General features: G+C 32.5%; 3 protein-coding genes across 3 annotated transcripts; all 3 read right to left on the bottom strand.

Annotated features, from left to right (window-relative positions):
• Positions 1-73,726: 73,726 nt before the first annotated feature.
• LOC139525244 (ATP-dependent DNA helicase pif1-like) lies at positions 73,727-75,088 on the bottom strand. The gene has a single exon (XM_071320441.1). The coding sequence runs from the start codon at positions 75,086-75,088 to the stop codon at positions 73,727-73,729; it is 1,362 nt and encodes a 453-aa protein (XP_071176542.1).
• A 77,041-nt stretch (positions 75,089-152,129) lies between these two features.
• LOC139525243 (uncharacterized) lies at positions 152,130-155,379 on the bottom strand. The gene is made up of 2 exons (XM_071320440.1): positions 154,324-155,379; positions 152,130-152,237 (listed from the first exon to the last, which is right to left on the bottom strand). The coding sequence occupies exons 1-2, from the start codon at positions 155,377-155,379 to the stop codon at positions 152,130-152,132; spliced, it is 1,164 nt and encodes a 387-aa protein (XP_071176541.1).
• Positions 155,380-155,595: 216 nt separating this feature from the next.
• On the bottom strand, positions 155,596-156,687 carry LOC139525242 (uncharacterized). The gene has a single exon (XM_071320439.1). The coding sequence runs from the start codon at positions 156,685-156,687 to the stop codon at positions 155,596-155,598; it is 1,092 nt and encodes a 363-aa protein (XP_071176540.1).
• Positions 156,688-288,358: the final 131,671 nt, after the last annotated feature.

Below are 288,358 nucleotides of genomic sequence, written 5' to 3'. Positions count from 1 at the left end.
CGTTTCATATGTCAATGATCAAAGCGTAGTGACAGGTAACACTGCATAGAGTAAACTTAGGAAAACGTGCGAAAGTGTACTTCAACCGAAGTGAACCGAATAGGAACATATTGACCCCTTTTAGTACGTATTGGAACATAGTTAATCGTGGTTATACGTAATGAAACGTATCAAAACTTAGTAGAAGGTGCCCCGTTATTTATCGAAAAAACTAACAAAACGTATCATTCATACATTTTGTACGTAGAAGAACGTATCAAAACGTGACACAAACCTTGTAAAACGTACTGTTAAAAATGGACAAAAATGTACATGAGTCGTATCATTTCCAAACGTACTAAAACCTAGCTGTCGAAACTTGACAGTGTGACTGGGGCTTTAGTTATCTACCAAATGATTGTACTGGACATTGATCAAAATGCAAATCAATCATTTTCATTTTCATTCGTTACAGGAAAATAATGTTTGAAACCCTTTATTTCAAATCATACTAGAACACGCGGGCATATCAGCTTGTGAACTGTTGTAGGATGATTTTTTGTAAAAGATATTATGTATGGAGAGTTTCATAAAAGGTATCAAAGCCCTCTCCCTTTTTCCAAAGTCCGATATTTGTTTCCTTTCTATTAAATTCAATTCTTTTAGTGTATCTGGCCTCAGACAACAATTATTCTTCTCCTTTGCTACAATGCATCTTTTGGTAAAAGTCATATTAAATCAAAAATTTGCACGGCTTCAAACGTGAAATAAATGTAACTGCTTATTATAATAGACCATCATTAGTCTAATAAAATATGCTTCTAGGACAATCAATCAGCGCTTATTCTTTTGAGAACCTTATAAACATGCCAATGGTAGGATATGAATCTTGTATAAATGATTAAGACCGACTTAGGCTAAGTTGACGGGTGGTCGGAGGGATCCCGAATCCCGGGCTTAAAAACACGAAATCCCGAGATGCAGAATTTAAAGAAATTAATATCCCGAAATCCTAAAAATTGAAAAATATATTCCCAGATCCCGTAAGGATCAATTGCAATCTCCAAATCCCGAACTTAAAACACCCGATTCCGACGTCCCGAAAAAGGTCCTGCCTCCCTCTAATCTTTACCCTACATTCATTTTTGCCAAATCACTACTTTCACTTTCAACAATAAGTTTGTATGCCCCATTTATGGGTATTATGTTTTCTAGTCTGTGCATCCGTGCGTTCGTTCGTTCGTTCGTCCGTCTGTCCCGCTTCAGGTTAAAGTTTTTGGTCGAGGTAGTTTTTGATAAAGTTGAAGTCAAATCAACTCGAAACTTAGTAAATATAGTGCCGATGTGGCATCCGTGTACTATGGACACATTCTTGTTTCAACATGTTTTACTTATTTTAATATATATATATATGCAACTGGTATGACCCCTTAAAAAGTAAACATTTTAAAAAAAAACAGTAGACAGAATACAGAGATTCTCTCTATACAAAAGTAGTACAATCGTAGTTTACATGTAGATAAACGCTAAAAATAATTGTCATCTATAAGGAGGTATAATAGTTGTGGTTCTTGCGATCTAAACACCATGACATGGAGAACACTCTGATTGGCTTATTTATTTTTCATTTTTGTTATCTATCTAACGATTGGTTGTACTTGTGCATATATATGCAACTGGTATGACCCCTTAAATAGTAAACATTTCACAGAAAACAATAGGCAGAATACAGAGAGTCTCTATATATTAAAGTAGTATAATCGTAGTTTACTTGTATATAGATAAACACGAAAAATAATTGTTCCCTTTAAGTAGGTACAATAGTTGTGGCTCTTGCGATCTAAACACCATGATATGGAAAACGCTCTGATTGGCTTATTTATTTTTCATTTTTGTTATCTATCATACGATTGGTTGTACTTGTGCATGTTTCAAACCGGAAGTCTTATCTATGACTAAAATTCAGTCTAATGACGGAATCAATATCCGGACTCCTTTTTTGTCGTTTTTCTCCAAAAATAACTCAATCTGAATAATCATAAGAACGGATGACAAATGCGACTATGCATGTTACCTATAGAACACAGAGGCATGATGATTAATTTATCGTGGAAGGAAGAGAAGCGACACACAAAATGAGGTCTTCTCGTTTAATAGTATAGATGGTTACCTTTAGAATTAAAAATTATCACTTTTAAATCCTTCTATTTGCCCGTCTTTCTTTAAAAAAATTGTCCTTAGTCAGGAATCTGATTTTCAGTAGTTGTCGTTTGTTGATGTGGTTCATAACTGTTTCTCGTTTCTTAACATAGATACGACCGTTGGTATTCCATTTTGAATGGTTTTACACTATTTTAGGGACCTTTGTTACTTGCTGTGCGTAGTGAGCCAATGCTCCGTGTTTAAGGGGTATTGCTAAACGGCGGAAACGGTATACGGAACGGAAGCGGAAACAGTAAAAAATATCTAAATGAACGGAATTCCAGGGGGAAATTGAAGAGAACTACGAAAATCATTAACAACTGAAATAACGAAATTTCACAACTAGTATGTCGCAAATAAGATAGAAAGTATCAAGATAAATAGAAAATAGTTTCAAAACGCATAACAGCTAAAAATGATAGAGGCTATTAAGGTTAATGTGCATCTTCAACAATGGGAACTTTCTAATATCATAGACTTAAATATATCAATTAAAAAAATCTCTTTATTGTTGATCTCGCATTCACCCATGACCATCTTTTTGTTTACAGTTTCTCGCTATATATCTTCTATAGTTTTTAGCAAAAACACAAAAGAGGATTGCAAGTCGTCATTTAAGGACAATCTCTCCCATGAATAATTCACTTACTAGTACAGCAAAGTTTGACTTGTTTGTAGATCTTGCACACTTGGAAGTAAATTATTCGACCTCTTTGAATTCGCATTCATGTGAACTTCAATTTAATCTCTTAGTCATAGATGGATAATGCGTGTTTGGGTTTTTAAACGAAACGAATGTCAACCTTGAAAGTAAGTTTAGTTTAAACATATTTATTTAAAGTGGATTGGGAAACAAGTTTTGCAACTTTTATTTATTCCTTTACACTTTGCGGGTGCGAGTGCTGCCTTGTAGCGGCATTAGCCTACTCTTTTTCGAAATCTACAAGGGTGTCTTTAACGTGCAGGAAATATGGCTCTCTCTTAACACGGGTCAGCCATGTATCGTCCCCTTCCGACGGACTATCATCGTTTCCTCAAGACCATACTCGCAGATGGTGTCAAGGGAGAGCCGAAAATCGAGTTCCTGAAATTTTCATCCCAAACGGGAATCGAACAAGGAACCTTTGTGTTAGTACACAGGCAAAATGTGCTCAGATGAATTTCACATGAATCTCACATGAAATTCACATGAAAAATGTCACGTGAAATTCACCTCAATCGAGCTTATACATGAAACTCACGTGAAAAAATTTCACATGAATTTCACGTGAAATTTACAACAAAAAAATTTGATATTTTTCATAATTTTAATTAAAGGAGTAGGTCCGGTAAGGACTCATTTTGGCCTCAAATTTCAGTTTCATCTGACGAAAGATTTTGACCACTTTTTAAACATTTAAGTGTCTATTTCACTTGAATCAATTAGTTGATGTGAAGGATTTTAACTGATTTAGTCATTAAAAACGATCCGATTCAAGCTCAAATATGAAAAATCTACCAAATATGCTGAAAAATGTCACTTTACAGATGTTTTTTGTCAAAAATGAAAGTAGCCGCATCCGTGTTCATCCACAAACTTTATATATGTTATGTATTATCATAAAATACAACTTACATTTCAATATTAAGGATGAACACGAATGCAGCCACTTTCATTTTACACGGAAACCGTCTAAAATTTAACTAAAATGCTAGAATTTTGAAGATTTCAGTAATTTAGCATGACTTAATGGCGCTACAACCCGATATATGTGCATTGTATTGTCAAAAACAGCCCATATTTATGTAGCAGAAGCATTCAACTGTCCAATAAATAACTAAAAGTTTACCTACTCCTTTGAAAATTTAGATGTTATTTGAAGTACTCTATTTTAAAAATTCATGTGAATTTCATATGAAAATTTTTTAAGTGATTTTTATGTGAAATTCACATGAGTTTCACATTAGATTCACATGAAACTCACAAAAACTAATTTCACGTGAGTTTCACGTATAAGCTTGTTTGAGGTGAAATTCACGTGATATTCATGTGAATTTAAATTCGCGCGAAATTAATGCGAGTGAAATTTGCCTGTGTAGTCCGATGCACTAACGACTACACCACGGCTCTCAACCTTGAAAGTTAAACAAAGGTAAATCATTCCATCCACCAAAACAAAAATCATTCTTATACAGGTAAAAACAATGTTTAACATATATTTTCAATCTATAAAATAAAATTTTGTTTATATCGCTTACATGACAATCGGAGGTCTTCGGAAGTCACTCGATAGTTAATGAGATGTCGTCAAGACTAAAATACACATAAAACAAAGCTACATATTATCGAGCCCATGCCCTGTAATTTTGTTTTCATTTTAGACTTTCTATGATTTGAATAAGTGTTTTAAATGGTTATAAATTAAATATTAGATATGAGTCCAATCGGTGAACATGAATTTGACAGATAGTGCTCCTTTACAAACTTTCGTCGTTTTTTTTTTATCAAATGAATAAATATTATATATTGAAATTACGAAAATCTCAATAATAATCAATAAAGCTAGAAATATTCTTAACTGAGAAGTTGAAAATGACGTATTCAAATTTTGTTAAAATAAAAGACAATGACCAGTAAAATTCTAATATGAAAATATTATGAACTTACTACTTTCGCACAATTTGATTAAGCACCATAACATCACTATGCATCTATACACGCTATACATCATCATGTATTCGCACTTATAATTATTACTTCCTTGTAAGGCTCATATCAAGGGCAATAATCGTACTGTGTAATGTTGCGCATGTACCTATTATTTCAAAATAAATGCTTTTGTTGATTTCTTTTACAGAGATTCATTAATATTCATTTGATTTTAGGTTCAGTATAAGAAACAAATTTCATTTTTAATTTCTGTTATAATAATGTTTTTATTTGGTTGTTGGATAGTATGGAACGCCATTATTGTTATTAACAGTTTTCTTTGTAACTCTGTATCTTGACAACACATTTGTATACATATGTATTGTAGCAGGAACAATCCGTATATGACGGAACGTATATGAAGTATTTCTGATTATGATAAAATGAGTATTACATGTTTTCGTTAAGACACGAATTTGTCATTTCGTTGTCATTAAATAAAGAGGTGAAGTTCTGTAAAAATAAGAAGTGCAAGTCAAAAAGTGTAGTTTTTATGTAGTATTTCATTGTACTTTTTCTTGATGAAAGCGGAGTTTGAAAAATAACTCAACAGTTCGTTTAAATTCTATAAATCTTCTAAAATGAATTATTAAAAATCATGTTTATATTGCAGTGTATATTCATCTAAGTGTAATACGAACTCTGACAATTAATTTAAAATGCTTCCTTAGTTATAAAATTCGTCCGTTAAGTCTACTGTTAAAAATTCCATAACAAGCTTTATAAAAATTTCAGAAACAAGCTTAATAATAAGAAGTGGAGAAAAAGAGTTGACCGTCGTCAGAGGATCTATTCATAAGTCCAAACAAACATAATTTAATATGAATGGAAATTATCATGATCACAGGTATTCCATTTGTTTTAGAGTGTTTAGTATACATATTGATATGGACTAGCGAATGGCTGTTAGGAATTCATTAAAAAGAAGAGGGGTGGCAGGTCCGTGTAACACTTATCCATTCAAATTTTTAAAAGTTTTGAAATTTTAGATTTTTGGAATTTTGATCAAAGTTTTGAAATATCAAAATTTCAAATTGTGTGAAAGTTTTAAAATTTAGAAATTTTAACCAAATTATTAAAATATTGAAATTCTAAATATCGTTTATAAATTTGATAGTTTAGGAATTTAATAAACTTTTAAAATACTAAACCTAACGTGCAATTTTGATTATTTCACTTTTTGAATGTTTGATTTTTTTAAATTTTTGATTAAAATATCAAAAATAGAAAAGGGGCGAAAAGAGGGGTGCCTGTAAACACTGATGTAAACACGGCTCTTATAACAATCATTCTGAGTTATAAATAAATAGCACGAAATAGATCAAATCATTTTTAATAACAAAATAAATAATGAAAAGAAGAATTGGTTTTTTTTACAAAACATATCAGACATCACAAGGGATAACGGGCACAGGACGTTTGAGCTTTTTCACCTGTAAATCGATAGGACATTTGCGCTTCAAACACTATGGACATTTGCGCTTTAAACTTTGATTCACCTGTATTCAATTGACCGGACATTTGCGTTTTTTACCTATAGTCGCATACTTGTAATTTTAGTGAGAAGTAAGCATTACGTAAACAGTATCCTGAAATTTTAAGGTTGTGCATCTATCAAAAAAAATTAGTTAAACCTATTTAAACCGGAATAAAATAAGTTGATTTAAATCTCTTATATAAGGTTAGCGTTTGAGATAAATAATTCAGAGCTATTTGGCAATAGCGTCGCAATGAACGTTGTGCTAGTCGTGCTTCAGCTGGCCCCTAGACAAAAAAGTGTACTGGTTCAGTGATTATAGACGTCATACTAAACTCCGAAATATAACAATGAACTAAAATTAAAATCATACAAGACTAAAGGGACAGAGGCTCCTGAATTGGGACAGGCGCACAAATGCGGCGGGGTTAAACATGTTTCGTGAGATCACAATCCTCCCCTATACCTCTAGCCAATAAAGAATGAAAAACACACAGTAATACGAACAGTTAAACGCACTTGAAAAGAAAATACAAGTCCTATGTCAGAATAGGAAACAAAAGAAACTAATCAAAATGACAATGATAATAAATTAACAAAGGACTACTTTATATAAAGCTAGCAGTTACTGCCATACGCCAGATCCACACCTCAATTAAACTAATTGAAAGGTTATGTCTTCATTATGCACACTTCATTATGCACACTCTCTCCCTGTTGTATTTATTGCTAATTTGTTTCGGAACATTCATGAAATATTAGTAACCGGCAACAAAAAATCGATAATTTAAAATAAGTTGTTTACGTACAAATTACGAAGAAACTTTGGATTCAACTCCCTCGGACAAAGTAGCCCTTATAGATGGATTTTGATATGTTTTAACTTCACTTTGGCCAAACACCTCTTCAATTGTTTCGGTTCTTATTTTTCTTGACTTTCAAATTTCAGTTTTCAGCGTTCCGTAGGTGAATAAATTATTCTTTACTTAAAATTCAGCGTTTAACATTGTACTGGTTTTTCGAGAGCAACATTGGTGTATGGCCAAAAATGGAAAAATCCATCATGCAGCTGACAGTGTGGCTTCTCTTTACACGCCAAATTCTGACTGGATGTACCTGAGTTCTTTTTAGTTTGCTCAAAGTCGATTGTCGTACGATAACTTAAAATGCTCAAATAACAAAATGCAAATACGGAACAATGATATCCCTTAATACAAAAAAAATCCCTTTCCTTTTATTTACTATTGAAAAACAGTGGTTGATTTAGGACCCATAATGGAGCTACGTATATGATAACCAGTCCAAACGTTGTCTATAATGGTGCAATAATTTAACTTAAAAAGTGGGGTGTGGTTGTTTTGTCGAATCGCTTACAATTTTATTAAGTTTTTCATCGCTATTAATCAGCTTGTATGGTTCAAAATTTAACACTATAAGGCACGGAGAAAATTTGGATTCAGAACTTTTCTTTTGTCCTCTGCTTGCACAGAATATTATGTTTTCATCAAATTGGGGATCAGGATATTTTAATGTACCCTCGTGGAAGTATCAAAGTAAAAAAAAAGTGACTATCTATATATTGGATTCCCCAAAAGATTACTATTTATCGCTGATATAAACTTTTGAAAAGAATTTTCAATTTTCAAAATGCCGACACCTACAAATGGATAGATGGGCGCTTAATGCAGTACAGCGGCAACTATTACATAAATATGAATGTTGAAAGTAAAATGGCCAATATCAGAGCCGTACGTCTTGTTTTGAAATGAATTCTCTTCTTTTGAGAAATATTTATTTTGTCATCCAATTTTTCACTACTTACAACTGTCTGTCTGTGGTTTTATTTCGTACATTAACTTTTAAGTATTTGAAATTTTGATATTTTAAAACATTTATCAAAATTAAAAAAATCCAAAATTTCAAAACTTTTTAAAACTTTGAATTGATAAGTGTTACACGGACCATGGCAGGGTGTAGGAAGAAAAGCGAAAAATAGCAGAAATCCAAGTAGAAAAGAGGGTAGGAGAAAGGAAAGGGGAACGGTGTTAGTAAGGCAAAAAAGGAAATCAGAGGTGATAATAAGGAAATAAATAAAAGTAATTTCACAACATGACACAAAACGACAAAACGGTAATGAAAGATAAGATCAACAACATGAAATGTGAATTCTGATTTCACGTTTGATCATGTTTTTGACTTCTTTATTCATAAAGTGAGGTTCATCGTTTTCAATTATGGAAATCATCAGTTACGGTGTGCATATGATTTAGATGATTGTATGCAAAGATTGCCTGGACAAGAATACTCTGCTTTCAAAAAAAGTAACGGAATAATCATTTCAATTCAAGGGGTCTACTATTTCATATGTGTTTTGAAATTTTTTTTTCTCAATAGGTAGCCACAATTTAAACTTTTTTTCAACTATAAACATAGATTTTTTTTTCAAATAATGTAAAGGAAAATATTTTTTATCTTTTTAGATGGAGTCTTCTACACCCTTCAATCCTTAATCCACAACTACACATTGGGTGAAAGTACATGACTTGATATATTCCTTAAAGGGCTACAGTAAATAGCCGAAGGCCACCAATGGGTCTTCAAAACAGCGAGAATATCCCTCATCCGGAAGCGGGCTTCTGCTGGCTCCTTAGGCAGCAACCATTTGAATTTCTGGGGGGGGGCTATGGTTTTTTTTTCTGTACAAACTTTTTTTTTCGCCTGCGGCGAAAAACAATCTATTTTTTTTTGCGACAAATCGAAAACAATTTTTTTCTTTCAATTTTAGCATTACATATAGTGGCAGCTGAGGGTGAAACAAACAATTTTTTTTTCTCAGAATCAAAAACAAATTATTTTTTTCTCCAAAAACTGGAAACAAACTTTTTTTTCCAAAAAAAACCATAGCCCCCCCCCCCCCCCCCCCCAGAAAATCAAATGGTTACTGCCTTAACAAAAATGTATACTAGTTCATTAAAATTCTAAGTATTATTTTAGTTCGATTTAAGTTGCTGAACAGCACTGATTTTAAAAGTTAGTCCGAAACATTCCGGATAAACTCTTTCAAGAATTGAACACGAGGAAGCACTTACAAGATAAGACCAACAGAGGGTCGCCCAGTATTGTGCGATGGCTTGCGAGGTACGATAAAATACTTAAAGAGTGACGAAAACACACAAGCTTCTGCTATTTGAACCAAAACAAACAGTTGTCAAGAATTTAAAAGAATAACTATTGCAATTAAAATAATTTGGTTTTAACCTTTGCAAAAAGAGATATATTGTTTTGGTAGAATAAAGGAGGAGAGAGTGGCATAAGGGAGAAGAATACCACCTGTCATCCCCCTCCCAATAGAGACCTAATGACCAACTTAATTATTTATTGACACAATCTGGTGCAACTCCTAGCAAGATTGAATGCATATCTCTTTAGCTTCCTGCAATCCTGGAGAATTAATATATACTTATATAACTAAACCAACCAATTAGAAGCCGAGTACACCGAAGCCGACGATGGTCCGTTCGATGAGCAGGACAATATAATAATCATGTATGTAAATGTATCGAGCAGCCAATGAAATAATAGCATCAAAAATTGAATGTTCTCTCTTGCTGTACTTTGTGTCTTATGGTGGTTTTTCGTTTGTTTGAGAGCATTTTGTAAAGTACAATAAAAGACTGTTATTCTGAAGAAAAAAAATATATGATTTTGTGAATGGGCAGACAGAAAATGTCCTAAAGTTTAAGGATAATAGTTACTTTGAATACTAGCATTTTCAAAAATAAATAAACTATCAGCAAAAAGGGAAGAAGGAATGAACGTCCGATTTTCTATATAGCACATTTTCATTAATTAGATGATTAGTATATCCAAAAAAATATTTTAATAATTCAAATTGGTCAACTAAATAAAATTCATTACGAGTAAGGTTTATTTGCAAATACTTTATGCATATTGAATTGATGCAAAACATCGAGATTACAGTGGTGAATGTTTCATGCAGAATGCAAGAAATACTTGTTTTAATGGTTCTTGATCACGTAGAAAAGGTGTAGTACCGTCTTAACACGAGAAATTATCTGCAACGGTCTCTTTCTTACCAGACGTGGCTGAGTACTTATACATCTCGCAGACACACCAAGTCGAACTTTGACAGGAATTTTACTGCCGAAACTTCCGCAACTCTACATGCATGTTGCAATTATGCAAATTTTCGCTTTGGAGCAGGTGCAAATTTTCAATGGCTCCCTTAAAACTTTAAAAGTTTGTATAACTTAAGCTGCGTATATATGCATCCCGTAGTGACAGTGCTAAGTGTTTAATACATATTCAGGACAAATAAAAATTACATGAATTAATTGTTGCATGGGTTCTTCAACTTTTAGTGGGAGAAGCACCGTCTGATGATTTGCAGTTGCATTCACATGTCCCTTTCTAACGGAACGAGGTCGTGTATGCATACATATACTAAGTATCCTACTCTGTCGACAAATCACACTTCTTAAATAAGTGTTTAACTGCCGAAACTTGACAAATACTTCATGCATGTTGAAGGTATGCAGATAGTTTGCTTAACAACAGGTCTCACTTAGGTTGTGAATTTATACATCCCGCACAGATGAACAGCCACACTTTATCAGAGCCAGAATTTGACTGTTTAAATAATGCAGATATTTCTTTATCACATAGAGAAGCTGTTGCGCCTCTTCTCAAGAGTTATCACTTTCAACTGTATCTTGCTAACCATACGAGTTTGTGTACTTATGCATCCCACAGGGACAATCAGCCATACACTTACTGGAGTTTAACAGCCAGAACTAGACCAATACATGCATGTTTTAATTTTGAAGATAGTTTGGCTTGCATCAGAGGTCACCAATGGATCTGCTAAAATCTTAATAAGAAAGGCTTCCTATGTCTTTGGCAATTCAAGCGTGACATAGAGAAGGTGTAGCACCGTCTTTACATGAGCAATCAGATTCAACTGTCTCTATCTAATAGACGAGGCTATGTACCTTTACATGGTATCGCCAACCCGTCACATTTTCCAAAAAGATATAAGAAGATATGATAGAGTGCCAATGATACAAACCTTGATCTAAGTCACAATTTGTAAAAAGAAACACTTGAATGTTAACCACATCAACAAACCACAACTACTTAACATCAGTTTCCTGACTTAGGAGAGTTGCAAACAAATACAGCGGGTTTTAACGTTTGAATAGGTACCAACCTTCACCTTTACCCCAACAATAGTGTAACATCAAAACATGCCCATAAACCTTTTTGTAAAATTCCATGAGGTTTTGGGTATTTTACATTTTTTATATTTTTGCTATTTCTATGGAAACCGCGGCAAATTCCAAATTGAAACTGCAACTCAAAACATGTCAGTTACCATTTTAAGTTTCTTTCAATTTGGAAGTCTTTCATTTTGTGTTTTGGCATTTTGATGTTTTTGATTTTACCGGGTGCTGTTTTGAAAATTCCAAAGTCAAACTTCATCTGAACACATGGCAGTCACTATACATGTATATGTCAAGTTTTATAAAGTTTAAAGCACTTTCCATTTTTTCGCATTTTTGCTGTTGCCATGGTAACGGCTTCAATCTTGGAAATTCCAACCCTCAATTGCAAATCTGCACATGGTGGTTTACAATAGTGTATAGTTATAATGTACAGTTCCATCAGCTTAGGTCCATTCAATTCCGAGATTCAGAGTGGTAAAAAAAGTGTGGGAATTTAGCTGTTTCAATGGTAACGGCGGACATTTTGGAAATTTCAAAGTTAAATAACTTATCTGCATATGGCAGTCAATATTTGTGTGAAGTTTAATTATTTACGAGCATTTTTATTTTGGGACATAATTGCTGTTTCCATGGTAACGACGGCCATCTTAAAAGTGCCAACCCCTGATTGCAAATCTTCACCTGGTGGTTTACAGTATTTTAAAGTTCCATTCTCTTGGGTTCATTCAAATCAGAGATCCAAATTCTAGAAGCAGACATCTCATTGCCACATGTCATGTTAAATATCCTTTCAGTTTTATTGACAATTAGTTTTGTGTAATACTCTGTAAGAAAATGCAGATTTTCTGCAATTTCCCATAGAGTAAAGGTAAAATGTTCCCCCAGTTTCCACAGTAACGGCAGTCATTTTGAAATTTCCAAAGTCAAATCAGCACATGCGAGTTATCTTTCCTGTAGAGGTTCTTTCAGTTTGGAATACCTTGATTATTTGTATTTTTGCTGTTTCCATGGAAACGGCTGCCATCTTTTACAATTCCATAGCAAGGTTCACTACTTCGCATTGGGTTTCTTCATTGAGTTCCAAAGTGTTATGTCCGTTTAATTCTGAGAACTAGCGCGGACAAAATGTGTGGAAGAAAGATAAATAAGAAAAAAAAGAAACGTAGAATAAAAATAAGTCAACCCATCTCCGTTAGGGTGCCATAACTATATCTGCCATTTGTATGCAATAGCAGATGTCACTCTCCCCCCACTGCCACTAAGTGGCGCTCATTTGAAAAATGCATACCAATCAATACATCTTTCTGTGAATTTTTAGAAAGTATTTTGAAAAATTTCACATTTTGACCTTTTTGCATTGTTTCCATGGTAACAGCATTTTGGAAATTCCAACGCCAAACGCTGTTTACAAATGATGCTCATCATTACTGTGAAGTTTAAAAAAGTTTAAAGCATTTTTTTTTTTTTTTAATTTTTGCTGCTGTTTCCATGGCAACAGTGTAGTACCAATCATTGTCAATAGTTATCAAAGGTACCAGGATTAAAATTTAGTTCGCCAGACGCGCGTTTCGTCTACATAAGACTCATCAGTGACGCTCATATCAAAATATTTATAAAGCCAAATAAGTACGATGTTGAAGAGCATTGAGGATCCAAAATTCCAAAAAGTTGTGCCAAATATGGCTAAGGTAATCTATGCCTGGGATAAGAATATCCTTCAAAATCATCCAAAACCTGTGTATAGTGGACAGCTTTATTGTATCAAATTTCAATGAACATAAGATTAAGCATATACCTAAATTATTCACCTAACCCTAAAATTTATAATTTCACCTTTTTTTCATTTTCGTTTTCCATGGTGATGGCACAGCAACTCGTTATTCAGGGTTCCTTGTTATAGTGAACAACCATTAAGATTGGTGCATTATGCTCTGCGTAAACTGCAGTTACTATTATGTTCTTTATGAGTTACGATTTTGATTGCTATTATTTTCATATTAAATTTCATTAATTTTGGAGCATTTTGAAATATTTGATCCTGTATCCATGGCAACATAGTAGTTTCAATGATTATCAAAATCATTCAAAACCTGGATATAGTGGACAACTATATTGCATTAAAATTTGTTGATTTTAAGTTCAAGCATACCAAAGTTATTCACCAAAACCGGACGTTTTTGGAGCATTTTGACCTTTTTGCATTGTTTCCATGGAAACGGCAGACATTTTGGAAATTCCAACGCCAAATTCCACATCTACCAAAGTTGCTCATCATTATGCTAAAGTTTCAAAAAAATTGGAGCATTTTCATAATTTTAAAATTTTTGGTGTAGTTTCCATGGCAACATAGTAGTTCCAATGATTGCCAAAATCATCCAAAAACCAGTATATTGGTGGCACCTTCATTGTATCAAAATATAATGATTCTGAGTTTAAGCATCTCCAAATTATTCACAAAAACCAAAAAGTGGAATTTTTCACAATTGTTCCGTTTGCATGAAAACGGCAGCCATTTTTTATGGTCTTAGACCCTACTGCAACCCGAAATTTTGTGTTCCCTATTATACTTAACTATCATTAAGATTGGTTCCATTGGCTCCGAGAAAAGTGGCGGACAAAATAGTTGGAAGAATAATAATAACTAGAATTGCCATTGCAAGCAATAACGGATGTCACCCTTCCCCCCATTGCCACTAAGCGGCAGCCATTTCAAAAACTTTTAACAGTGAATGCACATATTTGCATGGCTGTACATTTTTCTGTAAATTTTCAGTACATTTAGATCATTTTTAAAAACATGACATTTTTGCTGTTTCCATGGCAACGGCAGCCATTTTGAAAGTTTCAAATTCAAAAGTCTCATCTATACATGCCAGTTTACAATAATATTAAGTTTCATTAAGTTTGGAGCATTTTGAAAATATTTGACATTTTTTGCAGTTTCCATGGCAACGGTGGCCATTTTGGAAATTCCAACTTCAAAAGTCTCATCCAGACTTGCCAGTCTACAATCATATCAAGTTTCATCAAATTTGGAGCATTTTGAAATTTTTGAAATTTTTGACATTTGTGATGTTTCCTATGGCAACAGAGACCATTCCCAAAATTTAATGGCATATACCACATTCGTGCATGGGAGGGACCATACCATCAAAGTTTCGATCCATTTGACATACCATTTTCAGAAAGTTAATGCCACTTTAAGGTTTTTGAACCAGTTTGACCTGTTTTGCATTGTTTCCATGGTAACAGCAGACATTTTCGAAATTCCAACGCTAAATTCCACCTCTACCAATGTTGCTCATCGTTACTGTGAAGTTTTATAAAATTTGGAGCATTTCCATATTTTGAAAATTTTTGGTGTAGTATCCATGGCAACATAGCAGTTCCAATGATTGCCAAAATCATCCCAAAGCAGTATATAGTGGGCAACTACATTGTATTAAAATCTAAAGATTTTAAGGTAAAGCATTCTCAAACAATTCACCTTACTCCAAAATTATATTTTTTCACCATTTTTCCGTTTGCATGGTGATGGCAGCCATTTTTTAGTTCCAAAGTTGCACTGCTACTGGTAAGTCAGGGTTTCTTGTTATAGTGCACCATCATTGAGATTGGTTCCTTCGGCTCTGAGAAAACTGGCGGACAAAATAAGGTGGAAGAAAAATAATAATAATAATAGAGAAAAAGAAACAGAGGAAAAGCAAATTGTCACCCGACATTGTCGATCGGGTGACATAATAATAATAAGAAGAAACTAGATTTGCCATTGCAAGCAATAGCGGATGGCACCCTTTCCCTATTGCCAGGCCAGCGGCAGCCATTTAAAAAATGTTTGCTGTTTCCATGGCAACGGCGGCCATTTTGAAAATTCGAAACTCAAAAGTTAAGTCTACATAAGCTAGGCAAAATTTGTGATAAGTTTCATTAAATTTAAAGCATTTTGAAGTTTTTCATAATTTTGCTGTTCCCATGGTAACGGCGGCCATTTTGAATATTCCAAAGTCAAACCCCCGCTGCAAGTTTTTCCTTCCATAATCATATATACCATCATATACCATTTAATGTCTCTAAAATAAATTTAACATTGATGTTCTGGAATGTTCTGTGAAAATTCAAAGTTTTGACCTTTTTGCATTGTTTCCATGGTAACTACAGATATTTTGGAAATTCCAACGCCAAATGCCACATCTTCCAATGTTGCTCATTGTTACTGTGAAGTTTCATAAAGTTTGGAGCATTTTGGTATTTTTGAAATTTTTGGTGTAGTTTCCATGGCAACATATTAGGTCCAATGAGTGCCAAAATCATCCAACACCTGTATATAGTGGGCACCTTCATTGTATTAAAAAATGATGATTCTGAGTGTAATCATATTCAAACAGTTCACCAAAAAAAAAAAACAGAAATTTTTCACATTTGTTTCGTTTCCATGGCAACGGCAGCCATCTTGATGATGCCATACCTCACTGCACTATTTAATGTGGTGGTCAACATTATGGTATAGTTCCATCAATATTGTTTAAGCCAATTCTGAGAAATAGTATGGACAAAAAAGTGTGGAAGAATAAATATAACTAGATTTGTAATTGCTAGCAATAACGGATGGCACCCTTCCCCCATTGCCAGGTGAGCGGCAGCCATTTTGAAAATTTCAAAGTCAAAGAGCACTTTTACAAATGTTTATTAACATTGTTGGAAAATTTCATGTCGTTTGGAGCATTTTGAAATTTTTGAAAATTTTGCTGTTTCCATGGTAACAGTTACCATTTCCAAAATTCCAAAGACAGGTGCCACATTGGTACATGCCATGTTACATATTTATTAAGTTTCATTGGGATTGATGCTATATTCTTCAAGAAAATGTAGGTTTTATGTGTTTTCCCATAGGGTCAATGTTAAACTTTCGCCCTGTTTCCATGACAATGGCGGCCATTTTGGAACCTCTTGATATTGCATGCACATCTAGGCATATCAAGTGACACTTCCACAAAGTTTCATCCACTTGGGTCTTATAATGAAGAATTTAGAATTTTGAAAATTTTTCACATTTTGGCAGTTTCCATGGAAACGGCAGCCATCTTCAACCATTCCATGGTGACTGCAACTCTTCACCTAAGGGTCCTCAATATAATAGAGTTCCATCAACTTTGGTCCTTTGCATTTCGAGAAATCTCCTGGACAAAATGTGTGGAAGAAAAATAATAAAAACTAGATTTGTAATTGCTAGCAATAACGGATGGCACCCTCGTCCCCCCATTGCCAGGCGAGCGGCAGCCATTTTGAAAATTTCAAAGTCAAAGAGTGCATCTACACATGCAAGTCATCATTTTTGTAAAATTTCATTAAGTTAAGAGCATTTTGAAATTTTGGACAATTTTGCTGTTTCCATGGTTACGGCAGCCATTTTGGAAATTCCAACTTCAAAATGCAACTCCGCACATGTTAGTTACTATTCCTGTAAAGTTTCATCCAGTTTGCAGCATTTCGATTTTTTTTGGAAATTTTGAACATTTGTCCTGCAACCATGGTTACAGTAGATAATTCCAAAATTCTAAAAGCAGACATCTTATTGCCACATGTCATGTTATTTATCAATGCAGTTTCATTTACTTTGTTGCAATACTCTCTGAGAAAATGCAGATTTTATGCATTTTTCCATAGGGTCAATGCAAAACTTGGCCCCAGTTTCCATGACAATGGCGGCCATTTTGAATTATCAAAATATTGTTTTGACATCTTAGCGTACCGGGTAACATTTTTATAAAGTTTCATCCAGCTGAGTGTTATAACGAAAGAGTTAGAATTTTTGATATTTTAGCTGTTTCCATGGTAACGGCAGCCATTTTGAAAATTCCAAAGTCAAATTGGAAATCAGCACATGTCAGTTACCATTCCTGTGGAGTTTCTTCCAGTTTGGAACACTTTGATTTTTTTCGCATTTTTGCTGTTTCCATGGAAACGGCGGCCATCTTTTACCATTCCATACCAAGGTGCACAACTTTACATGGGGGTCCTCATTATAGTAAAGTTCCATCAACATTGGTCCATAGGATTCCGAGAAACAGGACGGACAAAATGTGTGGAAGAAGAATAAGAAAAATAAGAAAAAAAAGAAACGTAGAATAACAATATGTCACCCCAACTCCGTTGAGGGTGCCATAACTAGAATTGCTATTGCAAGCAATAGCGGATGTCACCCTTCCCCCCATTGCCACTAAGCGGCAGCCATTTCAAAAACTTTTAACAGTGAATGCACATATTTGCATGGCTATACATTTTTCTGTAAATTTTCAGTACATTCAGAGCATTTTAAAGTATTTCACATTTATACCGTTTCCATGGCAACGGCAGCCATTTTGAAAATTTCAAAAATTAAAAGTCTCATCTATACATGCCAGTTTACAATAATATTAAGTTTCATTAAGTTTGGAGCATTTTGAAAATATTTGACATTTTTGCAGTTTCCATGGCAACGGTGACCATTTTTGAAATTCGAACTTCAAAAGTCTCATCCAGACTTGCCAGTCTACAATCATATTAAGTTTCATCAAATTTGGAGCATTTTGAAATTTTTGAAATTTTTGACATTTGTGATGGTTCCCATGGCAACAGAGACCATTCCCAAAATTTAATGGCATATACCACATTGGTACATGGGAGGGACCATACCATCAAAGTTTCGATCCATTTGACCTACCATATTAAGAAAGTTAATGCCACTTTAAGGTTTTTGGACCATTTTGACTTGTTTTGCATTGTTTCCATGGAAACGGCAGACATTTTGGAAATTCCAACGCCAAATTCCACATCTACCAAAGTTGCTCATCGTTATGCTAGAATTTCAAAAAATTTGGAGCATTTTCATTTTTTTGAAATTTTTGGTGTAGTATCCATGGCAACATAGCAGTTCCAATGATTGCCAAAATCATCCCAAAGCAGTATATAGTGGGCACCTACATTGTATTAAAATCTAAAGATTTTAAGGTTAACCATTCTCAAACAATTCACCTAACTCCAAAATTAAATTTTTTCACCATTTTTCAGTTTCCATGGTGATGGCAGCCATTTTTTTAGTGCCAATATTGAAAAGCAACAGGAAAGTCAGGGTTCCTTGTTATAGTGCACCATCATTCAGATTGGTTCCTTTGGCTCTGAGAAAGCGAGCGGACAAAATTAGGTGGAAGAAAAATAATAATAATAATAATAGAGAAAAAGAAACAGAGGAAAAGCAATATGTCACCCGACATTGTCGATCGGGTGACATAATAATAAGAAAAAAAAGAAACGTAGAATAACAATACGTCACCCCAACTCCGTTGAGGGTGCCATAACTAGAATTGCCATTGCAAGCAATAGCGGATGTCACCCTTCCCCTATTGCCACTAAGCGGCATCCATTTGAAAACAATTTAACAGTGAATGCAGATCAACGCATTGCCATATATCTTTCTGTAAATTTTCAGTACATTTTGAGCATTGTCAAAAGTTTCACATTTCTTCTGTTTCCATGGCAACGGCAGCCATTTTGAAAATTCCGAAGTCAAAAGTCTCATCTATACATGCCAGTTAACAATAATATTCAGTTTCATTAAGTTTGGAGCATTTTGAAAATATTTGACATTTCTGCAGTTTCCATGGCAACGGTGGCCATTTTGGAAATTCCAACTTCAAAAGTCTAATGCAGACTTGATAGTCAACAAATATATTAAGTTTCATCAATTTTGGAGGATTTTGAAATTTTTGAAATTTTTGACATTTTGGCTGGTTTCTATGGTAACAGATACCATTCCAAATTTCTAATGGCAGATACCACATTGGTACATGGGAGGGAACATACCATCAAAGTTTCAATGGATTTGACCTACTATTTTAAGAAAGTAAATGCCACTTTAAGGTTTTTGAAGCATTTTGACCATTTTTTACTTGTTTCCATGGTAACGGCAGACATTTTCGAAATTCCAACGCCAAATTGCACATCTACCAATGTTGCTCATCGTTACTATGAAGTTTCAAAACATTTGGAGCATTTTGATATTTTTGAAATTTTTGGTGCAGTTTCCATGGCAACATAGTAGTTCCAATGGTTGCCAAAATCATCCAAAACCAGTATATGGCTGGCACCTACATTGTATAAAAATATGATGATTCTGAGTTTAAGCATCTCCAAATTATTCACCAAAACCAAAAACTGGAATTTTTCACAATTGTTCCGTTTCCATGGAAACGGCAGCCATTTTTTATGGTCTTAGACCCACCTGCACCCCGAAATTTTTTGTTCCACCTTATAGTGAACTATCATTAAGATTGGTTCCATTTCACTCCAAAAAACCTACCGGACAAAATAGGTGGAAGTATAATAATAACTAGATTTGCCATTGCAAGCAATAGCGGATGTCACCCTTCCCCTATTGCCACTAACCGGCAGCCATTTCAAAATGGTTTAACAGTGAATGCACATAGATTCATGGCAATACATCTTTCTGTAAATTTTCAGTACATTCAGAGCATTTTAAAAAAATTCACATTTCTGCTGTTTCCATGGCAACGGCAGCCATTTTGAAAATTTCAAAGTCAAAAGTCTCATCTGTACTTGCCAGTTAACAATAATATCAAGTTTCATTAAGTTCAAAGCATTTAGAGAAATTTTGACTTTTTAGCAGTTTCCATGGCAACGGTGGCCATTTTGGAAATTCCAAAGTCAAAAGTGTCATCCAGACTTGCCAGTGAAATATCATATTAAGTTTCATTAATTTTGGAGCATTTTGAAATTTTTGAGATATTTGATCCTGTATCCATGGTAACAGAGTAGTTCCAATGATTGTCAAATTCAATCAAAACCTGTATATAGTGGATAACTATATTGTGTAAAAATTTGTTGATTTCAAGTTCAAGCATATCAAAATTATTCACCAAACCCTGAAGTTTTTAGAGCATTTTGACACTTATGCTCTGTTTCCATGGTAACGGCAGACATTTTGGAAATTCCAACGCCAAATTCCATATCTACCAATGTTGCTCATCGTTACAATGAAGTTTCAAAAAATTTGGAGTATTTTGATGTTTTTGAAATTTTTGGTGCAGTTTCCATGGCAACATAGTAGTTCCAATGATTGCCAAAATCATCCAAAACCAGTATATGGCCGGCACCTACATTGTATCAAAATATGAGGAGTCTGAGTTTAAGATTCTCCAAATTATTCACCAAAACCAAAAACTGGTTTTTTTCACAATTATTCTGTTTCCATGGAAACGACAGCCATTTTTTATGGTCTTAGACCCACCTGCACCCCGAAATTTTTTGTTCCATCTTATGGTGAACTATCATTAAGATTGGTTCCATTTCACTCCAAAAAACATGCCGGACAAAATAGGTGGAAGTATAATAATAATAATAATACAGAAAAAGAAACAGAGGAAAAGCAATATGTCACCCGACATTGTCGATCGGGTGACATAATAATAACTAGAATTGCTATTGCAAGCAATAGCGGATGTCACCCTTCCCCCCATTGCCACTAAGCGGCAGCCATTTCAAAAACTTTTAACAGTGAATGCACATATTTGCATGGCTATACATTTTTCTGTAAATTTTCAGTACATTCAGAGCATTTTAAAGTATTTCACATTTATACCGTTTCCATGGCAACGGCAGCCATTTTGAAAATTTCAAATTCAAAAGTCTCATCTATACATGCCAGTTTACAATAATATTAAGTTTCATTAAGTTTGGAGCATTTTGAAAATATTTGACATTTTTGCAGTTTCCATGGCAACGGTGACCATTTTTGAAATTCGAACTTCAAAAGTCTCATCCAGACTTGCCAGTCTACAATCATATTAAGTTTCATCAAATTTGGAGCATTTTGAAATTTTTGAAATTTTTGACATTTGTGATGGTTCCCATGGCAACAGAGACCATTCCCAAAATTTAATGGCATATACCACATTGGTACATGGGAGGGACCATACCATCAAAGTTTCGATCCATTTGACCTACCATATTAAGAAAGTTAATGCCACTTTAAGGTTTTTGGACCATTTTGACTTGTTTTGCATTGTTTCCATGGAAACGGCAGACATTTTGGAAATTCCAACGCCAAATTCCACATCTACCAAAGTTGCTCATCGTTATGCTAGAATTTCAAAAAATTTGGAGCATTTTCATTTTTTTGAAATTTTTGGTGTAGTATCCATGGCAACATAGCAGTTCCAATGATTGCCAAAATCATCCCAAAGCAGTATATAGTGGGCACCTACATTGTATTAAAATCTAAAGATTTTAAGGTTAACCATTCTCAAACAATTCACCTAACTCCAAAATTAAATTTTTTCACCATTTTTCAGTTTCCATGGTGATGGCAGCCATTTTTTTAGTGCCAATATTGAAAAGCAACAGGAAAGTCAGGGTTCCTTGTTATAGTGCACCATCATTCAGATTGGTTCCTTTGGCTCTGAGAAAGCGAGCGGACAAAATTAGGTGGAAGAAAAATAATAATAACTAGATTTGTAATTGCTAGCAATAACGGATGGCACCCTTCCCCTATTGCCAGGTGAGCGGCGGCCATTTAGAAAATTCCAAACTCCAAAGTCAAGTCTACATAAGCTAGGCAACATTTGTTATAAGTTTCCTTAAATTTGAAGCATTTTGAAGTTTTTCATATTATTGCTGTTTCCATGGTAACGGTGGCCATTTTGAATATTCCAAAGTCAAACCCCCGCTGCATTTTTTGCCCTCCATAATCATATACCATTTAATGTCTCTAGAATAAATTTAACATTGATGTTCTGGAATGTTCTGTGAAAATTCAAAGTTTTGACCTTTTTGCATTGTTTCCAAGGTAACAACAGATATTTTGGAAATTCCAACGCCAAATTCCACATCTTCCAATGTTGCTCATCGTTACTGTGAAGTTTCCTGAAGTTTGGAGCATTTTGAGAATTTCGAAATTTTTGGTGTAGTTTCCATGGCAACATAGTAGTTCCAATGATCACCAAAATCATCCAACACCTGTATATAGTGGGCACCTACATTGTATTAAAATATAATGATTCTGAGATAAAGCATATCCAAACAGTTCACCAAAACAAAAAACTGAATTTTTTCACATTTGTTCTGTTTCCATGGAAACGGTAGCCATCTTGAACCATTCCATGCTTCCTGCAACTCTGCACCTGGGGGTCCTTACTATAGTAGAGTTCCATCAACATTGGTCCATTGGATTTCGAGAAATCACCTGGACAAAATTTGTTGCAAGAAAAATAATAATAATAATAAGAAAAAAAAGAAACGTAGAATAACAATACGTCACCCCAACTCCGTTGAGGGTGCCATAATAATAATAGAGAAAAAGAAACAGAGGAAAAGCAATATGTCACCCGACATTGTCGATCGGGTGACATAATAATACAGAAAAAGAAACAGAGGAAAAGCAATATGTCACCCGACATTGTCGATCGGGTGACATAAAAATAATAAGACAAAAAGAAACGAACAATAACAATATGTCACCCCAACTCCGTTGAGGGTGCCATAAAAAGAAAAAAAAGAAACGTAGAATAACAATATGTCACCCCAACTCCGTTGAGGGTGCCATAAAAAGAAACGTAGAATAACAGTATGTCACCCCAACTCCGTTGAGGGTGCCATAATAATATGGAAAAAGAAACAGAGGAAAAGCAATATGTCACCCGACTTTGTCGATCGGGTGACATAATAATAATAAGACAAAAAGAAACGAACAATAACAATATGTCACCCCAACTCCGTTGAGGGTGCCATAATAAGAAACGGGACAAAAACAATAAGTCGCCAAAAACTCCGTTTTGGTGACTTAATAATAAGAAACGGGACAAAAACATAAAGTCCCCAAAACTTTGTTTTGGTGACTTAATAAGAAACGGGACAAAAACATAAAGTCCCCGAAACTCTGTTTTGGCGACTTAATAATAATAATACAGAAAAAGAAACAGAGAAAAAGCAATATGTCACCCGACATTGTTGATCGGGTGACATAATAATAATAATAATAGGGAAAAAGAAACAGAGGAAAAGCAATATGTCACCCGACATTGTCGATCGGGTGACATAATAAGAAAAAAAAGAAACGAACAATAACAATATGTCACCCCAACTCCGTTGAGGGTGCCATAAAAATAAAGAAGAGAAAAAGAAACGTAGAATAACAATATGTCACCCCAACTCCGTTGAGGGTGCCATAATAAGAAACAAAAAGAAACGAACAATAACAATATGTCACCCCAACTCCGTTGAAGGTGCCATAAAAAGAATCGTACAATAACAATATGTCACCCGACCTCCGTCAGGGTGACATAATAAGAAACGGGACAAAAACATAAAGTCGCCAAAACTCTGTTTTGGTGACTTAATAAGACTAGATTTGCCATTGCAAGCAATAGCGGATGGCACCCTTGCCACATTGCCAGGCGAGTGGCAGTCATTTAGGTAATTCCAAAGTCAAAGAGTGCTTCTACACATACAACTCACCATGTTTGTAAAGTTTCGTTCAGTTTGGAGCATTTTGATAATTTGGACATTTTTGCTGTTTCCATGGTTACGGCGGCCATTTTGAAAATTCCAACTTCAAAATGAAACTCTGCCAATGCCAGTTACCATTTCTGTAAAGTTTCATCCAGTTTGCAGCATTTTTATTTTTTTGAAATGTTTTGCATTGTTTCCATGGTAACAAAAGCCATTTTGGAACTTCCAACTCCAAAAGACACATCTGCCAATGTTGCTCATCGTTACTGTGAAGTTTCATAAAGTTTGGAGCATTTTGATATTTTTGAAAATTTTGATGTTGTTTCCATGACAACATAGTAGTTCCAATGAGTACTAAAATCATCGAACACCTATATATTTTTGAATCGAAATATTCCTGTATCCGTCTCTCATTTTGTGATTTTGATTTTGTTTTTATCTGCGGCACATCTTTGCACTTTGGAACTTCCTGATGAGAACGGGAGACACACATTCGGGCGTAGTGTCCTACGTGATTACACTTAAAACATTTCTTACTTGCTGCATAACAAAATGTTTGTTTATGCTGATTTCCACATCTGGCGCACGCTGGAATCTGACGCATCTGGAAAAACCATGGTCTCCACTGTGGCCTGCACACACAATAAACAAGTCTGCACGGACTCTAACTATGGGACTAGCTCTTGTAACAAAAGACGACTGTGGTTAGCGCGATGTATAATTTAATAAGTTCAGCATGGAATACAATTGTACAGAGTTGGAACTGCTCAGTGTAATACTAAATCCAATCAACCCCATCAAAATGATAACATAGTTTATATAACAAACCAAAAACTACTTGAATAGACTTGACAAATATTTCTCTAAATGAGTGAGAAAAGTCAATTAAGGAATTACAGAAAAATTAGCACATAGATAATGATTAACAATAGAACATACAGACTTATTTATGGAATTAAAGTCTTGGACTGTCATATACGAATAATAGATCATTTGAAGTAAAATGTCGCTAATTGAAAAACAAATTAAAACATGAAATAAATTGGCTTAATCTTCTAAACTTGACTTAAATCTTGCACAATAAAAATAACAAAATCCCTAAGTGAAATATTGCAAATATAACAAAACAGTGATTTTACAAAATGTCCGAAAAGTCTCAAATCAATTTTTGTCCATTTTTCCACTGTGACACTAGGGTACTCTCCTTGAGGTCCGCGGTATATAAAGACACCGATTCATTGTGCGAGTTTGTCATTTGTATTTGGCTGTTTGTTAGGAAAGTATCGATAAATTATATACAAGTAAAATCTCGGGAATGATCGCAGTCCCTCGAAGAGGTGGCTTGTAATAGTTTGGTGACTTCGGTGCTTCGGAGACTAGGTGTTTCAAAACTATAGTTGTCTCACGGAACTAGTTTTGATGTTTGTTCTCTTTTATAGTGTTTAAAAGGTTATAATAGTTGAACAAATCAGTTTGAATCTGTGACTCAAGTGAAATGATTACGGATAAATTAAAGTTATAGTTTTAGACTACGTTTTGATACAAAGTTAATTTTGTAAATATTGTTGTTTCTTTATTAAGTTTCAAAGTTTAAAGGTTGGTCTCGTAGTTTTTAATAGAGTCGCCAAGTATTAGTTAGGTTTTGAGTTAATAATAAAATTAACGGTACTAATTTTCTTGCACCAGATGCGCATTTTGACAATACATGTCTCTTCAGTGATGCTCGTGGCCAAAATATTTGAAATCCAAAGCTTATATAAAAGATGAAGAGCTATAATCCAAAAGGTCCAAAAAGTATAGCCAAATCCGTGAAAGGAATCAGAGCTTTGCATGAGGGAGATACATTCCTTAATTTATAATAATTTCTATCATTTTGTAACAGTAAATTTTAATAACACAAAAAATCCGTATTTTCATGCCGGTACCGAAGTACTGGCTACTGGGGTGGTGATACCCTCGGGGACTAATAGTCCACCAGCAGAGGCATCGACCCAGTGGTAGTAATAAAATTAACGGTACTAATTTTCTTGCACCAGATGCGCATTTCGACAATACATGTCTCTTCAGTGATGCTCGTGGCCAAAATATTTGAAATCCAAAGCTTATATAAAAGATGAAGAGCTACATGTATAATCCAAAAGGTCCAAAAAGTATAGCCAAATCCGTGAAAGGAATCAGAGCTTTGAATGAGGGAGATACAATCCTTAATTTATAATAATTTCTATCTTTTTGTAACAGTAAATTTTAATAACACAAAAAAATCCGTATTTTTATGCCAGTACCGAAGTACTGGCTACTAGGGTGGTGATACCCTCGGGGACTAATAGTCCACCAGCAGAGGCATCGACCCAGTGGTAGTAATAAAATTAACGGTACTAATTTTCTTGCACCAGATGCGCATTTCGACAATACATGTCTCTTCAGTGATGCTCGTGGTCAAAATATTTGAAATCCAAAGCTTATATAAAAGATGAAGAGCTATAATCCAAAAGGTCCAAAAAGTATAGCCAAATCCGTGAAAGGAATCAGAGCTTTGCATGAGGGAGATACATTCCTTAATTTATAATAATTTCTATCATTTTGTAACAGTAAATTTTAATAACACAAAAAATCCGTATTTTCATGCCAGTACCGAAGTACTGGCTACTGGGGTGTTGATACCCTCGGGGACTAATAGTCCACCAGCAGAGGCATCGACCCAGTGGTAGTAATAAAATTAACGGTACTAATTTTCTTGCACCAGATGCGCATTTCGACAATACATGTCTCTTCAGTGATGCTCGTGGCCAAAATATTTGAAATCCAAAGCTTATATAAAAGATGAAGAGCTATAATCCAAAAGGTCCAAAAAGTATAGCCAAATCCGTGAAAGGAATCAGAGCTTTGCATTTGCAAAAGACTGATATTGGAGTATCTCAGATTCTGTGGAAATGGATACGAACAGATAATCTATAAGCCAAACACGTTGAAAAATTGGATAGTAGCGGTTGGATCTGAGAGCTTGAGACTTCAGTATCATTTGTAATTATATTGTTAGATTTTGAGTTAATTTTCTATTTGTCCTTGCAAAAAGCAATACCATGTTTTCGTAAATACATTGATTGTCATGTTGTACATGTACAATAAAACATTTTTTGAAAAACTGGTTTGGTTTATTCGTTAAAATATGTCGCGAACATACAGAAGAGATAAAATGTTGTATGAACCTGACAGTTTTGAAACAAGAAATTTGACAATGGAGATAGATAGATTTAACATGGAAATAGGGCGCATTGGTGTAAACTTCCCAAAAAAACTTGTATGGTGTAATGGTGTATGGCATATGGTGTAATGGTGTAAGATGTGTGGTGCTATGGTGTATAGTGTAAGGGTAATGGTGTAATGGTGTTTCAGGAATGGTGTGATTGTGTAACGTGCGATCTTGAATGGTGTGAATAATGGTGTACGACATTTCATTGATTGAAAACTAAGTTCTTTTTATTTTATTTTTTCGAATTTTAAACATAAACAATAGTAATAATCTTAATATTTGAAATTTAATTGCATAATGGTTAATTTCGGATCGTGTAGATAGAATGGGGAATGGTGCATGGTGTAATGTGTAATGTGTATGGTGCAAAGGTGTAACGTGTACGGTGTAATGGTACAAGGTGTATGGTGTAATGGTGTATGGTGTAATGGTGTATGGTGGTAGTGGGAAGTTTACACCATTCAAGGACTGTACCTAATAAACATATCCAAGCTTTGGTAAAATTAACACCAGAGATGAGAACGTATTCAGACTCTTTCTTCAGACAAATTTTGCCACTGAAAGGCAAATGAAAAAATTGCCAAAACCACAAAACAAATTAAGTGCATATAGGGGAGACAACAACACAAACATATTATAAAGCCCGCTACTTTTGACGGGCAGGGCTCATGGATAGATTGCAAGTCTCATTTTGAAGCCTGTTCAAGTATAAATGGTTGGACAGATGCAGAAACCAGTTTGTATTTGGCAGTTTCGTTGAAAGGACAAGCTCAGAGGTACTTGGAAATCTACCAACAGATAAAAGACAAACTTGTAAGGGATATGTGAAGTCTTTCATAGAGAGATTTCGCCTGCCAATCAAACAGAATTGAACCGAAAAAAAATACGAACGCTTCGGAAAGCCTTCCTGAATTAAAGTCAGGAAATAAGACGCTTGGCGAACCTTTCGTATCCGACAGCTCCAATTTAAGTTAGAGAAACTCTCGCTTAAGAGCAATTAATCGACGGACTCGTTGGTGTGGACATGAGTCTACTAATTGTACAAGCTAGACCTGCTTACCTGAATGAGGCGGTTCCACAAGCCGTTGAACTAGAAGCATTTAATAAGGCTGAAATAAAGAGAGATGAAGGGTATGTTATCTAAGAGCTACAAATACAGATGTGGACATAAAAACCACTAGCGACAGAACAATACTTAAAAATATGCAGACAACTTTGACTGATCTGCTACAAGAAGTAAAAACTTTGCAACAAACTTAGGGAAAAGGTTGGTTTCCTTTTAAAGGGAATTCACAATTCCCGAATCGCAAGAAACTTGGATGTTTCAATTGTGGGAAAATTTGTCCCGAAAGTAGTGTAAAGGGAGAACATTCGAACACCTAAAACGGACCTGAAGTTTCACACGAAAAACAGAACGGTGTGATACGGGTAAATAAATAAGAAATGAGTCTGGTATGTTTATAGAAGCTAAAGTAAATTGTTCTCAAGCCAAGATGCTTATAGAAACAGGGGCGACAGTATCTTTAATTTCAAAATACATATTTGACAGTATGCATTCTCGTGTTCTGTCACCAATTGACAGAGGGATATTGACTGCAAATGTTTCTTCCTTAATTCTGTTTTGAAAAGCGTTTTTTAACATTGACTTAAAGGATATATTTGCTCAAACATTTCTGTAGAGGTAGAACTTAACATAGATGGTATATTGGGAATAGACTTCCAAAGAAAACAAAACATTGTTATCAATCTTACTAAAGGTAGAATTTGGGTAAACGAGAGAGAAACGCGTTCCTATTTTGAATGCTAGATAGGCAGCTATCGAGTATCAGTAGCAAGAACTGTACAACTGCCTTCTTGAAGTGAAGTTTTGGTAACTGGAACTATCAGAGGACCATTTCAACCAAACCAACAGAAAGGTATTATTAAACCAACTCAAGAGTTTGTAGACACAAACAAAGATCTTTTACGTAGAATACGTATAGGTTAAAAATCACGAGAAAGTTCCACTCCGGTTTATGAATTTGTCTAATGAAACTCAAACAATTCATGAATGTACAATAGTAGGAAAGTTAAGTCCTGTCGAAGAGATAATAGTAACAGAACCCAGTAAAACAATAATTGAAAGCTTATTACGCATATGCATCAATTGTATATCGAAAATGAAAATATACCGGAGAATAAAAAGAAGCTTTAAGTTAATAAAATCTTCTTTCAAAATATTCTTTCGAAATATTCAGAAGTGTTTTCAGAATCAGATTCTGACCGGACAACTGTTGTTTGTTGTTTAACACAGCATTAAAACACACGAAAACATGCCACATAACGAACCCCCAAGATGTATTCCTTTTCATTTACAGCCTCAGGTTAATAAAACAATTGATGACATGTTAGAAAAGAGCATAATTGAGCATTCTAGATGCCCTTGTGCTTCAGGGATAGTTTTAGAAAGAAAGAAAGTTGGTTCTATGCGTTTTTGGTGGACTATATTATGCTGAACAGCTCCCTAAAGCAGGTCTCAGGTGCAAAGTTGTTTTCAACGCTAGAGCTTTATTATAAATGCTTGCAGGTAGAGGTTGAAGCTTCATATCGGTTCAAAACTGCATTTGCTACCAGAAAAGGGTTTTTTTGCAGTTCTGAGTACTTTCGTTTTTATTATGTAACGGACAAGCCACTTTTGAGCGACTGTGGAGACGGTATTAGCAGGGTTGTAGTGGGAGTTATGCTTGATATATCTATAGACGATATAATTGTTTTTTTTTCAAAAAGCTTTTAAGACATGCATGTTAAAAAAATTAGCTACTGCTTACGCCAGATTGCGATCTGCTAAGTTGAAACTTAAACCCCGAAAATGTACTTTGACTGCTGCTAAGGTAAAATACTTAGGCAACATCATTCCCAAAGATGAGGTTGCTACAGATAAAAATAAACTTAAAATTGTTCAAAACTGGCCAACAGCATCAAATGTTACTGATGAAAGATCATTTTTAGGATTCTGTAGTTACTACAGACGATTTGCAGAGGGTTTTGTAGCAATTGCTTAACCTTTACACAACTTACAGAGACAAATAAATGGTACTTGGTTGTATGAATGCAGTGATGCTTTCTTAAAACTTAGAATATATCTGACCACAGTGCCTGTCCTTACTAATTCCTATTTTACACAAGAGTGCACACGCTGAAATGTCTCGCCTTCTATACTAATCATTGATATTATGTTGATAGTCCTAAGTATAAAGCTTAGTTTTATTACAACTGTCTCATAAACTTAACATTAACCAAGATAACTAAACAAAGACCAATGAACCTTGAAAATGAGGTCAAGGTCAGATGAACCATACCAGGCAGATATGTACAGCTAACAATGCTTCTATACAACATATATAGTTGACCCATTACTTATAGTTTAAGAAAAATAGACCAAAACACAAAAACTTAACACTGTGCAATGAACCGTGAAAATGAGGTCACCGTCAAATAAAACCTGCGCGACTGACATAAAGATCATAAAATATTTCCATACACCAAATATAGTTGACCTATGGCATACAGTATTAGATAATAAACAGCTGCGCCATGAGCGCATGATACGCCCGATGTCTTGTGTGGAAGTTTTATGCAATAATCATAAATAGTTTCTGAGAAAGTTTTAAGCAATAACCATTTATTGTTTTTGAGACATGGCGGGACATGAGAACCCCCCCCCCCCCCCCCCTGGTTTTTTTTTACAAATATCACTAAAATAAAATTTTGAATCAAACCAAAAAGTATACAGATCTTTAGATTAATATAACAAAGAAGTGTGTACAGTTTCAAGCAATAATCATCAATTGTTTTTGAGATACAGCGTGACATGTAAAAAAAACAAACCTCCCCTTTTTTACAAAATACTCAATAACTCAAAAATGAAATTTTGAATCATCACCAAAAAGTATACAGATCTTTAGATTAATATAACAAAGTAGTGTGTAAAGTTTTAAGCAATAGTCATAAATCGTTTTTGAGATATGGCGCGACATGTAAAAAAAACCTCCCCCTTTTTTACAAAATACTCAATAACTCAAAATTGAAATTTTGAATCATCACCAAAAAGTATACAGATATTAATATTAATATAACTAAGAAGTGTGTAAAGTTTTAAGCAATAATCAAGAATCGTTTATGAGATACGGTGCGACATGTGAAAAAAAAACACACCCTGTTTTAGTTACAAAGTGCCGTAACTCAAAAAGTTTCAATCTTTTTTTCACCAAAAAGTATACAGATCATTTGACCATCATAAAAAACAACTATATTAAGTTTCATGAAATTTAGATAAGTCGTTCTCAAGTTACGGTGCGACATGTTTACGCCGGACAGACAGACGGACAGACGGACGGACAGACGGACAGACAGACGGACAGACAGACGGACGGACACCGGACATTTGTATACCATAATACGTCCCGTCAAAATTTTGACGGGTGTATTAAAAGACCAAAACTCAAAAACTTAACTTTGACCACTGAACCATGAAAATGAGGTCAAGGTCACATGACATCTGCCCGCTAGACATGTACACCTTACCATCATTCCATACAACAAATATAGTAGACCTATTGCATATAGTATGAGAAAAACAGACCAAAACACAAAAATTTAACTATAACCACTGAACCATGAAAATAAGGTCAAGGTCAGATGACACCTGCCAGTTGAACATGTACACCTTACAGTCCTTCCATACACCGAATATACTAGCCCTATTGCTTATAGTATCCGAGATATGGACTTGACCACCAAAACTTAACCTTGATCACTGATCCATAAAATGAGGTCGAGGTCAAGTGAAAACTGTCTGACAGACATGAGGACCTTGCAAGGTACGCACATACCAAATATAGTTATCCTATTACTTATAATAAGAGAGAATTCAACATTACAAAAAATTTGAACTTTTTTTTCAAGTGATCACTGAACACTGATACTATGTGTTTCAAAACAAGTTTTCTCAGGAACTAGGTGCTTCGGAGTCTAGGTGTTTCATAACTAGTTGTCTCGGGAACTCTGTTTTAAAGCTTGTTCTCTTTTATAGTTTTTGAAAGGTTAGAATTGTTGAGCAAATCAGATGGGACCTTGGAGTCAGTGAAACGATTAAGGATAAATTGAGGTTATAGTTTTTAGACTACTATTTGATACAACGTTAATTGTGTACATATTATTGTTTCTTTATTACGTTTCATGACTAAAAGTTTGGTCTCGTAATTGTAACAATATAGTAAAGTCTCCAAGTTGTAGTTCGGTTTTGAGTTAATTTAAAGATAGATATTGGAGTACTAGTATCTCAGATTATGTGAGAAGGGATGCGAACAGATAGTTTATAAGCCAAACACGTTACAATAGTATTTATTTGGAGTTTTAGAAATCATTTGACAGCACGGAGTTATTTTACATGTAGTTATTTTTTATTTATTAAACTTAAAGTATGTTACGCAAAGGTTAATGTAAAAAAAGACAATAAAATTGTCTACCTCAAAACACGAAGAAAATCCACCATGCCTGTGCGTTATGTATCAAGCAGCTTTCTCAAACGTATTTTCTTACAAAAGCTGAAACCTGCAACAATTTATAACTGAGTAGATAAACTTGCATGTCCATGTATACATTGATATGTATTCACATAAGTTTTAGAAAAGCATTCGAAATATTTGTCATCCCAAATGGTCCTTATTAACGCACCAAACGCGTCAACGTCTTTTAAAAATCATATGTATCGAGGTTTCACAGGGTTTCACAGGGTACGTATGTAGTGACCGTAATTACGATACCTCTCGTTATAAATTTGCCTATCCCACAGCGCAAGTGCGACGGGAAAACTGCGATGAAAGAATGAAAACAAACGAAGTATGTATGTATGCTTTTTTTTTAATATTTCACCAGTTATGATAGTAATAAAACACGAAATTATACATAGCTCTGATACCTGATGCGTTTAGTCAGTTCTCATTTAGAAATAATTATTTTTTTCTTTATTTTTTTTTCTTACTATCATATAATACAATTTATGAAGTATTTCGTTCGAAAAGTACAAAACAACACGCAAGTAATTAATAACGTCACCAACGTATGTGTAACCCTCGAACTATGGATAAATATAATACACCAATTTATGTGTAACAAGGAATATTCCATGCATGGGTATTCAATATCCGATCAGTGAATACGCTGTTTTTTCTGCTTATAATTCCTATATAAGTATATAAGAGAAGGGCGAAAGATACCAAAGGGACATTCAACCTCATGGATAAAATATTTATTGCATCATACTAGTTAAAGAGAATATTGCCTTTCGTCAGTCTTACAGTCAAAGTCAAATAACTCTTGAATGACGGATCAGAATATTTTTAACGGTACAATGTATCTTATTGTAACTTATCCAAACAACTACATTGTATAGACAGATTCTTGTAAATCAATTCAAGCATACTCAATTGTTAGTACCACATGGGAAAATGTACTGCAATGATCTTACAGTTAAAGTCCTGCAACTCTGGAAAACCAATCCAGAATTTGATCAAAATCAAAAGGGGGCTCCATAGTATCAAACCAAACAAAAGAAAACAGTTTTGGGGACAACATCAAAAGTTCAATGCAGGATAAAAAAAATCAATCCAAGTATATTGTAGTTAGAGCACGATTTGTAGGAATTGATTAAAGCAATGTTGACTACAAAAGGAAGTTACTGATTTCATTGAGTCTCGTTTTCTTTGAAACCATACAAAGTCGGAAATATTTATATTATGACGTATACATGTAGTGTTTTGTACTTCATCAATCTGTCTTTGAAACACTCTTTTTTCCACAGAAAACGCAAATTTTAAAGAAATTTTATACTTGTTTTGGTGTTGTTTTGGGTTTGACTAACTCAGCTTGGTTTAGAAAGAGATTGGATGAAACTAGTATGATAGGCAGATAACAAGTAATTGGTAGGCTGTTCGTGTTTTTAGGACTTTATCATACCGCTAGGGTTTCTGAAATTGTCCGGTTACCTTTAAATAAAAACACAAAGTTCTGTTCAGTTGGAATTTACAGATCTGTGATGTTTATTATAATACAATACTAAACATCAAACTAAAATACAAACTAAAATAGTAATGATTAACAAATACAATTAAGTTGTAAATAAATCAAATGACATTGCACAATTTAAGTTTTCCGTTAAATTGATAAAAGGAGTAGGTCCGGTAAGGACCGATTTTGGCCTCAAAATTCAGGTTCATCTTACGAAAGATTTTGACCACTTTTTAAACACTTAAGTGTCTATTTCATTTGAATCAATTAATTTATGTGAAAGATTTTAACTGATTTAGTCATTAAAAACAAACCGATTCAAGCTTAAATATGAAAAATCTACCAAATATGCAGAAAAATGTCACTTTTCAGATGATTTTTGTCTTAAATTAAAGTGGCCGCATCCGTGTTCATCCTCAACCTTTATATATGTTATGTATTATCATAAAATACAACTTACATTTCAATATTAAGGATGAACGAATGCGGCCACTTTCGTTTCACACAAAAACTGTCTAAAATTTAACTAAAATGCTAGAATTGTGAAGATTCAGTATTTTAGCATGACTTAATGGTGATAGTACCCGATATATGTGCATTGTATTGTCAAAAACAGCCCATATTTATGTAGCAGAAGCATTCTACTGTCCAATAAATAACTAAAAGTTTACATTTAAACAATTTTGTAAAACTGCTATATTTTGGGGCCAAAAAGGGGTCATACTGGACCTACTCCTTTTACGAGTACATTGTTTCTATTTTCAGATTACAGTTTTCACTTATTTTACAAAGTTCACAATTCAAATTTTATTGTCTCTGAAATGTTTCTCGTATCATAGTAAAAATTATTGTTCATGTAGACTATATTGTTCATTCCCTGAAAATGAATTAAGTATTAAAGTACCTGAAAAATAAATCCAATTAATATTTCAAGTCATTTTATAAACTTTAAATAATATGTTGAATTTGATTTTGAACTCTAAAAACAATACAGAGATTTGATATACACGAAATAAAATACTTTAATATATTTGACAATTAAATCAATAATATTACTTTACATTATATTGCATTTTAATCATGTAAATAGATAACTAAATGTTGTCACTTTTCTTAAAGTAAATAAAAACACATGTATATAAATATTTGAATTTTAACCACAAATACTTTCCCAATTTAAATGAATAAGTCGCTACAAAAAATGTGTAAAGTTTACTAACCTTTAAATAAAAAAACAAAGTTCTGTTCAGTTGGAGTTTACAGAAAGTACACCAACTGAACAAACTTGTTTATATAGTACCCGAAGAAAGTATCCCATTAATCAAATAAAGTAATAAACGTGGGTACTAAACTTTTGCATCTTTGAATTAAGTGACCGATGAATTACCCTTATTTAAACTCTTAACTTCCCCCAATACACTTAAAAGTAACATGTGTAATGGTGTTTACGTAACATGGTTATTCAGTTATCTGAATGGAGTGTTTATTCACATCATATAAACCCCACTGGCTAAATTTGTACATGGTCTGTGGCACCGTTAAAGTCCACAATTCCTCTAAAGTCCACAACACCGCTAAAGTCCACAACACCGCTAAAGTCCACAACAATTTTCCGCTAAAGTCCACAAAATTTCCGCTAAAGTCCACAAAATGACCTCCGCTAAAGTCCACAAGAAAACACCGTTAAAGTCCACAACAACAAGTTCCGCTAAAGTCCACAAAAAAGCACCGTTAAAGTCCAAACATTTTTTTTTTTCATTATCAAAAGACAATTTTCTGTTTTTTACACCCGATATTATAGATCTAATTAAAAGCACGGACTTTTGATCTTAGAAAGTATTTCTTGTCAGCATAAATTCAATTTTGATTAATGAAAAAATTATAGTATTTGCTTTATCGATTTTTATGCGGTTTTCTATCAATCAAACAGACAACATTTCTGAAAGTTATCTAACATTTATACTCTTTTTATTCTTTAGTAAATATTTGTTCATCCACAAGAAACTCCAACATAGCGTTCTCTTTATGTATATGCTGGAGACATAATTTGGAGCCTATATTTGATATTTAAATTTCCTTTGCAATATCTATAAAACATAAGTAAGATTTCCATTCAGTGTCTGTTAGGTTCCACAGCAGCCAAAACGGTCCGTAAATCTCAAAAATAGACTTGGATCCATCATGTTCTTTTTTTAAATCAAAATAATGATAAAGAATACCACACATTCATGCATTTTGTGGTGCTCAGCAGATTTCCATCACTCTTTGGTTTGCAGATAAAAAAGAAGATATGGTATGATTGCCAATGAGACAACTGTCCACAAGAGACCAAAATGACACAGACATTATAAACAACTGTTTGTTTTGTTTTCAAAAAGGAAAATGAATTTGTTTCAGAATGAAAGATGAATTGAATAAATTATACGCGGATGTGGTTCTGTATTGTGTATTATCCATGATGAGTACAAGTATAAGTTTTTTTTCAACAATGCTACATGTATATATATATATATATATATATATATATATATATATATATATATATATATATATATATATATATGTTCCAGACAATATGAGTATATCTGATTTGAACCCTTACGCGTACAATGTGGACCATATAAGTATACCTGAACGTATACTCGTACCGTATGAGTATACTCGTATGGTTTAGTATGAGGTCGACCATACATGTGCATTTGTCAAATTTATCAAGAGTCAGAAAATGAAATAAAAACTTTAACCAAATAAACTAGAGTCTCTAAAGAGCCTGTGTCGCTCACCTGTATTTACTGATCCTTTGGAAATCATGTAACATAAGCTAAGGTTAAAATCATAATTTATAGTATATATAAGATATCATTAGATACTATAATAATATCTAAGATAATAGCAAAGAACTCAGGGACAGCAACCCAACAACTGGTTGTCTGAAAATTTCAGGGCAGATATATCTAAATCTGATGAACATTTTTGCCACCGTCAGATTTGCTCTAAATGCTTCAGTTTCAGAGATATAAACCAAAAACTGATTTTACCCTATGTACTATTTTAGCCATGTCTGTCATCTTCGTTCGCTCGCAGGGTCATCGGACACATTTTTTAAACTATATACTCTTATGATGATTGTGGATAAGTTTAGTTACACTTTGTTTAAGTAATTTCAGAGGAGAAGATTTTTGTAAAAGTTAACGACGACGATGAAGACGCCGGACGACGCCGGACGACGCCGAACGCAAAGTGATGAGAAAAGCTCACTTGGCCCTTCTGGCCAGGTGAGCTAAAAAGTGACGCTACATTTTTTAGTATGAAATTAAGTTCAAATGCTCAAATTGCAATTGAAGTTATGGAAGTACATACATGTATATTTTGTTTGGAAGATTAGTTTTTAGAACATTTAGGAACGGTGTACTTCAAAAACCATTAAGCCAGTAAAGTAAAATGGTCAGAAGTATTTGTCACCTATAATTAGTTGCTATATATATCATGAAATCTACGGATATTTTTCATAACAAATATTTAGGAACTATTTCATGCAAGATTTTAATCAAAATTAGTACCAATAGAAGCAGACCTCTCATAGGTTTATTTGTTTATTTGGTAATTTATCTATTTTGAAGCGTTAATTCTCAATTTCTGATGATATAACACAAAGTTTATATCTTATCCAAAAATTTGATTTACACCAAAAATGAAAAACAAAACTAACCGAAGAAAAGTATGACCAAATAACAAAAAACTTGCCGACGTATTTGTGTGTTGAGAAATCCAGAACTAACAAAAATAAGTGTCTATGAGCATTGGAGGGTGTGGATATAGGATAAAGACAGGATGTGGATATAGAATAAAGGCGATAGGAACGTTCATCTTGCATTGAGCCCGAACACCAACAATTGTTGAACTATCCTATAGTCATATTGATTGATAAAATGTACGTCACATCAAAGTTCACGGTATCGCTTTCAGAGTTAATTTCGTTTCTTTATTCTCTTTTAAAGAGACTTTTTTTTAGTATTTTGAAAAGGCTAAATGGAAGACTAGTATGAAGTTTTAAGCTGAAACTTTTACGAATTATATAATATCAAAGAATGTTTCTGTTCTTTTCAATACAATTTTATTGGTTTAATACTGTAGAACAGATTTAGCGTTTTGTGAGTTTATAGAAATTAATCTTGTGAGTAATTTTACATGTGATTAAAACACTTTACCAAGATAAACAACTAGTGTATGTATATTTTCTTAAGCCCCATTTATGGGCATTGGTTTTTCCCTTTGAATGGTTTTACACTTGTAATTGTTGGGGACTTTTATAGCTGGCTGTTCCGTGTGAGCCAAGGTTCCGTGTTGAAGGCCGTACCTTGACCTATAATGGTATTTTATAAATTTTAACTTGGATAGAGAGTTGTCTTATTGGCACTGTGACTCATACCACATCTTCCTATATCGATCAAATCAGGTTTTGTTGTGACATTTTGGTAGAAACCCATTCAACGCATACTAATCGATAAAAATATAACTTAAAGCATAGAATATTTTCTTTTTTATTTGAAATTTATCATACTGGCTTCATTTTTCCGTTCTGAAAATCATAACAGAAATTAATAACGTTAAACGTTGGTTAAAAGTTTTGCGACAGGAGACCTTTGGGAATTCATAAACTTAGTATTTTTTTTTTTTTTAATGATATAATCAAGATTGTTGCATGCCGTTCAAATGTTATAGATTAGGAGGCATATTTGCTTTGTACATTAATTATGTCAAAAAGTGATTATATGCAAAGAATAAGAGAAAAAAAAAATACTTGTTGAATGCAGTAATAATAAATAACGAATTTACAAACTTTTTAGAAATGATGTCCAAATTGGCCATCAAGATCAAAATTGATAGAACAAAATCATATACCGATACTGTGCTTTTTTCATGTATCAAACTGATAAAAAAAATACCACCGAGAAGAAAGGCCAATGCTTTGTATTGACGTACTAACGGGATAAAAATAACGAATAATATATTTTTAACAATAAAAAAATTGGTGTGGACTTTAACGGTGCTTTTTTGTGGACTTAAGCGGAACTTGTTATTGTGGACTTTAACGGCGTTTTCTTGTGGACATTAGCGGAGGTAATTTTGTGGACTTTAGCGGAAAGTTTGTGGACTTTAGCGGCGTTGTGGACTTTAGTGGAAATTTGTTGTGGACTTTAGCGGTGTTGTGGACTTTAGAGGAATTGTGGACTTTGACGGTGCCACAATGGTCAATAAAATTTTATACATGGTCATTTATCTGGACAAGTGCAACTAAACTATGAATACATTATACTTCAAACTTTGAAGAATATTTAATGAAAATCTCTCTATAATAGAAATATTCAAATTTGGGGACCGTTATCGATCTGTGTTTTTACGCTTTTAAGCAAGTTTAGTCGACGCACTGCCCGCAAAATTTAAAACTAATTGTTTCACAAGTTTGAGCTTTCTAAAAAGTGTGCATGTGGTTGTTGAATTAGTATTGGAAATGTGGTGTTTTAAGATATTGATTGATATAAAATGGATTTACTTTAAGAGTGTGCGTTATATACCTATGATTTTAAAATTTTTAAATTACTTGTTGAAAATCAAAACAATTATAAATAGACACAACACTTAAAGTGTGCCTCTGTGGAGAAGTGCCTAGAGTGTCAGAAGTTATAAGAAACAGATAATGCATTTTTATAAACATTGTATAGGAACATTGTTTATCAAAGCAAAACGTGCAAATTGCAAAGCAAATAAACACGTATGGATACTATTAACTGATATTTTAATATTTAATTTATCTGTGAAATATATGCATATTAAACGAACAAGCTCTGTGAAATATATGCATATTAAACGAACAAGCTCCGCACCGTGATGCGAAGCAAAGTTAACACTTGCCCAATTAATGCACCGCAATGTCGAAGGCATCGTCTAGTATATATAAAGATTATAGCATTTTCCCTCATACTTAAACAACCGCATTAACCTCATTTTATTTAAAGTTATGCTACTGCTATTTGAGATAAAATCCAGGGTGTTGTTCGACTTAGTTTTTGTTTTAATCAGGTCCACAGTTTGGGTCAGACATCCTACCCTGGCACCCATATGGAATAGTTGAAAAACATTCACTACGGCAATACCTTTTTCTTCACTAGGTGCAAAGTGAAGCTGAGCAGCTGAGTGTTACTCGAGAAAAAAATCAAGGTTGTTGTTCGGCTTAAATTTTTCAATCAGATCCAAAGTTGGGGTTGGACACCATACATGTACCCGCCCTTGAGGAAAAAATCATAAAAAATCCCTACAGCAAAACGATTTCTGCACTAGGTGCAAAGTGAACCTGAGCAGCTGAGGTTTACTCGAGAAAAAAACCCAAGGTGTTGTTTGGCTTAGTTATTTGTTTTAAAGTCACATCCAAAGTTGGGTTTGGACACAATACGGAAAAGTTCATAAAAAAATTCCATACGGCAATACTTTTATCCGCCTTAGGTGCAAAGAAAAGCTTCGTAGCTGGGGTTTACTTGAAAACAAATTCAGGATGCTGTTCGGATTTTTTTTTAATCAGGTCCATAGTTAGGGTCGGAAACCCTACCCCTGTCATACTGAACAGTTCATAAAAAAAGAATTTTGAAAAGATAACAATTACCAATACATTACAGAAAAAAATTCAAAGGACAATAACTCCAACAAGATGTCAATTGCCAATTGTTCATGTTAACTTGTTTGTAGAACTTTCTTTGCTTGATATTTTTGCTGTTTACAGTATATCTCAATCTAAAGTAATATTCTAGATAAATTACATAAAATACAAAAACAAATCCTTTCCTCTGCTTCAAACTTTCTTTCACCAAGTGCCTGTCTAAAAAATAAATGTTTAAAATGCCTTTACACACACTTAAAAAATTTTGGGTAGGCGTTCCTCTGTACCCGACTAACCCACTGGGTCTAGGTGGCATTCAACCAATATAAGTATGCTGAAAGAAGAGATAAAATAATGGGTTATAGAAAAAGTAACACCGAATAATTCTGAAAATGGAACATATCGAGAATAAATTATAAGCATCTCTCTTAAAAGTTGACAATTTTGGTCAATGTTGTCTTACATGTATTTGTAGAACTTACCCTGCTGGACATTTTTCTATTTACAGTTCATCTATATCTTTTATAATAATAATATTCAAGATAATAACTATAAACACTGTAAAATTTCCTCAAGATTAGCAATTCAGGGGCAGCAACCAAACAATGGGTTATCTGATTTGTCTAGAAATCTCAGGCAGATTGATCTTGACCTGATGAACATTTCATATTTCCATAAAATTTACAAGGTAGCATCATCAATCTAATAATAGTTTCAGCGATAAAAGCCAAATACTGCATTTTACCCCTATGTTCTTTTGTTTCGTCATGGTGACAATCTTGATTGGCGAGTGGGGTCATTTGATATATTTTATAAACGTAATACCCTAAGGCTGATTTATGCCAAGTTTGGTTTAATTTGGCCCCTTGGTGAGCCTTGGTGTCAGAGAAGATTTTTTGTAAAAGTTGTTTAAAGAGGACGACGACGGACGACGGACGCCAAGTGATGAGAAAAGTTCACTTGACCCTTTAGGTCAGGTTAACTAAAAATTCAGACATAAAATAATGTGTGGATATGCGTGTGTTGAGATACAATTTTCTAACATTATTATAGTCAATGCTGTTTTAACATGCAGCTTTTGAATGATAAAAAATAATAAATTAATTCTATTTATCTCCCTTTACCTACGTCAGTTATTTCATGACAAGGAAGTATATTTTAATGAGTTACAAAGGATACGCGTGTAGTGGTAAGCTTTAGTTTGTATTTAGTGTGTTAAATTCAATGTATACATATTTAATTGATCATGTTTATTCAAAACTAAAAAAAAAAAACAACAGATATGATGTTGATTAAGTTTAGTTGATCAGCGCCCAATTATTATACACTTGAGTAATACAAATTAATGAAATTATGTATCACATGTTCTGCTTATATAAATATTTCATCACTGAGGGTGACTGGGGTACACATATTGTCGGCCTAGTCTTCTTCGACCGAAAGTAAACCCCTTTCCAATGGCGGGCTTTCACTTGGTTGTACGGTATGTAAATGTGTAGCAACATCCGGTCAGAATGAGGACGTTAAATATTAAGCCTCATGAAGAAAGATAGAGTTTTACACTCCCTTTACGGTAAACAGTTGTAAGAAACTCTTTGATGGGTGCATATGTGTGTGGCATGTTTATTAATTTTTATTAGCTTCTTGTCGTGAATATTACCGATAAAATTGCAACTCGACGTTAAAGGGGCACTAGCTGCCAAATTCATGTTCACCGATTTGACTCAAATTCTCATATTTTATTTATAACAATGTAAAACATTTTTTTTTAAACTATCAAAAGTATAAAATAAACAATTTACAGGACATGGTCTCAAACAGATGTAGCTCCGTTTCGTGTGAATTTTAGTCAAGACGCCATCTAATTAACTATCGAGGTGACCTTATATGACATACGCAACTATTATCAGCACCCGCAGTGCGCATGCGCTAAATGTGATCGCAATCGATATCGATAAATTTACTATAGATTATTAAGGGAAATATTGAATTTTGGTTAGCTTTAGTAAACAAAAATAAATATCTTTTTCATTGGCATCACATTAGAAAATACATTTTCTTAGCTTTCTAATGACATATTTTATAATTGAATCGGGATAGCAGAAGTTACGGCCATTTTCATTTTTAAAAAAGTGGTTCATTCCCTATTACTTCATACAATTCAAAATCAAAAACGTTTGCAAAGGAGTTTTCATATATGATTACATCTTTCACTATTTTTAGAAATAAATTCATTGGCATGAATGTATATTCTTTGCTTTATAATCTTTCTAATGATATATATTTGATATTTTAGAAAATTTAATGAATCGGGGCCTTTTTTATCCAAAACTGGAGTTATTGTCATTGTTTGAAGATTGCGAGAAAAATTCTAAGTCCATGGAAGTATTATATTGATATAGTACTTCCATGGTCCTACCAAGTAAATCGCTCGATCACAAGTCACAAAACAAAGTTTAATCTACTTGCAATAAAATATTTCTACATTTAATACAATGTTTTGTATCATGAATTTAAAAATTCAGTAAATAAAGTAAAAGAAGTGTAACTTTTAATTTAAAAGAATTTTTTTGTCCAGCCGTCAGTTTTCTTTATTCTTGATAATATAAAATCTTTCACTACTACATTAACTCAGACTTTTGGATGTTTTTCGTGAAGCGTATTAAAAAAATTGAAATCCCATCTAAAATGATTTTTTTGGGGGGCAATTTTCTTACATATCTTTTTAAAAGTTTTTTTTTAATAATTAGGCGACCGTAACTAAACAATTTTGATACTTAAACATGCTCATCTGATTTACATCTATAGAAGTAATAGATTCATATTTTATATATATTATTTTTATGTTCTAAAAAGACCAATTAGTTTTGATGAAACAGGAAAAGTGTCATTATTTTAAATTTTCCTGATCCAGTAACACTTTCAGAAGATCTTTTGTAGTAGATGGATTTGGAATGAAATCTTAAACGTCAAATTTTCTTTCATCAATTTTATACCTTTTCACTGCTTTTGATTGGCAATATGAATCGCTGTACTATCTTACATGTACATGTGATGTATACTAGTCTATTGCTTGTTTGATGTACATTCTCCTTTTATCATTTTAACTGTTGCTGAGAAAAATAAATCGCATAGAACAAAATATTAATGCTGCATTTTTTATTTCCTTTTGGTTTTTCTTTTTTGTAAATTGTCTGTTGTTTTTCTTTTATTTATTAGCCCAGCAACAATCACTACATAAATTGTACAATTATCGAATAAAAAATTTAAGAAAAAATATTTTATACCGTAAGCTTCTCTTTTAGTACACTTGTCTGAAAAAAATGTAGTTTTCAAAATATACAAAAAAAAAACGCTTCTTCGCCTCATATTTATGGAGTATTTGTCAAGAAAACTAGACATGAAATTGGTGTGTTTTGTGTATTTAAAAAAAAAATCAAGTGAAAAAACATTTTTTTGCATTGGAATGATTGATATTAATTTTCATTTAATATTGACTATTTTGTAGGATTGTTTGACATAATGAAGCATACAGTAGGAATATTTCAAATGTTCCTGTTTATCAGTTGTATTTATTACTCAGGTAAAATAATTAATCTTTAGAAAACATTTTTCTTACCACAATTGCAACTTCATATTTATATCTAAATATTAAAACGTAATGTGACCACAGTCAAGAACTATTAGATCTTAAATTTTCCTCTGAGTTTAGTATTTGTGTGATTTTACTTTTCGTAAATAATTGCAAAGGTAACTCGCCGAATTCCCATTTTCCTTCAGGTCTTTTGGGATTCCAACAGAATCCAAGCGTACTGCGAACTACTAACTGTTAAACACGTCTATTCGAGTCGGCCCTGTCGTGCTGAATGATTATATCTCATAAAGCGCGGAAAACGAATAACGGTCTATAGGCAGAAAACTGGAAGAAATTATTTTCAATCTAATTCAGTTCCTTCAAACGATTGAAATAACATTTTCCATAACTTTAAATCATGTTCAACGGAGACCTTGTATTATCAAAAGAGTCTGTGGAGTTTCTACACTTTCTGTCTTTTTTTTGTTGGTTCCGGCTTCTTATCTGCTGTTCATCGTGAATGACTGATGAAAAGATCCTGTACGGGCAGAAGACAAATCTTAACCTAAAACAAGGGACCTATTATCCTATCTGTTCTCTGTTTCCTTGAAAGATTTGAAAAAAATACTACAAAATAGGTCAAAACTGTATAAAACGCTTTGTGTTGATTGAAATTAATCTGAAAGTTAAGAAGGCTGTTTGGTTTAATGTAGTTTTGCATCTAAGTAAAACAAAGTTATAAAATAAAATATCTTAATTCCTATTAAGTTTATCAAAAAAAAGAAAAAAAAAACACAACTAAATACCTAGATATTTATATATCAGGAATTAAAACGAAAACAAATCAGAAATTTATTAATCATATGCATGTTTCCTAATCAGTTTGCTCCTTTACATCATTTTCTCTGTCCGTCTTTTTAGCTCACCTGGCCCTTCGGGCCATGTGAGGTTTTCTCATCACTTTGCGTCCGTCGTCCGTCGTCGTCGTCCGGCGTCGTCTGTTAACTTTTACAAAAATCTTCTCCTCTGAAACTACTGGGCCAAATTATTCCAAACTTGGCCACAATCATCTTTAAGGTATCTAGTTTAAAAAAAGTGTCCGGTGATCCGGTCAACCAACCAAGATGGCCGCCATGGCTAAAAATAGAACAAAATACAGTTTTTGGTTTATAACTGAAAAACCAAAGCATTTAGAGCAAATCTAACAGTGTAAAATTGTTTATCAGGTCAAGATCTATCTGCCCTGAAATTTTCAGCTGAATCGAACAACCTGTTGTTGGGTTGCTGCCACTGAATTGGTAATTTTAAGGAAATTTTGCCTTTTTTGGTTATTATCTTGAATATTATTATAGATACAGATAAACTGTAAACTGCAATAATGTTCAGCAAAGTAAGATTTACAAACAAGGCAACATGACCGAAATGGCTGTTGACCCTTTTAGGAGTTATTGCCCTTTATAGTCAATTTTTAACCAATTTTCGTATATCTTAGTAATCTTTTACAAAAATCTTCTCCTCTGAAACTACTCGGCCAAATTAATCCAAACTTGGCCACAATTTTCTTTCGGGTATCTAGTTTAAAAAATGCGTCCGGTGACTCGGCCAACCAACCAAGATGGCCACCATAGCTAAATATAGAACATAGGGGTAAAATGCAGTTTTTGGCTTATAACTCAAAAACCAAAGCATTTAGAGCAAATCTGACAATTTTGAGATGAATTGGACAACCTGTTGTTGGGTTGCTGCCCCTGAATTGGTAATTTTAAGGAAATTTTGCTGTTTTTGTTATTATCTTGAATATTTTTATAGATATAAATAAACTGTTAAAAGCAATAATGTACAGCAAAGTAAGACCTAAAATGAAGTCAAAATGACCAAAATGGTCAATTTTTACCCCCTAAGGAGTTATTGTCCTTTATAGTCATTTTTTAACAATTTTCATAAAATTTGTAAATTTTTACTAATATTTTCCACTGAGTTCATTATAGATAGAAATAATTGTAAGCAGCAAGAATGTTCAGTAAAGTAAGATGTACAAACACATCACCATCACCAAAACACAATTTTGTCATGAATCCATCAGATTCCTTTGTTTAATATTCGCATAGACCAAGGTGAGCGACACAGGCTCTTTAGAGCCTCTAGTTTATTTGTTCTGCCATTTCTATTTCTATTCTATCGTTTGCTACTCAATTTCATGTTTTCCTTCTTAATTTGTAGATAAGGAATGATAAAATAGTGCATTCTGTCTATTAATTTTTCAACAAAAAGACTACTCTCTTTCTTTCGTTTTAGTATTAAACATTTTTTCATGTCGGGACCTTTTATAGCCGACTATAGCATATGTATAGGTTATTATTATTTTTGGCATTGTTGAAGTCTGTACGGTTGTTTATTATTACTGCTTGCACCCACTTGATTTAAACTCTGGTGGTTATCACATACTTACAACTTCTCGTCCAATCAAATTGCTTGAATTTGCCTTCTAATTTTCATAGTACATACTTTTTCCGTGTACTAAGTAACTACGCATGAATGACCACAAGGGTAAGATTTTATTGTATTGTAATCAAGATGTTAGAACAAAAATTGCTACTGGCTATTTTGAAATAAATGATGTGTTCCAAATTTAACTAAATAGTTTGTAATTAGTTTTCAAACAGATTTTTAACATCCTACTAATCAATCTTTTGATCTAAATTTTGTTTTGACAATAAAAAAAGTTTCTTTCATTTAAATAAAGAGTAATAATAATGGTGCCTTATACCTTGATTAAAGTACAACTCAATCTAAAATTTGTAATCCTTTATCTTCCATGCAATTACTTTGTACACAAAAAGAGTCAACCATGAATCTTTTGAAGGGAAATTATTAATAAAGCAATTTGATATATTTAGTCATAAATTGGTCGATAATTGGTTGCCTAATGTCCAGTGACAAATATTTCATGCATATAAACTATCTACTAGACTACCTATGGGTACATACCAGGGGCAGATCCAGCCATTTTTAAAAGGTGTTTCAACCAAAGATGTGGGAGGGGGATCCAACTGTTTGTACTCATCCAAAAGCTAGTTTTAGGTTTTATGTGAAATTAAAAAAATGTTTTCAAGAATGTAAAGCTTTCACTGCAATTTAAGAATTGTCTGCTCTTGGTCAATTCATTTTGTCATCTTACCATGTAAATAAGTACATGTATAGTAAAACAACGCTTCGTTCATATCAATAAACATACTTACACCAGCAGCTACCTTCTTTACATTCTAAAGTCAAGGGCCTTTTGAAATCCCATTTTTACAATGATATTATAGTGAGTAGAATTTTAAATACTATACCTTCTATTCCCACTAGCAAATAACAATATATATTTTAATGAATTATTTGTTTTTATAGCAATCAAGGTTAATTAGAATTTCACCTAAGATTTACCTGTATTGTTTTCAAAACATAACATATTTGATATACTGTTTAGGTAATATAATACCTTGTTTATTTCTAATATGTTTCTTTTTTCACCAAAGAAATACTTGAAAATAAAGAAAAATTATGATAAATAGATTGGAGATAGATTTATATTAATTTTTTTTAATTTGTAACCTTAAATAATTGTCTGCTGTAGTAATAGATTAGATATACATAATATTATAACCAAGTATAATTTAAGATGTAGAACAAAAGGATACTCTTAAACTATAATTACTTGGACCAATAATCAAAGATATAAAATAATAGGTGAAAACTGTTAACTTTACTTCAAAGCATGAGTAATCAGATTTGATTAATTTTAATTGACTGAGTAATATAAATTAACCAATAGATAATCAAGATAATTAAAATACACACTTTAGCTCAGATTTAAATAACAAGATTAATTAAATCTAAGGGGAAAAAAACTCACAAAATTTCTATAATATGAACATATAATATAGGCTAACACCTAAATAATGAAAAATTTAAAACATTTACTTGAAATGTTTTTATATAAGGTAATCTGGCGCAATACGCGCAAGGGTAGTCGCCATGGTGTCTTCCCGATTGTCCCACTTTTCGAAATTACAGGTAAAAAGGTAATGAAATCTTGTGGGACAATCGGGAATATGTTTGTGGGACAATTGGGAAGTTTAAATGTGGGACAATTGGGAACTGTTTTTATAATGATTAATTTGTTTTTATAGCGTGTTGCAGTTAATCAAAGGTTACTAATCAATGTAACTTATAAAATATGAACAAAATAAGAACAAATAATAATATTTACATATTTTATTTTGCTCATAGTAGGTACAATTGAAGTATCATATGATATAATATGAAGTCTTTTAAAAAAACATTTTTTTTTTAGTCTAAGATGCATATTTTTATTGGCTTTGAACTAGCAGTCAGTACTGTGAGTACTCTCAGATCTGTACTTAGTGTCTTTGTTGTGGTTATGTCCCAAGCCAGGAGCCTGTAAGTCAGTGGTTGTCGTTTGTTGCCGTGTAACATATTTGTTTTTCGTTCATTATTTTGTACATGAATTATGCCATTAGTTTTCTCGTTTTACATTAGTCATTTTGGGGCCTTTTGTAGCTATGTGGTATGGGATTTGCTCATTGTTGAAGGCCGTATGGTGACCTATAGTTGTTAATTTCTGTGTCATTTGGTCTCTTTGGGAGAGTTGTCTCATTGACAATCATCTTCTTATTTCTTATGGAAGTCTTGCTCTTCTTTATAATTGGTGAAGAGTCCTGTTGACTGCAAACACAATGGGAAAATTGGAAAAGCAACCTTTAATAGTGATTCTTTGAAAGGCTGATCTAAAAAAGTTCTAGACAGCAGCAAATTTAGAGAAAATGGATGGGGGTACAAGAAATGATTTTTACCAGAAGCATGTGCATCCCATATAAAAGAAAAATCTTTCAATTTTTTCAAATATGTATTTTTTCAATCAATTATAACAAAGAAGTTGAAATAATAAGATTTGTGTTCTAAAAAAAGAGAAAATTCCAAAATTGACAAATTGACAAATTGACAGAATGGTCAATAGTGATTCAGAATAGTCAATAGAATGGTCAATTTGACACAAAAAAGCAATAAAATTTTATAAAACTTTCTTATATTAACACCTACTTCAAGGTTTTTTTTTAAGTTAGATCTATTCAGATTGGTCCAACCTATCTTTATTGAAAGTATAAAAAAATAAAGTTTAATTGTGAAACTGTGATTTTTTTCATGATAATAGCCCAAAAATGGATAACATTTGATGAAAACTGACAAAATTATCAGAATTGGGTACTTTCAAATGGCTGTAGCAAAAATAAGTGCACCACCATATGATTTTCGTCACCAATTATTTTTCTAGATTCATATATAAACCCAAAAATCAGGTTCAGAAAAAAAGTTTAATTCAAGACCTTAAAAGATCTATTTCATAAATCAGAAATATTATATTTTTTTAATCAAAAGTGTATCAATCTAATGATTTAAAAAACATTTTTTTTATACTTTTATAAAATTAATATTAAATGTGCAATAATTAATTCTTGTTTATTTAGCAAAACAAACAGCAGTTACCTTGTTTATCTTAGAACATTTTACTACATAAAATAATGTGGGACAATCAGAACTTTTCATGTGGGACAATCAGAACTCCAAAATTTTAAAAAGTGGGACAATCGGGAATAAACCGTCGCCATTAAGGTAGCACAATACAAAGATTTTTTTACTTCCAATCACTAACCTTTAAAATGCTGTAACTTTCTTATTCATGCATAGAAAATAATAAAAGAGGTATATATAGATAGATAAAAGATTAATCTTTTAAATGGTTGCAATATTTTTATTATGCAATCATTATGTAATTAGTGGCAAAATCTGGGTCAGTTCACTTGAATGAATTTAGCTCTATCATTTCTTTAACTATTCAGAAAATTTTAACGAAATCTTAATCAACACATCATGGCCTTCAAAAGGGTGTCTCAAATTGTCCTTATGGTATTCCATTCTCTCATAAATCTCTAATTAGTGTAAACATCCTAACCACATAAAAGACGATAATGTTTGATTAGGTGTAAAATTTGTTCTATACATTCTATCTGAAATCTGAGACAACTTTTGTAGATAATGGCCATAGGAACAACATATAATAAAATCAACCCTCTAGGGATACCTATGCAGAAGCTAATTTCATTTGCAAGTGGAAATTTGGTGAAAAATATTTTAGACACAGTTAACATTATAATTGGTTACATAATTGTTGCATAATACTAACATTGCATTAATTTGAAAGAGTAATCTGTTAGCTATCCAAAACTTCCACTTTTATAAATTTTCAAGCATTATTTTAAGAAAGTTACAGCATTTTAAAACTTGTGAGTTTTAGTTATAAAATCTTTGTATTGTGCTACCCTAAACTCTATTTAGTAGTAGTAAATCATTATAGACAGTGACATGTACTCTGCCTGACTGATCACCAGACAGAGAACAGGTCAATGTCTGGTTCCAGTTTGCAATTAACCTACACTACCATGGTTAGTACCTCCGTGGGATAGTGCGTATACACGATTCTCACGGGACCACTGGCTGGGGCAACTGATCAAAACTTAAGTCGTATATTTCAAAAGCAAATAAGTAAAATCTGATAAAAAAACAACAAATGAGCGACACACTAGGTTCTTGTAAAACTCACAACAAAAGTCAAACAAAAAAAAAATACAAACATTACGTAGATTCTTTTTCTTTTCTTTCTATTATTAAAATTTAAAAAAAAAACAACATTAGGAACATATAGGGCGCAATTTCCAGTAGGAAAGCCGTCCTTAAAAACCTACAGAAGAAGAAATCATTATGCAGTGACAATGGCTAATGCACAACTACAAGTAAAGTTACAAACAGACTCGGGAACGAAAACCTTGTACACAGTTGATACCAATTACAACCATCTACGAGGAAGAACTAGTTTTACTCAGAACAGATGACTGGATCGACGACACACAAGAACTTTAGAGAACATTCTTTCCATCTTGCTAGAACACAATGTATAACAAACGCAAGAAGAACCTTCTACTTTTACGAAAAAAATGTTGATCAAATCAACATAGATGGCATTTGGACACGTACAACCAAAGGTGATCCATTCCTGCTAACAGACGATAACACAGTAGGGCATATGCTTATCTTTAGTACACAAAAAAATCTAGCACACTTATCAGCTGCAGATATCATATATGGGGATGGTACATTTTACACCTGTCCAAGTCTATTCTTCCAACTGTACACTTTTCACGCAATGGTTGACGGAGCAATGTACCTACTTGTACACAGATTGCTTCCAGCCAAGAGTGAACTAGTCTATACAGTGTTCCTAACTCTACTTAAAGATCTCTGCCACCAACACCAACTACAACTTTAGCCTAACACTATCTTCCTGGATTATGAAGTCGCCATCCAAATGCAGCATACTCTGTATTTCCTGGCATCAACGCAAAACGGCTGTTTCTTCCACTACACATAATGCATCTGGATAAAAGCACAAGAAACAGGTCTTCAGGTTTTATACAAGAATTACGATAATATTCACCAACTAGTACGTCGTGCTGCTGTACTTCAACTTATACCCTTTGCTGAGGTTGAAGATATGTGGTTTAATGCCCTAACAGACATAGACCAGATCGATACCAACACCAACTACACAGCCTTTACAGACTATGTAACAACATACTGGGTTGAACAGAACAGTCATCTTTGGAACCACTACATAACACAAGGGCCAAGGACAATACATCATCTAGAGGGATTACACAGTAAACTGAAGAAACATGTCACCCATGCACATCCAAACATCTTTGAACTGATTTAATTTCTTACTTTGTTTAAAAAAACCCACAGAATTCATACAGATACAAAAGTGACTTATTACCTGTTCTAATAAAAACAAACACTGGGCCAATTAACAGTTGATTAAACAATGTTTGTACAGTATAATCCTTTGTTTGCACAAGTTTTCCTCCTATTCCCACATCAAATTTTATCTTTCTTACCAGATTTATAAAAAGTGGGAATAGAGGGAATAAACCACATATAATACTATTTACATATTTTATTTTGAACATAGTATGTACAATTGAAGCATCTTCAAACATATAATATAATATGAAGTCATAACACTTTAGTCTTATATGCATGATGTTTTAAATTAGTTTTTATTTGCTTTGATTTAGCTGTCATTAACTACCAGTACTTTCAGATCTATTCTTAATGTCTTTATTGTGGGGATGCACAAGAAGCCGTCTAGATGTACTTTTGTATGTTTTTGTCCGATGTAATTCTATTTGTAACAATCTGGTGTGATAAGCCTTTTTCAAATGGTTACAACACCGTCAGAGATTATTTAGAGAGTTGGCGCCTTCAAATAAGTTTAACCCCGCCACATTTCTCATATCAGGGCCCTTTATAGCTGACTATGCGGTATGGGCTTTGCTCATTGTTGAAGGCCACATGGTGACATATAGTTATTAATTTCTGTGTCATTTGGTCTCTTGTACAGAGTTGTCTAATTGGCAATCAAACCACATCCTCCTATTTTTAATAGAAGTCTGGTTGTTTTTTTGTTGTTTTTTTTAATAGTTGGTGACAAATCATGTTGACTACATTTTATTGCAAAAACACTGGGAATATAAGAGAGAGAGAAAATAACTCTGATACTGATTCTTGGAAAAGCTTATGTGGCTGAGTTCAAGACAGAAGCTGACGTTCGGTATAAGCAGTGTTCAATAGTGCAGAGAATGTTGTATTTAAGTCCCCTGATTTTCCTAGTATATTGCAAAGACTAGTGGAAACATTTCTCCATCAACAAGTTTGTGTTAAGTGTAAAATGTAAATAAGTCTATCCTTTTTTTTTAAAATTGCATGCATTATTTCTAAATTTATTTACAAACTTAAGCCTTTTTTAACTGATTTTTATATTTTGTTCTTATGTTGTTCTATCACAGTACAACACTATTCCGGGTTAGGGGAAGGTACGTTGGGATACTGCTAACATGTTTAACACCCCCACTTTATGCATGTATGTGACGCCTGTCACAAGTCCGGAGCCTGTAATTCAGTGGTTGTCGTTTGTTGAAGTGTAACATTTTTGTTTTCGTTCATGTTTTGTTCATAAAAGAGGGACGAAAGATACCAAAGGAACAGTCAAACTCATAAATCTAAAACAAACTGACAACGCCATGGCTGAAAATGAGAAGGACAAACAAACAACAGCACACACGACACAACATAGAAAACTAAAGAATAAACAACACGAACCCCACAAAAAAAACTAGGGGTGATCTCAGGTGCTCCGGAAGGGTAAGCAGATCCTGCTCCACATGTGGCACCCGTCGTGTTGCTATGTGATAACAAATCCGGTAAATAGTCACATTCATGAAAGGGAGGGGGATTGTAGTAACGACGTAAGGAACATATCCGATATCATTTGTGAAACGGTTATTCCATAACGGTCAACCAATAATTAGGCTGAGAAATTAGGCCGTTAGTTTTCTCGATTGAATTGTTTACATTTGTCTATTCATGGCCTTTATAGCTGACTAGGTGGTATGAGCTCTGCTCATTGTTGAAGGCCGTACGGTGACCTATAGTTGTTAATTTCTGTGTCAATTGGTTTCCTGTGGAGAGTTGTCTCATATAAAATATTTTTCTCTGGTATTGACTGATTATGTCAAAGTCATGTGATTCGCTATGGTGGAGTCGACCAGTGCGTCGAAAAAACGTCACTCAGTCATTTTGAAATTCAAATTACAGTAACACATTGGTTAAGTTGAGAATGACAATTATGACACCTTCAAAGCAATACAGGATATTTCACTATTCCACCACACAGAAAGTTATACTCTATTACACTCTCATATTTTTTTTTATTTCCACAGCAATATTATTCACCTACGAAAACATGTTCAACCAAACACATAAATATCTCCATTTGTCGACCGTCATTGATAACTTCGTTGTCATTTCAGACTCATTCGTAGCCTATGGTTGAATTGGAACCCCTCACTTCTCTTATTTTTGTTTGGTGAAACATCAACCAAAGATTTTGATAAAAATTGCTTGTTTGTCTTCATTAACTCGTGTCGGTCGTATTTAAAATTTCATTGAATAGCCCTGCGTATATCTTGTTTACAACAAGAAATCTGTGAGGTTATGCTTACTTAACTTACAACAAACGGAGAATTTTCCTTGTCTATTTTTTACTGACAAGTCCCACATCAAATATATCAGTACATAGTAATTATATGATAGACAATTCTAAAGACGGAGAATACAGCATAAAAAAAGTCCAACCCTTACACTTTACAGCAACTATAAAATATACATGCCCCACCTCAGGAACCGTTTAAAAAGCGCATTTTGCACTCATTTTATGTTTTTTAGCCCCAAAAAGGTCCAAATTTTTTATTTTTTTTTAAATACTTCGACCCCTCTTTCAAAAATCCTGGAACCGCCCCTGACAGTTGTGAGTTAACTGTTAATGGACGATGAATGAAATTACGTTAAAGGTGGCTGTTGATTTAATATTCAAAATGATTCGCATAGCTTTTGATTTTTTCTCTCTCATCAAGATCAAGGCGAACAGATGAATGCATTATAATTCACTTACAACTAAACAAAACAATTCTTACATTAAAAGGTTTGATATAATTAGCAATAATTCAATTTAAAATGTGTATCCTATCTTCGATGACCCTAATCAGTGGACATAATAGCCCATAACAAAACATTATATTGAAAAAGATAGAACAGTAGTGTTAACAACATATTTATTTTGCACTCATTTTAGTTTTGTTGTGACTAGTCGTTCTTGAGATTTCCAATATTTTTTTATTTTTTATTTTTTTTATAGATAATTTATTAAAAACTTTCACATTTGTTAGTTTAGTTTGATACAGCAAGTACCAGTACCTTATCCCGGCCTCGTTAAACATTAGATTGTATATTTAGAAAATTGGCAGCAGTATTTTTTTCTTAAGATACAACATTAAATAAATTTGGCAAAGTTGGTTTTCCATTGTGAAACCATCATACAAACACAACACAGATATTAAAGAATGTATATGCTATTTTAGACACAAAACACAATAACAACATGTAACAGGATATTTTATAAATACATATATGGTAGTGTGGAGAAGGCTAAAACCAATATACACAATAATATAACATAGGGAAATGTTAAGTTGCTTAAGTGCAAATTATTCTAGTAATGAAGCCAGGGGTCCCAATAGAGGTTGGCAATGTGAAGAGGATTTGTTTTAAAAAATATATTCATTTCTAGTATTAGATTTTCTTTTAGATACTTTTTCAGCCCTGCAAGATTTACTTGATTTTCACATAGTTTTGTTCTATAGATAAATAATTTTGATAAAAGTATTATTAAGTTTTTTATATTCTTATCCACAGATCTGCTATTTTATGGCATGTCCAAAATATGTGTTCAATACCTTCAGTAACTTCATTGCAGAAAATACATTTATCGCTTTGTTTTATTTTTATTTTATATAAAAATTCATTTGTGCCCAATATTCTGTGTATTCTTCTATATTGGAACCAGTGGAGTTTTGAGCTTTTTGTGGAGTAAAAAACAAATGTTTTGTTCAGTGTTAAGGACCAATTTTCTTCAGTTTAGTACTGCTTTTTTCAAATAAAACATTATTCATATCTTTAGAGCCTTTTCTTGATAAAAAAAATATTCTTACATTATTCGGCATAACTGGTCCTAGTGTTTTAGAACAATTGTCTATGAATATTTAGTTCTTTAAAGCCTTTTTTTATATGATTTTATTGATGAAATTACCTCATTATAAGTAAGAAAGTTTGACTTAATTTTATAAATGTTTTGGAATTGTTGAAAAGTCATTAGTTTTCCCTCATTTAATAAATCATTTATCAAAAAGATCCCTTTATCTATCCAATCTTTATGTAAAATATATTTCCAATAAAATGACATTACTTCACAAAACCAACCTATCTGGCCGAATCTCGGCTTATTGCAGTGAAGGACGGCGGAGGGGAGCATAGACTGCATGAATTTTTGTCTCGTTGAAAACACATACTTTTTTGGAATATATGTTAATATTCAAAAATTACCACAAACTAGCATTTTAATTCTTTACATATTATGTTATTAAATTTGGCCTGATTTCATTGACAACAACCTTAAAGGAAATAATTAGTTTAGTAACCGGTAATCATATACAACGAACATTACTTCGTCATCTCACTTGACCAATGCATTTATCTCTAAACCGAGGAATCATTAAAGCACATAAATCAAAATTAAGCTGAAGCAAATAAAAATAATAGAATCTGAAGCGTGATCATATTTTCATTTTTAAGCTATAAGATTAAAACAAAGAGTTTCAAACATGCCTGTGTGTAAAAGGTGTACACGACTGGCCTCTTTCGTTTTTATACGACCGCAAAAATTGAAATTTTTTGGTCGTATATTGGTATCACGTTGGCGTCGTCGTCTGCGTCTTCGTCGTCGTCGTCCGAATACTTTTAGTTTTCGCACTCTAACTTTAGTAAAAGGGAATAGAAATCTATGAAATTTTAACACAAGGTTTATGACCACAAAAGAAAGGTTGGGATTGATTTTGGGAGTTTTGGTCCCAATATTTTAGGAATTAGGGGCCAAAAAGGGCTCACATAAGCATTTTCTTGGTTTTCACACTATAACTTTAGTTTAAGTATATAGAAATCTATGAAATTTTGACACAAGGTGTATGACCACAAAAGGAAGGTTGGGATTGATTTAGGGAGTTTTAGTTCAAACAGTTTAGGAATTAGGGGCCAAAAAAGGGCACAAATAAGCATTATTCTGGGTTTTTGCACAATAACTTTAGTATAAGTAAATAGAAATCAATGAAATTTAAACACAAGGTTCATGACCACTAACGGAAGGTTGGGTTTGATTTTGGGAGTTTTGGTCCCAACAGTTTAGGAATAAGGGAGCAAAGGGTCTAAAATTGAACTTTGTTTGATTTCATCAAAAATTGAATAATTGGGGTTCTTTGATATGCCGAGTCTAACTGTGTGTGTAGATTATTAATTTTTGGTCCCGTTTTCAAATTGGTCTACATTAAGGTCCAAAGGGTCCAAAATTAAACTTAGTTTGATTTTAACAAAAATTGAATCCTTGGGGTTCTTTGATATGCTGAATCTAAAAATGTACTTAGATTTTTGATTATTGGCCCAGTTTTCAAGTTGGTCCAAATCGGGGTCCAAAATTAAACTTTGTTTGACTTTATTAAAAATTGAATAATTGGGGTTCTTTGATATGCCACATCTAACTGTGTATGTAGAATCTTAATTTTTGGTCCCGTTTTCAAATTGGTCTACATTAAAGTCCAAAGGGTCCAAAATTAAACTAAGTTTGATTTTAACAAAAATTGAATTCTTGGGCTTTTTTGATATGTTGAATCTAAACATGTACTTAGATTTTTTTTATTATGGGCCCAGTTTTCAAGATGGTTCAAATCAGGATCCAAAATTATTATATTAAGTATTGTGCAGTAGCAAGAAATTATCAGTTGCACAGTATTCAGCAATATCAAGAAATCTTCAATTGCACAGTATTGTGCAATAGCAAGAAATTTTCAATTGCTCAGTATTGCGCAATAGCAAGAAATCTTCAATTGCACAGTATTGTGCAATAGCAAAAATTTTCAATTGCACAGTATTGCGCAATAGCAAGACATATCTATAAATTGCACAATATTGTGCAATAGCAGGAAATTTTCAATTGATTGGAGTTATCTTTCTTTGTCCAGAATAGTAGTTGAATCAACTTAAATCATTGTTTTATACAATATACAATGTATATTCACTTTTACTACCAACTGATAAATTAAAACAATCTTTACCATTCAGTGATAACAAGCACCTTTTTTACATTTTAATATTTTATGATGTATTTAAATGAGTAGTTATTGTTGCAAACTCCATTAGAAATTTGAATTGAGATCAGTTTTGGAAAAAGGGAAAGGGGGATGTGAAAAAAAGGGGGGTGTCCATACTTGCCCCAACTGTTCAGGGTTCAACCTCTGCGGTCGTATAAGCTGCGCCCTGCGGAGCATCTGGTTTTAGCATACTTTTATAAAAAATTTCAAGATACGTTTGTCTAAGGTAAAAATTCAAATCACTGATACATCTTTTTGATAGTATTATATGTATGTCAAATTTCCGTCGAATTTGATCAAATTGAATTGATGATGATGAATCTGCAGGAAAAAGCACCATTACACTTTACTGAATCAATTAATTTGTTGATTGATGTCTTTTATAATTATGATGCATGGATTTAAGGAAGAGCCCGTTCAAATGTTGGAGTAATTTGACGTTAATGTTGTTAATTTTTTTCTCTTCAATATTTGGCGTTCAATCATACAAATACGTACTGTTTAATTAAATTGTTCTTCAGTGAGATGGTCGTTTTGATTTTATGAACAACTGATGAAAGCATGGGAATATTATATTAACTGTTCTGTGAATCCTTCTGTTCTTCCGTTTTGTTCAAATTTAAAACCTTTAAAATTATATACAACTATGAGTTTGACCGCGATTAAGTGGTGCACTGACCATGGAAATATTATCATGTGAAGGAGCGCGGTGATTAAGGCCACACATTCTTGTTGCTAATTTTCTGATTAATAAACGTTCAAAATTCATAACTGTCTCTTTGATCACGCGCTCGTCTCTTCAGTAACCTGTCGAAGGTAATTAAGGGGATAGAAATATGGTCACTATTGGTCTTGTTCCGATCGACAGTTAGACTATTGCTAAACTGTGGATTATATGTTTAGATGTGCGAGATGTACAAGTACGTAATCTGGTCTGTTCAGAGTGTGTACGGAAAATCCGATGCCTCTTTTAGCTAGCATGTCACGCTCTCTGCACGTTAATTATGCAAGAAATATTTGCAAATGGACGTTCAGTAACCAATTGTTCATCTATAGACAGTAGCGTACTTTGAATTTAATTTCTGGTGAGGCAAATGATTGCATTCTTGGCAGTTAAAGCATTGCCTTTGTTTAAAGACGTCAATGCCAGAAGGGAGTGGACGGTTGATTGAAATATGAATCGCGAAAAAAGGTGTAGGGGATGATACTTTTGATAGGTCACAACATGGCAAACATATACTGTCTATAAAAAATCCAGATTTGTGGAATTCTATCATGAATAATTTTCTAGTACGCATTTAATAAATATATTTGAAGGAAACTTCTGACTAAAGACTAACTTCTCAGTATTCAGTAAGGTATAACAATTCCAATAGGTTCTGATAAAACAAATATAACGGAGTTACACGTATGACCTCCACTAAAAGGATTTTGTACAGATTTGGGCATACAAAGTTTAGGATTAACTAGGTCTCTTAATTTTATACGTTTAGCTTTTGTCAACATGTATTGATGATAATAGTTGGGAGAACTTAAGTCTGGCAACGAAATGTTATAATATTATGTTTTTCAATGTTAGTTACGTACTTTACACATTTCCTTTAATAATTTACGCATTAAACTGAATTCGGTGACTCCATTATATGTGTTTTTAATTAAAATTAAAAAACTCTTAAGTTAATTGACTTCAAGGGAATATATTAAATATAATTCCTTTGAAATATTTAGTATATAGACTCCGATAGCCTTCTCGTTAAACAAATTTATACAGAACAACCCCTAATCGAACACACTTTCATTCTAAAAAAAGACCAACATATATGGGATTTCTTTTAGGGGGGTTTCTTTATCATTACATTTTATAATAAAAGAAAAAAACTTTCGTTTATAAATTAAATAGAGTTTTCAACATTTATAAAGAGACAGATTCTGACAAATTCTAAGGCAGCAACCATTTGATTTTCTGGGGGGGGGGGGGGGGGGGGGGCTATGTTTTTTTTTTTTGAAAAAACTTATTTTTTCGCCTGCGGCGAAAAACAATCTATTTTTTTCGAGACAAGTCGAAAACAATTTTTTTCTTTCAATTTCAGCATTACATATAGTGGCAGCTGAGTGTGAAACAAACAATTTTTTTTTTCTCAGAATCAAAAACAAATTATTTTTTTCTCCAAAAACTGGAAACAAACTTTTTTTTCCAAAAAAAAACATAGCCCCCCCCCCCTCCCCCCCCCCGAAAATCAAATGGTTGCTGCCTAAATACTTTCCCCGCACCAAATATACTACAAAGACAGATACACTATATAAAGAAAGACAGAAATAAAAGTATAACGGGGCATTCATCTGACAAGTATATTGGAAAACAATTGTCATAATCAAAACGAGGAACGCAAACTCGAATCGTACTTATGACAGGTATTAGACATAGGTTTCCCGGTTTGCTACCGTACCAACCGTGATGAACTGGGAGCCGTCACTGAACTTTTTAAATTAATTTATCAGTTAAAAAATATAAAGAGCTATTTAAACATACAAACTTGACCTCCTTGAAAATATATAATTTTAAAGGTAAATGCAAAACCTTTTCGTATCTGCTCTAGCATACACTTAAAACAGTGATTCATTTTTTTGTTACAGTATATGAATATAATCACGACTGAGCATGTCTGTAGGTACAAGATCAGAAAATGAGATACAAATTGAAATAATCCAAACAAGAACCCATTATTCTGCCTCAAATTTCATAAATTGTTCTGCTGTTTCTAGCAATATGGAATATTAGTTACATAGTGTGCTAGTGACCTAATGCGGTATATATGGGGTCAGTAGATTCCATATGGGATGAGAGAGAAGCTCGAATCCCCATATAAAATTTACTAACCCCATATATACCGTATTACGTCACTAACACACTATGTAACAAATTTATCTTACTGACTATCTTAACATGTGAAATTTAAACTAGTGACCTATCAAAATGAACAAGACTTCAATAATGTTAATATCATTAAGAAACTAGCTTCTTTCATTGATCCTACAAAAACAGATGCCAACAATAATAACTTGTTAGGTTGAAATGTGTTTTATGAATTTATTTCCATCTTATTCATCAATTTCTAAAGGGAAGTAACACCACCACTAACCGTGTATGGAATAAGACCCGTCTACCTTTTACCTAATATGGAATATACAGGGACGTAACACCTTTACAAACCGTGTATGATATAAGCCATTTCTAAAACATAGACCTTTCCGTTCTTTCTGATGACGAAATACTCATTAAATCGTTAACTACAGACTGTTAACTAGTGTCAAACTATATATTCAATATTTCAAAAAATCAGAACTCAGTTACTTTCTCATTGTGATATTTAAATAATCGTTTTAAAATATTCCTGAAGTATCAATTTCATATTTTCAATATTAGCGCAAATTATAGATATTGATGGGCAGAAAACTGGCTGATTTACTTTTTAAAAATGTATGTAAAACATGTTATATCAGGTTGCACTATAAATATATTTAAAATCTATAAAGGCCATGTTAACTCAAATCTTTAAAAGGTACTTATACGTGATCTTATGTCAGAAAAAAAAGTTGGAATCTTTAAAACCACGTGATAAATAACAAATGCAGTATTTCTATCATTTTCGTCATGATAAAAATAATTATATGGACGAACATTCCAGTTTGTGATTTTAAAAGTCTTGGTATACTTTGTTTAAAATAAAGCGACGTATCTTATCAAATTCGATGGTTGTCAATAACCCATCCCATAAGGTCCGTTGAGTTTCGTACGTATGTCATTTTACTGGAAATCACTACTAGAAGTCTTATAAAGAAACTACATACACAGGTTTAATCCACCATTTTCTACATTTGAAAATGCCGATACCAAGTCAGGAATATGACCGTTCTTGTCCATTCGTTTTTGATGAGTTTTGTTATTTGATTTTGCCATGTGATTATGGACTTTCCGAATTGATTTTCCTCTAAGTTCAGTATTTTTGTGATTTTAGTTTTTACACAACCACTGGAATAATAATTTAATATTGCTTATTAATATATTCTTTACAATTCATTTTGTAACACTTCACATATCACAAAATTATCTAGCTAGTTACACTTATCTAATCATTTTGATGATTTTTTCAGTCACAAATTATTAAAGTCAGTTGGTACCGCTTCACATACCACTTAATTAGCTTGTTTTATATACTTATCTAATAATTGTTTGATTGTCCTTTGTATAAAAGACAACACACGCACATCTTGTAAAATGATAGACAGAACACATGTATTCACATTATTTAGCTGACACACATGTATAAAAAGAACAAAATGCTCAAATTGATTTACAGTTTTGAGTTTAAGAGTTAGTGTGACAAGTCTTACTAGTAGTCTACCTATTTCCCTTTAAATACACCAACCTGACTAATAATTGACTATTGTTACTAAATCTAATCTTTATAATTTGATTTGGTAACGCTTAATGTATCACTAACTTGTTACGTAATGTATAGTATGATGATCCAGTAATCCCTTGATTGCCCTTTAGAGAAACTCTCCTTAAAAAACGAGGCAACTGTACTAATCTCTTATACTTCAATGGCGTCAACGTAATGATCGTAACTGCAATTACGATCATCCCAATATGGCGGACACAAATATAGGGATATTTTAGAAGGCTGATTTCTCCACTTTAACAGATTATTTTCAGATTTGTTTTACATCAAGAAAAATCTTTATAAGCATTGCCATTGAATGTGTTTTTCATAAATTATAGAAAAACAATCAGAAGAACGGAAATCGAGATTCAAAAAATCACGATGATGATCGTAACTTCGTCTATAGATGATCGTAACTTTGACTTGTTTTTATAAAAAGATGATGGTAACTCAAAATTTACGAATGTTTTTTTTCCACTGAATGAACGCCCTATTTAGCAGCAGTCACGATAAAAAAAATAGTATGATTTTAAGATTAAACAAGGAATAAATGAAAACCGCTATTCTTAAAAGAAATGACATAAGGGGGATTAACAGACTTATATGCAAGCGTCCTCAATATTATTTTCTTATGAGTAATGTAGTTAACACTCAAAATGGATTTACGTTGATATGAAGTTCATATAATTATCATTCTCATTATACAGTTTAAGAATACAGGTCAAAACTTTCACTGAATAAAGAAAAAGGAAGGCATGAAGTTCATTATTTTGAAGACTATCTATCGGTTTTAAATTGTTGCCTGGTCTTGTTTTTTTTCTTAATCAAACTATGACTATTAAAAACATTGGTAGACTACAGAGGCGGACTTAGATAGAGGGTCAAGGTGCTCGCATCACCTTTTTGTGGGGGAAATTTGGTTGATTGTATTACTGTTGCGGGTCTACTTTTAGGCAGCCAGTTCCCCATTCCTTTATGAAAATCTCTGCATATGCCACAGGACTACTGTTACCTATATTTACCATGGGTTGGCTATTTATGTAAAGAAGGAAAAGTTGAAATAGATAATATACACGATCATATTAGATTTTTCAAGCTACAAATCCTTACATTTATACGGTGTATGACATGTATTATTGAAATCAGTTAGTTAAAGAAGTTGTTTTAAGCCAAACATATCAATAAGGGATCTTCCATTTGATTTTTATAAGGGGGATGACATTTGGAAAAAGGCAGGACAGGAGATAGATTTGAGTAAAAAAAGGCCGGATGAACATCTTGGCCAAGCAAAAAAGGCAGGATGACAATTTATGTAAAAAAAATCAGGATGAAAAAAAGCAGGACCGAATAGAGTAAAAATAAAAACGCAGGATAGAGATTTCAACATAAAAAATGCAGGACAAAATTATTCATCCTAGCCACTCCCCCAAATAAAAATCAAATAGTAGCTCCCTTTATTGACGGTTCCCTTATTTTTTATGTTTATTCAACAGATATGATTACACTTCTGAACGCATTATTTTTTCAACCTCTCCTTTAAAAATCGTAAATCTGTAAATAAAAGAAACTATAAAGTCTGAATTCCCCCAAAATACCAGATTCTCGAAAGGAACTATTCTCCCTATAAAGTGTAGGGAAAAAAATGAAAAAATCTCCAATTTTAACAAACTGGTCATTAATATGAACTGTTCAATACTATATCTATATAAAACATATGAAATCAATATACAGTTGTTAACTCCCACTGCAAAAAAATAGATACAAAATATCGCGAAGTCATAACCATTTGTGCACTTACCAATAGGACGTTACCCTCCCCTCAGTGATCGTTCCTCATTATTATCACAATATCAGCTGATAACGTACATTTTTTCGCATACTAGACAGCTTTATTTGTCCTTATTTATCAGAAAATGCTTCGTTGGAACAGACAGTTACGATCATCTCAAGTAAAAGTTACGATCATCGTTGATAAAAATAAATAAAAGTTACGATCATCATCGTGATTTTTTGTATCTCGATGTTCATTCTTCTTGTTGCTTTTCCATCCTGTCCGAACAAAATATTTCAAAGGCAATGCTTATAAAGATGTTTCTTGATTTAATATTAATCTGAAAATAAGCTGTTAATTTTGAGAAATCAGCCTTATAAACTTTCCCTATATTTGTATCCGCCATATAGGAATGATCGTAACTGCAGTTACGATCATTACGTTGACACCAGTGACACTTATTCGTCGTTAAACAGTTTGATGTGAAAATATTGAACATACCTGTAGCGAGCGTTATCAAAATAACGGTTGTAATCTACGCTGCAACAAAAAGGGTGAAATAAAACATCAATTAATTTGATGAATGTCCATTCAAATAAAGACAACAGTAGTTTACCGTTGTTCGGAAGTCATCAATCGATTAAGAGAAAACAAAAAAAATACAAAAGACAATCCAACACACACAGAAACGAACTATATGATAACACTTGCAATTTCCTGACTTGGTACAGGACATTTTAAGAAAAACGATGGGTTAAACCTGGTGTTGTGGCTAGCCAAATCTCCCGCTTGTGTGGCAAAGTTTAATATAACACTAAAGTTACAACATTACATGACAGGACTATAATACAAATAAATGGAAGAACTTTCAGTACAGAGAAATACACAAATTAACAATATAATAGAATATTACGACAGGCTAATAGTTATTAAATTTACCAGGCTTAAAATTTAAAAGATTGAGTACGATCGAATTAATTAGCGTAAACATTATTGTAATATCCCCGTTATAGCTTTCCTGCATGATTAGTAGTCGTAGTGGTTATTATAAATTGCTAGTAGTAGTAATGCATAATGACAGAAATTTCATTAAGTTTATACAAACCAAATCAAATGAAATAAAGGGTAGTTCCAAGGGGTCACCCCAACACCTACCATTTGAGAAAGTTCGAATATCTTGTGAGGGGTAAAGATTCCCACCCTAAACCATATATATTCTGGCTTGTCATAACACTATGATTTGAATTATATAAAGGGTAAGACCCAAGTGATAATACCCAACCCCTGAAATTTAAATATTATCAAATATCTTGTAAATGGTCCAGATCCCAACCCCTAAACCAGATTATATTTTGTTCGTCGTGTCAGGACGATTTGAATGATATATCGGGTCATTTCATCATTAGTTTATATAGATTAACTGAAATATTTAAGAACTCCACACGGGTCAACTTCGCTCTTGTCGTATGAAAATGGTCTTCTACCTTGTGAATGAATATGATCTGCAGCACCACACAATATAATTTCTGCACGATGAATTGAATAAATAATAGGGTCATTTGGGGTTGTACCTGAGGCACTTTATTGGTGAGACTTCGTAATAGCAATCATTTCTTGTTATATTTAATGTTTTTGGGTTGCTATTATATAAAATGATGTTATTGATTTTTTTAGAGTCTCAAATTCTCAATTTTTGCAATGACAGAAATGACGGGGATCCTTGCTTATTGTCGTGTGAAACTCTAGATGTTAATCAGGTTGTCAGCATTTCAAAATCACCAAGTTATACAGCACTGGGTTTATGTCTGGTTGGGGGAGATTGCATTTCTGACGACGAATCACTCTACAATGTGACACAGATTGGTACCAATACAAATCTAGAGATACTCTCATTTGGCAAAGCCGATAATGCCACATGGCGATGTCAATATACTGGAAAACCTCCTGTTGATAAATTCCTGTCCTGGTCAAGTAAGTAAATAGTATTCTTCAAAAATAGAATAATACTTATAGAAAAAGGCCTTGTTTTATGTGTATGCTAGAAAGTACAATCAATCAGAGTGTGTTGGGGTCAATTGTTGTTTGCATGAATTTAATATATATAGATGGTCCACAATAATCCTTTTACCAACATAAAGTAGTCATTTTATTGAAACCCATCTATTTGTAAAAGGGTTTGGCTGGTTTCGGAGGGGGCAACTAACCAAGGATAAAAGGGATGGCAACCATATGACTCCATTCGAAAGCAGTGATTGTCAAAAAGGGGTTCTAACTCCCGGACTTACCCCTGGAACCGTCACTGCACTGTGTGAATATCCAAACTGAAGGATTGTTAATGGTACAGGTATCTTTTCATTCTAGTTCAGGTAATGGTAAACAATTGAGTGCCTGGTAATCAAGTGTGAAATGACTGATAAAATCATCCTGTACGATAATGACATTGCGGTTTTAAAGTTAAGATAAATAAAAACATGGTTAAAACACATTGTAAGGTCTAAAAAAATATTGTGTACTTAAAAAGTCGAAACAATAAAAAAATATAGATTGTTTATAAAAGTTAAATTCATATGATCAACCCTATCAAACAAAATAAAATCAGGGTTTCGAATCAAAGCTTGCGCTCATGTATTTATACATAAAAGGCTTTTAAATGACTGTATGATTTTGATCGTTAGAAATAAAGATCAACCCAGAAAGCTCTTCTGACGCACCACATAATTTTCTAGAAGCTTTGGAACTTTTCGGATAGTTAAAACATTTTTTATACGACCGCAAAAATTGAAAATTTCTTGGTCGTATATTGGTATCACGTTGGCGTCGTCGTCGTCGTCGTCCGGAAACTTAGTTTTCGCACTTTAACTTTAGTAAAAGGGAATAGAAATCTATGAAATTTTAACACAAGGTTTATGACCACAAAGGGAAGGTTGGGATTGATTTTGGAAGTTTTGATTCCAACATTTTAGGAATTAGGGGCCAAAAAGGGCCCAAATAAGCATTTTCTTGGTTTTTCGCACTATAACTTTAGTTTAAGTAAATAGAAATCTATGAAAATTTGACACAAGGTTTATGACCACAAAAGGAAGGTTTGGATTGATTTTGGGAGTTGAGGTCCCAACAGTTTAGGAATTAGAGGCCAAAAAGGGGCCCAAATACGCATTATTCTTATTCTATGAAATTTAAACACAAGGTTTATGACCATAAAAGGAAGGTTGGGTTTGATTTTGGGAGTTTTGGTCATAGGAATAAGGGGCCCAAAGGGTCCAAAATTGAACTTTGTTTGATTTCATCAAAAATTGAATAATTGGGGTTCTTTGATATGCCGAATCTAACTGTGTATGTAGATTCTTAATTTTTGGTCCCGTTTTCAAATTGGTCTACATTAGTCCAAAGTGTCCAAAATTAAACTTAGTTTGATTTTAACTAAAATTGAATCGTTGGGATTCTTTGATATGCTGAATCTAAAAATGTACCAAGATTTTTGATTATTGGCCTAGTTTTCAAGTTGGTCCAAATCGTGGTCCAAAATTAAATTTTGTTTGATTTCATCAAAAATTGAATAATTGGGGTTCTTTGATATGCCAAATCTAACTGTGTATGTAGATTCTTAATTTTTGGTCCCGTTTTCAAATTGGTCTACATTAAAGTCCAAAGGGTCCAAAATTAAACTAAGTTTGATTTTAACAAAAATTTAATTCTTGGACTTTTTTGATATGCTGAATCTAAAGATGACTTTATTTGTACTTAGATTTTTTATTATGGGCCCAGTTTTCAAGTTGGTTCAAATCAGGATCCAAAATTATTATATTAAGTATTGTGCAGTAGCAAGAAATTTTCAATTGCACAGTATTCAACAAAAGCAAGAAATCTTCAATTGCACAGTATTGTGCAATAGCAAGAAATTTCTATTGCACAGTATTGCGCAATAGCAAGAAATCTTCAATTGCACAGCATTGTGCAATAGCAAATATGTTCAATTGCACAGTTCTGCGCAATAGCAAGAAATATCTAATTGCACAATATTGTGCAATAGCAAAAATATTTAATTGGAGTTATCTTTCTTTGTCCAGAATAGTAGTTGAATCAACTTAAATCATTGTTTTATACAATATACAATGTATATTCACTTTTACTACCAACTGATAAATTAAAACAATCTTTACCATTCAGTGATAACAAGCACTTTATTTTACATTTTAATATTTTATGATGTATTTAAATGAGTAGTTATTGTTGCAAACTCCATTAGAAATTTGAATTGAGATCAGTTTTGGAAAAAGGGAAAGGGGGATGTGAAAAAAAGGGGGGAGGGGTTAAATTTTTCTCATTTCAGATTTCATAAATAAAAAGAAAATTTCTTCAAACATTATTTTTAGAGGATAAATATTCAACAGCCTAGTGAATTGCTCAAAGGCAAAACAAATATTTTAAGTTCATAAGACCACATTCATTCTGTGTCAGAAACCTATGCTGTGTCAACTATTTAATCACAATCCAGCTTGAATGTTGTGTCCATACTTGCCCCAACTGTTCAGGGTTCAACCTCTGCGGTCGTATAAAGCTGCGCCCTGCGGAGCATTTGGTTTCACTATTTTTCCATCTTAATTCTTTTCATTGTTTTACTGTGTTTTTAGTTTGCTGTTCTGTTTACATGTTTATATTTGTTAAATAAAACCTACAATGTAACTAAATAAATATAGTGAATTAAAGGATGATTCTGGTAAAATAATGCTTGTATGATAATCTGATTAATCAAAATATGATTGCTTTACCATTCTTGTTGTTAGGAAAACTACAATACCAGACTTACCTGAAGATACTGAATACACCTGATTGTTGACTTCGCACGAATGTTTTCTTTGAATCTACACCCCCTCTTTACTTAAATGAATACAAAAATTTGCATTTCCATATTACCGGCATGATGCAACGAATAACATTTTTTTTTTTAAAACGTCTTGTGTGGGACAGTCACATTAAAAATGAGTCGGTGTCGAGCATATTTGAGGATGTTCCCCCCTCAATAACATGGATTGTATGTGATTGTATTTTGTTTGTTTTTACCTGTTATTTCACATGTGAATGCGACGAAGTGTTTTAAAACAAGCATATTTGTATTTGTATTTTTATTTGTATTTGTATTTGTATTTTTATTTGTACTTGTATTTGAACAGTGGCGTACCAGCACAACATAAGAACAAACTGTGTATAATGTACGAAAACAACTAGCATAAAAACAATAGACACAAAGCTACGAAATCGTACTTACTGAAACATGACAACAATAACCCAAAGAAATCGAACTCCAAGGAAAATTCAAATGTGAAAGTCCCTTTTCAAATGTCAAAATCAAGAGCACAAACACACCAAACAATTGAATAAAAACCACAGTCGTTTTACTGACATTGTATAGGAATTTTCTCATGTAGAAGATGATAAAAAAAAATAGTATAAACGTCGCGTATGGTATTGGTGATACTACGAAGTTTTGTTTTCCAGTTCGCATTTATTACAATTTGTTAGATGTTTTCAGAATTTTTTACTATATAAATGTATACTTCAAAATTTGCGCAATTAAAAGTAGAAATGGAATAATGATATAAGCCTTAAAATTAATACTTTTATCATTTTTATCACACCACAACATATGAACAGCGTTGCTTTGAAGCTATTATTGTCATTGTTTAAACTTTTTAAAAACTAGAGGCTGTCAGGAGCCTGTGTCGCTCACCTTGGTCAAACATATCAAACAAAGGACACTCGCCAACATTCAGTGGCGTAGCTAGGTCATTTTTACGTGTACGCCCGAACCTAGGCGATGGGTCTGGGGGCCTTAGTCAGAGCACCTGTTGGTAGTTGGCTCAACGGGGCGAAGGCTCAAGTCCCCGTAAGCTAACAGGTTATCAAGAATGAGATACCGTTCCATTTATTGAAAATTCTCACCAATAGCAACATACTTAAAGAATTTAAAAGGTTTTTTTAATGTTTTTTTTTAGTTTATTCATTGTGTTAATTTGGAATCTAATGGTCATTGGATATAGAGAAAAGTCTAAACCAGTTTCTTTATAATATGTTTGAAAGGAGCCATGGGGTAATTGTGGTTAATGAACATGAAATAATTAATGTTCGCAAGGTTTCTGTTGAATCCTGGTTCTCGGCTGGAATTGCTCCCCGTCAAAAATGAATGCATTTAATTATCTATCTTTTACAGGATTTAAAAAAAAACACTTTTTTTCTTTAGATATTTTTACTTTTCTTGGAATATCGACTTCACCCAATTTTAACGAAAATCTATTAAGATTTATGAATTTATCATGTGAACAAGTTCCAGATCGTTAAATTGCGTAAAGATAAGAAGTTCTTTATACAGAAACAATGGAAGAAGAAAAAAAATGCTTTCAGAAATTTTGATTCAGACATTATTCAGAAAAAAAGCTTCTTCCATCATAAAATCCAATAAAGGTTTGACAAAATAATTGATATATAACAAACTTTATCCAAGACTGTATCTTCTTGTGCAACAAAGATTTTTTTTTATTCTAAATATGGGAAAATTAAACAAATAATTTCATCATTATGCTCTCGATACTCTTTTTTGTCATGAATAGTTTCTGTTCAACTTCCATACAAAAGTTTGCTTAAGGTATTGATATTTAAAATAAACAGCTTTCAACAACACACTTATCCTAGTGACACCACTGACGATAATGAATTAATTTAAATAGAAGGAAAGTTAGTAAAATTCTCTGAAGAATCACAACTAGTAGATTCAGACTTTGAAAGACAATAAACAAATCTATAATATATGATACCTTTTGTTTGAAATGTAAAATTCGTCACTTTTATTCGCATTTGGAAAAGATTTAAAGGGCTGATGTACTATTTATAAGTAATTTGTATTTTATTTAGATTAATATATAATTTTTATCAAAATTCAAGTGTACGCCCGGGCGTTTTGACTTAAACGTAGCTACGCGCCTGACATTGTAGACGAGAAAAGATCATGACAAAAAATCTCTAGTTTGTTGATCTTGATTTACTGATCTTTTAGTCTGTTTAGTTTCTTTGACTTATTTAATAATATATCTTGTCTTGCTGATCATTTTTTTGATATAGAGTGTTTATTTATATATCATAATGAGGCATAACAGAAAAAGGTTTCTCTCTTAATATCATAGTTAAGAGGTACATGTACGAATGAAAAAAAAATCATATAATTTGTCCTTGACTGGCAATAACTTAAATAAGAATTTGTCGAACACTTTTGACGTATATATGTACAATTGGTAGCGCTAATTATTCTACATATTTTTTCCTTTCAAACTTCTCTATCTGTAACGGTTCAAAAAATGATCTAGACAAAACTTGCTTTTTATCCCTTTGTTCTAATTTTAGCATTGTCAGCCACGTTGGTGGGTAGGCAGGTTTATCTGACATATTTATAACTAAATACCATAATGGCGATTGTGGCCAAGTTGGTAAAATGTGTCTCAGTAGTTTCAGAGGAGAAGATTTTTGTGAACGATTACAAAAATTGTCAAACAATTGTCACAAATTGACTATGAAGGGCAATAACTCCTACCGGGGTCAATAGACCAGTTTGGTCATGTTGACTTATTTGTAGTTCTTACTATGCTGAACAAATTTGCTGCTTAAAGTTTATTTATATCTATTATAATATTCAAGACAATAACCAATAAAGGGCTGCGCTTAAGCGCATGATACGCCCTTTGCTCTTTTAACTTGTCTTTTATGCTTTAAATGAATTTATATATATGATCCACTAGAAATAGTGTGAGCCCTGTCAAATACCCCCCCCCCCCCCCCCCCAAATAATAAATAAAAATGCACAAAAAAATTGGCACTATTAAGGCTACCTCAAATTTAACTAAGTTTGTTGTCTTAATTTTTATTCAATCTTGTTCACAACACACTTTCTGAGCACCAAGTACCTTTTATATTTATTAAGGCATATACATTATATAAAAGTTATAGATGAGATAAAATAGACTAAGTTATTCTAAATATTACAGAATCACAAACCATTTTATGCTGATAACAAAGATAGCCAGGTTAATTTATGATCAGAGAAGAAGACTTCATTAGTTCCACTATCAACACAGTCAATATTAGTAAAAATCAAATCGATTGTTGATCCATAGTCATTTGTTGGCTGGGTTATAAGTTGCTTATATTTCAATTGTTGCATCAATGTTAACAGTTTTTGCTTGTTTGAGGAATCCTCCTTCCAATTGACATTTAAATCTCCTAGAATGATGGCATCATTGTTACATACACATGTCTCATGGACATGTAAAAGTCTTTCACAAAGTTCACTTATTGGCTTGTGTGGTGGCTTATAAACAGTAACTATGGTGATATCTGAGTTATGATTTGTTCGAAAAACAGATAGTTCAATGCCATTGGAAGATTCATTAATCGGAAAACTTGGACAAAAAGGATCCTTTGAATAAATAGCCAAACCATATGGAGGTCTCTTGTGTCCAGATGGTTTAGAATCTTGTCTATATTGGTGAAATGCATCAATTTGTGTTGCATCCACACTATCACGGTTATGAAATCTGGTTTCACAAAAACAAGCTATATCAGCATTTGTAATGTTTTTATCTAAGCGAACATCCTCTAAATGTCTATGTAAAGAAGAGGCATTCAAGAAACAAATTTTTAGTAATGAATTTTCTAGGTCATAAATATTCCTAAGTCTTCTTTCAATGGAAGTGGCCCGTAATCTTTCCATCTCTGTTTTTACATTTTTATCAACACCTATTTTGTCTTCTTGTAAATTTCTGATAAACAATCCATCTAGAGTCTGAACTCTACTAACAGCAACATAATGTATGTGATCAACACGTCTTTTGGAGGTTAAGTCAACAACTACCTTACTCAAAGTATCACCCTGTGATCTATGCACTGTTTTTGCATGAGCAGGTCTAATAGGAAACTGCTAACGTTGAATTTGTGCCTCACCTTTATTGCCAGCAGCAAAACTCTTTGACACTGGTTCAAGTGGTGTCCACTCCTTTAGATGACAAGTCTTGTACAAACGTTTGTTTTCCCTACGGTGTTGTTTACCAATATTTTGATCTTCGAATTGAACCCACAAAATTCCACTAGCATATTCTGAAATTTGATTTATTTCCACTTTCATCATTTTACAGGATGCTCCATTAATAAGTCCATCAGTTGTATCTAAGTTGGCAGTGATTTCATAATAGGTGTTTTCAGCAACCTCCAGGCTATTTAGTAGCTGTTTAGAATTCTGTTTGTTGTTTCCAAAACTGTCAAGAATTTTGGCTTTTAAACCCGGTGGGGCTGAACCAATAAATTTGTCCTGTGCTCTGATAACATATACCAAGTCATTTTTCCTGTGAATAATAGCTGAATTGAATGAATCAACTTTTTCATTTGTACAGAAGAGATGTGGTACATCCCATGGATAATCTTCAGTATTTATATTCCTTTCCTTCAAAACTGAAATGTCCTGTTTGTTGTGGTTTCCTTCCCTTAAGCGGTTGAGCAACTCTGCAAATGGTTTATTTTCTGACTGACGCATTATCTCATGGAGTTCAAACATGGTAAAATTTTCTTTCCAGATGTTTGTTGCTAACGGCATGTATCCATTAGTAGGAGATGAAAATAAGTAACTGTCCATAACCGGCTTTAATTGGAATAAATCACCAACTGCAATCACTGAAATTCCTCCAAAGAGCTCATTTTTTTGTGTTACTTCCATTAAACGCTGGTGAATAAAGTTTAGCATGTTAAACCCAACCATTGAAATTTCATCAATGAAGATTAAATTAACTTCACCTATCTGATTTCGTAGTGTATTCAATGCAGCTGAGGATAATTGTTTATATTGTAGCTTTTGATTAACAGGTACTTTTAGTGCACTGTGAATTGTATTGCCATGAATGTGATAGGCAGCCTTGCCAGTTGGAGCTAACAGCATTACTTTGTTGGAAGAGAAATCTTCCCCAGCTTGTTTACTGTAGAATTTAACAGCCATTTGGTATAAAGCTTTTGTAACATAGCTTTTTCCCACACCAGCTCCTCCACTAAGAAACCAATAAATAGGTTCTTCACTTGTTTTGAGAATATGAATTGCATCATATACAAATTCTAGTTGTTCTTTATTGAGTTTTCGAAGGTGACATCTAAATTCCTGATCTGGCAATTCAAAATCTCTGTTCAGTTCTTGCTCTTGGTTTGAGGGCTGTAAACCTAGGTCAATTCCAATGTCATAATTTTCAATTCCAGTGTCCTTTGGATCAGTTCTATTGTCTTTGTCCATAGCATTTTGCATCTCTGTTTGAGGTGCTATTTCATCCCATGAATCTTCAACACCCTGATTTATTATCTGCTGGGCATCCTGAACAATTTCCCTGAATGGTTCATATTTCATGTTCTGTTTCTACTTCATCTTTGATTTCTAAATATCTCTCATAGAAAGAGTTGCAGGATTTTTTCAAATCATTTTCATTTCTCCAGGAAGAGTACAAAACCAACAATTCTCTGTAGTACTTCTCTGAATCTGTTTCAATATCAAAGTGCACCGAGCGTATAATTCTGGCTTTTTTTCTTTTTCTATATTGTCTAGAATCCTTTGAAACATCAATTTCCTCATTCTCAACCTCATCATCATTTTTTTCAATGTTTGGTTCAGGCAAGACAGTTTTAGTTTTGCTTCCCTTTGTATTTCTCCGAAATTCAAGTCTACTTGGAGAATCATCATAATATGCTGCATATTCTGTTAGTGTCATATTTTCCATTGTTTTTGGCCTATCACAGTATCTGCTGAAAATATTACCACACTCTATATCTTCATCTTCATCCTCCATTTTATCAAGTAAAGTTGACGGCTTTAATAGAGAAACACGTTCTTCTGCCGGACTTGTGTTCAAAAAAATTGTTTGTCGAGAAGATTTCTTCATAGGCAATTGAAGACATATGTATGCAGCTTCTTGAGCCCCAATCTCAACTGCATTTAAGAAATGGTTGCCAACTGTTTTTATTTGTTCTGTTAGAGTCTGATTTCCTTTCCTTGCTTCATCTGAGGCCTTTCTTAAGAGTTCGCTCATTCCTCTCTGGGACTTTGTGATATATGATGCTACATAAGTTGCACATGCAAACACATCCAACACAAATTGAACATCTAAGTTTGCTCTCCAACCTTTTAAGATATTAGTATTATAATTGTTGACACGAACCTCTTGAGGAGAACGTTTTAGAAACACTGTAGAAGATTTTATTGAAGCTCTGATGGCCAAGATATATTTTTCATAGGTCAATTCTAATTTATCCAGAAGCAAGCAAATTGTAGTATTTTCATCATCTCCAATGTTATCTAGTTCTTTCTTAATTGAAATCCAAACACTTTTATGCCTTGCTATATCATCTTTTGAAAAGTCTGGAGGTTCAAGAGGATGAAGAATAGTTGTCTTCTTTAAAGGAGGCTTGGGAAAACCAAATCTGCAAGTTTTTTTGCCTTTTTTCCTGCATGTATTGGTATGTTTATGAGACTGAAGGCTAACTAAATCAAACAGTTCAGATTCACTTTCATCTGGTAATCTACATGTAATGAAACGATCTATATATGCACACACATCATCATCAGAATCTTCACAAAACTTTGGTGCATCAGAGCACCACACCATCATATGCACATGGGGAGAGCCCCTCTGTTGATATTCGATTCTGTAAAAATAATCTTTAATATCCCCAAGTGGTTGAGCCTGCGTTAATAAGAATTCTGTGATAAATTTTTGTACACAGAAGTCAAAATGTCGTGCACATGTTATTGGCTCAGACTGTATCAACCTACACTTCTCCTGCCAGCTCAAATTGTTCAACTCGTTATCAGTATATTCTTTCTTGTCTACTACTTTTCCAAGTATTCTAAGTAGATGTAACCACCTTGTTTCAGCAGCAGATAATGTTAAAAAAAACGTTGCAGGTCCAATTTGTCTGATAAGAGCAAATAGTTCCTTGCTTACTTGCTCAAAATATGGTGGGGAACCTCTAATTTTCGTGAGAAACTTGTATGCTTTGTCATGGTGAATGAGATCAATTGCTGCTGTACCACGTACATCCTTCACAGTTAATTTCTTATCTTTTAGGTTAACTTTCCTGAAAGCTAACTGAGTCTGGTCAAGTAATGTTTTCATTTGAATCTTTTTTGTCTTAAAAAAGATATTTTCAATTGAACCTGCAGCTCTTCTATCAACATTGCGCAATTCTGCTTTGACTATTTCCCCATAACTTACATTTACTGATCTGTCTTTGTTCGATGGACGCTTTGTACCACAAAATATCCTAGGAAATGCTAATTCTTCTGCATTCTCCTCCATAAATACACTAACAGGAATTTGCCCCTCTCCTGGAGCAAAGTTGTATATAAGTTGTCTCTCAGCTGGTTCAACGAAATCTGGGGCTGTGAGTAAAGTATCAGCCTGTCCTGACATTAACTCATTTTCATCAACCTCACTCCATTTGTCATCCTCATCGCTATCATAACTTTCATTGTTACCATCTTGCTCATTAACTTTACTTGGTTCAGAAGCCTTATTGGTACCATCATTATCTTGTAATGCTCCATCAGCAACATTGTTGTTATTTGTGTTGCCATCTTCAATGTCCACTTGTTCATGATCAGTTTCAGTCATTTCTTCTGAAGAAATATCAACATTTCCACTATAAGTCCACTCACTGTTGATAGTTACATTATGAGCTTTATATAGAATTAATTGCATAACAGTGTGGTCGACAGTAAAACGTTTGTAGGTTGTAACTTGTTTGTCAACGGCTATGATTTTATGCTCACCCAGTCTGTCAGAGGCCTTCCAGTGGGGATTGAAATATTCACTTGTTGCACATTCCGATACATAAAATGAAACTTTCTTTTTACAAAGCTTGAAAGGAATTTGTTTTAAATATTTATTATAATCATCACATACAACCGTGTCATTTATAAGAATAATAATGTTCAGAGATGATATTATTTAATAATAATAAAAAAAATATGTTTATCCATTGTAAAAAAAACTATTAAGTTGATGGGGTTAATTCACAAAATATCTCATTGATTAAGAGCACAACTACTTCTACGGTGTGATCATTTAAGAATGGCCTACTATTTATTCAATGCGTATACATGTGGGTTTTGTTTGTGAAGAGTTCTGGATAATTAAAAAATCATTTGATTTCTTTGTTTACTACCATAAAACGATTCATTCTTTCAGATATTTGTCACTTTGCCTTATCTTCAAGTCCAACACAATTTCTCACGTTTCTTACAAAACTTAAATTCTTGTGATGTATTCTTTTGTTGGAAAAAAAATGTATTGATATAGATAGATATAGGAAGATGTGGTATGAGTGCCAATGAGACAACTCTCCTCCCAAGTAATAATTCATAAAAGTAAATCATTATAGGTCAAGGTACGACCTGCAACACGGAGCCTTGGCTCACACCGAACAGCAAGTAATAGAGGGCCCCAAAACTACTAGTGTAAAACCATTCAAACGGGAAAACCAACGAGAAACGAAAAACACATATGAACTACATAAACAGACGACATCATGCATTGTAATTTTTAAAGCCAATTAAGTAAAAAAATAATCTGAAAGAACGTGCGATATCATATTAGGAAAATTGATGGTCAAATCATAACAAAAAATCAAGTAAAGAATTTTAAGTATTCAACCTTTATAGCTTGCTGTTCGGTGTGATCCAAGACTCCGTGTTGAAGGCCATTTTTATTTATTTTCAAATTACAAAGGTTATTCCTGATTAGTATTTTTAATTATTTTATTTAGGCGTTTAGAACCTTTGGTGACCTCACAGTTTAAATTTCTATGATAAGTACGTCGTGAGCAGTGAGCATTACAGACGAACGTTCACCTAATTTCCCCCAGTCAATGAATGGCTATAGCTACACTGTTATGAATTTCATTCTAAAGGAGTAGTTTTTAAAAACTCAGCTGCTTGGTGTACAAGTTCTGGACGAACATTCAAACAATATACATGGTGCTGATACTTTAACCTTCTTTTCAATGTTGCCTTAATAGTGGCTGTTTCAGATGTCATTCGTGGCAGATTTGTCACTGTACTTGAAATATTTGCAGGTACCAAAACCATATTGCCATGAATGAATTTTTGTTTTCCACGAGGTTCTTGATGAATTTTCATGAAAGGCAAAAGGACTGATACATATGACAATTCTAAATGATTCATTTTCTTCAATATTCCTTGCTCTGGGAAAGTCATTTTATTCATAGTTGATGAAGGAGGAATTTTTCCTTTCTTCAGATGTGACTGACAGGTACTGCATATCCATACAGTGTCATCTACACTTGCAGTTTGTGGACAATTCTGAATCACATCTACATCAGCACTGGGAAAAACAGATTTGAATTTTCTTACACTATGTTTATACCAAAGTTGTTGACAGCTTGTACAAACATATATTGGTCCATTATTTACAGTTAAATGGAACTTTTCAATCACATTTGTTATGTTTGATGAAACAGAGAGTCTTTTCTGCTTTCTACATGTAGTTTCTCTTTCAGTTTCACATTTCTTAATCAATGGATCTGAACGTTTATCCTGACGAGTTTTAGTTTCCCTTTCAGTTTCACATTTCTTAATCAATGGATCTGAACGTTTATCCCGTCGAGTTTTAGTTTCTCTTTCAGTTTCACATTTCTTAATCAATGGATCTGAACGTTTACCCCGTCGAGTTTTAGTTTCTCTTTCAGTTTCACATTTCTTAATCAATGGATCTGAACGTTTACCCCGTCGAGTTTTAGTTTCTCTTCCTGTTTCACATTTTTTATAAAATGGATTCAAACGTTTATCCTTACGATCTTTTGAATCTCTTAATGTTTCAATTTTCTTATATGTTTTATCTAATCGTTTTTCTTTCCTAATTTTAGTTTCTCTTTCAGTTTCAGCTTCCTTATACAATGGATCTAAACGTTTATCCTGACGAGTTTTTGTTTCTCTTTCAGTTTCACATTTCTTAATCAATGGATCTGAACGTTTACCCCGTCGAGTTTTAGTTTCTCTTTCTGTTTCACATTTTTTATAAAATGGATTCAAACGTTTATCCTTACGATCTTTTGAATCTCTTAATGTTTCAATTTTCTTATATGTTTTATCTAATCGTTTTTCTTTCCTTATTTTAGTTTCTCTTTCAGTTTCACCTTCCTTATACAATGGATCTAATCGTTTATCCTGTCGAGTTTTAGTCTCTCTCTCTGTTTGATTTTTCTTCCACAGGGGGTTTAGGTTTTTATTTTCTCTTGCCTGCTTTTCTTTTGCCTTCATATGTTTGCTTTTCCTTTGTAATGTTTTGTACATGGCATAATAGTTTGCTCTACTTTTGCTGCTCTGGAAATAAAATAAAATATGACTGTTATTACAATTTTGTGGCCATTAACTTTCCTAGATATTAAATAGAAGAAGTTTACTTATTAAAACGGTTAATGCAAACCAGAATTTACTGGAAAACATATAAATCAATGACAGACAGACAGACTAAAACTATAAGGCCACAATTTAATGGGTATATATATATATATTATAAGGAATCTGTAAAATCAATGCTGTCTTTATCTTCAATGAAAGCTGCATAAAAAAAAATATATATGCTTATTGACCCTGCATTTCCTTATAAATTCCTCATAAAGGAACAAAGAATATATCTTGTTCCTTAGGTGTTAAGTCAAATCATTGCTCATTGGAATAGCTACAAAATCTAAAATTTAAATTCTTAAAAAGTATGTGATTTTAATTGCAGATAATGCTAACAGTATTTGGGACATCTGATTATGATATCCTATGTTGCTCATTCTATTTTATTGTTTGTTCTTTTATGCAAATAATGCTTACTGTCTATAGAGCATCAAATTTGTTACCAAACTAACATGTGCAGTAATAATATTGAACTGTCTTAATTATATGCACGACTTAACATACCTGATCAACAGAGCTATCAAATGATGAAGCTTGGTTAACTGAGCTTGTAGATGATTGCTGAGATGATGAAGGTGGCTTATTTGAGCTAGTAGATGACTGCTGAGATGATGAATGTGGCTTATTTGAGCTAGTATATGACTGCTGAGATGATGAAGGTCGCTTTTTTGAGCTAGTAGATGACTGCTGAGATGATGCAGGTCGCTTTTTTGAGTTAGTAGATGGTTGTACCCATATTGAAGGTCGCTTGACTGAGCTAGTAGATTGTTGTGGCGATGTTGAAGGTTGCTTGTCTGAAGTAGTGTGTTGTTGCTCAGATGTTAAAGCCTGAAATCAAAATCATTGTATTATAAAGATGTCATTTCATTTCAAAAAGAATTATGTTATATTCCAACAATGACTGTAACAGGATGATGCTACAAAAGTTCCCTTTCCTTGATGAACCCTAATCTAAAAAATTCTATAAGGTTCTACAGTAAACCCCACCTCTTTTTGAACTTGCAAATGTTTGTTTGAGACACTTAATTATGAAACTTGGCAGAAAGTAATATTCCCTCTGTGTGACTGACAAGTCCTTTAATGTTAATATTAAGATAACAAATTGGAAGATATATAATTCCAAATCATACTTAAATATGTAATATTTTATATAAATTAGTCTTAGTTTATGTTAACATTTATAAGAAAATGTGAAGTTGACTTTAATAAATATTGATTGGACAATGTTTGTGTCTATTAACAAAAATATGTTTAAATACTTGTAACAGTTATTGTTGAGTAATATTAACTTGTACTTTGCTTAATTATGACACTTACTGATTTACTCTCACTCCCAGTTCTTTGTTGCTGGTGTACAATGGGAATTTTGAAACCCTCTGGTATCTTATAAACCTCAAGAAACTGAAATGAGAAAAATAGTAATAGGAAAAGTGGAAAGCATTTACCAATATGTGTTTCAAATTCAAGAAAATCAGTGGTTAATTAACTCTAACCTGATAATTTTATAGCAAGAACTTATATAATTTTAATTATTAAATGTGTATTAAATTATAGTACATTTGTAGTTGCGACAATGATGAGCAACATGGAAGATTTGTGTTCAGCTTGATATAACCTGTTTGTTTGTTGGGATCTTCATTTTATATAAAAAAAAAACTATGATTTCCTTGAATACTCTGCCACTATTCCTTTTTCTATTATAATTCTAAATCTTGTTCATTTGTAATTCATACATTTTCCCATATGAGACCTGCTATAATTAGACTCACATCCGAGGAAAGCTTATAAACTGCTTTCTTAGAAACAGGCTCACTTTCAAAGTCTTTGGCATCATTTTTTCTCTTCAAATCTTTTTTTGATTGTTGTACTGATTTTCGTTTATATCTAGGCATGGCTCACTCTGCTCTATCCCTAAAAAAAAAAAAAATATTTATTCATTAAACATTTTTGTTTACAATATTACAATTGTGTTCATATACATATAATTAACAAAAAGTTTTGCAAAACATCATAAATGTACTCAATGTGGCATCTTCTTTTATAACCACGTTCAAATGAAATTGAATGTCAAAAGCACACAGTAAATAAAACTGAATGTCAAAAACAATGTCTTTTTTTAGTTATCTGGTTTTAGAGGTTCTGGAGATGCTACAACTGCCTCTGGTTCTTGAGATTCTACAACTACAGTTCCAGTTGTCGCTGGTTCTGGAGATGCTACAGTTGCTTTGGTGCTAGGCTTGTATGATTCTTGTGAAGATAACAGGGAATCATCAAAAAAAATGTCATTTTCTGATTCAAGCTCTGCAACTTTTCTTTTCAATGAAAAGTTCTCTTTTTTCAATGCTGCCATCTCTTTTCTGTCCTTTTTATGTTTTTCTAAGTCCACGTTTTGCTGTTTACTTGCATTGTCTTTGATTTGTTTTGAAGTTTCCTTCAACTGTAGGCCCATTTTTCTGATGTCCTCAGATGTTTTTCTAAAAAAAGCTGCATCATCACTACTGACTGTTGCAGAAAAGTTGCTGAACACTCCCCTCAGCTGGTAAGATTTATTCACAAGTTCATCTGCCATTTGTTGCATTTTTTCAGAATAATTGTCCATATTTATTGATCTGCAATTAAACAGACAATATCAAACTGGGAAAAAAATGCTTACAGCTCAGTAAGATTTTGTTTTGTATCAAATTATTGGTAAAAATTTGATTACTACTAATAAAATGTAATTAGAAAGGAATAATGGATTTAATTAAGGTTGTTGGTTGCCTAACACAAAATCAAACTAAGGCTGAAAGCATGTACAGATCATGAATAATTTCTGAATTGATTTACTCTACCACTGGGTAGGAACCATCCACCGCTGAGTGGACAACCCTCACAATGTGTAAGCATGACATTTAGCCATCCAGCAGTATGCACTTTTGAATAATTTCTATTGCTGTACTTTTGTATAAATTGTTATTGTGGTACTTTGCTATAAATTTCTATTGCGTATTTTCTGTATGCAAATAAATAAATAATCTGCTTAGACAGTTTTTAAATAAATGGAATATTGTATCCATACTGCTGCATGTTGCCCAGCAACACCAACGTGGAGGACTATATTAGTAGGAATGTGATGATAGATACAAATATAGCTGTCATGCTTTTTGTTATCCCTGGTATTATCTGCTTGGAATTTTGAATTTATGAAATATGAATATTAAATTATTATGTTTATTCTATTTATAATTAATTAAACAAAAAAGAATCAATTTGTTGAAGTCATGCAATAAATTTTTCAAATAATTAAGAATTTACCAGTATTCAAAAAACCAGAAATCACAAAAGGGAAACTTGAGGTATACGTACACTTTATGAAAAAATTTAGCACTATAAATACTTCTTAATTAATAACAATGAATAATAAACATATCAAGTATTGAAATAATAATTCAAACAGGCTTTCAGATACCTCAAATTTTCCTTGTTGCCACTAGAAGGTTATAAGTTCATATATTTCATATATTTTTTTAAAGTTTAGTATGAGAGTCCACACAGATGAAGGAATGAATAATTATACAATGATATACTATGCAGTTGCATGTGAGAAAAGGCATACATGTACATGCAAAGCTCTATACAGATATATACTTTTATGTTGTACTTACAATATAATCTGACAGCTTCGACAAATTGGTATAGTTGATCATCATACAAAGGATCTGTTTTCACCGATTAAATGTCCGGCTGTTTTCGAAATTTTTTTTTAATAAGACAGCATAAAATGTAAAATCTGACGAAATTGGTATAGTTGATGTAAAATCTGATATTTACACAAATCAAAAGGGATGTAACATTAATATATTCACCAAAGTTTCATAAAATCCTCCTTTTTTAAGTATAAAAATTCATTACTTAAGAAAACATATAATCTAAAATTTGTAAAAATGGAAAGGGAGCTTACATCAATAGATATAAACAATTCACTTAAGTTTCATGGACATTGGTGAAAGCCTTATTGAGTTATTGTCTGAAGTGTTAAAAATCCCCCTTTTTTTATGAATAAAGCCCCATAAATCCAAAACTTAAAATCAAAAATTTATAAAAATTGAAAGGGAGCTTACATCAATAGATATAAACAATTCACCAAAGTTTCATGGACATTGGTGAAAGCCTTTTTGAGTTATTGTCCGAAGTGTTGAAAATCCCCCCTTTTTTATGAATAAAGCCCCATAAATCCAAAACTTAAAATCTAAAATTAAAAAAAAACGAAAGGGAGCTTACGTCAATAGATATAAACAATTCACTAAAGTTTCATGGAAATTGGTGAAAGCCTTTTTGAGTTATTGTCCGAAGTGTTAAAAATCCCCCTTTTTTTATTAATAAAGCCCCATAAATCCAAAACTTAATCTCAAAAATTTATAAAAATTGAAAGGGAGCTTACATCAATAGATATAAACAATTCACCAAAGTTTCATGGACATTGGTGAAAGCCTTTTTGAGTTATTGTCCGAAGTGTTGAAAATCCCCCCTTTTTTATGAATAAAGCCCATAAATCCAAAACTTAAAATCTGAAATTAAAAAAAACGAAAGGGAGCTTACGTCAATAGATATAAACAATTCACTTAAGTTTCATGGAAATTGGTGAAAGCCTTTTTGAGTTATTGTCCGAAGTGTTAAAAATTCCCCTTTTTTATGAATAAAGCCCAATAAATCCAAAACTTAAAATCTGAAATTTATAAAAATTGAAAGGGAGCTTACATCATTAGATATAAACAATTCACCAAAGTTTCATGGACATTAGTGAAAGCCTTTTTGAGTTATTGTCCGAAGTGTTGAAAATCCCCCCTTTTTTATGAATAAAGCCCCATAAATCCAAAACGTAAAATCTGAAATTAAAAAAAAACGAAAGGGAGCTTACATCAATAGATATAAACAATTCACTTAAGTTTCATGGAAATTGGTGAAAGCCTTTTTGAGTTATTGTCCGAAGTGTTAAAAATTCCCCTTTTTTATGAATAAAGCCCAATAAATCCAAAACTTAAAATCTGAAATTTATAAAAATTGAAAGGGAGCTTACATCATTAGATATAAACAATTCACCAAAGTTTCATGGACATTAGTGAAAGCCTTTTTGAGTTATTGTCCGAAGTGTTGAAAATCCCCCCTTTTTTATGAATAAAGCCCCATAAATCCAAAACGTAAAATCTGAAATTAAAAAAAAACGAAAGGGAGCTTACATCAATAGATATAAACAATTCACTTAAGTTTCATGGAAATTGTTGAAAGTGTTTTTGAGTTATTGTCCGAAGTGTGGACGACGGACGGACAGACGGACGGACGGACAGACGGACGGACGGACAACGGTATACCATAATACGTCCCGTCTAAAAGACGACGGGCGTATAAAAACTGTATAATTTCAATAAAATTACCAATTCCCAGGCAGCAACCCATCAACAGGTGGTCTGATGTGTCCGAAAATGTCAGAACAGACAGGTCTTGACGTGATGAACTTTTTTAACCCATTTCTTATCGCCCTAAATGCTTAAGTTTTAGAGATATAAGCATACCCCCCATGTTCTATTTTTAGTCATGGCGGTAATTATGGTTAAAGGGGCGGGGTCATTGGATACATTTTTTAAATACCCTAATGATGATTTAGGCCAAAATTGGTTCAATTTGACCCAGTAGTTTCAGAGAGGAAGATTTTTGTACAAACTTACAAAAATGAAGAAAATTGTGAAATGTTCATGTCTGACTTTTTTGTAGGTCTTACTTGTTGAACAATTTTGCTGTTTACAGTTTATATCTATCTGTTATAATATTAAAGATAATAACCAAAATCTGCAAAATTTCCTAAATATTTTCAATTTAGGAACAGGAAACCAACAACGGGTTGTCCGATGCGTCTAAAGATTTCAAGGCAGGTGGATCTAAACCTGATTTCCCCAGGTCAGATTTGCTCAAATGCCTTAAATTCAGAGCTATAAGCCAAAAAATGCATTTTACCCCCATGTTCTTTTTTAGCCATGGCAGCCATCTTGGTTGTTAAAACTTTATACCCTAAGGAGACCAAGATTGCTTTCATTTGGACCAGTAGTTTCAGAGAAGAAGATTTTTGTGAAAGTTAACGGACGACGACGACTACGGACGATGGACGCAAAGTGATGAGAAAAGCTCACTTGGACCTTTTGGACCAGGTGTGCTTAAAAGTTGTTTACTAAGAAAGAGCAGTGTTTGGTGTTAATGGTATATGTTTTATTTATGGCGTCATCGTAAGCTAGACGCGTCTGTCCAGCATGAAAAGTTCACTTTGTTTTAGGACCAATCCGAAAACATTAAAACAAATATGGATAGGGGAGAAGTTAAGAGTTACATTAAAAAGTAATTCAAATAGATTTTTCCGAAAATACTATATCATTTGATTCTGTATATGACAAGGGAAATAAAAAAAAATTGTTACAACATTTCAAAAGATTGTGGCCGAATTTGAGATTTTGTTTCTTTCTGTCACAAAACCCAAATCTCTCATTTTTTAGAAACTCTTCAAAATTTGAACGAATGCTGCAGACCCAAATCATAATTTACATAAACACCCTTCCTGTGTTAAAATTAAACAATACATATAAAACTGTCTATGTTTTCAAATAGTAAGTTTTGTTTAAATAATGTATTAAATTGTTCATTTTATTAAATCCGTTGAATTGTTACACTTGCCATTTTTTTACGTTTCAGCTTATTTGTTAAGTGTCTATGAAAAAATAGGCATTTGCAGTCTGTTGTACGATCTAAAATTTTATTCAAACGTGAAAAGATGTTTTTAAGTGTTTGAAAAAAATAAGGTCGAAGTATCAATGGAAAATATGAAAAAGAAAATAAACGTGATTTTTTTTTTTTGTGTCTAGTCAAAATGTCACAAAACGCCGTTTTTACATTTTTTGATGTAGGTATGATAAGTCTTATTAAACAATTTAGAAGGGGGAGGGGGTGAAATTATAATACCACACAAATTTTATTTAACAATAAAATCTGCATTTGTTTGAACACTTTTTCGACTACATGTCGAAAGTATACACGACAAAGTCAGCGACTACTTTTGTCTAGTCATAATTACACACCATGCTTTTTTTACTCGTTTTGACGTAACGTTCTGTAAATCTTGTCATATAGTGACATATGGGTCATTTTAAAAAAATGTCGAATTTTGAAATTGAAAAAATTATTAAAAGTTACTTATTCAAACAACCCTCTACATAAGCAAATCATAACAAACAGTACTTTAAGAACAACATATTAAAAGATGCAATCTTAATGATGTCATACAAGAATATGTTATAACATTTTTTGATCGGTGGTACATTATTTTGTCTATCCTGTTACCATTTTCAAAAGAAATTTTGGGTTATTAAGAAAAGGTTAAGATAAAATGTTAAGCTTGTTTTACGTAGACAATTAGATGGTTTTCAAGAGAATAAACTTCTATATATATTCATTCTGTAATATAATAGATAATTTGCCAATTTTCCAGGTTGTACTGAAAAATGTCTCTAAAAATTGGTTTTCAAAGGTTGTAAAAATTAGCACCAGTAATGCAAGTCTAAGATAGCAATTTATATTGTTCGGCATTTTTTCACCCTTTCAAATAAACCCAACATCAAGTAAATCCCTCATAAGTTAGTTTACTTTTCTCTATATTTCATTGGTAACAGGAACGTACGTTTCTGATATATTACTATATAAAAGTCTATCCTGTTACCTTTTTGTCTATCCTGTTACCGATATCAGTATTGCACCTGCGAATGCTTAATTGGGAAGATTAAGACGTTATAACCTGAAGATGACTTCAAACAACGAAATATTTCATTCGTTTTGCACCTATATGTTAAGATAAAAAAATTAACGACGTTTTTGTCTACAATTGTCTATGCTGTTACTGTAACCATAGCAACCATAGTAACAGGATAGACATAACTAGGATAGACAAATTTCTTCGTTTTTGATTGCTGTTGTGAAATAACTACTCCCTTTGGAGAAGTGATTATGTTTTTCTATTGTGAATTTGGTTTCCAACACGTTATTGCACTTTTTACAAATATACTGTTGGTGTATTTAATCAAAATTGGTGGTAACAGCATAGACATAAAAAAAAGTACGCTATATTTTTTTCACTAAATGTCTTGAAATTTCTTTTCTCTACACTGTCGTTCAAGAAACGAGGCGTTTTAAATGTAAAGATTACTTTGCACTTTTGAAATCAACACTGACTGATTCAATATTCATAGGGAGATTAATTTCACGGCTGATATAAGTAGCGGTAACAGGAAAGACATGAACCTCCTGTACGCAGATTCAATTTAGTTTGTAGATAATATGTTACATACAGTGATATAGAAGCTACGAATTTTCGTTAGAATAATATTTAACGTTCTTAAAAAGTCCCTTTTGTAGATATCAAGGCGATCAGAAAATCGCAAAAAAATCATTTGAAATGTGTTTTTCTGACACTGTACGCAGACAAATACCCCCAAATTGGGTCTTAAATGCAGTTTAATCTTGTCAAAATAGATGTAAGGTGTGTTTATTATTAATGTTCTGAATCACAAATCCGACAAGCTTTCATTTAAACCATTACAACTGAAATTTCCATTAGAAATAAAAAGTTAGCATGGGTGTACTGAAAATTCGATATTTTTTGAAAACGACCCCTATATATCATAGTGGCCGTTCGTGTCATTTGCGGGATATTCTATCGCGTTCTTTTTAATAACGCGTTATTTTACTAAGCTATCGCGTTACTTTACAACAATAACGCGTTATTTCTCCATTTTAACGCGTTATTTTCCAAAACTAACGCGTTATTACACAAAACTATCGCGATATTTCCATTTTGCTATTAATTAGAAAAGTTGGGGGGGGGGGGGGGGGGACGGCGTTCGCTTACATGTTTAACCCCGCTATATTCTTTATTTGCATATCCCAAGTCATGGGCCTGTAATTCAGGGGTTGTCGTTTTTTGCTGTGTTACATATTTATTATTCATTTATTATTTTGTAAATAAATTAGGCCTTTAGTTTTCTCGTTTGAATTGATAATCATTTGTTATGTCGGGGCCTTTTAAAGCTTACTATATATATACGGTATAGGTTTTGCTCATGTTGAAGACCATACGTTGAACTATATTTGTGAATGTCTGTGTCATTTGGTCTCTTGTGAAGAGTTATCTCATTGGAAAACATAGTACATCATCCTTTTATTTATATAAAGCACATAAGCAATATTAATGAGCGTTCGGTTCCATGCTCAGTTCTAGGAACTATGGCACCTAAAATCTGAAAAGTTGGAAGTAAATCAGACAAGACCTCCTTGAGATGAAACAGCGGACAACATGCGAAAATGGTTGAAGTTTGAAAAATTAGGCAGGACAGGTATTTTGAGTAAAACAAGAACACAAGATGAGCAACTTGGCCAAAAAATCAAGATAGACTAATAAAAAAACACAGAACCAGACAGAGTAAAAAATAAAAAAGCAGGACAGAGATAACTAAAAAAAATGCAGAACGTTAAATTTCCATCCTACAAACGGATTCGGAAACAAGGTTTATCTTATATTAATGGTCCCCCTTCATTGATAGGTGTACTTAAAAAAATATATAACATGCTAAACACAATTGTATCAAAATTAATGCTAATGTCAAGGGTTAGGTCATTACCATTAAAAATATTTTGCCTTATTTTCAAAGCAACATTTGTTGACCAAAGACATTTCTAAGCCTTGTTTTTATGCGAATAAAACAAGTGTCTGTTCCCGGACTTTACATCCCTCTTTCCTCAACATCATCGTCATTATCAACCCATATGGACCACGAACTTTCAAACTCTTAGCCAGAACGAGGGAAAATAGGATTACCCTGAAAGGAAATCATCATCTTCGTGTTCAGGATCTGGAGCAGCCCTTTTCCTCGTGTCCGGTTGATCAATCCATGAAGTTGCGAGAGACATTTTCAATTTAGTAGCCAATTGATGTGTTATCTCCTCTGTCCCTTCGGATTGATTATCCAGTCTCTGAGAGGAACAGCCCTTGTGATTGGATATCGACATTGAAAAAAAATAACAAAACGTATCGTGTATTTCCAATAAAATATCACGTTAGATTACATTTATAGAACTAACGCGATAGTTTTAGACATTTACGCGATAAAATGTAGAAATAGCGCGTTAGTTTAACAAAGTAACGCGATAGTTTTACAAAATAACGCGATAGTTTAATAAAGTAACGCGATATTTTAACAAAGTAACGCGTTATTTCTTACTATCGCGTCAATAATAAATATCGCGTTATTTATGAAAATTAACGCGCGTTAGTTTGACAATGGCGTACAAGGGCAGTAAGTAAGTAAGTAAGTTTGATAATATTTCAAATAAATAGCAAAAATCACATGTCGCGATAGTTTTTTGTAATAACGCGTTAGTTTTGGACAATAACGCGATAAAATGAAGAAATAACGCGTTAGTTTAACAAAGTAACGGGATAGTTTTACAAAATAACGCGTTATTTTCTCTAACGCGATAGAATATCCCGCAAAAGACATGAGCGGCCACTCACACATATAGTGCCTTACATCGCAAATTACGGAAGCATTTCAGTACAATTCTAATTTACTTTTATCATTGATATAACAAATTATCAATTTGATATAACAGATTATAAATTTGATTTTAAAAAATAATTAACTATCAATTTTATATAACAATTTGATATAACAAATTGTGAATTTCTCAACCAGTGGTAGTATTTAATCATGATGATTGATTGAAAGATCGCGTTACCCAAATTAGCGATCTTTTGTATTGATTGATTGTTTATCTGAAGTCCGGTGACAAATATTTCATTGAATGTATATTCAAAACAATATTCTCAACAGGTTTAATGTTCTGGCATGTTCTTTTATCAATTTCGATAGGAACATGCAAGGATTAATGAAACATCCTAAAATTTATCCTTGCATTTGTCTTTATAGATTTGATTCAATATCAAATTTATAAATTCTTATTTCACACTATCGTAATTTGTAATATTAAATTTATAAATTCTTATGTCACACTATCGTAATTTGTAATATTAAATTTATAAATTCTTATTTCACACTATGGTAATTTGTAATATTAAATTTATAAATTCTTATTTCACACTATCGTAATTTGTAATATTAAATTTATAAATTCTTCTTTCAAACTTACGGAAACCTTTTAGGGCCATGCTAATTTACTTTTTCCAATTTAATATAAAAGTTATCTCCCTATTCACTGGTCAAGGTCAAAGGTCAAATTCAAGTTTTTGTACTGAATTTTCCTTGTTTTTGCATTTTCTCCGACACTTTAAAAAATATATATAAAAAAACAAGTTGAAAATGTTGCTTCACTGTAATGAAGATATGTAACATTTGTTCTGAAACAATCATAGGCATCTTATAGGAGTAAATGCCCCTGATACGTCTAATTATAAGGTAGATTGATTATTACTTCAACTCTGTTCATTATAAAGCCATATACTCTTTTAGAAACGCTTGGGTGACATCTGACCTCGAAAAATGACAACCGCAGTTGACCTTGAGAAATCCGGAAGTAGAAATTTTGATTTTTTTTCGTGGAAAAGTACTCGGAATCCATATATTTCTTTATTTAAATACATTACCTTATCACTTAAGACTAGGACTGACTTTCGATAAATCAGAAGTGGCCAATTATCTCCTGGATTACCATCAAAAGTATGTAGAAACTATATATTTTTGGAATCAGTTTGAAAGAAGCTATCATATGAGACCCTAAGTGGAGACTTCAATAAAATGTTTGTTTTTTTTTGCAATATGTCACTAAGATATTTCTTATATAATATCATAGAGTTTAAAAGCGCTTTTTATTTTTGGTTATACCCTCAGGAATAGTTGGCTATTTAAGTCGATGCGATTGTCGGTGTTTTTTAAGTCATTAACCGTTAACCGTATAACCCTGGAATCTTTTTATTTAATGCCCCTAGTTCCTAACTTAGAAAATGAGCTCAAGGTCAAAAGTCAATGTCAAGTTCTTATTTTTTTCCCCCTTTTTTTTTTGCATTTTCTCCAAAACTTTTGAACATTTATATAATAAATAACAAGTGCAAAATGTTGGCTTTGTTTGCAAAGTTCTGTTTGTGGTTTTTTTTAACTTCTCCCGCCAATTTTTTTCTTGGGATAAACTTTTGTTTTTTAATTGTATTTCAATGACTCATTCATAGGCATTGCGATCATCGGATTTTTACGAGAAAAGTCGCGCTGAGTTCACTGCATACAGTTGGAAAGCAGGTCATGGTTTGACCCCAAGTTTATCAGCAACAATAGAGTCACGTGACCGTGAAAATTCAGTAAAAAAACGGATGAGACAAACCTCATTTTAACTCACTGAATACTTTTGTCGTAATAAAAACTTATTGACCTAGCTAATCTTGAGTATCCATAGTTTATTCTCGTCAAAGCTCACACATCAAATCAAAGTCCTTTATTCTTTATTTTATCTGCAAACTTGGAGTTTGGGTGAAAATTGTCAAGACTTCTGAACGAAAAATCTAAATATTTATGAGGAAACTAAAAATGATGGGCTGAATTTAAATTTAATAAAGCATCTCATTAAGACAAACACTCGATATGAATATCTCGGCAATAGAATGTTGGATACGCAAACGTCAAATTGATTTCAAACCGAAGCGGTGGTTTTTATGCCGATTTGTGCAAGTGGTTATCTCCCCTTAATATCACCAGTCAAAAATAAAAACACAGCAAAATGCATAAAAATTAAAAAAAGGAGTTTACTTTACAAAAATTAGAAAGAAAATTAACGAAACTCGATTTATAACTATGTAATGTTAATATAAAGAAGAGACACTTCCCCCTATTTTTCAGAGAAGGACTAAAAAAATTAAAAACCTAGCTATATTGATAGAAATTAGATCTGGCGGATGAAATATACTACATGTAATTTTAATTTTTATATGTGGGATCATTCCTAGCAGAATTTTTTTAAACACTTCTGATTATATTTAATGCAATAAAACATAGTTTATACAATTTCAATAATCTTTCTGAAAATTGATATAATTAATAAATAAATAGTACTGATCATATATATTTTATATTCTATAAAGTGTGACCAAGAGTCACAACAAATTTCAAATTAAGAGAGCCTTTAAACTCAAGCCTATGTTTCTTAGTTGAACAGTAAAATACAAAAAAAGGGATTTATAAGTTTTATACCAAAAATATTGACAGAAATTCTGTAAAAAAATATGCTTTAAATTATAAGTGAAAGTGACACAATTTTGAATTTCAGAATATTATTATTGTAAAATTAAACTATTAGATTTTCCAGATTAGCTTGCACAGTAGCCCTTTGTCTTATTTCTCAGGGTATTTTATAGATTATGAAAGTAAACTTTTTGGAAAAAATGGGGCTTCTTCTCTTGAACAGGTTGCTGTATCAGCTTCTTTAAATAATTACATATTTATAAAAAAAAAGTATTGTATATATACTTTACCTGAATACTAGTAATAGGAAATGAAATGAAACTGGTGGGACAAATTTTGTGCATTTTACTTCAATAATGATCAAAGATGCTTAAATTTGACAAAAATTTGCCATTTGAATAAATTCAATTTTGAAAGAACACATCTCTATGAATAAACTTCTTGTTTGGCTGACTTGGCTTGATAAGCTAGTTTTTGCTCTTATTACTATAAAATTGAGAATGGAAATATAGCTTACTAAGTAAAGAGATAATAATATAAGCAAGATTTTATTAACTGACCTTCATTTTCTTTTTTCATATGTTTTTTTCCTACAGAATTTTCTTTGCAATGCATTTTCTATTGCTACTTTTGTGCTTTTGTCCATCCATACAGTAGGCTATCAATAATTTGTCAAATCTGTCAGAATTTTCCAAGACGTTTAGCTTTAAACGCAATAAAGAAGATCTTTGTTTGTTGTTTCACTTTTCCAATGTGTAAATTTTTACTATGCACATGACCCTGACACATATTTTGTTATAAACGTTACATGACGTATGTTGAAAAAAGAAAACAATGTCACCGTCAATTTGTGTAGGGGCTCAAAAGGGGTTTTAGTTACTTTAAAATACAAGTATCGTATGGAATTGTGAAAATCCACAACTTTTAATCAAAATTTTATTCATGTCTTTAATAAAATCAGTATTTTAGAGCACTTTGAAACAGGTACAATGAAAAGAAGCTAAACTTCACTGTTTTGAAGTAGAAACGTAGCTAAAACCAGATAAAAATTGACATGGCTGGTGGTCACTAAAATTGATGTATAAAAGTAAAAAATGATGGCTTCAAAACAGTGTATAAATTTGAAATAGGTTTCCCGGTTTCATTTAAGATTATAACCGTTCTTTTCTGTATTTGGATACGCAAACGTCAAATTAGGAAAAATCGATTTTTTTGGCGAAGATATTTTTTTTTAGAACGGACAGGATAAAGCAATAGCAATAACAAGCTATTTTTTGTAATGTTTGTATGTCGTTAAGAAATTATATTGGTCACAAAACTTACAAATTTTAAAATGTAATTGTAATAAAAGCATGACAAGTTGCAAAAAATACTATAAACGTCAATCTTTTAGTCGATTGATTTGGCGGACTTTTTGACGTTACGGACGACTGTAGCGCCACCTAATTAATTCCCCCTGCTATTGTTGCTGATAAAGCTTGACGACAACGGACGTCTCCAAGGACTTGCTTTCCAACTGTACGGAAAAAATATCAGCGATTTTTTTACTAGAAGCAAACTATTTAAAAAAAGTAAAATTCGTCTAAATTTGGACAAATTATAGAATTTTCTTGAAAGTACATAGGTTTTATAATTACGGAAGCCCATTAAGAACCTTCCTAAAAAATTGAATTCGAAATTACAAATTTAAATCGTTTTCTCCAATAATTGTATAATCCGTTATATCAAATTAAATTTTTGAAAACAAATTTGTTGAAATCGTTATAATAGATTTTGTAATTCGTTATTTACAAATTAAATATATATTATGGAATAAGTTATCATAGTTTTTTTTTGTAATTTGTTATTGGATTGAAATTCATTTTCATAGATGTTCAGCTCACCTGAACAACAGGGTTAAGGGCATACGATACAGTTTTGAACATGTATTTACAAGTTGATGAAAATTTGCATATAGGCTATTTTTTACCTGATTAAATCAAATATGTAATTTAGGAATAACAGTACTGTAGTTGAAGAGTTGCCACCGTCAATTGTAGATTTGACGGTCGCAAAAGCAGTTTTACTGGCGACGCGTAGCGGAGACAGTAAAACGGAGATTTGCGACCGTCAAATCAAAATTGACGGTGGCAACTCTTCAACTACAGTACTGTTATTCCGATTCTAATGCATTTCAAAAAGAAATAATACGATAAAACTTGGAAAAATGTCTAAATTTGACAAATAAAAAAAAATCGGCGAAACTTCATGAATGATTTTGGCGCAAAGACGTCATGGGTAAACATGACGTCATACAAATGAAAACTTACAAACTGGAGGTTATTACGTTACCTGTACGCTTCAAATTCGGATAAAATAACTTTAAAACGTCAAATTCGAGATAGGTGTTGTTTTATTTTGGGTTATATAGTAGTAATCGAACATTTGTTGATTCAATCATTTCAAAATGGTTGTTCCTCCTTAGTTACGCCTGGTCAACTGTGGATTTGACGGCAACTTTTAGCCAATGAAAACAATTGTTACATACAAATTGCATTAGAATAAAAAATATACCTTCATGTGCTACTTTTTGAGTAAAATGAGGTCGAAATTTTGTATATTTGCTCAAAATTCAGATTTGTTTCCGTATTTTCTTTTTCGAAAGAAAGACATAACTTTTTTGTTTTAAAAGATAAACACAAATTGTTTTTTGTTAAATAATCGGTAATTTCTGTATTTTATCAGTATCATTAAAAATTATGCAAGTTTTATTCCGAAATAATTCTATATTTATCAAATGTTCATAAATAGAGGAAAAAACGTCATTTTTTGCTGCATGTTTATCGAAATTAAAAAAATTGCGCTATTTACAGTTTTATAAAATTTGGGTCACATAATCTCCTTGCAAAATGAAACAAATTGCTGTTTTAAAAAATAGGGGTCCATGCACTCGTTTTCAAATTAAATCAGTTTGAATGATAAAAATCAGTCGAAAAATGCATCTTTTACCGATATGTCATAGTTTGACGTCGCGAAAATAACATTTTACGTTAGCAACGTCATTACCTTCCCTGTAACTGTATCGTATGCCCTTAAGTGTAAAACAGCTAAGTAGAATAACTTTTCGCCCGTCGCTGTTTATTTTCTCTTATAAAGTATTTTTCATTGAAACCTTTAGACAAAGTAAAACAAACTTAGGGGGAGGGTTGGGATCCCGCTAACATGTTAACCCCGCCACATTATTTATGTATGTGCCTGTCCCAAGTCAGGAGCCTGTAATTCAGTGGTTGTCGTTTGTTTGTGCAACATATTTGTTTTTCGTTCATTTTTTTTTACATAAATAAGGCCGTTAGTTTTCTCGTTTGAATTGTTTTACATTGTCTTATCTGGGCCTATTATAGCTGACTATGCGGTATGGGCTTTGCTCATTGTTGAAGGCCGTACGGTGACCTATAGTTGTTAATGTCTGTGTCATTTTGGTCTTTTGTGGATAGTTGTCTCATTGGTAGTCATACCACATCTTCTTTTTTATATTGATCAGAAGCATTTTTATTAACAAAGGAGTAGGTCTGGTAAGGGCCGATTTTGGCCTCAAATTTCAGGTTCATCTGACGAAAGATTTTGACCACTTTTTAAACACTTAAGTGTTTATTTCATTTGATTCAATGAATTTATGTGAAAGATTTTGACTAATTTAGTCATTAAAAATGATCCGATTCAAGCTCAAATTTGAAAAATCTACCAAATATGACGAAAAATGTCACTTTTCAGATGGTTTTTGTCAAAAATGAAAGTGGCCGCATCTGTGTTCATCCTCAACCTTTATATATGTTATGTATTATCATCAAATACAACTTATATTTCAATAATTAGGATGAACACGAATGCGGCCACTTCATTTTTCACGGAAACTGTCTAAAATTTAACTAAAATGCTAGAATTGTGAAGATTTCAGTGATTTAGCTTGACGTAATGGTGCTAGTACCCGATATATGTGCATTGTATTGTCAAAAACAGCCCATATTTATGTAGCAGAAGCATTCAACTGTCCAATAAATAACTAAAAGTTTACATTTTAACAATTTTGTAAAACTGCTATATTTTGGGGTCAAAAAGTGGTCTTACTGGACCTACTCCTTATATTTGAAAAATTAGCAAAAGATATTAGTACGATTTAATTCGTAATAATGTATTACGTAATCTGTTATAACTATTTCCACAAATTCGTTTCCACAAGTTTAATCTGTTATAACAAATTATACAATTCGTGATAAGGCCACACCAATTTGATCCCTTGTTCGACGGACCCGCCCGCACCTATTTTTTTCAAAACAGAATTTTTTTATTTTTTTTTATATTCCTGCTTCCCGCATCCGGAATTGTAATCATGTCCATTTCCCGCACCGTTTTTTTTTTTTTGTGATTATTATGAAAAGATATCAACATTATTTTGTTAAGATCAGTCTAACCTGCATATAACGATTTTAAACATAAAAGCACCCCACCACACTGTGTAAATATCTGTGAGAATATTTGTTTCAGCATGTTCAACCTGGAGTGCTCCGATAAAAAGTTATAACAGCGGGTATTTCCGTGAAGAACAAAAAATTGGTTTCTTTCCCCCTTACTTACATAATTCCCTATAAAAAATGATCGTTGTTAGAATAAAGTACAAAGAACTTCTGAAGGATCTGCCTTCAACTGCAATTATATTGTATGCTGGCGAAACAAAACTATCCATAGCCGCTGCATGTTTATGCACCTTTCCTGTGTAACGGAGGGGGTCGGTGACGACACCTTCCGGGACGTGTAGCGGCCAGTACTTCGCCCCTATTCGACCATTGGGATACCTGATATCAGATTATGGCTGAACAACAGACAATGATCAAACGAAACTATATTTTATTCACATATGTACAATAATTGCATGTATTAAACAAAGTCGGATGTAAACAGGAGTCAGAAAACTTTCTAAACTGAAGTTCAAAAATAGAGTAATTTCAAAGGTAAAATGAAATTGAAGTGTTCTCAGAGTTAGTATTAAAAGTAAAGTAAATTTGCTTCGCGTTGTGTTTTTAAAGTAGTGACATTTGCACCATAAAGGGGTGACTAACTGTGGCGAACTGCACCGAAGTGGTGGCTAACTCTAAACTCAAGTGAACTGATACAGTCCGGCGAGTATTTGGAGGCCTGTGCAAGGCCGACTCCGACTGAATATCAAATGATATTCTAAACTTGTCATTAAACAGGGTAACTTTAACTGAAACGGTACTGAAGAAAAGTTGAATAAATAAATATTCATAAAACATTGTAAAAACATCGAAAGTTAAATACTAAAACAGTTAAATTAACGGTTTACTCCTGGTTTGCCCACTTTTAATTCTACCAATTATCTATTAGTTATGAAAATAAAAAGGACAAAAGGTTTAATGAGCATACAATTGTATAGTCTGTTCCAACTTTGGTAAATAGTTTGTGAGTGTTTTCCAAATATTCAGGTTGTTTTATTGTATAGCAAAATAATAAAAAAATCAAATATTTTTCTCAGTAATTTAATATCAATTCAATCAATTAATTCAACATACATATACAGCAAATAACTAAAAAATGATATTCAGTTATAAAAGTGTCTTTATGTTCATTAGTTTCTGAATGATTTTCATGATAGAAATACATTTATACACTGAGTACTCATTTATTGCAAACTTTATTTAATAAATTAATTAATTTTATAAATGCATTGCATAAGGAAATCAATTAAGCACAGAAAAGTAATAAGGGCACTACATGTAAAATGATGAGAAATACAATCTTTTATATATACATCAAAAGTAACAAAACATTTAATATATTTGCAAAGTCACAATTAACAATAATTCACTTTCACATTGTTCGGTTCAAAGGGAGAAGATGGGATGTTGCGTCAGAGTAATCTTCCACGTTGATGGGTCCTTGTTGGTATCTGTATATGAGTCTGGTGTCTAATTACTCTGTATGGTCGTCTTTATGGTTGGCGGGTTCCTCCTGCTGCATACTGGATAATGTTGCATTCTGTTAGTGCTTTTGTCTTCTTCAGTAGCTCAATGATCTCGTAGATGTTTGGGTGAGCATGTTTGAGTCGCGTCTTATGTTTGTTGTGCCATCCTTCCAGGTGATTTGTGTATGGTGCGGGGTCCTTCTGTGTAATAGTGGTTCCATAGAAAGCGGTAGTTTTCAACCCCAAACTCTGTCACGTAATCTGTAAATGAAATTGTAGCGGGTATGTTTTCAGTTTCTCTAATGTCTTCTAAAGTGTTTAGCCAAACATCGTCAACAAGGTGGAGTGGAACAAGATGTACGTACCAGTAGTACTGCGGCTCGTCGTATCATTTAAGTAATGTCTTCATTTTCTTTATAATAGGACTGTAGTCCATATTTCTGTGCCTTTCGCCATATACACTAGGTGAAGAAGCAGCCTTTCACGGTTACCCCTGGACATACTGTCTGTGTTGCGTTGTTGGTTGCTGTCTCGTAGTCAATAGATAGTGTTTCTGGTTGAAGCTCTAACTGGTGTTGTTGATCAATGGCTACTGAACAGTTGCATTTATATTCTAGTTGTTAAATTTAATTGGATAATTTTATATTTTACTAAATTTTGAAACAGTGTATTGTATTGAAATTAAAAAAAAAATAAGTTGAGTAAATTAAAAGATATTCAAATGAGATTTATTCTATTTAATCTTTAGTTTCATTATTTTACTTTTCACCTTTTTTTCAGAATGTACCAATAATTAAAAATATTTGTTGATAAATTGAAATATTTATTCATTTTAGCACACATTTTCCCTATTTTTTGAATATAGAAAATATAGAAATTTTTTGCACATTTACCTTGATTTAATAGCAGAATATCATATTATTTTTTAATTTTACAGGTAAAATATAAGGTAAAAAACATGACTATAATTCAGAAATAAACTATAATTGTTAAAACAACAATTCCCTCTATGTTTACATATACATGTAATTAAAAGTGGGCAAACCAGGATGACACCAAATTAACAATCCTTACTTTTATCTTACTGTGTTTAAATAAAATTAAACTTAAAATAAACATTTAAATACTAAATAATTAATCTGTCCAAATTAAGGGGAATTAACCTAGACACATCAAGGCACATCTATTACATTCCTCCCCCCTAAGGACAAATATTAATTTAATAATAAAAGAAATGAATATTTGGGAAAAAAATATTTAAAATAGATGTGTTGAAAACAATAAACAATATAAAACAATGCAAACAAAATGTCAATTAATGTCACAAAAATGTCAAACTAACACACGGCCCAACCATCAGGAAAGTTCCACACGGTATAAACGTCCAGGAATAAGCGGTAAACACAGTTTATAAAGTACAATAATCGATAGCATATATATCCAACGGTAAATGGACACAGCATATGTACAGCATTCCACAAATAGTCCTTCAAACGGAAACGGAATGTAAATACGGCTAATCTGCATGGTTCAAGTTGTACCAGGTATAGTCCACCAAAACAACACTTTTAACATGTGTTTTCGGGTTCTTAAAGTCCATCATTGTACCAGGTTTAGTCCACCATTGTAGATCTCACAGAATCACGTTTAACATGTGATTCCGGGTTCAAGATGATCAAACGTTGTACCAAAAGTAAGAAAGGTGTTCTCGATACAAGAACGGCTTACTATATCAGCTGGTTGTCTTCGCACATAAACTAACTGCCACTCAATAGATTTCTGCCATGACTTCAAAAAGTCACAAAAGGAATACCATAACCCAATGAAACAAATTTATAACAATAAAACTTGTTCAGAGAGGTTAAAAATCCAAATAAATGAGCAAACTCATTAATAAACCTATTCAAACAAAAAACTTAAGCACAATCTAAACAAACCAACATCTAAAGAAAACACAATCTAATCAAACAACGTTTTTGAGGGTGGTTTCGATAACAAAACCGGCTCATTAACGTGACCAAGAAAAACAACAAATCCAAAAACTTTGAAACCATACCTATTAAACAATAATATAATTGACAAAATAAGTAAAATACTAAATATACAAATTAAAACAAATAAAACATACTATATGAAAACTTTAACTGGCTTATCCTTCAAACAAGAAAACTCATCCATGTTAGAAGTCAAATAATCAGATAAATAGCTATGCAAATCAGATGGAAATAAACTTTGAACTCTTTTGACAACTTTGCATGATTTTTTCACATTCTTATGACATGTATTAACTGAAATAGAAACTGGTTTTTCTGTTTCAACAACATGAACAGAATTGACACTTTTACAAACTTTATTGGGACAATTAGCTCTGATATGTCCAACTACCAAACAATTAAAACATTTTTTAACTTTAAACTTCCTATAAACAAGCTTCTTAAAAACTTTGACAATTTGATCAAAACCAGACTTCAAACAACTAAAATCTAAACTTTCTTTACTTTCCTTAATTTCACATTCAACAGGTTCAACTGTCAACTTAAAAGACTCAAACTCTGTAGCCAAAAATATAGCATCATCAAAAGTTGCAGGATGCTTAAAACGAACAAACTCTCCCATTTCCTTCTCTAATGTGTCAATGAAAATGTCCATACCATAAGGTTCCATACTATGGAAATTATCTGGATATGCACGATGGCATAAAAGTTTTAATCTATGTCCAAAATCAAACACAGATTCATCTGGCAAAATTGTACAATTTTTCAGTTGAAATTTATAAAAAAGTATCCTTTCCTTAGGATTAAAACGTTGCATTAACAACCTTTTCAAAAAACTGTAGCTTTGCAACTGAACAGGAGTAAGAAGACGTAAAATAGTTCGTGCTTCTTCTCTTAAATTTATTACTAACTGAAGAGCCATTTCAGAAAAATTCCAGTTATTCCAAAAACTAACTGCTTCAAATTGAATAAAATAATCTTGTACATCAGCACTAACACCGTCAAAAGTACAAGGTTTCTGTTCAAACTTGATCATTTTAAAAATCAAAAATTTAAATAATTTGAAAATCAAAAGAAATTATAATCAAAATAATGTTCAAACCAAAACCTGAGGGATCAGATATCCTGGTCATGGCACCATTTGTAACGGAGGGGGTCGGTCACGACACCTTCCGGGACGTGTAGCGGCCAGTACTTCGCCCCTATTCGACCATTGGGATACCTGATATCAGATTATGGCTGAACAACAGACAATGATCAAACGAAACTATATTTTATTCACATATGTACAATAATTGCATGTATTAAACAAAGTCGGATCTAAACAGGAGTCAGAAAACTTTCTAAACTGAAGTTCAAAAATAGAGTAATTTCAAAGGTAAAATGAAATTGAAGTGTTCTCAGAGTTAGTATTAAAAGTAAAGTAAATTTGCTTCGCGTTGTGTTTTTAAAGTAGTGACATTTGCACCATAAAGGGGTGACTAACTGTGGCGAACTGCACCGAAGTGGTGGCTAACTCTAACCTCAAGTGAACTGATACAGTCCGGCGAGTATTTGGAGGCCTGTGCAAGGCCGACTCCGACTGAATATCAAATGATATTCTAAACTTGTCATTAAACAGGGTAACTTTAACTGAAACGGTACTGAAGAAAAGTTGAATAAATAAATATTCATAAAACATTGTAAAAACATCGAAAGTTAAATACTAAAACAGTTAAATTAACAATCCTTACTTTTATCTTACTGTGTTTAAATAAAATTAAACTTAAAATAAACATTTAAATACTAAATAATTAATCTGTCCAAATTAAGGGGAATTAACCTAGACACATCAAGGCACATCTATTACACCTGATTGATTCAGGAGCATGTCGTCCAGCAGTTATCGTTTGTTGATGTTGGTCATTGGTATTTTCCCGTTTGGATATATAAATTAGATCGTTGGTTTTCCTGTTCGAATTGTGTACGCTAATAATTTTGGGGTCCTTTATAGCTTGCTGTTTGGTCTGTATCAAAGCCCTGTGTAAAAGCACAGGCGCTTGGGTATATGATACAGATTTTTTTTCTTTATTTTTTTTTTTTTGCTGATTAAAATATTCATTTTTTTATATTTATAATACATATCTATCACTTCTGTGCATGTCTCACCTAGTTTCGAGTGATTTAAACGACCCAGAGAAAATACCCAATTTTACTATCCATATTAAGAAACAAAAAGGCAACTAACTCAACGCCATTTTTCTGCTAATCTATAAATAAATAGCATGACCTACCTGGATTCCCCAACGATTTCTCTGGGGAAATGTGCCTTCCTTGCCGACAGATCGCAGACATCGTTTATATTTATCAAATTGGTATTGGTCTTTACATTTTTAGTCCATCTCCAGCATATAATAAAAGATTATTTTCATACGTACTTGGAAAGATGTTCCGAAAAAGTATGGGAAAATATTACTTCCCTTTAACAAAAGTTCGGGAAAAACAGTCAACTTCCGGGCATGTAAATTTGAAATTAGTCAAATTAGTTAAAATCTTTTTATTATATGCTGGAGATGGACTAAAAATGTTACGACCAATACCAATTTGATAAATATAAACGATGTCTGCGATCTGACGGCAAGGAAGGCACGTTTCCCCAGAGAAATCGTTGGGTAATCCAGGTAGGTCAATCTATTTATTTATAGATAGCAGAAAAATGGCGTCGAGTTAGTTGCCTTTTTGTTTCTTAGTATGGATAGTAAAATTGGGTATTTCTCTGGGTCGTTTAAATCACTCGAAACTAGGTGAGACATGCACAGAAGTGATAGATATGTATTATAAATATAGAAAATTGAATATTTTAATCAGCAAAAAAAAAAATCAAAAAAAAAATCTGTATCATATACCCAAGCGCCTGTGTGTAAAAGGCCGTACTTTGACCTGTGTTTGTTATAACAGGTTGAGAACAACCCTCCCTCAGACAAGGGGTCACTTTACTGATGTAGAAAAGAAAATAGAAATACCAAGGATTTGTATAGTTCTTTTATACAAAACCTTTGAACACTTAGAGTTTTGTACTCAAAAAGAGGAGAGTTACATCATATTTTAAACAAATTTTCTAAAAGAGGGGTCCACTTATTTTGAATAATATTAAACTGTTAAAGTAAATGTGTTAACATGGTTAAAGTCCAGGAATATTACTAAATTCTTGGACATGTTTTGACCATTTAATACCAGATAGATATATAGTTCTATGAGAAAATATGAGCCCTTTTGTACAAACAAATATATTATAACTTATATTGATCCCTTTTGTACAAACAAATATATTATAACTTATATTGATCCCTTTTGTACAAACAAATATATTATAACTTATATTGATCCCTTTTGTACAAACAAATATATTATAACTTATATTGATCCCTCATAAAACATGTAAAAGGGATATTTATAACATTAAGGGGTTGCCCCCGAGACTGATAATGATTTGGAGGGAGAATTGTCTCATTGTCAATCACACATACATAGACCAGATTTAATTATTTCTTGGTGAACAGGGAAAAAATACTTCAGAAATTAAAGAAATGTCAAAGTACAAGTGATAAATCAAGTTTTAATATTGTCAAAACCTATTATTTTATGTTTACAAAAAAAAATTATAATCGCTCGCCTTTACTTTTCAAGCTTCGCCTCAAAAATTTGCAAATTAAATATTTTTTTATTAAAATTTTCAAATCGCTCGCTCGCCCCAAATTTTGGAGTCCAAAAATCCGTAGAACAAGAAATTAAGTTGGTGTGGCCTAACGATTTAAATTCATAATTTTGAATTCAAATTATATTTTTTGAAGGTCCTTAATGGACTTCAGTAGTTATAAGCATAGTGTATGAGTTAAATTTATAACATTTGTTGGAGACGATCTAAATTTAGAGAACGGAAACCAGTTTTAAGAATGTACGCGATAGTTTTAGTTCACCTGACACAAAGGACTTACGTTATGTCTTTCCTCAATGCGCGCCCGTCGCTGTTCATTATTCCAATGTTTTTTTTTTAAATCTTCTTCATTTCAGTGAAACAAACTTGGCCGCAATCAATTTAGATTTAATGAATATCAATTGCAAAACTAGTATCTCAATGGTTTGTAAAACAATTGAAAGGTCTTTCTTGTAAAAGTGATGTTTTCGTAATGTTCTTTGTACGACCTTTCGTTTGATATATGACAAGCATACCTTCTGAAACTTTTCGCTTTTTACACTTAATGACCTCATCCGCCTAGATTTTTGAGATCGGAAGTATGATATATGTAACACAGGGTAGATGAGCTTTCATTTGATATGCGACAACGCCATGTTCTAAAAAGTTTGATTTTTGCACTTAATAACCCCATCCAACCAATTTTTGGAGGTTGGGAATTTGATATTTCAAATGTACACATCATGACCTTTCATTTGATATACAACAACCCTATCGTTAAAGAAATTTGTTTTTTTGCACTAAATGACCCCATCCAACCAATTTTTGGGGGACGTCAATTTGAAATTTGAAATGTACGCTTTATGTTCTTTCATTTGATATGCGACAACCTTACCATCTGAGAAATTTAAATTTTTGCACTAAATGACCCCATCCTTCCGCCTGGGATGAAAAAGAGGTTTAAAATTTTCATTTTTAAGTAGAGTTTATTGAGACCTTCAATTTGATATATCAGATCACCCCATTTGACAAAGTGCCAAAAATGATGCAATATCAACGATATAAATAGAAGTTATGAAATTTACAAAGTCAATGCAAAACATGAAAATTTCAAAATGATTTTTTGGTGTTTTTTTTATACGGAATGTTTTTGGTATTTGGTCAAACATATAACTATGTTAACCTCTTCAATTTCTTAAACATTTTAAGTGGTAAGCTGTTGTTGATTCAGAAATACATGCCGCCGCTCGCAAAATTTCAAACTGCATTATCTCTAAAACGACAATAGATATCTCAAAGCTGTTAAATGGTAAATGATCTACAGTAAAAGGACAACATTATAAAAAAAGAATTGTGACAATTTCAAAGTTCACCAAGGTCACAATTAATCATCAAATATATTATGCAATACCAAACTTGAGAACCGGAAGTCGTAGAGACATGGGATTACCACCATTCAACTCAGGACCACTTAATCTTCCAAATATCACAAGGTCAAGGTCATAGTATAATGTGAAGGTCAAGGTGAAATTTCATCATGACCTGACATTGACCTCAAATTGAAGGTCTTGAATTACTGATCATCTTTGCAGTTTATAGGAGATTGATATCTGTTACCTTTAAAAAGATATACACAAAATACTATACTTTTAAGAATCATCCCGTTGTAACTTTTGAACAGACGGTCGGACATTTTTGGGCCTATTATATAAAATGTAGAGCTCGTCGAGAGGAACAAATTATACGCTGTATGTATGCAGCAAAGTCTTATCGTTTTCCTAATATGTAAGCTTGAAATTGCAGCGTAATTTTTTTTTGCACTCAGTGACCTTTGACCTTGACTTCATATTAAAGGTCACATGAATTAAAGATTATTGGTGAAGGTCCCAAGTCTCGACGACTTCTGGTTCTCGAAATACAATTTTTCTAAAATTATGTTCAATTTTTCAAGGGGAATAACTCCTTATACGGGTTAATAACAAATGATTGTACATGTTCATTTGGACTCATATATAACATATTTCAAAGCTAAAAAAAGAGCTTTGGTTTCTGGAAAAAATGTGGACCCATTTAATTTTATTGACAAGACTCCAATAGAAAACTTGCATCTTAGTTATTGCAAGTTTACCCTTGGCACTAGCAAGAGTGCCTCAAATTTTGGTACAAGGAACGAATTAGGAAGACTGCCTATTGAATGTCATATAAAAACCCAAACTATTATGTATTTAGCAAGGCTTTTCACCTCAAATTTGAATCCCTTATTACATGAATCTTTTCAATTAACTAAAACTTTGGATTCTAGTGGCTCCTATTCATGGTTCACTTTTGCAAAAGATATTCTTTCTGAATCTAACATTGATATAGATAGACTAAAAACCTGTAATAATTTAAAACAATTAAAAAATATTAAAAGCTATATTAAACCCCAAATAAACTCATATTACAACAACCTGTTGATGGATAAGTTGAAATCTATTGATGATAAAAGTAAATTAAATTTTTATAAAGGACTTGAGCCAAATCTATTGATCAAACCTTACCTCTCTAACCCAAACTTTGAATTTAGAAAATTAATTACAAAACTTAGAATCAGTGACCATTCATTATTAATTGAAAAAGGAAGGCATTTTAAAATTCCTCGCGAAGAGAGACTTTGCAAAAAATGCAAAGTACTAGATGATGAGAAACATTTCTTAATAAATTGTTCTCATAATTCAAATATTAGATTAACATATTTTAATTGCATTAACAGAGAAAGTAATTCATTTGCTAATCTCACTGACAATGACAAAGTTATATATATACTTAACCCATCAACACCAACACAAGTGAATAAACTAGGATCCTTTATAAAAAAGTCAATGGAACTGAGGATAGGGGACCCTTTAATATTTACCTGAATTTGTGTATATATATTGAGTTACTTAGTTATTGTCTTTATTTGTTTTTGTTGTTGTTATATGTCACAAACTGTATATTATTTTCTATTTAAAGTATTTTAGACCGGCGATTTCCTTCGTGTGTATCGTCCATGAATATATTATACACAGAGGCAAAAGAAGCAGTTTCGGTAACATGGTTTATCGAATTGTAAAACCGAGAATAGAAAATGGCACAGACCATCCACATTCAAGTATTCATGGACCTGCTAATATGACTATGTGCGATGAGCCCGCTTGCGAAACAACATGGCCAACATGGCTAAAACTTAAACACTTATGTTTTCATCATTATCAAACATGAATTGTTATATTATAAGCATATCAAAAAGATACTTGATGGTATAATTGATTTTTTTTAGACTTTATGGTTTATACTATGAAGCACCATGTTGGCGAAACTATTTTATTTGCCTCTGTAAATGATTCATGCGCGATACACACTAGTAAATGGTATTCACAGCTTTAAAAAGACTCGAATGCCTTTCTTTGACCCATAATGGTTTACTTTTACAAATCGTGATGGAAAGTTGTCATATTGGCACACATACCACGTCTTCTTCAATCTATTTGAATAAAAAAAAAAGAAATTAGAATATATCGGTCAAAACATATAAGTATTAGACACATTTTTTCTAGAGATTTATGTTGTGTAAACTGAGACGCTGGCCAATGTACTTTCATATTAGATTGTAAGCTAAACCACTAACTTCTAGGTATTACAGTGTGTTTGTGTTTATATTTGTACACGGAGAAGAAGTCACTCATGCTGTTCAGTTTTTGTCCAATCCCTTTTGCTAATTTTCAAACCCAATTGAGTGGGGCAAAGTATTTCACACTGTGACCAAAAGGTTACCGTGAAGAAGATTTTAGTAAAAGTATTGAACAGCGACGGCCGCAAAGTGAGGAGGGATAGCTCACTTTACCCTGTGGGTCAGGTGAGCAAAAAATCTGTGATACTGAATTTTAATCAGAAATCACAAATTATTAAAAAAAATGTGATAACCAATTCTACTAATTCGTTATCACGAATGTAATCCGTTATCACGAATGTAATCCGTTATAATAACCAATTATAAAATTCGTTATAACGATTTTTAATCGTTATCTCAAATTATTAAAAAAATGTTATAACGATTTTAGTTCGTAATTACGAATTACAAAATGTGTTATAACGATTTCCACCAATTCGTTATAACAGATTTCATCTGTTTTAACAAATTAAACAATTCATGATAACGATTTAAATTTGTGATTTCGAATTCAAATTATATATTTGGGAGGTTATACATGGACTTCCTTAGTTTGTGCAATTGGCAAATTTGATTAAATGATTTTTGTTGTTGTAAATTTTGAATTTGATTTCAACAAATTATACTTTTAACATTTAACACAGTTGATAAAATAAGCGCTTCATCTAATTACATTTCTATTCAGAAACTATCAAAAGCGGATAAAAGGAAGCAGCAGAAAAGTCGTTGGTTTAAAACGAAAATATCCTGTAACATTAACAGGAAAGAAAAATATCGAAAATCCAAGAGAATATTATTTATCTGTTTTAAAAATTTAACTGCACTTTAAATATGTGCCGCCTTTGCATTTCGGTTCTATATGAGCAAGTCAAGCAAACCGCTCTGTATGATTGAGCTGCACGAAATGAAACAAATACGACGTGAATGCATGAAAAACAACGTCAAATTAACGTTACCAAAACATATCTGGTCAAAACTCATTTTACATACAGTGAATGGGAAGATGTATAACACTATATTTAATATGTATAAAAATGTGAAATGACGAAATTTTAGTAATGGGAAATATTAAGACTATTCTTTATAAAGCATAAAAATGGTAGTATTCACCTCAGAAGCTAACAAAATCTTTAAACAGACTTATAAAGAAGGGATATAGATACGATACTATTATCAGGTCATTAAAGATTGCATATCTTGGCTTTAATATTGATTCACTTATAGGGTCTTTGCATCGGAACTAAACACATTTATTTAAAAACTATTTGTTGACATGACACGGGTTGTGTTCTTCTCAAATAGGTTATGATGGTATGATACTCAATCCCTAACGGGAGGGACTGTGTCTGATATTCATATGATGAAGACATATTCTTTCAATCAGTGTAATTGAAGTCTGGAGCTGGCATGTCAGTTAACTGCTAGTAGTCTGCTGTTATTTATGTATTATTGTCATTTGGTTTAGTTTCTTTTGTTACATCTTCTGACATCAGACTCGGACTTCTCTTGAACTGAATGTTTATGTGCGTATTGTTATGCGTTTACTTTTCTACATTGACTAGAGGTATAGGGGGAGGGTTGATTTCTCATAAACATATTTCAACCCCGCCACATTTTTGCGCCTGGCCCAAGTCAGGAGCCTATAGCCTTTGTTAGTCTTGTATTTTTTTAAATTTTAGTTTCTTGTGTACAATTTGGAGTTTAGTATGGCGTTCATTATCACTGGCCTAGTATAAATATTTCTTTAGAGGCCAGCTGGAGGACGCTTCCGGGTGCGGCAATTTCTCGCTGCATTGAAGACCTGTTTTGACCTTCTGCTGTTGTCTGTTTAATGGTCGGGTTGTTGTCTCTTTGACACATTCCCCCTTTCCATTCTCAATTTTATTAAGTACTACATAATTTTAATTTGATATTTACCATTTATGGTCCAATATCCGGTATGGATGGAATAAGCATATCAAAGAACCAAAAGAACTCGTTTTTTTTATGAAATGAGTTTAATTTCGGAACAGGAGAAAAACAAATTAAAACCGGATGCACAAGCTAGAATCTAACTACATGTACACGCTTAGATTCAACATATCAAAGATCTCCATAATTCAATGTTTGTTGAAATAAAACAAAGTTTATTTGGTTGCCTTCGGCTGTTGTTTGCTCTATGGTCGGGTGGTTGTCGCTTTGACATATTCACCATTTCCTTTCTCAATTTTATTTAATTATTGACCCAGATTCAGACCCCCTTTAACACTAAATTTAAATATCTATATACATTGTTAGATTGGATATATCAACAGCTACGACAATTACCCTTAAAACCAATCATCACCTTTCCATTTTGAGATGGAATATTGTGGTAAAATTTCATTGAGATCCATTCACGTATACTAAGCTATTATCTTCGCACCAATAAACCGTTTGTGTAAGGCACTTACATGTAATTACTAAACAGCTATGCCAATAACCACCAAAAGCAAACCCCTTCCATTGTGGTATGGAATTATATAGGTGACCATACACTTATTCTCAAATTATTGTGTGCGAACCAAAATGTGATGACAAGAAAAATGCTGGTTTTCGCCCATTTAATTAATAAACAGCTACATGTATGATAATAACCCCAAACACCAATACCAATATGTCTTTTATGGTATGGATATACACTGATACACAAGTTATTTCACGTGTTTTGGTCCTTCTCTTATACTAGTTACCATTGTTTTTTATTTCCTTGCTCAAGTTAAATATATAATGCCCTTCCAGACTAAACAAGTATCAATTATTACACATTGAGTGTATGGACATATTACGAGAAACGCATCACCTTGTGAATTTTGGAGAACATGATTTATTTATTAGTAATAATTGGCTTTGAAATAGCTTCCAGTAACAGCTAGAACTCTTATTTTGAGGTTTAGTTATTGTTTTAATGTTAGTAGTTTTGTTTCCCGTACCGATCTTGATGTTTTTAAATTGGCTCTTATGATGTACTGACACCCGACTGTGTGGAAGGTTAAGTGATTACAGACATAACCCCGCCATACTCTTTAAATGACAGTCCAAAGTCAGGAGCATATAGTACAGTGGTTGTCGTTGTATGGTGCATGCCTGTCATAATCATTGTTCGTAAATTGTTTTGTTATAAAGTAGACCGTTAATTTATTCATTTGATTTGTCAATATATTGAAGGTTGTAAGTAGGTCTATAATTGCTTACTACCATTTCATTTTAATTTTAGTGCATAGTTGTGTCATTGGTATTCGTACAATATATACCAATCGTCATAAATGTAGGCAAAAAAGGGGATGATTCAAGTAAAACTTTGTTAAACCCTTCGTATTTTTGTTTGTTTGCCTGTTGGTTAGTCGTAAAAGTTATTTCCATTATATATAGGTCACTTATCATAATACATACTTTGCAGTGGCAGGTATATCGTGTATATTGAAGACGATATATGTACATGTTTAGAGAAAAAAAAGTTTTGAGGGGGCTTAAAACACTTTGTATATTGTAACAATCATGTTGTGTCTTCGGGATGATTCATTACTAAACATAGACATCTTTTGTTATGGTATAGTTTATTATATAAACCATTCAGTAGGGTTCCTTATAATCGTGTTGCATGTTGGTCATGCCACAAAATATTTTAGCATAAAACACACATGCAAATGTATTTTTATCTTTACTACATTGTAATCAACATATTTTTTACCACTAGAGCTGCCAACATCCTTGATTTATGAATCTGGTCTGACTTCAAACTTAACCATAACTTCCGATTTGACTATTTCCGTTGAGGTTGGTTGTCTTTTCACATTGCAAGATCCCAGAACAACGCTACAATTAAAGGTAAGTATGTGTTTACTATATTCCTTTTATATATATAACTCGTCTAAATATCAACCTAACAATGTTAGATCAGTAAATTTGCTTTCGCAAATTTTTGGTTTTTCCCTCGCCGGGATTCGAACCAATGCTACTGAGATATCGTCACACCAAATCGCCTGCACTGTAGCCGTCCCGCTAGACCACACGACCATCTGGGCTTCATCGAATCCCGGCGAAAGCAAATTTACAGATCTAATATTGTTGGGTTGATATTTAGACGAGTTGTGTATACATAATGTATACAGCCATGTATCACCATCACTGCTGGTGATCCGATGGATAAATCTGTTGTAGAGGTGTGGATAAATCTGTTGTAGAGTTGTATATATATATATATATATACGAGTCTGAATTGAAAACTACGTTCAAACCTATGATTGCGTTGGATAAAAACCGCAATTTTTATACGTGTGCATGTAAAACAAATTTCGTTGTAGAAGGGTCTAAAAACAGCACAAAAGACAAAAAAAAGTGAAAAAGTATATTTAAAAAAAACACATGTGACTAACAGGTCGAACAGCTGATGTTCTTTAACCCTGCTGACTGCCATTGGCGATTGCCAAATAAAATTGATCACAAGATGTAACAAAATGGATCTTAATATAAATTTAATTCTAAACAGAAAAAAAAATTAACTTGTGGCCACGATCTTATGCCACAAACATACGGTGTCAATATTTTTTTAGTACACCAGATCCGGATTTCGACAATAAATGTCTCTTCAGTGATGTTAGGGATCGAAACGGTATTTTGAAGGCCATATAAAAAGTACCCTCATTTTTAGATAGACTCTTGAATTTTAAGAGTCAATATAGGATGAACGGATCATATAAACCGGAGGGAAAATATGATACAAGCCCAAACGAAAAAATATAAACGAGTCTAAATTGAAAACTACGTTCAAACCTATGATTGCGTTGGATAAAAACCGCAATTTTTATACGTGTGCATGTAAAACAAATTTCGTTGTAGAAGGGTCTAAAAACAGCACAAACAACATTTTCTAAAAGACCAAAAAAGTGAAAAGGTATATTTAAACAAAACACATGTGACTAACAGGTCGAACAGCTGATGTTCTTTAACCCTGCTGACTGCCATTGGCGATTGCAAAATAAAATTGATCACAAGATGTAACAAAATGGATCTTAATATAAATTTAATACTAAACAGAAAAAAAATTTAACTTGTGGCCACGATCTTATGCCACAAACATACGGTGTCAATATTTTTTAGTACACCAGATCCGGATTTCGACAATTAATGTCTCTTCAGTGATGTTAGGGATCGAAACGGTATTTGGAAGGCCATATATTAAAAAAAATAGTAAAATAAGTAAGTTAAAAGTTCCATTCTATCGATTTCACCCTTCCATTGGGACTCTTCAGGATAACCTTATTCATTAAAAAAAAATAGTAAAATAAGTAAGTTAACAGTTCCATTCTGTCGATATCACCCTTCCATTGGGACTCTTCAGGATCCTGAAGAGTCCCAATGGAAGGGTGAAATCGATAGATCCTGAAGAGTCCCAATGGAAGGGTGAAATCGATAGAATGGAACTGTTAACTTACTTATTTTACTATTATTTTTAATAAATATATATATATATCTGCACATGTGAAAATCATTTTTTACGCCTATATATATATATATATATATATCTTTATTTTCGTAAACCAAAGTATAATGGTACAGAGACATACAAACACATTAACATAATATGTAAATTTTAAATACAAATGTAAACTAGAGACATACAGTGACTACCCATGAGATTCTAGGCATTTAATAATAATTCTTATAAACTTGCACAGATTATTTAGTTCAGACTGGTTGCTACTATCCATAAGACCTTGAAATTTTATATTATTTGGTCTGTTTATAGAATGATGCTTTGGTAGCAATTGTTTTCTATCGTCTATTGCCAAACATTCTAAAATATAATGGGACTCGTCCCCAATATCACCGGAATTGCAAAAAGTACAAATACGATTTTCTCTCTGAATGTTTGCCATCTACCAGTTTCGATAGGATTTTTTGTGTTCAAAGTTCTAAGTATACAAAAAGAAGCAATATTTGTTTATTATCTAAAATATCAAAGTAGGATTCGAAACTTGTACTATTTTTGAATAATTTATAATTTAGAGCTTTTTGAGAATTCTGTACAGTAGCATACCATGACTGTCTGAACTTGTCTTAACTTAACAGTATCATACAACCAGTTTTTACTTTTAAAATATTTAGTGTTCCATATATTTGATAGTTCACAATTATCAAGCACAGATTTTACATTCTTACACCAAGCTATATTTCCATTTTAACTACCAGTAACAAGATTGTATAGAATAACAGGAAGTTTCTCATCTTCTCCAGTTACAAGCTTTTCCAAATAATTAATAGTACATGTACGTAATTTAATAAAAATATCCAGTGGGAATCGGCCAAGTTCCCCATATATCATATACTCAGGCGTGGTTTTTTTAAGATTAAGCATTAATTTACAAAAATTTAGATGCTCACGTTCTATAACAGAGGCTTTACCCATTCCTCAGACTTCACACCCGTATGATAATATAGGCTTAACTACTTTGTCAAAATAATTCTAGTTGACATTTGATATTTAAATCATGTAATCTTCCCTTTTTAGAATATCGTACATAGCCCTTGTTGCTTTATCAGCTTGTGCTTTTTGTTTGCTTTAGTGAAACTTCCTGTTCAAGAAAATAATACACCAAGATATGTATCTAACTCAATATCAGCATATTTAAAACAAACAGTTTGTAGTGGTCTATCTTTAGCAAAAATACTATTTTGCTCTTAGGGGGGACATTGACTTTTTATTTCCATGTATCACAACATTCCTTTAAAGCGTCTAATTGTTTTTGTAGATCTGCTTGTGTTTCTGACATAAGTAAAGTGTCGTCTACGTACAATACAACAAACAGTTTTGAAGACATATTTAGCTCGTTCTCTATTTGATCTGATAAAGATTTCAAGCCATTTAAATAAATAGAAAAAAAGTATGGGAGATAAATTTTATCCCTGTATTACACCTACTTTACATGGAAAGTATAAAATTGAGAATGGAAAGGGGAAATGTGTCAAAGAGACAACAAACCGACCATTTAACAGACAACAGCAGAAGGTCAACAATAGGTCTTCAATGCAGCGAGAAATTCCCGCACCCGAAGGCGTCCTTCAGCTTGCCCCTAAATAAATATATATACAAGTTTAGTGATAATGAACGCCATACTAAACTCCAAATTATACACAAGAAACTTAAGTTAAAATTATACAAAACTAACAAAGGCCAGAGGCTCCTAACGTGGGACATGCGCATAAATGCGGCGGGGTTAAACATCTTTATAAGATCTCAACCCTCCCCCTATACATCTAGTCAATGTAGAAAAGTAAACGCATAGCAATACGCACATTAAAATTCAGTTCAAGAGAAATCCGAGTCTGATGTCTGAAGATGTAACAAAAGAAACTAAAAAAAATGACTATAATACATAAACAACAACAGACTACTAGCAGTTAACTGACATGCCAGCTCCAGACTTCAATTACACTGATTGAAAGATTACGTCTTCATCATATGAATATCAGACACAGTCCCTCCCGTTAGGGGTTGAGTATCATACCATCATAACATATATGAAAAGAACACAACCCGTGTCATGCCAACAACTAGTTTTTAAACAAATGTGTTTAGTTCCGATGCAAAGACCCTATAAGTGAATCAATATTAAACCCAAAATATGCAAAATATTTAATGTCCTGACAATAGTATCGTATCTATATCCCTTCTTTATAAGTCTGTTTAAAGGTTTTGTTAGCTTCTGAGGTGAATACGAATAGTCTTCATATTTCCCATTACTAAAAATTCGTCATTTCACATTTTTTTACATATTAAATATAGTGTTATACATCTTCCCATTCACTGTATGTAAAATGAGTTTTGACCAAAGACCAGATCTCCAAACTGTATTGAAAGCTTTAGCAAAATCAATAAAAGCATAAAAAAGTGTTTTTTTTTCTTCTCAGTAATTCAAATTAAATATGCAGAGTAAAATTAATATGCAGTCTATAGTGGAGTAGCCCTTTCTGAAACCAAACTTGATTTCATTTTACAACAAATATTCTTCCAAAGAGTTGCTCAATCTTAAATTCAAAATTGACGTAAAAAGTTGCTCAGTCTTAAATTCAAAATTGACGTAAAAAGTTTACCCAAACAGTTTAATATATAATGGTTATTGGTGTGTAGTTTTGGGGATCTGACTGGTCACCTTTGTTTTTATAAAAATGTATAACATTACAAGCAAGGCAAATTTCAGGCACTTTTCCAGTATCAATACAATATTGAACAGTTTTACATAGATTGGAATAAATATTGGAGTGATGCTCTTAATATGTTCATTAATGAAGAAGTCATCGCCACAAGCTTTGCCATTCTTGAGATTTTTTATGCATTGAAAAATTTCATTTTCCGTAATAGGACTGTTTAATAGGGAATTAAGGTCGTTATTCTCATTTATGATAGTTTCTTCACCCGCGTCAGGATCTGACGATTTTTTTTTAATTCAAAAAGTATATCAACAGGAATATTATTCCTTTTTTTTTCTTTATTCGAGTTCAATATATTCCAAAAATTCTTTAAAATTACTATTTTTTAAAACATTCATTTTTTTCTCATGGCTTTTTTTTTGTGCTTATTAATGATAGAAATTTTATTTGCCTCTTATATTCACGTTCTGTATTCTTCACCAACTCCCTTTTAAGACATGGTTTATTGTATTTGTATCTTCTTTTTGCTATTCGAAAGCACCGCCTTTTTTCCCCCAACATATTTGGTCAAACCAAGGTTTAATAACTTTTTTTTCGACATTTCTGTTCATGTCGTTTATAAGTGAAAGATCAAAACACCTTTTCGGCTGAATCAAGCATTGAACCATTTACAGATTCAACTATTTTATTAAAATTTTCTTGAACAAGTATACTGGAATTCAACATAGTTAAATCATTATTTAATTGATCGATTTTATATTTATCGATTTTTCTCAAAAATTCGGCTTCTTTCTCACAATCCCATTTTTTGAAGCTCTTTCTTTCATGGCATGCCAAATCGTTTATTAAAATGTCATCGCATTCGACGATGTTATCAATAGAGTTGAAGACTAGCTTACAATTTAGAGGCGAATGAATATTGGAAAAAAGAGCAGAACAATCAAGTACAGACATATTTACAACACATATATATATAAAATTATATGTACAAGTCTAATAAAATAGTCAACCACACTAGACTGGCGTCAAGTGAATAAGCTTTTTTTTTTATCACAATCAACCCTACTGTTTAAAATAAACAGATTGTTATTTCTACACATTTCTAACAAGAATGTGTCCAAAGTTCACGGATGCCCCACTTGCACTATCATTTTCCATGTTCAATGGACCGTGAAATCGGGTAAAAATCTAATTTGGCATTAAAATTAGAAGGATTATACTATAGGAAACATGTGTACTAAGTTTCAAGTTGATTGGACTTCAGCTTCATCAAAAACTTAAACCTGAAACTCCCACTTTCATTTTCTATGTTCAGTGGACTGTGAAATTGGGATCGAAAGTCTAATTTGGCTTTAAAATCAGAAAGATCATATCATAAGCAACAAGTGTACTAAGTTTCAAGTTGATTAGACTTCAGCTTCATCAAAAACTACCTTGACCACAAAATTTAACCTGGAGCAGGACGAACGGACGGACGGATGAACGGAGCCACAGACCAGAAAACATAATGCCCCTCTACTATCGTAGGTGGGGCATAAAAATAGATTTCCAAAGGGTTTTCGTCTTATCGCGACTATTTCTAATACGTGACATATGAAACTTATGTAAATTGTTTGAAAATCAATATCAAAATTATCGGATGTGTCATGATTGGTATTTGTTATTTCATAGAATTCTAAATTAGTAGCAGTTCTGCTGTTAAAATCACCTGTAAGCAAAATAGACTCATTGTTAGCTGAAATTTTAAAAATTCTTGTTCAAGTATTTTTATTGAATCTAGCTATATATATAGTACCTTATAAATAGAATTTTCGGGTGGTATGTACAGAAATTTTCAGATGAATTGGACAACCCATTGTTGGGTTGCTGACCCTGAATTGATAATTTTAAGGAAATTTTGCTGTTTTTGGTTATTATCTTGAATATTATTATAGATAGAGATATACTGTAAACAGCAATAATAACATTAACGGTATCAATTTTCTTGCACCAGATGCGCATTTCGACAATACATGTCTCTTCAGTGATGCTCGTGGTCAAAATATTTGAAATCCAAAGCTTATATAAAAGATGAAGAGCTATAATCCAAAAGGTCCAAAAAGTATAGCCAAATCTGTGAAAGGAATCAGAGCTTTGCATGAGGGAGATACATTCCTTAATTTATAATAATTTCTATCATTTTGTTACAGCAAATTTTAATAACACAAAAAATCCGTATTTTCATGCCAGTACCGAAGTACTGGCTACTGGGCTGGTGATACCCTCGGGGACTAATAGTCCACCAGCAGAGGCATCGACCCAGTGATAGTAATAACATTAACGGTATCAATTTTCTTGCACCAGATGCGCATTTCGACAATACATGTCTCTTCAGTGATGCTCGTGGTCAAAATATTTGAAATCCAAAGCTTATATAAAAGATGAAGAGCTATAATCCAAAAGGTCCAAAAAGTATAGCCAAATCTGTGAAAGGAATCAGAGCTTTGCATGAGGGAGATACATTCCTTAATTTATAATAATTTCTATTATTTTGTTACAGCAAATTTTAATAACACAAAAAATCCGTATTTTCATGCCAGTACCGAAGTACTGGCTACTGGGCTGGTGATACCCTCGGGGACTAATAGTCCACCAGCAGAGGCATCGACCCAGTGATAGTAATAACATTAACGGTATCAATTTTCTTGCACCAGATGCGCATTTCGACAATACATGTCTCTTCAGTGATGCTCGTGGTCAAAATATTTGAAATCCAAAGCTTATATAAAAGATGAAGAGCTATAATCCAAAAGGTCCAAAAAGTATAGCCAAATCTGTGAAAGGAATCAGAGCTTTGCATGAGGGAGATACATTCCTTAATTTATAATAATTTCTATCATTTTGTTACAGCAAATTTTAATAACACAAAAAATCCGTATTTTCATGCCAGTACCGAAGTACTGGCTACTGGGCTGGTGATACCCTCGGGGACTAATAGTCCACCAGCAGAGGCATCGACCCAGTGATAGTAATAACATTAACGGTATCAATTTTCTTGCACCAGATGCGCATTTCGACAATACATGTCTCTTCAGTGATGCTCGTGGTCAAAATATTTGAAATCCAAAGCTTATATAAAAGATGAAGAGCTATAATCCAAAAGGTCCAAAAAGTATAGCCAAATCTGTGAAAGGAATCAGAGCTTTGCATGAGGGAGATACATTCCTTAATTTATAATAATTTCTATCATTTTGTTACAGCAAATTTTAATAACACAAAAAATCCGTATTTTCATGCCAGTACCGAAGTACTGGCTACTGGGCTGGTGATACCCTCGGGGACTAATAGTCCACCAGCAGAGGCATCGACCCAGTGATAGTAATAACATTAACGGTATCAATTTTCTTGCACCAGATGCGCATTTCGACAATACATGTCTCTTCAGTGATGCTCGTGGTCAAAATATTTGAAATCCAAAGCTTATATAAAAGATGAAGAGCTATAATCTAATAATGTTCAGCAAAGTAAGATTTACAAATAAGTCAACATGACTGAAATGGTTAGTTGACCCCTTTAGGAGTTATTGCCCTTTACAGTCAATTTTTAATCATTTTTCGTAAATCTTAGTAATCTTTTACAAAAATCTTCTCCTCTGAAACTGCTGGGCCAAATTGGGATATCTTGTTTAAAAAATGTGTCCGTTGACTTGGCCAACCAACAAAGATGGCCGCCATGGCTAAAAATAGAACATACTATTAGGGGTCAAATGCAGTGTTTGGCTTATAACTCAAAAACAAAAGCATTTAGAGCAAATCTGAAGAAAACGCCTTATGAGCCCATTATAAAAACAGATGTTTAAAAAAAGGAAAAAGGAAAAAAAATGATGTAAAAATTATCTATAGATAAGTAAAGAAATAAACTTAGATCAATATTTTAGCATTCTAATATTTAGTGCTTTCATAATGACCAATCCTGTGAGATTTGAACTACAGGGACAACAACCCAACAACACGCCTTAAATCAAACAAACACAAAGTGTTAAATCTGTAGTGTTTTGGAATTTGAAAGCAATATATTCTTTGGACTAAATTGTTGATATTTCAAACTTTAAATTGTCTTTACCTAGTATGTTTTACATCAGCATCTGCACTTTTTTATCAAAATTAAGACTACATAGTACTGTATGTACCAACCATGTTCCTCCTTGATACATGTACTATGTACAAATGTACTAAAATATACTGTTAGAATTATTAGTTTTTACAGGATTTTTGAAATTCTATTCATTGCTCTAACATAATTTAATGCTTCCTTATGCTGTATGTTTAGCTTTCACTTTAACTATTTAGTGCTATTTTGCTGTACTTAGGTTTAACATGTACATTTGACAAGAGCCACTACTTTGCAAGTTTCTTGACTACATATATACATGCACTATTTATAGTCTGGTCAAAATCAAACTATATATTGTTTTAAGATAAGAAATATTAAGTACCAGTAAACAAACTATGAACCTGAATGCATAAAGTACCAGCTTTCTTTCTCTCTAAAACATATACAGATGGGCAAAAGAGTGAAATCTCTGTACACACAAATCATACATAGATGGCTGATTTTTGATATAAAAAAGAAATAAATTGTTTTTCTTCATCATGTTCATTATCTTTAACTTTTTGAACAAACCTTACTACAATGTATTTGGATATATATTTGGATAAATTAATATTAGAAATATATATATATATATATTTAAATGACTGAGTTAACTATCATATCAATCAATGACTCTCACAAATCATTATATTGATTTATGATGTAAGGGAGATAATCATCTCTAGCTAGTTTTAATGATAAAGATATTACACATAGAGAACATCATTTCTGTTATTTAAAAGAAAATAGAACAATAGTGGATATGTTACATTTTGAACAACATAATTTGTTTTTAACCATTTGATTGTCTTGCTTTGTCTCTTTTTGATTATATATGATCTCATTTTTTTCTTCTTTCTATTTTTACATTTTACAAATTGTATGTCTTTTTTCTCTATTTCATGTTATTGGCACAGTAATGTATAATATATTATGCAGCATTGTTGGTGTATTCTATTTACAATTTGAATTCTTCTCAGACATGGCAGGTGAGATCAGACATCTCAAAGATATTTTCACATTCACACACTCTAAGTACACAGCTGTATGGGTTTTTTCTTGGTTTTCTTTTATGCATTTAACAAAATACATATTTTTGTTTTTTAAAATAGAAATATCATTTGAAAATGAGTAATAATAGTATAAAATTTCTCTCATACAACTGTCAAGGTCTTAATTCAATAGAGAAACGAAGAGATGTTTTTAATTATCTTAAATCAAAAAACTGTAATATATATTGCTTACAAGATACACATTTTTCAGAAAATGATGAAATATCAATAAAAAATCTATGGGGAGGAGAGTGCATATTTAATTCATTTGCTACAAATCAAAGAGGGGTAGTAATTTTATTGACAACAAACTTTGAGTATAAAATACATAAAGTAAAAAAAGACGATCAAGGAAATTTGTTAGGAATTGATATGGAAATCGAAGGAAAGAGAATGACCCTAATAACCTTATATGGCCCAAACAAAGATACACCAGATTTTTATATAAAACTGAGTGGAATGATAGAAACTTTAAACAATCCATCAGTTTTTATAACTGGAGACTATAATTTAGAACAAAACCAAAGTCTTGATACATATAATTATCAAAATATTAATAACCAAAAAGCTAAGGAGAAAGTTCTAGACTTAAAAGATTTTTATTGTCGAGCCTGCAACTTTTGTTGCAGAAAGCTCGATATAGGGATAGTGATCCGGCGGCGGCGGCGGCGGCGGCGGCGGCGGTGTTAGCTAACTTCTTAAAAGCTTTATATTTTAGAAGGTGGAAGACCTGGATGCTTCATACTTTGTATATAGATACCTCATGTTACGAAGTTTCCGTCAGTCACATGTCCAATGTCCTTGACCTCATTTTCATGGTTCAGTGACCACTTGAAAAAAAAGTTAAGCTTTTTTGTAATGTTGAATTCTCTCTTATTATAAGTAATAGGATAACTATATTTGATATGTGCGTACCTTGAAAGGTCCTCATGTCTGTCAGACAGTTTTCACTTGACCCTGACCTCATTTCATGGATCAGTGAACAAGGTTAAGTTTTGGTGGTTAAGTCCATATCTCAGATACTACAAGCAATAGGGCTAGTATATTAGGTGTATGGAAGGACTGTAAGGTGTACATGTCCAACTGGCAGGTGTCATCTGACCTTGACCTCATTTTCATGGTTCAGTGGTTATAGTTAAATTTTTGTGTTTTGGTCTGTTTTTCTCATACTATATGCAATAGGTCTACTATATTTGTTGTATGGAATGATTGTAAGGTGTACCTATCTAGCGGGCAGATGTCATGTGACCTTGACCTCATTTTCATGGTTCAGTGGTCAAAGTTAAGTTTTTGAGTTTTGGTCTTTTTATCTAATACTATATGCCGTAGGTCATCTATATTTGGTGTATGGAAATATTTTATGATCTTTATGTCAGTCGCGCAGGTTTTATTTGACCGTGACCTCATTTTCACGGTTCATTGCACAGTGTTAAGTTTCTGTGTTTTGGTCTATTTTTCTTAAACTATAAGTAATAGGTCAACCATATATGTTGTATAGAAGCATTGTTAGCTGTACATGTCTGCCTGGCATGGTTCATCTGACCTTGACCTCATTTTCAAGGTTCATTGGTCTTTGTTTAGTTATCTTGGTTAATGTTAAGTTTATGTGACAGTTGTATTAAAGCTTAGCTTTATACTTAGGACTATCAACATAATATCAATGATTAGTATAGAAGGCGAGACATTTCAGCGTGTGCACTCTTGTAATTTAAAAGACCCCTTTAGGGAAATTAATCCAGATTTAAAACAGTTCACATGGAGAAAAGCTAATCCAATAAAACAAGCAAGATTAGACTTCTTTTTAATATCCCAAGACCTTAATCAAAATGTAGTTGATGTACAAAATCACAACAGCTGTAGATCAGATCACTCCCCAATAATATTAAATCTGAAGATGAATGATTTCACACTTGGAAAAGGATTATGGAAATTTAACAACTCACTTTTACATGATATTGAATACTCCAAAACTATAAAAGACACTATACTTAAAGTAAAAGACCAATATGCATCATTAGTATACTCATCAATAAACTTATACACATTTTACACACATAAAATGTACACATTTGTTAAATTTACTTGCATTCAATATTTTGAACATCGAAAAAAGAAAGGCATTATGTTTGTAAACCATATTGATATCATTGTGTGAAAAATCTACACGAAAATCTGTATTTTGGTGACATAAATCAATCTTTATTTAAAACCTGGTCTGTTAATGGGTCGGATGTATAAAACCCGGTCTGTTAATTGGTCTGTTAAGAGTTATGAATGGCAATAAAGGTATAATTTTATTGCTATATGGGGGTGTTATCGGATCAAATGAGTAGGCTCAAGACGAGCGGCTAAAATATACGAAAACAACACATGAGCAATGAAACATAACATATACGGAAACAACACATGAAATTGAAAATCGATAAAAATTGTTTCAAAAAGTATAATATTAAAGTTATATTAATTTCATCCAAGAATGATCGCATATATCATGTTGATTCTGTTTAATTGTCATAAATGACACAAATTTGTCATCTACATTGGTAACCAGTATATAAATCAGAGATGAACGTCGTAATGTAACTAAACATCAGTAAGTAAAATATATTGGGATGACAAAATATGAAAAATAAAGAAAGAATAATGAGTAAGATAAATAAAATGTAGAAAAAAATTACATAACAATTTAAAGAATACAATCCGGACCCTCATGGTATACACGAGAATCTGGATGGAAACGCAGAATATAGAATAATATATAAGAACAGTAGAGGGTGATACATTGCTAAAAACGAGAGAAAAATAATACGTGTTAAAGTATACACACATGAAACACCGATGGCTGTTGAAACAGTAACAGATTGCGATGTACTTATATTGGTGACAAATTCTAGAAGTTTACATGCGGACAACTATGGTGGCAGGTTAATGCCATTTTGCGTTTTAGCGCTTTAGCGTTTTCGCCTTAAATATTCTATATGGGGAAAACGCGAAATTGCGAAGTCGAAAACGCGAAAACGATTTCTCGTTTTCGACTTCGCGATTTCGCCTTTTCGTCCTATAGAATACGAAAGGCGAAATCGCGAAAACGCGAAATTGACTTCACCGGCCACCATAGACAACTGTAGTTCTCCTCAGCACTTCTGTAGAAAGGAACTAAACGGAATAAAATGAATTGAAACTTAAAATAACCAAATGTAGCTGCATTCGCTCCTTTCCGTTTACTTCTTTAGAGTGATTTGTAAACAACACATGATTAAGTAATAGAAGAAAAGAACCAATTGGATGATGCTGACGAATTAGGGTTTAACGTCCAGTGTCAAATATCATGTTCATATGTAAACGAGAACAAGTTGTATGTACCCTGTGTTGTATTAGAAAGACACTTTCAGTCGGAATTGAGAACGTGCTACTTCGAACAGACACAAAAATTAAGGCTGATTGAAAACGTCAATAAAAAATTCATGCATATTCCAGAGGCCAATCCATATCACGCTATAATGAAGTGACACACCCTTCTATAAAGTGCAAAGAAAGTCAAAATAAAAATGCTCTTTCTAAGATACTGTGGCACCGTATTGTCATTTTTGTTTACTCAGGAACATCTCATTCTTAAATTTTTCAAGGGGAAAATATAAAGGTAGCAAAAATATTGTCGTTGCTAAATAACTCTTAACTGACACAATTTCAATTGTCCAACCCATTAACAGACTTTATTCTCATAATTTTCACTAAAACGTGGTATTAATCACGTTATTTTACAATTATGAAATATTTACAAATGTCTATTTATTTTTTAGAACCACAGTACTATTTTTTGTCCTTTAAATGATATCTAAATTTGTTTGTTTCGCCTTTTATTAAAAAATTTCTATGCGTATAAGCATAACTACTACATACTTGCGCTACGCCTTTTAGTTTTACTGAAAAATGCGCAGACTAAGAAATGATTTTACAAGTGCAAAATGTTCTATGATAGATATCATTTTGTCAGACACTTTTCTTTTTTTGATTTGGTTCTTATAACATGCCAAAAATCTGTATATTTAATAGAGTTTAACATTAAATTAAGCGTTTTACTCTTAACAGACGTATAACCAACCCGATTAACAGACCAATCGCCCATATAGCCACATACTCAATATAGATTAACCGACCAATCTCTCGGTTAGACGAGTGTCGGCCGTGAATAGGTAGGTTTTGCAATAGAGGCAGGGCATCCGCGATGATGGTCGGGAAAATTTTAACTGATGCTATACATGTAAATATATACTTGTATACTTGTTCTAAAAACTAATTTTAAGAGAGAAACTTTCCGGGACTTTTCCGACGCCTAGTATGCGAGCAATATGGCCCTCAGAGCCCTAAAAGGTAACTTTGTCAATTTTCTTTCAGTCGTTTTGTCTCCCAACTTGTACATGTACATTATTTCCAACTCAAAACTAAAAAGACACCGAATACCCATGCAAGCGTAAATTAACACGAATATAAAATCTAAATGATCTCAAGATCTAGCTTTTTTACAGTCTCTTGCCGTTTGAATAATTAAAAGTCAGTCGTTTGCATATAAATTTCGAGAAAAAAATTATAACGGAATCAGGGAACATGAAACCTGTCTGACTACAGCCAGCCCCAACTATCAACTTGCGTTTGTAGACGCAAGTGGATACTCGGGGCTGGCTTTATTCAGACTGTAACGGAACCTGAATTTTGTTATTTTATTTCTGCCGAATCAAGTGCCCATGTATTTCTCAGCCTTCGCTAACTTTCTAATGCTTCATTCCGATGTTGCTGTCAGTCCTGCGTAGACCTGGTTTATACAATTACAAAGCTGGCACTGTATTTTAAAATATTTCCGAAACTATATCGAATTTACTCTGTACATACCAATGAATTGCAGAGACTGTTTACACATGGAACACAGGAAAAGTTATTCGGCTAAATAACCACTTTTTTTACATTCCATACAAACAGACTATTTTCTGTATGATTTTCAACGTCTGCTTGTATTGTGCTTTTCCCCCTAATTTTATCCGTATTCTCATCCAAATAAATTTCAATTTTGTCCGAGCGGTGTTTTTGATGACCAATTTAAAACGAATAAATAGTAGTAAAATTCCCCGTTTTTTTTCACACATCATCCTAAACTTCTATATACAAATTAGATTTCTACTTTCAAAACAAAATTTCATGGGGATACAGTGTGAATCATGAATAAGTACTTATTGCAAAAATAAACCAAGAATAAAAATAAAGTGATAAAACTGTGTCTGTTATGCATAAAAACATATATAGATAAAGCGTGCAGATGCTTAAATATCAAAGAAACAGAATATCTAAAAAGTAAAGTAATACTTTTTAAAAATTAACAAAGAGCAGAATGATTGCCGGAAAACGATAAAACCATCTATGTCAAAAAACCACTACGTATTGCATCAAAACTCTCGGCACTCTGCATCTAGGAAAAGTTACCGTTAAAAATGTCACACAAAACCCGCTGCATTGGCTTATATGTGTGAACGTTATTCGATAACGTCAGGAACGATAACTCATGGCGTAACGTCATTCGGTATCGTGTTACCTTAATGATTTAGACATCCACTTTACAATTAATGACCAACTTTTTTTAGAAATATTACTTACAGAAATCAGAGGAAAAACTATTTCCTATGCATCTTATAAAAAGAAGGAAAGAGATAAAGGGGAAAAAATATTATCAGAAAAAATTCAGAAATTAGAGGAAAGCATCTTAACAGAGGAAATATTAAATGAAATTGAACACCATAAATCTGATCTTAGAATAATAAGGAAAGAAAAAATGAGGGGATACTATATCAGGTCAAAAATGCAATGAATTGAAGAAGGGGAAAAGCCATCTAGTTTTTTTTTTGAATATGGAAACTAAACATTTTATAAATAAAACCATCCCCAAACTAGTTAATGAAAAAGGGGAGACAATTTGTAAACAAGATAAAATATTAGAAGAGGCCAAAAATTACTATAAAAAACTGTATACTAAAACAGAAAGCTTGAGTGAAGTAAATCTTAATAGTGAAATACCTGATTCTGATATTAAAAAATTAAATGATACTTTAAAAGAATCTTTAGAGGGGGAGATAACTTATAATGAATTGACAACAGCTATGTGTAGAATGAAAAATGAGAAAAGTCCAGGGTCAGATGGCTTTACAAATGAGTTCTTTAAATTCTTTTGGACAAATGTAGGAAAATTTGTTTTCAGATCTATAATTTATGGTTACAAAAGGAGGGAATTATCAATAACTCAAAAACAGGGTATTATTACTTGTTTACCAAAATGTGATAAACCTAGACAGTTTATGAAAAATTGGCGACCAATAAGTCTTTTGAATACAACATATAAACTAACATCAAGTTGTATAGCAGAGCGTATCAAATCTGTTCTACCCATTATTATTAGCAATGATCAGACAGGTTTTATTCCTGGAAGATATATTGGAGAAAACACTCGTCTCATATATGATATTTTATTCTATACAGAGGTAAATGATTTGCCAGGTCTTCTCCTTCTCATAGATTTTGAAAAAGCTTTTGATTCGGTATCATGGAAATTCATAAATGAAGTATTAGACTTTTTCAATTTTGGACCCTCTATAAAACTTTGGATAAAGACTTTTTACACAAATATAAGCTCATCAGTATCCAAAAACTGTTTTTTATCAGATTTCTTTCAGATTCAACGAGGCTGTAGGCAAGGGGATCCTTTATCACGTTATATTTTTCTTTATGTGCTGAAATTCTAGGAATTTTAATCAGAAAGAACAAAGAAATTAAAGGAATTAAAATTGATGACACAGAATATCTTATCTCCCAATAAGCAGATGACACATCAATAATACTTGACGGTACACCTGAATCTCTAGATGCATCTCTTCGCTTACTCTAAAAATATGCTGAAATGTCTGGTCTCCATATGAACTTGGACACAACAAAGGTGTTGTGGATAGGGGAAAAATATAGTCAAGACACAATGTGTGTAAAATGGGGATTGGAATGGGGTTCCAGTAGGTTTACATTACTAGGAATAAACTTTTCTGTCAATTTGCATGAAATAAAACTGTTGAATTATGGTCCAAGAATTAAAGAAATTGAAAATATAATAAAAATTTGGTATAAACAAACATTAACACCAGTTGGAAAAATAACTATCATTAAGACACTAATTATTTCAAAATTGAACCATCTGTTTTTAACATTACAAGCACCATGCAAAAATACTTTAAAACAACTAACTGACAAAATTTATTCATTTATTTGGGAAAACAAACCTGACAAGATAAAAAGAGAAATATTATGTTCTGAACACAAATTAGGAGGGCTGAAAATGATAGATATAGATTTAAATATATAAAAAGATTGAAACTAACTTGGATTAGACGGTTATTGAAAAACAAACCAAAACTAAATAAGCTATTAGAAAGTACTGAAAAAATTAGTATTGAAAACCTAGTTTATTTAGGCCCAACAAAAAGATGTAAAAACCCTTTTTGGGAAGAAGTTTTTAAAGCTTGGACAGATTTACAAAATAAATTCATACCAAAAAATGAAGAGGAGTTTTTATCAGATTCGCTTTGGAATAATGAAAACATAAAAATAGGAACAACATCCATTTTCTATAAAGACTCGATAGATAAAGGGATCTTTTTGATAAATGATTTATTAAACGATGAGGGAAAACTAATGACTTTTCAACAATTCCAAAACATTTATTCAATCAAGTCAAACTTTCTTACTTATAATGGGGTCATTTCATCAATAAAATCATATAAAAAGGCTTTAAAAAACTATATAACCATAAACAATTGTTATAAAACACTAGGACCAATTATGCCAAATAATGTAAGAATATTTTTTTTATCAAGAAAAGGCTCGAAAGATATGTATACTGTTTTATTTGAAAAAAGCAGTACTAAACTTAGATGTGAAGAAAAATGGTCCTTAACACTCAACAAAAATTTTGATTGGAAAACTGTGCATAATATGTCTTTTTACTCCACAAAAAGCTCAAAACTCCACTGCTTCCAATATAGAATAATACACAGAATATTGGGCACAAATAAATTTTTATTTAAGATAAAAATAAAACAAAGCGGTAAATGTACTTTCTGCAGTGAAGTTACCGAAGATATTGAACACATATTTTGGACATGCCATAAAATAGCAGATCTGTGGATAAGACTCATGGACTGGATTTATAACCAAACACAAATAATTATTCCATTTAACATGGATATAATTTTATTTGGAAATTTAGGAAAAACAGAAAATAATAAAATAAAAAACTTAATAATACTTTTATCAAAATTCTTTATCTATAGAACAAAACTGTGTGAAAATCAAGTAAATTTTGCAGGGCTGAAAAACTATCTAAAAGAAAATCTAATACTAGAAAAAAATATATTTTTTAAAACAAAGTCTCTTCACATTGCCAACCTCTACTGGGACCCCTGGCTTCCATTATTAGAATAATTTACACTTAAGCAACTTAATTAGCATTACCCTATGTAATGTTATTGTGCATTTTATTTTAGCCTTCTCACACCAACATATATGTTTTTATATAATATACTGTTATATGTTGTTTATTGTTTATTGTCTTTTGTTCTTGTTTTGTGCCTAAAATGCATATACATTCTCTAAATAAATATCTGTTTTGTGTTTGTATGAATTATTTACAAAGGAAAACCAACTTTGCCAAATTTATTTAATGTTGTATCTTAAAAAAAAAATACTGCTGCCAAATTCCAAATTTCAAGGACTTTCTATATTTTTTATTTTTATTTTTTTTTTCTCTAGTTTTTATTTTTTTTTGTTTTTGTTTTGCATTTGTGTTTTAATTATTTATTATTTTCTCTTCTCTTCTCACATTCTCTCTCAAAAAATTTCTCACTTTATTGATCAATATTGAAATAATTGATACACAATAATATACTGTATATATATTTTATAATTTTGAGTACTAACAATTACTAACAATTTTTCTAAATATACAATCTAATGTTTAACGAGGCCGGGATAAGGTACCGGTACTTTCTGTATCAAACTAACAAATGTGAAAGTTTTCAATAAAGAATGTATAATTTATAAAAAAAAAAAAAAAAAAAAAAAAAATCTGACAGGAGGTGAAATTGTTTATCCGGTCAAGATCTATCTGCCCTGGCATTTTCAGATGAATAGGATAACTGGTTGTTAGGTTGCTGCCCCTGAATTGGTATTTTTAAGGAAATTTTGCTGTTTTTGGTTATCATCTTGAATATTATTATAGATATAGATATTATAGATAAACTGTAAACAGCAATAATGTACAGCAAAGTAAGACCTACATTAAGTCAACATGACCCAAATGGTCAATTGACCTCCTAGGGTGTTATTGCTCTTTATAGTCAATTTTTAACAATTTTCATAAAATTTGTAAATTTTCACCAACATTTTCCACTGAAACTACTGGGCCAAGTTCATAATAATTAGAGATAATTGTAAGCAGCAAGCATGTTTAGTAAAGTAAGATCTACAAACACATCACCATCACCAAAATACAATTTTGTCATGAATCCAACTGTGTCCTTTGTTTAATATTCACATAGACCAAGGTGAGCGACACAGGCTTTTTAGAGCCTCTAGTTTTATGATGAATTAAGGCCGTGTTCTCATTGACCTAAGCTCGGTGTTGTGTTAGTGTAATTTACACATAAACTAAACACAATTATGTTCCCATTGATAAAACTCATGTTTTATACTGTACATGGCGTTTGGTGTGAACACGGCCTAAGATTATCATACAAAGATAAACAAAAATGATGCATTGCTAGAAATTAAATACAATTTCGATTTATAAGACTGTCTCTCTGGTATCTTTTGTCCCTCTTAATGTATACTTAAATATGTTGGTTCTGCTATATTATTTTAAAATGTTTATTTTCAGTGCGTTGGAGCTTTAGTTACATCGTTCGCCATGCCATGTCAAGTCTCAAATACAGTTTGTTCTGATTTGGATTTATCAGCCTACATTTGTAATTATACAATAACATCCGATCCACCATCTCAAACATGCAGCTCTGGATATAATGGATATAGTCTGAAAGTTGTGGTTAGTTTTGATGATACTACAAAAACATTTGAAAGCGACATTTTTGAACCTTACAGAGTTTCATTTGAAAGTGAGTATACCATTAATAGTGTTTTTGTTAAATTGTACATCATAAATATATTTCTTTATTTGATTACATGTATGTGTTTGAAATAAAACATGCATTGTATCAATTGTATTACACCATATGCACATTTCACCAGAGTACAGATGTTTCAATTAATAATTTAAGCATCTAGAGCTATACAGTTTGCATTTTAACCCTGTTTTGTTTTGGGTTTGTTTTTTTTGTTTTTTGTAAAAGCATACATTGTACAAATTATGTTATGTAGTTGAGAACACCTAAACCCTCTTGTCAGCTAAGTTTAAACTAATTTGTTCGCATGCACGTTTTGTTGAAATCTATTTATATGTATATAAATATTCTATACAGTCCACTAAAAGCTAAGCACCACCTATTCTTATTGCATCGATTTGTTTTCTTCATTTTTTTACAACAATTTATCACCCAATATCATTAAAAGTCTCTACAATTAATCATTGGTATGTTCGCCAAATTTAATGTCCATATTTGAGTCAATAGGATGTGTAATCATCTCTTTTCCGGTACAGTTCCATAACATGGCATCTCACACTATGTACTCGCCTTCTGAACTTTTGTTGAGCAAATTTATTCCATTCAGCAACAATTGGCCCTGTTAAATTGCTAAGATTTTGCAAAGGTGGGTCACTGCAATTGAGATTTCTATCAATGAAATCAATGAAATCCCATACATGTTCGATAGGGTTCATGTCTGGAGACATTGAAGGCCAAAATATAGTGTCAATGGCTTCTTGCTCTTTGTACCTGGTTACAATCCTTGCCCTGTGAGGTATGCATTGTCGTACATGTACAAGGATCTTGGCGCAAGTGGATGATTATCAAAATGAGGGAATGCATTGTTTCTAAGCACCAAATCCCTGTATGTCTGTCCGTTAATGTTACCCTGCAGATTATGCATACCTACCCTACAACAGTATGAGAAGAAACCCCATACTGTAACACCACCAGCAACGTATGCAGTCGTTGAACAAACGTTGTTTTGGTTATAAGAAGTTTTATTTCCCCGCCAAAGTCGTTTTCTGCCGTCTATTGGTTGTTACAGAAACTGACTATCATTTGACCAATGAACATTTTGTTAGCTTTTCATGTTCCAGTGTCGATGGTCATTATCCCTTTGAAACCTGATTATACGGTGCCTGGCTGTAAGGGCAGGTCCCTTGACAACACGACGTGCTCTTAGGTGGCCTATACGAAGTCGTCAGAACAATGTTCGAACACTAACACGACCACCTTGAGGTCAATGGTGTCTAAGCTGTGGGGCAGGAGTAAATGGGTTGGATTAAGCACGACCAATTAGCAGTCTGGCATCAAGATCGGTAATTAAACGGGGTCTTCCGGACCTTGGTCTATCATTTACAGTTCCTGTGTCAACATGACGTTGTTAAAATCTGACAATGACGGTGTGATTAACATTGAAATGGGTACATATGCTCCAAGTGCTCCTACCGGCATTTGACATGTTTATTGCTTGTCAACGTTCATGCACTGATAACTTATGCCTTACCATATTTCACAGTGTCTTGGTGAAGGTCACATTTTACCTGTACGCGCGACAGAAGGAAGATGATTTAAAGCCATCGAAACAGTGTATTCGAAAAATTGCATATGACCTTTCATAAAAAGTTGCTTGGTGTGTTAATCGGAGTTTTTTTTTTGTCGTAATGAATTTTCTTAGTGTATGTTATAGGCAAATTCTTAGCATCAAAGCTAATTTTTTTTGCAAAATTATAAACAAATTGGCGATTTATATTTAGGTGGTGCTTAACTGTTGGCGGACTGTATATTATGACACACCCATGGTAAAATATGAATATATAGTTTGGGCTGTTCTGATCATACTACCAGGTCATATGTTTCTTATGAATGAGTTACCCGACGTCATTAAACGATGACGTAAGAATATACGCACTTTCTTAAAAATGTACGATTGTGAAACCGAAAAATCATCAAAAAACAAGGAAACATATACAAACGATGATACATTATTTTGTCATAAGCCAATTCTTTTTAAATTTAAATTTATCCAAATCCATCTACATACGTTATTGTAAATATATTTTAAGCATATCACTATTTCAGTTTGCTTCGTTTGTACCTCAATATAATAGTTTGTGTATTAAAGGGAAATATTTGCCTTCACCTTGAGAGCTTCATTCCAAAAGAATTGCCATATTTGTCCTATTAGAATAGACATAGTTATTGGAGCTTGATTTCATACTGATTCTACTACGAGTTTGCCCTTTATGCTGATAGTTTACCCCTTGCTATCAATGCTCGTAAAATATTAAGCAGAAAGCGCAAACCGTGAAAAAGCAGTATAAATTTAAGGCCCCATGAATTACTTCTTATAAAACATTTAATTTCACGTTATATCAGAAGACATATTTAAACAGTTATATATTCTTCTCAAATGACTGATTAGTAAAAGAAACAATTTATGTTTACATTCTATTTTTAAAACATTAAGATATATGTTAATGTGTTTCGTGTCATTAAAATTTCCTTATAATCCACTATAAAAATACCGTTGAAAGTGTTTTCAATTTTTTTTTTATATTCTGTTGTTGGGGGTAAAAAAATTAACATGATGATCCCATATAAATTGTATGTCAATCTGCATAAAGAGCCAGCCCTTAAAAAAATCTGCATATATATGCAGGACTCGGAACCGCATTGTTTATCTGAACGGCGATTGTCACGCTAATTTGCGATGACGCCTCACGGCATTGTGACATTTTCTTGTTGATAGCTGTGTTGAAGTGTTACGGTGGTTACGCTGAAGTGTGATGGATTACATTGCTCGTATTTTCAATGTGTTTTTCATGTGTACAAGTCGATTTAAACATGGTAAACCCTGAATACCACCCACTTCATCAATTTAAGTGTTGATATAATTTGATTGGTTGAGCTAACAATTATACTTTATTGTATAATACCTTGTCTGTACATGCTCAGGCTGGTGTCCATGTCCTATACTACTTTCTGTATCAACTTCATCAGGCCCATTGACATTTAGCTTGTTTTAGTAGAAAAACGACCTTTAATTAAGACATTACCATTTACTGTTTTAAGGATTATGTACCCTGCTTATGTCTATATGTTTAACCTATTGAAAATTTATTAAAAATCCCTACTCTTTATTAGTAAGTATTGTATAGTCAACTTTTAATACTGCATGTATGCAAGTAAGCCTTTATATGATATCGATAGAGGGTTATAAAGGGCCAAGTGAGCTTTGCTCATCACTTGGCGTCCGTGGTCCGTCGTCCGTCGTCGTTCGTAATTTTTACCAAAAAAATCTCCTCTGAAACTTCTGTTAAACACGCCCCTTTTAGGGAGAACTTGAATATTCATAGAAAATAATTGTGTTTACATAGTGGTTCTCAGTTATTCTCTCTGTGTTCCATCTCACAGATACATAACTTGGGAATGTTACCAGTAAATTTACATGTGCATATTATTTACATTGAAATCTGTGGTAACCTTTCATTCCAGTTAAGAAAATTAGTGTTAGTTTAAACTCTGAGAAGTTCAGGGCATATAAACGTTGAAAATATGCCGCACAGCCCTGTATTTTGACCTTTGAAAAAAATTGTGGTGCATATGAACTTTCAATTCTAGGATAAGATTTTTTTAAAAGTTCATAGTCTAAGTGGTACAGTTTTAGCCGTAAAAGGAGTTCCTATGGGAAATTGCATTGTCAATATTTACAGAGTTGCAACCTAAAGAATTAATTCTACAATTCGAAGTAAATAAAAAAACTATGTAGCATTTCATGTTACCGGTTTTTTTGTAAATATTATGCCAATGGCCCAATAAACCTCCTACGTATTTTGTTAATCTGATGATCAATAAATCTCGGGTTAATTCGTGTCATTTCTTATGAAACGTGTGCAATAATTAAAATGATTCCTTCAATCAAGAAAATTTATTAGCATAGATGACTAATCTTGTTTCCATAAAAAAAAAACCTATCTAAACAAATGATGAGTGTTGGCAATAATGAAAGAGGAGCAGGTAAAGGAAAACGGACACCTTTTTGCAATATCATACAACAGTTGAAAATCATGAGCAGCAAAGATTGGCATTTTTTGAGATTTCAGACTCACTCTTGACTCTATCATAAGAAGAGATAATCTTCTTTCGTTTCGTTTTACTAGATTTTCAAATGACAAATCTTTATAAAACAAAATATGATTACATTCAAAAGTAGGTTTCTTTCTTCAGAAAAAAAAGTCCACGAATTCAAGAACAAGAAAAAATAAAACAACACTTCATACGTCTCTTTTCGAGATTTACCTTCATCATGAACGCTCAAAGCCGAATATTTGAAAGCCCAGGATGTATAAATACAGAATACGTTTAAGAGCTATTACTCATATATAAGCACCATAAACCAATCTAGCCTGATGAAGTTGAAACCTCAGTTTTGTGTATAATTTCAAAATTCATAAACTGGCAAATTTAAATAGTATGTTACATATAATGTGTGCAATTTTTGCTCTAACCACGAAATTTGATCCCAACGAATTAATGTACTTTCACAGTAGAAGTTTAAATTTAGAATTTGAATGTATAAAAATATATCACAACCCGACTAAAGAACAGAACACACCCTAGACCACCAATGGAGCTTTAACACAGCTGGTCCTTCAACAAACATGTGTACTTAAGGAAATGGACGTCACACTCAACTCTGCGGAATATAAATGAACCAAAATTTAAAAATATTTAAGACTTTCAATGACCTGGTGTTTCTGACTTGTGTTAAGCTCAGCAATTCCGCGGGGTAAAATGTATTTTGGGTGATCTTTAGCTGGATTACTTGCAATCACAACTATAATTTGATATAAATTGAGAATGGAAATGGGGAATGTGTCAAAGAGACAACAACCCGACCAACTAAAAAACAACAGCAGAGGGTCACCAACAGGTCTTCAATGTAGCGAGAAATTCCCGCACCTGGAGGTGTCCTTCAGCTTGCCCCTAAACATATATATACTAGTCTAGTAATAATGAACGCCATACTAATTTCCAAATTGTACACAAGAAACTAAAATTAAAATAATACAAGACTAACAAAGGCCAGAGGCTCCTGACTTGGGACAGGCGCAAAAATGCGGCGGGGTTAAACATGTTTGTGAGATCTCAACCCTCCCCCTATACCTCTAACCAATGTAGAAAAGTAAACGCATAACAATACGCACATTAAAATTCAGTTCAAGAGAAGTCCGAGTCTGATGTCAGAAGATGTAACCAAAGAAAATAAACAAAATGACAATAATACATAAATAACAACAGACTACTAGCAGTTAACTGACATGCCAGCTCCAGACTTCAATTAAACTGACTGAAAGATTATGATTTCATCATATGAACATCAGGCACAATCCTTCCCGTTAGGGGTTTAGTATCATACCATCATAACATATATGAGAAGAACATAACCCGTGTCATGCCAACAACTGTTTTTAGAATAAATGTGTATAGTTCCGATGCAAAGACCTTATCAGTGACTCAATATTAACGCCAAAATATGCAATCTTTAATGACTTGACAACAGTATCGTAATTATATCCCTTCTTAATAAGTCTATTCAAAGGTTTTGTAAGTTTCTGAGGTGAATACTGACACCTTTGTGCTTTATAAAGAATATTTCCATAAAAAATTGGATGTGAAATACCTGAACGTTTGATATATTTGTGTCAAAATGAGATGACATAGTTTCATTTTTAAATCAATCGTCATGTCGTATGAAATCAAAAAAAGGTTGTCAATCACATCATTCAATTTGTTAAATAATTGAATACAATTATACAGTCGTTTTTAGTTGGTCTCTGTTCTTGAAAACAACAATTTAGTTTTAGACAAACTTAAATTCTCAACTCATACTAATAGAGGTCAGTCATTTAAAGACGTAGCAACCGCATCGTATACGTTGACGTATCCGCATCTGTAGATATACCAAAGAACAGCATGTGATCCCGAGCTTTAATTTTATGTACTTTCAATAATGCAAATGGGCGACTGATTACTTTCTAATGCAGAAATTTACAAAACAATTAGGAAATATCGAGTTTTTGTGGAACATGTAATCCGAATTTTAAAAGATATTCCGAATAGTTGGAACAGTTTACAGGCATGATAGAAGTGAATACGGTAAAATCGTTTGTTTGTGTATGAACTTGTGCTCAAATTGTTATATGACAAATAGAGTGACACTCGGTACCTTTCTATTACCTTTTATGATAAAATCGCAAATGAACAATATTCCAAGTTCCTTAGTTATTGCACGTAAAAAGGCGTAAATGTAAATCCTGAAGCGATACACGCAGATGTACTTGTAGAAGAAACGGCCTTGAATGCAGCTCAGTATGTGTGATGTAGTGATTGTAAGGGATTGAACTGTTCAAACTGTAAGATACTGGTGATAGATTAGGAGTTCTAACATTTTCATATTTGGTTGATGGTGTCTCTCTTATATAATATTTAAGCAAGAACATTGAAACAGCTTGTTCTTTAATATTTACTTTTATGACAATGTGAACTTAGAAATATTGTGTTGGTCACCTTCTTTTATGGACGTGTTCACACCAAACGGCATGTACAGTAAACGTGTTTACATTTGGTTTAATGTAATGTACACTAGTTTCACATTCAATTTGTTCACATCATACACCTTGTTTAGTTACCTGTACATAAGATTTGTTCACACTTGTAAACTATATGGCATTTAAATGTTAATTAAGTAGAACCGAATTCAAATTTTCGAACAACTTTTCTAGCAGTTAGGGAACGACCATTTGACTTTAAAAAAGGGGGAATGGAATTTTCCACAATTTGATTTAAAAAATAGGGTCATACAGATGATTAGAATGAACAAATATTCTGAATCCAAAGTTTCCCCATACATTATGGTGTTAAATATTGAATTGTTACCATCGAGAAAAAATATAAACTTTTTTACATATACACGGGGAAATTATAGTTCTGAATGCCTAGTTTTGTGTACATTTAACCTACACAAGGCCTACATCGACTATCGACTTCATGTAGACAAAACATGATTTAAACTACATGTGAACATTGAGTTTTATCAATGGGAACGTAATTTTGTGTAGTTTATGTGTGTATTACACTAACACAACACCGAGTTTAGGTCAATGTGAACATGGCCTATGACTGTGACTGTGTGTTTGATTGAAACTATATTAAATGTCACAATAATGAGTACTAGTTAGCTCACCTGGCCCAAAGGGCCAAGTGAGCTTTTCTCATCACTTGGCGTCCGGCGTCCGGCGTCGTTAACTTTTACAAAAATCTTCTCCTCTGAAACTAATGCGCTAAATTTAACCAAACTTGGCCACAATCATCATTAGGGTATCTAGTTTAAAAAATGTGTTCGGTGACCCGGCCAACCAACCAAGATGGCCGACATGGCTTAAAATAGAACATAGGGGTAAAATGCAGTTTTTGGCTTATAACTAAAAAAACCAAAGCATTTAGAGCAAATCTGACAGGAGTAAAATTGTTTATCAGGTCAAGATCTATCTGCCCTGAAATTTTCAGATGAATCAGACAACCCGTTGTTGGGTTGCTGCCCCTGAATATGTAATTTTAAGGAAATTTTGCTGTTTTTGGTTATTATCTTGAATATTATTATAGATACAGATAAACTGTAAACAGCAATAATGTTCAGCAAAGTAATATTTACAGATAAGTCAGCATGACCGAAATGGTCAGTTGACCCCTTTAGGAGTTATTGCCCTTTATAGTCAATGTTTAACCATTTTTCGTAAATCTTAGTAATCTATTACAAAAATCTTCTCCTCTGAAACTACATGGCCAAATTAATCCAAACTTGGCCACAATCATCTTTGGGGTATCTAGTTTAAAAAATGTGTGGCGTGACCCGGCCAACCAACCAAGATGGCCGCCATGGCTTAAAATAGAACATATGGGTGAAATGTAGATTTTGGCCTATAACTCTGAAACCAAAGCATTTAGAGCAAATCTGACATGGGGTAAAATTGTTCATCAAGTGAAAATCTATCAGCCTTGAAACTTTCAAATGAATAGGACAACCGGTTATTGGGTTGCTGCCCCGAAATAAGTAATTTGAAGGAAATTTTGCAGATTTTGGTTATTATCTTGAATATTATTATAGAAAGAGATAAACTGTAAACAGCAATAATGTTCAACAAAGTAAGATCTACAAATGAGTCAACATGACCAAAATTATCAGTTGACCCCTGAAGGAGTTATTGCCCTTTATAGTCCATTTTGACCACTTTTTCGTAAATTTTTGTAATCTTTTACAAAAATCTTCTCCTCTGCAACTCCTGTGCCAAATTTAACCAAACTTGGCCACAATCATTATTGGGGTATTAAGTGTAAAAATTGTGTGGGGTGACCCGTTCAACCAACCAAGATGGCTGCCATGGCTAAAAATAGAACATAGAGGGGAAATGTAGATTTTGGCTTATATCTCTGACACCAAAGCATTTAGAGCAAATTTGACTAGGTAAAATTGTTTATCAGGTCAAGATCTATCTGCCCTTAAATTTTCAGACAAATCAGACAACCTGTTGTTGGGTTGCTGCCCCCAAATTAGTAATTTTAAGGAAATTTTGCAGATTTTGGTTATTATCTTGAATATTATTATAGAAAGAGATAAACTGCAAACAGCAATAATGTTCAGCAAAGTAAGATTTACAAATAAGTCAACATGACCGAATTGGTCAATTGACCCCCTAAGGAGTTATTGTCCTTTAAAGTTAATTTTTAACAATTTTCATAAAATTTGTAAATTTTTATTAACATTTTCCAAAGAAACTACTGGGCTAAGTTCATTATAGATAGAGATAATTGTAAGCAGCAAGACTGTTTAGTAAATTAAGATGTACAAACACATCACCATCACCAAAACACAATTTTGTCATGAATCCATCTGCTTCCTTTGTTTAATATTCACATAGACCAAGGTGAGCGACACAGGCTCTTTAGAGCCTCTAGTTCGTAAATTTCAGTTATCTTTTACAAAAATCTTTTCCTCTGAAACTGCTGGGCCATATTAATCCAAACTTGGCCACAATCATCATTGGGGTATCTAGTTTAACAATTTTTGGCGTGACCCTGCCAAACAACCAAGATGGCCGCCATTGCTATAAATAGATCATATGGGTAAAATGTAGATTTTGGCTTATAGCTCAAAAACAAAAGCATTTAGAACAAATCTGACATATATAGTAAAATTGTTTATTAGGTCAAGATCTATCTGCCCTGAAATTTTCAGATGAATCGGAAAACCCGTTGTTGGGTTGCTGCCCCTGAATCGGTAATTTGAAGGAAATTTTGCTGTTTTTGGTTATTATCTTGAATATTATTATAGATAGAGATAAATTGTAAACAGTAATAATGTTCAGCAAAGTAAGATTTACAAATAAGTCAACGTGACTGAAATGGTCAGTTTACCCCTTTAGGAGTTATTGCCCTTTATAGTCAATTTTCAACCATTTTTCAACCATTTTAGTTATCTTCTCCTCTGAAACTACTGGGCCAAATTAATCCAAACTTGGCCACAATCACCTTTAGGGTATCTTGTTGACAAAAAATGTGTCCGATGACCCGGCCATCAAATCAAGATGCTCGCCACGGCTAAAAATAGAACATAGGGGCAAAATGCAGTTTTTGGCTTATAACTCAAAAACCAAAGAATTTAGAGCAAATCTGACCTGGGGTAAAATTGTTTATCAGGTCTAGATCTATCTGCCCTGATTTTTTCAGATGAATCAGACACCCCGTTGTTGGATTGCTGCCCCTGAATCGGTAATTTTATAAGGAAATTTTGCTGTTTTGGGTTATTATCTTGAATATTATTATAGATAGAGATAAACTGTAAACAGTAATAATGTTCCGCAAAGTAAGATTTACAAATAAGTCAAAATGACCGAAATGGTCAATTGACCCCCTAAGGAGTTATTGTCCTTTATAGTCAATTTTTAACAATTTTCATAAAATTTGTAAATTTTTATTAACATTTTCCACTGAAACTACTGGGCCAAGTTCATTATAGATAGAGATAATTGTAAGCAGCAAGACTGTTTAGTAAAGTAAGATGTACAAACACATCACCATCACCAAAACACAATTTTGTCACGAATCCATCTGCTTCCTTTGTTTAATATTCACATAGACCAGGGTGAACGACACAGGCTTTTTAGAACCTCTAGTTTTTCTGTTGAAGCGTGCTCATTCTTTAATGGAATAAACAAAATTATGTAAATATAACACGAGAATGAAATTTTAAAAGATTTATTAGATTTATAAATTTACCTAGTTTTCAGTGATTTCTCTGATCAAAATCAGCGGTTTCCCCCAAAAACACGTATGGTTATGCATTTGAATATTTCATCACGATGACACATATGTAATTTTTTCCTGAAAAAAGCAAGGACTTTGAGTAAAAAACTTTTTCAAAAATAATTTTTCCAGATTTTAGATTTTTAGATAAAAATCCCTATTTTACAAAAACACAAATTTTCCGTGGTCAATGAAACGCCGATTTTTGATATATAACAACCAGGTATCCAATGAAGTGAAATTGATACAAAAGGTTTCTGTTGCAATTAGTTTGAGGTTAAACAATTTTCACCTTAGATTTTCTTTGGACTATAACTGTTCTAGGAAAGATTAGGAATTAGAAGTAGGCATGCATTTGGTTGAAGATAATGTATGCCGTAGTATTGTATTGTATAGATTTTCTGTATAATTGAATCTGATGAGTTTCTGTTAAAATTGCTACGAACCATTTACAATTTTATAGAAAAAGCATTAGATTTTAGTTTTTCGTTGGTATAGAGGTATCCTATTTAGCCTGCTTATCATGCTAGTGACACTTATAATTTTTTACTGTATTCGTTGAAAATGCAGCAAGCTGTTCTTCTCTGTAATCGGCCTATTTTATCTATATTTTCTTACGTATATGAATCACATTTAACTGTGGTCGTACTTGTGTGTTGAGTTTTGTTTGCCGTTAAGCTTTCTTGCTGTTTTTTTAGCATCCCTTGTGCTTTGTTTGCACTAGCTACAATGTTTATATGAAGGCTCAAGCTTGGGTCATCTTTAATGGTAATTCCTAAGTATTTTATGTCTGTTTCTACTTCAAGTTGTTTACCATGCATGTGATAGAGTTCTTTTATTTTGGTTTTAGATCGAGTGAGGTGCGTCACGGTACATATGCTGACGTTAAATTCTATTTACAATTTCTGTTTCCATTTTGATAGTGTTGTCAGTTCTTTTTGTAAGTGGTCTTAATCCTTTATGGTTCTCATCGGTTGGGAGATGGTGCAATTATAAGCAAACAGGCGGATTGTTGATTGTATGTTACCGTTACCAGTCAGTCATTGATGAAAATTAGAAAAAGTACAGATCTGAGTACACTAACTTGAGGTACTCCAGATGTGGCACCCTCTTTATCATACATATTTACCAATACTATTGCCTGTGTTCTGTTGTCTAAATAGGCCCCAATTATGATATTCCCTCTTATCTCATAGTGTCTTAGTTTGTGTAGTAGACATTGTCGTCAAACTTTACTAAATGCTTTTGCATAGTCTAAACCTTAATATCCGTTTCAGTTTTACTGTCCATTGTACACGTAAAATCAAGTGTCATGCATTTAAGTGGTGCATAGCATGAGCTCTTACTTATTAAGCCATTTTGAAATTCGGATAGTATTTCATTAATTTCTAGATATTTCGTGATGTTGGATATTACAATATCCTCCATCAGCTTCAAAGGATGCGGGTAAGTAAGACACTCATGTAGGTTGTTGGTTCTTAAAACTATAGTCATGGCATTGTCATTTTATTTTCGATTTATAAGTTTGATTGTTCCTTTGGAATTTTCGACTCTCTTTTACAAGAGGAAAAAATATTCCATTTTAAACCAATTTTTCGGAAAAGGTTTTTCCTCATTGAATTTCTAAAAAAAAAAAAATAGTAAAAGGCTACATGTGCTTAACTGTAACCAACTATTGGTATCTAATTATAGATTTATTGTACAAATTCAAAAAATAATAGTTTCTATATAATTCTGTCTAAAATAAGGGAGCTCATTAGCCACTTCCTGTTTAGAAAATGTCACTTTCAGTCTCATATAATCACACTGATTCCAAAAACAAATGGTTTGAAAAGTTTGACATCTGGTACCAATTGATAGATACCTTTATATTGATTTCAAAAATATATGTTTCTAGGAAGTTATAAATTCTTATTTAGGAAAAACTTTTAATTACAACGGGTATTTTTGTACTGCTAAGAAAAGTGTGTTTTATCAAGCACAGAAAGCAATATTTGTTCTCTACAGGAATATACAACATATATGATATTCAGTTTGATGCTGTAAGCACACCTATATTATCATATTTATTTCGGGATTTAACAGAATATTGAAAGAATGCATCTGCAATCTGTAAAAATATTATTGGTGTTCGAATTAAAGCACATTTTATGGTCTACGGGGAATTGGGTAGGGTTTATTGGATATCTCTATAAACTTAGGATGGCATAATGTTGGTGTAAAACTTAAGCAGAGAGCAAAATGTCAAATATGCTTTTTTATACTTCTGAAATTATTTGGAACTAATCCTACCAAGTTTAAATGGAATCAATATGTAAAATACATTTTTGAGGATACAGGTCTTACAGTTTTATATGGAACAATCATTACGCTTTTAATAACGGTTGGTTAAAGAGTATGGTTAGTATAGTTTAACAGCGATAGACAGATCAGTACTATCAGCATTGGTTCTCACAGAGACACCATGCATCCAGGAAGGAATCTTCTTTTTTAAACTTGAGTTTTGTTTGGAACCATATTTATTACGATTATTACCCCGGGACAGATATTATATTATAAACTTCGATGTTCGAATTTGAGGTTACCTATTCAGACGGGAGATGGGTGGGAATTGCGAGCGAAAATAAAAAATGAACATAATGTAATGTAGAAAATTGTGACGAGTTTCATATATTGTTTACCTGTAAAAATGCTGTTGTGTCTGCTCTTAAATCAATGACAATACCATATTATTATGTAATGTATCCAAGCAAGAACTAATTTACTGTTCTGTTGTCTTTATGAAACGTAAAAGGACAAAATAAATTATCAATTTACGTAAAGAAAATTATGAAATACTTTAACTAATTAATTAATTTTATCGAATGTCTTTTATACATCTGTAACATGATTTGTGTTTTGTCTGTCCTGTCTCGCTATGTATTATCTCATGTTTGTAAGTATAGTGTCCTCTTGAATACCTGTTCGTGACTGGGGTAATGAAAAAAAACTTGAAATGTATAAACCAATTAAGTTTTACATCAAGCTTGCTATTTTTAGCTCACCTGATCTGAAAGGTCAAGTGAGCTTTTCTCATCACTTGGCGTCCGTCGTCCGTCGTCCGTCGTCCGTAAACTTTTACAAAAATCTTCTCCTCTGAAACTACTGGGCCAAATTTAACCAATAAAGGCAACAGTAGTATACCGCTGTTCAAAACTCATAAATCCAGGGACAAAAAACAAAATCGGGGTAACAAACTAAAACCGAGGGAAACGCATTAAATATAAGAGGAGAACAACGACATAACACCGAAACGTAACACACACAGAAACGGACCAAGCATCAGACAAAACACCACGAGAATAACAAATATAACAAGAAATATAACCAAACTTGGCCACAATCATCATTGGGGTATGTAGTTTAAAAAATGTGTGGCGTGACCCCGCCAACCAACCAAGATGGCCGCCACGGCTAAAAATAGAACATAGGGGTAAAATGCAGTTTTTGGCTTATAACTCAAAAACCAAAGCATTTAGAGCAAATCTATCGGGGTAAAATTGTTGATCAGGTCAAGATCTATCTTCCCCGAAATTTTCAGACGAATCGGATAACCTGTTGTTGGGTTGCTGCCCCTGAATTGGTTATTTTAAGGAAATTTTGCAGGTTTTGGTTATTTTCTTGAATACTATTATAGATAGAGATAAACTATAAACAGCAATAATGTTCAGCAAATTAAGACCTACAAATAAGTCAGCAAGATCAAATTTGTCAGTCATTCCCTTAAGGAGTTTTTGCCCTTTATAGTCAATTTTTAACAACTTTTCGTCATTTTTTGTAACTTGTACAAAAATCTTCTTCTCTGAAACTATATGGCCAAATTTAACCAAACTTAGCCACAATTATCATTGTGGTATATAGTTTAAAAAATGTGTCCGATGACCTCGCCTTCCAAACAAAATGGCTGACATGGCTAAAATTAGAACATAGTGGTAAAATGCAGTTTTTGATTTATATCTATGAAACTAAGACATTTAGGGCAAATCTCTCAAGATTTTAATGTCCATCAGAATACGATCTATTCCCTCACAAATTTTCAGATGAATCGGACAACTTGATGTTGGGTTGCTGCCCTAAAATTGATAATTTTAAGGAAATTTTGCAGTTTTTGGTTATTATCTTGTTTACTATTATAGATAGAGATAAACTGTAAACAGCAATAATGTTCAGCAAAGTAAGATCTACAAATAAGTCAACATGATCAAAATTGTAAGAGGACCCCTTAAGGAGTTATTGCCCTTTATAGTCAATATTGAACAACTTTTCGTCATTTTTGTAACTTGTACAAAAATCTTCTTATCTAAAACTATGGGCCAAATTTAAACAAACTTGGCCACAATCATTACTAGGGTATCTATTTAAAAAAAGTGTCAAATTACCCCACCTACCAACCAAGATGATTGACATCAGTAAATACAGTAACAGGTGAGCGACACAGGTTCTTGAGAGCCTCTAGTTTCTTTTAATTACGACAATTATATTTACTTAATTTTTTAAAGCAAAAGGTTGATTGTACGATTACATGGTCTCTTTCAAATTATAGACAAACTTTATCCTAATTTTTAAGAATTCATCTTCATGTATTTTTCACTTTGAAGTTCTCTTCTCTTTTTTTTTTGTGTTGACAAGATGTATAACAAATAAATCAATATGTTCAATAATTAAATGTCGATCCAATTTTGAATCTACATGATATATAACGCATAAAGGTGTGATTTCAGCCTTGTATCACTCTCATTGATGGATAAAATCTGTTGTAGAGTCGTCACTGGTTCAGATGTTCTTATAATATAATTATTTATGTGACTGCATCTTACATTAATTTGTAGGATCCTTTACAATAGATAATTCAGATGATCTGTAACAATTTCATCTTCATGCCTTATATAGCATGTACTATATTACGATGATATTAACACTGACGAGGAAAGGTAACACCTGGCCACCGAAAGCTTTATTATTGTAGAGCCTATGTGGTTGAGTGCATTAGTTCAAATCCCGGCCTCAAGAACAGCAAATTTACAGCTCTAGCATTGTTAGGCATTATATATATACGTCTGAACCAGTGACAACTCTTTTTATCAATCGGGTTGCCCGCAGTGCGTCGGATACAGTGCAGGAGATTTGGTGTCACGATATCTCAGTAGCATGAGTTCGAATACCGGCGAGGGAAGAACTAAACATTTAAGAAAGCAAATTTACAGATCTAACATTGTTTGGCTAATGTTAAACCACAGACATCCGGATCTAATGTGACCTACCGAATTAGACTATTCACCGGATTTGTAATAACATAAGCACCATGTCGGGTGCCACGTGTGGAGCAGGATCTGCTTATCCTCCAGAAGCACCTGAGATAAACCTCTGTTATTTTTATGGGGTTCGTGTTGCTAAGTCTTTAGTTTTCTATGTTGTGTCTTCAGTACCATAATTTGTCTGTTTGTCTTTTTATTTTAAGCCACGGAGTTGTCAGTTAATTTTTAATCTATGAGTTTGACTGTCCCTCTGGTATCGTTCGTCCCTCTACGACGAGTTGTCCATATATAAAATTGAGAAAGGCAATGGGGAATGTGTCAAATATGTATATATATATATACAATATATCCCTTTTTTAAGATGTGGACCGAAGATAAAATTCCGCGTGAAGCCAAGGAACAATATTTTATTGAACTTTATAAGCCCACACTAAATAGGAAGTGAAATTCGATCCGTTAATAAAATTCCGTAAGATATATACAATTACCGCATGACGTTACTATAACGTAACGTCACAAGTCGTTACTATAACGTAACGTCACAAGTCGTTACTATTAACGATTACAATTCTGTCTGATGAACCGCTGGAGATGCGGTGAAAGCGCTAACAGAAACAATGTTCGATTTATGATGTGATTTTTTGTGTTTTTTACTTTTAAATTATATATATCTATATATATATATATATATAACTCGTCTAAACATCAACCCAACAATGTTAGATCTGTAAATTTGCTTTCGCAAATTTTTGGTTCTTCCCTCGCTGGGATTCGAACCCATGCTACTGTGATATCGTGACACCAAATCGCCTGCACTGCAGCCGTCCCGCTAGACCACACGACCACCTGGGCTCTCAAAAAAAGAGCTTTCGCTGGCCATGTGTTACCTTTCCACGTCAGTTTTAATCTAGCGGCGTACTACAGTACATGATATATAAGGCATGAAGATGTTATTGTTACAGATCAGCTAAATTATCTATAGTAAAGGATCTTACAAATTAATGTAAGATACAGTCACAGAAAATAATTATATTCATAAGTACGTCTGAGTCAGTGACAACCCTACAACAGATGTATCCATCGGATCGCCATCAATGATGGTGATACATGGCTGTGTACATAATGTATATACAACTCGTCTAAACATCAACCCAACAATGTTAGATCTGTAAATTTGCTTTCGCAAATTTTTGGTTCGTTTAGACGAGTTGTTTACACATGGTAACACATGGCTCTTTTTTTGAGAGCCCAGGTGGTCGTGTGGTCTAGCGGTGCAGGCGATTTGGTGTCACGATATCACAGTAGCATGGGTTCGAATCCCAGCGAGGGAAGAACCAAAAATATGCGAAAGCAAATTTACAGATCTAACATTGTTGGGTTGATGTTAAGACGAGTTGTCCAGGTGAAATCGGATGTAGATGATAAGAAACTTTTGCAGCTCAATGTATATGTTGCACTTGAATTTAGCTGCTTTCAAAATAATTCATAATTTGGATGAACATCGAGATTTTTACAAAATTGGTAGTTGAAGTGAGCAACGTGCATTGGCCAATATTACAGGAGAAAAAGGACGATGCTGTGCATTAAATTATTCTTTATCTTTCCTGTATCTTTTCTCGTCTTTTTCGTTAAGATCATCAGGTTCTAAAGTGTGGAGTTAGTGGATTCAAAAGTTTTCTTTCCTCCTTCTCGCCGTGGTGGCCCACTCGGTGTTGACTTCTATGATTTGGAAAGTAACATTATCAAAAGAATGTTTAATTGAACGAAGATGTCTTGTGAGAGAACAGTTTTTGTTGATTTTGTACCATGAACGATGATTATTTAGCCGAATATTAAATTTTTCCATTGTTTCTCCTACATACTGAATGCCACAAGTGTCACATGTTAATATAAAAATTGAGTTCTTTGTTTTACAGTTGGAATTTGAGTAGATTGTATAATTGTGTTAAGGAACGGAGCTGATGGAAGAACTGTTTGTATTGGCAGCTTTACAACACAAGCAATTACTTTGACCACATTGTTTGTAGCAACCGGGAGATTGAGTAGGATGCTTTTCTAATACAGATGTCACTTATTTGTCATGGATATTTTTATGTCTTCTGAAAGCCATGACTGCTGGTGAGGAAAACTCTTTTTTTTAGGTTTGAATCATTTTCTATAATTTTCCAATGCTTCTGAACAATGGGTGACACATTTTGAAAATCAGGATGGTAAGTGTGTACAAGGGGTGTTCTATTAGCTGCTTTATTCTTATCTTTGTACTCTAGAAGCATATGACGGGGACATGTTTGTGCCCATATTAGTACAGTCTATCTGAAGATAGTGTTTGTCATTGAAAGAGAAGTTGTTATTCTCCCGCACTAGCTTCAGAAGTGTAACAAGGCACTCAGTAGAAGGATTTTTTTTTCGCACGAGTGTTCCAAGCCTCTTCACACGCTGCTATTTTTTCGTCTTGTGGAATGTTGGTAAATAAAGAAGACACGTCCATTGATGCAAGTATAGTATTATTTGATAGAGGATTGAGGCTTTCCATTTTCTTTAGATAATCAGTTGTATCTTAATGAGGGTAGTTCTTTCATATGGGCTCTCAGAACTGTAGTACCAAAAGGTTTAAACATCAAAGATAGTCCCCAGGCACCGGGACATAAATCCAAAAGATTCATTAACCGTTGGAATGAAGTTCTGTTTAAGTGTTCAATCCAGCTTCTTCAACTGTTACTCTCTTTTACAATCACAAATTACAAACAAAGTGTAAATGAAATATCAGATATCATTAACAATCGTAACATTTCACGTGACGATTTACCAATAATTAAACGTCGCATCGCAGATATTGAAAAAAAATTAACTATCCAAACATAAAGAAAAACAAAGGAATACATTTCAAAGATATAAATTGTGTGAAACTTTAAAAGACAGAAACAAAAAACTGAAAGCTTTGTTGTAAATTTGTCATCTGAAGAACTTACACGTGCTGAAGAATCTCTTTTTAGACTTCTCTCCTATCCCATCAAATGTAAATAACTTTCAGCTAGACGAGGATTTAGACCAATTCGCTAGACGTTTACGCTTGAAAGATTTTTCTACAATAAGGACAAGAAAAACTTTGAAGAAGCCGTATAAACAGATTCAGATACTGACACAAATTCACAAAAAGTCACGCCTATTTTAAAATTTAGGAAAAAAAGTTCTTGGAAACCACCAAAGAGTAAATATGATAACTTGGAGTCATTTATTAACTACGTGAGGTCTGATATAAAGTCCTGTATAACAAATACAAGAAATTATAATTTATTCAAGTCAGAAAGCATCGCTTTGAAAGCGTTAAAAGATCAAGAGGATAGTGTAATAAAACCTGCCGACAAAGGGGGCGCTTTGATTGTCATGAATAAAACAGATTACATAGAAGAGGGGGATCGGCAACTTTCAAACTCAATTTTTTATAAACAATTAACCGCAGATACAACACTAAACACTATTCGAAGGATCAACACCATCCTTCAAGAGATGTTCGACAAAAAGCATGTAGACAATGACACCTTTGATTATATCAGACCTCTTGAGAACGAAGCAAAGGCCGGAAGATTTTATATGTTGCCTAAAATACATAAAACGGGCAATCCAGGTCGACCAATTGTGTCAGCGAATAGTAATCCCACTGAAAAGATATCAGAATTTGTAGACCATCATTTAAGATTTCATGTGAAAGAATTACCATCTTACATTCAGGATACAACGGAATCAATATAACGGACCTTCATACCAAACAAACGGACAAACATCCAATTCAGCCAGGCATTGCAAATCAAGAGAATATGCTCTACTGAAAATACGCAAAATGCTAGACTTGGACAACTACGTAAATATCTAGTTGTTCGAGGATACAATAACAATATCATTGGAAGCGCTTTTGAAAGAGCAAACAGAACTAGTCGCAAAGAACTACTAGAGTACAAAGATAAGAATAAAACAGCTAACAGAACACCCCTTGTACTCACTTACCATCCTGATTTTCAAAATGTGTCATCCATTGTTCAGAAGCATTGGAAAATTATAGAAAATGATTCACCACCACCAGTCATGGCCAGTCATGGCCTTCAGAAGATCTAAAAACATCCGTGACAAATTAGTGACATCTGTATTAGCAAAGTAGCCTATTCCATCTCCAGGTTGCTACAAACCATGTGGTCGAAGGAATTGCTTGTGTTGTTAAGCTGCTAATACAAACAGTTCTTTCATTAGCTCCGTTACTAAACAAAATTATACCATCTATTCAAATTCCAACTGTAAAACGAAGTACTCAATTTATATATTAACATGTGACACTTGTGGCTTTCAGTGTGTAGGAGAAACAATGGACAAATTTAATATTCGGTTAAATAACCATCGTTCATGGTACAAAACCTACAAAAACTGTCCTCTCACAAGACATCTTCGTTCAATGAAACATCCTTTTGATAATGTTACTTTCCAAATCATAGAAGTCAACATCGAGTGGGACACCACGGCGAGAAGGAGAAGAGAAAACTTTTGGATCCACTAACTCCACACTTTAGAACCTGATGGTCTCAACGAAAAAGACGAGAAAAGATACAGGAAAGATAAAGAATTATTTAATGCACAGCATCGTCCTTTTAATCCTGTAATATTGGCCAATGCACGTTGCTAACTTCAACTACCAATTTTGTAAAAATCTTGATGTTCATCCAAATTATGTATTATTTTCAAAGCAGCTCAATTCAAGTGCAAAATATATATTGAGCTGCAAAAGTTTCTTATCATCTACATCCGATTTCACCTGGATAGATGCACGCTTGATAAAGCTAGTTGGTCTAGCGAAATATTGCGCTTATTTTCATCATTTATTTTCAATATTTTAAACATTCTTATATTTACATACTAAATAGTCTGTTAAAATTACATTGTTAGGCAATCTATAACTTTATTTGTGTAATTGAATTAATCTCTGTACTGATTAATCCACACTCCCATAGATTTGTATGTCATGTGCTGCTATTTATAGGAACTTAAGTCTAGAAAAAGGACCAACCAGCAAATTTATATATGTTTTCAATTTAGACTTGTTTATATTTATTTCGCTCCGCGGGTTTATATAATCCGGTCATCCTATTTCGACTCCTTAAAATTCAAAAAATATCCTAAATTGGAGTAAATTTTATGGCCTTCCAAATACTGTTTCGATCGGTAACACAACTGAAGTGACATTAATTGTCGAAGTCCGGATATGGTGTAAAAATAAACTAGCACCCAATGTTTGTTGGTTACCATCTTTGCCGCAAGTTAATTGTTTTGTGTGAGGTATTAAATTAATTTAAATATCCATTTGCTACATCTTGGGATCAATTTATTTGGCAATCATGAATGACAGTCAGCAGGTTTTAAGAACATCAGTTGTTCGACCTGCTAGTCAAATGCGTTTTGTTAAAATATACTTTTTCACTCTTTTGATCTTTTGTTCTACATGCACACCTATAAAAATAGCTTTTTTTATCCAACGCAATCATAAGTTTGAACGTAGTTTTCAATTTAAACTTGCTGTATATATATATATATATATATATATATATATATATATATATATATATATATATCAGTCTAAAGATTTGCACAACGGTACTGATATAAGATGTTATAATACGAAAATGTTGTTATTAAATCGTGCTGACAAATATTTCGGCTCAACAAATGGCCTTCTTCAAGTGTCACAAGTTTTAACAATACTGATACATAATGTATAAGGTGTAAAAATAGATCAGTAATAATACAGGTAAGTTTTGGTCGATTGATTTTTAATCCAAAAGCCTGAATATCATAATATAAACAAAACACTATAAATCAATATACGTGACTGTGTATATTAACAATAAAAATGAGTGAAAAAACAAAAACGCTAGTATTTCTTATTGATGCCGTTTGGATGATGTACATTAAGTTCCTTTATCCAAAAGCTTTCCCGAACCTGTCGCTGGGCATCACTCCAGTGAATATTCTGTTCAATCACTAGAATTTTCATGCGGTTAAAGTCATCAGGTTTGTGACCCGACTGTCTGAAGTGCTGAGAAACTGGGAGAAGTGGCTTCTTAGAGATATCACTCCTATGGCCATTGAGGCGTTTGTGGAAAGGCTGCTTTGACTCACCAACATATTGGAGGCCACAAACCGAACATTCTAGTATGTAAACAACATTCATACTTTTGCAGGTAACATTGCAAAATATCTTATAGTTGTTTTCGGTTGCCTTACTGTGAAATGTTGATGAATGCTGCATCTGTAGGCAGCATTTGCAGCGTTTTTCTTCACACGAACGACATTCTCCAGAAGTACTTCTATTATCAGACACTTCAGCCCGCACCAGCAGGTTCCGCAGACTACTAGGTTGCCTAAAAGCTATCATTGGAGGCTCGGGAAAAATCTTGGATAGTTTGGAATTCTTTTCAACTGATTTCCAATGCTCACGAATGACACCAAAGCTGTTTTTGAGAGATGGGTGGTAAGTAAGAACACATGGAGTCCTTTTATTTTTCTTTTTAACTTTGTATTCCAATAGTTCACTCCTGGGAATTGATTCCGCTTTCTGAAAGCTTTTTTTGATATTTCTGTGTTTGTAGCCCCTTTTCTTCAAGCGAGTTTTAAGTAGACGTAGTTGTCTTTTAGTTGTTTCTGTGTTGGAACATATTCGCTTGACTCTAAGTGCCTGACTGTATGGAATACTCTTGGTAAGATGAGCAGGATGGCAACTTTTAGGGGACAAATATTGATGAGTGTCAGTGGGTTTAGAATATAAATCTGTAGATATGATGCCCTCTGTGAGCGAACTTGAAGTATCGAGGAAGGCGATTTTGGATTTAGACTTCTCATGAGTAAATTTGATACTAGGATGTATGTTGTTGGCATGAGTGATAAAAGTATCTAAATCCTCGTCGCTTTTATTCCATTTCATATCCACATCATCTATAAATCTAAACCAGGAAAGCGGTTTTTCGATGGAAGTTTCAAGGAGTTGTTTCTCTAATTTGCCCATAAATATGTTGGCATATGACGGAGCCATTTTGGTGCCCATGGCAGTTCCATTTACTTGCAAATAATGATCTCCATCAAAAGTGAAGTTGTTTTTCTTAAGTACCAGCGTGAGCATTTTGACCAGGCATTCGGTAGGTGGATATTTCACTGGTCTGGAATCCCAAACTTCTTTACATGCATCGATGCCATCTGCATGTGGAATATTAGTGTAGAGGGAGGTGACATCCATGGAAACAAGAGTCGTGTCGGAGGGGAGTGGATTTAAGGCCTGCATTTTTCTTAGATAATCGGTTGTATCTTTGATGTGAGATGGTAAGTCTTCAACATGTTGACGAAGATGGAAGTCAACAAATTCCGATATTTTTCCGTTGGATGACCGTTCGCTGAAACTATAGGTCTTCCTGGGTTATTGGCCTTATGAATTTTAGGTAAAAGATAAAATCTGCCCGGTTTTGGATTTTCTGGTTTCAAATATTCAAGAGTTTTGTCATCAATGGGCGTCATGCATTTCTACCAAACTATCAGTAATTTCTCTGCTAAAAGATGTGGTAGGATCAGAGTCTTGTTTTTGGTAGAACCTTGCATCGCCAAGTTGTCGTTCAGCCTCTTGAATATAGGCAGATTTATCCATGACAACCACTGCACTGCCTTTGTCTGCAGGTTTAATGACGATATTGTTGTTAGATCGTAAGTTTTTTAGTGCAGTCCGTTCTTCATTGGTAAGATTGTCAAAAGGTTTATTGTTATTTATAGTATTTCTAATAATGTCCGACTTAAAGTTATCAATAAATGATTCCAGGGTAGCATTTTTGCTCGGTTTAGGGATCCAAGAGCTCTTTTTAATAAATTTGTAGTTGTTCTCGTCTTCTGAAATTTCTGAGTCCCTATCCAAGCTTATTATGTTATCCTCCTTCGACGCGAAATATTCCTTAATACGTAGACTTCTAGCAAAATTGTCAAGGTCTTCCGACAATTTGGTGTCATTGACAGGAGCAGGTAGAGGACAGAAATTAAGGCCTCTAGAGAGCAGAGATGTTTCCGATTCCGTTAAATGGTGTTGAGACAGATTGACCACGATGTTGGAGGGTGAATCAGTCTTTTGAGGTCTACGTTTAAAGCGTCTAATTCGTTTAGTCTTTCTCTCTGATGGTAAGGAAGGGTGGATGTATTCCATGCCATCCCTGCGGAATTTTCGTTTTTGTTTTTCACTTAAATTGTTGGATTGTATAGTAGTTAAGTCCTTGAGGCGAGTGTTGATAGCATCACAATTGTCAGATGTTAGATCTCTTTTGCAGCTATTCAAAAGGGTGTTAAAGTCGCCAGTGAGAGTTTTGAGATGTCCTTCGCAGTGTTGTTTGAGGAGGACCACTAACCGCTTTGAGCAATGAAAAAGGGTTTGGTCCCATCTGCGAAGTAATGTATTGGATAAAGAGCCAGGTGCTTGTGGCTTGATCTTGATTTGTAGTCCGTTAGGAATACTTTCATTATACTCGTAGTTAATCAAATTAGATAAATGGTGTTCAGTTCTAATTTGTTTTTGTTTTATAGCTCTAAGTTGTTTAAAATAATCATTGATGTTCATGATATAGGAGCTAAAAACTTAAATTTACTGGGATTATGTGAGTAACATGATACAGGTCATTCAGAGGAAAAATAATATAAAAGTCTATAAAAACGACCAACCAGCAAATTTACTATGTACCGGATCGTCTAGAATAGGCGATACTATGCAGATAAGGAAAAAATCTTCAAATATATAGTGTCTAAAAATAGCAACAATCAACATTCAATCTATCTAGGTGTGGATCAGTTTGTAAATAAACTGATGCAGTTACTAAATTAAATTATATAAGTGTCTAAGAATGTAACTTTAACACACTAATGAGTGTTATAAAATTAGTTTGTTATATTTTATATATTATTCACGCAATATTTCGCTAAACAAATTAGCTTCATCGGGCGTGTGCATCTATCTAGGTGAAATCGGATGCATGACAAAAAATATCTTTGTAGCTTGACGGCTACACAAAATTTGTGTAAAAGTTTAACATATTGATTGATGGGGTATATAAAACATATTTTTGCCGTTTATTGTACATAAAAATATATATATATATATATATATATATATATATGTAACATGTATTATCTTTATTTAGGAATTTTGAAAAACGACTGAATTTTTAGACAATTTAGAAAATGCCTAACCTTAACAGGCATTATACAAAATGACTAAAAATACCTAGTCATTTTGTAAAATGACTGAAATTTTGAAATAAAATTCCACAAATTGCCTGCTCACTTTCAGGCAATTTGTAGAAGAATAATATCAATAAAACGTATGACAAAAGAGGAAAAACACTATCTTGCAAATAAAATAACTAATGGTTCGGTAGAATTAAATTATTTTCCAAAAAAACAAGATAGGAAGGTCTGTATGTCATATGATGTTTTTTTAATGAAACTACGGTAAGTATGTACTCACTCTGTATTTCAAGTAGTAAGTTTATGATTATTTTGTCACAATGGTAGGTGGACAAATTGTTCTTTCAATAAAAAAAAACTTTCAAAACGATTTTTTAGAAAGTCCCGATTAAAAATAGTGAAGTGAAACAGAGAAAAGGATGGTTTTTTTTTTATAATTTTATATTTGACTGATTGTTTGCTTTCAGTAGTAAATATTTCATGCAATTTTTTAAGATGAACATGATTTGGTTATAATTCATATGGGTATTTTCTGCATTGGATTATACTGGATAAAGGACAGGAATTACGACTGCCGCTTACCAATCTATAACATGGGTTTTGCGATACAAAGTGGTTTATGGTTGTGATGCCAATATATGAGTATCTTCATAATCAATGCCTTAAGTAAACTCCAGCTATATGGTTATGGGCAAATCTGATTCACTGTTCAATCAGTTAAAAGCTATTAGCCAACAGAAACAACTCAAACTAATCATGATAATGTACTTTGAATCTTCGGGAAACATATGAAAAAGATATGCATGTGCTCATTGCGAAACCTAATATTGTTTAATATTTAGTGTTTTATAAGAAATGGTAATGGAAGTGCTTAATTAGTTATAATTCGGGTGTTTCTTCAAATGTGGTCGAAGTGCTTAAACCATAATTTTGCGTCAATCAATGTATTTGCAAAAACAAAGGACAAATATTGTGATCAGTTCTGTCATTCAAACATTTTGAGAAATTATAAATAATTGTCGAGTTCTGTACTTGTGTTAATTCGGAATAATTCAGTAAACTTTATCCATGATTATTTTTACTCTTCTTTTTTATTTCAGTCATTGACTCTGTCATAAATAACATTGCTACAGTGGTCAAACCTTTCATTTGTTTATTTTTACATTTCATTCTATAAATTAATTGCAGGCATTTTATAAAATGTCTTTCAATTTTTTCAGGCTTTTTGAAAAATGCTTAGAAAAATTAGTCATTATGTGTAATGACTAAATCTTGCAGGCATTTTAGAAAATGCCTAGAATTTTGTAACATATATCTGTTACAGGCATTTTCTAAATTTAGGCATTTTGTAAAATGCCTGAAATTATTTTATGAATAAAATGTTAGGAAAAGCAATTGAAAGCTTTGAACGCCAGAGCTGTTTTATTTATGATAATTATTGAATTAAAAAAGAAGGGTTTAAATAATCCATAATACATTTTACGGAATATTATTACATTTCACACAAGCACCGAACTAAACATTTTGTTTTTAAATTTCGTAAAATGTTTGCACGACAGAACTCTACACAATATTTGTCCGGATTTTTTGCAAATACATTGTTTGGCGTAAAATCTGATTTCACACTCCGACCACATTTGGAGAAATCTGGATCATCACACTTTTAGCTCTTTCTTACCTTTAGTGGTAAAACACTTAACGTTAGGTAACATAAGGTTTAGCAATATGCACACACGTCACACATGTTTATCTTCTTTTTCATATGTTCCCAAAAAAATCGAAGTATATTGTCATGAGTTGTTTATCCGCATCTTTTGACTTATAGCTTTAAACGGACTCGAGCAGATCTGCCCATGACGGGTGGCCCCTCTTTAGCAGGAAACATTTTCTCCTGTCAAAGCACTGTTATTTTTCTTTTCTTTGTCGATTGTTAGCTTTCTCATCTCGACAGCTGTCTTCCCTCTTAGTCTGTTAACTTTAACAAACATGTTCTCCTATGGAAATACCAGGTCCAATTTAACCAAACTTAGCACCAATCATCATTAGAGTATCTTGTTTGAAAACATCTGTCCCATTAATCCCTGATTGCCAAACAACATGGCCTAATATCTCTAAATCTAATGCATTTAGATCAAATCTGATGTTGGGGTTAAAAAGTTCATTAGGTTAAAATCTATCAGCCCTGACATTTGCAGACGATCGTACAACCCGTTGAGAACTCTATGGCTGTTCTGCAGTGGGGGTTTCTGTTTCTGTTCAAAATACGATTATTTCAATTGCAAGCTACAGTCAAAATTTCTGTCCCATATCCAGATCAATCCACTGTTGAAATAACCCATACGAATTATAACCAAATTGTTGACGTCTTAAAATTGCATGACATATTTTCGACTGAAAGCAACAACAAAAAAACAGCAATCTGTCATCTAAAAACGAACTTTTCTGTACTTCATATGTTTCACTTTACTGTTTTGAATCTAGATTTTCTAAATATTTGATTGTACATTTTCTTTTATTGACAGAACAGTCTTTCCGCCATTTTAACAAAATAATCATAAACTCACTGTTGGTATCTGAAATACAGAGCGTGTACCTACTTAACGTAGTTCACTAAAATTAACTTATCATAGTGCATAACAAAAAACTTCCGATCTGTTTTTTTGGATAATAAATTAGTTCTACCTAACCATTGATTAATTTCTTTGCAAAATATTGTGTTTTTGTCAACTTTTGCCATATGCATCTCAATGATATCCCCCTTCTACAAATTGCCTGAAACTCAACAGGCAATTTGTTGAATTTTGTCTCAAAATTTTAGTCATTTTACAAAATGATTAGGTATTTTTAGTCATTTTATATGCCTGTTAAGGTTAGGCATTTTCTTAATTGCTAAAAATTCAGTCATTTTACAAAATGCCTGTAACATATATATAACAAGTCTAAAAGGGTACAACATCACCAAAAATAACAATAAAACGAACAATATGTTAGATATGTCGGATAACAGGTATCCTTCATCAGTTATATACCTTAACTATGAGACAGCAAACCAGTAACACGTAAATCTAGGTTTGTGCTATATCTGCAGGGTAGTATAATGATAAATCAAAACATCATAGTTTTTTAAAACCATATTTTGAATTTTGATGTATCCGTTTCTTGATGTTATAATGAAAGCAAAATATATAAGGCAAATATTAAATATGTTTTTTTAATGAAATATAACATGTGCTTTTTTAAGAACGTCCGTAATGCGGAAGATCCGTTTTACGGACGTGGTACTATTTTTCCATAAAACGTCAGTAATACGGATGTTTTTGGAACGTATTTCAAAACGACCGTGATACGTCCGTATCTATTTTACCTGTGTTTTACCTAAAGAATCTTATCATAGTGCTTACCTGTTTTTCAAAGCGTTAATTCTTTCGCAGGTAAATCAACTACAACAACTACAACACCAACTACACCAACAATACCAACTTCAACTGAAACGCCACAAGAAAAATGTTTTGGAACATCAGTGCCCTTTTCAAACAACTTGTGTATTCCTATCTACGTCGTCATAGGTGTATTCTTGTTGTTGGTCCTTATCATATGTGTTGCCAAATATTGTAAAAAGATTCAAAGTAAAGGAAACAAATATTCAGAAGGTCCTGAACATTCAGAAATTGCAAGTGTTAATGCCGTACCTCTGAAAAGGAAGCAGAACAAATCCGATTCAGATCAAGTTATAGAAGGACAGCAGTCTACTGATCAATTAAACGCAAATGACACTGAAAGAGAAAATACTAAATTATCAAAACAGGACCAAAAGGGATTAGAAAATAATAAAAATAAACAAATGACAGGCGCACAAGCTCTTGATAATATCGAACAGCGACAACCAAATGATAACTACCAATATAATTGGGAAAGGGTATAACAGGTTTATAATATATCTGGTTTGTCTTGTTCTTATGAAAATTAGTAATTCTAAATGAAAGCAAAGTGCTTGTAACATTTTAATTCATTGTAAAAAGTAAAACAGATACTGTAGTATAACGAAAAAATGTGTATTCGTTGTTAATGTGTGTCTCCCTGGCATGCATATCCATGTTACAGTGTGTTATAGCCAGCAGCAGGAAGTTTATCTTATTAAACTAGTTATACATATTATCTTCAGATAATGTTAGAAGTTCATCGTAATGAAAGACTTAAAAAATCAATTCTATATAATTATAGTTCTTTTTATTTTTAATAAAATTTTGAAAATAACATTAAATTAAAAACAAAAATCTTTTAGTCAAAGTTTTTCCGTAGAAGATAATTTTAAAGAAGTGGCAAACATATCAAAAAACGACATGTTTGTCTATTTATTTTTGTATATCTTTAATGCTGGGATATGAGTGTATCCCTATTTATGATATTATCAATATTTTAGCGTTTGAAAAATTGAGGAATTATCAATATAGGAGAACACTGTATCGTATTTTAAGATCCGACGGCATCAATTGGTGATTTGAAAGTCGCAAATTTGTCACTGAACAAGTATTTAAAAGAAATTGATATGATATAAACTGCACCAAACATATTATGCTGTATATAAGTAAGCCGAGAATAGCAAAAATCAGCTATTTTCAATATTTTAAAGCCTGTTGCCATGGTAACCATACATAATTCAGGGTGACATGTACAGACTTTTTTTCATATTTTATATCAATGTTTGTTGTCAGAAAGTTTCCACAAAATCGGTGACCACCCGTGCCCAACTTTGGTTGACGGTTACAGAGAATGGGTGTTAAGTACGGGTATTCGCGACAATCAAATCACCAATTAATTATTGATGACGTCGGAACTTTAAACACAATATTGTTATCTCTTTCCTAATGAAACTGACAGAAAGCCACGTCTAATCATACATTTAAAATATGTCGTACGTCGTCTGTGCTTGTCTGTACGTTTTCATAGCATCAATTGTGAAGTGATGCCATGAAAATTGGTGACGTTGTCTTACCAAAATGGACGTTATAAACGGTGTTGCATTAGAAATATCCTTATACTCGTTTACAATCGTTATGCTCTTGCACGGAGCAAACAGCTAACGCAGAAATGTTGGGTGTAAATTGTAAGATAAAAACTCCTTAAATTTGTAAATACATCCGAAGACTTTCAGCCAGCCGCTCAAACTTAAACAATTGAAACCAGGGTTACTAAAGTCAGAAGCCTGTAATTCAGTTGTTGTCGTCTGTTGGTGTGTTACATATTTGTTTATTATTCATTTTTTGTACATAAATTAGGCCTTTAGTCTTCTTGTTTGAACTGTTTTACATTTGTCATTTCGGGGCCTTGTATAGCTGACTATGTCGTATGGGCTTTGCTCATTGTTGAAGACCGTGCGGTGACCTATAGTTGTTAATTTCCATGTCATTTGGTTACTTGTGGAGAGTTTTCTAATTGGCAATCATACCACAACATCTTTTTTATATTAACGTAAATACACTACAATGTAGGTGTCACACCACCAATTCAACTAATTCGCACAAAAAAAAGGACATGCAAATTAAGTTCAGTTATTGCCCAAATCGTCTTGTGTCAAAGAAATGTACATCCTTGATGACACATGGATGAAATAATATTACAAACATCTTACCAAACCTACATGTGACGTTTAAGTAAATATTAACTCCGTAATGGACGTTATTACAGAAAGCTTTTCATAATTAATCAAATTGCAAGAGGTCTGCTAATGCATATATTCTAATTGATGTACCACCCCATTCATGTTCTTCCATGGCTATCATGTTCCCAGATTTATCGCCTATCGAACATTTACAGAACGTACTTTTACACAGGACCGCCATTGTCCGAATTCACATGAAACGCTTGAACAGTTGCACATCGATACTCTTGAAAATAGCTAACTTTATCAATAAAATCAATGGGTCTATTATAGTCAGGCGGCTACAAGTATATTTCAGACGAATTGTGCACATCCTGCTACAAGCATGAAATGTGGCATAGACCTTCCTCAACTATTACTCTTTCATTTCAGATGGGGAAGCATTTGAAAAAAAGGTCTCACTTCCGGTAAAATCCAAAATGGCGTACTTCATACTTAATTCAGCCAAATATTAAAGGCTAGTATTTAAAAAGGAGTTAACATCATGCTACTATCATAATATTTGGTAAAAATCTTTGTTTTGTACTTCTTTTTGATATATTATATAGATTATGTGTCTTCAAAAAACCCTACTTAAACTTAAAATCTAACAAGGCGGACATTGTACTAAGATAAGCTTTTTTTTTTAGAGAGGGTAATTGAAATGTGTTTTAACATATTGCTACTATTATAACATTGTGCAGGAACCTTTATTTGGTGCTTATAATGGATACAATGTATAAGAAATCTGTCTTTAAAACCCTTACTTCCGGTAATATCTAAAATGGCGGACACAGAAATATCAATTCATTATTTACATGACTTTGTATATATTAAACTTTTTTTCAAAATGTAAAGAAATTATTGTTTTTTGTGCTGGTCATTAAACTATTGGCTTTAAGTTATCCTCAAAACCACTTATTCTAATCTGTTGTAAATGCTTAAATACAAATTTAACATTTACGGTTAAAAATATGGCGTAAATTTTAAAGATGAGTCCTCAATCCATTTCTTCGAAGTAGAGTTTTGAATAGATTGATTAAAACAAAATAAAACCACTATAATACTAAAACATTTTTAAAATTACTACACATGCACACAAAGCAGTGCACTGGAAACCCGATTTTCCACATTAACAACGACCGCGACATCCTTTCTTACATCCATCCTTTAGAGCCTGAACTGGGTAGCATAAGAGCCAATCCAAAGTTCGTCCCTCTAAACACATGCCCTAGTATATTTCACGTTTTATATGCTGGAAAAGACTAGTTCAAGTTGAGAAAATAGCCTCAATTAGCCTTCCCTTTTGTGCAAATAGTATTTTTTTTTGTTTCGTTAACCATGTTAACCCCATCTGATAAGTTTGTGCAATCGTACAGTAAAACCCCGGTGTTTAGGTTGATCAAACATCATTCTTTATGTTAAAGTCACATCTTCAAATGCAATCAATGTCTCCCATGCAGTCTTGTTTTCTTTTAAAGCAAAGAGAGAACCGTATCACAACCGATAAAGGCATTGATCACAATAAGTGTGTCTGATAACTCATTGCCTAGTACATTTAAAAGGCCATTGATGGATATTAATCCAAAGTGTTTGCCTTCCCAAACACAACCCATAGTTCGTCTACCCCTATGTCACGGAATAGCGAAAAAGTCATGACAGCATCATTAGTAACGACTGTTCGAATCATAACTCGTTTAAGTTCGTGTTTCACTGCATCATACACATGCACCATGAGTCTAGTGTCAGCCTCTTAATGTGAACATGGTGCTAAACTTGAAATACATCACGTGGTAGATAAGATAGAACATCCTGAGCATTTGCTGCTACAACTACTATACTCATCAAAGATTTGATCCACTCGTGTTACAGTTTCAAGGTATTTTAGTAAGGTAAGTACGTAACACCCAATCAGCATACTCGTTAGGAAACACCTTGAAACTGTAACAATAGTGGATGTAGTCTCGGATGCGTACATAGACAATACTGGTAGTTCGAAGGCTGCTACAAAAAGCAAGAGCTACATTTTGGGCAAAGGGAATACACAGACGAATCCAGGGTCTAAACAAATTCCTCAAAATTGGCAAAGTTTTCTGAGAGATGACGACAATAAGAAAGAACTTTTTAGTTTTCATTCACAGCAGCTTGCGCAATAAATTTTGAGGAAAAGGAAGTTGCAGCAACAAATGCTCAGGATGTTCAGTGCTATCCACCACTTGATGATGTTTTAAGTTTTAATGGGTTTTTTGAACTTTGTATTTAAACATTTACAACAGAATAGAATAAGTGGTTTTGAATATAACTTAAAGCCAAAAATTTAATGACCAGCACAAAAAACAACATTTTCTTTACATTTTGAAAAAAGTTGAATATGTAAATAATAAATTGATATTTTTATGTCCGCCATTTTGGATATTAGCGGAAGTAAGGGTTTTAAAGAAATATGTCTTATACATTGTATCCATGAGAAGCACCAAGGAAAGGTTCCGGCACAACGTTATGATAGTAGCAATACGTTTAAACATATTTCAATTACCCTCCCTAAAAAATAAACTTATTTTAGTACAATGTCCGCCATATTATATTTTACCGGAAGTAGGAGTTTTAAAGACATCTAATCTATATTTTATATCCAAAACTAGTAAAAAGGTTTGTATCAAATATTGAAATAGTATCATGATTATAATAATTTTTCACATACTAACCTTCGATATTGGGCTGATTTAAGTATGGAGTCCGCCAGTTTGGATTTTACCGGAAATCCGACATTTTTTTCAAATGCCTCCCTATCTGAAATAAAAGAGTAATAGTTGAGGAAGGTCTATGCCAAATTTCATGCTTGTAGCAGGATGTGCACAAATTTTCACACAGCTGCCTTAATATACTCGAATATGTGAAGCAAACGATTAATTAAGACGAGAAAATACCAAAAATCAGCTAAATCCCGCGAAAGGACAATACGTATTCGAACTTGTATCCGTCCGAGCTTTAGTACATTTGTACATCTTCAGGTTTTACAAATTGTATTGTGTTTGCCATATTGTTGGCGTTAATTCTTGGTATAAGTAGCTACATATGTATACATTATCACATATTGTTATCTTGATAAAATCGTGATTTCTAAAGTGGTGTCTCGTTTCTTTTGTTTAATGCTAGATATTTGTAATTCATTTAACTGTTAATAAAGATACCAATTCTTAATTAGAATATTAAATACATTTTGTAAATCTTTTGATTCTTAAACACTTATCTTGTAAGATAAAGATAAAGCTTACGCATGTTCTTACTCATTATATTCAGGATGAAAGGTGTTATCATTCTCTTACACAACTCTTTAAAGAGCACAGGTTGGGACGTTCCCATATTAAGGTAGTATGGAAAAAAATGACAGAATTGTCTAATACTTTGTCAAAATAATAATATAAAGAATGGGTCTGACACTGTCCTATTTTTCAAGGTACGAGTCGTTCAAAATAGCCAAAATTTGCTTAGATTGTCCATGAAAAAAACCCACATTTTTGTGCATAAAAAGAAATCTATGAGACATAATGTTAAAATATAATATGAGAAGATAGGTTTTATAATATATTTTAGGAAAATAAATAGAAAAAATGGTGTCACCGAATTGTTTTCTTGCTACACGTAACCGATTAAAATTCCCTTATTTGTCCAGTATAAATTTTGTACTAAAAGAGTTGTCTCACTTTAAATGGCTTATTTGAAAAATTAATTCTGAAAGCATAAATATTTGGTACATTGTATTTGTTAAAATATTTTCGATAATGCAATGCTAACTAAATTTTCTTTATATAAATAAACAGTGTTACCAATAAATTGCAAATCTGTCTCCAAATTTGCAGATTTTGGCAAAGAACAAGACCGATTATTTACTGTGATTGTACAATTCAAGATGGCGGTATACCCATTAACTACCTTATGGAGATTTTATACATGTTCAGTGTTTTGGTGCATTGAGTCACGATTAAGATCACTCACTCGAACATTAGCATGTTTTATTTTTCTTCAAATAAATAGATAAAAAGCAGATATAATATCTGAATCTATGTTGCACATCAAAAGTTGGATATATTGAATGTGGCGTTGTTCGAAACTAACGTAATTTTACAGCCTGGAATGCCAAAACCAACGTCAAATTGTGGTGTTGACAATATCGTCTTTTGAACTGTATCACTGAGCACCGAAATTCTTACTCAAAGCATCATATCGAAAACTGACATGGTTTAGTGAAGCATCTGATAGGGTTTAAATGTTAGCCTAAAGAAACTTGTCATGGTATATATCAAATATACATGGTTTAGATTTGAATGTATTTATATACTAGAATTGATTTACGATATTAACTCAACTGATCAGGTAAAGCTGTGAGAAGATACTTTCCTCTCAGTTTACAACCACCAATTTTGGTGGGGTTCGTGTTGCTTAGTCTTTAGTTTTCTAAGTTGTGTCTTGTGTTCTATAATGTGTCTGTTTGTCTTTTTGTATTTTTTAGCCATAGCGTTGTCAGTTTATTTTTAATCTATGAGTTACAATGTCCCTCTTCTATCTTTTGCTCCTCTTTTACCAAATTTTACAGAATAAAAAGCGAGAGAAAATTATATCAGAATGTTATATAATAACGACATGTGATTATTTTGCAACTGCCGTTGTCATAGTTATACTTCCATATCCACAATTCCAAAATGGTACAATTTTGACAGGTATTTTAACTCCTTTTAAAAAGAAATGAACGACTGTCTCACTATTTACTTTGCACTTTGCAAATATACATAAAGTGTTTTCACATTTCAGCAGGTTCAATGATCATGACAGGACACTTGAGTTGAATATCCCAAAACACCTGTCCATATATGGACTGGCTTGTCATGATAAGCGAACAACTTAAGCCGTGCCCAGAAAAGTGGAATAAATCAAGTATTAATTTATGCATGTTTGAAAATTTATTGAAAATGAAAGCAAATGACAATCTCATTTTGCATGAAGCAAGGAAACATGTATTTAAAATTCTTTTGTTTATATATCTTCCAAATATAAAAATCTATATAAGTAATTTCAATTTTTTTTTATTGCAAATAAAACTATATAAAATACAAATTTTCGATTTAACTATGAATGAAAGCAGTTTCATCTTACATAGATCCAGTATTCGTCGTATTATTATAATAAAGGTGTATATTTTAAAGTATATAGAAAAAATTATCAAATTTCAGTGACTATTATGCATGTACATCATAGAATAATAATGTATAAATAAAAAATATGTATATTATTATTCATATTAACAATAGTTAATGTTACATTCTTTTAATTAAAACAATTTTCACTTCGAAGCACAAAAACAATAAATGTAAAATACAGTGTTGATCGATTAGGAGAGTGGAACTGAACAATTAAGTATTGGGTTGCTTGAACATAATATACAATGATATATATTAAAAACATGACCGCACAACAAAAATTGAACACATAAATAAAATAAAGAATCCCAGCTTTACTAATGTAAGCTTTCTTCGGTTGTGTGTTTACATTATATACTACAGTTTTTGTATAATATAAATGTATGCACGCTTTTGTAACGATTATAATCTGCTTAACTAATAAATATTGGAACATGGTGTTTTTGTTTTAATTTGGGGAATTTTCCTCATTTTAGGCCTGGAATCGACTTCGAGATTCGAATCCTCTTCAAAATTAGAAACTACATCTACCTATGTGTTTGTTGAATCCAGCGCAAGGATATCGTCAATATACATATCTCAACCACACTCTTTAGACAACACTGGCTTTCCTGCAGATGCCACGGATCGTACATCTAGCATTTATAGTTCTGATAGAAATCGTGCAAATTCTCCATTTGAAACGAAGATATTAGATACTGCTGCTGAGAATACGAATGCTTCAATAGAACCAAACAGTTTACTTTCAAGTATGGGTTTGAGCAATATTTTGGCTTCGTATGAAACAAGTATAGTACTAACGATAAGTACTGAAACGCTATCGTCTTTTACAGTAACTATCGAAAATGGTTATATGTCATCTTCTTCATTTGTTTATTCAGATAACATTTTTTCTGAATTCACAGTGGGTTATTTGACATCAGAACTTTACATAACTACAACAGAAATATCTTCCACTTCAATTTCTGTTGTAGAGGGTTCGTATTCTGCTAATACAAACGTGTATCCAATGAGTACTCAAACGGAAACTGTTATCACAAGCACGACTTCCTCAGAGATGCTGTTTGGTGTAGTTTCCGAAATCATCGAGACAACAGCCATAACAGCTGCACATGTGTCTGATGACATACCTGTTCTACTTACTACATTTTATAGTATTACCACATCCGAAACTGGGAACCTTACTTATCAACTTTTGGAGACTCTTAAATCGTCTACTTCTATGTCTTATTCTTTAACATCGATATCGGAAGAACTTGGGAGCATGTCATCGTTTACACTAGAAGCGCCTCGTTCAACGACAACTGTACTAACTAGAGACCTTTATGAAAATATGCCGAGTTCAAACTTGATTTTCCAAAATACCTCTGTGCATTCGCTACCATCAGAGAAAATTCAACACTATAATCAGTCTTCCTCAGAAATCTCTTTAGATGAACATTATCAAATTACTCATTTAATTTCATCTTTATCAACTCATGAAACACTATTCGTTAATTCGTATGATGAATCTTTTTATAACACTGTTGATAGATCACTCGATAGCTCTTCTTTGGTGTATCCAAATGTTTTTTTGTCCACAATAAGCGCGTCATCAAATCACATCAGTTCAATCTCAAACTCGCAAAATATCGTAAGTAATCTGCATGAAACTATTGAAATATTCTATTCGAAAAATGATGGTTTTACTAGTAATTCAATCAAAAAGGCAGATTTTACTGAAACGTTAAGTGGCATATCTATTACAGAAACTGTCAAACATATATCGGATTACGTAATGTCTTCATCTGTTAACGAACAAACTTTATCTTTTACCCAAAAGTTAATTCAACATTCTGACTTAAGTTCTTTACCAATTGAAACATTTATTCCAAGTAGTTCTATTCAAAAGAATGAAACTGAAAGTAAATACAATGAAAGTAATAAAGCTCATATAACTCATTTGTTCTCGAGCATACCTGATGATATCACAAAAGCTATGAGCGCTCCATCTGATGCAACATTAATACAATCAACTTCCAGTGAATATTTTTTGCCGGTTACAAGCAGCTTTGTAATGCTGGACTCTTTCAGTAGGGAAATCGATTATTCGACAATTATCTCTGCGTCATTTTTTGCAAAGATAAAGAAATCTTTGCTTGAAATGACAACAGAATTCTCGTCGTTAGGACAATTTTCATCAGACGTAAAAAGCACCACAACATTAAAATATAGTATAAGTGAATCTTCAAAAGATGTTATTTTCATAAGTGCAACAGGTACGATAGGGGTTCTCATTTTATTCGTTTTTTTCGCACTGGTTGTAAAGTTTTTAAAAAATAGTAAGTATAAAAATGATGAGAAAAAAGACGAAAAATCGAATGGTATTAGTTGGACTTCTAATTTGGGTATGGATAAGGGTTTTATGGATCGCGATTTTTCGTTTAGTGGAAGTTTACCTCTTCCATTTAACACAACTGCATCATACTCAAATAATTACGAAAAGAACTGGACAACGTGAGGTTGAATTGGTAGTTTGTTTTTTTACCTATTATAAGAACTTTACAAATACATTAATTGGCGAAGGACATGTAATAATTAATTAATTTGTGTTCGAAAAACTTTTCACAGAGTTGTGGTCAATTTTAAGAATTATCATTTCTCAGTTTCAATTTTCTTCATAAAATTATAGTGGAATGAAATAACTACTTTTACGAATAGCCTAAAAAAAATACCGAAAAAAGACTTTAAAGTTAATAAACTTTTTACGGGACATTTTCTAACACTTTCTGTATCTTGTGAATTGGCTAGTCTCCCGAAACTTCCGAATGATTGTTAATTTTGCAACTGTGTCCAGTCAAAACTTTATTACGGCAATACCGAATACAGCTTCACGGATTTTTCTAATTTGTTCGCTTACAAAACCATGATGGTTTACAAAAAAAATTCATTTGAGACAGTTGTTAGAGTTGCAATTAAAAGAGAATAAATATAGTACATTGTCTTGAAATATATATTTATAATTATACAACATTGTTAGTTTCTTTCTGTATTATAAAACACAAGGAAATAGTTAGTGCTTCGGGGTATATAGCAAGTTAAAACGGATATATACATAGACACGTTATACCGTTTATACAAACACAAATCATTTTCAAATTGTTATATTCAAATCAGCATACGCTATATATTTTACTTTATACATTTTGTTCATATTTTTTTATATTTTTACTGTAAGTACGTTTCTTGCACTGATTTTATTTCAAATTTCAAACTCAGGAAGAGTGAGTATGGCGTTCATTATCACTGAACTAGTATATATTTGTTTAGGGGCCAGCTGAAGGACGCTTCCGGGTGCGGGAATTTCTCGCTACATTGAAGACCTGTTGGTGACCTTCTGCTGTTGTTTTTTTATTTGGTCGGGTTGTTGTCTCTTTGACACATTCCCCATTTCCATTCTCAATTTTATTTTATATTTACTTTCCGTCTGTGTGTTGTTTCCTTTGAGACAATTGAATCACTTGAGAAACAATATTTTAGTCCGTTATTGATTGTAAAATTAAAGGGAAGCTTTTACCAAATGAAAAGGTAACACACATCAAAGATCAACATCTAAGCAAATTGTAAAACAAATTGAAAAAAACATAACATTTTATCATTTACATGACTTCCGACGTGTGGGCCCTCAATCATGACCGTAATTCGGTGTGAAAAATTATCGATAGATAATCAGTAGTGATGGTCACGGAAAGATGTTACTTTGCTAGAAGGCTAAAACAGTGCAGTGCATTTCAAGGAAAAGGTTGAAGACCCATTGGTGACCTTCGGCTATTGCCTGCTATATGGTCGGGTTGTTGTCTCTTTGACATCTTCCTCATTTCCATTCTCAATTTTACATAATCCTTTGCAAATAATCATTCAAGGGAAATACAACTTGGTGAGCCTATAATAAATCCTTTCAAATACACAAATGTACCATTTGATATTTAGTTTGTCCGAAAGAACAATAAAATGTAAATTAATTTTATCTTAAAAATTTTCAGATTTTTTAAGTAGGAATTTGTTAGGTTTTTATCAATCTTGTTTCCGAAAGATAAGCAAATGTATTATTTAGATCGTGATCGGCTACAAGTGGTCAGACTCAATTATCAGCAAAGAAGACCTCATTCCACTTGAACATTTAGATCAATTCAAATTAGATTGGTGCACTTAAAGATCGATATCTTGAATCGGTCTATACTTAGGCACCAAAACAGGTATCTAATAACCAACATATTTTTTTCGAAGTATGTGTCTTCTTCTCTTCTGTTTATTTGGTCTTTTGAGTAACCACACCATTTCACAATGTTGTAATTTCCTTGCTAACTTTTTTTTAATGTTAATTGAAACTGTAAAAACAGCAGAATAAGCATTTGAATATGTAGTCCAAGAAAGAAAAACTGTATCCATTACTTGTTTGCAAACGTGCGTTATAACAAATTAATTTTATGTATATTCGTTTTACAGTTTCACAGTTAATGATGTCAGATCGATTGCAAGGTATCTTGTAGTATTTAGATTACACCGACAGAGATCCTGGTTGTGTACAAGATAGTAGCGGCTACGTAGTGCTATGTAGATTTTTGTCTACTGAACGAGTAACTAGCCTAGCTGCTATCAATATCTAGCAGCTACTTAGTGCTACGTGGATCTATGACTATCGAACGTGTAGCTAGCCTAGCTGCTACATAGATATTGATAGCAGCTAGGCAAGCTTCTCTTTCAGTAAACAAAAATCTACGTAGCACTACATAGCCGCTACGATATTAAACGCAACCAGGATCTCTTCAAAGCCTCAGTCACACTGCCACGTTTTGAAAGCGTAGCGAAACTGGAGTAAACATAACGAAGCGTATCAAAACGTAGTGATCCATTGTTCAAAACTGGACCTGCCCCGTATGTTTTAAAAATTCAACCACAAGCGAGAATTGAAACGAAGTAGAAACCTAGGAAATACATATCAAAGCTTAGCGGAACGTAACAAAACGTGCTTACTACGTATCGAATCGTATTAATGCGTGGTGGAAACGTTGGTCTACACGTACTAATACATAACAAAACGTGATAAGAACGTAGCACAAGCCTAGTAAAACCTAGCTTTCAAAATTACGGGACATTTTTATTTTAAGGTAGATCACAAGTATATATTTTTTGAGACAGAATTTTTTCATAATTTGCCAAATTGAAGATTTTATTATGCTCTTTTCAAAGATTTAATAAAAAGTATGGGTCACCGTGCTATTTTTCAAGCTATGGGTCGTTGAAAATTGCCAAAATTTGGTTAGTTTGTTCATGAAAAAACACATTAGTGTGCATAAAAAAAATTCTAAGAGATAGAATTTTGAAATAAATTGTGAGAAGAAAGGTTTCATTATATGTTTTAAGAAAATAAAAAGAAAACATGGTGTCACCGAACTTGTTTTCTTGCTACAAGTAAAAATAAAAAATTTCCCTATTAGCCCAGTATAAATTTTGTACTAAAAGAGTTATTTCCCCTTAAATGGCTCATTTGAAAAAAATATTTTTATACCCAAAAAATTGATATTTGTTAAAATATTTTGAATAATACGATTAATTAACAATTTGTCTTCAAATAGAAAAAACAGTCTAACCATTGAATTGCAAATCTGTCTCCAAATTTGCAGATTCAGCCAAATAATTAGACCGATTTTGTACTGCGATTGTGCAATCCAAGATGGCGGTATACCATGAATCTACCTTAAACGTAGTTGAAACGTAGCACTTTAAAACGTAGTTAAACGTGACAGTGTGACTGGGGCTTTACCAATCGATCTACTGAAGTCTTTTACAAGTTGAAGCGTATTGATCATTAAAATGTGTCGTGTAAACCTTTTATAGGCAATGAAAGAAAAATATTTACCGGATTTTTTTGGAGGAAAATGCAAACACTTCCTGGTTAACATATACATCATTTCCCACACGTGAAATGTATATTATATTGTAATATATGTACTCATTGTCTCTATAACTATGTCATTAGTCTCTGGCAATTCAATCAATCAATCAAGCATGATTGTAGCAATCAATCAATTTTTGTGTAATTGATCACCAAGTCAATATCATTTTCCACAATGTCAAATAACTGGATACTCAATGCGAAGTATTATTCATATACATAGATATACTTCAAAGATAAAACTAAACAGCATATACACATGATAAATATCATTTTTTCATAAGTAAAAACATATTCCTATTATGGAGTGTTCGTTGTACGCACATTGATAACAAATGTTATATTGCACACTTAGTGGTGACACTAGCAGCATACGTGTGGTGGTTTCGAAAATACAAATGTATACCGATTGCATTTTGTTCTCAATCGATAAAATTTGACGGGTTTTGATTTGCATACCATTGAAGGCATGAAAAGCTGATGCGACTTCAACATATCTTGTCATGATAAGTTTCCATTAGATTTGATTCATCGATTTTTATCTTCAAAAAATATTTGAATGTAAACTTGTAGTCAATTACTTTCCGTTAAGCATACATCACTAGAAATAATAGCACACATTGTCTGTCTAATTTCGAGTCAGACTTGCATGTTCAGGTATAATGATATATGTCTCCTGTGAATATTTTTTCAACTCGAACATGATATTTGTCAAGTAAAAATTATCGTATTTTATCATTCGTTTTTGTCATTATTCAGCAATAGCGTGGCGGTGAAGTGTTTATTAACAGAACAAAATAACATCAATTCAATTCAATACAACAAGCACAGTATCAGTTGTCATTTTGTAAGATTTGAATTTGTAATACTACATATACCAACCTTTTTTTTTATAATACTATACTGTTTATATTGTATTTTATATTATGTTTATCTAAAGTATTCTATGGCATAATAAAGAAAGGCACAAAGAAAAGTTGTGTTCTTTGTTTATCAAGTTTATAAAACTAATGAGATGTTGAATTTGGAATAGCATATTACAATCCTATACATCAATAATCTTTCAATTCCAAGCACATTTGATTCTAAAACTTTTGATTTCTGTTGGACGTCAATGGACAAATTTCTGGTAGAATGAACAACCCATTTTAAGATGAGCTTTTCTCTCGTCTCTTGGCTCCTCTCATCGGTCGTTGTCGTCGTCGGTTAACTTATACAAAAGTCTTAACCTCGAAATTAACAAACTTCGGGGTCACAATCACCATTATATATGTTATCTAGTGTTCATTTTTTTTTACATAAATAAGGCCGTTAGTTTTCTCGTTTGAATTTTTTTACAGTGTCTTATCGGGGCCTTTTATAGCTGACTATGCGGTATGGGCTTTTCTCATTGTTGAAGGCCGTACGGTGACCTATAGTTGTTAATGTCTGTGTCATTTTGGTCTTTTGTGGATAGTTGTCTTATTGGCAATCATACCACATCTTCTTTTTTATATTAATTAAGTTTGTCCGATAAACCGGCCTGCCAACCAACATAGTCGAAATAGATTTTTCTTTGACATCATATTTTGAGGGACCATGCATAAGTGACCATTAGTGGTGGTATTGTTGAAAAAGATACTTGTAAACAATATATATATGTATTTCATATTTTTTGTGATATAAATTTAAGGTCAAGTTCATTTTTCACGATTTTAGCTTTTATCGTTGTTGAGTTGTAGACCTTTAAGTTGAAAAAAGTGATACTTCGGATTTTTATTTCTAAACCCTACAAGAAATGTTTTTTGTCGTTTTTTAGTAGAACACACAAACCATTAAAACGTATATAAAAACATAATTTTACTGCTTCAACCGTAATAGGTTGAAGAAAAATATCTGATTTTGTTCTGTTATACAAGAATACTTCAAGTCCCAAATTTATATTGAATTTTTGTGGTTGAAAACAATTTTTTCGAGGTAAAGTACAAATCTTTACCGAAGCTATTCTTTAATTATAAACTCTGTATGCCTTTATTTATCAATTTAACTTTGTGAAATTAGTTTTCATGGTTGACTGTAAAAAACATTGCTATTTTATTATTAAATTGTAACGAATGACGTCATCAAAACTGGTGCTGTGCGTGACATTTATGTGTATAAGAATGGCAGGAACTTGAAATTGCTGGTAAATTTTTACAAACCATTGAGTTTTTACCGGTTTTCACAATGCGAAGTTTGATAATTGGTATCACAGTTTAATTTTTGTAAATATATTCAATAACACCTGTTTGTCCAAATTAAGAAAGCTAGCTCGGCAAATAAAGTCGGTCTTATTCGGTAATATCTGTTTTGAAAGCACTATTTACCGAACATTTTAATGGAGAAACTTATCCAATTGTTTTACGTCATTCTGTGCCTTTTACAGCTGACTCTGAGGTATTGACTTTTGCTCATTGTTGAAGGTCGTACGGTGACCTATAGTTGTTAATGTCTGCGTCATTTAGCCTCTTTTGGAGAATTATCTCATTGGAAATCATACCACATCTTCTTTTTATATTGACAAAGCCATGACAAAATATAAAAAACTTTCTAAAAGACAATAATTAGTACACACACAACACTAAGCATCACGATACCAACCAATAACTGTTGGAGATTAAATATACTATTGTTGATGACGACCTGAAGTTTATAGCCTTGTCTTGATGACTTTAGTGACTATTGGAGTCTCATTTGTAACCATATCAAATATCATGTCATGACGGACTCTTTTAAAGTAACACTGATGCCAAAAGAAAATTCTGAATTGTTTTTTTCACAACCAAAATTGTTCAACGGTAGCTAATTTAAAAGACAAACAATATATAAATACGGATAGCAGTGCATGATTCTATGCAAAAGTAAATATTAGTATTGAAAATTCAAATCCAACACATAAAATTGTTAGTAGGAAAGATTAAACAAGACTCTAATATAACTACTGTACTTCGTATGACTATATATGAAAAATATCAAGATTTAATCGAGCTAAGGAAAATAGATACAAGTATAAAAAAAATATAAGAAGGCCTTTCTTGTAATTCTGAGACCACAGTGTTGTAAGAAATGTTTGCGTTTGGCATGAAAATCCACATCGCTGGGGAGCGAATATTCGTTGCACCACGTCCTCATCCTGATCATCTAGTCGAAGGTCATTTATGAATTATATGTGAAAAGCTTTCCTAATAGTGGAACCTGAATATTGCATATAGCAAGGCATTTTTCCAGTTTTTAACATAAAAGAAAGGGATCACTTAATTAATTCATGTAATTTGGAAACAATGTCCATTCTTGTAAAAAAGAGTTTTATTCCAACTTTTCAACTGTAAAATAAAGGGTCGTCTGAAATCGTCTATTCTTTACAAAGGTGCATTATTAATAATATATCATACGTAATCGTTATACAAGGAACGGGATATGAGTGATTATCGTCCTTCCGTATGACTATATCACCCTGCTCAGTTGCCTCGAAATTTTGGTATTACGGCTTTGAGACAAAAGCAGGCATTATCGTACTTCGGCACGCCTGTATCATCCTGCTCACTACAGTCGCAATTCTCGTACCACGGCTTTGAGACCAAGCTTATCAAGCTTGCTTTTGTTAAGCATAAAACTGTCTTAGGGAGAGAGAAAAGACCAGATACAGACAATAAACAGATAATCGGATTTTCTTCGTACAAATATCTTAAAATACCAGCCGCTGGACAGTCAACGTGAATCTTTTCAAAGCGTTCGCTACGCCCGTCCGCCTGAAACGTTCACATTGTGACTCGCGGCTAATCTTTTACGATATCAATGTGTAGAAAACCCGATAATCTATACTTATTGTCCCCATCGCACATACGAATCCTACAAATATATTGTAAAATTATAGCTGCTCGACATAATGTGAAACTTTTTAGCTCGTATGCTGCGCTTTTTCGCCAAAAAAAATCACATTTTAGCTCGTGTCTGATGTTTTCCGATATCAGTTAAGAATTACATGCTTCTTTTTGTAAAATCATTGGGTTGTAAAAGCGTTGACCGAAGTACATTTTGTATGACGCGCGGAAGCGCTTCATCCTTAAAATGTGCTCACAGTCAACGCTTTTACAACACTATGAAGTTACAAATAGAAGCATTCAATACTTATAGGTGGCACGGTAGTATTTCCTGGCCCAAATGGGATAATGATAGCCTTTTTTGATTTTTTTACCACTTTCCAACAATGCGAAAAATTCTACATTAACTGAAGTATTTTCATTTAACTATTCAGAAAAGAATTTGAATGTGTATCATGACCGTTTACCTTTTTGCTATTTTTAAAAACCTAAGGCCACTAGCGCTTTTAGGTCTTTTATGATGCAGTGAATACACAATTTAAATAAAATATCAGAAATTAATTTTCATCGGTTTGTTAAATTATTTCATATTTTTCTACCCCTGATTCATCCCTCAGTTTTGGGAAAGTGTGTTCAGTTTTGTCCAATCACACTGTTCAGATACATTTACAAAAGAGCAACCTAAATTCTGGAATGCAAATACTACCGTGCCACCTTAAATTAAATTTTTTAGCCAGGATCATGTTAACACGTTTTTTTTCAAATTTTTATTTAATTTAATAACTGTACCTGTGCACTTTATTGTGGAACCTCGTGTCATCATGAATGATAAATTTATTGTGCAATGAAGTTAATTGAGGAATAACGCGAGATTGCAGTGTAGCCAATCAGAATAACGTATTATAATGATACATACATCTAATGTAATTATTGTATAGAAAAACCGATAATCTATACCCTTTTCAACCAAGCACCATTTATCTATGTCAGTCAATGGCAGTTGTTCTCACTCATATTTATTGTCCAACTGCTATGTTTTATTCCAGGAAATGCATACTAATACCAATTTTAAGTAGTCTCTGATAATTAAGTCACATACTATGTATAATTTATCGTTTTAGTGTTTGAAATATCGTATAATGTCCGATTATTATTACGACTGTAAGTTTTACCTCTATATATCTTTGATTATTGTTTGTGTCCTGCAGTCTAAGTCTCTTGTACACCGAGTCCTAAATTATTATTTTGGAGAAGGGTTTTCGAAGTAACCAGTTTGTGCATGTATCAAATCAAATTCCCAAACATGTCAAAAATTCAGTGTAGCAAGTAACAGTTCAATCGTGTTTGCAAATCCATCGGTCAATTTGCAGGGTCGGACTAATACTAGTACATCTTAAAGTAAACATTTGTTACAAGATTTTATCACATGCAACTCAGCAGCCAATTGGCAATATAAAAGATTCTATAAAAACTGGATACTAGTACATACTAAGATCAGGTAGTATTGCTAAATTGACAGCTGTATTATTTACTCCAATTTAAGTTAGTCAATGACCAGTATTTTGACCCTAGTTTTGTAATATCTTTAGTTATAAATAGAGACAAAACCACTGCAATCAAGAACTATTGGTTTAACAGAATCACAAAAAATCTTAAGGTGAGGTAATTCATTAATATCTTCAGAAAATAATAGTTTTCTAATACAATATATAGCTTTTGGGGCTTTTTTTACTAAGATATCTCGCTGCCTCAGTAAAACTGCTAGAGGATTTAAACAGGATACCCAATTATTTCATGTTTTTATACGACCGCAAAAATTAAAAAATGTTTGGTCGTATATTGGTATCACGTTGGCGTCGTCGTCTGCGTCGTCGTCGTCGTCGTCGTCGTCGTCCGAATACTTTTAGTTTTCGCACTCTAACTTTAGTAAAAGTGAATAGAAATCTATGAAATTTTGACACAAGGTTTATGACCACAAAAGGAAGGTTGGGATTGATTTTGGGAGTTTTGGTCCCAATATTTTAGAAATTAGGGGCCAAAAAGGGCCCAAATAAGCATTTTCTTGGTTTTCGCACTATAACTTTAGTTTGAGTAAATAGAAATCTATGAAATTTTGACACAAGGTTTATGACCACAAAAGAAAGGTTGGGATTAATTTTGTGAGTTTTGGTCCAAATATTTTAGGAATTAGGGGCCAAAAAAGGGCCCAAATAAGCATTATTCTTGGTTTTCACACAATAACTTTAGTATAAGTGAATAGAAATCAATGAAATTTTGACACAAGGTTTATTACCACAAAAGGGAGGTTGGGTTTAAATTGATTTTGGGAGTTTTGGTCCCAACAGTTTAGGAATAAGGGGCCCAAAGGGTCCACAATTGAACTTTGTTTGATTTCATCAAAAAATGAATAATTGGGGTTCTTTGATATGCCGAATCTAAATGTGTATGTAGATTCTTAATTTTTGGTCCCGTTTTCAAATTGGTCTACATTAAGGTCCAAAGGGTCCAAAATTAAACTTAGTTTGATTTTAACAAAAATTAAATCTTGGGGTTCTTTGATATGCTGAATCTAAAAATGTACTTAGATTTTTTATTATTGGCCCAGTTTTCAAGTTGGTCGAAATCGGGGTCCAAAATTAAACTTTGTTTGATTTCATCAAAAATTGAATAATTGGGGTTCTTTGATATGCCAAATCTAACTGTGTATGTAGATTTTTAATTTTTGGACCCGTTTTCAAATTGGTCTACATTAAAGTCCAAAGGGACCAAAATAAAACTAAGTTTGATTTTAACAAAAATTGAATTCTTGGGCCTTTTTTGATATGCTGAATCTAAACATGTACTTTGATTTTTGATTATGGGCCCAGTTTTCAAGTTGGTTCAAATCAGGATCCAAAATTATTATGTATATTAAGTATGGTACAATAGCAAGAAATTTTCAATTGCACAGTATTCAGCAATAGCAAGAAATTTTCAATTGCACAGTATTGTGCAATAGCAAATATTTTCAATTGCACAGTATTGCGCAATAGCAAGAAATATCTTATTACACAATATTGTGCAATAGCAAGAAATTTTAAATTGGAGTTATCTTTCTTTGTCCAGAATAGTAGTTGAATCAACTTAAATCATTGTTTTATACAATATACAATGAATATTAACTTTTACTACCAACTGATAAATTAAAACAATCTTTACCCTTACCTCTTGTTTATTTTACATTTTAATATTTTATGATGTATTTAAATGAGTAGTTATTGTTGCAAACTCCATTAGAAATTTGAATTGAGATCAGTTTTGGAAAAAGGAAAAGGAGGATGTGAAAAAAAAATGGGGGGGTTAAATTTTTCTCATTTCAGATTTCATAAATAAAAAGAAAATTTCTTCAAACATTATTTTTTTTTTGAGAGGATTAATATTCAACAGCATAGTGAATTGCTCAAAGGCAAAAAAATAGTTTAAGTTCATTAGACCACATTCATTCTGTGTCGGAAACCTATGCTGTGTCAACTATTTAATCACAATCCAAATTTAGAGCTGAATCCAGCTTGAATGTTGTGTCAATACTTGCCCCAACCGTTCTGGGTTCAACCTCTGCGGTCGTATAAAGCTGCGCCCTGCGGAGCATCTGGTTAACATATGCTACTCCATTGCCGCTTGTTAGAGAATTCCATGTAGCTGGTACATTAATATCATAATGTTTGCTTCCATTTGTTTCTTATTTCGGACTTGTCTCCAAAACAAACAGCTTCTTACAACCTGTTCAACCTGCTGACAGAACACATGCTAAGCCATAGCTTGAAAGTTAAGGTTCCAAATTTATAGTACTGCCGCTATTAAAGGAAATTGTTCTTGCTGCTTCACAAAATAGTGTGTGGCTAGTTATTTCTGTGAAGTGCTCTTGCAATGATTTTGAATTAATTAATCTGTATCCAGATGCAGTTATGTTTGAAATTGTATGTGTTTGGTACTTTCCTTCCTTGCAACGATATATATAATAGTTTTTCTTGGAATATTTGTGCCAAAGATTTATTTAGCGTTGATCAAACCTTTCTAATCAGATTGGTTTTGAAATCCTCCTGCACATCTAGCTGGTACTCGAACTCACATTTCGGATGGCCACTAAACAAGCTAAAACTTTTTATAGTGGAACTATGTCTGCCAGAAGGCAATCCAAACCTTCTGAGTTGTTTCTTCGTCGTTGCCATTGATTTCAGTTCAGTTTAGAGATGCGATAACGAAGTGTATTTCCTATAGTGCTGATAGCATGAATAGGTGTCCATATAATTGTGGGTGTGTAAACAAAAGAAATTATTTCATAAAACCATCTATACTATTAGACGAGAAGACCTCATTTTGTGTGTCGCTTGTCTTCCTTCCGCAATGAATTCATCGTCATGCCTCTGTGTTCTATAGGTACCATGCATAGTCGCATTTGTAATCCATTCTAATGATTATCCAGTTTGTGTTTTTTTAGACAAAAAAGAAAAAAAGGCGTCGTGATCTTTTTTTTTTCCAGGTAGTAACTTTCAATGTTCTCGATTTATCTTATTACTGTTAGTTATTTAACAAAAAAGCACTGAAACACCCAAACGATCTCCAGTGAAATAATACTTTATTCCGAAAGCAATATAGAATATATATACACAATTTTACACCAATGGAAGAATTGTACAAGAGATATATTATATATATAAACATAGAGGTGTGCATGAAAGAAAATATAATACATAATACAAAATACAAAATACGAGCGGAGAATGATATAATACTTAAATAAAGTGAAAACAAATATATTATTCACTGCAATTAAATTCTAAGTTTTTCTGCTGATTTTACAAATATACTTAAGTTATTAAATTCTTTAATATTTCTGACTGATAACACATGGATAAGTTTGTATGTAGAAGGATTCCTCCACTTTTTATATACTTTTCTCGAATTTGACTATATTTTTTACATTCAATTTAAAAATGGTATTCATCTTCAATAGAGCTCAGCTCGTATTACAATTTGTACATAGTCTATTATTTTTATCAACATTATAATATCTACCTGTTTCTATGCTTAATATATATGAGCTGATATACGATATTTACAAATGTATGGTTTGTATATATAATTTACAGGTGTATCTAAATAAAATTGCAATGCGTGTGTACTATAAAATTGATAATGGAAATGTGCCAAAGAGACAATAACCCGATATACATGTATCTATGCAAATGACATATATGTGAATTCTCAAAAACCACAGTTACTTTACTAATGAATGCACCAAACATTTTTCTTTTAATTGTGATAGAAAAATATCTTCACAAACTACACTTTGGTTTAACCAAACATAATGAAATCCATATCTAAACAAAATATCTCTAATTTTACCTTTTTAATACAACTTCTGTCATACATCTAATCATAGAACAATTTTTTGTACTCAAATTTTAAACCCGTATTTGACTCGTCATTCTATACTGCCTTTCAATACAATATTAATTGCCATTAAGTTTCAAATGAAACAAAACATCGATAGGTATGATTCTTTAAATTGAGAAAATAAAGCAAGGGCATCTGTGTCCAAGATACACATTCTTCTTTTCTTGTTCTTTAAATAGATATACGATGATGTGGTATGTGTACCAGTAAGCTGAATCTAAATCTAAAATTATCAGACTCGGTGTATTTTGGCTGGATGTAAAATTCATACATATTTTTCTATCATTTTAGTTCATCTTCAAGTTGAAAGTCTATATCAAAGATTTAATTAAGAACATAGCATGATTAAGTGATTGTTGTTTGTTTGATAAACGTACAGTGGCAAACATTTGTTTAGGAAACAATAAAAACAATTAAAGTTGCGCAGAATAGGGTGATCGAGATGTTTCACTAAACCAGAAAATTGCGTTGCAACCAGCTACCAACAAGTCATTGACATATGAGTAGTAAGAGTGATTTCCAGCATAATGCAATAACAAAAGACATGCATGTATATAGAAACTTATCAATACATAGACAATAACTGTTTAGTGTCTTTAAATATAACATGTATTTGTACGAGGCTAGGAAACAAGGTGTATGCGAGCTTTTAGCGAGCTACTACATCTGTTTCGAGCCGAGTACAAATACAGCTGATATTTAAAGACACTAAACAATTATTGTCTTTATCCTGCAATTAATTCTGTATATTGTTTGTGTTTTGAAAGACACAAAAACTAACATATTTAGCATTTATTTTCGATTTGTAATCCCTTGAGGCCCGAGTAGTTATATCAAAATCACAAATTACGCTGAAGACGGGTTCGCAAAACAAGAATCTCGAATGTTCAAAAATAATACATCGCTCATGGTGAATAATTATCTATTTTAACATAACAACTAATTTCAACAGTAAAAACAAATTACAAAACATTGTCAAATTGGAAATAGAAGTGTACGAGTTGTCCTACGCTTCAGACTTGAAATTCACTAAACATGCATGCTGAAATTAACATGGTTGATTTTGTAACACAATCATACACATGCAAGTTTTGAAATCGACAATTGTCATCGTCATTGGATTGCAACTGGAATACACATTCTGAGGTCGCACAGGTTCAACAAATACTCAGTCTGGCAGTGGGTGGAGCTTTAAAGCGATATCTGTATAGTATACAGATACAGCATAGCGATATCTATAGGGCTGTATCTGTATAGAAGGACACCCAATTGCAGGATAAAGTTATTTATCAAAAGTGCTTTGAAATATATATGTCGGAATTGTGCTGTTGTCATGAAATTCCAATGAAAATAATTAAAAAGAGTGAAAACCACTATTTTATCTGCGATTCAATTATTGTTCACCTTCAAACCAAATGACATTAGTTATTTAGTGCTAAGAAAGTTTTTAACATCTTACATTTCCTGCAACAACATTTTTTTATTAATTTAAGAGCTAATTATAACAACCAATATAATTGCCCAACATATCGCCATCTGAAAAAAAGCCAAGCTTAGCTGTTCAATGTTAAAACACATTGTATATACATTTTGTAAATATATATATGTTAGCGGCAATAAGTGAAATTAGGCATTAAGCTTAAATCCTAGGCAATAAGCTAACGCCTAGGCAGTAAGTCTATTGCCTAAATGATGTAAGGCATTAGTCTTAAATCCTGAAAAATGGATGCAGGCATTAAGGTTAATGCCTAAAATATAAATTCAAGTAAATAAAAGACCGTTTATCATTCAACTAAAAATATATTTGTTTCATAATAAAATTATGAGAATTGGGGCCTGTTTATCAAAACTGTCCTATGATCAGTCCTATAAGATATTCTTAGGACAGAAATTATGATAAATTTAGAATCGACTTACAACATGTCTTAGCATGAACATCGAAGTATCTGAGGATTCTCAGCTAGGATGACTTAACCGCTGTCCTAAGTATTGGCGTAAAAGAAAATAGCAAATGAAAAAAAAAAATATTATTTCAAATTTAATCAACAATAAAATTAACGGTACCAATTTTCTTGCACCAGATGCGCATTTCAACAATACATATCTCTTCAGTGATGCTCGTGGCCAAAAGATGAAGAGCTATAATCCAAAAGGTCCAAAAAGTATAGCCAAATCCGTGAAAGGAATCAGAGCTTTGCATGAGGGAGATACATTCCTTGATTTATAATAATTTCTAATATTTTGTAACAGCAAATTTTAATAACACAAAAAAAAATCCGTATTTTCATGCCAGTACCGAAGTACTGGCTACTGGGCTGGTGATACCCTCGGGGACTAATAGTCCACCAGCAGAGACATCGACCCAGTAGTAGTAATAAAATTAACGGTACCAATTTTCTTGCACCAGATGCGCATTTCGACAATACATGTCTCTTCAGTGATGTTCGTGGCCAAAATTTTTGAAATCCAAAGCTTATATAAAAGATGAAGAGCTATAATCCAAAAGGTCCAAAAAGTATAGCCAAATCCGTGAAAGGAATCAGAGCTTTGCATGAGGGAGATACATTCCTTAATTAATAATAATTTCTAATATTTTGTAACAGCAAAGTTTAATAACACAAAAAAAAAATCCGTATTTTCATCATGCCAGTACCGAAGTACTGGCTACTGGGCTGGTGATACCCTTGGGGACTAATAGTCCACCAGCAGAGGCATCGACCCAGTGGTAGTAATACAATTAACGGTACCAATTTTTTTGTACCAGATGCGCATTTAGACAATACATGTCTCTTCAGTGATGCTCGTGGCCAAAATATTTGAAATCCAAAGCTTATATAAAAGATGAAGAGCTATTATAATCCAAAAGGTCCAACAAGTATAGCCAAATCCGTGAAAGGAATCAGAGCTTTGCATGAGGGAGATACATTCCTTGATTTATAATAATTTCTAATATTTTGTAACAGCAAATTTTAATAACACAAAAAACAAATCCGTATTTTCATGCCAGTATCGAAGTACTGGCTACTGGGCTGGTGATACTCTCGGGGACTAATAGTCCACCAGCAGAGGCATCGACCCAGTGGTAGTAATAAAATTAACGGTACCAATTTTCTTGCACCAGATGCGCATTTCGACAATACATGTCTCTTCAGTGATGCTCGTGGCCAAAATATTTGAAATCCAAAGCTTATATAAAAGATGAAGAGCTATAATCCAAAAGGTCCAAAAAGTATAGCCAAATCCGTGAAAGGAATTAGAGCTTTGCATGAGGGAGATACATTCCTTAATTTATAATAATTTTTAATATTTTGTAACAGTAAATTTTAATAACACCAAAAAAAATCCGTATGTTCATGCCAGTACTTTGATTTAAAAACCGATGAATTATTTTAACATAATTATTAGTTTTAAATTAAAGGTAATAAATAATTTTAATATCGTAATTATACATTTAAGTTCTTTGAAACAGAACATAAGTTAAAAAATATGACTGCGTTTTATACTAGAATTAAACAAACTAATTGTAAAAAATTAAGATTAGATATATAATCGATAAAATCATTAGGGTATGCTTTTAGGAGGCTGAATTAAAAGTGTCACCGTGCCACTTACGGTTTCATACTTAAAAGTTCAAAGGCAAAGCACATGCATCTTTCATGTAAATACTGAAGACGTCAATTATTTTATTTTATTTCTGCAATTAACATACGTTTGAATATTAAAACGCATCAAAATAATAATTTAAAAATATGAAAACTTAATAGAAATTTGTGATTAAATCATTTTGTTATCACATTAAGTTGTTGAACTTTTAACAAATAAAATTTACTTATCCATTAAAAAAAATGGAAAATGGTGTGAGCAAAAAAATCATATCTTAATTTTGTCTACTTTTGACCAGTTCAAACCAGCTATCCATGAAGTGTACAAATCTTCAAATGAATATCATAATTATTCTATAGAATCTCTTCCCTTTTTAAGTAGATACAATCACTTTTTGAAAAAAATCTTTTCGATATTTTGTAATACCACAAAAACATGAAAAAAGTATGATAAAATTGGGAAAGGAAATGGGGAATGTGTCAAAGCGACAACAACCGGACCATAGAGCAGACAACAGCCGAATGTTGTTTTAAACGTCTTTTGATACGTTGGAATTCGATATTTTTTTTTATGTTTTTTATATCTTAAAATTGAGAATGGAAATGGGGAATATGTCAAAGATCAGTCGGAGGCCACATATGGGTCTTCAACACTGCGAGAAAATCCTCATCCGGAGATTGGCCTCGGCTGGCCCATTAATTAAATACTGGTTCAGTAAAAATGGATGTCATACTAAACTCCAAAACGTATAATTGAAGTGAAATTAAAAATCACACAATGCTTACGAAGGTCAGGGGATCCTTGGTTGAAACGGACGCAAAAATGCGGCGCGGTTTAAAATGTTTTGTGAAATCTCATCCCTCCCCTTTACCTCTAGCTATTGTAGAAAATACAAACACATGGCAAGAGGTCCAATAAAACTCAGTTAAAAAGAAGTCTGAGTACGATGTCAGAATAAGTTACAAAAGAAACAACACACAATGAAAGTGATACATACATTAACAAAGGACTGCTAGTAATTACTGACATGCCAGCTCGGGACCTCAATAAGTCGGATTGAATGAGTATGTTTTTCTAAATAAAAATAAAGCACAATCCTTCCAGTTAGTGGTTTAGTATCATGCTATTGATATCTGAGTTTTAACTTCTTTTGTCTTTTATTCGCTCATATTTGAACCATTTGGTTTTCTTTTCATTTGGTTGAAAGAAGGAAGAAAATAACGAAGACGCAGTATCATTCCATAGTCAAAGAAAAACAGATGACAGCATGACAAATGCGAAAACGTAGGACAGACAAAAACACTCCGTTAAACACTTCCCCAAAATGTGCGAACACTGCCTAAACTCGATGGTTATCGCAGCTGTTCAGAAAGGGTATTCAATCTTCCACAATATCAATTTACAGGCACAATTGATAGAACAAATAGTAAAGTATATAATGTTAGGCTTACATTAAAGGAAGTTTGCAAGATTTGTTATTGAAAAGTGCATGTCACAAATAGTATTCCTTCGAATATTGGACGAAAATAAACTTCGAAACATGTCTTTCGGCATCGGAAAACTATTTTTTACTAAACTTAACCTTTTTTTGTTACTAAACATTCATCCCTTCTTTTGCAAATATGGGTAATCCTTTTAAGCCGATATTGACAATATTATCTAGCCAATAAAAGCAAAATGATCCTTATTTGTAGATGGTGTTTTTTTTAGGGCATCTGAAAAGGCTTCATTAAAAGTCTTCAATATAAATATTCAAACCACGGGAATCATTTAGCTGTTATTGTAATTTTATCATTTTTGAAAGTTATTAGTTTTTCACGAAATGCATATTTTTCTGTAATAATAGCGTTATCAACATTTTAGTGTGCATTCGATTTGGAATAATGGTATGTTGTTTTATAAGTATCAGATAATTTTTGGAAAAAAAATATCATACAATTACTAACTGAAAAAGGACATTTTTTAAAATTTAGTAAAGATCAAAAATGTTCAATTTTGACTTTGACCTTGATTTAATGAAAATTGCACCGTTCGAATGTTTGACGACAGGGACAAACTGAAAGTACGATTAACAAGCTTCCAAATGATATATGATTTAGTCGTATGTTAGGTGGGTGCATTGGAGTTGATTAAATAAGCGTTTTTTTTTAAACTGTCACTCGTCGAGGTGGCCTAACGGATATAATGATAAGTTCTCTATTAAAGTACATTGTTGTGGTGGTTAATCCTCAGTAAATACCAACCAGTAAGACCTGGCTGGTATGTGTTGGCCTATTGGATCCAATTGTCAGTCCTAACAAGACAGCATATTTTGGTAAGTTCATGTCTACAAAAGTACCAGTATGTTGTGGTTAAACTAAAGGCTCTAAAAAGCCTGTGCCGCTCACCTTGGTCTATGTGCATATTAAACTAAGAACACATATGTTTTTTTTAATGTGTTTTGATGCTGTGTTTGTAGATCTTACTTTATTATGTGATTGTGGCCAAGTATTGGTAAATTTGCCCAATAGTTGCCGAGGAGAAGATTTTTGTAAAATTTAACAGACGACGACGAAGACGACGGACGACGGACGCTCAGTGATGAGAAAACATCACTTGACCCTTCGGGTCAGGTGAGCTTAAAAAGGAAATTGTTAATCAATTTAAAGCAAATTGGTACCCGCCTTAATACTAATTTAATGATAAGATTTTGAAAATATTTTAACGAGTAATTATTGTAAATGTACCAATAATTCTTATGCTATATAGCAGGACAAGTACTTGCTTTGTCTGGGAAAAAATTATGTATTACTGAAAAAATTATTACACCAGGGTTTTCGATATCACAAACTAGTCAAAACATTTACTAAATTTTATCATCGTTACAAGGACATCATTCGTATATATAACTCAACATGCAGACTTCTTTTACGTTCAGGTATTCACATCCAATCTTTTATGGTAATATTCTTTACACAGCACAAAAATGTCAGTATTCACCTCAGAAGACTTATTAAGAAGGAATATAGTTTTTACGGTACTGTTGTCAGGTCATAAAAGATTGCAAATTTTGGCTTTAATATTGATTCACTTATAGGGTCTTTGCATCGGTATTCAACGCATTTATTTAATAAAACAGCTGTTGGCATGACACGGGTTATGCTCTTCTCATATATTTTATGATGGTATAATACTAAACCCATTATTAGAGGGATTGTGCCTGATGTTCCTATGATGAGGACTTAATCTTTCAATCAGTTTAATTGAGGTCTGAAGCTTGCATGTTAGTAACTGCTAGTAGTATGTTGTTATTTATATACTATTGTTGTTTTGTTTATTTTTCTTTTGTTACCTTTTCTGACATCAAACTCTGACTTCTCTTGAACTGAATTTTTCTGCATTTTGTTATGCGTTTATTTTTATACATTCGCTTGAGGTTTAGGGGAAGGGTTAAGATCTCAAAAACATGTTTAACCCCGCCGCAATTTTGCGCCTGTCCCAAGTCAGGAGCCTCTGTCCATTATTAGTCTTGTATGATTTTTAATTTTAGTTTCTTGAATATGATTTGGAGTTTAGTATGACGTTCATTATCACTGAACTAGTATATATATTTGTTTAGGGACCAGCTGAAGGACGCTTCCGGGTTTCAATAGTTTGTCGCTGCATTGAAGACCTATTGATGACCTTTTTCCGTTGTCTGTTCTGTGGTCGGGTTGTTGTCTCTTTAACACATTCTCCATTTCCATTCTCAACTTTATAGAATTATATAAGCATCAGTCCTGTCCACTGATTAAAGTGTATCAGTCTGTACATGCAGATCAACGATAATATATATAAATGGCCGATTTTACACAATAAGATTATTTTTTATTAATAAGATAAATTTTATTATGAGACTTCTTCAAATATACCTTATTGTCCTGTTTTGGCACCTACACCATCTGCGTCTTGCTTTCGTCTCCTGCCAACCTTGCAGATGATTTTTACGGACCGCAGTTTACCGTAAATGATAATCTGATGGCACCCCTAACTCTGGAAGACTAGTTAACTGTTAGTACACATATACATGTCAAGTCATTATTTTCAACAACAAAAAATCAATGTTATTTATATTGTTTTGTTTTAGTATCATCACTTTTCATAATTTTTTTATTTTTATTATTACTGTAGGTGTATCTGAGGAGCCACAGGGTAAGTTCAACTTTTAATTGTATTTGTCAAAAGTCAACACCAGACAGTTGTTAGGGTCATGGCGTATTTTATGGTGTTTAGATTTTATGAAAGGAGTAAGTTCGATAACGGTCATATTTGGCCCAAATTATAAAGTTCAATGTTACAAGACAAACAACGTTTTAAGTTGACTTAAAGACATAGGAGAAAGTTAAATAGAACATTTTTTGGCAAAGTTGAATTCTGACACGATGATTTTTACATCCAAAAAGGTCTAAATAGGAGATTTTGATGAAATTTGACAAAATCGGCTGAATTTCAACCAAGTTTATGACCAGGAAACATAGAGCGCAGGCGTCGACAAACTAAATATTCAAATAAGACATATAAAATGTCTTCACAAACATTATTTTAAAAGATCTTTGTTGTCGACGTATGCGCTCTATGTTTCCTGTCAAATAATCTATGGAAATTTACTAGATTTTCCTCTAAGTTCAGTATATTTGTGATTTTACTTTTTACCCATTTTCTTTGATTGTTTCGTTGAAAATCAATATGAGTACAACTTGTGACGTCATAATGAAACGCCGGAACGTAAGTTTTCAACAAAATGGCATATTTCCTATCTAGTCACTGTATTAGCTATAATTTATTTTGATATTGGTCAATAAATCCTAAATTGAATTTTACGCTAATAAAGGGGGCCATTTGAGGACCTTACCGAACCTAGGTTTTACTTTTTTTTGGCTGGAGAAATTAAATAATAAATTTTAACACTTCTTCTACCAGCAGTTCAATTCAGATGTACCTCAAGCAACATATAACGCCAACATTTTCAAATACTTCACCTCATTGTAATTTGCGCTTCTGTAATGTTTTATGGTTTTCCCTATACTTTATAAATATCAGTTTTAAAATCTGAAAATAAATAGTAAAGTTAAATCATAGTTAATGCAACAACAATCATTCGAAATTCTGTTCTCTTCGATATATAGGAACGGAATACAGTAAAATAACTAATGTTTGCGAACGATTTAATAAATATATTTTCTTTATAAAACAAATAAAAACTTATATAGGTATAGGCAGCTTAACGATTAACATATTAACCTTAGATAAAGCAATGACTTTTTTCTAATTCATCTTACATGTTAAACGATATTGTTGGTCATGTGAGGATGAATATGTAATACTTTACATTTAGCAGCATCGAATTTAACTTCAAAGTATTAGACTATTCACATAAACTGTCCACACTTTGCTGCATTTTACTGCGCTCATTTTCTGATGAACCTTTAGAATATACTTAACAGTCATCAGCAAAATGTTTTATAACATTACAATACTTGAAAGTTTGTTTGACGGGAACTTGACTGGCTGGTGACGGCTGTTCGAAAGATCGATGTTTGATATATCCGTCAGATACGTCACAAAAGCTATCTGAGAGTTACCATGACAACGGTCAGCGATCGATCAGTAAATTAGTTATATGCACGGATCGAACGGATATGCATATAATTATACCCCACGCAACGCCGTTGCGGAGGGTATAATGTTTTTGAGGCGTCCATCAGTCCTGTTTCTTGTCATCGCAACTCCTCCCAAACCACACAACAGAATTTCACGAAACCTTTTTAGATGAAAAGGACCTATTATGTAGTTGTGCATATCGACAGGAAATTACGATTTTTTTTCTAGGAGTTACGTCCCTTTGAACTTATTTGCTTCAATGTACTACTGCAACAGTTTGTCATCGCAACTGCACAAAAGAATTTCATGAAACCTTTTAAGATAATAAGGACATACTATGTAGATGTGCATAACGACAGGAAATAACGATTCAAATTTTTTTTCTAGGAGTTACACCTCTTTGAACTTATTTGCTTCTATGTTATTCTGCAACAGTTTGTCATCTCAACTCCTCTGAAACCACACAGCAGAACTACGCGTCGCCAGTTAACTTTATATGCGACCATCAAATACCAAATTGATGCCGTCGGAGCTTCAAATACTATACAGTTATCTCCTAATTCTAATGTAAAACGAACTCCACAGTAACATCTGGAAGGTCATTTATAAATGTTAATAAAAAAAAACTGAGGTAAACTACTCACAATGTCTTATCATGCTGAACTTGCATCATTTATTCGAACGCTTTGCCTACGCCAAGATTAACAAAATATCATGTTCCAAATACAGCCATTTGTTTCTAGTTTCAAAATAAAACAGATGCAGTACAAGATATATAAAAAATCAAGGTAAATCGAATTGAGTGGAAAATCTCTATCAATTACTTATAACCACACATAATATACCAGGTCGGAAGCCATTTGACGACTTGAAAAAAAATTGTTAATGAATATATTATACGTTATAATAATTGTTTCATTTTGATCAGTACGAAAACGTGTTGGTGAACATATACGATAAAGAGTATTTATGAGGCACTTCATTAGGATGTACAAGTTAATTAATCACATAATCACAATTTGTTTCTTCCAAATAATCACATTATCATTAATTATTTTTTAAACACATAATCAAATAATAACAAATATCGTGATAGATTATAAAATAATCCCATAATCATGAAATATCTGGCTATATAATAATAACTATAAAAACGTTCAAGTTATTACATAATCAAAAACCCCACGAGGAGGCAAGTTTATTCTGACACACTCATAAAATGGTAAAGGATCTGCTTTAATAACACTCGATACTTCATTATCAACCCACTTGATCTCAGGATAAAGTCTCCCAAAAATAAATAATGACTAAATTTTAAATTAGAAGCTTGATAAATTAGATCGTTCCATTTCTTTTTATTTTACACTTCAGACGACGAACTCCTATAAATTCAACCTTGAAACTCGTAACGAAGAAGGGGGTTGGGAACTAAACGAAAAGTAAACTATCCACGGAAATAATTTGGTTTGCAGTACGAACTGCTAGTAAACCACCGAGTAACTTAATGATATTTTTATAGTCAACTGATTTTCCTGTAATGACTTATCATTTTATGATTTTATTATTCATTTTCTTAACCGACTGACCAAGATGAAAAGGGTTATCATTGAGATTTAAAATAACTATGTTAGCCCCGCTATTGAAAGGTGTATAATTCAAGTCTTGAATCCTTTTAGCTTGAATCAAGTCCGTTTATCTATATCAAAGCTTTGTGTTTTAAATATTTTGTATTTGGAGAATTTGTTGTAAACGGCATATCTTTCTATTTATCAGAAATATAACAGACTAAGTAATCTGCAATTCTATGAATCGTTTATTTAGTTATATCGTTAAGTTGAAGTCTAATATAGACGTACTCCTCACATCTCAATTCATTTATATCATCTGTTTACACTTTAAACTTTCATACTAGTATTTGGCATATATAAGTTCAAGAATTCTCATCCATCAATTGTCTATGAATTTGGCAGTGACTAACGGTTAGGTGAGGTATTTATTATATAACAAGTAAATCCACAAACATACCGAACTCGAAAAGTCACTAATCAATTGGCAAAATCACAAGCTTTAATAAATCAAGCGAAGGGATAACAAACAACTGGCATATTCCTAACTTGCTACAGGTAGAAAATGGTGGATTAAATCTGGTTTTAAAGCTAGCTATACCTCTCACTTGTATGACAGTCGCATTTATTTCCATTTTATTGGCAACGATGTTTGGAAAAAAACAAACATATATAATAGTTAAAAATGTCAAAAATAGAAGTAGTGCAGTCACTTTTGTGTTATAATCTTCATCACTATGAAAACAAATAAATATTTAACAAAGAAACACAAAAAAATATATTTAGTCTAGTGTCATCAAATCGTACAGTTTTGATTAACCGGTTACTCGGAAAATCTATTTAACCATACAAGTGTATGTTTATATAATACGGTGAATTGAAATTGGCCCTTGACATTATAGGGCTTGTATATGAGGATTCCTGTCGAAGTTTGATTTTTAATAATCCAATACGCCGTATCTACTATGGCGCTTGTAATAACTTCTGATTGAAAATGTTTGAAACCGATGATACTTTCATTTTGTCTTGATGTCTCAGAAAATAATGTTGAGTTTTTTCAATTTGAAATTATTAAGCCAGTTATTCATACCATTGAAGTAATATTTAAAAGGAATAACATCGACTAATTATCATGTATTAACGGCCTGCAGAGCTCTGTACTAAAGTCATATGATTTTATCCAATTATAGTCTCAGCGGTAAGACCCCTTTGGTTACTATCTGTGATACCGCGGTTGTAAAATGGCATCTGGAATTTCTTATCAGTCACGTGATTTTATCGAGTCCGGTAATTATAAAGTACCTGTGTGAAATCCGAGGTTTATTAATAAGAAAGTGGCGCTGTATCATATAAAACCTCTACTTTCAGATGAAGTCGTATGATGTAAAAAACTTGAAAAACGGACGAGAATTGATCAAACTACAGCAGTTAAGCATGGAAAATAGTATTTAATTTAGCATATTTTTTTTCTTTTTTCCCGTTTGTTTTAAACTGTTCCAAAAGTTTTTTTCCGGTTATAAGCGGATCCCGAGTTAAACAGTTAAATACCGATGAATCGATCAGGTTTCAAATGATGTTTAACAAAATAATGGAGGCAAATCTAGACATAGATTTTTTTACTGTTGAAATGTGCAATTTTTATCGAGATTGAAAAAAAGAATATTTACTTTCAAGTATTCTAAATTTATGTATATGTCATAAATTTCCATCATTGATTACATTATTGAAAATGGACAACTAAAATGAGGATAATGTTTTCGTGAATATGTATTTTTTTTAAAAGTGTTTATTGTGGAATGCTTGTATTAATATAACAAGCTACAGCAAAAATTATAACAAACCGACGAAATGGGCTTGAATCTATCTGTCTTACGGCAAATTAATTTTTACACAAATTAGTTTATGTATCAAGAACTTAAACTGAAGGATAGAACCGTTTAGAATTGTGAATATTTCAATTGACAGACTAATACACGATTGACGAAAGACTTAGATTTTCGTATTTAATAAAGGTGGTCCAAACGTATTTTTTGTACAATCATCTTCTTAACTTACGGAAATGGTTTTTTAACTGTCAATAAATATTAAAATTAAAAATGACCCAGCCTTGTTCTCCAATTTCGTATGTGATAGCTGTCGGTTTAAACTATTAAGATCAAACTAACCAAAAATAGGGGGGGAACTGGACTAAAATAAAAATTGAACGAATTCGGCAGCGTACATCAACGGAATGTAACGAATGGACTATTCGGGTTACTTCGCATGTATATACGACAAAAACTTGTCTCTTTGTAATTTCCGTGAACACGAAAACAACCGATAAGTGTCAGTGATTTGATCGATCACATGCGGAGAATCAACTTCCATGCCAGATATTGAACCAATTAACGAGTTATCGAAAGATGGGCGGTAACGCAGACGAAACCTTTGAAGTGACGACGATGTTATTCCTTTCAATATTACTTCCATGTTCATACCATCAAGTTTACATTAATTACATCCACGTTGATTTGAATTTTTTAGTTGGTATTTCTTTTAAAGTAAAGCCTTGCGCGGTGGAGGTTGCACATTCAGATGTAGGTACACGCAATATTTGATCAAAAATAAAATTATGAAATAAATCATAAAATGTAATCAGATTACTGGAAAAAAAAACATTTTTACTAATTATGTTTACTAAAGATCTTGCCTAGCTGATAGACAAATTGTCTAAGTTCTAATTAATTTTATGTTTTTTTGGAATAACAATAGCAATCAATATACTGGACAATTGATCCGTCAAATTAATTACCACGACGAAAATGTTAAAATGGTAATACAATTATTTAATGATTTCAATACACATTTATATCAGATCTATTAAAATTGAAAAATAGTCAAGTTAGCCGGTTAGCTTTTGGGGAATTCGATTTTCGGTCCTTCCGATGGTTAACCGGTTAACCGTTGACAATACTACTATAATCAAAGTACATTAGCACAAATGCAAGACAAGAATACAAAATTACCATAGTACTGTTCCCGTCATATGTAGCAAAGAAACAACAAACACGTATAGACAAAGCACATTAGCAAAAATGACAGACAAGAATACAAAATTTGTCTAACAATAGAACAATAAAACAATGACGGGATGTGTAAGTATAGAGCCACGTCAAATGGACCTCACTAAAACAAACTGAACAGTTAAAATAATATTCACAATAACAAATAACATAATACTATAACACATCATTAATACACAATAAACAACGCCAGAACCTAGAATACGGTAGGTATAGTGTCCCGCTAGGATCGCGGTTTTTTGTGTGATTTGATCGGGCTTTTTCGAGTGTGACCACTATTTTTCAAGTGATTATGATCAAAAATGTAATTAAACAGACTTCCTTTCTGACAAGACGTGATATAGACGATTGAGTTTAACATACACAGATATACAAGGTGGTTTAGTATTTAAGATAAAAAATATATTATCAATCCGATATTATTTTTTGTTAAAAATGTTGAATTTAGCGTTACAATGTTTTTGTTTCAAAAACAGAATAAAGCCAATTCTTTACGCATACCAATACATATTTCGATGAAAATGCATTCATAGAATCCTTAGATCTACAGACACTTTACAAAAAATCTTGTTATCATTGAAAACAGCATTTAGAGATTAAATTCATTTCTTTGTGTTGGTTTTTTTCGAGAGCAGTCCGGACTTTTTCGAGTGCGTCCGTGTTTTATCGAGTGATTATACAAATTTTCTATCGCTTTATATGTTAAATGTCAGTGTATTTACGTTTAGAAACAATAAAAAGGAGCCCAAGTTCTTATAAATTACACATATATTGTGTTGAGTGATGAACTATTCATTTCAATGTTAACTGTCTATATAATTATGAAATTTGAATTAAATTGTATTGTAAATGGGAATAACAACTGGTCGGATTGAGTGTGTGTATGTTTTTTTTGGTTTTTTTTATGATTTTATTTTGTTGAGGTAGGAAGCAGACTTCTTTCATTTGAATATTTCTTAGTACTTAGCATTTTTCTCATTCTTCTCTGCTGTCCAGTGGGGGTTCTTACTGCGTTTTTATAAACAGCTGCGCCATGAGCGCATGCTACGCCCGAAGCGTTTTCAAAGAATAAAGTTCATTATCTTATGGTTGTTTCTTATTGTCTATATCTTGTATGAATAGACATTTCTCGTAGCACACTACACAGAGTGTGATACGAAAAAATCTGCGTTCATTTGATTTGCTTAGCCAGGATCATTAGATGATATTAAAGCATCTCATTGGCTATTCGTTAGGTCATTGATGAGAATGGTATACCGTTTGATATTAACTCTCGGTAATTAATTCAAATAAAATAAACTCGCCGTTTTATATTAAAATTAAAAAACTCGAGTTGATATCGAGCGATAACCGTTCTCACTTGTTATGAAACCTATAAATAATTTCTCAATTTCATATAAAAAAAAATGTACGAAAAACTGAAGGGAGGTTACCTTAATCAATGTAAATCAGTCACCAAAGTTTTGTGAAAACTTCTAAAAGCACTTTAAAAATATTATGAAATCTGTTAAATTACCCCTTTGTAACTCATCTGGCCAAACAGGGTCAAGTGAGATTTTCCCACTTTTCGTCGATGTCCGTCTTCATCGTCCGTTCACGTTTACAAAAATCACGTCCTCTCAATCTACTGGACCAAGTTCATTAAAGATAGAAATAACTGTAAACAGCAATAATGTTCAGTAAAGTAGGAATTACAAGTCATTCCATAACAGACAATTTTGTCATGAATGCTATTCTTGTCATCAATGTTGAAGACTGTCCTTTGTTTAATATGCGCTGCAACTCATACACCAAGGTGAGTGACACAGGGTCTTTATAGCCATTAGTTTGATTAATAAAATTCAACGACTCAGAAAGGTAAAATCTAAAATATATAAAGTCCAAATGGGTGGAAACATCAATAGATATAAACATTTCTCCGAAGTTTCATGTAAATTGGTTACAGCTTTTGCGACGGACGGACAACGGTATAGCCTAATACGTCCCGTATAAAAACTCCGATGTTCACTACGAAAAAACTAAATAAATGTGACCAATAAAAAACATGAAATGAAGTTGAAAAGATTATGAGTCCTCTGCACTATGTTCTAAAGAACTTATTATAAAGGATCCAATATTTTCTGATTAAATATTTGAAAGTTGTGGTAGAACTTGCTTACAGTGATAAACTAGAAAAAGTCATTTTTTGAAGTCAAGAATACCTTTTTTATCACAATTTTCTTTAGAAAAAAGCGGACCAATTTCTGTAAAAAACGGAAGATTTTACAGTTGCTCTCGAAAAAGATAACCAACACTCATTTAATGTGTTAGACACAAGGAAATTGTGCTTCTTTGATGATCAAAACATATATAGAAATCAAAATAAATGTGGTAGTCATTAAAAAACTATTATTATTACGAAAGAGCAGTAAATTGACCTTATCGCATGTTTTTTTCACTCGAAAAAGCCCGACCTACACTCGGAAAAAACGGACCGAATCATTAAAAAAACACGATCCTTGCTGGACACTATACCTACCGTGTAGAATATATACTTAAAGGCCATCGTGTATTATTTGTGAAGTTGATACGGAATATTTATCAACAAGGTTTTGCACAATTTAGTCTTTTGTATTTCATAAATTTACTTAAACGAGTAGTTTTATTCCATTTATAAACAGCTTTAGATGACATTGTGACATGACGTTACTTATACGCTTTTTGTGTTGTGTTTAATTATGTATCATCAACGGTTTTTAACAAGGTACGTGTAATACACCGAGTGTCACTTGTGGAACAGAAACTGATTATAATTCAATAGTTCAGTTTGTTTGTGGAGTCCGTGTAGCTTTGTCTTTTGTTTTCCTTAGTTAGTATTTGTTTGTTCACCTACGTTTTTTGTCTGTTTTTCTTCTAATGTTGTCCGTCTTCATTCAACTTAGGGCTTTTAATTCTCTTATTTGTATCTATTTTCATTCACACCGAGGATTGACCTCAGCACAGTACTATTGTCACCTAGATCTTTCCCGTTCCGACAGCAGGTTCTTACTGATGTTTGCCCGTTATATTTTTTTTTAACTTTGCGGGTTGTTTAGATATGTAGCCACATCTAGTCGGAACGGCGATAAGGGACTTACGGTTAGGACTTTTCCTAGGAATTCGGTATTTTTGTTATTTTTCTTTTTATGTTAAACACGTTGCTTTCAATAGAACGAGTATACCGTGTTCTGTACATAAAAAATTGGGGGCGCGATTAAGGGATCATTGTGTGGTTTGTTCTTTCTCTCCTTATTCAAAACACTAGCAGCAGTCCAAATTTCCTTACCCTTATTTCAACACATACATATGTAATAAAAAAGTCTACTCGCTTGTTGTATGCCCGAATATAATTCTGTATATTATAGATATAGTTTTTTTCGATTCATTCACATTGTTTTGCTCTCAAACTTTGTATACAAAAACTAAAACATCTAAAATCAGATTTATGACTGACCACCACTATTTAACGTAAATCAATAGGATTTTTTTTACTATATCTGCCATATCCAATTCTAGAACACCCCTTATCGTAAGAGTTGCAAGCTCTTATTGATTGTTTGTTCCAATTGTTGCATGCGTTATGTTCGCTTTCACATTCACGGTAGTTATAGTTTACAACTAGAATTGTGGTTTTTGAAGTGATTTGATCGGGTTTTACTTTTAGTGTGACCACTTTCGAGTAAATATGATCAAACACACAGTCTTCTTTTCCGAAAAGACGTTATATAGAAGCTTTAGTTTAATATACCATGTTATACAAGGTGTGTTAGTACTTGAGATAAAAAGACATTATCGATCCGCCATTATTTTTCGTTAAAAGAGATAAATTTAGCCTTACAATGCTTTTATTCCAAAATATACACATACATGTACCAATGCAAATGTCGGAGGAAATGAAAACATGGAATTCATATATCCTTTGAATAGATTACTATAGCTGTATTTTGCAAACCTGTTATGAATTTTGGTCCTCAATGCTTTTTAACTTTGTTCTTTAACTGGCTTTTTGACTTTTTTGGATTCGAGTTTTCTACTCTGTATACTAGTATTCCACATTCCAAACTAAAAGACAAATTGAAAGAGTTGGTATTACTTTGCTTCGTAAAAAAGAATGGCCAACGTAGATATAAGTATCTTGTCTTAGGGAGGGATAAATCCTACTTTGTAAAGGATCACCCTTGTTGGAACAAAAAATTCTCTGAAACTGATATTATCAAGATCCTTGATTTCTTGATTGACAGCATATTTGTTACGTTCAGAGGACGTGTTTTTCAACAGACTGTCGGCATTCCAATGGGAACAAACTGTGCCCCTCTACCTGCCGACTTGTTTCTTTATTATTATGAGGCTGACTTCATGCAGGAACTTCTTAGGAAGAAAGATAAGAAGTTAGCACTATCCTTTAACTCTACTTTTCGCTATATAGATGATGTTCTTTCACTAAATAATTCAAAATTTGGTGACTACGTGGAACGCATCTATCCAATCGAACTAGAGATAAAGGATACTACAGATACAGTTACGTCGGCCTCACATTTTGACTTACATCTAGAAATTGACAATGAGGGTCGGTTGAAAACAAAACATTACGACAAAAGAGATGATTTCAGCTTTCCAATTGTGAACTTTCCATTTCGAAGTAGCAACATTCCAGCAGCACCTGCATACGGGGTATATATCTCCCAATTGATACGATATTCCCGTGCTTGAATTTCCTATCATGATTTTTTTGATAGAGGGTTGCTGCTCATAAGGAAGCTATTAAACGAAGAGTTCCAAATGGTGAAGTTGAAATCATCCCTTCGTAAATTTTACGGACGCCATCACGAGTTGGTTGACCGTTATGGAATAACCGTATCACAAATGATATCGGATATGTTCCTTACGTCGTAACTACAATCCCCTTCCCTTTCCTGAATGTGACCTACCGAATTAGACTTTTTACCGGATTTGTTATCACATAAGCAACACGACGGGTGCCGCATGTGGAGCAGGATCTGCTTACCCTTCCGGAGCACCTGAGATCACCCCTAGTTTTTTTGGTGGGGTTCGTGTTGTTTATTCTTTAGTTTTCTATGTTGTGTCGTGTGTGCTGTTGTTTGTTTGTCTTTTTCATTTTTAGCCATGGCGTTGTCAGTTTGTTTTAGATTTATGAGTTTGGCTGTTCCTTTGGTATCTTTCGTCCCTCTTTTTGTTTGATATGCACAGAGACCAAGATAAGTGACATAGGCTCGTCTGAGTCTCTAGTATGATGAGTCCTCTGCGCTCTGTTCTAACGACCGTTTTACAAAGGATCCAATCATTTTTAATTTAACACTGGAAAGTTATGGTAGAACGTTTTCCGAACAGACAATTTGCATTAAATTGAAAAAGTTTAACTTAGATCTACGTAGTAATATGTTTTGGTGATTTATTCGGAATATATGATATTGTCCTTCACCTTATTACAGTTATAAACTAAAAAAGGGCATTCTTTAAAGTCAAGCATACCTATTTTCTTTTTCAAATTTTATTTCAAAAACCGGACCATTTGATTAAAAACCCGGACGGTTTTACTGTTGCTCTAAAAACAAAAACCGTAATACTATATGTTTTAGGTTGCATACAAGAAAACTGTGCTTCTATGTTGCTCAAAGCCTATTTAATATTCAAAATGAGATAGTTAGTAATTCAAAAAACTATCATAATTACGAGATAGCAGTTTATTCACCTCATTCAATATTTTATCACTCGAAGAAGCCCGATCTACACTTCACAAAAAGGAACCGATTCAATTGATAAACCAAGATCCTAGTCGGACATTATACTTCCGTGTATTTCTGAGTTTCTTTTCACAGGGATAGCGCCATTACTTTAAGACGGTGGTATTTATGATTTGTTATTTCGACACCGTTTAGCTGTAGCATACCTTATATCGGGAAATATTTGCGAGATACCAATTTTCGCTATTTTCGCGAAAGCTGATTTATCGGAAATTTACCAGACGCTTATACATCACTGTCCATTTACGACGTGTGTGTTGCATATCGGCCAAAGCAGTTGTGAACTACATTGAAAAACTTTACTGGTTTATCGTTTGTTCTTAACAAAAAATGTGTTTCTAAACCTGCTTGTGGGGTTTGAACAGGTTAACAAATCAATTTACTTTTCATTTGATCATCATTACTGGATAATCGAACCCAATTCTAAATAAAACCATAAACAATTTCAAACCGGAACTGTAATCTGAAAAAGGTTTCACTTACCAATACAATGGTTTTCAAATTCCTCAAAATAAATTCATTATCATCTAATAAGCAATCGTATCTTATTTGTGGGGCAGTAAGAGACGATGTTAATCTGTTGAAGAGACATTTATTTTGGCATTCATAGAGAGAATTCTCAAGCATATGGTTGTGTTCGTACAAAATAGCAAAATAACAAAAATACCGACCTGCAAGAAAAATTCAAAACCGAAAATATCCTTATCAATTGGAAAAAACTTAATTACATCAAACGAAAAGAAAACAACTGTCATATTCCTGACTTGGTACATGCATTTCTTTTGTTAGGTAAGAATATTTCACACTAAGCCTCTCGCTCGTATGATAGTAGCATAGAACTCCACTATACTGGCAAGTGTGAATGAGCAATACACACGGATATTAAAAGTAAAAATGTCAAAAATAGGGATATAGCAGGCACTGTTGTGTTAATTTCTTACTCACTAAAAAATAAACGACAACAACAACAAAAAATGGCATATAGACACACTATATACAAAGTACATTTGAGAAAGAACGAAACACATGAATACAACAAAATACAATTACACAATGGTGGGGTGTTGCTACATAACAGTAAAGGTAAAAAAATACTAGATCACACCCGCCAAATCGCGGGCATACACAGTTGTAAATTGCTGTAGGATGAATTTTTGTAAAAGATATTAGTATGTCTGGAGAATTTCATAAAAGGTATCAAAAGCCCTCTCACTTGTGTTCCTAAGTCCGTTATCTGTTTCATTTCATTTTGTTAAATTCAATTATGTTCATGTCTCTGGCCTCAAACCACAATTATTCTACCCCTTTGCTACAATGCATTTTCTTTGTAAAAGTCAAATCAAATTATCAAATTAAAAATTTGCACCGCTTCAAGCATAAAATAAATGTAACTGCTTATAGACCATTATTATTCTAACAAAAATAAATATGCTTCTAGGACAATCCATCACTGCTTTTTTTTCTTTTGAGAGCCCTATTAACATGCCAATGGTAGAATTTGAATCTTGTATAAATGACGAAGGCTAATTTGAGGGGTCACGGGTCGGAGGGGTCCTCATCCCGAAATCCCGGGCTTAAAAACATGAAATCCCGAGGTGCCGAATTTAAAGACATTCATATCCCGACATCGAAAACAAATATTCCCGGATCACGAAAGGATCAATCCCGAAATCCCGAGCTTAAAAAAACCCGATCCTGACGTCCCGAAAAAGTCCTGCCTCCCTCAAGTCTCAACCCTACTTTCATTTTGGCCAAATTACTACTTTCACTTTCAACAATAAATGTTTATGCTCCATTTAAGGGCATTATGTTTCCTAGTCTGTGCGACCGTTCGTTCGTCCGTCCGTCCGCCTGTCCGGCTTCAGGTTTAACTTTTTGGTCGGGGTAGTTTTTGATGAAGTCGAAGTTCAATCAACTGGAAACTTAGTAAAAATTTATGTTCCCTATGATATAATCTTTCTTATTTTGAATGCCAAATTAGAGATGTTACTCAATTTCACGATGCACTGGACATAGAAAATGATAGTGCCGATGTGGCATCCGTGTGCTATGGACACATTCTTTTTTCCACATGTTTTACTTATTTCAATATATATGCAACTGGTATGACCCCTTAAATCGTCATTTCAAAGAAAACAGAAGACAGAATTATACAGAAAGTTTCTATATATCATAGTATTATAATCGTAGCTTACATGTAGATAAACGCGACAAAATAATTGTCCTCTCTAAGGAGGTATAATAGTTATGGTTCTTGCGATCCAAAAACCATAATATGGAGAACGCTCTGATTGGCTGATTTATTTTTCTTTTTTTTTTATCCATCATACGATTGATCCATAAACCATAATATGGAGAACACTCTGATTGGCTTATTTATTTTTCATTTTTGTTATCCATCATACGATTGGTTGTAGCTGTGCATGTTTAAAAGCGGAAAACCTATCTATGACCAAAAGTCAGTCTGGTGACGGAATCAATATCCGGACACCCTTTTTGTCATTTTTCTCCCAAAATAACTCAATCTGAATAATCATAAGAAGGGATGACAAATGCGACTATGCATGTTACCTATAGGACACAGAGGCATGATGATTAATTTATTGGGGAAGGAAGAGAAGCGACACACAAAATGGGGTCTTCTCGTTTAATAATATAGATACAAAGACAAATACAATGAACACTATCACACGTAATTAAGATTATCAACAAGGTCAGTACCTAGAATGTATACCATCAGGTAGAAGTTATTAAGTTGATACTGAATAACAAGTTCTTGGTGTTTTCCAATGAACTTGATGAGAACAGTGACGATATGTTCTTTAACATAACCCTTGTTAATCAAATCTCTACTCAGACACTAGAGTCATTTTATAAAGTCTAAGTACCAGTTGCAGCTCATGAATACCGGATGAGTTGGACAATGTATATGTTATATGAAGGAGTAAGAAGTAGTATAATTACAATATTTTAAATGACATTGCATAGCGTCAACGTCCTCATAAATGATATCCTGACAGCTATGATCATTGCCATAATGTTACGCAAATTTCTATGTGGTGTGTGAACAGTATACATACAGGGTTGCCTTTCCTACGATATTAATAAGAATCATACATCAGTTTCTCATTCTTGATTTACAAAAGTTAAAAGACTAGTCTTCCCTGCATTTGTTTCACTCGCATAAATCAGAATCATATAATTGTTAAATCTCAACGCAACTTGAATAATGAAGAGTCGTTTATCAAATGCTTTAAGCATTTAGTAACAATCGATTATATGTTTTATCAGCAATAAAATCAAAGTGTTATCAATATAACAGGTTCATGTCGAAAGCACAAAATAGCAAATTTACGGAAAATGAAGGAAATAAATGTTTGAAGAACGAACACATTAATTCTAATCAACACACTGGCAAAGAATGTACGATAGTTTGTCTACTTTTAAATGTGTTTTCTTTTTATTCTAGACAATTGTTTACTTTATTTACCACGGTGTTTTGGATTTTCCTTGATTGGAACCGTGATTGGGATTTGTGTCACAGTTCTGTACTTGTATTGCACAGGTAGGATATATTTTATTATAATGTTAATGATGCAATGAATTAAACAGCAGATGTTTAATTATTTGGCTCTTTCTCGCTAAGGATGTTATATGACAACTTTGAGTGTAATACAAACAAAAAACTTATGTATAACATATGCATATGAACAATATGCTATCTACAATTTTGAAAGTAGAATGCACATAGTACATATGGACGCTTAATAAAATGAGGATCAAACAGGCAAAAAAAGTATTGCATATAACCGAATACAAAACAAACTAATTTTACAAATTTTTAATCTAGTATAATGTTTAAGTGAACAAACTAAAGATAGAATCAATTTTATATCCTGTCTTTGTTTTACATTCGTATCACGACGTAAAAACAAAAAAAAGAGATTTCTATATCAACTATCAAATGAAGTTTCGTGGATCTTGATCATTATAGCCGACAAGCATAGTGGCAGATCAACATGGACCAGCTGAAATAATACTTTTTTGTATGGACGTCACTGATTAGTCTTTGGTAGACGAAACGTATTAACTTGTACTCCTGGTATCTATGATAAGTTCGTTTACACGAACTTCAAGTTTATGAAAACATACACTTCAAAATTGTTGCAACTTGCTATCCTAGATGATTTTAAAAAGCATAAATAAAGTCAACCGTGGTTTGCCGCTGTTCAAATGTCAGAAATCTTTAAAGAGAAAAAAATCTGGATTACAAACTAAAACTGAGGGAAACATATCAACTTTAAAAGGATAAACATTGTAATGAAATATTTTATTATCCTTTAGGAAAGCAAAACCAACATATTGACTTATATTCAAGGAGAACTTAACCAGGACAGATATCACCATAATTGTTCTAAATAAAACCACAGAAAGAGCAAAACCTATTTGATCACCATTATCGTTAAGACTTCTCTGATATATCCTCATGGAAACAGTTTTAAATATCCTTTACCAATGTCCTTTTTGAGAGCACTTTTATAATACATTCCATTTCAACAGTTTCCTCTGATGAACGTTTTTTTGACAGATTGTGTATGACAATAAGTCTATTGGCGTCACTATCCTTTAGATTAGTAAATACAATAAGTCTCCGTAAAATTACTGAACCAATAAATAAACTTATCATATATACCAAGATTGAAGTTCTGTACTGCAGACGCGCATTCATCTACACAAACTATGATCATAACTCGCTGAATGACAATTGTTGCACTGCTCATGACTTGAGTCAATCGAGGGAACACTATCCTAATATATGATTGCCTCCCAATTGAACAAATAACATTGTTTCGCAAGGTAACAATTTTATAGTTGTAGATTCAATCACAGTCAGCTAAGTTCCCCTTGAAACACTATTATATATAATAGATTCAACACAATTAGTCAATTAATTTTAGGGTTCCAATTTAGGACATATCACATTACAAAAAGAAACAAACATTTTCAGCATTATAAAAGCATTTATTTCGTTTATTCTTGACATTAAGGACCGTTTGGTGGACCGGTTCTACCAGACCAGAGTGTTGATCTTAGGACAAAGTGGATAGGTAGATATATAATAAAATAATGCCAATAGTAACATTACATTATAAATGCATTTATACAGATGTTCTAGATTTCAATGTTATAGAGTAAAATTACACTGCAGTGTGAAAATATAAAATGATTAAAGAAAAAAACAAACATAATAAAAAAGAGATTATTACCAATGTAAGGTTTGAACATTGGTCGTTTTTTAACATCGTTATAATGAACTGATAAACCTTTTTTTGTGAATGCGGCTATTTCACCAAAGGAGTGGGTCCGGTAAGGGCCGATTTTGGCCTCAAATTTCAAGTTTATCTAATAGTTTAGACACTTTTTAGACACTTAGGTGTCTATTTCAGTTGATACAATAAGTTTAAGTGAAAGATTTTAACTGATTTACTCATTAAAAGAGGGACGAAAGATACCAAAGGAACAGTCAAACTCATAAATCTAAAACAAACTGACAACGCCATGGCTAAAAATGAAAAGGACAAACAAACAACAACACACATGACACAACATAGAAAACTAAAAAATAAACAACACGAACACCACCAAAAAACTAGGGGTGATCTCAGGTGCTCCGGAAGGGTGAGCAGATCCTGCTCCACATGTGGCACCCGTCGTGTTGTTTATGTGATAACAAATCCGGTAAATAGTCTAATTCGGTAGGTCCCATTCATGATGAAATGCTCCGATTCTAGCTTAGATATCAAAAAATCTATCAAATATGCCCAAAAATGTCACTTTTCAGAGGTTTTTTTGTCAAAAATGAAAGTGGCCGCATTCGTGTTCATCCTTAACCATTATATATGTTATTTATCATCATCAAATACAACTTACGTTTTAATATTAAGAATGAACACGAATGCGGCCACTTTCATTTAAGACGGAAACCGTCTAAAATGTTACTAAAATGCTAAAATTGTGAAGATTTCAGTAATTTAGCATGACTTAATGAAGCTAGTACCCGATATATGTGCATTATATTGTCAAAAACATCCCATATTTATGTAGCAGAAGCATTCTACTTTCCAATTTATAACTAAAATATATATTTTAACAATTTTGTAAAACTGCTAAATTTTAGGGCCAAAAAGGGGTCTTACTATAGAATCAAGGAATTGAATATATAAGTACAATTATAAATATCCATATGCCCATTGCACTTGTCACTTTGGACGTACAAAGACTTCCATCATTTTGTTTCCTCACATCAAATGCTTACTTATAGTCTTAGTTTTATAATATTATCATATTATTATCAATTGTTCTGTGTTTGATTATAAACGGTCCACATGTACATCACGTAAACATTCAACGGACTCTTATTCGAATAGAGTGTGATATATTAGGCACGACCGTAAAAAGAATGTATGATAGTAAAGCAGATACAAAATCATCAGCATTACTAGTATATGAAAATGAAATACAATACACCTTTAAGATAAAAAAAATATTTTGGTCGAGAAAAATTTCATTCCGAGTACAAAATTATGACTTTTATTACCAACAGCTTGCATTTTGAGGGCTACGGCTATAGACAGCTTGATTGTAAGTTTCTACAATCAACATAAACATAAACTCGATCTGTAGCAAGAGCAATTCTATTGGGAATTAGGTAATGCATACCACAGATATTACTAGCTTATTGACTGGTTGACGTTAGATACCAAATGTAATAGCGCTCAAATAATTTTAATGAAACGGCAACAGTAACAAAATTATAATTATTCAATTAAAAACTTCAACACCTATATATGTAATTCATTATGGAAAGAATCTTGAAACGGAACATCATTTTACGGTGATTTGTGGCATGTAAGCAAATCTTATAGATTTGTATTAGTACATTTAATTAGTATCAAGCACACAGAAAACTTAATTCTATTTCATGTTGCTTAATACTATATACAAGGATTTGTATTAAATCTTTGGTATATATACATATCCGTTCATCCTATTTCGACTCTTTTTGGAATTAAAAAGTGGAGCTTACACCTCATTTAAGTTATATTCAACTTCTGTTTACTTGTCAAATGTCTTAATATAGTGATAACAAAATGTATTCTCACGAACACTGGACGATAAAAACACATATAGACATGGATCACAAGTATTGCACCACCTTTACTTTTTCTAACAAAAACAAAAATATATTAACACGTATGTTCATTTATAGCCCAAACAATGTCCACTTTTTTGCTGGCATTAATAAGATAAAAAGGTTTAGGGTGGTTGTCGCTTTGACATATTCACCATTTCCTTTCTCAATTTTATTAAAATTAAGTTTAGAATTCAATTATCTTAAATTTTTGCAAAACAAAATGCTGCCATTGGTACTTAAAATTGACAATTTTCAACTTTGGTACATATAAGAAGAAAGGTTCAATGGCACCATTAAGTTCGGTTGGAAAGCGACAATATGTGTAAGCGGTTACAAGAGACATGAAATTGCAAAATACAGAGTCTTAAGCTTCAATATGTTTTTCGTTTAAATCAAACTATGTATCTTAATTTACAACTACATTGTACATTTTGTATATGAAACCCGAACCCGGGTCGATCACGGCAAAAAGTGTTTGATTTATAGACATTTGAATTCTTGAGAGCATTTAACCTGTTTAATCTAATGGGGTCTTTTATAGATTTTTTGCTTTTAGCTTGGTTTTCATATACAAAATGTACAATGTAGTTCTAAATTAAGATACATAGGTTGATTCAAACGAAAAAAATATTCTTGTAGATCATTTAAATGCTGAATCTAAACATGTATTTATGATTTGGAATTTGGAACCATTTTCAAGTTGGCCGAAATCGGATAGCAAAATCAACAACAATTGAATATAATGGGTTCTTTAATATGCTGAATCTAATCGTGAAATAAGATTTTAGTTTTGGGCTCCATTTTCAAATTGGTAAACACTGAGATAAAAGTCCAAAATAACATAAAAACATTTCAACAAAAAAATAGTTCTTTATGTTAAACGAATATCTAGATTTTTTTATATTGAACCACCGTAAAAAGAATATGTCGAATTTCAATTTTGAATGTTCTTTGACTACATTCAATCTGTATCATAAACCTATGCTATGTAAAAAAAATTAGGGGCTCACCCTACTATTCCGACAGTCCCCTCCCAATAGTCCGACACGTGACCAAGTCGTAATTTAATCAGTCAGGTCATTAAAGATGACATTTTATGGAATCTATATATTCACTAATAGGGTTTTTGCATCGGAAATAAAAACATTTTATTCAAAACAAGTTATTTGCAGTATACGGGTTAAGGGGGCTCCTGGGTATAAATCATTTTTTTTTTCTAATATAGGATTTTGCTATATTTTTCTCTAAATAAACTTTATCCTATACCTAATAGAAAAATTAAAATAAAAATATGGGGTCACCGTTCATTTAAGCTCACAATCTGCCATCGAAAAAAGCATGCATTTTAGTTTAGGTACTTTTTTTCTGTTGAACTAATAGGAGAAAAAAAGGTAAAATCGAAATAAAAAAAGAACCTAATATAAGAAATTGCTTAAATTTTACGATTGTTTAGTTTAAGTGCAGCTTATTCGAAAAAAATAATAAAAAATGTAGGTCACCGATGAGTTTAAAAAGATATTTCAATTTTAATGCCAAAAAATGTAATTTTTTCACCAAAGGGAGATAATTTTGAGCTTTTTCAATGATATCAAAATTTTAAAAATCATTTGGGGCTTAAACGCCTTGATTTTTTGGGTTGATTTTTTAACCATATCATAATGTTACAACTAATAATGTAATGAATACAATTTGTTATGAAAAAAACAAATGTTTAAATATTTGCTTTTTTTTTTTGTACCCACGAGCCTCCTTAAGTTCTTCTCGTGTTTTTTTTTAATTTTTTTTGGCATCTCACCAAATGGTAAAATACAAATTAAAATGTGGAAAGCCTTTAAATTTCGGTTTCAAGTACATTCTTGGCTTTAATTCTTACTAAGACTGATTTTATGCATGTATTGAAACCGAGTGGACCAAAGGACAACATAAATTTATATACTACCTAAAATTGCTCCACGAGATAATCATGTAAAAGAAAATATGACAATTCAGTTTAGTTGTAAGAAATTTGTTTATCATTTTCAATATAGGATGCAATAATGTATTTATTAGCGTTCATTTCGTCATAAAATATGTAACCTCCAGCCCTTTACATATATACTGAAATACATAAAACAATATTTTATTTAATTCTCTTCACGTGTTAGGATGGTCCTATAACAGTGTTGTACAATTATAGCCTTAATATGAGATCGATACAAGGATATACTTCTGTGGGTCGATAAATCCTGTATTGACCTCATACGTAGGCTATAATTGTTATATTATTAATTTCCGACAAAATTTGTATCAAATCGTCATTTGAATTTGTTGGAATTTTAAAGATATCATATTGTCTCCTAGACAATAACAACATACTATTTGTTATTTCATTTATTTTTTATGTTTGTTTTATTTAAAGATTTGTTTTCTTCAAATACCCGATCATCGATAAAATCTTTTCAAACTTTTAACAATATCTTGAAATCCATTACATGACGTCACAAAGTAGATCGGTTTTTAGATATTCTAAAAATAACCGTGCAATATGCTTTTTACTATGCAATATGCTTTTTGCTATGCAATATGCTTTTTGCTATGCAATATGTTTTTTGCTATGCAATATGCTTTTTGCTATCCGCCGAATTATATCTACCTTCGAAAACATAGTTTAACATGTGACTGTCCCTAAACGAATCAAATTAGTTAGAATATACCAATTAATGTTATTAGTTAATATAGTTCTTAGATAGGTTGTTTTACATCCTAAGACTTATCCCTGAAACGTCTTAAGATTATCCTAAATAATGTCCTAATATATATCTTTGGAAAAATTCTAGAACACTTTCATGACCATGGCCTGGTTTTCAACAGAATCATAATGTATGTCATAAGATATATGACACATGTTATGATCATTTGATGAATATCATATACATGTAACATGTCATAGGATTTAAATGAATCATCATCATGATCATGATCATATCTGCATCCTAACACGTTTTTTTAATTAATAAAAATATGAAGAGAATGAGATGAAGTTTATTTTGATGTATTTCGGTATTTATGTTAAGGGCGGGACGTAGCTTCTTAGATGAAAACAAATAACTCATAACAACAATTTATCGTAATACTAATAGATACATGATTAATTACTATTAAAAATGATCAATAACATTCATATAACTATTAACTAAATCGTCACAAAATCTTGTTAGAGGCTATCATCGTGCCGCAATATAGACAAATTTTGTCTACTCGATTTCATCGGAGGCAATATTTGTTGATTTTATTTCAAGCTAGTACATCTTACTTTAACATTTTCAGGACTATCCTAAGACACCTATGGATATATCATAACTAAGGGACCAAATTAAGGACATATCTTGATTTAGGAGACTTCCATTAACCTGACTTATGACTGAGACGTGTACTAAGACAAATTGTATACACGCTCTAATCTTAAGACATCTGTTTCTTCTTCATTTTGTAGAAAAAAGTAATAATGAATCACAACAACATCAATAGATGCCGTCATCATTACTAGTAGACGTGACGACATGAGCCCCCTTTGAAATTGACTAAGGGGTATCTACGTGACAGCATTAAACCAATCACAACACAATAATTTACACAATTTCTAAGGATTATTTTCATAAAATTATCACATAAATTAAAACAGACAATTTTTATTTGTTTAATGTATCTGTTTAGTATACTAGTACAGTTATTCGATTCTTGTTTTTTAAGAAATTGTTGAAGTAGTACTTTTGACGTTGCCAATCAGTTTGTTGTGGGATGTTGTTGCAGGTTGTCTGTGTATATTAATTTGTTCTGATAACGGTAAGTCATAAAGTCAGGAAATGCTTGTTTACATCATAATTGTATTAACCATTTGCATAAAGTACAAATACGACTCATCAGTGACGCTCAGATCAAAATAGTTATAAAGCCAAACAAGTACAAAGTTTAAGACCATTGAGGACCCAAAATTCCCAATTTATAAAAACTTCCATCGCATTGATATTCATGTCAACACCGAAGTGCTGACTACTGGGATGGTGATACTCTCAGGGACGAAACGTCCACAGCAATGTCATCGACCCAGTGGTTTAAATAGTTATCAAACTGAAATTTACTACCTATTTAAAATATCATAAAAGCTTGATTGTAGTGTCCAAACTTGTCCCATCTGTTCAATGTTTGACCTCTGCGGTCGTATCAAAATGCGCGTCCGGCAAAGTATTTCGTACTTACATTTTTTATAACATTCACCACATCTGGATTGCAGGAATAACTACAAATATTTGTTCGGCTTAGGTAAAAATTCCTTTCAAGACTTTATATAGTATTATGTACGAATGACAATATGTCAATACTAAGACATTAAATTTTACTTTATTTTTCAGAGTATATTTATGTATTGGTTGTGTTATTCGGCCTAGTAAAATGCTTGGTAATTGCTTATATTGCAAAGAAATATATTGAAACACAAGGTAATTATGATAATTAAGTTTATTGTACTGAGTCTATGTCATGTTCAAACTGAGCTGAACTCAGTGTTTACCATTTGGTATGTTAACTTTACTCTTAACCCTTTAAAAAACCTTTAACACCTAGGATCTTTGTTTGTTGATCATTGGTCCATTGCAGTGAAAGATGTTCATATTTTACGTCTCTGAAGATTCAAATTTTAATTGATAATGTCGAGAAGAACAAATCTTTACTATTTACCTGACTAAGAAATACTACTATAAATCGTACTATTCTATAATAGTGACCATGCAATTTTCAATAAAAATTAATTAAAATTTCACTTGATGATCATAAGATCACCATTAGTCCAGCAGCTAAGTTAAATATTTTGACTTAATGCTAAAAGCTTGAACCTTTGCACATAGATATGATGATAATAAATATTTTTTGATATGGAGCCATCTGAAAAAAATCCATAGGTGCTTCCAAAATTCAAAATGGCCGCCATTTGTCAAGAGGCTATGTCTTATATGTTGGTTTGATTGATCCCTCTATAGTAAAAGCATATACTTTTGAAATGTGGCAGTCATGATGCTTACAAACATATTTGGAAATGGACCAATCTTTAAAAACTGAAAATGGCAGCCACATTCAAAATGGCTGCCAACAGTCCGAGTAAGAATATGAACGATCTTGAATGTTAGATCCTAACTGAATCAGCCTTTTCAATCATTTTTTCCCGAAGAAAGCATTTACTTGAGTTCAGAAACGTCTTTAAAAAGTATTTTCATTAATGTCCACATAAACACTGCATAAAAGAGGGACGATAGATACCAAAGGGACAGTCAAACTCATAAATCTAAAACAAACTGACAACGCCATGGCTAAAAATGAAAAAGACAAACAAACAACAGCACACACGCACAACATAGAAAACTAAAGAATAAACAAGTGTCATGACTTTACTGTAAAAATGTCAATTATACCAATGTATAGGAATTAGACTCTTGACTGTTGGGCCGCTATTTTAAAATGCCGACCATAAAGGAATAAAATGGCTTCAGATGCAAAAGTGAAAAAGAAAAGGAACACACTCATCAGTGATAATATATGTCAGCAATTATGAACTGACTAATTTAATAGGGACACAATGTTCACAGCAGTGGCTTCAATCTGGTGGTTGTAAAACACACCAAAGATAGCAGGCTTAATTTGATAATGGTAATGTAAGTTTCGTTGAAAAACAGGGATAGCCAAATCAAATAAAAAATTTAAATAGCCTTATGTACAGAATTACCCAATGGTTATGTCAAATACCAATAAAGTAATATACACCTCCTGGTAAAATAAAATTGTTTTTATTATTTATTCCTCTTATGAACGGTATATATACAATGAAAATGGATGTAGAAGTTGGATTGGAGATACTATCCATTAGTGGATGGACTAGTGTTTTAGTATATGCCCACGTTACATCATCCGGTACAGTAGATTCATTCTTGAGGGCTTCTCATTTTACAAATCATGTAGAGTACACAAAGTTACAGCATGCACACGTTATCGTTTATTGTCAAATACTTACTACCGGTACGTATATTCATAAGCGATGGTAAGTTTATCTAAGAATTCGAAAGGTGGTGTTTGGAAAGAATCGCTAACTTTTAACATGTGGTCTGTTACCCTGCGATTTGAATTGTATTTATAAGGTCTATATTTGTGAGACTACCTTCTTTGTATATCTAGAAGCTCTGGCGAAAATCATACTTTGGTTTAGCTTTGAATCACACCATCTATTCACGATGGTTCCAACTTATTAACGTGATATACTTTATGTAAAGACTTCGAATCAGGAAATTCATAGAGCATTCCTTGACTGATATTGTGTGGTTAACCAGACAGAAAAGAAATTTTCTGGTATGTCTATTGACCAAGCCCAAGAAGAAAAAAAACGTGTGTGAAAACAGATGGTCGTGTTGTTGAATGAAAGCAAAATCCAGGAGCACTTGGTAAATGATAGTTTGCTAGGTTTTAAATGAATAGGTTGGAAAATGATCATGAAAATATGTCTGAATTTCTTGTGAGACTTAACTGATATTTCAGTTCATTGATTATTACTTGCTTATGGAACATTGAAATATAAAGACCTACCATTGTTTCGTGCCTTCACTGGTTGCATTTTGTGATACAGTGTCATTTATTTTTAGAAGGATGAAAAATCAGCCATGGACACATGGTCCATATAAGTGTCCTTACAAACAACGGTATATTGCTGGGTCTTCCAAGTGCTCCACGAAACCTCTTTCTAAATTATTACCATCTATTTTATCAGCAATCAAAGACGGGCTTCAACGTTATTGTGAAACTGCCTATTCTAGAAGTGGCGTGAATTAGATGTGGATACTTAAAAATTCCAAAGATCGTTTAGAGTACATACAATCTAACTCTCTTTCATCGTGTAATAGTATTAAAACATTTGACTATTCTACACTTTACACAAGTATTCCACATTCCAAACTAAAAGACAAATTGAAAGAGTTGGTATTGCTTTGTTTCATAAAAAAGAATGGCCAACGTAGATACAAGTATCTTGTCTTAAGGAGGGATACATCCTACTTTGTAAAGGATCACTCTGATTTAAACAAAAAATTCTCTGAAACTGACATTATCTAGATGCTAGATTTCTTGATTGAAAACATTTTTTGTTACGTTTGGAGGACGTGTTTTCCAACAGACTGTCTGCATTGCAATGGGTACAAATTGTGACCCTCTTCTTGTCGACTTGTTTCTTTATTATTATGAGGCTGACTTCATACAGGAACTTCTTAGGAAGAAGATCTAGAAGTTAGCAATATCCTTTAACTCTACTTTCCGCTATATAGATGGTGTTCTTTCACTAAATAATTCAAAATTTGGTGACAATGTTGAACTCATCTATCCCATCGAACTAGAGATAAAGGATACTACAGTTACAGTTGAGTTGGCCTCATATCTTGACTTACATCTAGAAATTGACAATAAGGGTCGGTTGAAAACAAAACTTTACGACAAAAGAGATGATTTCAGCTTTCCAATTGTGAACTTTCCATTTCTAAGAAGCAACATTCCAGCAGCACCTGCATACGGGGTATATATCTCCCAATTGATACGATATTCCCGTGCTTGCATTTCCAATCATGATTTTCTTAATAGAGGGTTGCTGCACACAAGGAAGCTATTTAACCAAGAGTTCCAAATGGTTCAGTTGAAATCATTCCTTCGTAAATTTTACGGACGACATCACGAGTTGGTTGACCGTTATGGAATAACCGTTTCACAAATGATATCGGATATGTTCCTTACGTCGTAACTACAATCCCTTTCCTTTCATGAATGTGACCTACCGAATTAGACTATTTACCGGATTTGTTATCACAGAAGCAACCCGAGGGGTGCCACATGTGGAGCAGAATCTGCTTACCCTTCCGGAGCACCTGAGGTCACCCCTAGTTTTTTGTGGGATTCGTGTTGCTTATTCTTTAGTTTTCTATGTTGTGTCATGTGTACTATTGTTTGTCTGTTTGTCTTTTTTCATTTTTAACCATGGCGTTGTCAGTTTATTTTCGATTTATGAGTTTGAATGTCCTTCTGATATCTATCGTCCCTCTTTTAAGAATCATAAGAAGCATTTTTGCAGTTTTTAAAAATTGAAATAAAGTGGAAATATCAAAAGTAAAGAAAATTAAAGTTAAAGAAGGGTATAGTGTGCTTCTGTGTGGTCCCTCTAATTCATTTAATAAAGTGAGTGAATATAAAAAATATCATTCACACAGACGACAAGAACAATTGACAATATTCCTCCAACAAGACATGCACTGCTTTGACACAGGCAACATGCAGCTTACCAAGTTTGTGGTGTTTGGGGTTATTTTTTAGTCTAAAATCCTGGTATGTTCCACTAGATTTATCTGGTTAGCAAAAATTTATGATACATGGGTGCTATTCTGGTCAGTGCTTGCAAAAGTTGCGATGTCACGTATTGTTAAATACGAATCCTCCGTAGCTGTACGAAATTATTTCGAGGGTCACGCAAATGCTTGAGAGCAGCATTATGAAACCGTTCATCGGACTGTGAGAGGGATACTGTGTTAAAATCTATTTCCTACGTTTGAAACTTATTTGATTATCAATAATTTAAATGTGTTCTATAAAGTTGTTATGCCAAATGGTTATTTTTGATGTAACATTTTTATTTTCGCCCCCGTTCTCATATAATACTTGTCTTGTATCTTCGTAAGGTTCAAAACATATTTTCCATCGACCCTTTTTCGGAAGTCATGTAAATATTAACTACAATTGTATATTTAGAGCTTATCGGAGACGCCATTTTGTATGGTACCGGCAATTTTTATTACATAGTTTATGTCATCTCTTACATACATATAATATATTAGTTGGTATTAGTATCCAGATAAATGTTTTATCATTTGTGTATCAACTTACTTATACCACATAGGTCAGTCCAGGAATACGGTTTTCAGACGAATCTGTCATGTGACTTCAATCCCCACGCGACAAAATGTATGCATAAAAATTTTCAACATGTGTTGAGCAAACGGTTGGAAAAGATTTAATTTATGCTGCAAAATATTTGGGAAATTAATATCTAAAAGGAAGGCCACCCTCCCTCAGTCATACGGCAATTACGAGTATGTACTTACGGAGCATTAATTATTGCTATCCTTCCCTACAGAATGACGATTCTGAAAGTGCTGGCAAATAACTCATAAAGGCTTGCAAAATTGATGATCTTTTCCGGTGAAAGACATGATTCTAGAAATGACCTATCATAACACACATTTTGGGGGACTTTTTCCACGACGGCATTTGGAATTTTGCCGCCATTTTTAGCTCACCTGGCCTAAAAGGCCAAGTGAGCTTTTCTCATCACTTGGCGTCCGTCGTCGTCCGTCGTCTGTCGTCGTCGTTAACTTTTACAAAAATCTTCTCCTCTGAAACTACTGGGCCAAATTAAACCAAACTTGGCCACAATCATCATTGGGGTATCTAGTTTAAAAAATGTGTCCGGTGACCCGGCCAACCATCCAAGATGGCCGCCATGGCTAAAAATAGAACATAGGGGTAAAATGCAGTTTTTGGCTTATAACTCAAAAACCAAAGCATTTAGAGCAAATCTGACATGGGGTAGAATTGTTAAACAGGTGAAGATCTATCTGCCCTGAAATTTTCAGATGAATTGGATAACCCGTTGTTGGGTTGCTGCCCCTGAATTAGTAATTTTAAGGAAATTTTGCTTTTTTGGTTATTATCTTGAATATTATTATAGATAGAGATAAACAGTAAACAGCAATAATGTTCAGCAAAGTAAGATTTACTAATAAGTCGAATGACTGAAATGGTCAGTTGACCCCTTTAGGAGTTATTGCCCTTTATAGTCAATTTTTTTACCATTTTTCGTTAATCTTAGTAATATTTTACAAAAATCTTCTCCTCTGAAACTACTGGGCCAAATTAATCCAAACTTGGCCACAATCATCTTAAGGGTTAGTAGTTTTAAAAATGTGTCCGGTGACCTGGCCATCAAACCAAGATGGCCGCCATGGCCAAAAATAGAACATGGGGTAAATTGCAGTTTTTGGCTTATAACTCAAAACCCAAAGCATTTAGAGCAAATCTGACAGGGATAAAATTGTTTATCAGTTCAAGATCTATCTGCCCTGAAATTTTCAGATGAATCGGACAACCTGTTGTTGGGTTGCTGGCCCTGAATTAGTAATTTTAAGGAAATTTTGCTCTTTTTGGTTATTATCTTGAATATTATTATAGATAGAGATAAACTATAAACAGCAATAATGTTCACCAAAGTAAGATTTACAAATCAGTCAACATGACTGAAATAGTCAGTTGACCCTTTTAGGAGTTATTGCCCTTTATAGTCAATTTTTAACCATTTTTCGTAAATCTTAGTAATCTTATACAAAAATTTTCTCCTCTGAAACTACTTGGCCAAATTAATCCAAACTTGGCCACAATCATATTTTGGGTTAGTAGTTTGAAAAATGTGTCCGGTGACCCGGCCATCCAACCAAGATGGCCGCCATGGCTAAAAATAGAACATGGGGTAAAATGCAGTTTTTGGCTTATAACTTAAAACCCAAAGCATTTAGAGCAAATATGACAAGGGGTAAAATTGTTTATCAGGTCAACATTTATCTGCTCTGAAATTTTTAGATGAATCGGACAACCCGTTGTTGGGTTGCTGACCCTGAATTGTTAGTTTTAAGGAAATTTTGCTGTTTTTGGTCATTATCTTGAATATTATTATTGATAGAGATAAACTGTAAACAACAATAATGTTCAGCAAAGTAAGATTTACAAATAAGTCAACATGACCGAAATGGTCAATTGACCCCCTTAGGAGTTATTGTTCTTTATAGTCAATTTTTAACAATTTTCATAAAATTTGTAAATTTTTACTAACATTTTCCACTGAAACTAATGGGCCAAGTTCTTTATACATAGAGATAATTTTATGCAGCAAGAATGTTCAGTAAAGTAAGATGTACAAACACATCACCATCACCAAAACACAATTTTGTCATGAATCCATCTGCTTCCTTTAATATTCACATAGACCAAGGTGAGCGACACAGGCTCTTTAGAGCCTCTAGTTAATGCATAATCTATGTTCCCTGATATAATTGATACACTGTAGGCCACTGTCTACATCTCATCATCAGTTTCACAAATCTGTTATCTTTCTATTCATTATTGATAGTGAATTTATATTAATACCTTCAAAGTTTGAGATTTTTTAACGGCACCATTTTGAATTTAGAGCTCACTTTAATTAATTGTGTATTTCACGAAGTTGAAAAAATGTTTATTGACATGTCTTACATGTATTTCCTTAAATGTGTGGTATTTACTGAACTCTTCCATATTGGTAGACTCCATCAAATGTTTGATGTTGTAATCCCTGTACCTTATTTCGGCCATCTTTAGTTTGGCGGCTATTTTGTATTTATTTCGTGGCTCCATTACTTAATTTTGTGTATACCCCTAAACCTTTCATTGGGTCAATTGTCATGCTTTTACCGTAAAGTGATCAATTATTCTTATATCCGCTGCATCAGCCTTTTTTGCGAGATGTATTAATTTTACCATTTAGCCGAAGACAAATCGTAACTTGGGACACTTTCGAAAACATAACTAACGATTATGACACGTCTTAGTCATAAGATGCTTTCGATAAGCATGATAAGCAGACCTCCAATAATTAAATGTTATTTTCCCAGTCAAGTTATTTTCTGTAATTTTTGGCCAGTATAATCGCTTCTAAATTGGACCCTACAAAACTTAACAAAAAGTTCTCTACCGTAACACGGTTTACTTGTATGCAGTTTTAAATAACAAAATACAAATATCAACAAAAATCTTGCTCTGTATAATCAAACTTGATCGAGGCTACACGGTGATTTCTTTTATGACTTAGGAGTTATCTGTTTGTCAATATTTTATTAATTGGTTTGAAAGAGTAACTTATACATTGTTTACACCTCTGATCTTTTGATTCTTGGGCTAACCTTCGAAAATGAGGTAAACGTCAAAGGTCAGGGTCATTTTTCTAATTTTGCGTTTTGCTTGTTTGTGCAAACTACAAACACTCTAGATACAAAAGACCTGTTGCAAAGCATTCGGGTTGTGTAGACTAATAACTCGACAATGCTCTGTCTGAAGGGAATTAATGAATTCATATACATTCGTAAGATTCTTTATTTTTGAAATGATTGTATTAAAATTCGTTGATTGCATTTGTAGCAGGATAAAACTGTTTGTTCCATCGTTTAATATTATGAATTTATTTGATCTTGGAATAGGTAAACATGAAATGACGTCAATCGAATTAGAAGTTTTTTTGGTACTTATTTCAAGGAACAAGTGCTCAACAATAATTATAATTTGAAATCAGTGTAAATTAAGCTTCATATGACATCAAAAAGATTTTTTTTTTTATAGTTTTATACCTTTCAAATGATTATACACCAATATTTGAAAGTGTACAAAATATTATCGACCTTTCTCATTATTGATTTTTTACTTTTCTTCAGATTATCGATACCTACTTATCCTCATCATAATAACGATTGTCGGCATAATAATAATAGTAATTTTTTGGCTGTATTGGGTTATAAAGAAAAACGGTAAGTACAGTTTTGTCATTGAGGTATTTTTCTAAATGAAACATTTTGCATTATAACTACAATGTAACATCATACAGGTGGGGTCAGATTATCGTTTCTATATCTTACTATTGTTTACTATTGTTTTTTAAACGGAATGTCCTATTTCCTTCCCTCTTATTTTCAAGGGAAATCGATAATTTGTCCCTCCCCCCATTTTTACACCGGTCCAGGTTCATTCTATTGTTTAATATTTCACTTTATACTTTATTTTCCTGCCAATTGGTCTTTATTATTGCGTCCTTACCATGCAACAAATATTTGCCACGGGACGTTAAACAACCAACAATCAATCATTTTTTTTTTTATTTCATCACCTCTATTTTTTTATCTATTTTTTTTTTTGCCTCGCTTCCAGAATTACTTTTTTGCACATAATTAAACACCTTCATATCCTTATAAATGGTGACCTATTTTTAGCCTCATACATGTACATGACAATTAAAACAAGAAAAATAAACAAATATAACTGTAGTCTTGGGAATTTAGAGAAATAAAATTGAGAATGGAAATGGGGAATGTGTCAAAGAGACAACAACCCGACCATAGAGCAGACAACAGCAGAAGGTCACCAATAGGTCTTCAATGCAGCGAGAAATTCCCGCACCCGGAGGCGTCCTTCAGCTGGCCCCTTAACTAATATATATACTAGTTCAGTGATAATGACGCCATACTAAACTCCAAATTGTACACAAGATTAATAAAGGCCAGAGGCTCCTGACTTGGGTTGGAACAGGCGCAAAAAATGCGGCGGGGTTAAACATGTTTGTGAGATCTCACACCCCCTCCCTATACCTCGAAAAATTTTGAGTCCCAGATTCTGTTACAAAATAGATCTCAGGAAAATAATTTAGCATTTTATTAATGGTTTCTTTTATTAGAACATGACAATTCATTTTTCCTGAACCAGTTTAAAAATGGGGAGGGGGGGGGTCAAATTGTCGATTACCCTTGAAAATAAGAGGGAATGAAATATGACATTCCGTTTTAAAAACAAACTTGTTTGATATTAAAAGATAAATGATTTGATTTGTTGCTGAATAAATTCACAAAAAGACAGTTTTGAAGTTAACAAAAAAGAATTGTAATTGTGAGTACTGGATTTTGGAATAAAGATATATTAAGTACCTAAATATAGATGTATACCAACATTATCGACATTAAACATATAATTTGTACCTATTCGTTAAAAACACAGATCAGAAGTTTCACCTCGTAATCGATCTTAATCTGGGGCCTGGTTTTCGAAAGTATCTTTTGACTAAGACATGTCTTATGATGGTCTTAGGACATGTCGTAGTCGTAAGATATGTTTTCGAAAGTGTCCTAAGTTACGATTTGTCATAACTTTTGTCGTAAACTTAAGACCCCTCGCGACATGACTTATGACGGTCGTATGATTGTCAACTAAAATTTTAATTACTTTTCATAACTTTTTTTGCATAATTTCATATTAATTGCAATAAAAAGATTTGTTGTGTTTCTCGGTTGGCTAAATAGTAAAGATTTTATTACTACGTGAATTAAAATTTGAATCGCCTGTGACATACAATTTGGAATTATTTTTAACTTATGATTTTGTACAATAGATATACATATTTTTTTGTTCTTAGTATATTTAATAGTACTATATTTACGTATGTGCACGGGCATTTCGTTAAGCGGGTACTCGATGTACCGAATCTAAAAAGTATTCACAGTTAAATAGCAATGCATGTATGATGATACACGAAAGTTCAAGATTAATCATATATTACAAACTAAATTTAAAAAAATTATCAACTCATATTTTAATTCCTTTTTGTATAAAATCTCATGTTCATTATAATGAAAAATATGAAATATTCGTAAATATTAAGAATAGTAATAATTAATATGTTCATACTTTTCATTTTCATTCTTATATTTAATACTTTTTAAACATTATTTGAAATAAAAGAAAATAATGTTCACTTATGACAGTCATAAGAGCATCATAGCTAAGACTCTCTTAAGACAGCTTTGATTTATATCCTATGACATATCATATGATAGTCATAAGATAATCATAAAATATGTCCTAAGATATATCTTATAGCATATCTTATGATACTTTCGAAAACCAGGCCCCTGTATTGTAGTAGAAACCAATAAACATCCGTACTCTTCCAATCAACATGTAAATGTATTTTACATAAATTAAGCTTTTGCAAAGAGACATTAAAAACACACAAGTGTCAATATTTACACACCCATCGATAGGTTGTCATAAATCACGCACGTGGACGCTGTTAACGCTATTAATTAACGGCCAGTTTAAGAAGTCAAATGGAGCTGTTATTCATTTCCACTCTAGATAAGAAGATTCAGTAGCATTTAAATTATGTAAGAAACATTTTTTATGTGACCTAACTGGGGGCACGTGCCCCTTGTGCCCCCGGTTAATCCGCCACTGACATATAGAAATATCGTATTGCTTGTAAATATGAGAATATTATTAAATATTTTGTGCAGGGTTTTAGAAACAAACACTCAGGGCTGTAAATGCAAACGTCTCGTTTATTCTCATTTATCGGCCTGAGAGAATATAGTCCTTCCGATTAATGTGAGATGCAGTTGAGGAATATCACTGAACATAGGTAAAACACGATCCAGGTGAACAAATATATTTTTTTTTCAATTGACCAAAGCTGTTCGGTATAAATGCAAATGGTGTAAAACTACAACGTACAATGATCGCACAGTGTCTGGTCGGTTTCGGAAGCCAAACGTTGTAGATGCTTAATTCATGACAAATATGGTCTTGTTCCATTAAACAAAACCTCAAAATATATATATTTGTTTTATATATGACCTCAAATTGTTTTCTTCGTTGTTGTTGCTGCTGTTGCAAGTTCATCGTTCCCGTCTTTGTCAGCGTCGTTGTCGTTGTCAAAAAAATGTTTGTTACAACTCAAAAAATTGAGTATCATTGTATGGAATGCCATGTAATTGTACCAAAAGGTTCCATACCAGATTTAGAAGTAGACGATTGATTTTAGGGGTTATTGCCCCAACTGTTAAGAAATTTGGAACCACAAAACTTTTTCTGATTTCTATACGATAATTTGATGGATCTCTATAAAATTAAAATTCTACTACAGAGTGGTATCATACCAAATATTTATATTTTTATTATATTGCCCGTTTATAAACTGGTCGCCATTAAGGTGCACTTAAGGTATTCTTTTTTATTTCAACAAAATAAACATTGCTGGCGTTTTTATATGCTAAATCTAACCGTGTATTAACATTGTTGTTTTCATGGCTTGTTTTCAAGTTGGTCCCAATTAAGTTCAAAATTTTAACAAATCGAGGTCTAATATGTCAATAAATGATATGATAGGATGAAGAACCTTATATCTATCCTAATTTAAAAGGGATTGTGTTTCTTTTTCTGGTTTGATGTAACTTGTTGATTCTATTGTATTATAGTAACTTAATGTGCAGGGGACTGGTTTTCGAAAGTATCATAAGATATGTCATAAGATATATCTTAGGACATATTTTATGATCATCTTATGACTATCATATGATATGTCATAGAATGTAAATCAAAGCTGTCTTAAGAGAGTCATAGCTATGATGAGTAAACATTATTTTCTATTATTTTAAATAATGATTAAAGAGTGATAAATATATAAATGAAAATGAAAAGTATGAACTTATCAATTATCAATTATTATCATTCTTAAAGTGTCAGCAAAAAATTAAACCTTTATTTTTTCATTACAAGTTTTATTTATTACACTATTAGTTATTACTTTATGATATGGTACAAAAATCAACTCAAAAAATTGATTCAGTTTGGCCCCAGATGACTTTTAAAATGTCTATATCATTGAAAAAGCTCCAAATTATCTCCCTTTGGTACAAAAATGCCATTTTTTGGCATTAAATTTGAAATATGTTTTTTAACTCATCGGTGACCTATATAATTTTTTTTATTGTTTTCAAATAAGCTGTACATAAACTAAATAATTGTAAAATTTAAGCGATTTCTGTAATTAGGTTATTTTTTTATTTCGATATCTATACTATTAAACGAGAAGACCTCATTTTTGGTGTCGCTTCTCTTCTTTCCACAATAAATTAATCAACACGCCTCTGTGTCCTATAGGTACAGTGCATAGTCGCATTTGTCATCCATTCATATGATTATTCAGATTGAGTTATTTTGGGAGAAAAACGAAAAAAAAGGCATCCGGATATTGTCCCGTCATTGGACGAAATTTTAAGTCTAATGAGACTTCCGGTTTGCGTTTTTCTGTATACTGTATTTTAAGAATTCTATCTGCTATCATTTTCAAGTTTACTATCCACGGCCGTCACATAGTTTATTAAATAGAGAGGGTCTGTATACTATATCAATGACCACCATGGATCGATTAGTAAACTTAAAATTGAAAGTAAATACACTATATTTATATAGTAATGAAATTTAATGTTCATAATATACAGATTTATATAAGCGCTAAAATTATTCATGTGAACTTTTGATACCTTTTCTGAAATTCTCCAGTTATTAAATCTAAACAAACGACAACCACTGAATTACAGGCTCCTTACTTAAATGTTCATGACATACTCAATGTATTATGTTCATATTGAAATTGATAGAAAACAAAAAATTGGGAATTTTGGAAATAAAGGAGGAGGGATATAAAAAAACATTTTCCTGTCCCCAATAACCTATGACTTATGATACTTTTGCTGAAATTCCCCACTAAATGTATTATGTTCATATTGAAATTGATAGAAAACCAAAATTGGGAATTTTGGAAATAAAGGAGGAGGGATAAAAAAAAAAAAACATTTTCCTGTCACCAATAACCTTTGACTTATGATACTATTGCTGAAATTCTCCAGTCATTCAATATTTTACATAATTCTTCCAACAACACTTTACATACTATAAACTATGCTCTGAATGCCCGCGATTTCGCGGGTGTGTTCTAGTTACATCTATTTGTCCTATTAGTTCAACAGAAAAAAGGACATTAACAAAAATGTATGCTTCTTCCAGAGGCAGATTGTGAGCTTAAATGAACGGTGACCCCATCTTTTTATTTCATTTTTCTTTTTAAGTATATGATAAAGTTCATTTATAAAAAAATATAGCGAAAATTTTATGTTCTTTTAGATATTGATTTGTTGATTGGTATACAGACTTATCATGATAAGTTGCAGTTCAAGTTTTAATTTTGTTCCGGTCTGATAATTTTGTTCAGAGTTAAGGTCCCTGGACTTAAAAAATAATAATCAATTTGCCGCACTTTTTTGTCATGCTTGTTTTGTCTGTTTTAAACGTTAATGTCTTTGTGTTATCATAATTACGAAACAAGTTATGTTCTAATTCATAATTTCAAGCAACCATTAACTATTAACAAAAATAAACTCACAACCTTTGTATGGGAGTAGCTCGCCTGACAGTGTGCAGCAAAGCTTTTATTTTATTGAAGATAAATGCAAAATACGAAATGTTCATCTGTTACATATGTACTGTCTGCCTAGGCCGCTGCAGGTAACGAACACAAAAACCAATCTACAAAAATACAAACAAATTTCACTAGGTACTCAAATACATATTATGAATAAAATTTAAAATTCTGTCTTAAACACATTATAATTCACAATAATAAAAAATTACATAAATAGAAAATACATTTAGTCGGGTGGGAGGCTGGGAAACTTTACTGTACCAAAAGCGAACATCGAGTGACAATATCTCAAATTCACACAACCGCCAAAAGTATAACACGAAATATTAAAATTGACCTTATTCTAATATTATGGTCAGTTCTAACTCGACCAATGAAAACATTTACCATAATATATACTTTCAACACGTGTATAGTTATAAACAAATACACGTGGTAGTGTATACATACCGGTGTACATAAATTTGATAAATATCTGCATAATGTAAACAAATTATTTTTTTTTTTTTATAGGTACAATAGTAGTTTTATATTCATCACAAATAACGGTTGTAAAATATGATGTAACTGTCATAGTTATAGTTTGTGATCTAGGATTTGAAAGTTGCAAATGGAAAAAATCATCTTTAGACGGGAACAAAATTGATGATGTTGAATCTAAAAAATGGTGTAAATTTCTTCCGACTTATATTATAATCCAGAACATAACAAAAGATCATGAAGGTGTTTATTTTTGTATGAAGAAAAGTCTGAGAAGCATGACACTAACCCTGAAGGTTGATGGAGGTAAGATAACTCATATCATTTAACACTTAAGGCTGTTTAACGATGATTATGTATGTTTCATGAGATTCCGGAACTTTGATAGGCATTTAGTAATCTAGAGTGTTAGATTTTTATTTATGGGATTGGTTATGATGACCTGAGGTTCTAAATCGAATTTGTGAAGAAAGATTGTGTTTTTTGACGTCTTTGCACTTAATCCACATGATATATACTTGATCATAAGTCAACCTTAGTCTGGGAATGCATAATTAACTTGTTAAATATTCTTTGACTCCGTATCAGAATAACAAGATTTTTAAAAAGACTGCAATGAATTGAAAATACATGAATTAAGCAACTGAATAAAGAAGAAGAAATTAAGGGTCCGTTTGGATTTTTTTTAAATAAATGAGTCATTAAAAATGTGGCGGTAAATAATGTTCTCGTTGTTTTGGTTCATTTAACGTGGACACTTTTTTTCTTTCATACACTATGCCAAACAATAACAAGGATAGTTTTAAGGTTTTCAAATATGGCTTTTTAAACTATGTGACTTTTCGGTAATAAGAATATAAAAAGAAAAGTAGGGATTTGCGGGGGAAGTATTTTAATGCGTTACATTGATAAAAGCAGACAATTTCATAATATCTGACAAAAATTTAAAACAAGAGGAGCAAACATTCTTAATTGACAATTTTCTATGTTAGTATTCTTCAAAATAGTAGTAATCTGAAGCGTTAACCCATTTACAACTGAAGTTTACGTAGAATGACCTTGATGGTTACCCTAGATTTGTGATAATGTGATGACTGCTACCCTTATTTTCAAAAGATTTTACCTATTATGTCTGTTTTGTTCACGCATATGTATATGATTCTACTCTGAAAACGACGATAAATTAGTGACTTCCTTCTGCTATTTTAAGATACAATGATAACTCAGAAGACATTGAACTGATGAGTTTTACTGTTCGTGAAGAATAGTCTGCCGATTCAATATTGATTAGAGGTATAGGGAAAGAAAAGATATCTCATAAACATGTTTAATCCCGCCGAATTTTTGCCCCTGTCCCAGGTCATAAAACTTTGGACTTTGTAAGCCTTTAATGTTCTTTGTTTATTTTTAAATTTTAGTTCATTTATATGTTTCGAAGTTTAGTGTAACGTCTACTTTTACTGATCAAGTTCTCATTTTTGTTACGGAGCCAGCTGAAGCCCGTCTCCGGTTGCGGAACTTTTTAGCTGTGTTGAAGACAAATTGGTGGCCTTAGGCATTTTTTGCTCCTTATTCAGGTTGTTCTCTCTTTGTGGTTTTCTTTAGTCCACGGAAATGGTACCCACGAAAGTAAATGAATCCACAGTATTTAGTTTACATATAATAGTGATTAGGTCAGTTTAAGAAAAAAGTTTTAAAAAATCTTACTTTGTAAAGGATCACTCTGATTCAAACAAAACATTCTCTGAAACTGACATTATCAAGATTCTTGATTTCTTGATTGACAACATATTTGTTACGTTCGGAGGACGTGTTTTTCAACAGACTGTCGGCATTTCAAGGGAACAAATTGTGCCACTCTTCTTGCCGACTTGTTTATTATGATGCTGAATTCATACAGGAACTTCTTAGGAAGAAAGATAAGAAGTTAGCTATATCCTTTTACTCTTCTTTCTGCTATATAGATGATGTTCTTTCACTAAATAATTCAAAATTTGGCGACTAGATGGAACTCATATATCCCATCTAACTAGAGATATAGATACAGTTAAGTCGGCCTCATACATTGACTTACATCTAACAAAACATAAACAAAACTTAAGACAAAAGACATGATTTCAGCTTTCAAATTGTGAACTTTCCATTTCTAAGTAGCAACATTCCAGCAATACCTGCATACGGTGTATATATCTCCCAATTAATACGATATTCCCGAGCTTGCATTTCCTATCATGATTTTCTGCTGCTCACAAGGAAGCTATTAAACCAAGAGTTCAAATGCTGAAGTTGAAATCATCAGCTCGTAAATTTTACGGACGCCACCACGAGTTGGATGACCGTTATGAAATAGCCGTTTCACAAATGATATCGGATATGTTCCTTACGTCGTAATTACAATCCCCTTCTATTTCATGAACTTGACTAACCGAATTAGACTATTAACCAGATTTGTAATCACATAAGCAACACGACGGGTGCCACATGTGGATCAGAATCTGCTTTCCCTTCCGGAGCACATGAAATCACCCCTAGTTTTTTGTGGGGTTCGTGTTGTTTATTCTGTAGTGTTTTCTATGTTGTGTCATGTGTACTATTGTTTGTCTGTTTGTCTTTTTCAATTTAAGCCATGACGTTGTCAGTTTATTTTCGATTTATGAGTTTGACTGTCCCTCTGGTATATTTCGTCCCTCTTTTAAGGGTAACTACTTATGTTAAGACAATAATATTAAGTACGCAGTTGAATAAGCATTGTCACATCTGATATCTTAGAAATTAATAACCGCTGTTCCTTCAGTCATATTTTATTGAACCCTTGAGCATTTTACAGTATTTACATACGTAAACGTATTGCTATTTCAATTTCGATATCTATCTTACTATCAAAATTATAAAGAGGCTAGATATATTTTCGTGATAACAATTTATCACGGTAAGTTAGTATTTAGAATTAATGCACTATAGAAGTCTTTAATGGATATGTGGCACAGCAACATAATCTCTAGTTTCCAATATACCTTCTTTTACAAGTTGCAGTTCAAAATATAGCCCATCATTTCGGTTGTCATAGGACCTAGTTATTGTTTTAATTGTTGATCTGTTTTCAACATCAATATGCCATAACTATTTGACACTGGACACAGAATAAACATTCAATCATTGGGATCAGATATGTGCTGTTTTTGTATAAATATATCTATTAAATATGTTGTACTGTTTCACCATTGCAAGTCTGAATTCAATTTTATATAGTTCACTAGTAAAAATGAAATAATATTCATTCGATGTCTTTGATAAAAAAAACAATTTCGCCAAAATGGTGGATTGTATGCATGTGCTCAAATTACTTGTTAGTTAGTTTTTACCAACCATCGATTTCAAGATTGAGACTACTGTATCTTTTATGTCAAGTCATCTTTGATAGATGCAGTCAAAGTTGTTATTTAATTTTATATATGAAGCGAAGAATGATAAACCGGAATGTGAAATAACAAGGATAAAGAAAGCTTCTTCTTTTCGTTTTTCTTAATGAGTTTTTGTTCGAAGTATACTTGAAAGAAAAACCTCAGGAAGCCAATCGGTGCTTTTTTTGCATTGGAATGATGGTATTGTTATCAAGATGTCTTCAAATCCCCCTGGGCCCGGTGGGTTACTGACTTCGAGTATAACTGTGCCGACAATACTTGCCAAGTCATACCTTGTTCTTACAAGAAAAGTCTGAAAAACATATCCTGTTCTAAACAGAAATATTGAAAAACATACCCAGTTCTGGACACGCTCAGAAAATATACCCTGTTCTAAACCGTATAAAATAGATAATGTTCTAGACCTGGGTTTTCAGGAGACTTTTCTTAAGCAGTTAAATAAGCTTTCCTGTACTAGACAAATACTTTTTTTTACTGTTCTCACCAGCAGCCCATAAAACAGATACCCGGTTCTAACCAGCAGGACATGCACAAGGGACCCTGTTCTAACTAGAAGGGCACACTTATACCACTTAAAATATATGAAGTACCCCCCCCCCCTTTTGGGCTTCAAATGTCCTCAAAAATGTTGTATTTTAAGGTATTCGAAATTTTAAAATTCAAGTTTTATTAAACTTTTCTCTAGGAATTCGATTGTCATCTTTTTAATAATGATTTTCCCTTTCTAAGGACATACGATAAAGTTTTGATCCCATTATGAAATTGTGAAGAAAATTTGCATATAGGCTATTTTTTAACTAATTGAATCAAATATTTGATAAACATTTATCTTCATGTGCTATTTTTCAGTAAAAATTATAATCCTGGTACCTTTGATAATTAATCACAACTTCAGATATTTGCTCAAAATTCGGATTTGTGAATTCATTTTTTTTTTAGACAGAAATTCATAACTTTTTTTATTTAAAAGATAAACACAATCTGATTTTTGGTAAATGATTTGTAATTTCTGTGTTATTTAAACATCCCATTTAAGTATGCATTTTCTTTAAAAAAAAATAACTCATATGTATAGGATAATGAATTTAGGAGAAAAAAAACGTTATTTTTTGCTGTATGTTTATCAAATTTAAAAAAATGCATTATTGACTTTTTCATGAAAATTGGTACAAATAATCAAACCAGATGTAATTTTAAGAAAGGGGGTCCATGAACTAAATGAGATAAAAATCAGTCGAAAAATGCGCCTTTTCCCGATTTGTCACCGCATAACATTTTACGTATGCAACGTCATTACCTTCCATGTAACTGTATGGTGTGCCCTTAAAAGTTAATTAAACCAAATGGTTGCGGATGCCATTCTGTGATATGGAACAAAATTGAACCAATTGCATTACTTTTCCTTTAAGTTACGAATGAGTAATGCGAGTGTGAAGTCAAACCTTTTTAAAACTATTGCACGAAGAGTTGGAGTTTAATTGCGTGCATTCTTACGTGTTCTTGATTTTTTTTAGTATTCACAAGTCAAATAGTAAGTGGTTTGCTGATATAATAAATTGTTTATACTTTGGAAAAAGGTTTCGCAGATCATTTGGCATACTAGGTATTGCCAAGTTGTTTTTAAGAACATTGCATTCATTTAAGAAATTTGTAAAGTGATACTAGTTGTTTTACTTTCTTATTCCATGCATAAGGATTATCAACGTCTTCTCTTTATGATTTCCCATTGTATGGCAGTATCCTCTACTGAATTCATAATTATCTTTAAAATCTGCAAGTTTATGGACTGTAGTTTACGGTATTTTGGTTTATCGGCTAAACTATAGGTATAATACAACCATTGATTTCCTCTAACTAGTCTTGGTAAATTATTGCACTTTTCAAAGCCATTTACAGATTTCACGTAACGTATCATTGCATATAAGACAGTAACCACCACTTAAAGTTAACCAATATAATGTTCACTCTTTTGTTCCTGTGTCTAAGCCTAAGTAACCATATAACCTCAAATTTCCAAAATATCCTATAGAAACACAAATAAAATTCCTTCAAAGCACCAAGATATATGTCTATGAAACAGATTTTTTTTCACGGCTATGAAATGTAGGGCTGATATCCTACATCTGTCAAATTCAAGATTTTTTTATCCTATTTCGTACGCATCCGGATGTGGCGAACTATGATTTGGTGGTATTACACCTAACATCATTGCGTAGACACGTGTTGTTAATTCGTGTTGTAAAATAGCAAGTCATAATATATATGAATGTGAAACGTGTTCCAATATTTTTTTTTCTAAATATTTGGTTGTACATGTTGATATATATGTGGTATAGTTATAAGAGATGACTGATACCGAGTGATCTATTTATGTCAAGAAGTATTTTAGTTCGCAATAAAGTATTGGTACGTCTTCCATACTTTCTGTGGAAAGACTATATGTGTTTGTTTTCCTTAGGTTATTTTTACCATTCCCCTTAAATACATTTTCATATTGTTCTTCTTATGAGGTCATTCCATTTCCGTAAAGCGACTTGATTTTGTTTCGATCAGGTGTTTTCCTCCACTAAATTCTTACTTTACTGCTTATTCTTTTTGCAAGATGTCGCCTAGATGGTTTGTTATATTGTATCGAACAGCTTCTACAATTTTAAACTGAGTCGGCTTAACCGAAAAATGTTGTTTGGTTTTGTATACCGAGTGATCTTAACTAAAATTCACTTGCACAAATTCCGTGGATGTCAAGAATATCGGGGAGATGTGTAAGAGGAAAATGCAAGTATTGCTTTTATGTGCCAATGCCCTTATACATTCCACGAATTCAATATAGATCAAAACTCTCTTTTTCTATCTTTTCTTAATGACAGTGTTTTATGTAGCAACTCGGGAACTAGAAAACCACTTATGCATCAGTTTTTCAGGAGAAGGTGTCGCGCTTTATCTATTTTCTAGTGCAAATAATCTCAGAGACATATTTGTCAATCAATCATTCACTGACAGTCAATTAGTCAATTTCCTTATATAATGCAAACAGGAAGTCAGTCCTTCAATTGCTCTGTCTATTCAACGACCAAACAATTTATCAATCATTTAAACCAACCAACTAAGCCCATTATCTATTAATTCCTGATTACTGGCTATATGCGCCTATAAATTAGTGATAATCGACCAATCAACGAATCAACCATTTAACTTACCAACACATGCAGACTTACAAACCAAACCAACCAATATCTAGAGAAATGTCACTTGGTTGAACGGTTGTCTAACCACTAAAACTGACCAGCAACCAACTTTAATTCAAGTAAACAAAAGGGAATAAATTTCACAAGCCATGGATGATATAAATCATGTGTTTGTTGAAATAATTAATATTTTACCAACTGAAGTCTTTCCATCTTTCCTTGCAAAGACCTATATATATTCGACATAAATGTCATTTTAATTTTAAACACAAAATTATAAAAACCTACAGTCTTTTACTATGAGGTCACTCGATCATAATCAGGAAATTGAGTTATAAGTCAAACTTTAATGTCTTCTTCTAAATTTTTAACTACTAGTATCGCAAATCCTCATAAAGTGAGATAATTTATCAATGTGTTTGCTTATTTGTAATTCTAATATGACGTGCTTCTTTCGCTTTGTAAACAACACTGTGATAAAATTTTCGATATATCTATACTTAGCGCAGACTCAGAGATATACATAATAATGGCTGTTACAATATACTTCCCACGTAAATCTACATGTATTGGAACCTATTTGCAGACCCATTGCCGATTTTATTGTTTTAAAAAGTGCAATTAAAACAAGACAAAATAACTGTTATTCTTATTCGGATGCATAATAAAAAGAAGGAATGCACAAGAGCTCGGAGAAATCAACAAAATAAAAATAAAATAAAATTCCGCGAAAGTCTATTATTTTTTTTGGCGCATTTAAGTCATTTCAAAACATGACGTCATACAAATGAAACCGCTAAAGTTGAAAGTTTTCTGCTACGTGAACCATCGAAATTCGTATGATATTGTATTAAAACTGATTTTGAAGGTAGGTTTTGATTTATTTTCTATTCTAATGCATTATTTGCATATTTACTAATTTCAGCAAGTCAACATGGCTGCTCCTTAGTTACGAAATGTCAACTTTGGATTTGACGGAATCTTACGAGAAAATCATGTAAATTAAAACTGGCAAATGTTGGGTTTGAGAATTAGAAGAATTAAACAGTTTTTTCTAGTGGTTATTCACGAAATAACCCATGCAAGCTACGGATTTATTAAGATATTTGAGCTTTATCTAACAGGGAGTAAAAAAGATCAGCCACACACACACCAAACAACCCTCGCTTCAGTATGTTAATGACCGTATTTGTCCTATTAGAATCGAAATAATTCATGGAAGCCATAGATTGTTGGAAATTTACACATGGCCTGGGCCGTGATATTCGAATTTTATCCTGAGCGTTAGCGAGGGATAAAATTAACGAATATCACGGGCCAGGCCATGTGTAAATTTCCAACAATCTATGGCTTCCATGAATTATTTCTTAAGTTTTGACTTGGTCGATGTTTTCTGATGACCTTTCGTTTGATTTTTTTCTTTCAAATGTACAAATAATCAGTGTTGTATGATTGGCACGATTAAAAGATAATCGTTAAGGTTATTTGATCTGAAATCCATAATCTTTGAAATTTTGGTCAAGATCAAAGGTCTAATTTTCGTTACAGATTTAAACCTCGGCAAAATCTTTTACTGGTAAAATGTATATGATAAGCTATTAGGGTGTTCTGTATTAGGTTGGGGCACATATGTTCTTCAAAGCGGTTCTTCGAGTTTCTCTCTAACTTTTACACAATCTATTTAACCATCGAGATTGTATTACATATATGCAGTAATGATTATACGAAAAGGGGCGTTGTGTGGTATACGTTAACGACACACGAACTTTCGACATATTGATCAAAAGATATTTAATATATATATTTAGATTCAGGTTATATAATATCCTGCGTGAAATTCAGATTTTTATTCCAAATTGACTGAATCCCTTCTTTCTGTCTTAGTTTTTCTACAATAAAAATACAAGGAAATGTGAAGTCTCCCTTCTATTTTTTTTTATAAATTTGTATAGATTAAATGAGTGGTTTTCCTGTTTAAATGGTTTTACACTTAGTCTAGTCATTTTGGAACCCTTTATAAGCTGTTAGGTGTGAGCCAATTCTCCGGGTTGAAGACCGTACTTTGACCTATATGGTTTACTTTAACAAATTGTGACTTGAATGGATAGTTGTCTCATTGGCACTCATATCACATCTTTTTATATCTATGAGATAGATGTATTTAATATACTCATATTAATAGCTCATACTTGTTTTATAGATATAAAACTAACTGTTTTATGATTATACCGGAGCGTCCTAGCTGATAGTCGACTTTGTAAAGTTTGCGAAACTTCAGCAACAGGAGACAAAAAAACACTTGTTATTACATTGCCCTGCCTCTCTATGACAGAGAAGTCGCATGTTCATGAATTGTCAACATAGATATAACTATAATTTTGATAATATGTCTGATATGGATAAATTTAAATTTTTACTTAGAGCCGTTGTTAAAATAATGTCAACAAAATTATCACTAACATTTCTAATATTAGAACACATACATAAATGTGAAAAAAAACAGTTATTTATTGTACAGTTAAATTGATATTTAATACTTATAACAGATAGCTATGAGAACTTTAGAAGTACAGTGCATCATAAGCCTATGAAGGGTGACTGACATAAACTATGTTTCATAATTGATTTATTATGTTATATCAGGTAGCAATTTTAATATAACAATATATATATATACAACTCGTCTAAACATCAACCCAACAATGTTAGATCTGTAAATTTGCTTTCGCAAATTTATATATATATATTGTTATATTAAAGTTGCTACCTGATATAACATAATAAATCAATTATATATATATATTGTCAACAGTCTAAATTGAAAACTACGTTCAAACCTATGATTGCGTTGGATAAAAACCGCTATTTTTAATATATTGTTATATTAAAGTTGCTACCTGATATAACATAATAATAGAATTATGAAACATAGCTTATGGCAGCCACCATATCATATATAAATGATATATATGATTATATTGTATAAATTAATTGTCCCAAAATACATATTATAGTTGCTGCAGCAGTAAGTTCACCAGGTACAACATATACTATAAAAAAGGGTGAGAGTATCCAGATTCAAGTTCCGAATTCGCTAATCAACACACAAAAATGGGAATGGAGAAGAAAAAATATTTTAGATTGCCAAAGAAAAGAAAAGAAACAAGATGATAATCAATTTGGTAACAAAATCAAGAAGAACAATACCAAAGTTTTATTAATAATTACAAATATAACAAAAGCGGAAGAAGGAGTTTACAACGTTGTTTGTCTTCAGGCAAAACCATCTGTACTCGGATCGATAATATTATATGTCGTAGATGGTAAATACTTTTTAATAACTATCATTATTTTTTTTATTATTTATTATAAAAGTTATTAATGAATTATTCTTAATTTAATAAGACAATTAGTTACATGCGCTTTTCAAAGTTCAAAGCACCTATACAAGTTCGACTTTTAACAAAACTTCCTAAAACTAATTGTCAACTGTCTTTCTAGATATTTCTGTTTTTGATTTTCTTCTAAATTTCAGTAGTTTCAATTTTTGAATATTTCAAAAAAGAAGAACAATATAGTATTCAAGAAGCTTAACTAGACGGTGTAAAATAATATTACTTTGTTAAATTTGTCACTTTACTACGTGTTAATGGTCTTTCGTCATAATTAAATCGATACCTGAACTATGGTTTATAGTGTTCAAAAAGATATTCGAAAATCATTGACAACAGCCTAAAAAAAAAGATTAAGCCAATCGTTTTCTCTTCAATAGTGACTAAACTAAAATCTTTACATAAAGCAATCATTTAATGTAAATCTAAATGGTTTATTTTATTCGCAGATATTATAACAATAGGTGAAAAATCAAAGGTTGTAACTCGACAAGAAGGGGAAAGCATTGAGATACAATATCATTCATCTGATGATGGTAAAATGCAAGAATGGTCAAAAATAGACAAGTGGGGGAAAATGTCATTAGAAAAAACAACGGCAAAAAAAATAAAAAGTATGAAAGAAGAGGACAGTGGTATTTACCAGTGTAAAACGGCAACATGTACAAGTGGATTATTGATGCTGAGAATAAATAGAGGTATAACAACATGTACGAATTCTTGTTTGAACCATATAGTAAATTAATATACGATGAAAGTTATCTTTAATAATGTAATACGATCTTTGAATATTGTTTTATCGGTACTATTTTTGATACTTGTTTTCTTTAATTTGTTTGTCTCAAATAATGTATAATGTAGTCACACAAATTAAGTTAGATGGATTTCGATTGATCGATATTTTACTTTGAGATTACATGACTCTGACAGGTCAAGTTAAAATGAAACAAAAGAAATGAAACTCTTGATTGTTCCTATAGGGTTTCAAGGTTAAATGAAAGTACATAATTATAAATGTTATACATCTAATATACGTGTTTTAGTCCACTAGCGACGAAGTCTAAAGGGTGCTCTGGGTTTGCACTCTGACTGTCTGTCCATCTGTCCATCTGTCAGTTTGCCAGACTTTTTCCTCATGCTTGAAAATATTGATTTGATATTTGGTGTATTGTTTTATCTTGACAAGTTACAGGTCAAGTTCGATTTTCACGATTTTAGCTATTCTCCTGCTTAGTTGAAGCCCTTACCCTAGAATTAAATTCTTGATTAAATACTAAGTTACTTGATTTCTGTTCAAGGGAAACTTATTTTTTAAAAGATGTGTAAAAGACATTCTATTAAGATAATTGACATTTTGCATTTTTTTCCTTTCCTAAATATTGTTTTAAGAATTAAGTGGTAGTTTTTTTTTGGTTATTTTATGTATTTTACACCATGTCAAGTTATAGATCAAATTAGAATTTCGTTCCATTACAATGATTTTTTAACCAGTAGGGGACTATGTATTTGAAAGTTTGTATGTTCGGTTTATCTTATTGATAGATTAGAGCAGTTATGAATATAGCCATATTCATGATGACCATTTGATTAAGTATTAAAACGGATGTTTTTTTATTCATAGATTCTACAGTTGTATCTGAAGAAGCAATGTGTCATACAGTTTTTGAAGGCGAGCAAATTGTGATGAAGATCCCCAAAGACAACAGTTTGATTCTGACACAATCTGGAGTAAAAAAGAACGATAAAGGTAATAGAACAATTGCAGATAGCAGGGTTCAAGAACACCAGTCGTTCGACTTGTTAGTCAAATGCATTTTGTAAAAATATATTTTTTCACTCTTTTGGTCTTTTGGAAAAATGTTGTTTGTGCTGTATTTGGACTCATCTACAACAATTGTTTTTACATGCACACGTATAAAAATTGCGGTTTTTAAAAATACATCGTAATTATAGGTTTGAACGTTGTTTTTAATTAAGACTGGTTTTTTTACTAATTACGTTTAGCTTGTATTTTATTTTCCATCCGTTTTATACAATCCTTTCATCCTATTTTTACTCTTTAAAATTCTAAAGTCTATTCTAAATTGAGGTAAATAATGGCCTTCCAAATACTTTTCGATCCCTAACATCATTGAAGAGACATTGATTGTCGAAATCCGGATATTGCGTAAAAAAATAAGCACCTCATGTTGTGGTTTGTCATCTTTGCCGCAAGTTTATTGTTTTCTACTTGTTATTCAATTAAAATAGAGGTCCATTTTGTTAAACCTTGTGATCAATTAATTTAGCAATCGTCAATGGCAGTCAGCAGACTTTAAGAACATCAGATGTTCGACCTGTTAGTCAAATACGTTTTGTTAAAATATATTTTTTCACTATTTTGGGCCTTTGGAAAAATGTTGTTTGTGCTGTATTTAGATCTCTGTACAACGAAATTTGTTACATGCACACGTATAAAAATTGCGGTTTTTCAACAACACAATCCTAGGTTTGAACTTTGTTTTCAATTTAGACTTGTATAAACAAGTCTTAATTCAAAACAACGTTCAAACCTAGGATTGCATTGCATAAAAACCGCAATTTTAATACGTGTGCATGTAAAAACAAATTGATATAAAACACAAAATACACGTATTTAAACTATTTAAATTGTCGGATTAATACTCATAAGATTTTGATCCATAAAATGGTGATATTGTTCTTCGGTTCCACAAAACAGATTACATATTGTTTCTACTATTGTTGACGAAACCTGCCTGTGGAAAACTTCAGGTTTTTTTTTATAAATTGTGGTTAGCCTACTTTCGCGTTTATATAAACCACCTATCTTCTTTTATTTCGCTCTCTTTATATGTATATCTGTATATAAAGCATGCAAATATTTTTCAGCTATCGTTCTTGTCTCTGAAACTACAGAAAGAGAAGAAAGAATATACATAATAGAGAAAATAACAAACACTGACGAAGGCACTTACAAACTAAAAACTAAAGACCATTTAGAATCCAGTGGTTTAAGTTTGAATGTAGTAGACGGTAAAGTATTTAAGATTTTTATAATGCTACAAATATGTTTTGGTTTTTTTTTTATTCACAGAAGTCCCTTAATCAGTGTTAAAAAATGTGTCCCTTTATTATCCAATAGAACGGTATCTTGAATCATATTAACAGCTTAGTTCGACCTGTTGGTACTGTTTATTTTGTTATTTTATATTAATATGGATCTTGTCTATATACCAGCTTTGATTATTTGGAATACCTTCTAATTTTCACTTACTACATTTGTATAAACTTCAAGATTTACCTGTATTATTAAACCCGTTTTTTGTTTCAAAAGTGATAATTTTCGAAGGGTTAAATATTTCGCAGTTGTGTTTTGCCATGGCTTTGTTTGGACTTGTTTGTTTGCTTTTTGGCCTTGAATGTTTGTCACTTATATTTTATTAACTGTGCATTTGCATTCAGATATCGCAGATCAAATTTATTCGTTCATAGTGGATTAATTGACGTTTTTTGATTGAGTTATGCCTGCCAATTGATATTTTATCGTGTGTTTTTCTATGTTGTGATGTTATGCTATTGTTTCAGAAAAAGGGGGAAGGTTTGGTACCATTAAAACGTTTAATACCGCTGCAAATATTTGCACTTGTCCTAAGTCAGGAAGTTGTCGTTTGTTTATGTAATTTATACGTGTTTCTCGTTTCTCGTTTCTTTATATCGATTAGACCGTTGGTTTTCCCGTTTGAATGGTTTTACACTAGTAATTTTAAGGCCCTTTATAGCTTGTTGTTCGGTGTGAGCCAAGGCTCCGTGTTGAAGGCTGTACATTGACCTATAATGGTTTACTTTTTTAAAATTGTTGTTTGGATGGAGAGTTGTCCCATTTGCACTCACATCACATCTTCCTATATCTAATATAATAATTACTTATCATATTTATAGGCAAATCAAATCATTAACACAATTATAGCAACGAGGTTACATCTCAAGATGCATTTTAAAAAAAAGGATACATAAACAGTGTATCAAATTACCTTCAATGTAAAAAAAATAAGGTATGAAAAATATAAATGGTAAACTATAGATATTTTATATAGGGACTTTTTTTTCGTTTTTTTTTTTAATGGTAGTGCCATTGGGGAGAAGGACGGATTTATTTTTCTAAATTCAGACCTGACGAACATCCTGATAACACCATGGCAACAACAAACAAAAAAACGACTAAAAGAAGAAAAATTCAAAAATACTTTTAAATAATCAAGTTGTTTGAATCATGTGTTGTTAGTTCTTGTTGTCTTTATTTGTAACGGTTTTTTTTACGGAGGAGTCGAATAATGTTGGTTAAAATAAATTAATGTTTTTTTAACTATTTGGCGATTTCGGTAACAATGTCAAATAATTTATTTCTTTGAATAAATGTTTGCTTTGTCCATATGTGGCATTTTCTTTGATATTTGAGGTTATTACTGTTCTTCGATTTTGTTGCTTCAAACTCAGTGATACGTCTAGTGACAACGTTACGCGCGCCCGGTGTCCTAACTTATTAAACTGATATCCTAATTAGATTTTCATATATGTTATTCATTAACTATATATGATTAGTGGTAAATGATTTTATCGTTACGAAATGTTTCGGTCAGACACTTGTCAAACGACCTTGGTCATACGCTTATGTTATGTTATGGTAAGTTCCCCGAAAGGTGAAAATTGTTTGATATAAGGGTAAATCATGTATGAACAATTTCTACATTTTCTTTTCCAGTCGTCATTCTGGTTTTTAGACTGAGAATCACATATAGGTACTATACACGTCTCTTTTTAAAACATTTTTGCTATTTATTTATCACAAGAAAGAAATCATTTTTGAATTTGATTAAAGACGATGATTTGTATTCAATGGATGCAATTAGAACTTTACATCAGTTAGAAATTAAATTGATTTGTACGCTTATTCACATTTTTAAATAAACGAGACATTTAGTGTCATTTTAATTGTTTTTTAGATATAATATTAGTTGGAGATCAACTCGAATCACATATCATTCAGAAAGGACGATCAGTATCACTACTACCTTGTATAAAGGGATATGGATACTCATCTTCTGCATCAGTGACATGGAAAGTGAATAGTGACACATCAGAAACCACTTGTACACAGTTGATTTTAAAGAATATCCAAAAAGAAAACGGGGGCAGGTTTGATTGTAGACCTAAAGATTCTGGTGGAAACACAGTTGTATCATGTAAAATTATTATAGCTGACTGTAAGTATTTAAATTTATTCATACTATATACTTTTAGTCAATTTTTTTAGATATATGAGGCTCGATATATTATGCAATTATATAATTTGCAAATTTAACATGATAAATTCTTTTTAAGTTGGTTTGTTTCTATGTCCCTGTTGCTATGGTTAACTTACATGTTAAGTAGTTATTGCACATATCAAACAAAAATCAAAATACTTTAATTATCTGCGGTATAGATGACGGTGGATTCTCTCTTAATTAATGATGCGTATAAATTTAAGAGAAAAAGAGTTGAATTTTTGAACATGTAGATGTAGTCATTTTATAGAACCTAACTAGCAGGACACAATGAAACTATAAATTCAAAAAAAACATCTTAGGTTAATACTAATTATATAACTTTACTTTGTTTCTTTATAGCATACTTTTCAGTTGGACAAAAACGCCTAACCGTTACTGCAAATGTTGGCGAATCGGTGTATATTCAATATAATGAATGCGTACCAAGCTGGTTAAAACAGGAGTGTACGAAAGTTCCAGTTATTAACGGTTCAAACGCAAAACCAACACCAATTGAAAAAGGGTATTCAAACGGGCTTTTAGTCTTTGAGGACATAACAGCGAAAGATGAAGGCGTATATCATTTTAAAGCCGTAAACAAAAATGACGATCTAATAATGTTGAGTGCACCAGTAACAGTTAATGTTCGACAACGTAAGTATGTTATCAAGGTAAACCTTGTCATGTGAATTGTTTGTTAACAAAAAATAGATATTATTCATTCGTCGGATGCCTGTTACAATTATACTTCACTGTCCAAGCTACAGAAGAGCTTTTCTTTGAAATACTTCTTGTACATTGATTATCCAGGATAATATAAACCACAGCCATGTATTTTTCGTAATCTGTTTTATAAATCAGTTTACATTTATTTAAAAAAAGTTTACTTTCATCAGAAATGTTTCGTTTAAATAGTAACTGCTTTGTACAAATAATATATCAAATCATCAATTAAAATTGTTCATCAACTATAAATATAAAACCCGTGTACAAATGACATATTTTTAATATATTGTCCAATTACCAATAGACATGTTACGAAAGGTATATTCTCGATGCTGAGGTTGACAAATTATACTTTAAAGTTGGGGACGGTGTCAAATCCTGTGCGTCTTGGTTAAGGTTCACATGGACATATTTCTATGGCTAAAATGTCCGTATTTGCACCTCAAAATTTACTCTGAGTACAGACAAACCTGTGCATCTGGAAAAGTTTTAAGGCATAGCATGCACTAGATAAATAGAAATCAAATGCATTGTATGATTGAGAAAATTCATAACTTAACTGGATTTTACCGTGCACTTTTTTTCGTCCCTGCAGAAGATGATAAAATTAACAAACAATTGAGTTTCCCTTGATATGGTCCACTCCGGTACACAGTTAAATCACCAATTGTCAGGTATCTATTGTCCATCTATTGTTCATGTCAATCAATACCGCTCACTTCAATTATTACCTGAGGGGAAGTCTAAAATCTGTTTCCCAACTTTATTTTGTTTATTTTGGCACCTTCTGGAGGAATGAAAAAAGTGCACTGCAAAATCCTGGTAAGTTTTTATTTTTCTAAAACCCTAACATATTTGAAATTTATTTATCTAGGGCATGTTATGCCTGAACTTTTTTTACAGATGCGCAGGTTTGTCTGTACTCTAGGTAAATTTTGAGGTAAAAATAGCCATAGGGTCCACATGAACCTTAATTAAAATCACATTTATATAAAACATCATTATGAATTTATGTTACATCCTATATGACAATTGCTTTTGTGATAAAATTGCTTGCTATCATAAGACATAAAACGTGTACGCATGCAGGAGTGGGGGGACTAAAAAGGGGGGACTGAGAGTTGTACAAGTTCATTTGATTCTTGATTGATACTATATACTTATAGTTACTTATAGTTGATTTCCAGTACAGGATCCCTCAAGGTTCATCTTCACCAGACTCGTAATTTAATGTTTTTCTAATACGGTTTTGTCCGTGACTTCCGGATATTTCTGCTCTGTAGTCATTATAATATATCTCTTCGTCTGACAAATATTTGTCTAGTCGGTTTTTGAAGGAATTTATGGATGGTGACTTTGTTATTTTATCTGGTAGTTTGTTCCAGGTTTTAGCAATTCTAACGGAGAAAGAGTGTTTACGGATATTGGATTTGAATCTTTGAAGAACGAATTTATTACTGTTGGTCCTGCTACTATATCTTTGTTTAGAATCATCTGCCGTTCTATCCATTCATTGTTTTGAAGGTTTCAATAATGTCTCATTTTATTCTCCTACAGGATAATGTTGGTAGGCCTAGTTTTTTACGTCTCTCTGGGTAGCTCATGTCTTTGAGACCTGGTAACTGTTTTGTTACCCGTCTTTGGACACCTTCTATTTTGTCGATATCTTTATTTTTGTTTGGAGACCAGACTGAGCTGGCATAGTCTAGGTGGGTTTTAACCATGGTTTTGTATAATGGCATGAATGTCTCGATTCCCAAGTATTTAATTGTTCTTCTAAGAACTGCGAATATGGAGTTTGCTTTGTTCACTTTTTCACTAATGTGAGTTCTGAGTCGATAAGGACTCCTATATCTTTTTCCTCTTTAACTTGTGCTATGGGATGGTTTAGTAGACTATAGTTTGGTGGATGGTCAGTGCTATTAGATTTCTTACTTATTTTCATATATTTACATTTTTCTGGGTGAAATTTGAGTAGCCATTTGTCACTCCAGGATTCCATCTTGTTCAGATCTTCTTGTACAATTTGTCTGTCATTCTAGGTTTTACTTATTCTGAAGATCTTAGTGTCATCTGCAAATAGGTATACATCAGAATCCACTTGGTCTGGGAGATCGTTTATATTTAGAACAAATAGTAGTGGTCCTAGTACTGATCCTTAGGATATCCTAGATGTAACGTTAGCCCAGTGTGATTCTTCACCATTCACTATGACCTTTTGTTTCCTATCTTCTAAGAATCTTGTTATCCACCCTACTATACCTTCATGGACACCTAGATTTTTGATTTTGGCTATTAATTTTTTATGTGGTACCTTATCAAAGGCCTTCATAAAGTCGGTATATATGCAGTCTATGTCTAATCCTTGATCTAGTGCCTCTGTCCATTTATCAATCACTTCTAATAGTTGAAGACCAGTTGACCTTCCTGCAATAAATCCGTATTGTTTTTTAGAGAATAGATTGTTCTTTTTCATATGCTCTATAATAAATTCACGCAATATTTTCTCCATTATTTTACATACTACTGATGTCAAACTGACTGGCCTATAGTTTTTGGCTAGCGACTTATTACCCTTTTCCAATATTGCACTTATCATAGCATTTTCCCAATCGTTAGATAAGGTCTTACTTTCAAGTGATTGATTATACATAATACATAAAGGTTTTGCTAATGATTCAGCGATCTCTTTTAACAGTCTGTGGTGTAAATTGTCCATACCTGGAGATTTATCTATTTTTAATGCATTTAAGTGTTTCAGCACTACTTCCTCCTTAATTTTTTGATTTGGCATTCATTAGTTACTAAGACCGGCGTTGGGGGTGGCGCCTTTCCATAAGGTTTCTTGGTGAATACACTGGAAAAGTATTCTACTAGTAATTTGGCCTTTTTGCTGTTATCTTCCGTTTTATCTGATTTTGTGTCTTCATGTAAGTAAGATGTATGTCCCCAATTCCTTCCTGGATTTTAGTTTTTGACTTGATATAACTCCAGATAGCTTTAGGGTCTTCTTTAGCTTTTCAGATAGATTTTTCTCATATTCCCTCTTAAACTGATGTACTATAATTTTTACTTGATTCCTTATATTATTGTATTCCTTCTTCACCTCTGGGTCGTTATTATGGGTTTTCTTATCTGATAGGATGTTTTTCCTTTTAATTTTATCTATGGTGTTTTTATACGACCGCAAAAATTTTAATTCTTTGGTCGTATATTGCTATCACGTTGGCGTCGTCGTCGTCGTCGTCGTCCGAATACTTTTAGTTTTCGCACTCTAACTTTAGTAAAAGTGAATAGAAATCAATGAAATTTTACCACAAGGTTTATGACCACAAAAGGAAGGTTGGGATTGATTTTGGGAGTTTTGGTCCCAACATTTTAGGAATTAGGGGCCAAAAGGGCCCAAATAAGCATTTTCTTGGTTTTCGCACTATAACTTTAGTTTAAGTGAATAGGAATCTATGAAATTTTGACACAAGGTTTATGACCACAAAAGAACGGTTGGGATTGATTTTGGGAGTTTTTGGTTCTCACAGTTTAGGAATAAAGGGCCAAAAAAGGGCCCAAATAAGCATTATTCTTGGTTTTCGCACAATAACTTTAGTATAAGTGAATAGAAATCAATGAAATTTTAACACAAGGTTTATGACCATAAAAGGAAGGTTGGGTTTGATTTTGGGAGTTTTGGTCCCAACAGTTTAGGAATAAGGGGCCCAAAGGGTCCAAAATTGAACTTTGTGTGATTTCATCAAAAATTGAATAATTAGGGTTCTTTGATATGCCGAATCTAACTATATATGTAGATTCTTAATTTTTGGTCCCGTTTTCAAATTGGTCTACATTAAGGTCCAAAGGGTCCAAAATTAAACTTAGTTTGATTTTAACAAAAATTGAATCCTTGTGGTTCTTTGATATGCTGAATTTAAAAATGTACTTAGATTTTTGATTATTGGCCTAGTTTTCAAGTTGGTCCAAATGGGGGTCCAAAATTAAACTTTGTTTGATTTCATCAAAAATTGAATAAATGGGTTCTTTGATATGCCAAATCTAACTGTGTATGTAGATTCTTAATTTTTGGTCCAGTTTTCAAATTGGTCTACATTAAGGTCCAAAGGGTCCAAAATTAAACTAAGTTTGATTTTAACAAAAATTAAATTCTTGGGCTTATTTGATATGCTTTATCTAAACATGTACTTTGATTTTTGATTATGGGCCCAGTTTTCAAGTTGGTGCAAATCAGGATTCCATATCAAGTATTGTGCAATAGCAAGAAATGTTTAATTGCACAGTATTGTGCAATAGCAATTAATTTTCAATTGGAGTTATCTTTCTTTGTATAGAATAGTAGTTGATAATATATGTTGGAAATTTGCCAGACATGACTATGATGTCATTTTCTATTTTTATTTGCCAATAACTTTATGTAAATAACTTCATTGGAAATTTGCCAATATAAAATGTTGCTGATGAAGCTTTTTTTCCTTATCTTATCTAAAATGTTTTTAGATAATGTATGTTGGACATTTGCCAGACGTGACTATGATGTCATTTTCTATTTTTATTTGCCAATAACGTTATGTAAATAACTTCATTGGAAATTTGCCAATATAAAATGTTGCTGATGAAGTTTTTTTTATTGTTTTATACAATAAACAATGCATATTCACTTTTACTACCAACCAATCTTTACCATTCAGTGATAACCAGCACTTTATTTTACATTTTAATATTTTATGATGTATTTAAAAGAGTAGTTATTGTTGCAAACTCTATTATAATTTTGAATTGATATTAGTTTTGGAAAAAGGGAAACGGGGATGTGAAAAAAAAATGGGGGGGGGTAAATTTTTCTCATTTCAGATTTCATAAATAAAAAGAAAATTTCTTCAAACATTTTTTTGAGAGGATTAATATTCAACAGCATAGTGAATTGCTCAAAGGCAAAAAAAAATTTAAGTTCATTAGACCACATTCATTCTGTGTCAGAAACCTATGCTGTGTCAACTATTTAATTTTAGATTTAAATAAGTTTGAAGAAGAAATCTTTAATTGATTTGTAAAATCTTGACATTTGTTTTGTGTAAAAAAAACCATGTAATGTCAAAAATTTGATCACAATCCAAATTCAGAGCTGTATCACGCTTGAATGTTTTGTCCATACTTGCCCCAACTGTTCAGGGTTCGACCTCTGCGGTCGTATAAAGCTCCGCCCTGCGGAGCACCTGGTTATTCATTGGAAAGTTATTTTTCCTCTACCGATTTGTTTCCTTTCTTTTGTTGGTATATACTTTTGTCCATATCTTGAATTAAACTGATCTTCAGTTTTCGTTTATATCATTTTCTTTCTGTAGTAATTCTGACCATTTAATTTTATCTAATTCTTCTTTTATTTTTACGAAGTTTCCTCTACCGAATAATTTAGTTAATTTTGGTTTATTTTTTCAATATTTGTGTAGCAACTGAAGTCAAATTTCATGGTACAGTGATCACTTTTTCCCAGTGGACTTTGGTATTCTAAATTTGAGATCATATTTTCCTCATTTGTTAAAATCAGGTCTAGGATATGGGGTGTATTGGTACCTTTCCATCTTGTTGGTCTTGTAAGATGTTGAAATAAGAAGTTTTCTTGTAGATTTTCTAAAAATGTGTATTCATTACTTTCTGTACTTTCACCTAGTGAATTCCAACTATCCCAGTTTATTTCTGGATAATTAAAATCTCCCACTATTTTCTAAATTCTCTTCGTTCAAACGAACATAAATTATTTATATACTAGACTTTATAATTTCTATATACCTCGGCCCGATCTGTTTCTTATCTCATTCATAATATAAATAACTAAAACACTAGTGTAAGAACTTTTCAGGCACGATGACCATTCTTTTTTATATAATATCAAATATTTGCAATACATGTTTATCCTATGATAACAAATTACAAAGGTTTGTAATTGTGCAAATACAGTCCACATCACAGAATAAGTCCTCTGTTTAAATAAACTAAAAAAAAGTTTGTCTTAACAATCTAAAAAAAAAAAAAAAAAATGTTACAAAAAGTATTTAATACTGTTTTCAAATATATATGTGCTTAAGTATAACTAACAAAAACTACGTGTGTACATGCGAATGGTCAACGCCCTTATCGATAATTTCAAATCGAGTCCACCGTATTTAAATACACTCGGGTTCATAAAATCTGTTACAATTCTATTGTTATATTAATAGAATTATCATACGATAAATTCTTCCGCCACGTACATAAATATATTTATTTTCTAAATTCTCTTCGTTCAAACGAACATAAATTATTTATATACTAGACTATATAATTTCTATATACCTCGGCCCAATCTGTTTCTTATCTCATTCATAATATAGATAACAAAAACACTAGCTTTAGAACTTGTCAGGCACGATGACCATTCTCGATTGTTCAAAGAAAGAAATTGCAGTAATAAATTTTATAAACCTAAAGGTTTTGAAACTATTAAGCGTTTTTTCAATTTGTCGCTTATGTAACTGTCTTTCGCAATATCAGATTTCCACCTTCCGTGAATCTTTAATAATCTGTCCGAGACACCAGAGTTACTAGCGTCTGAGCAACCGCCTGTCCTATAACTATGATTACCAAAAATTCTTGCGTTTCAACCTATATCCGATAGAGCCCATTTTAAAATCTATCTAGTCCTAGTATAAGATAGTTGTATATTCTTTTTTCTCAGCTTACAGTTGTTTGTACTTTTATAATACGATAAAGCTCTGAACACAAACTCATATGAGGACCTGTCTATTTTAGCTTTATCTAAATAATCACTTAAAATTTTAACAGGACAGTGTGCTTGATCAAGTTTAGCTATCAAAACGTTTTTTTCCTTTTCTATAACAATCATTTTTGCTACTCTCAATATAGATATCAATATGATCGTTTCCGAATGTAATGTTCTTAGCTCTCATTTGGCATAATTCACTGTACCTTAAAAATCCTCAATAAGCCAGAAAACACATAGCTAATAATCTAAGATTTTTTAACGAACTATTTGTACCGCCAAATTTCTTTAAAAGACTGACCATGATGTTTGCATTCATCGGTTCTTTTTTCTGAATAGGCCTATTAAGCTTTCTTTTAGATGCCTCCACATTACATTTAACTATATCCGAGGCGCATGGGTCTTCAAATCCAGCTAAACTGTGAGCCAACTTTATAGCGTAACATGCAGCTTCTATAGTACTGTAGTGTTAACACTTTGCATTAGATATTGAAGATGTAAACTGACATAAATGTCGTTGGCAGGAAGGACAGACTTGATTTCTGTATACTTTTCAGACCACACTACAAAACGTTTAAAACTGTATGCATATTTAACAGTGGTATTTCTGACTTTAAAGTCAATAACTGAATTCTTCATCTTTCTGAACAAAATCTTAATAAAATTGAGAATGGAAATGGGGAATGTGTTCTTAAGTTCTGTGTACTTTACTTGTGTGTCAATTTTCCAAAATCCCGTTGAAAATATTTTCTGTAAAATAATTATAAATTAAATAAATATTTACCTTGAAATATGCGTAACTCATAGGATATTTGAGTAGCCTTTACTACAAGCTTCAGTGGTAAATATATTTAATTGTCTAGTGTATTTATGTGATCTGTTAAGCCTAATAATAGCTGGTCTGACTGGTTTAAATTAATCTTAATAAATAAGTTTTCTTGAAATTCTGTATTCATATGGACCTGTGATGCGTCCAGTAATGTTTATCTATGTACAATAAAAGACCTCTGCCTGTGTCGACGTCTAGGTTTTTACAAAACATGTTGTAATCAGATACATCGGCTAAAGAATATTCTGAGATTCCTGGTTTAAACCGATTATTTTTAGGTTTAACCTCTGTAATACCCATTATTTTTGGTTTTTCGTCTCTTGTTCTTACTATTAATTCAGACAGCTTGTTAAATAACTGGTCTGCATTTGTGTATATACAGCTTAATTTGGGTAAAACTGTAAAATTATCTGTTTTTACATTTTTAAAAACCTTTTTACCATTAAAATTATTTAAATTCTCTTTTCCTCTTTTTTCTTTTAGGAGTCTCCCGAAACCTCTTTCTCGGTTTGTCTTCTTGCTTGATCCCACAATCTTTTCTCTTGCTCTCTTTCTGCTTGGGTTAGGTCGTTACTAAGTACCACTTTTTCGTATTTTGGATTTGTTTTTATGTAATGGATGTTTCTGAATATGGTGATCTTAGGTTCTGCACTTGGTAATTTTACTAGGATTGGTCTATTTAGCTTTTCTTTCTTAAATTTCCCAAGTCTTTTAATTGTTTTCAAGTTTTCCTTATCCAGTTTTGGTTTTGTTTGATTGTTGTTTTGATCTAATTTGTCTTCATTTTTCTTCCCTTCTCTGTATCTGATTGTTTTATTAAATGTTGATATCGAGTAGTATTGGCAATCAAGAAAGATTATAGTGACATATTTGAATTTTGCCAGTATTTTGTCTCTTAAATCTCTGTATCCTGTTAGTATTGACTCTAAATTTTGATATGGGTAATTTCTTAGGTATATGTACTTTTCCTTTGTGGTAACTTCACAAGTTCCGAACCAGATTAAGATGATTGGATCTTTAAGTTTCAACTCTTCTAGTTTTGCAAAAAGGTTTTTTAGGTGTTCATCAGTGGTAGCTGTAGCTCCACTCTTTGCTACTATGTGGAACTTGTCACTGACGCTGTCTGGAACCACTTTATCTACACCGAACCCCTTGCTATCCGTGAATAGCACGGTATCTCGTGAAAAGCCCTGCCTTTTAAATAGGTTATAAACCCTTTTTCTTTTATTCTTTTATAATCTTATTAATTGACATGAATTACTATCAATTAAGCAATGTCAATAACGGATATATATATATATATTCAAAATTTCAATTTCAGAAAAAATCCAATATGGCGGCAACGAGCCTAGTGTCAATGCACAATTTCAAAGGAGATTTTTCACTATTCTTCACTGAATAATCCATATTTACATTTATATACAGTTATTTATGACTAATATACTGAAAATGTTTGACTTATTTGACAACTGACTAACAAAAACACACAGAAAACTGATCTTTACTTGACTTTTTGCAGAAGCAGAAAAATCTTGACCATGCCGACCGGAAGTCACGTGATGAGTCGTAGCCAGTTAGATATTAATTTAATTGATGCATTACAATTCTTAAAAAAGTCCAATCTGTCGCTCTACTAATCCCACACAAAGCTCTTCAGTCCTATGGATTTTTTTCTCTCCGGTGTCTCCATAATCTTCCAATGACTCCGACACTCTGATATACGCAAATTTTTTTTTTTTACATTTTCTTCTTTCTGCTCGTTGTTTAGCTTTTAGTTGATGGCGTATGTAGAGGATAACGAGGGGCAATTGACATGGATAAATTTTATCCGCTAAGATGACAAAAGTCTGGGGGGAAATCTAACTCAAAACCTGGTCCAATTAAAGGCAATATATTATACTGTTGGGCATCATATAGGAAACTACTTCGAATAAATTTTACATGATTTCTGTTGTCACAATCACCTATGTAAGAATGCAATGTCTGCATGAGGTGGTGTTAAGGTGTAAATGCAAAGTCATTATGCAATGCTTTTAAAACTCTTCAGGGATGTTCAACCGGTGACTAGTGAGTCATATTTTACACAAACCTCTTATCGTTCTGAACATGCATGAAAAAATATTTGCCACTGGACGTTAAGCAACCAACAATCAATCAATCACATACCCCTCATAAAGAAAATACAAATTGAGTATATACTCCTTTGTTTGCTTTACATAAAAAAAAATGACCGTTACATATCTAGTCACGAGTAGGTATAAAACAGATTATAAAACTTCAGATTATTCGCAAGGTCTATTAACGGCTCGCCTAAGAATTCACACAAATATGTACCCCGTGTCTCCGTTTCCCCGCACATCTACTACATTTACATTATATAGCTTTCTACCTTCAGTCTGTTTATTTTGCCATCTCATTTTATCCTTACATATATCAAAGAGGGACGAACGATACAAAAGGGACAGGTTATCTTAGAACTTATTGCCATTCTTTTTGCGATTTTAACATCTCAAACTTTGCAAGTTGATTTGCCTAATTAGTGGAATTTCCTAAAATTAACAAAACATTAATGATATTTCCACATAAGATCCGAAAACGTGTTGATAAATATCAATCCACTTGTCAACCAGTTACTAAAAAAAGTATTTTGTTGCAATATTTAATGAATATATTTTCAATAATTAATACTAGCTGCAAATGTTTGCACCTGTCCTAAGTCCAGAATCTGATGTACAGTAATTGTCGTTTGTTTATGTAATTTATACGTGTTTCTCGTTTCTCGTTTTTTATATAGATTAGACCGTTGGTTTTCCCGTTTGAATGGTTTTACACTAGTAATTGTGGGATCCTTTATAGCTTTTTGTTCGGTGTGAGCCAAGGCTCCGTGTTGAACGCCGTACATTGACCTATAATTGTTTACTTTTAAAAATTGTTATTTGGATGGAGAGTTGTCTCATTGGCACTCATACCACATCTTCCTATAACTAGTACATCATTTCACGTTACTTTTATAATCGATGTTGTATTGCCATACAGGTTATTCAATTCTAATTTTTGCTATAGATTTAGGTTAAGCATTAAAGGTTATAAGCAAGTTCGTATTTTTCCTTTGAATAAAATACCTTTCAAAACTTTTAAATATATGGTTTTCGTCCGGCTAAAAAAAACTTATAGATTTCGTACCTCTGAAGTGCACTTCTGGATTTACTGATATCATACAAACTTTAAGATAAACATTTGAAAGCCAGAAACGGGGATAAATACGCTAAAACGTTAGGAGCTTTATGGCTAAAAAGAACCTAATCAGAATAGATACTTTCATCTACGGTCACTTAGGATTTAGGTTGCTTGAACCTTATAGTACGGTGACCGAGTAAGGAAAAGTCGCTTATTTAAGGAGTTTAATTGTCATTCGGACTATACGGCTATAAATCACAGTATTGGTAGTTCAAAGGTTAAACTTAACATTTTGACTTGTCGTCAAAAAATCGTACGGTGCAATTTACGTAAAATGAGCTTTAAAGTACGTTAATTAACTTGAACGAAAAATCGACTAAGAAAAGTTTTGAGGTCAACATTGTAAAATAACATCCGTGATAAGATTTCTGTTATTATATACATTGTTGTTACACCTTATTCATATTATTTTAACGATTTCAAAGAAAGTTTAGCAAAATTGATTCGTTGTTAAAGAGTTTTTGTAAAAGTTTAACACTACGAATACTTTGCATTTAATAGAGTACGTTTCAATTTAATTTCATGATTTTTTTAACGCAAAATGTAAAATAATTAACATTTATATGTTATTTCATACATTTGTACCTTTATTAATCAATAATATCAAATTCATTTGTCTCAGAAGCACTATTTCAGCAATTCACGCCAGACAAAATTCATAACGCTCATATGACGGAGCTATTCGAAGCTCATATACAGCCTCTTATAGATACATATACGCTATTGGGATGTGATGTATTACTCACATTTACATACTGGGATATGTTCCCTGAAGCAGTAGACATTTAGCTGTCAAATGTTAGAGCAGAACGAGAGGGAAATTGGTCTCTTCCTTGAGATCGTCATCTCAAATATAAAATTATATTTTTGTAACCAACCGTACTCCACGAAGGTGGATGCCATTTTACATACTCGATATGCTTCAATTTTCTGTGAGCATTTGATCACCTTTTATAGATGGCTACTTTGCTTTTTAGACAGATTCCTGAACATTTTAAAAGTACGATGACATGGCAACAGAAAAGACCGTTATAAAAGCCTCAAGGGGATTAGGTGGCACTGTAGGCATAACAATTCAAAAGTCTGCGCTTGTTAGATGGGCCCTTACTAGACATTTCATAGAATCCATTAGTCGTGTCATACTGAAAAGGGATGGAAATGCTGACAATTATGCAAATTCACAGTAAGAAACAAAGCCAACAGCAATGAACAGAGATGAAGAACATGTTATTGCCATTGTGAACCATCTAAATGATCCATGACTGATCCCTTTGGTGTGGAATCCCACCCTGAATGTCTTATCAATATCTCTTCTTAAATGCATGCTTCAAGACATATTCGAGGTTCTTTGCTCACAGTTGTCGAGGAAGGCTTGAAAATGTCTTAACATTTTATCATAAGTGCTCATTCTTAAGATCACAAGGAGTTTTTATAGTCCAATATCAAAGTCAAACACAAACCTGAAAAATAAATCGGGGGAAATACTTTCAGGTCGCATAAATCCATAACTTGTAATTAGACGTGGACTAATTTCGGCAAAATGTAGAGATGATGTTATCATAGAACATGTGTTGTCGCACCCATTCCATTATCCCCTTTTCAAAATGACGGCACCATGAGAAAATCATGCAAGTCGGATTTTGTGAAGCAATTCGAATCTTAAGTCTCTTGTGCACTTTCCCTACCTTCCTTTATATCATCGCTAACAACTTACATAAGAGATGGTATGGCATTGGTTCAATTTATTAATGCGGCGACCTTGCAGCTTACTATTAAAAAAATATGTCCCAATGAATTTCTATGGCGCACATAGTAGCACATGTTTTTGACCGCTACGACACGAACAACTCTATAAAGTCTGCCGAAAGGGAACGCGGCACAGAGACTACAGCTTCCATCAAAGTGTATCAGATTATAGAGCGGAGAAATATTCCTGACTGGAAAACCTTGACAAATCCGATAAGATTCCACCTGATGTGAGCTTTACATAGTCAGAACGTTTGAAACTTAGTTATTTATACCAACACTGTTCATGGCTGTCGTAACTTGTTCAGCACTCAAGAGAAGGCCTATACCCAATGCCTTAAACTTTGACACGGAGTTAAGGGAAATGTGAAAGAGTGGAAGAACAATCATACAGACCTCTTATACAATTGTAATTGTTTTGTGTGTTCGCTACTATAGAAATAGGACACATACAAGCGAGTTGTGGTTGCAGATGTGGAACATTAGCAGTGTAAATGATGGGCGGAGATTTTCACCCATTCAATAACTATGTGTCTGTCTTTCCCCAACAATTTGTAAACTATTGCCTGCTGCACATGTACTTACCGGATGCGACGCAACTTCGTCTCTGTTTGGAGTAGGTATACAAACTGTCTACAAGACTTCGAAGGACACGCACGACTATTTCAGTTGTGTTTAGAGTTTCGGTAATATTGACAATGATGAAGCCCTTGTTTTCGCATGAAAGATAATTTCAAAGGTTTATGATCAGAACTATCTCTTTAACACCACTCCATCATAATAATTATTCAAGTTTACCACAAGTAAGATGTAAGTTTAGTCAGGTTACCTTCCTGCGAGACAGCACCGAAACAGTATGTTTTACGTACTTCGTTTCAAACTAAAATTTGAAACGCATTACACATTGCTAAACCCCTATCCGGTCACCTTTAGAATACGGTTGGCGAGAGTAAAATGATTCATTACACCTCGTGTATTTTAAAAGGCATATTTCAGCAGAATACTTGCAGGATTGAAGGAAAATCTGCATGTGAAAGAGTCATGTGTTTGTTCACTACAAAACCTTACATGTCTGGGGCTTTGGTCCTGTAAAGGGTCAGAATTATGTAGAAATTTCAAATCATGTTCCTTGACAATTAACCAGAAGATATAATTCTGTTATGTGGATCTCTTTGATTGGAATGTTGAATTGTAACTATTTTCGAATAATTGAGTGCTTTTTAGTTTTAATGAATTTCATGAATGGTCTTATGCAAAATATGCCTTCATGAAAGAAGGATGCAGGTAAAAATAATATTCATCATTTATTGATGAGGTTGGATGTTAGCCGGCAAGGTAACTACAGTAATTTTAACAGAATATGTGTTGATCTTGTGTAATAGAACAAATATTTGAAAAACGCCACTTTCCAGAATAAATCGATTTCTTTTTCATTTTTTTTTTTAACATTTTCGAGATGATTCATTGAAAATTGATATAAGAAAATGTATGTATCTAGAATTTAACCTAAATTGTTGTATATTTCTTCAAATTTTGAAAGTATAGAAGAAGAAAAAATAAAAACGGAATTTGATCTTTGACCTCACTTTATGCAAAACTGTTACCACATTTCTTTTTGACGACATCGATATTTCAATAGTACTCATTTTTCCGAATCCAATGATATATAATATAGCCATATAGTATGTTTGACGATTAAATCTAAAAAATATTGGGTCTGGTCACCGTACTATTAGAACTATAAATATTATCAAGTTGCCCTCTCGATGCCATGTGTATTTATGTTGTTTTTTTTTCTTTTTTCGAATACGCCGTTTAAATTTGAAACTGATGATGGGACAATATGAACATAAAAATTGAGACGAAAAACCCTAAAAAATGATTAAACTTTTTCATCCCAGGTAAGGGAAGGGTTGGGATCTCGCTAACATGTTTAACCCCGCCACATTATGTATGTATGTGCCTATCCCAAGGCAGAAGCCTGTATATTCAGTGGTTGTCGTTTGTTGATGTGTTACATGTTTGTTTTTCGTGTATTTTTTTGTACATAAATTAGGCCGTTAGTTTTCTTGTTTGAATTATTTGATAATTGTCATGTCGGGGCCTTTTATATCTGACTATGCGGTATGGAATTTGCTCATTGTTGAAGGCCTTAATTTGACCTATAGTTGTTAGTTTCTGTGTCAATTGGTCTCTTGTGCAGAGTTTTCTCATTGGCAATTATGGCTTATCTTCTTTATACCATCGTATGAAGTATACATATCTCAACTCATACGATATTCAAGAGCTTGCAGGTTCTAATTAGACTTTGTAAAACGTATCGGTGTCTAAGAACACTAAAACAATAAGCCATGGTATGTTCATTGTCCTTGACCTCATTGTCATGGTTCAGTGACTACTTGGAAAAAAGGTGAAGATTTTTAGTGTTCCCTATTTCTCATTTATGAGGATTATTACGATAACTATATGTGGTATGTGTGTACCTTTCAAGATCTTTTAAGAAAGACATACAGTTTTCACTTGAGATCATTTCATGGATCAGCGAACAAGATTAAGTTGTCGTGGTTAAGTCCATATCTTAGATCCGATAAGCAACAGGTCTTCTCTATTTGCTGTATGGAATGATTGTAAATTGTACATGTCCCAAAGGCAGGTGTCATCTGAACTTGACCTCATATTCATGGTTTAGTGGTTATAATTAAGTTATTTCATTTGGCCTGTTTTTAAAATACTGTTTCCAATAGGTCTCCTTTGTTTGGAATATGGAATGATTGTAAGGTGAACATGTCAATCTGGTAGGTGTCATTTAACCTTGACCTCATTTTCATGGTTCGGTGGTTATACTTAAATTTTTGTGTTGGTCTGTTGTTCTAAAACTGTATCTATTAGGTCATCAGTATTTGTTGTTGGAACATATTTCAGTCTGGCATGTTTTATTTGACCTTGGCCCCATTTTTACGGTTTAATGTCAATTATTTTTTTATTCTATTTTTTTTAGGGCGGGGGGTGGGTCTGTTGGTCTTATACTTATATCAATAGGTCAACTAAATTTGATGTATGACAAGCTTGTAAGGCGTATATGTATAGCCATTCTCATCTGACCATGACCTCATTTAATGGTTCATTGGTCTATCTTAAATTTTCCTGGTTTTTGTTGTTTCTTAGATATTAGATATATGCAAACGTTCAACTATATTTAAAGTATGAAATGATTGAAAGGTGCACATAAATATAAAAATATGTAATATGAGTGCCAATACGACAACTCTCCATCTAAGTCACAATTTATAAAAATAAACCATTATAGGTCAAAGTACGGTCTTCAACACGGAGCATGGCTCACACCGAACAGCAAGTTATAAAGGGCCCCAAAACTGATAAGTGTAAAACCATTCAAACAGGAAAGCAAACGGTCTAATAAATATATATATATACAGGCGATTTGGTGCCACGATGTCTCAGTAGCATGGGTTCGAATCCCGGCGGGGGAAGAACAAAAAATTACGAAAGCAAATTTACAGATCTAACATTGTTGGGTTGATGTTTAGACGAGTTGTAAATACAGAATGTACACAGCCAAATATCACCATCACTGCTGTTGATCCGATAGATAAATTTGTTGTAGAGTTGTCACTGGTTCAGACGTACTTTACATATAATTATTTCGGTGACTGTATCTCACATAAATTTGTAGGATCCTTTACTATAGATAATTTACCTGATCTGTAGAAATAACATCTTCATGCCTGATATATATCATATACTGTAGTACGACGTTAGATTAAAACTGATGTGGAAAGGTTACACACGGCCACCACCGAAAGCTTCATTTCTATGAAACCCAGGTGGTCGTGTGGTCTAGCGCGCCGGTTACAGTGCAGGCGATTTGGTGTCACGATATCTCAGTAGCATGGGTTCGAATCCCGGCGAAGGAAGAACAAAAAATTTCCGAAACCAATAATGTAACATCATAACATAGAAAGATTCACTATATAATATCAATTGAATCGCTTAACTCAATCAAAAGACATATTAACACAATTGGACATAGACTGAACGAATACATTTTATCTAACATCAATAAAATAAGGGGAAATTATTAACGTTACAGTTTTATACCGCTGTGAAATGTGAAAGAATTTCAGGAAACCAAAAAATAAGCTTGAACAAAAATCCGCCATTTGCAATACTATCACTGATAAATGAAAATTATTTTGTGGTTAGGTATACATGTACATGTCTGTCTGTCAGGGTTCTTCTGACCTTGGGTTCATGTTCATTGTTCATTAATTAATACTAAGTTTTTCTGGTTAAGTTCGATGTGCAAAAGGTCAACTATATTTAAAGCCTATTTTGTGAATGGAATGATTGTAAGATGTATATTTATTTCCAGTTTGGTTTATCTGACCTTAATCTAATTGTCTTGGATCATGTTATATTGATGTGATAGTCGTAGTAAAACTTTATATTTAGGACTATCATCATTATATCAATGGTGAATACCGTACTTTGACCTATAATGGTTGAATAGTTGTCTCATTGGCATCCATACCACATCTTCTTGTATTTAATTAATAAGGAAGACGAGACATTTCAGCGTCTGCACTCTTGTTTATAGAATTCTCATTTTTAATTAACCTTGAAATTCGATAATCTTGTTATATATTTTATGAATCATATCCGTCGTCATCTGTACAACAGATATTTTACAATAGTCAACTAATTAGCGATGACGATCGTAAAATTTCAAAGTGATGCTCTCCACTGCCTTACTTAGAATTCCTTGTTTAAAAGATTTCTTTCAATTAGCAACTAATATAGTATCAAGTTATATGGAAACTTTGTACTATATATGCAGTTGCTGCTGAAATATTGCTTCATAGAAATGACAGGTTAACAATTGCGAATCTGAAATCATATCTTTCATCGTGGTTTTGTCCTCAACCGACCCTGATTGACAATTTCCAGATATAAGTAAAAATATCTGACAGAATTAAATGTATTTGTTTTACCTCATTATTTTTTAATTATTCATTTAGTGATATGGCATCATCTTTGTAGCAGGAAGTGAAGCTAAGGATAACGCTAGCTCCTTTTCAATTGTCCGCAGAAGCTCCTGCTGAAATCTACATTAGGGCTGTGATTGTTGAAATGTGCATCATATAAGCTTAATGATATTGTAATTCACCGTTATAATGAATATACTAACCTTTAAAGGATTTGTATGTAGTTATGCTATTTAGGTTAATTGTGAAATTATGATAGTCCTTGTAAACAACACCGCATATGCTGTACTTCAATTAATTGCTTGACCCATTTTGAAGGTAACAAACAAGTTACCATCCAATTCATCCAAACACATTTCAATATTGCATATATCAGGAGAAAAAAATAATAGCATATTTAATGTTTTACTAAGTGAACTAATTATGTATTTGTTTTTTTTTATTTTAGAGAAACAGAAAAATCAAAAGTTAGTATTATTTACACTCTAAAGTATAACAATCATAACAGAATAATAACAAACCTCCTTTTGTATCGATTATCGGAGTAATAAATTGATCTGGCAATACCATTATAACACATGTAAGCTTAAATTACCAGCTTAGCATTTAGTTTTTTCTGTTTCCTTTCTCAAACTATGTTCTCAGTAAACCCGTTACGGTGACCTTGACAACAACATTTCTATTATTATAAGCATCATGATCTAAAATGACAGATTACCGATGACAATGAGTTTGAGTTATTTGAGAAGAAAACATGATTTTAAATCCTGCTTTCGAATATAGAAATGGAAAAAAATTAAAATAACACTTTTAAAACTTTATTGCGATTGAAACGATTGCCAAGATGTATCCCCACCAGGAACGCCTTGAATTTTCAAATATTTGATGAGTTGCATAAAATAAAAAGACCTCTAATGGAAGGCTAAAATAGATTTACTACAAAAGATCGAATTAATAAGCCAATCGTATAACCTACTACATTCGTCTTTTTTCAAATGAAATATAATTGTTCAAAAGAGGTTATCTGAGATTATAGTTGCCACCTCGTTTTCACAGCCTAGATAATTTGAAACAAGGTAGATCAGAGTATTGAGAAATGAATGTCGTTTTTTCCTGTTATGTTGTATTGTTGTTGTATTGGTATTTTTACATTGCCTTTAAGCTAGATGTTTAGCTACCGGGAAAATCAAGTTTAACTTATTTTTTAAATGTAGTGTAACAAGTCAGGAATATGGCTGTTGGTGTCAAACAGTCCGTTTCTATGTATGTTGGCGTTAGTTTTTGTTTCAGTTTAGTGTTTCTGTTTATTCTGGTGTTTTCCTCTTAAAATGGATTTGTTTCCCTCGGTTTAGTTTTTTATCCTGATTTGTTTTCACTTAATCGATTAATGACTATTTTTGAGCAGTATACTATGTTTTCCTTAAATTATAGGTATAACTATAGATTGCATTTCTGCAATTTCCCATAAGAACTCATTTTACGGCTAAAACTGTACCACTTTTACTATGAAGTTTTGACAAAAATCTTATCCTAGAATTGAAAGTTCATATGCACTACAATTTAAAATTTTCAAATGTCAAACTATAGTGCTGTGCGGCATATTTTCAACGTTTATATGCCCTGAACTTTTCAGAGTTTAAACTTACACTAATTTTCTTAACTACCCCTACCTCGAATGAAGGGTTACCACAGATTTCAATATAAACAATATGCGCATGTATATTTACTGGTAACATTCCCAAGTTATGTCTCTTTTAGATGGAACACAGAGAGCATAACTGGGAACCAGAATGTAAACAAAATTAATTTTCTATGAATATTCTAAAAGAGGCGTGGTTTGAGAAAAAACTGTATTTACAAAGTGCAACCTATAGAGAGGAATATTACGGAAAACACTTTGATGGAAACATATATGAAAGGGGTGTCCATCTCATTACAACTGTGAAAAATCTGGAGTAATAAAGTACTAGACAAAGTACCGTTAAAAACGCGTTTTATTTTGCCGATTTATTCACAGAATTTTACTTATTGTCTACAATTTTGTTTTTATGAAACCCGAAAACCCATTATATACCACTAATTTTCTAAAATGTGAACTTCCTTTCATAAAGTCGTTAGTTGCCTAACTTTTACTCATGGATTTAACTCAAAAATCCAAGCTTTCATGAATAACACTAAAACGTATGTATATTACAATTAGAAACAGAATAAAAAGGATACAATTTACAATGCATGGACTAGGCGACATTTTTTCAACCTTCGACATGACCAGAAATAATGGCAGTTGCCAATCTCCAGCTACGGATTAAAACGAAGGTTGTATAAAAATCAATTCAAATGACTAAATTATTGACATAAAATCGAGTACTACATAACACCGATATTTATGAGCTTATTTGACAACATTCGAACAAATTGACTTTTAATAGCAAAACATTATATCGCTAATCAGCTTTTATGAATGTTTGAAACAATTGTAATCGGATTAAGATCGGTTTTATCATTCCGATGAAGCCGTTTCTTAAAATTAGTTTGAAAGGTATTTTAATCAATGTGATTAAATGATAGCATTGTAAAGTATAGTAAAAAGACCCAGTCATTGTCCACTAAGTATTGTTAAACGAGTAAATTGTAGAAGTCGTTTGTGCATGTTCACATCGGTATAACTTTTGTTCGCTAAGAAGGCTCTAAGATAACATAGTCAATCAGTTCATCCCGTTTGGTGTATATAATTTCATATCCACGGGATTTACCTTTTCATTTGAACAACTTTATTTTATGGGTAAACAGATGACAAAAGGAAACTGATGTCCACAGAAACGTACATTTTATTCACTTTTAATAATACATATGCCAGGTACTTCCTTTTTCTTTTTATAATTTAGTATACAAAAAATTAACAAATTACGCAACTTTCGTGGTACATGAGGAACAAAAGAAAAAGCTTTGTTCTATGTACTCTACAATATATTCTGCCTGTACCAGGTCAGGAATATGACAGTTCTTGTCCATTCGTTTTTGATGCGTTTTGTTATTTGATTTTGCCATGTGATTATGGACTTTCCGAATTGATTTTCCTCTAAGTTCAGCATTTTTGTGATTTCACCTTTTCTTATCAAGCTGACTGGAAGCATAACCTTAAATTTACACACAGTGTCCTTTTAAATGGTTACAGAGACCACAGACAAGATATTTTTAAATTATTTTACCCTTATCGGAAGCATCTAATATGTAGCGTTTTCTTGAATAATGCCAAATGAAACATTATGGCCCACCATCCTCGTGTTGTTATATTGCGAACAGAACATTGCAAATTGCTTGATTGTCCTCGGGGAAAAATCTCTCAAGAGCAAGGCCTGTTTTTTTAATAAAAAAAAAGTCTAATAATGTATTTATTGAATTCTTCCCAGTAGCTCTCTGTTTTCAGTTTTAGTTAATGACATTCCATCCTGTTTATTAACTGAACATGCTAAGCCCGTGCGTCACCCATTGCCAATACTGCGAGCAAATAAAAGGTTGTCTGAATAGAAATTAAAATGACGCTTGAAATGTTGGTATAAAATCATTTAGTACATAACCGATGTTTTTGAGCTGATTTTGACTAGATTTTACTAAAGTGACTGATAAAAGCAATACTGCATTTCGTTTATTTATTTTCTATAAAAGTGTGAAACAAATATATTAAAATCTAGATATGTTATTTAATACGAAGCGCGTTTGAAGTAATGATCTGTTGTAGATTATTTTAACAAAGCACTTCCGTTTTCCATTTTATACTAAAATATTATCTGATATGCTGATGATTGACTGTTTTCCATGAAGGTATAGATTTCATTTTATCCGAAATTGTGTTTTAATGAATACAACTTTATTCAATAGGAAAACAGGAGCAAAGGACAACAAAATTCAACAAGACAGGTTAGTGTGATGTCCATTTTTACTGAAGTAGAACACATTTTTGTTATGGGGTAAGCTAATTCTCGCCTCCAGGTATGTATTGAACGCCAAAACTGTCTTGTTATGACCATTTTCATTATATGATGTGCATTTGCCTTTATTTGATGTTCACTTGTCATTATATGATGTACAAACACCTTTATATGACGTGCAAAAATGCTTGTATGATGTGCATATATACTGATATGATGTGCAAATGTTCTTATATGATATGAAACATATCTATATGATGTGCAAACATATTTATATGATGTGCAAACATTCTCATATGATGTGCAAATATCCTTATATGATGTGCACATATACTTATATGATGTGCAAAAATATTATACTTATATTATGTGCAAATGTACTTATATGATGTGCAAATATACTTATATGATGTGCAAACATTCTTATATGATGTGCATTTTCCCTTATATTATGTGCAAACATCTTTATATGAGGTGGTTGTGTCATATTATATGCTTGTGATCTTATATCATGTGGTTCGGTTAACTTCATTATATGATGTCGAAACGTCATTATATGATGTCGAAACGTCATTATATGATGTGCTTTCATCGTCGTTATGGTCAGTGAACATGATTACAATTAGAATGATTATTGTCTACGTCATAACTGATTCCGATCTGCTTCTGTGGAATTAATATAAACCCGGATCAAATCTGTAGCTATCGTTTGGAAAATAGTTGAGATGTAAAAAGAAAAAAACCTTGACATGTTTGTTCCTCGGTGTAAGATGAAAACATCACACCAGATATTATTGGAAAATTGTCAAATTGTGAATTGCAAGGTTAGTTTTAATCAATTGGTCTACAATAATGAACATACGAGGTCTAAAATAATGGGCATACAGTTAAAGAAATTATTCTTTTATGCCATGCTCTATGCTCATTGTACTAGGCTTATTTTTGACAATATCTTTATATCTAGCGTTAGCGGATTTTTTTTAAAGAAGTAAATACATGAATTTCCAGTATGTTCATTGTTTTGTAAAGTTTGCTGTGCTGATCATTTTAGCTGTGGAAGTTTGTCTTTATATATCACTTTTCTGAAGAAAGACACAAAAATGGACAAAAACCGGACATTGATAGGGTAATGACTAATATAATGGACCGGTATTGCAACCCCCATAAAGAGGGGATAGGAAGAAATTAAGGAAGCCTTTAATTTTGATTTTTTTTTTAAATAAAATGGTGGTATTCAATTGTTTATATTTATAGATTTGACGCAGTATAATGTTTTTGCGATGTGTTCATTGTCCGTAAATACTTTGTTGCCAGACAAAAACTTTTAAGAATAAGGGGCCAAAACGCACTTAAAACAAGCAATTCTTGGGGTTCTTTGATATGTTGAATCAAGCAATATATTTAGATTTCGGATATTGGACAATATAATAGGTAATTGCCGAATTTCAACTTTTGAAAATCTTAGACCACATTTAGTATGTGTCACAAACCTATGATGTGTCAGATATTGAATAATAAATTAATTCAAATTCAGACCTGCATAAAGCTGGAATGGTTATGTCCATACTTGCCCTAACTGTTTAGGGTTCGACCCTCACCGTACTCCCTTTTTCCCCAGTAAAAATTAATAGTCTTGACTTGAAAGACGTCAATTTTACGCCTCGCTCCGCTAGCCTCATCTGTTAAAATCTAAATCCTTATTTTTTCAACAAATAATTTCTTCTAGCAGAGTATGATTTCGTTTGAAACTAGTAATATTGAATGAAGGTGTGATAAATATCAATGAGACCATAACCGGCATATCCAAATTAAATTCCAAGTCGCAAACAGCTTCCACACTTGAAGTTCTAGATCCACTATTGATGTGCTATTTTAAACTTATATAATGCAAATGGTATTTAATGCGGTTTTTTTTGTTATTACGAACAAATGTATTGAGAAAGGTGTGTGTAATTGTTCTCTGGTGGATTTTTTAGGGGGGGTGTAAAGTTTATGTCTTTATTTGGAATGATTTTTTTTTCCTATTTCACGGTAATGGCTTGGAAAAAAATTAGAGGAATTCCAATCTTCCTACCCCGTCCCCACCACCATAATGAAAATGGCAATAATTACTTATCTTTAAATCTGTTCTTATAATATAAAAAAAAAGAAGATATGGTATGATTGCCAATGAGACAAATCTCCACAAGATATTTAAATGACAAAGAAATTAAAAACTATAGGTAACCGTAAGGCCTTCAACAATGAGCAAAGCCCATACCGCATAGTCCGTATAAATGGCCCCATGATAACAATGTAAAACAATTCAAACGAGAAAACTATTTTGCTAAGAAAAGGTTTCTCTATAAATAAGTATCAAGATAATAGGCAATAAAACAACAAAACTCATAAGAGCCAAAATTGCCCAAAAAGGGACCTTAAAATTTTCTTATTTTGTTTAATCTCTAATTGTAGTTTTAAAGATCTTCACTTAGGAAAATTTAAAACACAACTCTCTATCTGTCAGAGACCACCAGGCCTCAGTAAACAAAAAATATATACAGTGGTATGTTCATTCAGACACAAATCTAATTAAACTACAGATATTGTGTGTCCAAGCTATGCTTACGCGGATCTGAAAACGTTCCATTCTATTTTCTGTTTAAAGACCATTGGGATTCTCGGTTTTGTCGGATTTATATACACCTTCAAAAATGTGAAGGCTGAATTTCATTGGCTGATGTAATATTTACTAGAACAGACAGTATCCAAGGACTGAAGTACTGAACATCGGATGACCGCAAGTTCTCATAGATGGTCACACGCACTTGTCTAAAAGAAAAGCACATCTCAATACCTGAAAGTGAGGTTAACTTACAGAGATATATTTTTTTCTGAGACAAGTTCGTGCTTGGATGATGAATAAATGACAGTGAATTCAACCTCACCATAATCATAATTATATTGTAGTGATACAAATCAGTATACTCTGGTTTGTTGTTATATCTGAAATCAATATTTTTATATAACAGTTACATGTATACATAATGCTATAGCATTCTATTTTACTATTCTAATAATAGTGCAGTGCAAGTGCATGGTAAAAAATCTTATGTAATCATTCGGATTTTCTAATAGTTTGGATTTATGTAGGCATTCCTTTTCCCGCATAAACGTTCTTGAGATATTCTTCCGCATGCGTTAACACAATTGTTCTGTACGTGTGCATGAATGAAAAAACATAGAATGAGTCCCTCATTTTCCTGTCTTCACTTATTTCCAGTAACTCCGGCTTTACAGTTCGAAATTCTTTTTAAAATACCAGTTTAAATTACAGGGCTTCATTCATTCGGGATGGATGTATAAGTACGTAGCCACGTTCAATTATTTTACCTCATTAGCAGATTAGATCAAACTTATTTTTCTAATCATTATTAGACTGCTATTCGTTTGGGAGGCTTAAATGTGTAGTTTCTGTAGCAATTGCCCTACCGTTGTCAAATTTGAAATATTATTCAAACTTGGATCGGTTAGGACATTTTTGATTTTTTTGTTTGAGGACTGCCCTATATGCAGTTATAACATCTAAACTGTCACTACCTGTGGAAATTTAAAATTGTGCCAGTTCACATCGAAAATAACTATTTTCATTTGGCATATCTTTGTAATCTTTGCGCCGTGTTTGGAAATATTAAAATTGTATCAGTGTCTGTGGTGTTCGCTTAAATTGTATAAATTTCGAGATTTAGAAAAAGTTTCTCAGTTTGAATATTTTTACATGATTCATTTGACATCCTGCTATTATTGAAGAAGGATATCTGTTATCCGAAATATCTAATATTTGTTCATTTTATAGTTATTTAATGGTGATGTTGTACCCTTTTTGACTTGTTATATATATATCAATTTTCCGCTGGACGTCAAGCATACATTCATAATCATGTAAGTGCGGAATAAATGCATGAAAACATAATAAAAAGAAGCAAGCAAATGTCATGCACCGAGTTGAAGGTCATCCCATATCTCCTTTAATTTCTTTTTTTTTGGGGGAGGGGCATGGTGGCCGAGTGGTCTAAGTATCTAGCCTGTCAACACTTACATGTAGGTTGTGCGTACGAATCCCACACGTGGTAGGTAAGGTCGACTCCAATCTCAATTGAATACAATTATTAGTTTTTCCTACCGAAAGTCGGTGGTTCTCTCCGGGGACTTCGGCTTCCTCCAACAATATAAACACACTGCCACTAAATATATAGCATGATAAGCAATCAACCAACAAATTAATCAACCAATCATCCATACCGGTATAATTATATATGGAAGAGAGGATATTTTTGTAGCTATCGTTATAAAATATTTTTAGAATTGACTTTGAGTTCATTGGTGTCTTGCAATGAATAGAAATAGGAAGATATGATATGAGTGACAATGAGACAACTCTAAATCTAAGTCATAATGTGTAAAAAGTAAACAGTTATAGGTTTATTAACGGCCTTCAACACGGAGCTTTTACTCAAACCGAACAACAAGCTATAAATAGGAGCAACACAATTTGTTTTATCATATTTTCGCCGCTGCCGGGAAATTCTTCAACTAGTTCCTGTATTAATTGATCTTAAGGTAGCACAATACAAATATTTTTCATCCCCAATCAAACACCATTAAACTGATGTAATTCCACTCATCTTTCTTTAAATTTTATAAATGAGGTTCCAAAAGAAAGGAAAAAGATTAATCTTTCAAATTGTGATAATTTCATTATGACATAATTATTACATAATTAATTGTTATGTAATAAGTTGTCATATTGTGGTGTCCATACTTGAATGAATTTAGCTTCTTTGATATTCATAGCATCCCAAAATAATTTATAGATTCTTGCACAACACAGTTTGACCTCCAAAATTGTGTCTCATATTTTTGAAACGTAAAAGGTAAAAAATCATATAAAGATAAAAAATCATATAAAGGTAAATGCACATCATATAATGACAATTACACATCATATAGGGTAAATGCACAACATATAATGAAAAATGGTCATAACAAGACAGCGTTCTATAAGTATGGGATTTTCTCATTGTGTTGAAGACCCATTGTTGGCCTTCTGCAGTTTTCTGCTCTTTGGTCGAGTGGTTGTCTCTTTGACACATTGCCCATTTCCATTCTCAATTCTAAGAATTAACTTTGAAATTACAAACAAATTTTCCATTTTATACCCTGTTACAATTTCTAAAACATTATGTTCAAGTATGCCCCTAAGTCTTTATTGGTTAACTTTCCTTGAAGAACAATTAAACGGCTTTGTTTCATATAAACTCACAACAAAAAGTTTCCAGTGAAGTAACTAATCGTTTGATCAAAATTCTATAATGATTTTTTTCTTAGCGAGAAAATAGAGGCGAAAGATAACAAAAGGACTTTTAAACCAATAAGTTAAAAAAAAACGAAAACATCATGGCTCAAAAGAAGGGCGATATTACACAAAACTGAACATATACAACTAAAAGAGTAAGCAGCAGAAACCCCATCAAACTCCAGGGGTGATATTGGATCCCTCAAAAAAGTCACCGGATCCTTCTCCACACGTGACACTCGTCGTTTTGGTCATGTAAGTTAAAACTTGGTGATAGGAAAAGGTACTCACGCAAGTTCATTTTGCTATTGAATAAAAATATTTATATTATCCTTATTTAGAAGCGTCCATGTTAAATCAAGTGAATACACAATAATTCTACAGATTAACATGTTATATATAAATAAATTTAAGTAACAAAAAATAGAAAAAGTCAAATAAAAAAGGAGGAGTTTCCAAACAATACCAAAACGCACATAAATAACAGCTACATAACTATAAATAACTTTTATAATGTTGTATGTTGAAATTCACTCCACCAAGTGTTGAAATTAAGTACGCATGATTTTTTAAAATTGTAATCTGTACATGGATTTTTAAGAAAAACTAGAAAGCGTGTACGTTTAATATAAAAAAAACAATGACAGAAAAATCAAGTAACGGTTTAACTGAAGTGACTCGGATAAGGCAAACTAATCAAACATAATTATAGTATAGATGAAAACTCACAACATTTAATTTTAAAGCAGTAATTTTTCACATATTATACGTTTATATTATTTTTTTTACTAATTAAGCATAAATGATTAAGTTGTAAATTCTACTACAATAAATTAAGTATTGAAAACGTTTTCTGATATCTAATGACTGATTCCCTGTGTTGTTACATGGGAAAAGCTTGTTTGCTAAGAAGGCTCTAAGATAACATTCGTCAATCAATAAATCCCTTTTGATGTATATAATTTCATAATTAAAGGCTTTACTTTTCAATTCAACAAATTGAGTTCATGGATAAACGAATGAAAAAGGCAAAGTAAATCCACCGTTTTGACCATTTGTTTTCATCTTTTACACTACGTTGAGTATACGTGTTTCTTTCTATAATTAAGGTAATAAAAAAAACCACACACACACAAATTGAAAAATCAAAAGTTTGACTTCTAAAACCTTACTGGCTTCTTAACGTTGGTGATTTCGCATATAACTTTGATATGTACAGTAAGAATTAAAATCATAATAAACGAGTGACCGCTGAAAAATAATGTTATTCCAATTCTTGAACCAATGTATACAAACATCATAAACTTAGTCTTCTGTGCACGATTTTATCATTTTTTTCACATAAATTTCGTATAATCGTTAGTGTTTTTGTGAAAATATGGCAGGTAATTAAAGTTTGCATTTTGAAGCCGAAGTTTAACGATTGTCACCTGTTTGTCAACAATCGACGAAAATCATGGATATTGAGAACGTGTTTTACATGTACAATCAGATAATAGTTCATTTTAAGGACATCCATGCGATCACCAGATTTTTACGAGATGGGTCACACGGAGGTCACTTTGCATACGGAAAATATGTCGGGGAATTGCTCCCTGGAAGGAAAAAAATTAAAATAAAGTAAACTTCTTCTTAATATGAACAAATTTAAGAATTTTCTACAAAACAAAATATATGTACATAAGTTTTATTATGAAAACTATCCATTACAGTATAAAAAAACATACACACTATTTTTTTTTTAATTTGAAGTTTCTTATGACTTTAATTACAGTGCGTCTTTTCAATTACCTTGATTGTAGACAACTTTCAGTCTATGTATACCGATTTTTTTTAAGTAATGCTATTTACTTTTTAAATGAAAACGATTTTTCTCTTACAGTGAAACACACGTAAAAGGCAACACAGAAGAACAGAAAAATAGGTATTCATTGTTTTAATAACATCAATCGCATTCATTTAACATCATATGCGAATTTCAAAAGATCGACCTTTATTTACTGCTTTCAACTTCGCCATTGAGAATAACCTAATTATCAAGGCAAAGGTGTCTATAGGTATTGTTGTAATCCACAAAAGAAAAGTCGTATTTGCTCTCGAGTGTTTGGAATTATTTTCTTCTATTCTTTTAACTAAAGTTAGAATGTTTAATTCGTTGCGACTTTCACAACAACGTTTATGACATTTAACAAATCGTGTATGATATATGTAGAGGTACATATATGTGATGATATGTAGCCGTAATTCAACTGGAAATAAAAGTTTTATTTAATTGTTTTCCATGATAATAAAATATAGTAAACAAATAAGGTTTAGACACAAAAATAAGGCAACTTACACAATTTATAATTGCATTGGAGAAAAACACGAATCTTTAAAAATGACAAAACAGTTATGCGAGTGTCAAAGGCATGTGAATGGACACGCTTAACTCAGATATGACAAAACAATCATAAATATGATACTGATGAACATTCACAACATTAAAGAACAATTATAAGCCGACGATTTTCACGTAATATTGGTGTGCATATATTTACAAATAAAGAATTAAATGATTTATTAAAAATGAATATTACAATGAATTTTGCATTGATTGCCTATCGACTACTGATAGATTAATCTGATATCTAGTGACAGTTTCCTTCTAGTATTCAAATTGATATATATTTTTTAATTACTTAAGTGGGTCAACGATAACATTAATCAACAAATTACTCCCTTTTTCAGTATACAGTTTTATAGTCAGGTCATTCAGTTTCAATTTCAAGAACCTTATTTCATTGGAAAACAAAAAAAAAAGGAAAAACATTACACAGAAACACATATTGTTCACTGTTAACGCTTAAGCCTCGATCACACCTTACCGGATAGCACGAATGGACGTCTAACGGATGAAAATAAAAGTTGTCCGTTGACAAAATTGTTATCCGTTGGGATTGAATTTGAAAATACGTAAATATAATCATTCAATATTTGGGTAATGAGCATTTGCCAATTTGAAGTCATTCATGTTTGCTCTCTATCATAAGACTCAAAATGAGTGCGACTTTTAATTTCTTTGACATTTTTGCACGTGGTGAGTGATAAAAAATTACAAAACACTAAAAACGCATCTAGTCGTATATTTTGTTAAAAAAGATAACACTAATAATAGTTCTATGTTTCTGTATATTCTAAGAAAAAGTGGTTCAAAACATTGAACTTGAAGTCTGTAACCGATATCAGTACAGTAACATTTGTATTTTGTAAATAAATAAAGGGGATAATTAAGGCAGAGTATATTTAAGAAATAATTGAAGAAAGCTATACTTTATTATAGTTTTAACATGGGTAGGCATTATATTCATGATTATTTTTATCCGAGCGATATTGAGGGCTAAAATAACACGAAGGTAATGCCTAACCATGTTAAAATTACAATAAAGTATAGCTTGCATCAATTATTTCGATTCTGATAAGGACAATTGAGGTAATTTCTATATCCGATGTGTATAAGTGTAGAGCGTTTGTGAAGGCTATTCCAATGACCTCCCTTTTTGTTTGTTTACAAGCAAACGACTAGCTATGTGTGTTTTTTTTCCAGAGGGATGGGTTTTGAACAGCCAGCATGAACGATGTCGTATCTAGGTCAAATATGTCAATTGAGAATTGTTACATATTGTAGTCATAATAAATGTGTAAGACAACAACATGTGCGTCATTTGAGAGTTTTAAAGTGTTTTAAGTTAATGAAATATATTAAATGCATGCAAATTTGATCAAATTAATTTTTCTGCAGTAGTCAATATACGCATGTGCAAAAACAAATTTTATTGGATTCTAGCAAGGGTTTATTTACTAAGCGAAAGAAGCACGTCATATTAGAATTACATTTAAATAGCTGATTTTTTTTCTCTCCGTTTAAAGAGTACGAATTGAAAACTTTTTTCCAAAGTATGCGGCGATTGTTTTAGCAGTGCACTTTTGTTACATTAGAGAATCACTCAAAGACTTTATGATATTATATTTTTTCCCTAGTTTGTGATATTCTGTCCCAATAAAGTTATCGCTTTTATCAATCTTTATAGTTCTGTTGTAAACATTTAATTCAACATATCAAACATGTTTACTTTTGTGTTTTCTTTGATTATCTGCTTACTTTTAAGAATCATTAGTTTATCATATTGGTTTACTATATTCATCCGAAACCAATTGCATAGAGCAACCAACAACAACAAATTGTTAATATAGTTGATTTTTTGGGTTTCTCATCTTAAAGGAAGACTTTAATTACCTATGTTATCGATAATTCTTCGAAAGTATAAATTATTAATTGATTCATATTGTATAATGCTGATAAGGCCAAGTTTTTGGAAATCCAGCATGCATTTTTTCTTAATTAGAAGGATTTTACGTAAAATTCTTATCTAGTGTACAGACCAAGAATAATTTTATGAAATCGTGAAAAAAGAATAAGGTAGTTTGGTGTTAGGCAAGCATAGATATTTTTGCCATTTTATTTCTTTACTATCTACTGTGAAACAGTTCGCAGTGGCCGTATGTTATTCTCAAATTTAAAAGTATATCTTTCTATAGATTAATTACTTGTTCATTTATATCTTTATTTTATTTTGTTCTTCAATTAATATTAAATTGTTTGTCTAGATTTAAACTACAAACAATATTAATGATAAACAAACCACATTATTTCTCTCAGTGATCTCAGTGAGTTTCTTAATCTTTTTTGAAATATATTTTATCTACTGTATCACTATCATGTCAGTCGGTTGTTCTCTCCTGTCATTCCAGTTTCCTCCACCAATATGAACTGACAGATATGATATAGCCAAGAGGTTTGCACACCAACGATCAATAGATCGATCGATCTTACATTGTAGTATTTGTTGTTCTTTTTTTAAATATCTTTAACGTCGCCCTTCTCACAAGAACCACCTAGCTAACCTTTAACTAACGAGACGATTTATATTTGTATTGTACTATTTATCTTACATAATAATAGAGATAGTATTACAAATCTTTGTATATTAATGCATATACCTATATTTATTTATGTTATAAATTTGTTTCAGTACTAGAACACCTGCAAAACTATCACCATTGGCGGAAAATACTGGCAGGTATTAACTTTTCATTATTTTGAATTCTTGAAATATCAAACTTAATAAGTTTGATAGTTTGATATATTTAACGATTAACGGTAGTTACATCCCACCTCCTTTGTTCTAATAGGGGTGATCTGAGCCGGATCACCCCTACCGGGGTGATCTGAGCCGGATCACCCCTACCAGATCACCCCAGTTTGAGTTTCTTTGTTATGCATGCTTTCCTTTGTTCTGTAACATTTTGGCGGGAATGTCAAATGCACTATAAAACTTTAATCAAGTATAAGGAAAAGACTATCTATCAAAATTCACGTAGAAAAAATCCAGTGTATATGCTGGGATTCGAACTCAAGACCTTTAATCTATCTATCCACGACACATACCACTACACCAGGACGACTGGATACAAACTAACGGTAATTTAACATACTTAATGGAAGCAAGATCTTTTTATAAGCGGGGCGAGTTGGCAGACCTTTATTCAGTGGGGTTAAAACCTATTTCGTTTATAAGTGAGTTGTCAGACTATTGTTCAATTTGATTTTACACTTTTTCAAAAGTGGGGCGAGTCGGTAAACAACAGTGGGACGATTTTTTTATAAAGTGGCGATATAGTGTGGGTCGATTGACAAGTGGGGCGAGTTGACATTGTTTGATATCTACTCATCGTGTTCGTGTTAATGAAACAACTCTTTTTTTTAAATAATATGATCATTTTTTTTTTATTTCATTATTGTTTTATTTTTTCTCCCATTTTCAATGGAAACAATTATTTTGATTCCCTTCTGAAAAAGATAAAATATCTTTCAAGAAACTTGGAATCAGACATTTACAAAAAAAACATGCCCCCCCCCTTTCCCCCCTCAATCACAAAAAAAAATCAAAGGTCGGTATGTTAGCCCTGTTTACGGAGTTGTATATCTGAACGGCTTTCCTTTTATATTACGGGTAACTGTCTTGTGGCGGTGCTTTCATGGTAGCATGTTAGCCTCTAGTGTTGCTGGTCGTAGGTTCGAATTCCGGCCGCGTTCAAAACCAAAGAAATTAACATTGGTATTTGCTGCTTCCCTGTTAACTTAAGGAGTAAAATCAAAGACTTGTTCGGCTAGGAATCAAAATAATCTGTCCAGTTAAGGTGAAATGAACCTTGCCATCACAATCATAGACCACAACGAGAGTTGGTCGAAGGTCGACAGAGTCGCTCGGGAAAGATTTTGGATCAGAAAGTTCCGGACAGTCTCCCCAGAGGGCATGAATGAAAAAACATAGAATGAGTCCCTCATTTTCCTGTCTTCACTTATTTCCAGTAACTCCGGCTTTACAGTTCGAAATTCTTTTTAAAATACCAGTTTAAATTACAGGGCTTCATTCATTCGGGATGGATGTATAAGTACGTAGCCACGTTCAATTATTTTACCTCATTAGATCAAACTTATTTTTCTAATCATTATTAGACTGCTATTCGTTTGGGAGTCTTAAATGTGTAGTTTCTGTAGCAATTGCCCTACCGTTGTCAAATTTGAAATATTATTCAAACTTGGATCGGTTAGGACATTTTTGATTTTTTTGTTTGAGGACTGCCCTATATGCAGTTATAACATCTAAACTGTCACTACCTGTGGAAATTTAAAATTGTGCCAGTTCACATCGAAAATAACTATTTTCATTTGGCATATCTTTGTAATCTTTGCGCCGTGTTTGGAAATTTTAAAATTGTATCAGTGTCTGTGGTGTTCGCTTAAATTGTATAAATTTCGAGATTTAGAAAAAGTTTCTCAGTTTGAATATTTTTACATGATTCATTTGACATCCTGCTATTATTGAAGAAGGATATCTGTTATCCGAAATATCTAATATTTGTTCATTTTATAGTTATTTAATGGTGATGTTGTACCCTTTTTGACTTGTTATATATATATCAATTTTCCGCTGGACGTCAAGCATACATTCATAATCATGTAAGTGCGGAATAAATGCATGAAAACATAATAAAAAGAAGCAAGCAAATGTCATGCACCGAGTTGAAGGTCATCCCATATCTCCTTTAATTTCTTTTTTTTTTGGGGGGGGGAGGGGCATGGTGGCCGAGTGGTCTAAGTATCTAGCCTGTCAACACTTACATGTAGGTTGTGCGTACGAATCCCACACGTGGTAGGTAAGGTCGACTCCAATCTCAATTGAATACAATTATTAGTTTTTCCTACCGAAAGTCGGGGACTTCCTCCAACAATATAAACACACTGCCACTAAATATATAGCATGATAAGCAATCAACCAACAAATTAATCAACCAATCATCCATACCGGTATAATTATATATGGAAGAGAGGATATTTTTGTAGCTATCGTTATAAAATATGTGTACATAAGTTTTATTATGAAAACTATCCATTACAGTATAAAAAAACATACACACTATTTTTTTTTTTTAATTTGAAGTTTCTTATGACTTTAATTACAGTGCGTCTTTTCAATTACCTTGATTGAAGACAACTTTCAGTCTATGTATACCGATTTTTTTTAAGTAATGCTATTTACTTTTTAAATGAAAACGATTTTTCTCTTACAGTGAAACACACGTAAAAGGCAACACAGAAGAACAGAAAAATAGGTATTCATTGTTTTAATAACATCAATCGCATTCATTTAACATCATATGCGAATTTCAAAAGATCGACCTTTATTTACTGCTTTCAACTTCGCCATTGAGAATAACCTAATTATCAAGGCAAAGGTGTCTATAGGTATTGTTGTAATCCACAAAAGAAAAGTCGTATTTGCTCTCGAGTGTTTGGAATTATTTTCTTCTATTCTTTTAACTAAAGTTAGAATGTTTAATTCGTTGCGACTTTCACAACAACGTTTATGACATTTAACAAATCGTGTATGATATATGTAGAGGTACATATATGTGATGATATGTAGCCGTAATTCAACTGGAAATAAAAGTTTTATTTAATTGTTTTCCATGATAATAAAATATAGTAAACAAATAAGGTTTAGACACAAAAATAAGGCAACTTACACAATTTATAATTGCATTGGAGAAAAACACGAATCTTTAAAAATGACAAAACAGTTATGCGAGTGTCAAAGGCATGTGAATGGACACGCTTAACTCAGATATGACAAAACAATCATAAATATGATACTGATGAACATTCACAACATTAAAGAACAATTATAAGCCGACGATTTTCACGTAATATTGGTGTGCATATATTTACAAATAAAGAATTAAATGATTTATTAAAAATGAATATTACAATGAATTTTGCATTGATTGCCTATCGACTACTGATAGATTAATCTGATATCTAGTGACAGTTTCCTTCTAGTATTCAAATTGATATATATTTTTTAATTACTTAAGTGGGTCAACGATAACATTAATCAACTAATTAATCCCTTTTTTAGTATACAGTTTTATAGTCAGGTCATTCAGTTTCAATTTCAAGAACCTTATTTCATTGGAAAAAAAAAAAAAAAGGAAAAACATTACACAGAAACACATATTGTTCACTGTTAACGCTTAAGCCTCGATCACACCTTACCGGATAGCACAAATGGACGTCTAACGGATGAAAATAAAAGTTGTCCGTTGACAAAATTGTTATCCGTTGGGATTGAATTTGAAAATACGTAAATATAATCATTCAATATTTGGGTAATGAGCGTTTGCCAATTTGAAGTCATTCATGTTTGCTCTCTATCATAAGACTCAAAATGAGTGCGACTTTTAATTTCTTTGACATTTTTGCACGTGGTGAGTGATAAAAAATTACAAAACACTAAAAACGCATCTAGTCGTATATTTTGTTAAAAAAGATAACACTAATAATAGTTCTATGTTTCTGTATATTCTAAGAAAAAGTGGTTCAAAACATTGAACTTGAAGTCTGTAACCGATATCAGTACAGTAACATTTGTATTTTGTAAATAAATAAAGGGGATAATTAAGGCAGAGTATATTTAAGAAATAATTGAAGAAAGCTATACTTTATTATAGTTTTAACATGGGTAGGCATTATATTCATGATTATTTTTATCCGAGCGATATTGAGGGCTAAAATAACACGAAGGTAATGCCTAACCATGTTAAAATTACAATAAAGTATAGCTTGCATCAATTATTTCGATTCTGATAAGGACAATTGAGGTAATTTCTATATCCGATGTGTATAAGTGTAGAGCGTTTGTGAAGGCTATTCCAATGACCTCCCTTTTTGTTTGTTTACAAGCAAACGACTAGCTATGTGTGTTTTTTTTCCAGAGGGATGGGTTTTGAACAGCCAGCATGAACGATGTCGTATCTAGGTCAAATATGTCAATTGAGAATTGTTACATATTGTAGTCATAATAAATGTGTAAGACAACAACATGTGCGTCATTTGAGAGTTTTAAAGTGTTTTAAGTTAATGAAATATATTAAATGCATGCAAATTTGATCAAATTAATTTTTCTGCAGTAGTCAATATACGCATGTGCAAAAACAAATTTTATTGGATTCTAGCAAGGGTTTATTTACTAAGCGAAAGAAGCACGTCATATTAGAATTACATTTAAATAGCTGATTTTTTTTCTCTCCGTTTAAAGAGTACGAATTGAAAACTTTTTTCCAAAGTATGCGGCGATTGTTTTAGCAGTGCACTTTTGTTACATTAGAGAATCACTCAAAGACTTTATGATATTATATTTTTTCCCTAGTTTGTGATATTCTGTCCCAATAAAGTTATCGCTTTTATCAATCTTTATAGTTCTGTTGTAAACATTTAATTCAACATATCAAACATGTTTACTTTTGTGTTTTCTTTGATTATCTGCTTACTTTTAAGAATCATTAGTTTATCATATTGGTTTACTATATTCATCCGAAACCAATTGCATAGAGCAACCAACAACAACAAATTGTTAATATAGTTGATTTTTTTTTTGTTTCTCATCTTAAAGGAAGACTTTAATTACCTATGTTATCGATAATTCTTCGAAAGTATAAATTATTAATTGATTCATATTGTATAATGCTGATAAGGCCAAGTTTTTGGAAATCCAGCATGCATTTGTTCTTAATTAGAAGGATTTTACGTTAAATTCTTATCTAGTGTACAGACCAAGAATAATTTTATGAAATCGTGAAAAAAGAATAAGGTAGTTTGGTGTTAGGCAAGCATAGATATTTTTGCCATTTTATTTCTTTACTATCTACTGTGAAACAGTTCGCAGTGGCCGTATGTTATTCTCAAATTTAAAAGTATATCTTTCTATAGATTAATTACTTGTTCATTTATATCTTTATTTTATTTTGTTCTTCAATTAATATTAAATTGTTTGTCTAGATTTAAACTACAAACAATATTAATGATAAACAAACCACATTATTTCTCTCAGTGATCTCAGTGAGTTTCTTAATCTTTTTTGAAATATATTTTATCTACTGTATCACTATCATGTCAGTCGGTTGTTCTCTCCTGTCATTCCAGTTTCCTCCACCAATATGAACTGACAGATATGATATAGCCAAGAGGTTTGCACACCAACGATCAATAGATCGATCGATCTTACATTGTAGTATTTGTTGTTCTTTTTTTAAATATCTTTAACGTCGCCCTTCTCACAAGAACCACCTAGCTAACCTTTAACTAACGAGACGATTTATATTTGTATTGTACTATTTATATTACATAATAATAGAGATAGTATTACAAATCTTTGTATATTAATGCATATCACGGGGGGGGTCTCTTCCTATATAAAGGTATATACATATGTGCCGCTGAAATGGGTCCCTTTTTTGATCCGTCAAATATATCAATGGGGTGCAATTTTACCGAGGAAATATATCAATAGGTAGTAATTGACCGATTGTGATATATCAATGGGTCATAAAATATATGAATGGGTTATGATTTCGCTGTGAAATATATGTATAGGTAGGGATTTCACAATTATTCAATATATGAATGGGGGGTGTTTTTAAAATCCAAGCTGCACACCTGTACCCAAAATCCCATGTTGAGACCCCCCCGTGATATCACGTGATGCATATACCTATATTTATTTATGTTATAAATTTGTTTCAGTACTAGAACACCTGCAAAACTATCACCATTGGCGGAAAATACTGGCAGGTATTAACTTTTCATTATTTTGAATTCTTGAAATATCAAACTTAATAAGTTTGATAGTTTGATATATTTAACGATTAATGGTAGTTACATCCCAGCTCCTTTGTTCTAATAGGGGTGATCTGAGCCGGATCACCCCTACCAGATCACCCCAGTTTGAGTTTCTTTGTTATGCATGCTTTCCTTTGTTCTGTAACATTTTGGCGGGAATGTCAAATGCACTATAAAACTTTAATCAAGTATAAGGAAAAGACTACCTATCAAAATTCACGTAGAAAAAATCCAGTGTATATGCTAGGATTCGAACTCAAGACCTTTAGCATATCAATCCACGACACATTTTTTTTTATCTTTATTATATCCACGACACATACCACTACACCAGGACGACTGGATACGAACTAACGGTAATTTAACATACTTAATGGAAGCAAGATCTTTTTATAAGCGGGGCGAGTTGGCAGACCTTTATTCAGTGGGGTTAAAACCTATTTCGTTTATAAGTGAGTTGTCAGACTATTGTTCAATTTGATTTTACACTTTTTCAAAAGTGGGGCGAGTCGGTAAACAACAGTGGGACGATTTTTTGATAAAGTGGCGATATAGTGTGGGTCGATTGACAAGTGGGGCGAGTTGACATTGTTTGATATCTACTCATCGTGTTCGGGGGGTCATAAAGGGTATACATCATATAGTAATATATAAAGTATATTATAATGGTTGTGTGGCGTTATAAACTAGATTTTATGAATTGTAAATGTTTTTTCATCTAATCTTAAACAGCTGGGATGTAAAATAGTTATCCCACTCTGACTTGGTGTGTCAGTGTTAGATCACCCTCTGGCCTCCGGCTATCGGGGTGATCTTACACTGACACATCGCGTCATTGTGGGATAACTATCAAAGATAAACCACGTCACATATATATTGGTTGTGATATCGCAGCTAGCATAGGCAACAGTAGTAGGTCCAGGAACACAGTTATCGTCCTTTAACTTTCGTTGTCTACAAACAGAGTCTCTAGTGTGGACAGTATAACATATTTTTTTAGTTCAACTTCGTTATTTATTTCTTTACATTTTATGCATAAAATAGCAAGGATGGGATGAAATTACATGATAAAAAATTTGGGGCATAATAATTTTTTTTGTTGGTAAAGAAGACTTAGTGATTTGGTCCAGTTTGCAAAGGTCCGAAATTAGTATGTCTGAATCTGTCAAACTTTATCTTAAACCCCCGAAACATAAAAGTTTCCATATGTTGAATAAGAACCGATAAACATTTCTATAATCTCTAAATTCTCTAAAGAGCCTGTGTCGCTCACCTTGGTTTATGTGCCTATAATAAACGAATAAAAATACACAAAATTTACAAAATTTATATAAATTGTTCAAAATTTACTATAAAGGGCAATAACTCCTTAAGGGGTTAATAGACCATTTTTATCATGTTGATTTATTTGTAGATCTTACTTTGCTGTACATCATTGCTGTTTTACCGGTTATCTCTATCTATAATAATATTCACGATAATAACCAAAAACTGCAAAATTTCCTTAAAATTACCAATTCTGGGGCAGCAACCCAACGAGGGGTTATCCAATTCATCTGAAAATTTCAGGACAGATAGATATTGACCTGTTAAACAATTTTATCCCATGTCAGATTGCCTTAAATGCTTTGGTTTCAGAGATATAAGCCAAAATCTACATTTTACCCCTATGTTCTATTTTTAGCCATGGCGGTCATCTTGGTTGGTTGGCCGGATCACCGGACACATTTTTTAAACTAGATACCCCAATGATGATTGTGGCCAAGTTTGATTAAATTTGACCCAGTAGTTTCAGAGGAGAAGATTTTTGTAAAAGTTAACAGACGATGCCGGGCGACGACGACGTACGACGGACGCAATGTGATGAGAAAAGCTCTCATGGCCTTTCCGGCAAGATGAGCTAAAAAGTACACTGTAAAATTCTTTTTTTTTTATAGAGCAGGTGCGATTCATTTCATTTGCGTATGTTGTCTAAACGAAATGCACTCAGAATAAATTGAATGAGGATACGATTAATTTTTATCCATTATCATAATAAGAAACGAGAATAAGATGTATAAAATATTTAACCCATTTCTCTGACGTCAGTGATTAAAATAATCAAAACATAATGAAAGGGAACAAGTTTACACAAAATTTATATATAATTTATCAATTAAGACCAATCTTTGTATCTATACACATGGAAAAAAGTATTGCAACACCTTGATTTTTTTAAACTTGAAAAATCAGCCTCTTTTTTTGGATGAAATATCATAAAATATGTGTATAATATTATTGAAACATAGTTATGGTAACATTGGCATTGAAACGAACAAAAAATGTTTGAAAAAAAAATGATTTATATAACCACAATTTTAATTATAAAATGAAGTGTTTTTTGTACAAAAAAAATGCATTTTACAACTTTTACTGTAGTCGAACTTTACAATGTCAGACATTTAAAACTTAATCTTCAGATGACTGTTCACATCATGGTTGATCGTTATACGCCAAAGAATTAGTACTTTGATCGCAGCCTCCATTCAAACGGATAACCGCAACTAAACGTCTTCTGATTCCTGCCATAAATCGACTAATTTGTTGCTAAGGTAGCAGTAACCATTTCTGATGAAGGGCATTGTTTATTTCATGATGTGTTTGAACTGGGGTGTCCTTTGGCGCACTTTCCGCCCAATAGTGTCCCAAATATGCTCGATATGGTTCAAATCCGGGCTACGACCGGGCCAAGGAAGATGAACCGAATTCCATTTGAATATTGGATCTTCCTCCACGATGCTAATTTCCAACTTTGGCGAGCTCTGCACTACATTGGATACGGAAAACTGTGTGTCTGTTCGTTAGCAAAGGTCTCCGAAATGGTCTTATCGCACGATAACCAGTAGCGATGAGTTGATCTCGAACAATTTTTGTTATAAGGCTCCTGTATGGCCACCACTCTCTTTTTAGGATTGTCTTGTATGTAATGGGTTTCCTTCTGACCAACCTTCATTATGCTTGATTTTCCCTAGCAAATGGTATAGGGGGTCTACATTATCTCGGAAGGTCTTTAACAGCGTTTATTGCCTGATTTTTATTCTCAAAACGACTTATAGTAGAATGGTGATGACCAACAATACGTGCAGTTGTTACAGCGACATCCCTGCTTCTCTTATGCTGATAATTTGCCATCTTGCTGCAGTTAAGAGTTGTCAAGGATCCATTACAAGGTGTCAATCAAATAACTTTAAAAACTTGGTTATTTAAAGTGTTGAAAACAATGAGGATAAAAACATCTTTTTTGCTGTTTACGGGTACAGTAGTTGCATGTGCAGATAAAAACTTATCGAGTCGATATTTATTGATTAAACTCCGGTAATACTTAAATAATGTTTAACTAGTTCTATTTTTCCAAACTATATCACAAAAAAATGAAGAGTGTTTTTTTAATTTTAATTTCAATTTGGTGTTGCAATACTTTTTTCCATGTGTATATTTTATCATCAACTGGTGTCTAGTGAAGTGATATTATTGTGAAATTTACACTTCATTTAGATGTAAAATGTTTTTAGTCATTTTGTATGTGTGTAGTAAATTCAATCAAATGGGAGATAAAAACGACACTGACTTGCTCATTAAGTTGCTAAAGACTGTATATTTAAATATTAAAGGTTTCTAAATGTTGGTAATTCATGTTTTTTAACTTTTCAACAAAGATTTTAAAAATTCCATATATTTATTATATGTTTTTCGAATGAATTATAAATACTAAAATCTAATCAATATTTATGATTTGTAATGATTAAACATTAAATGAAATAATTATTTAAAAATATAAAATCTGGTAGTTAAGTCGCGAGTTGATTATCGTTTTCGAATCCACTACTTCTTATCAATTCTCTAGGTTAACCCATTTTTGGTAAAACGACTATCTTTTCCATGATCTGACAATGAATGAACGGAATTTCATGAAAATAATTTCGTATTTTGTCTTTTTTTCTTTTCTAATAGCTGGAAATGATTAAATCCACACGGTTCACATCTATCTTTAACTTAATATAAGTTCAATTTAACTTAAATGTGTTGTTATCTCCCCTTTTTTTTACCAGATTTTATATTTGTAAATAATTATTTAATGCTTAATCATTACAAATCATTAATATCGATTAGATTTTAGTATTTATAATTCATTCGAAAAACATATAATAAATATATGGCATTTTTTTTGAAAAGTTAAAAAAACATTAATTACCAACATTGAATCGATCTTTCTTTATTGTGTAAACGCTTAGATCAATCGCCATCGATCTTTTTTCAGGTGAATGTTATATTTAGATAGGAAAATAAAGGTCACACCGGTTCTTTTTATGTTTTAGTGTAAACGCACTGGATTAAATAAGATCGATCTCAAATAAAGATCGATTCAATTTCGTTGTCAGTGTAAACGGGGTCTAATTTTGTAATGCAGAAAAGCAAAACAAATTCAGCGTAACTTCAACCCTTAGTTTATAAGGTTGGGATTAAAAATAATATTCTATTTGAAATCTGATAAAGTAAGTTGCCATTCCATCCGATTTTTCAATAACTTCCAATTTGACTTTTCCTATTACACCATTTTATAGAAAACTGTTAATATTACGTTTTATTATACCTCAGTATGTTTTTTCTATATAAAAAATAATGAAATAGTTGTGCTATATCATTACACAGACCATTTGCCAGTCAATAGTTTCAAAGACTATTACCCCGGTTAATGTTTTATAATCATCTTTCCCGTACTTTTGCATGCTTATTTTTCATTGGACGATGATGTCATTGACTACTCTGCTTGGTTACATATGCTTGGCAACGTCAAACTCTATTATTGTAAACATATAATTTAATTTTGGATGTAACGCGTCTTTTGATTGGCTGACGTTATTTTGTTATGAGCCCATAGACAGACTTTAGTCATGTGACCGTGACGTCATCAACGTTTTTTCATGGTTTTCTACGATTTAAATGGAATTTAGAATTAAATTATAAGTAATGACTGTTATATTTTTTCTGTCTATTCGAAATAACAAAAAATGTGGTGCACACTGTTAAATAACCCGCTACGCGCGTTATTCAGTGTGCACCAACTTTTTTATGTTATTTCTTCATAGACAGAAAAAATATAACAGTCATTCCTTAAATAGATTCCTACACTGCAACAAGTGTATTACGATATTTCTCCACTCGAGACAGTTAAATTTTATTATTTAAAGCGCGAGGCTTGCCGAGCTCTTTAAATAACTAAAATTTAACTGTCGAGAGTGGAGAAATATCGTAATACACGAGTTATAGTGTAGAAATCTGTTTCTCTAATGATTTTTATCCTTCTTTTTCAAAGATTTTTAGAAACTTGTGTTCTTTATATGCGACGT

Source organism: Mytilus edulis, chromosome 5 (assembly GCF_963676685.1).
Source record: "Mytilus edulis chromosome 5, xbMytEdul2.2, whole genome shotgun sequence".
NCBI lineage: Eukaryota > Metazoa > Mollusca > Bivalvia > Mytilida > Mytilidae > Mytilus > Mytilus edulis.
This window is presented reverse-complemented; position numbering and strand designations above follow the sequence as displayed.

Excerpts from the sequence above, each read along its gene's own strand:
- LOC139525244 (XM_071320441.1), bottom strand. The coding sequence starts at position 75,088 with ATGCAAAATGCTATGGACAAAGACAATAGAACTGATCCAAAGGACACT.
- LOC139525243 (XM_071320440.1), bottom strand. The coding sequence starts at position 155,379 with ATGCAGGCCTTAAATCCACTCCCCTCCGACACGACTCTTGTTTCCATG. Across the intron at positions 152,238-154,323 it reads CATCAACATTTCACAGTAAG|CAACCTGGAGATGGAATAGG; the intron begins GCAACCGAAAAC and ends CATGGTTTGTAG.
- LOC139525242 (XM_071320439.1), bottom strand. The coding sequence starts at position 156,687 with ATGAACATCAATGATTATTTTAAACAACTTAGAGCTATAAAACAAAAA.